This window comes from Pan paniscus, chromosome 9 (assembly GCF_029289425.2).
Source record: "Pan paniscus chromosome 9, NHGRI_mPanPan1-v2.0_pri, whole genome shotgun sequence".
NCBI classification, from domain to species: domain Eukaryota; kingdom Metazoa; phylum Chordata; class Mammalia; order Primates; family Hominidae; genus Pan; species Pan paniscus.
The window spans coordinates 102,831,913-103,111,207 of NC_073258.2; the positions used below are offsets into that span (position 1 = coordinate 102,831,913).

General features: G+C 40.5%; 2 protein-coding genes, 1 non-coding gene and 2 pseudogenes across 15 annotated transcripts; 4 read left to right on the top strand and 1 right to left on the bottom strand.

Moving 5' to 3' along the window:
* The first annotated feature begins 18,689 nt into the window (after window positions 1–18,689).
* On the top strand, window positions 18,690–56,197 carry CFAP300 (cilia and flagella associated protein 300). Of its 2 annotated transcripts, XM_003828389.6 has the most exons (7): window positions 18,691–19,268; window positions 19,503–19,584; window positions 30,583–30,658; window positions 38,160–38,326; window positions 47,566–47,738; window positions 52,928–52,994; window positions 54,783–56,197. In XM_003828389.6, the coding sequence occupies exons 1-7, from the start codon at window positions 19,159–19,161 to the stop codon at window positions 54,909–54,911; spliced, it is 804 nt and encodes a 267-aa protein (XP_003828437.1). In that variant the 5' UTR covers window positions 18,691–19,158; the 3' UTR covers window positions 54,912–56,197. The 2 variants fall into 2 exon arrangements, with proteins under 2 accessions (XP_063464834.1, XP_003828437.1); XM_063608764.1 differs by lacking the exons at window positions 38,160–38,326; window positions 52,928–52,994; window positions 54,783–56,197 and having other exon boundaries at window positions 18,690–19,268.
* LOC112441323 (small nucleolar RNA U13) lies at window positions 28,631–28,721 on the top strand (annotated as a pseudogene).
* LOC112441309 (small nucleolar RNA U13) lies at window positions 30,008–30,111 on the bottom strand. Its single transcript, XR_003029244.1, has one exon. It is a non-coding gene; the product is annotated as a small nucleolar RNA U13 (small nucleolar RNA).
* Window positions 56,198–79,977: 23,780 nt separating the features above from the next.
* Window positions 79,978–207,732, top strand: YAP1 (Yes1 associated transcriptional regulator). 12 transcript variants are annotated; one of them, XM_014346973.5, is made up of 9 exons: window positions 79,987–82,820; window positions 85,787–86,037; window positions 137,021–137,136; window positions 160,291–160,404; window positions 180,157–180,350; window positions 183,788–183,835; window positions 197,919–198,049; window positions 201,780–201,892; window positions 203,995–207,732. In XM_014346973.5, exons 1-9 carry the CDS (start codon window positions 82,500–82,502, stop codon window positions 204,231–204,233), a joined length of 1,527 nt encoding a protein of 508 aa, XP_014202459.2. In that variant the 5' UTR covers window positions 79,987–82,499; the 3' UTR covers window positions 204,234–207,732. The 12 variants fall into 12 exon arrangements, with proteins under 12 accessions (XP_014202463.2, XP_014202464.2, XP_014202465.2 ...); XM_034933591.4 differs by having other exon boundaries at window positions 79,990–82,820; window positions 180,157–180,338; XM_008953775.4 differs by having other exon boundaries at window positions 82,335–82,820; window positions 160,291–160,410.
* Window positions 207,733–268,975: 61,243 nt separating this feature from the next.
* Window positions 268,976–269,722, top strand: LOC100971767 (small ribosomal subunit protein eS6-like; annotated as a pseudogene).
* Window positions 269,723–279,295: the final 9,573 nt, after the last annotated feature.

Below are 279,295 nucleotides of genomic sequence, written 5' to 3' on the forward strand. Positions count from 1 at the left end.
TCAGAAAAGTCCCTGTAGGTAAACGACTTCTCACCTGAAACTTGAAGATGCATAGGAAGTAGTTAGGCTAAGAGTGAGAGGAAGGGAGGTGTTCCAGGCAGGGAACAAACCTTGTGCCAAGGCCCTGAGCAAGAAAAGAGCTTGGCTTTTTCCAAGCTAGTGATCCTTAAGTAGGGAACCAGGGAAAGAGATAGGAAATTAGATTGGAAAGAAAGACAATGTAAGCCGTAGAGATTTTGTGTTTTTACCTTATGTGCAAATGAAAATTTACTGAAGAATTCTCAGCAGTGTTGATACAGACAGGAGGCAGGGAAACACTGAGTAGAGAAAGGTGGTCCCTGGTGAGGGCTACACCCTCAAGCCTGGACCCGTGGCCATAAATGAGAATATGCATTCCTGTTTTTCCACCTGAATGTTGCCTATTCCAAAACCACCCTGGCCTGCCACGCCCCCCACCCTGTACCCATAAAAACCCCAAGCTCCACTGGCAGAGGAGCAGAGCGGCGCAGCAGAGAAGGAGAGAAGGGAAGAAGCATCTGAATGTCGAGAGGAGAAGAGGCAGCTGGACATCGGAGACTACAGTCGGAGAGGAGTTCAGCCAGGATGGCCAAACTCTAAGAGAAGATTATCTTCCCACTCCATCCCCTTTAGCTCCCCATCCCACTCAATAAATAATAATGATATTCATTTAGTCAGCACATACCAGGCACTGTGATAAGCACATACAGACATTTCCTTAACATTTCTTGCAACAAGAAAATGGCCACTAAGAGCCACTTTCATCGCTCAATAAAACCCTCCACATACACCACCCTTCAGTCCGTTCATGTGATCCGATTCTTCCTCCACACCGGACGAGGATTCAGCATGCACTGGGTGTGGGAACCCAAAAAGGCTGTCACATTGATTCTTCACTGGGCTGTTTAACACTTCTGCCGTCCACAGATGGCAAAGCTAAAAGAGCATTGTTTGTAACACATGCCCTCTAGGGCTCCAGAGGTCATGGGCAGCCCCTAGACGCTGCCGCAGGCCGGTGCGGGGTTTGTTCCTGCCAGCATCCAAACGTAGTTTCACCAGCTCCTGCACCCGCTCACCTGCGTGCTCCCTCTTTTGCAGGGGATTTGAGCTGAGCTCGGTGACCAAGTGAACGAACCACACCCGTCTCAAGTCCTGAGAGGAGGTCAAAGGAACTGTCCCATCTCAGTGTCATTTTACAATCTAATTTACCATTTTTTAAAGCTCAATCTGGCTGATGAATTCATAATGAATGTCAGGAGAGAAAGAGTAGAAAAGGGAGAACAGTTAGGAAGTTTTAGTTGCAATCATCCAACCAAAAAGATGATGGTAGCTTTGACTAAAGTGGCAACAGTGGAGAGAAGTGGAACCTGGAGAGAAGTGGATAGATTGTATATACATTGCGATTATAATAAGATTTAGTGACTAATTTGGTATGGGGAAAGATAACGAAGGGGTGGGACAAGCTGGGGTCACAGAGAAGTCTCAGGTTTCTGAATTGAGCAATTGGGTAGATGGAAGTGTAGAATAGCTTACAGTAAGAGTCAAAGGGGCCAGGCGTGGTGGTTCATGCCTGTAATCCCAGCACTTTGGGAGGCCGAGGTGGGCATATCACAAGGTCAGGAGATCAAGACCATCCTGGCTAACATGGTAAAACCCCGTCTCTACTAAAAATTAAAAAAATCAGCCGGGTGTGGTGGCAAGCGCCTGTAGTCACAGCTACTCGGGAGGGCGAGACAGGAGAATCGCTTGAACCCGGGAGGTGGAGGTTGTAGTGAGCCGAGATCGCACCACTGCACTCCAACTCCAGCTTGGGAGACAGAGCGAGACTCGGTCTCAAAAAAAAAAGTCAAAGGGGCTAATATATACAGTGGATGGATAGTGTCTAGACCAGCACTTCTCATTTAATGTGTATGTGAATTACCTAAAGAGGCTTGTTAAAGTATAGATTCTGCTTCATGACATGAGGTCTGGGGTTGGGCCAGAGGTTCTATGTTTTTACCAGTTCCCATATGATGTCAATGATGCTAGTCCATAGATGACATGTTGAGTGGCAAGGCTCTATTATAGAAACACCATACACATAGGATTACAAACCTTTCAAGAAAAAAAATATATATTTTTTTGAGACAGGATCTTGCTCTGTCATCCAAGCTGCAGTACAGTGGTGTGATCATGGCTCACTGTAGCCTTGACCTCCAAGGTTCAAGCAGTCCTCCTACCCTAGCCTCCCAAATAGCTGGGACTACAAGCAGGCACCACCACACCTGGCTAATTTTTTAAATTTTTTGTAGAGATAAGGTCTTGCTATGTGACCAGGCTGGTCTCAAACTCCTGGGTTCAAGTGATTCTCCTGCCTTGGCCTCCCAAACTGCTGGGATGACAGGTATGAGCCACCTTGCCTTGCCAAGAATAACGTTTTAATTTAATCATTATAATTTTATAAAAGATAGAATATTATAATTATTTTTAAAAATTACACAATTTCAAAATAAAGAAGGTTGCTTAATAGAATAGATTTATCAGAACACGTATTACCTTACCTTTTTATTATTTACCTCATTTGGCCACAGATGATGTGAAATTTTACCTTATGTGCCAAAGACACATGGCTGTATGAACAACACAGAGGTTGGGTTAAGGTGGAAAAATAAGAAAATGAGTTCTGGCTGAGCAACAAATAGAATAGAAGAAAACACACTATTTATTTATTTATTTATTTATTTTTGAGACAGAGTCTCACTCTGTTGCCCAGGCTGGAGTTCAGTGGTGTGATCTCGGCTCACTGCAACCTTCCACCTTCCAGGTTCAAGCGATCCTCCTGCCTCAGCCTCCCGAGCAGCTGGGATTACAGGCACAAGCCACCACGCGCAGCTAATTTTTGTATTTTTAATAGAGATAGGGTTTCACCATGTTGGTCAGGCTAATCTTGAACTCCTGACCTCGTGATCCACCCACCTCAGGCTCCCAAAGTGCTGGGATTACAGGTGTGAGCCACTGCGCCTAGCCTAGAAGAAAATACACTTTATAAAAATGCCATACACATAGAATGTAAAATTCTATGTCTGGGATGATAGGTAATTTTTACTCTTTTGCTTGTTTTCTATACTAAACATGTGTTACTTATACAAGCTTTTTTTTAAACTATAAAGATGATTGGAAGGTACTAAAAAATAAAAATACATTGTCAAGACTGAATTAATGAAGGTTACATAGAACATATACCAGTCATGCACATTTGAGTGAGAACCAACACTTAGAAAACTACCCATTTCCAGTAAATATTGCACTTAAAACTATACACTCAAAGCCTAATCACTGATTATAGGATTGAAAAAAAGATGATAATTTGACCAACAACATAACAAAAGTTATTCAAATTTTTTTATTATACTTTAAGTTCTAGGGTACATGTGCACAACATGCAGGTTTGTTACATATGTATACATGTGCCATGTTGGTTTGCTGCACCCATTAACTCGTCATTTACATTAGGTATTTCTCCGAATGCTGTCCCTCCCGCCTCCCTCCACCCCACGACAGGCCCCTGTGTGTGATGTTCCCCACCCTGTGTCCAAGTGTTCTCATTGTTCAATTCCCACCTATGACTGAAAACATGTGGTGTCTGGTTTTCTGTCCTTGCGATAGTTTGCTCAGAATGATGGTTTCCAGCTTCATCCATGTACCTACAAAGGACATGAACTCATCCTTTTTTATGGCTGCATAGTATTCCATGGTGTATATGTGCTACATTTTCTTAATCCAGTCTATCATTGATGGACACTGGGGTTGGTTCCAAGTCTTTGTTATTGTGAATAGTGCCACAATAAACATATGTGTGCATGTGTCTTTATAGCAGCATGATTTATAATGCTTTGGGTATATATCCAGTAATGGGATGGCTGGGTCAAATGGTATTTCTAGTTCTAGATCCTTGAGGAATCGCCACACTGTCTTCCACAATGGTTGAACTAGTTTACAGTCCCATCAACAGTATAAAAGTGTTCCTATTTCTCCACATCCTCTCCAGCACCTGTTGTTTCCTGACTTTTTAATGATCACCATTCTAACTGGTGTGAGATGGTATCTCATTGTGGATTTGATTTGCATTTTTCTGATGACCAGTGATGATGAGCATTTTTTCATGTGTCTGTTGGCTACATAAATGTCTTCTTTTGAGAAGTGTCTGTTCATATCCTTTGCCCACTTTTTGATGGCGTTGTTTGATTTTTTTCTTATAAATTTGTTTAATTCTTTGTAGATTCTGGATATTAGCCCTTTGTCAGATAAGTAGATTGCAAAAATTTTCTCCCATTCTGTAGGTTGCCTGTTCACTCTGATGGTAGTTTCTTTTGCCGTGCAGAAGCTCTTTAGTTTAATTAGATCCCATTTGTCAATTTTGGCTTTTATTGCCATTGCTTTTGGTGTTTTAGTCATGAAGTCTTTGTTCATGCCTATGTCCTGAATGCTATTGCCTAGGTTTTCTTCTAGGGTTTTTATGGTTTTAGGTCTAAGATTTAAGTCTTTAATCCATCTTGAATTAATTTTTGTTTAAGGCGTAAGGAAGGGATCCAGTTTCAGCTTTCTACATATGGCCAGCCAGTTTTCCCAGCATGATTTATTAAATAGGGAATCCTTTCCCCATTTCTTGTTTTTGTCAGGTTTGTCAAAGATCAGATGGTTGTAGATGTATGGTGTTGTTTCTGAGGCCTCTGTTCCATTCCATTGGTCTATATCTCTGTTTTGGTACCAGTAGCATGCTGTTTTCGTGACTGTAGTCTTGTAGTGTAGTTTGAAATCAGGTAGCATGATGCCTCCAGCTTTGTTCTTTTTGCCTAGGATTGGCTTCACAAAGTGGGCTCTTTTTTGCTTCCGTATGAACTTGAAAGTAGTTTTTTCCAATTCTGTGAAGAAAGTCATTGGTAGCTTGATGGGGATGGCATTGAATCTATAAATTACCTTTGGCAGTACGGCCATTTTCACAATATTGATTCTTCCTGTCCATGAGCATGGAATGTTCTTCCATTTATTTGTGTCCTCTTTTATTTCGTTGAGCAGTGGTTTGTAGTTCACTTTGAAGAGGTCCTTCACATCCCTTGTAAGTTGGATTCCTAGGTATTTTATTCTCTTTGTAGCAATAGTGAATGGGAGTTCATTCATGATTTGACTCTCCGTTTGTCTGTTATTGGTGTGTAGGAATGCTTGTGATTCTTGCACATTAATTTTGTATCCTGAGGCTTTGCCGAATTTGCTTATCAACTTAAGGGGATTTTGGGCTGAGACAATGGGGTTTTCTAAATATACAATCATTTCATCTGCAAACAGGGACAATTTGACTTCCTCTTTTCCTAATGGAATACTCTTTCTTTCTTTCTCTTGCCTGATTGCCCTGGCCAGAACTTCCAACACTATGTTGAATAGGAGCTGTGAGAGAGGGCATCCCTGTCTTGTGCCAGTTTTTAAAGGGAATGCTTCCAGTTTTTGCCCATTCAGTATGATATTGGCTGTGGGTTTGTCATAAATAGCTCTTATGATTTTGAGATATGTTCCATCAATACCTAGTTTATTGAGAGTTTTTAACATGAAGCACTATTGAATTTTGTCGAAGGCCTTTTCTGCATCTATTCAGATAATCATGTGGTTTTTGTCTTTGGTTCTGTTTATGTGATGGATTACGTTTATTGATTTACGTATGTTGAACCAGCCTTGCATCCCAGGGATGAAGCCAACTTGATCTTGGTGGATAAGTTTTTTGATGTGCTGCTGGATTCAGTTTGCCAGTATTTTATCGAGGATTTTTGCATTGATGTTCTTCAGGGATATTGGTCTAAAATTCTCTTTTTTTGTTGTGTCTCTGCCAGGCTTTGGTATCAGGATGATGCTGGCCTCATAAAATGAGTTAGGGAGCATTCCCTCTTTTTCTATTGATTGGAATCGTTTCAGAAGGAATGGTGCCAGCTCCTCTTTGTACCTCTGGTAGAATTCAGCTATGAATCTGTCTGGTCCTGGACCTTTTTTGGTTGGTAGGCTATTAAGGATTACCTCAATTTCAGAGCCTGTTATTGGTCTATTTAGGGATTCAACTTCTTCCTGGTTTAGTCTTGGGAGGGTGTATGTGTCCAGGAATTTATCCATTTCTTCTAGATTTTCTAGTTTATTTGCGTAGAGGTGTTTATAGTATTCTCTGATGGTAGTTTGTATTTCTGTGGGATCGGTGGTGATATCCCCTTTATCATTTTTTATTGCATCTATTTGATTCTTCTCTCTTTTCTTCTTTATTAGTCTTGCTAGTGGTCTATCAATTTTGTTGATCTTTTCAAAAAACTGGCTCCTGGATTCATTGATTTTTTTGAAGGGTTTTTTGTGTCTCTATCTTCTTCAGTTCTGCTCTGATCTTAGTTATTTCTTGCCTTCTGATAGCTTTTGAATGTGTTTGCTCTTGCTTCTCTAGTTCTTTTAATTGTGATGTTAGGGTGTCAATTTTAGATCTTTCCTGCTTTCTCTTGTGGGCATTTAGTGCTATAAATTTCCCTCTACACACTGCTTTAAATGTGTCCCAGAGATTCTGGTATGTTGTGTCTTTTTTCCCATTGGTTTCAAAGAACATCTTTATTTCTGCCTTCATTTCGTTATGTACCCAGTAGTCATTCAGGAGCAAGTTGCTCAGTTTCCATGTATTTGAGCAGTTTTGAGTGAGTTTCTTAATCCTGAGTTCTGGTTTGATTGCACTGTGGTCTGAGAGACAGTTTGTTGTGGTTTCTGTTCTTTTACATTTGCTGAGGAGAGTTTTACTTCCAACTATGTGGTCGATTTTGGAATAAGTGTCATGTGGTGCTGAGAAGAATGTATATTCTGTTGATTTGGGGTGGAGAGTTCTGTAGATGTCTATCAGGTCTGCTTGGTGCAGAGCTGAGTTCAATTCCTGGATATTTTTGTTAACCTTCTGTGTCATTGATCTGTCTAAAATTGACAGTGGGGTGTTAAAGTCTGCAATTATTATTGTGTGGGAGTCTAAGTCTCTTTGTAGGTGTATAAGGACTTGCTTTATGAATCTGGGTGCTCCTGTATTGGGTGCATATATATTTAGGGTAGTTAGCTCTTCTTGTTGTATTGATCTCTTTGCCATTATGTAATGGCCTTCTTTGTCTCTTTTGATCTTTGTTGGTTTAAAGTCTGTTTTATCCGAGACTAGGATTGCAACTCCTGCTTTTTTGTGTTGTTTTGTTTTCCATTTCCTTGTTAGATCTTCCTCCATCCCTTTATTTTGAGCCTATGTGTGTTTCTGCACATGAGATGGGTCTCCTGAATACAGCACACTGATGGGTCTTGACTCTTTATCCAATTTGCCAGTCTGTGTCTTTTAATTGGGGCATTTAACCCATTTACATTTAAAGTTAATATTGTTATGTGTGAATTTGATCCTGTTATTATGATGTTAGCTGGTTATTTTGCCCATTAATTGATACAGTTTCTTCCTAGCATCGATGGTCTTTACAATTTGGCATTTTCTTGCAGTGGTTAGTACCAATTGTTCCTTTCCATGTTTAGTGCTTCCTTCAGGAGCTCTTGTAAGGCAGGCCTGGTGGTGACAAAATCTCTCAGCATTTGCTTGTCTGTAAAGGATTTTATTTCTCCTTCACTTCTGAAGCTTAGTTTGGCTGGATATGAAATTCTGGCTTGAAAATTCTTTTATTTAAGAATGTTGAATATTGGCCCCCAGTCTCTTCTGGCTTGTAGGTTTTCTGCCGAGAGATCCCCTGTTGGTCTGATGGGCTTCTCTTTGTGGGTAACCTGACCTTTATTTCAACCTTGGTGAATCTGACAATTATGTGTCTTGGGGTTGCTCTTCTCAAGGAGTATCTTTGTGGTGTTCTCTGTATTTCCTGAATTTGAATGTTGGCCTGCCTTGCTAGGTTGGGGAAGTTCTCCTTTTTTTTTTAAGATGGAGTCTCACTTTGTCACCTAGGCAGGAGTGCAGTGGTGCCATCTCGGCTCACTGCAACTTCCACCTCCCAGATTCAAACGATTCTCCTGCCTCAGCCTCCTGAGTAACTGGGATTACAGGTGCCACCATGCCAGGCTAATTTTTGTATTTTTAGTAAAGACGAGGTTTCACCATGTTGGCCAGGCTGGTCTTGAACTCCTAACCTCAAGTGATCTGCTCACTTCAGTCTCCCAAAGTGCTGGGATTACAAATGTGAGTCACCGTGCCCAGCCAAAAGTTATTTCTGAGTAATGCGAAAAGCAGCAAAAAATTCCTAAACTAAATTTAAATTAGAATCTGACACCCAAAATGAAAATAATTCTATGTTTTTATTTTTGTTTTTAAAAAATACAAAGATGACATATGTCAAACTTCATCACACTGTACACTTTAAATGTGTACAGTTAATTATATGTCAATTACATTTCAATAAAAGTTGGAAAATTTTAGAGAAAAATTAACTAAAATACTATGTGCTTAGGTTCTATGGAAAATGGTTTTTATAGGCCAGGCACAGTGGCTCACACCAGTAATCCTAGCACTTTGGGTTGCCAGGGGAAAAGGATCACTTGAGCCTAGGAGTTGGAGACCAGCCTGGGCAACATGGCAAAACCATGTATCTACAAAAAAATACAAAAATTAGCCAGGCATGGTGGTACTCACCTGTAGTCCCAGCTACTCAGAAGGCTAAAGTGGGACAATCATCTGAGCCTGGGGAGGTTGAGTCTGCAGTGGGCCTTGATTGTGCCACTGCACTCCAGCCTGGGCAACAGAGTGAAATCCCATCTCAAAAAAACATAAGAAAGAAGAAAAGAGAAGAGAAGAGAAGAGAAGCGGAGGGGAGGGGAGGGGAGAGGAGAGGAGAGGAGGGAAGAGAAGAGAGAGAAAGGGAGGGAGGGAAGAAGGAAGGAAGGAAAGAGGGAAGGAAGGAAGGAAGGAAGGAAGGAAGGAAGGAAGGAAGTTTTTTTATAAAGTATTAAGCAAATTCCTCCATGCCGAGTGGCATATAATCTATTTGCAAAGATGTTCACAAAATATTAGAAAGATAAAAGTACAAAATAGTATGTGCAAATATTTGATCATCTGGCAAGATCCCAATCTATATGAATTCAGACAGAAGCACTGGAGTAAATTCCTTCATGCAATGAGATTTAACATAAATTTTAAAGAAAGTATGGGACTGTTTTTTCATTGAATAGTCTAGAAAACATGCATCAAACATGCCTCACTGCATCTTCCGCCTCCTGGGTTCAAGCGATTTTCATGCCTGTCTCCTGAGTAGCTGGAATTACAGATGCATGCCACCACACCTGGCAAATTTTTTAAATTTTTAATAGAGACAGGGTTTTGCCATGTTGGCCAGGCTGGTCTTGAACTCCTGGCCTGAAGTGATCCACCTGCCTCAGCTTCCCAAAGTGCTGGGATTACATGTGTGAGCAACCACACCTGGCCCCTGAAGACATTTCAATGCTGAAGAGCATGGCAAGCCAAAGAGCGAGCTCAACACCTCTGAAAGGCAGAACTGACTCTTCTTATCTTTGGGGGATGAGAAGGCAGAGATCTTTTAGTTTCTCAATCAAAAGCCCCAGGTGGCGGTGGGGTGGAAGGGGAGGGGGAATACCCAAGTTTCAGACACAAAAGAGACAAACTGCATTTCAACCATACTAAAACTACAACCAAGCCCTGATCCTGTCAAATCCCGAATTACAGTTGTTATTCACCCTATTTGCTTAACAGAGCAAATAATAAATACTTTCTGGTAGAAGATAGTATTTCCTGAATATCTTATGCTTTTTAAATACACAATATCTTATATTAAAAGGTTGTTTAACATGTGAGAAGGCAGAGCAACATGATTTATAAACAAGAGACAACATAGGCAAAAGAAGCAGACCATTAAATAATCCTGATTTTAAAATAACTCTGATTACTGTGTTAAAGAAAAAAAAAGAACATGCAGTAAATGAAAAACTTGAAAATTTAAATGGAACAGAATCTATTAAACAAGATTAAGATGGGCATTTCTAGGGCTTAAAAATAAAATACCTAAAATTGAGCAGAAAATAGAATTAGTAAATTTCAATAGAATTTACTATTGTCAGGTCAATAGAGAAGAGAAAAACTGAAGTACAAGGAGAAACAAAGGATTGAAAAAGGTATAACAGTGCCTAAGAAACATGGGACACAGTGAAAAGTTCTAATATATATGTAACTAAAAACAAAGAAAAAGAGAGTGAAAACAAGGCAGGAATAATCTTTGAAGAGGTAATGGCTAGATTTTCAAAATTGATAAAATACATCAACCAAAGAATTTGAAAGTTCAGAAAACCCCCAACAGGATGAATCTGAATACGTAAGATATGCAAGCACACACATACCAGAGAGAGGGAAAAAGAGAGGGAGGGAGAGAAGAGCAAGTCTGCTGAAAACAAAGGCAAAGAAAAAATTTCATTGCAGTCAAAGAAAAGAGACACATTACTTTGCAACAGTTGACTTTTCATCTGAAACTATGGAATCCTTAATGGAATAATATTTTTAAAGTGCTGAAAAACAAAATGTCAGCCAGGAGTGGTGGCTCATGCCTGTAATCCCAGCATTTTGGGAGGCTGAGATGGGAGGATTGCTTGAGGCCAGGAGTTGGAGACCAGCCTGGGCAACACAACAAGACCTCATCTTTACACAAAATAAAAAAGTTACTTGGGTGTGGTGATGCACACCTGTAGTCCCCGCTACTCAGGAGGCTGAGATGGGAGGATCACTTGAGTCAGGAGTTTGAGGTTAACAGTGATCTGTGATCATGCCACTGTACTCCAGCCTGGATGACAAAGCAGGACCCTGTCTCTAAAACAAAACAAAGATAACTGCCAACTGCCAACTTAGAATTCTATGTAGCCTAAAAATTTCCTTCAAAAATAAAGGTAAAATAATGCCAGGCATGGTGGCTCACTCCTGTATTCCCAACACTTTGGGAAGCCGAGAAGGGAGGACTGCTTCAGCCCAGGAGACCACCCTGGGAAACACAGTGAGACCCTGTCTCAATATTTTTAATAATAAAATAAAAATAAAGGTGAAATAAAGACATTTTCAGACAACAAACTCTGAGAGAACTAATCATCAGGAGGCCTCAATTATAAGAAATACTAAAGAAAGATGTTCATGCTGGGTGTAGTGGCTCATGCCTGTAATCCCAGTACTTCGGAAGGCTAGGTCAGGCCAATCACTTTGAGCTGAGGAGTTCACAACCAGCCTGGGCAAAATGACAAAACCCTATCTCTAAAAAATAAAAATACAAAAATTAGCTGGGTGTATGACTTGAGCCTGTAGTCCCAGCTGCTTGGGAGGCTGAGGCTGGAGGATCACTTGAGCCTGGGAAGCTGAGGTTGGAGTGAGCCGAGATCCTGCCACTGCATGCCAGCATGGGTGACAGAGTGAGATCCTGTCTCAGAAAAAAAATACAGAAAGATGTTCACGCTGAATGAAAATAATCCTAGTTGTAAATTCAGAACCACTGGAAAGAATAAGAAAACTGTAAAGAAAAAAACGCACTAACAAATATAAAATAATAATTACTATTTAAAACAATAACAATAAAATAATGTATTTTGGAAATACGTAGAAATATAATGTTGACCAAAACAACAGTAAGATGTGGGTAGACTTTTCAGATTGCAAGATTCTTGGCTGGGTGCGGTGGCTCACACCTGTAATCCCAACACTTTGGGAGGCTGAGGCGGGCGGATCACAAGGTCAGGAGTTTGAGACCAGCCTGGCCAACATGGCAAAACCCCATCTCTACTAAAAACACAAAAATTAGGCCAGGCACAGTGGCTCACACCTATAATCCAGCACTTTGGGAGGCCAAGGTGGGTGGATCACGAGGTCAGGAGTTCAAGACCAGCCTGGCCAACATGGTGAAACCCCATCTCCACTAAAAATACAAAATTAGCCGGGTGTGGTGGCACATGCCTGTAATCCCAGCTACTCGGGAGGCTGAGGCAGGAGAATCGCTTGAACCCAGGAGGCAGAAGTTGCAGTGAGCCGAGATCATGCCATTGCACTCCAGCCTGGGCAACAACAGTGAAACTCCGTCTCAAAAAAAAAATACTTGTTTACTTGAAATATGGTAAGTATGCTAATTTAAGATGGACTATAATAAATCAAGGAGGCATACTGTAATCTCTAGGGTAACCATAAAAAGTTACAATAAAATGTTAAGTAAAAACCTAAAAGGAGAAAAATGGCATAATAAAAGTACTTTATTATTCCTTCGATTTTGCCTACTTTTGGATAAAGGGGGAAAAGAAAAGAATTAGAAAACAATGAGCAAAATGATAAGCTTAAACCTAACCATGTCAGTAACATAAACGGACTAAACAGTCTACTTAAAAGACAAATGCTTGCTAAAGAATAATAAGCCCCAAATATGTGCCATTTAGAAGAAAGACTCTATAAATATAAAGACACAGAAAGGCTGAAAGTTAAAGGATGGAAGGACATATCATGAAAATACTAACCAAAAAAGGCTATAGTAACTATATTAATACAGGTAAGTTTTCAAGCACAACTGTTACAATAGAAAAAGAGGGGTATTTCATATTGATAAAAGGTTAATTGCAATAGAAAGAAATGACTAACATTTTTATTGATTGATTGATTGAGACACACACCTAAGCTGGAGTGTAGTGGTGTGACTGCAACTCAGTGCAGCCTTGACTTCCTGGGCTCAAGCAATCCTCCCACCTCAGTCTCCAGAATAGCTGGGACTACAGGTATGCACCACCATCCCCAGCTAATTTTTTATGTTTTGTAGAGACAGGGTTTCGCCATGTTACCTAGGCTGGTCTCCAACTTCTGAGCTCAAGAGATCTTCTTACCTTGGCCTTGAAAAAAGCTGGGATTACAGGGGTAAGCCTCACACCTGGCCTATTTATAAATTTTTGTAAACAAAAAGGTGAAGTACACAAATCCGCAACAACCACTACAGATTTAAAACTTCCTCTCTCAGTAACTGTTAAGAAAAGCAAACTTAATATCTGTGAAAACATAAAATATTTGAACAGAACAATTACCATATATACGACACCAAATTTAACTACAGAATATATATCTTTTTCAAGTGTACATAGACTTGTCATCAAAATAAAGCATATGCAAAACCATAAGTCTCAATAAATTTGAAAGAACTGAAATCATATAGATTATGTTTTATGTTTCCTGACCACAGTACAATTAAACTAGAAATAAGTAACAAAATGAAAAATAGAAATCTCTAAATGCTTAAGATTAAACATATTTTAAATAACTCATCAAATAAGAAACTCTATTGGAAAGTAGAAAATATTTTGAACTGAATGATAAAGAAAATACGTCATGTCAAAACATGCAGGATGTACCTAAAATAGTGTAAGCTATTTATTTATATCTTTTTTCTTTCTTTTTTTTTTTTTTTTTTTTTATGAGACAGGGTCTCACTCTGGTTGCCCAGGCTGGAGTGCAGTGGCATGATCATGGCTCACTGCAGTCTTGACTTCCCATGGCTCAAGCAATCCTCCTACCTCAGCCACCCCAGTAGCTGGGACTACAGGTGCACACCAGCACACCCGGCTACTTTTTTGAAATTTTAATAGAGTCGGGATCTCACCATTTTACACAGGCTCATCTCCAACTCCTGGGCTCAAGAGATGCACCTGCCTCGGCCTCCCAAAGTGCTGAGATTACAGGTCCATGCCACCTCGCCCAGTCTATTTATATCTTTAAAAGCATATATCATTTAAAATGTCAAAAATTGGCCAGGCATGGTGGCTCACGCCTGTAATCCCAGCACTTTGGGAGGCTGAGACGGATGGATCACTTGAGGTCAGGAGTTCGAGACCAACCTGACCAACATGGTGAAATTTTATCTCTACTAAAAATACAAAAATTAGCCAGGCGTGGTGGCACGCACCTGTAATCCCAGGTACTTGGGAGGCTGAGGCAGGAGAAGCGCTTGAACTCAGGAGGTGGAGGTTGCAGTGAGCCGAGATCACACCACTGCATGCCAGCCTGGGCAATAGAGTGAGACTGTCTCAAAAAAAAAAAAAAGTCAAAAATTAATGATCCCAGCTTAGAAATTAATAACCTAGAAAAAGGTCAGCAAATTAAACTCAACAGGAGAATAAAACAATAAAGATAAGAACTGAAATCAACTAAGTAGAAAGCAAACATGCAATATAGAAATTCAACAAAGCCAAAGTTGGTTGGTTGTCAAGAATAACATCAAGGCCACGGCCAGGCGCAGTGGCTCATGCCTGTTATCCCAGCACTTTGGGAGTCCAAGGCGAGTGGATCACCTGGGGCCAGGAGTTCGAGACCAGCCTGACCAACATGGTGAAACCCTGTGTCTACTAAAAATACAAAAATTAGCCAGTGTGGTGGTGCATGCCTGTAATCCCAGCTACTCGGGAGGCTGAGGCAGGAGAATCACTTGAACCTGGGAGGCAGAGGTTGTGGTGAGCCAAGGTCACCCCATTGCACTCCAGCCTGGGCAACCAGAGCAAAATTCCATCTGAAAAAAAAAAAAAGAATAACATCGATAAACCACTGGCAAGGCTGGTCAAGAAAAAAAGAAAATAAATAAATCATCAATATTAAAACTAAAAAATAACGCCATTATAGATTCCACAAACATTTAAAAGATAAGTTTTTAAATGTAAGAAATAATATTATGCTAATAAAATTGAAAATCTAGATGAGGTGTTCAAATCCCTTAAAAACTGTAACAGTCATAGATGGAGTTTTCTTTTTGGCACAATTTTAAAAAGCATTTAAGAAATACATATTACCAATAATATAGAAAGTTTAGGCTGGGCACAGTGGTTCACGCCTGTAATCCCAGCACTTTGGGAGGCCGAGGCAGGCGGATCACTTGAGGTCATGAGTTCAAGACCAGCCTGGTCAACATGGAAAAACCCAGTCTCTACTAAAAATACAAAAATCAGTCAGGCATGGTAACGTACACCTGTAATCCCAGCTACTCAGGAGGCTGAGGTAGGAGAATCACTTGAACCCAGGAGGCGGAGGTTGCAGTAGCCAAAATCGTGCCACTGCACTCCAGCCTGGGCGACAGATGAAGACTTCATCTCAAAAAAAAAAAAAGTTTAGCAATAGAAAATTAGACAAAACTTTTCAACTCCTTTTAGGAGGTCAGGAAAACATTAATAGTAGTAAAACTTAACAAGTATATAACGGTAAGGAAAATCACAAACCAATATCTCTCATGAACATAGAATCAAACATCTTAAACATGGTATTATCACATTTAATAATGTGCTTTATAAAAAGAAAAATATAACAAACTGGGGCTTATTATATAAATGCAAAGTTGGCTTCACAGTAACAAAACAAATTAGTTTACTACATTAACAGAATAAAGAAGAAAAAACATATGGTCAATTTGGTAAATGTGAAAAAAATTAACGCTTTTACATAATTTTTTAAATCTCAAAAAAAATCGATGGAAATTTTCTCAATTTGATAACAGGTATCAACTAAAACACCTACAGTTTACACCCTATGTGATGGTAAAAAAAAATTTTAATCAAAAAATAAACATAAACATAAACACAAAAATAAATAACCCAAAACCGAACATTTTTTGCTATGATGTTGTAAACAAAGCAAGAATGTCCTCTACTACCACTTCTTTTTTAACATTATCCTGGACATCATAGCCAGTGCACTAAAGTAATTGGGGGCAGCTGGGTGGGTGGCACAAATATTAAACAAAATGAAGTAAAGCTCTTCTTATAACCAGATACCACAATTGTGTATAGAGAAACTCCAAAAAAAACTAACAATCCATGAGAAATAAAAAGATAATTTAGCAAGGTGTCTGGATACAACATCAATATACAAAATAAATTGTGTAACTATATAATACAACAAACAGGAAGAAAATAAGCATTTTAAAGTGTCACTTATAATAGCACCAAAAAAATGCAATTTTTTTTTTTTTTTTTGAGACAGAGTCTCACTTCGTCACCCAGACTAGAGTGCAGTGGTGTGATCTCGGCTCACTGGAACCTCCACCTCCGGGTTCAAGCGATTCTCATGCCTCAGCCTAGTATCTGGGATTACAGGCATGTGCCATCACACCCAGCTAATGTTTTTGTATTTCCAGTAGAGACAGGGTTTCACCATGTTGCCCAGCCTGGTCTTGATTCCTGGTCTCAGGTGATCTGCCTGCCACAGCCTCCCAACATGCTGGGATTACAGGCATAAGCTACCACTTCCGGACTAAAATAGGGTTTTTCAACCTTGGTACTATCAACATTTTGAGCCAGATCAGTCTTTGTTGTGGGGGCCTATCCCGTACATTGCAGGATGTTTAGCAGGATAGTTGATCTTTACCCACTAGATGCCAACAGCACTTCTCACCTCAGTTGGGACATATCTCAACATTGTTGAGTGTCCCCGAGGGAAGCAAAATTAACCTTGATTGAGAATCATTGATCTAATGAAAGATATCAATACTCTTCCACTCAATACTATAAAACATTGTTGACAGAAATTAAAGATCTAAATAAACAGATATTTATTATAGTTTGGAAGACAATATTGTTACAAGGTTAATTCTCCTTAAATTCATCTAGATAGTCAATGCAATTCCAATTAAAATCCCATCAGATGGGCAGGGCGTGGTGGCTCACGCCTGTAATCCCAGCACTTTGGGAGGCTGAGGCAGGTGGATCACCTGAGGTCAAGAGTTCAAGACCAGCCTGGCCAATGTGGTAAAACACCGTCTCTACTAAAAATACAAAAATTAGCCGGGCGTGGTGGCGGGCGCCTGTAATCCCAGCTACTCCAGAGGCTGAGGCAGGAGAATGGCTTGAACCTGGGAGGCAGAGGTTGCCGTGAGCCAAGATCACGCCATTGCACTCTAGCCTGGGTGACAAGAGTGAAACTCTGTCTCAAAAAAAAAAAAAAATCCCATCAGGTTTCTTTGATGGAAAATGATAAACCCAATTTAAAATTTATACAGAAATGAAAAGGCAACAGCCTATGCAATCTTGAAGAAAAAGAATAACAAAGTTAGACAACTTATACCATCAGATATCACATCTTTATATAATCCTACAGTAATTAACACAATGTGGCATTTGTGTAAGGACAGTCCAATAAACTGAATAGAAAGAACAAAAACAGTCACTTGGTTTTTTTTTAAGTGCCACAGCAATTCACTGGATTAGAAATAGTCTTACCAATATATAGAGCTGGGTCCACTGAAAAACCACAGGGAAAGAACTAATCTTCAGCTTCGAAAAATTATTTTGACATGGATTATGGACATAAATGCGAGACTATCTTCTTGACTTTGTTTAGGCAGAAATCAAACCTGACACATAAAAAAGAAAGTTGATAAATTCAACTTCATTAAAATTAAGAATTTCTGAGCATTAAAGCTACAGGCAAGCTACAAGCAAAGAGAATGTTCGCAATATGTATATCTGGCAATGGGCTCATATCCATATTATATAAAAACTTCCTAAACATTAGTAAGAAAAAGACTGACAACCCTTCTTCCTCCTAATGGACAAAACACTCAAATAGGCACTTCACTAAAGAAGATATCCAAATGACCCAGCATATTGCAAAGTTGCTCAGCAACATTAACTATCAAGGAAATGCAAACTGAAATCACAATAAAAAATTAATACAAACTCCCTAGAATGGCTAAAATTTTAAAAGACTGGCAATACTATGTGTTGGCAAGGATGTTGAACAATGGGAAATCTCATTCATTGCTGGTTGGGATGTAAACTGATCTTCTTTAGAAAACTTTTTGACAGTATGTAGTAAAGCTAGACATACTTATGCCATGTAACTGAGCAATTCCAATCCTGGATGTATTTCCAACAGAAATGGTGCATAAGTCCATCTAAAGGCATACACAGGAATGTTCATAGCTGCTTTCATAATAACCTCAAAAAGGAAACAGCCCAAAAGGATAAACTGTAGTATAGTCAAGTAACAGACTACTAAACATCAATGAAAGGAATAATCTATCTCTCTCTCCCTCTGTTTCTCTTTTTTGTCTTTGTTCCCCGTTTCTTCTTCTGCTAATGCTGTTAAAAAATAATCAAGGTCAGTTCTTAAGGGCTAGGGGAAAAGGAGAGAAAGCAACGAGATGGAAAAGAACTATCCCTCCATTCTGAAGTCCAAATGCACTGCTATAAGGCAAAAATAAAAACCATAGAAACAGGCCGGGTGCAGTGGCTCAAGCCTGTAATCCCAACACCTTGGGAGGCCGAGGCGGGCGGATCACTCGAGGTCAGGAGTTCGAGATCAGCCTGGCCAACATGGGGAAACCCTGTCTCTACTAAAAATACAAAAACTTAGCCTGTAATCCCAGGTACTCAGGAGGCTGAAGCAGAAGAATCACTTGAATCCAGGAGGCGGAGGTTGCAGTGAGCCGAGATCGCGCCACTGCACTCCAGCCTGAGCAACAGAGCGAGACTCCATCTCAAAAACAAAAAAAAAAAGTAGAAACGAAGATAATTTTCAATAGAAAATAAGAAAAGTGTGTTTTCTATTAAACAGCACTCATACCAGAACAAAAGTGGTCTAAAAAACAAAAATAAATAAACAGCATGTTGTAATGTACTGTGTATGGAAACTTTTTTTTTTTTGGCCTTCAAATGTACATTTTAAGGGAAAAAAAAAAAAACAGATGGTAAAACAGAATAGTTTCCTAAGTAGTCACACAGACATTTGTCTTCCAAAATAGATAAACCTAATTAATTCAGAATAATCTTTTCTTCAGAAACGTTTGAGTCATCAAACGTAGATAACTGTAAATCTGAGGTTATAGCTCTTGAGACTAGAACATTAACCCATGCTGAGTAATTATTATTAAAAGTTAATGTCAACAAGTATCGATTGGCAATTTGTCTCCATCCCCGACCCCTAGTTTCCCTTACCGCCAAGCCCGGGGTTGGGGAGTGGAGTGGCACAAGCTCCTGGGAAAGACAGGCTGACCTCCCTCCCTGCACCCGCGGCGGCAAGGCCGGAACCCCTGGGTCCCTAGAGACGTGTGGCCCCGCCCCCGCAGCGTCGCTCCGACCCGACGGCCGCCGCGTCTCCATGGAAACGGTCCAGGCATCCACCCAGCCGAGAGCACGATGGCTACTGGGGAGCTCGGGGACTTGGGCGGCTACTACTTCAGGTTCTTGCCTCAGAAAACCTTCCAGTCTCTGAGCTCTAAGGAGATCACCAGCCGGCTCCGCCAGTGGTGAGGAACCGAGGCGCAGGGAGAGAAGAGGCCCTTCGTCTTCGCGGCTGTGGAGGCGCGGGCCGGGCGTCGAGGGGCCCGCGCGGGTCGGCGCCATTCTGAGTGAACCCTGAGGCTTCCTGAGTGAACCCCGAACCACCCGGGCAGGGCGGATGCTGTGGGTGGGATCGGTTATCGGCGCGCTCTGAGAGGGTGCCAGCCCCCAGATGATTTCTTTTTCCTCCTCTGCCCCAGGTCCATGCTGGGCAGAATCAAGGCGCAGGCGTTCGGCTTTGACCAGACCTTTCAGTCCTATCGGAAGGATGATTTCGTTATGGTTAGTATGGGGGTCGGAGAGTTCCCTGGGTCTCTGCCGATTTTTAAACTTCCCCCCACGTTGGCATAGATTTTTGTGAACACGCCATTCCTTAGTGACGTCGTTTTCTTGGCGTTTGGGAGTAATAAAAGGTGCAAATGATTTTTTTAAAGGAACTTTTACGTTTCGAATCACTCATCATAAATTTGTTTGTCATTTAGTTCATTCTTTCTCTACTTTCAGCATCTTGTATCTTGCCTCAGGGAACTTTGCAGTTCTGGAAGATCGCGCGCTCTCTAGAAGATTAGTTTCTCCCTTTGTTTATTTTTGTTTCATTTTATTTTGTTTTATTTTATTTACTTATTTTTTGAAACAGGGTCTTTCTCTGTCACCCAGGCTGAATAAAGTGCAGTAGCACCATCTCAGCTCACCGCAGCCTGGACCTCCCGGGCTCAAGCTTCCTGAATAGCTGGGACTACAGGTGCAGGCCACCACGTCCAGCTAATTTTTAAAAAATTTTTTAGAGGCAGAGTCTCACTGTGTTACCCAGGCTAGTCTTGAATCCCCGGGCTCCCAAAGTGCTGGGGATTACAGGCGAGCCACCACCCCCAGCCTCTCTTTTTCAATAGGCACACCTCATTTTAAAATATTTTAAATATTATCACACAGCTTTATCGCTGCTTTATTTACTAGCTCCAAATTACTTTCGATTTTTTTCTCAACATCACACCCACTCTGAGAACTGGGCTTCAGGCTCTACCGGCAGTTCCAAATGAGGAATTCCCCCAAGAAAGTTTGAAGCCGTAGCACAGTGATTTGAATAAGTCTTTTGACTACTAGAGGTGACTACTTTGAGAGAGGTAAAACTCACTTGAAAGTTTAAGTTTTGGTGTGTTTATTAAAATTTAGTCCATTATTTTCAATCCTGTTTTTTTTTCTCCTCAATCAAATGGAAAATACTGTTACAGTTTATGAAATTATCTTCATTCTCTGCCATTCATGTCCTTCATGCATTGACTGTAGTTTATAGTTTGGCATAACAAACACTTCCTGAGGGCCTATCATGTGCTAGGAATTCCTTCCAGTGCTGGGGATACGAGGAGGAACAAGACAAGAGCCCAGCTGTCAAAGATTGTACAGGCCTTGGCAAGACTACAATAAATGAAAAAAAAATCTGATTATTTCATATAGTGATAAGGGCAGTAAAGAAAATAGGAGGAAATGGAGAAAGGAGAACATTAGGTGGGATTGTGTCATAGTTCTGGAGGCTAGAAGTCTTAAATCAAGGTGCTGGCAGGCCCATCATTCCTCTGAAACCTGTAGGGGAGAATCCATCCTTGCCTCTTCCTGGCTTCTGGCGGTTGCCACCCTCCCTTGGCGTCCTTTAGTTTGCAACTGCAGCACTTTCTTCTCTTCCTGTCAGTCCCATAGCCTTTTCCCTTCATGTGTCTGCATCTCTTCTTCTTATAGAGACACCAGTCATATTGAATTAAGGGCCCCGCATAACCTCATCTTAATTAATTACATCAGCAACAACGCTAATTCCAACTAAGGTCACTTTGTGATATTTCAGGAAGGATGTAAATTTTGGGGGGGACACTATCAACCCATAACAGAGAGTAAATTGGTTAAATGTCTACCTCCCTTTCCCTAAGATGGTGTTATAGTGCCATTATATTATAATGCTACTGATAATGACATTAATAACATTTCTCAAATACTCATGGTTAGATTATTATGTAGTTTTTTATATTTTTTATTTATACCAGTACTGGCTGTCTATAATTTTTTTTTAAAGATCAGGATTTGAGGACACTGAATTTTAGAATACTGTAAAAATTTTAGTATAATTCATTTATTCAATAAATATTTGTTGAATATTTACTGTGTCCCTCTAGAGGGTATAAAAAGATGAAGAGACCTGATCCCAGCTTACAAGGCATGTATAGTTTGGGGAGCTAGAAATGTTAAGGAAAAAAAAAAGTCTGAGGCAGGGCATGGTGGCTCACAACTGTAATCCCAGCACTTTGGGAGGCTGAGGCAGGAGGATCACTTGAGCCCAGGAGTTTGAGACCAGCCTGGGCAACATAGTGAGATCCTGTGGCTATTTTTAAAAAAATTTTTAATTAGCTGGGTGTGGTGGCACACACCTGTAGTCCTAGCTACTTGTGGGGCTGAGGTGGGAGGATTACTTGAGCTATGATCGCACCACTGCACCGTAGCCTGGGTGACAAAGTAAGACCCTGTCTCAAAAAAAAAAAAATTTCTCTATTACTTTATGAAGTATTTTTCTATAGCAGTAGTGACTCCAGTGTGCGCAGATTCAGCTGTCAGCACTTTTTATATTACATTTATCATTAATCTTTACAACAATCTGCCAGGTTTGGTGTTCTGACTCCCATTTTATAGCTTAAAATTCAGAAAGGTTACATAATTTATGCAAAAACATTCAACAAAGGGCAGAACCCAGGCATTTTGACTCTAGAAACCATGCTGTTTCTACAACAAAAACTCATTACTGAACAGAGGGTATTGTTTAAACTAGAATTCCAGATTTTGAATTTTCCCTTTCAATTTAAAAACAAATTATGTTCCAAAAATGTATTTCTGAGATGATAAATGGATGGAAGGAAACATTTATCTGGCAAACATCTCTTTAGTTCCTAGGTCTATATAGATGAATAGACACAATTAAAGGGAGGGAAATACCAAAAATTGCATTGCAGAGAGAGAGAAGTGATAAAATACATACCTGAGGCATAAGGTACTTTGGTGACACAAAAGAGAAAGTGATCATTTTTGACTGAGGTGGTCAGAAGAGCATTTATAAAAGACAGGACTCTTAAGGCGGGGCCTGAAAGATGAGTAGGAATTCATCAGGTAGATGAAGTGGCAAGGATAATGTTGGAGAGATGGGTGGGATAATATTTTAGAAGACCTTTTGTGCCATGCAAAGAAATTTGGACTTTATCTGGCTAAGAAGGAGAAGTTTTTAAGAAAGACTTTAAATGTTAAAATATTGAGATCACCTTGGCAGAAGTGTGGAGGGTGGGTTGTTAGGACTGAGTCAGGAAGTAATGACACCAAATTGGAAACTGTTGTCCTCTAGACAGTTACATGATGATGTCGAGTACCAGTATGGCCCAGATTTAGGAGAAAGGCTTAAGGAATGGTAAGATATTGAGAGTAAAGGAGAGGGGGACATGTAGGATGACTCCCAAGTTTCTGGCTTGGTTGACTCGAGTGGCTGATGATGTCATTAAATGTGTAGAAAACATGGAAGAATTACAAGGAAAATGAGTTCAGTTTCAGGCATGCTGAATTTGAGGTACATACAAGTGGCAGTATTCTAGATAGTTGAATATAACTTTTAACTTTGAATTTCAAGAAAGCTCTGGGCCCAGTATATAGTGTTGACATCTTCACCATGGGACTGGGAATGATAAGGAGAATTTTCCACATAAACAACTTCAAGGAAGCGCCTTAATTTACAGAGCTTTCCTGGAAGCCTGCGCAACGCTTCTGCTTACATCTCATGACCAGAACTTAGGCATGTGACCAGAATTTAGGCCTCCCACATCTCAGGGAGGCTGGAAATGCAGACTAAGCTAAGCATATTGCTGTCCCAAATAAAAATGGGATTCCTTAAGGAAGAAAGAATTGATATTGGACTAGAAACCATCAGTCTGCCAGATAGATAATATAGTCAAATATATACTTAAATAATTTAGAAATATTGTCTGTCCAGTATGCATGCTGGATGTAAAAATTAAAATAATAAGAAAATTAAAAATAGAGAAACTTATCTTTTTTCCCCTTACACATTTTTATTTATTTATTTGTTTATTTTTAATAGAGACAGAGTCTCACTATGTTGCCCAGGCTGGTCTCAAACTCCCAGGCTCAAGCAATTCTCCTGCCTCAGCCTCCCGAAGTGCTGGGATAACAGGTGTGAGTTATCACACCCAGCCCACTTTCACATTTTATGAAACAAGTTTATTTAACATTTTCACATGCATTTTGACATCAGTATCTTTGTTATTACTGTAACTAGTTTAGGAATCATCTTATATTTTTCCAAAGCACAGTCAGCTTTCCTAAAGTTGAGATACAGAAAATCTCTTCTAATGCCTTACTGGAAATTCCATAACCAGCCAGAAATGCAATTTACATGTATTAGGACATTTTTAAAAAATTCACTTATTAGACATATAATTGTAATCTCAATAATGTAACTTGCATTGCCTTATTTGAGGGTCCCTTATAAAGACTCATTTCCTTTGGTTCTAGGTCAATTCACTGCAGGCCAGTTGACCTGCTGCTCCATTTATAATGACATCTAACATGTAACTGTTAAGTTAATAACCTCCAGGAATAATTACTAAATCTGAATTAAATTTTCTTTTTTTAAGAGATTCTTTCAGAAGGCATAAAATGCATTCAAAACCAATATTAATTGAGGTTAATTCCAGTTTATGTATCTTTTTCAAAATGTACCATTATATAAATTAAAATACTCAGGTGAATATTCTTTTATTTGAAAGACTAAAATGTCGTAAGGCAACTTGCTTTTTGTCTAGAAATAACTTTGGGGAAAATTTGTCTTTTTATAATTAAGCATATATGATACCTTTTTGAAAAAAATGTGTTTACCTTTAATTCTTCACCACTAGAATGTAAATTCCATAAGAACAGGGACTGTGTCTGGCTTGGCATAATGTAGACATTTGTAAATAATCCTCAGCTCACATCTCTTCTCTGTTCTCTTTCTTGTTAAATAGCATTTATTAAATGGTTTTTCATGAAGAGAAATCCCGGGAGTCATCTTCCTTCTCCATTTGTTTCTTCCTCCTAAACAACATTAAATCCATCTACTTCTCTACCTCCCCCCTTGGTATCTCCTTGACTGATGAGGACATCAGCTCTTCCATGATTACAACAGTAACCTTCCTCCTAGCCAGTCTTTTTCCAGCCCTTCAATTCATTCTCCACACTGCAGCCAGAATGAACTTTAAAGAAAAATAGATGACTCTGATAACTCTTTCCTCTGCTTAAAAACCTTCAGTCTGGCCAGGCGCACTGGCTCAAGCCTGTAATCCCAGCACTTTGGGAGCCTGAGGCGGGTGGATCACCTGAGGTCACGAGTTCAAGACCAGCCTGACCAACATGGTGAAACCCTGTCTCTACTAAAAAACACAAAAATTAGGTGGCCATGGTGGCAGGTGCCTGTAATCACAGCTACTCAGGAGGCTGAGGCAGGAGAATCACTTGAACCTGGGAGGTGGAGGTTGCAGTGAGCTGAGATTGCGCCATTGCACTCCAGCCTGGGCGACAGAGTGAAACTCCTTCTCAAAAAAAAATAATTAATAAAAAAATAAAATTTAAAAAAAGGCTGGGCACAGTGGCTCTCACGCCTATAATCCCAGCACTTTGGGAGGCTGAGGTGGACGGATCACCTGAAGTCGGGAGTTCAAGACCAGCCTGACAAACATGGAGAAACCCAATCTCTACTAAAAGTACAAAATTAGCTGGGCATGGTGGTGGGTGCCTATAATCCCAGCTACTTGGGAAGCTGAGGCAGGAGAATCGCTTGAACCCAGGAGGCGGAGGCTGCGGTGAGGCAAGATCATACCATTGCACTCCAGCCTGGGCAACAAGAGCAAAACTCCGTCAAAAAAACAAAACAAAACAAACAAACAAACAAAAACCTTCAGTGTGGCTGGTGTCGTGGCTCATGCCTATAATCCCAGCTCTTTGGGAAGCTAAGGCAAGAGGATCACTTGAAGCCAGGAGTCTGAGACCAGCTTGGGCAACAAAGTGAGACTCTGTCCATATTATAAAATTATAAAAGAAAAATAACTTCAGCGTTTTGCCACTGCCCTTAGATCAAAATACTGATCAAGATCTAGATCGATTTTAGATCAAGATTAAAATTCTTCACTTGACTGCAAGGTCAATTTAACTCCCCAGCCTTATCTGACCATTGCTGCTTCTGGGTCACACCAAACCTCTTCACTTTCCTTGAATGGAATGTATCATCCTTTCTCACCTTACAGCCTTCATACTTACCATTTTCTCTCCCTTAAAAAATGGTAACTCCAGTGGCATACTGGAACCAGTTTAGGGGAGCCTGATTGCTAGACTTTCAGGAATCTTTGTTTGCTGGTTGTTACACTGTTGGCAACTTGAAATCCACCATGGAATCAGGCAAACGCCACAATCAGGGCTTTTTAGGGGAGGAAGAGTGGCCAGTTGTTAAACATTTACCAGTATACCCCTTTGCCCAGCTAACTCCTACTCAACTTTCTGATCTAAACCTAAATGTTCTTTCTATATTAACATTTTTTCCCAATGCCGTTAGATTATGTCTGCCTATTTTGTACTTTGATAGCACCTGTGCTTTTTTGTAGTATACATGGCATGTTACTATCTCCTCTCTTACTATCTGCCTGCCCATGAGGGCAAGCACTGTCCATTGGATTTTAGTATTAGGAAGTCAAAGGTACTATTCATTAAGTGATAGGAGCAGGAACCAGAAAGAGAGGAATGAGAAGTAGATAAGAGAAGTGAGGCTGGGCTCGGTGGTGCATGCCTGTAATCCCAACACTTTGGGAGCCTGAGATGGATGGATCCTGAGGTCAGGAGTTCAAGACCGGCCTGGCCAACATGGCAAAACCCTGTCTCTACTAAAAATACAAAAATTAGCTGGGTGTGTTGGCGCACTTCTGTAGTTCCAGCTACTCGGGAGGCTAAGGCAGGAGAATCTATTGAACCCAGGAGGTGGAGGCTGCAGCGAGCTGAGATCGAACCATTGCACTCCAGCCTGAATGATAGAGCAAGACTTGGTCTCACAAAAAAAAAAAAAAAAAAGTGAGACAGTTTAGATACCTCTCTGAAGAAGGTATTCCTCTCTCAAGAGGGAAAAGTGAGTGATCACTTGAAGGGAATGTTGAAAAAACGAAACTATTTATTGTAACAATTTAAACAACAAAGAATAATTCATAGAAAAAGTCAGTCTTATCCCAATCTACTCCTACTCCCTACCCTCTCAACCCTCCTCTTACCACGAGTCTGTAACCACCACTTCTGAAGCAAGTAGTTTGATATTCTTTTTTTTTTTTTCAAGACAGAGTCTCTCTCTGTCGCCCAGGATGGAGTGCAGTGGTGCGATCTCAGCTCACTGCAACCTCTGCCTCTGGGGTTCAAGCGATTCTCCTGCCTTAGCCTCCTGAGTAGCTGGGATTACAGGCACGTGCCACCACGCCCAGCTAATTTTTGTATTTTTAGTAGAGACAGGGTTTCAACATGTTGGTCAGGTTAGTCTTGAACTCCTGACCTCGTGATCTGCCTGCCTTGGCCTCCCAAAGTGCTGGGATTACAGGTGTGAGTCACTGCACCCGGCCTATGATACATATTCTTACATACTTTTCTTTATGCTCATATAAATGCATAGAAGTTTTATTTTGTTTTATCACATGCGTTACTCTTTTTTTTTTTTTTTTTTTTGAGATGGGGTCTCACTGTGTCACCCGGGCTGGAGTGCAATCGTGCGATCTCAGCTCACTGCAACCTCCACTCCCCTGGGCTTTAGCAGTCCTCCCAACTCAGCCTCCCGAGTAGCTGGGGCCACAGGTGCACACCACTGTGCCCAGCTAATTTTTTGTATTTTTAGTAGAGATGGGGTTTCACCAGGTTGCTCAGGCTGGTCTCGAACTCCTGAGCTCAAGTGATCTGCCTCAGCCTCCCAAAGTGCTGGGACCATAGGCGTGAAGCACCACACCTGGCCATATACATTACTCCTAAACTACCCTTTTTTTTGAGACGGAGTCTCGCTCTGTTGCCCAGGCTGGAGTGCAGTGGCACGATCTTGGCTCACTGCAAGCTCTGCCTCCCGGGTTCATGCCATTCTCCTGCCTCAGCCTCCTGAGTAGCTGGGACTACAGGCGCCTGCCACCACGCCCAGCTAATTTTTTGTATTTTTAGAGACAGAGTTTCACCGTGTTAGCCAGGATGGTCTCGATCTCCTGACCTTGTGATCCGCCCGCCTCGGCCTCCCAAAATACTGGGATTACAGGCATGAGCCACCGCGCCCGGCCCTAAACTACCCTTTTTTAACTGAAAGTATTTATGGTTTTTCCTCAAAATCAATACATACACTGTTCAGGGGATGTTTATTTAGTAAGTGCTATATGTTAGGCCCTGTTCTAAGTCCTGGGAGATAGCAGTGAATAAGAAAAACAGGACCCCTCCTCTTAGGGAGCTTACATTCTATTCTAATACTTTCTTTCCAATAGCTGCATTCTGTCTGATATAGATGGACTATATTTTATTCAACTGTTTTTTTACTGATAGACATTGAAATTGTTTCCAAGTTTTGACACTACAAAGCATACTATATTAAAACAAAAAACTCCTTATACCTAAATCTTATCCACTGGTGGTTTCAGAATCCAAAAGTAGAGTTTGTTGGATGAGATATGCATGTTTTTATTGTTCAAGATAATAGCAAATTACTTTCCCAAAGGGTTATAAAGATTCACACTTCTGCCAGCAGCTTGTGAAAGTGCATGTCTTCTGGTGCTTTCACCAAAAGTTACCAGTCTTTTTAAATCTTGGCAATGTAATGGATAAAAGTGGTATCTTCTGGATTTTATTTTCATTTCTTTCACTGCTCTTGAAATTGAGCATCTTTTCCTAAAGTTTATTGGCTATTTGTGGGGTTTTTTTGTTTGTTTGTTTTTTGGGTTTTTTGTTTGTTTGTTTGTTTGTTTGTTTGTTTGTTTTAAGATAGTCTCACTCTGTTACCCAGGCTGGAGTGCAGTGACACAATCTCAGCTCACTACAACCTCCACCTCCCAGGTTCAAGCAATTCTCATGCCTCAGCCTCCCGGGTAGCTGGAATTACAGGAGTGTGCCACCATGCCCAGCTAATTTTTGTATTTTTTCAGTACAGACGGGGTTCGCCATGTTAGCCAGGCTGATCTTCAACTCCTGGTCTCAAGTGATCCACCCACCTTGGCCTCCCAGAGTCCTGGGATTACAGGCCTGAGCCACTGCACCTAGCCCTATTTTTATTTTTTATATGCCTATTTTTATCCTTTGGTGACATGTGCCACCCTCAAACCTTGTGATGATGTCAGCACATTACCCTTCTGACATGAAAAAAGAAAAATAATTATAAAATAAAAAAGAGCTAGGCTGGGTGCGGTGACTCATGCCTGTAATCCCAGCACTTTGGGAGGCCGAGGCAGTCAGATCACCCAAGGTCAGGAGTTCAAGACTAGCCTAGCCAACATGGTGAAACCCCTTGTCTACTAAAAATACAAAAAATTAGCCGGGCATGGTGGCACACACCTGTAATCCCAGCTACTCAGGAGGCTGAGACAGGAAAATCGCTTGAACCCAGGAGGCAGAGGTTGCAGTAAGCCGAGATCGCACCACTGCACTCCCTCCTGGGCAACAAGAGCGAAACTCCATCTCAAAAAAAAAAAAAAGAAAAAAAAAAACTTTCGTTCCACGCACCGGCAGCTGACTCAAGCTGAAAAGGCAGAAGAAAATTTAGGTTTGTCAGTTTTTCTTACAGTTAGTTTTTTTTTTTAATCACTAGGATGTCAGTTTCTCCGTTTTAACATATGTGTTGCAAATATTTTCTCTCAGTCTATTATTTTTCTTTTATTTATTGCTCTTCACAGACATTATGTTTTCTGGCTGTCTAGCACCTTGTAAACAACCATGCAATTTGGGAGTAACTTTTGGGAAGTCCAAGTGAAACCTCCCAAAATGCAAGGAACTCCCTTGCATCCAGATAGTAAGCGTGGGACCTAGGTTTACAAACAGACTCATCAGTGCAAGACTGGAATTTTGAAGTGAGCAACTTAAGGAAGGAGGCACACACAGAATTCATTTCTTTGGCAAAGGTAGTGGCAGAGACCACTTTCAGGCCAGACAGACCTGGCACAGCAATGGCCTAGGTTAGAAGGGAGTGATGGTGATGTCTACGGCCATACCACCCTGAATGTTGGAAGCTAAGCAGGATTGGGCCTGGTTAGTACTTGATGTTTATGGCCATACTACCCTGAATGTACCTGATATTGAAAGCTAAGTAGGGTTGGGCCTGGTTAGTGCTTGAATAGGAGAAAGGGGTGGTGGTGGCTTCCTCTAGTGCTTGATGGGGCTATCGCTTCTCAGCCTTTTGGCTAAGATCAACTGTAGTGCTTCGTGGGGCTGCAGCAAGGGTGACAGTTTCCTCATGAGGGCAGTTCTGCATATGATTTTGGATTGTTCCTGGGTCCAGCCTTCAGCCTGATGCCCTCCACCTCCAGAACATTTTGTGGACTCCCTGAGATGCTTCTAATAAATTTTCTTCTGCCTTTTCAGCTTGACTCAGCTGCTGGTGCCAAGAACTAAAGCTCTTTTTTATTTTATATATTTTTTTCTTATTTCATGTCAGACTGACAATATGCCGACATCATAACAAGGTTCGAGGATGGCACATCTCACACATACCTGCGAAAACCCAGTCATCATGCTCATAAACTACAAAAGGATCTGGAACTAAAACTCTTACCTGCTTTCTTGTCTTTTGCCATACAGAAAACGTTTCATTTTTAGGAAGTTAGATTTTTTACTTTTTTACATGCCTTTTGGAAAGAATTAAATTGACAGTTACTTTTGGATTTGGATCTAGTATGTGAGTTGTTACTAAGGCAATTCAATAAGCAAGATTGAAGGAAAACAAAGTTTTCAAATATTATATAACCTCCTAATGTTTACTGTATATCATTATTTTCTAAATTAAGTTCCAAAGACATCTGTACTTGGACACACAATGTTCATACTGTTCCAAGTTGAATGTAATAAAACTTCATTTATTTATAAACTCTTTATTACTCAGACATTTTACCAATTTTAAATTGTCCTTTCTATTTGAATTAAAGGAGATTATAGTTATTTTATGTTAATTTTTACTATCATTTATAATAAAATATCTAACTTATTCCCCTCAAATTTGTATTTTAGGCTTTTTTCAAAGACCCAAATGTTATTCCCAATTTGAAGTTACTTTCAGATTCTTCTGGACAATGGATCACATTAGGTAAATAAAATTTTCATCTTTTCAGATACTATTTTACTATTATAACAAAATTTTGCCTCAGGAATTTTCATTATTAAAATATAAATTGTGAATGACTCATCTGTTTGATACATCAAGATCAAGTATGACCAGCTGTGCCAGGCCTGCCCTGCATCTCTTTCCTGGGAGTCTACGGCTACTATCCTGGCTTAACACATAAGAGCAACTTTTCTCTCTTTTTATTCATATAAAAGTATTTATTGTGTATTTTCCATGTACTCTGCTAGATATAGGGACCATTAAGGTAAATAAGAAAACCTGTACTAAATGAACTTGATATGTTAAAATGTGTGTGTGTGTGTGTGTGTATGTACTAATGTGTCAAAGGTGCTACCATAGAAGTGTAGCCAAGGGCCGGGCATGGTGGCTCACGTCTGTAATCCCAGCACTTTGGGAGGCTGAGGCGGGCGGATCACTTGAGTACAGGAGTTCAAGACCAGCCTGGCCAGCATGGTGAAACCCCATCTCTACTAAAAATACAAAAATTAGCCAGGCATGGTGGCGAGTACCTGTAATACTAGCTACTTGGTGGCTGAGGAAGGAGAATTGATTGGACCTGGGAGGTGGAGGGTTGCCGTGAGCTGAGATTGTGTCACTGCCCTCCACCCTGGGTGAGAGAGCAAGACTGCCTCAAAAACTAAAAAAAAATGTAAAAGTGTGGGCAAGAGTGGTCAGTTCTGCCCAGAGGGAAAAGATCAGGAAAGAGTCCACTGATATTGGGATATTTGGGCAAAATCTAAATTGAGATGAGTACATGGGTACATGGATTTTTCACAGAGGAATCAGCCAACCACAGGACTTTTTTTTTTTTTTTTTTGAGACAGTGTCTCACTCTGTCACCCAGGCTGGAGTGCAGTGGTGCCTCCTGGGTTCAAGCAATTCTCATGCCTCAGCCTCCCCAGTAGCTGGGATTACAGTCGTGGGCCCCCACACCTGGCTAATTCCAGGCTAATTTTTGGTTTTTTGCTTACTTGTTTTTTGAGACAGTGCCTCACTGTCACCCAGGCTGGAGTGCAGTGGCGTGATCTCAGCTCACTGCAGCCTTCGTCTCCCAGGTTCAAACGATTCTCCTGCCTCAGCCTCCCAGGTAGCTGGGATTACAGGTGTGTGCCACCACACCCGGCTAATTTTTGTGTTTTCAGTAGAGACGGGGTTTCGCCATGTTGGCCAGGCTGGTCTTGAACTCCTGACTGCAAGTAAATCTGCCAACCTTGGCCTCCCAAAGTGCTGAGATTACAGGCATGAACCACCGTGCTCAGCCTAAAATTTTTTTTTTTTTTTTTTTTTTAAAGTAGTGATAGGGTTTCGCCATGTTGGCCAGGCTGGTCTCGAACTCCTGGCCTCAAGTGATCCACCTGCCTTGGCCTCCCAAAGTGCTGGGATTATGGGTGTGAGCCACCGCGCCCAGCTAGATTATATTTTCATAATGTATTATTTCATAATACATTGAAAGAGCCAGAAATTTTTTTTGAGAAAATTACCCAAACACTTAAACACTTAGTAACACTCACTTAAGTCCCTTCAATAACTCTTGGGACAAGGAAGAAGGCAGAGAGTTAATATAAGACTATTTTGGGGAAAAAAAATGAAAGCTATATTTTAAATTTTAGGTTGAGGTATCTTAGCAACAGAATGAATAAAAGCAACGTTCCATTTAGAAGGAGAATCTGATTGGTGATATGGATTTATACTCAATAAAATGCATTTTAAATTAGATTTTTTTTTGTTTAGGGATGTATTTTGGTAAATTACACAAAAGTAACTTAAAGTATTAGTCAAGAACAAGATTACAAACAGTTCATGATGTTAGACTTAGTAGGTCAGATTTTATTGCTTTTGGCTAAAGACTACTGCAAAATTTATAGAGTGAAAAGCTGGTACAGACTACTTACAAAATTAAACTGAGTGTCTGAGAGAATATATTTACCCAACTCAAAATTTTCAAAAGGAAATAATCAGAGTCATGTATCACAGTGTTTATAAAACATGTTTACAGTAACTTCAGTCAATCTATTTGAAAAAATAAGGCTCACTGAAATAAGTGCTCAACCCTCTCCCCATGTTAGTACATACACAAAATAGCATTAACTTTATACTAATTTTTGAAAAAATCATTCCAAAAAGAGGTTCTCAAATGTCTCATGTGCCTGACTTGATGAATTATAAATACTCTGAAAAATAGGACAGAAGAATAATAACACTATTTCAGAAGCAGAAGTTCTAGTGGAATGTTAGTACTCTTTCACTAGCTCATTTTTATCTCCTTTTACTTTTTCTTTTTCTGCTATATTTCTTTTTCTGAAATACCCCCCTCTTATTTTCCTCTGGGGCCCTTTTAAAGCAAAAGAAGCAGCTTTTTAAAATAGGTGAAGAGACATTCTTTTGGGAAGTGAACCAGTTCTAAAGAAAGTGATGATGGAACCTCCTTCACTGTGCTGCACTCCCTGGAGATTGCCAGTTGTCGGTGCTCTTTTATCCTCTCAGCCAGCCGCCATAGCTCCTATGTTTAGATACACTTTGTCTTTTTTTAATAACATATAATGGATGCTTCCTATGTGCTCAGCTAAGGGCATCATACACATTACCTCCTTTCATTTATGAAACAATGCAAGAAAGGTAGTATTATATATCACTATTTTACAAATGAATAGTCAGAGGCATAAGCTAAGTAATGTGTGCAGTTTTACTCGACTGAGTGAGCACAGGATCCAGAATTGAAGACATTCACCACTTCACTCTCCTGCCTCTGTCACTTCCACGTTGATGGGGTTGCCAGAAAAGTACTAACTTAAGACACCAAATGATAAGGAGGCACCCAGTGTTTTATAATGCTAGTACTAGGGAAAAACTGTATTCTTTCTGTATGTGATCATAGTGATGCATTACTTGTCTTATAAATGCTGGGGACATAATTTAATGAAATTCCTACATAAAAAATAGCATATGTTATGGAGTGAGTTGTGTCCCCACCCCCAAATTCATATGTTTAATCCCTAACCCTTCAATGTGATGGTTTTTGGAGATGGGGCCTTTGGAAAATAAATTAGGTTTAGATGAAGGCACTAGGGTGGGGCCCTCATGATGGGATTAATGCCTTTATAATAAGAAGTAAAAGCACTAGAGCCATCTAAGTACACAGAAAGAAGACAATTTTCTGCAAGCCAAGAAGAGTGCCTTCACCAGCAACTGAATCATCTGGACCTTGACCTTGGACTTTCTAGCCTCTAAAACTTTGAGAAATACATGTCTATTGTTTAAGCCACCCAGACTATGGCATTTTGTTATAGCAGCCCAAGCTGACTAAGATGGATCTTGGTACTGAGAAGTGAGGAGCTGCTGTAACAAATACCTAAGAATGTGGAAGTGGCTTTGGAACTGAATGATGGATGGAAGCTTGAGGTGCATGTATGCGGACACTATGGGCAATTCTGGTGATAGCTCCCAAGGAAATAAGGGATATGTTACTGGAAACTGGGGTAAAGGTGATCTTTGTTATAAAGTGGCAAATAACTTGGATGAACTGTTTTCTATTGTTTTATGGAAGGTAGAACTTATAAGTGATGAAATTGGAGATTTAGCTGATGAGATTTCTAAGCAAAGTCTTAAAGTAATGTCTTGCTTATAGTAAAGTATGAAAGAAGAGAGATGAATTGCAGAAGGAATTGTTAACCAAAAATGAACAAACATTTGAAGATTTGGAAAGTTTTCAACCTATCCTTATTGTAAAAAATGAGAAAGTTTGTTCTGAAGAGAACACTGTTCAGAACACTAAACAGCCATTTGATAAAGAGATCATGGGTATGACTTATGGACTTAATGAGCCATTTCAACAGAAGTCAGGAATAGAGAAGGAATTATATCAGCAGCAAAGACTCTGCTAGTTTGAACAATGAGATGAGATGAAGGAAGGCTGTTGGCCTTCTTAGATCCTGCAAGACTGGACCATAGAGCTATTGGGCTGTGAACATGCGCTATTCTTCAAGAAAAGGTTAGAAAGACCCCGAAGCAATTCAGAGATCTTCAGGGCCATCAGGGCCACTGCCTCCATTTCAACAGGCCAGATGGCCTCCAACCAAAGCCTTGGAGGCAGGGCCACCCTGCAGAGCATACGGGCTAAATTGGCCCTGTGGAACCTTGGAGATTGAGCCACCCAGAACCTTCAGGGCTCTGCCGCCACCAGGGTAGAAGCAAGACTGCCACCTCAGTGGGTCCAGAGGCAGAGTATCAAACCAAAGAAGATTATCCTTGAGCATTTAAGATCTAAAGGAATTTGACTTTCTACGTTAAGGGCTTGCTTGACACCTGTCACCCCTTTCTTATTTCCTGTTTCTCCCTTTTGGAATGGAAATGACTAGCCTATGTCTGTCCCACCTATGTATTTTGGAAACACATACCTTGTCCTTCTTCACAGGTTTACAGCTGGAGAGGAATTTTGCCTTAGCATGAATCATACCTCAAGTCTACCCATATCCAATTTTTATGATATTTAGAAGAAACTTTGGACTTTAGAGTTGATACTGGAATGAGTGAAAATTTTGGGAGCAGGTCAAGGTGGCTAACCCCTGTAATCCCAACACTTTGAGAGGCCAAGGTGGGAGGATCACTTGAGCCAAGGCATTTGAGACTAGCCTGGGCAATGCAGCAGACCCTATCTCTACAAAAAATTATCTGGCTGTGGTGGCACACACCTGTAGTCCCAGCTATTCAGAAGGCTGAGGCAGAAGAATCACTTGAGCCCAGGAAGTTGAGGCCACAATGAGCCATGATCACATCACCACACTGCAGCCTGGGTGACAGAGTGAGACCTTGTCGAAGAAAAAAAGAAAAAAAAAGTTTGTGGGGCTGTTGGAATGGAATGAGTGTATTTTGCATGTGAGAAGAACATGAATTTGGGATCCTAGTGGTTACATGTTATAGACTCAATGACTGAACTATGCCTTTCTTAATTCATATTTTGAAGTCCCATGACCATCCCTCCTTCTACCTCATTGAAACCCAATTATTTCCCAAAGGCCCCATCTCCAACTACCATCACTTTGAGGGTTAGAGCTTCAATATATGAATATTTGGCCATACAGTTCAGTCCATAGAAAATGCTATTTTTTATGTCTCAATATATGAATTTTGAAGGGATAGAATTCAGTCCACAGCAAATGCTATTTTCATATCTCTTATTAAGTGGTTTGAACTTAATCATATTTTTTCACCATCCAAACCCTCCTTCCACTCCCCAAATCAGAGTTAGGGTAGGCTAATTAAAATGGCATGCCCGATGTCAGTCCCTCCTCCTGTGTCCACTGACCAATCTTCAGAAACTATCGGGCTCTACACTGGTCTTGTTTTTTTGGTCTTTCAACATCACCTAGAACTCCTCTTATCATTTCCTATGGTCTCCTTTTTTCTTTATCTAATCCCTCAGAGGATCTTACCTCTAAACAAAGGAAGCTTCTTAGCAGCATAGCTTTTGCAATTACTGAGGCATACACAGTTCCTGGCTCCAGGCATCCTTCATGCCTCCACATGAGCCCAGCTCAGGACATAGAATAACAGGTCCTAGCATGACTCTCAAGTGGACAGCCAAAAGAGCTAGTGTAAACATTCACCAGCATTACTTACTCTTCTTAAGCACAAGCTACTTCTCAGGTCAGAGATCCAGCAAATGTATCTAGGGTAGGGATACACCGAGGGCCACCACACCTAGGTCTACAATCTTAGAGCTCTGAACAAAAGAACACCACCCCTCTTCTATCAGAATGAGAGTGTGTTTATATGTGTCTACATAGAGACTGATTCAGTGATCGATGGAGGTAATAATAAAAATATTCATTTTAATCTTTATGACTTTCTGTAATTTAATGGGACCTCTAGTAGCAGAAAATCCATTCCTGAATGATAAATTCAGGAAATAAGTGTGGGATAGGGAATGGAGGATGGGGCAAAACTAAGTCTACAAGAGAAAAATAGACGAAATGCCGTTATTTCAGTTTTCTGTAATTCTGAATTTGTGATAATTTGATTAGGGCCTGATTTGAAATTTACCTTCACTTAGAAACCGTCTTTTATAGTAAATACTATAAATGAGATCCCAAGGGAGAAATTTTTTGTTTGTTTGTTTGTTTGAGATGGAGTCTCATTTGGTCACCCAGGCTGGAGTGCAGTGGCGTCATCTCGCCTTACTGCAAACTCCACTTCCCAGCCTCCCAAATAGCTGGGATTACAGGAGCCTGCCACCACCTGCAGCTAATTTTTCTATTTTTAGTAGAGATGGGGTTTCACCATGTTAGCCAGGCTGGTCTCGAACTCCTGGCCTGGCTGGTCTCAAACTCCTGACCTCAAGTGATCCACCTGCCTCGGCTGTCCATAGTGCTGGAATTACAGGCGTGACCCACCACACCAGCTAAGAAATTTTTAAATGAAGAGAAAATGTTTTCAAGATACACTCAAGGACTTTACAAATGCTCATCAATTAAAATTTTTGTGGCCAGGCGCGGTTGCTCATGCCTGTAATTCCAGCACTTTGGGAAGCCGAGGCGGGTGGATCACCTAAGGTCGAGAGTTCAAGACCAGCCTGACCAACATGGAGAAACCCCATCTCTACTAAAAAATACAAAATTAGCCAGGCATGGTGGCGCATGCCTGTAATCCCAGATACTCAGGAGGCTGAGGCAGGAGAATCGCTTGAACCAGGGAGGCAGGGGTTGTGGTGAGCTGAGATCACGCCATTGCACTCTAGCATGGGAAACAAGAGCAAAACTCCATCTCAAAGAAAAAAAAAAAAGGGAGTTATAAAGCGTTAAGCATAATAGGAATAAAAAATCATACGAAGCAATTACTATGCTTTTATAGGCAATTCTGATAATATATGCATTAAGAATCCTCTACTACATTTTTTAAAAATGTATTTCATTTTTAAGTATCCCTAATTTATATTCATCTAGTCCAGAAATGGTGAGATTTTGTTATAAACTTTTTTTTTTTTTTTTGAGACGCAGCCTAGGCTGGGGTGCAGTGTCGCAATCTTGGCTCACTGCAACCTCTGCCCACCAGGTTCAAGCAGTTCTCCTGCCTCAGCCTCCCTAGTAGCTGGGATTACAGGTGTGTGCTACCACGCCTGGCTAATTTTTGTATTTTTAGTAGAGACGAGGTTTCGCCATGTTGGCCAGGCTAGTCTCGAACTCCTGACCTCAAGTGATCTGCCCTCCTTTGCTTCCAAAAGTGCTGGGATTACAGGCATGAGCCACCATGCCTGACCTTGTTATAAACTCTTAATGATTAACAGAAATGAAGAAGCTACAAAATAAGAATTTAACAAAATTCATAAACTAATATATATTTTAAATATATCAAAAATGTCATATTTGTTAACTTCTTAGAATTTCTGCATAGCGATTTATTTTGGAAATAGTTGAGAATACTAAATTAATTTTTCTATCTCCATTCTTTATAAAATATCTTTTTTCAGGAACCGAAGTGAAAAAAATTGAAGCTATAAATGTTCCTTGCACACAGCTTTCAATGTCATTTTTTCATCGGTTATATGATGAAGATATTGTACGAGACAGTGGACATATTGTTAAATGTTTAGATTCTTTTTGTGATCCATTTCTCATTTCTGATGAGTTACGAAGAGTAAGTACAGAATTTTAAAATTTCGCAGTGGAATTTTATTTCAGGAAATGCAAAAATGGCAAAAACTTTGCCTGCTTAAAGCATAAAATACCTTGTCATAAAATACCACCTATTTATAAGTAATGATCAGTAATAATCCTAACATTGGTAGATTTCTACTTAGATGGCACTTTAACCGTCAACTTAATTATTTGTGTATTTTAGTAATTCTCAAATAGGTGCTACTAACATCTGATGGGTAGAGATGCTGCGAAACGTCATATAACTCACAGGACAGTCACAACAAAGTTATCTGGCTCAAAATATCTGTAGTGCTGAAGCAGGGAAGTCCTGGCCTATTTAATAAGGCCATTTTTGCTCAATGTGGGCCTTTTAACTTATGAAATGAATATTAAAAACATCCCGGAGCTGGGCACAGTAGCTCTCACTTGTAATTCCAGCACTTTGGGAGGCTGAGGCAGGTGGATGGTTTGAGCCCAGGAGTTCAAGACCAGCCTGGGCAACATAGCAAAACCCTGTCCACAAAAACTACGAAAGTTAGCCAAGGCTGGTGGCTCACACCTGTATTCCCAGCTGCCCGGAAGGCTGAAGTCCCAGCTGCTCGGAAGGCTGAAGTGAGAAGATTGCTTGAGTCTGGGAAGTCAAGGCTGCAATGAGCTGTGATCATGCCACTGCACTCCAACCTGGGCAACAGAGCAAGACCTTGTCTCAAAAATAAACTTAGATAAATGAATAAAAACATCCCAGGAGTAAAAGAATCTTTTTATCTCATTGCTAATATCAACAAAGCCATTGGATTAACTAAATTCAATTTTGTTTCAGTGAAAAGTACACTGAACTTGGAATTAAATTATATAGATTATTTACCTGATTCCTGATTTATTATTTAGAAGATAATAATCTTAGGCAAATTTCTCAATCTTTTGAGCCTCAAGATCTTATCTATACAACATGAAGATGAAAGTGCCCATTCTACCTTCTTCCTAAAATCATTGAGAAAATTAATTGAAGCATTTACATGTACCTTTTAGAAATATCAAATGCTGTTAAAATGAAATGTCAGCTTGGACAACAGAGCAAGACCCCCATCTCTACAAAAATATGAAGAAATAAGCCAGGTGCAGTGGAGCGCACCTGTGGTTCCAGCTACTTGGGAAGCTGAGGTGGGAGGATTGCTTGAGCCCAAGAGTTTGAGGCTGCTGTGAGCTATGATTGTGCCACTGCACCCCAGTCTGGGCAACAGAGTGAGACCTTGTCTCTAAAAAACATAAAAAACAAATGTATTATTGATATTGTCATCGTTACAATTATTGAGAGTATTAAAGTAGTTAAAAATGAGGGCTTTCATGTCAAATAGCCATATGTTCAAATCCAGTCTTTGTCACTTAGTAACTGATCCTTAACTTCTCTAAGCTTCAGTTTCTTCATCTATAAAGTAGGCATAATGTGAGAATTATATGAGATAATGCACTTACTCTGCTTAGCACAATGGCTGGAGCTTAGTAAGTTTTCCAAAATATTAACAACTACTATTAATTACTACTGTTATTATTATCCTCAATTAAGAGAGAAGGGAGATGTACAAGTCTGATGTATTACAAATCCAGATAGCAGTTAACTAGGGAAGCTACTGATCCATCATTCCGGACACAGGAATCTTGTCTGTAGGAGAAAGGGAGGTATCCAACCAGTCTACACTAAGACAATACCTAAAAGCACTCATTAACTTAGTTAAAGAAGAAAATAAAATTAACTTACTGAGAATACCCAAATACGCACAATTGAATGAGACTACATATAGTTTGCTCTTAGGTAAATGAAGTATATCTAACATGAGATAACATAAATAATATACATGGCTGGGCGTGGTGGCTTACTCCTGTAATCCCAGCACTTTGGGAAGCCAAGGTGGGCAGATCACCTGAGGTCAGGAGTTCGAGACCAGTCTAGCCAATATGGCAAAACCCTGTCTCTACTAAAAACACAAAAATTAGCCAGGTGTGGTGGTGGGTGCCTGTAATCTCAGCTACTTGGGAGGCTGAGGCACAAGAATTCCTTGAACCCGGGAGGCAGAGATTGCAGTGAGCCGAGATCACACCACTGCACTCCAGCCTAGGTGAAAGAGCAAGATTTCGTCTCAAAAGAATAAATTAAACAAAACAAAACAAAAAATACTATGCAGTAGGGATCTCATATTAATTTCTACTTCTCCTTACCAAGGATTGGAAATTACTAATTAGGAAATGTTTGGTCTGGGTTTCCCTCCTTTTGGATACTACTGTCAACTCTTCTCTCTCACACTTCTTCTCTGGCATAAGGGTCTAAAGACCCTTACCTCTAATTTTAGATAATTCACTGTCACTTCTACAGAAAGAGCATCATCAGTGGACTTTTTTTTAAAAAAGGAAGTATTAGTTTTCCAACAGAATACTCTGCAAAACTGCTTGCTGTCTGTCTTATTTATTGCCATGAATAGCACCTCTATTCATGAAATGCTGGAGCTCAGTGTTTTTCTACTAGTTGCCTGTATGGCTTGCTCTTGGGTTCATTGCTACTCTGTGGCAATAGGGAGGAAAGGCTTTTAACTTGGTTGCTTTCTGGCTGATAAAAAATAAAACTAACATCCAGCTTCAGCCTGAACTAAAAAGGGTCCCCCATTGTGCAGCACTACAGATTGTATTGGCTCACTGTAATGTAGTAAGTACTAATAACCACTTTCCTGACTGTGGCTCAGAAGTGTGACCTCTGTCTAAGAGCTACATAGCTGAAGAGATCTGTATGTGAATGGAGAGGGAGAAAAGCCATAGAATATTATGTTTTCACGTTCATTCCAAAAAATTTTTAAAAATTATTATATTTTTTAAAATTACACAGCCTAGCTGGGCATGGTGGCTCATGCTTGTAATCTCAGCACTTTGGGAGGCAGAGGCGGGTGGATCACTTGAGACCAGGAGTATAAGACTAGCCTGGCCAACATGGTGAAAACCCGACTCTATTAAAAATACAAAAATTAGCCAGGCATGGTGGCATGCGCCTGTAATCCCAGCTACTAGGGAGGCTGAGGCAGGAGAATCGCTTGAACCCAGGAGGCGGAGGTTGCAATAAGCTGAGATTGCGCCACTGCACTCCAGCCTGGGTGACAGAACGAGACTCCATCTAAAAACAGAAAAAAAATTAGCTGTTCATGGTGGCGTGTACCTGTAGTCTCAGCTACTTGGAAGGCGGAGGTGGGAGGATTGCCTGAACTCAGGAAGTTGAAGCTGCAGTGAGCCAAGATGGCACCATCGCACTCCAGCCTGAGTAACAGAGTGGGACCCTGTCTCCTCCACCCCCCCAAAATTGCACAGCCTAATCAGTTCAATATATGAGAGTATTCATGTAAGAAATGTGTTAACTATTCATTCCTAAGTACTTTATTCACCTTTCTCTTAAGCCAGATCTTCAGATAGTTGCAAACATGGGCCTCAATAACACATCATCATTTTCTTACAGAGGGAGGGAAAGAGGGAGGAAGGAAGGAAGTGGAGATGTGCAAGTGTTACATGTGGCACACCCAGAGAGCAATTAAGTATGGACTGCTTTCCCTTACCTATATTTTCCTAGACATACCTAACCTTGGTTTTCATCAAGGCATTATAAATAAACTGTGTATGGACAACACCATAGAGTTGAGTTTTTTAAATACTTCTTATATGCAAAGACCTGTTGGTAAGTTTTCTGTAGAGACTGTGAATGAGCTTAATCAATTTTCATAATTAAGTGCACTTGCTACTAGACAGTGATTGTTGTATAATTCATTGTATTTTCCTCTTACCCTTGTATGGTAGTGTTAAGTGTAATGTACAATTTTGATAGCCTTTCTCCATCTAGAGTTCCTTTCTGTTTGTTTGTTTATTTATTTATTTTTGTCTCTATTTTGTTTATTTGTGCTCTGGTATTTATTTCCTTATACTAACTTAGGTTTGTTCTTGCTTTTTTAGTTTCTTGAGGTGCATCATTAGATTATTTGAAGTCTTAGTACTTTTTTGATGTAGGCATTTATTGCTGTAAACTTCTCTTTTAGCACTAATTTTGCTATATTCCATAGGCATGGGTATATTATATTTCCATTTTTATTTGTTCAAGAAAGTTTAAATTGTTCTTCTGAATTTGTTCATTTACTCACTGGTCATTCAGGAATGTGTTGTTGGTTCTCATGTATTTGTATAGTTTCCAAAATTTCTTTTGTTATTGATTTCTAGTTTTATTCCATTGCGGTATGAGAAGATACTTGGTATGTTTTCAATTTTTTAAGTGTGTTGAGACTTGTTTTGTGACTCAGCATATGGTCTATCCTGAAGAATGTTCCATGTGCTGATGAGAATAGATATTCTGTAACTGTTGAATGAAATGTTCTGTAGATGTCTATTTGGTCTAGAGTGCAGTTTAAATCCAGTGTTTCTTTATTAATTTTCTGTCTAGAAGATCTGGCTAATGTGGAGAGTGGGGTGTTGAATTTCCCAACTATTACTGTATTAGAGTCTATCTCTTCTGTTAGCTCTAATAATATTTGCTTTATATATTTATGTCTGCTGGTGTTGGATGCATATATATTTAGAATAGTACATCCTCTGCCTGAATTGACCCCATTAGCATTATATAATGAGTTTCTTAGTCCCTTTTTACTGTTTTATTTACAGGTCAAGTGAGTTTGCTATGGGCAACATATAGTTAGTTGGATCATGTGTGTGTTTTTTTTTTTTTAATCCACTCAGCCAGTTTACACATTTTAAGTGAAAAATTTAGTCTGTTTATATTCAAGGTTATTACTGATATGTGAGGACATACTTCTGTCATTTTGTTAATTTTTTTGGTTATTTTATATATCTTTTGTTCCTTTTTCTATTTTTGTTTATCTTTGGGGTTTGGTGGTTTTCTTTAGTGGCAATATTTGAATCCTTTCTGTGTTTTCAAATTTTGCTTTCAGGTATAGGTCTCCCTTAACCATTTCTTACAGGGCAGGCCTAGTGATGATGAATTCCTTCCATTTTGGCTTGTCTAGGAAATACTTTCTCTTTATTTATGAAGGATAATTTTGCTGGGTATAGTATTTTTGGCTGCTAGTTTTTTTCTTTGTTTTCTCTCTCAGCACTTTGAATCATCCCATCCTCTACTGGTCTGTAAGGTTTCTTCTGAGAAATCCATTGTGAGTCTATTGAGGGTTTCCTTATATGTGGCTAGACACTTTTCTCTTGCTGTTTTTAGAATTCTCTTTCTCTTGCTGTTTTTAGAATTCTTTTTCTTTAACTTTTGATGGTTTGATGATAATGTGCCTTCAAGAAGACCTTTTTGGGTTGTACTTATTTGGGGATCTTTAAGTTTCCTGTATCTGGTCGTCTAAATCTCTTGTTAGAATTGAAAAGTTTTCAGCTATTATTTTGTTAAATAGATTTTTTTTATGCCTTTGGGCTTCTCTTCACCTTCTGGAACACCCATAATTCAAAACTGTGTTTGCTTTATGGTATCCTATATGTAATGTAGGCTTTGTTCATTCTTTTTCTCTTTTTTTTTTTTTGTCTGACTGGGTTAATTCAAAAGACCTGTCTTCAAGTTCTGAAACTCTTTCTTTGGCTTTATGTAGTCTATTGTTGAAACTCTCAATTGAATCTTTTATTTCATTCATTGAATTATTCAGTTCTAGGATTTCTGTTTGGTGCTTTTTAATGATATCTATCTTTTTGGTGAATTTCTCATTCATATCCTGAATTGTTTTTCTGATTTCTTTGTATCCTTTATCTGTGCTTTCTTGTATCTCACTGAGCTTCTTTAATATCATTAATTTTTTGAGAGAATTTTTTTTTTAGGACTAGAGACAGGGTTTCACCATGTTGCCCAGGCTGGTCTCAAACTGTTGGGCTCAAGTGATCCACCCACCTCAGCCTCCCAAAGTGTTGGGATTACAGGTGTGAGGTACCATGCCTGGCCATATCATTATTTTGAATTTTTTTCTTATAGCTCATAAATTTATTTTTTATTAAATCTGTTGCTAGAGAATTATTGTGTTCCTTTGGAGGTGTCATCTTTTCTTCCTTTTTCATATTTCTTGTGTCCTTATATTAATATCTGTGCATCTAGTCACTTCTTTGAATTTATTGGATTGGCTTTTTTAGGAGAAGACTTTTTCCTGAAGATGTACTTATGGTGTTGGTTGGGTAGAGCATTTTGGTTTTGATTCTGGGTGTATGCAGTAGTGTAGTCTCCATATGATTTATTCAGGTGTACTTGGCATCACTGGTGTCTGTGGTTTCCTCAGTGGCTTAGGTTGCAATTGTTAGTAGAGGCTGGGGTGAGGTTTTGCTGGGGACAGGTAGGCCAGTTTTTGGGCCCCAGTAGTGGCAGAAGCTGGCCAAAGCACACCTGTCCTTGGGCCCCTGAGCAGTGTAGGCAGGCAGTGGTGTTAGCAGGTCCAAGCAGGCTGATTCTTGGGCCTCCACGCAGCTTGCTCATGTGCCAGCAGTGTTAGTGGTGGGCTGGGTGTGTGGATGTGTGTTTGGGTCCTCAGGCAGTGTGCATTAAATGGATGATGGCTGTAGCAGTGGTGGGACAACCTTTGGGTTCCCAAGCAGTACACACTTATATTAGTGGTGGCTGTGACATGCTAGGCAGGCCAATGCCCAGGCCCCCAGGGAGCAAATATGGGTGGGTGCCAGCTGCTATGGTGGTAGCCAGTTGAGTAGGCCTGTGCTCAGATCCCCAAGAGGAGTGCCCAGATGTCAGCAGTGGTGGATGGGATGGGGCAAACCCCAGAGTCCTGGGTGTGCTTGGGCACTGGATGGGGGACAGTGCCAGGCCAGAGGGGCTGTCCTCAGGTCCTCCAGTGGTGCATTCAGGCGGATCCTCTTGTGAGTTGGGCAGGGTGATCCTCAAGCCCCCTAGCAAAGTGCTGAGATGGAAGCAGCATGGGCAATGAGTGGAGAAAGCTCATCCTGAGGGCATGTGCAAGGGAGCTGTGGCCCTGCTGCAGGGGGTGGGGTGGGGTTGCTGTCAGTGGCTGCAGCCACTGGCAGGCAGCTCTTGGGTTCTGGAGAGCACACATTTCAGCCCCCAGCAACAGTGGCCATGGCAGTAGTGGCAGCAACAGTAGGGAGAGCCAGTCTTCAGGGAACATGCAAGTGTGTAGTGGCCCTGCTACCAAGGGAATGGGGGGTACAAGGTTGCTGCCAGTGGCATATGTTTCAGCCCCTCAGCTGTGGGTGGGAGATCCCATCTTCAGGGAACGTGCAAGTGCGTGGTAGACCTCCTGCTGGTGGTGGCAAGGTTGCTATCAGTGACAGCGGCCCCAGGTAAGTGGGTTTCAGGCTCTGGGGAACACACACTTTGTCTCCCTTTGTCTCAAGGGCAGCCTCCTCAGTGTACTGTGTCACTCATTCCCTGGGGTACAAGACACCATGCAGAGTCCAGGTGGACATTTGGGGATGTCAGTGGGGCTCTAGGGATGTGGAGATGCAGGGACTTTTGGGCCCCAAGGAAGGATGCAGTCTGGTAGGAGTTGGATTCTCAAAATGGTGCCATCCTGCAGCTGCTTAGGACTTGGAGGTGGGGGAGGGGTGGTGGGAGCCAGCATGAGTTCCTCTCTGGAGCAGTGCCATTGTGTGGTCTCCAGGCAGCAGCCTATTACTAGTCTCTGGGCCCATGAGGGTTGAGGAGCTCTCCCATGGTGAGGATTGCAGGAGTCCACAGTAGAATTGCAGACTGCTGGGGTCTTTCACTTACCATTTTCCTGCACTGGGAAGCCTCTCCAGACTCCCGGCCAATCCCAGCTCCTTCTGTGCTTGTGTGTTTCCTGTCACCTCTCTGTTGAATTCCAGTATTCTCTCTTAGATGCCCTCTTTGAAGTGTGATTATCTACTTGCTATTTTGGTTCTACTTTGTTCAGGAAGTGAGTGCCAGATGCCTCTAGTCAACTATCTTGACATCCCTCCCGTGTAAAGTTGTTTATATGTATTTTTTTTCCACTTTATTTCTTGACCATAGTTTTTTTGTCCTTTATTATTTGGGTCTTATTATATCTATATTTTACTTTTAGTTATTTCACATTCTTTTTTTTTTTTTTTCCTCTGTCACCCAGGCTGGAGTGCAGTGGTGCAGTCACAGTTCGCTGCAGCTTCAATCATCTTCTGAGCTCAAGCAATCCTCCCACCTCAACCTCCTAATTCACTAGGGCTACAGGCATTCACCACCACGTCCAGCTTATTTTGGGGGGTGGTTTTAGTAGAGATGAGGTCTCACTATGTTGCTCAGGCTGGCCTCAAGCTCCTGGCCTCAAGCGATCCTCCTGCCATGGCCTCCCAAAGTGCTGAGATTATAGGCACAAACCACCATGCCCAGCCTTCACATTCTATTTTTAAAATAGGGAGGCTGAGGCAAGAAGGTCACTTGAGCCCAGGAGTTTGACACCAGCCTGAGCAACATAGTGAGACTCCATCTCTAAAAAAAGAAAAAATAAACAAAGTAGGTAGGATATAAACAATCCAGTGGAAAAAATATGTGTTATATCTTACATTGGTCACCTTTTTATACCCACTACAATCGATAAATGAATCAGTGGTCTGTATTTCCCAATGGCATAAGAAAATCCCCTACATCGGATCTAGTTTTCTGCTTTCTGTATGAGGTAGAAAGACCTCAGAAGAGCAACAGTCAATGTCAATAGGTGATGTGTGAAGTGATCTTACTAGATGAGAGCAGGAAAGTGAGAGCTGGATATGAGGCTCCAGCACCTGAATGGTTCAAAAAGGAGTACTTGTGGGAGTAAGAACAATCGTGATCCAAAATCCATAAGAGGAGAGAGCTTAGAAAATGACCGTTTAGTCTCTGGGTAGAAGCCAAGACGGAGGCCTTATGGGATGGAGAAGTGTCCTCATTTATTTATGCTCCTATTTATTTCCAAATAAGATTTGAGGTGACATAACACTAAAACAATTACTAAAAATATAAACTAGAAAAAAGAAATAAAGTGGAAGGAGGGAAGACTTAGCCACTGTGTTTTAAATTTTGATTTGTTCTTTTCATTTAATGTCAGTTCCTAATGACAAAATAGAGGCAAATAAATGCAGATTACAGGTTACTCTCTTCAGTTGACTCAAGATTGGTTCTTAAAATAGGTGTAAGATTATTTTTAAGTATATAAAATGAAACCTTTGAAAACAAAAGTAAAAATCTTGAGTTATGTTACATTAAGATGAATTTTATCATCTTAGGTTTTGCTAGTGGAAGACTCAGAAAAATATGAAATATTCAGCCAACCAGATAGAGAAGAGTTCCTGTTTTGTCTTTTCAAACATCTTTGCCTTGGTGGAGCCCTTTGTCAATATGAAGATGTGATTAGCCCATATCTGGAAACAACAAAGCTTATCTATAAGGATCTGGTGAGGTAATGTTGCTAGATCACAATATGTAAATCTCTAGTTAATAGAATAAATTATTTGTTTAACCTTGATGGAATTACACAACATCATTCAGTGGTTATATTAACAACCAAAGCATATAAAAAGCTCTACCCTCACCCCCCTCTCATAACCTTCCCCCTCTCTTCCAGAATAGAAAGATTTCTGGATTTCTCTCTCATTTAGTTGTCAGTCCCCTCATTCTTCATCTAGCTCTTCTGCTTTTTTCCTCATTCAGACCTGTTACCAACTGCCATCTTCCAAGACTTCTTTTTTTCTTACCAAGCCTCCTTTTAAATCTGAAGGGAACACAAGAGATCCCTCCAGATGTTTGAGTTTGCTTAACTAATAGTAAAAACAATTATTACCTTTGTTCCAAAGAAGTGGAAGAATTTTCACGTAGGTGTAATCTTTACCTTTTCAAATTAATCCCAGTGCTTATACAGTTTGAAGTATTCTAGTAGCATTTTTCTTTTTGAAGATCAAATTAGAATTAAAACCCTACAAATTTCTTATTTGTACCTTTCTTTTAACTGAAATGAATGTTCTTTGGTTGGGCTTTTCAGTTATGAAGATATTGGATCATCTTAATAAGCAAAACAATAGAAAGCAAAAGATCTTAAAAGTTAGTTATATAATTTTACTTTAATAGGAGGAAACAAGAATTAGCTTCTCATTGGACTCATAATTGTTACTTTACTTATACTCAACACCTTAATTCTCATATCCATTCCGTGTGTCATATAGCTATACAGCAAACTGCATAATTTAGTTATGCAATTAATTTATTTTATGGTTTTAAAAACAAAAATGTTTCTATAATCTCTCTGTGATTTTAATGAACAAGTTATTGTCAACACATACAGATTATTGGAAGAAGATATGTTAGAAACAGAATTTCAGAAAAAGCATACACATACCTATTAATATATCAAACATACTGTCCTAATTATATGAAGTTCATGTAAACCTGCTAGACTGCTTCTAGCACTCCCTGAAGATACTTCTCTGTATACCCTACACATACACACACACACACACGCACTCATGCACGAACACACATACTACTACCACTACTACCACAACGCGTTGTACCCCATCCACCACATGAACCTGTGGAATTCCTCACTACTGTGTGCTGTGGAGGAGGAGATTGTGTTGGAGATATTTGAAGTAGAAATAAGTTTAGAACCTACACATTGAAGAAACTGCTATTTTTCCCAACATTCCCTTCTCCAGATTCTCACCTGCGATTCTCTTCTACATTTTTGGATGCTAAGAAAAAGTATGACTGCTTTACAGTGTCTAACCTGCCCTTGCAGATAAATATTATTGCTAATCCATTCTAGCATAGTCCATCCCTTATGTTTGTACATGTTGGGAGCACACTACAGAGTGTGATGTTAGTAGTCTCTAACTCAAACAAAAGGGTAAAAATGTTATTAAAATATTTTCTTCCTCATCCATTATAACAGGTCCTATAAAACACACCTTTTTTATTTTTTAAATTTTAATCATTTATTTTTTGAGACGGAGTCTCACCGTGTCACCCAGGCCAGGCTGGATTGCAGTGGCGCGATCTCAGCTCACTGCAAACTCCACCTCCTGGGTTCAAGGGATTCTCCTGCTTCAGTCTCCCAAGTAGCTGGGATTATAGGCACAAGCCACCATGCCTGGCTAATTTCTTTATTTTTAGTAGAGACGGGGTTTTACCATGTTGGCCAGGCTGGTCTCAAACACCTGACCTCGGGTGATCTGCCCGCCTCAGCCTCCCAAAGCTCTGGGATCACAGGCTTGAGCCACTGCACCTGGCCTATTTTATTTATTTTTTATCTTTTTTTTTTTTTTTTTTTGAGACAGGGTCTCACTCTGTTGCCCAGGCTGAAGTACAGTGGCACAATCTCAACTCACTGCAACGTCTGCCTCCTGGGCTCAGGTAGTCCTCCCACCTTAGCCTCCTGAATAGCTGGGATCACAAGCACACACCACTACACCTGGCTAAGTTTTTCATATTTTTTGTAGAGACAGGGTTTCACCATATTACCCAGGCTGGTCTCAAACTTCTGGACTCAGGTGATTCACCTGCCTCAGCCTGCCAAAGTGCTGGGATTACAGGTGTAAGCCGCCACGCCCAGTCAGGTCCTTGTTTTTTAAAATGTGCAGAGTTACTTAGAATAGTCTGGACACCCCAGAGTTTAGAGTCAATATGGGACTGATCCTCAGAAATAATCACAAATGACATTGACAAGAAACAACAATATTATGTCCAAACCATTAATATAATTACACTTTAAAAAAATATTATGTGGAAATTATGTTTCTTTATCCTTAAAAACCATGGTTATCAGAGGATGGAGTTAGTGATGGATAAAGATCTGATATAATGCAATTATTAGTAGAACACCATAGAGCACTAATCAATATCACTTTATATTTCCTTTTCCTTTTTTCTTAAGAGATATAGGACAGATGATAACTGTACTTTCTTGCTAGGCCTATAAAAAATTAGACAAATTATTTTAGAGATATTTTAAAGTAATACTAATGTAGGATCAGAGGCAACAGAATAATATGATTTCTTTCTATTAGAAACTAATGTCTAATAATGTACAAATGGCGGTTTCTTTCTAAAACAATATACTTGTTTTTGTTTTTGTTTTTTATTTTTTTTGAGATGGAGTCTCACTCTATCGCCCAGGCTGGAATGCAGTGGTGCAATCTCGGCTCACTGCAACCTCCGCCTACCGAGTTCAAGCAATTCTCGTGCCTCAGCTTCCCCAGTAACTGGGACTACAGGCGCATGCCACCATGGCCCAGCTAATTTTTGTATTTTTTGTAGAGGCGGGGTTTCACCATGTTGGCCAGGCTGGTCTAGAACTCCTAACCTCAGGCGATCTGCCCACCTCAGCTACCCAAAGTGCTGGGATTACAGGTGTGAGCCACCGTGCCCGGCCAATATACTTGTGGTACATGTTTATGTGTGTTAAGTGATTGTTCTGATATCAAATACTAAATTTTCCTCTAAACTGATTTGATGAACACTTTTACAAAGTTTTATCTTTCCTCAGATTTTTAAACGGAAATAATTTATGTATAATAAAATGAATAAATCATAAATATACATACAATTTGGTGAATCTTTATGTATGTTTATACCATATAACCACCCACAGATCAATACTTAGAATTAGATATAACCATAGATATGTTCTTTATATTGACCTAGGTGATTATATAGGTGTATGCAAAGTATTTTATATATAGTGGTTATAGTCATCCCTTGGATAAGCACAAAATCTTAAAAGTAGTATTCAACTTTTAAGCAGTATGTTAAGCAATAGAGAAATCAAAAGAAAATGAACTTGACCTATGTCATAGAAATATTTGGAAATCAATTTAATCCTGGGTTTAAGTCTAAATGAAATATCTAGTAGAGATGAAAACCACCTAAGATTCTTGAACCCTGAAATGGCTATGGCTGGTCATCCCCAAAAGGTACACAAGCTCAACCATACGTACACACACACCGCTCAAACTGAGTCTTCCTTTTTCCTCCTCCTCTTCTTTCTTCTCTCCCTCTTCCAATTACTTTTACATATGTAGTAGATGGAGAAGCAATACTTGCACCTAAAAAAGTAGAGAAGAGGGTATCTTCCTTTAAATTTTACCTATACATGTCACACATTAATAATACCTTTGATACATATGTATTAAATATTTATAGAGTGTATAGGTCTGGGATGAGCAGCTGAGGTGTAACAGAAAGATGACTGGACTCTGAGTCACCTGTATTCTATTCCCAGAAATACCACTTTTATTTAGCTTATCTTAATTATAGCATTTAGCTTCTTTAGTTATATTGTCCATAAAATTGACAAAATAATGCCTACCTCAATGAGTTGTGTGATCTTTAAATGAGGTCATGTATATAAGGGTATTTTGGAGGCAGGGTGCAGTGGCCATCACCTGTAATCCCAGGACTTTGGGAGGCCAAAGCAGAAGGATCTCTTGAGGCCAGGGTTTCAAGACAAGCCTGGGCAATATAGCAAGACTTTGTCTCTACGAAAATAAAAAATAACAAAAAGTTAAAAATTGTGTAAAAAATGTTTTACAAACTGTAAGGCATTATAAATATAAAGTGTGTGTATATTTATTTATATATATGTAACAAATTATAAATATATGTCTGTAGCTTATTTTCTCAATCCTTAGTTTGCTTTCTCACTACATATTGCCATAGGAAATCTTTTGTGGGGAGAGTAACTGAAAGAAAGCTACTGAAAAAAAATTATTTTTAATATGATATAACTTAGCAATATATAATTTAACAAATAGTTGTTTGGGGTTTTTTGGGGTTTTTTTGTTTGTTTGTTTGTTTTTGAGATGGAGTTTCGCTCTTGTTGCCCAGACTGGAGTGCAATGGTGCAATCTTGGCTCATCGCAACCTCCGCCTCCCGGGTTCAAGCGATTCTTCTGCCTCAGCCTCCCAAGTACCTGGGATTACATGCTATGTTTTTGTATTTTTAGTAGAGACGGGGTTTCTCCATGTTGGTCAGGCTGGTCTCGAACTCCCAACCTCAGGTGATCTGCCTGCCTAGGCCTCCCAAAGTGCTGAGAGTACAGCCATGAGCCACCGCGACCGGCCCACAAATAGTTTTTATATACATTATCTCATTTGATTTTCATATACTAAAAGGAACATATTATTCCCAATTTACATATGAGAAAATTGAGGCTCAGAAAGGTTAATCCTACTCAAAGTGAAAGAACAGGTCAGTGGCAGAACTAGCATTTGTATTTACATTGTTTAAGTCTTCAGTCTATCATGCTTTTATCTACCCCGTATGGCTGTTTACACTTCAGTCTGATTTTTACAAATCCCTATTCGTCCAATAATTGTCTCTGTAGCCTGGGAAGGTAATTTCATCATCTGAGTCTCAGACTGACCTTAAACCTTCTAACTGTAAGATTCAATTTTCTGCTATTTCAATTCAGTTGACCTTGCCCATTCTTGGATGAAGCCTCAGATGCCATTTTTTCAAACCACTTAGTTGGATAGTATGTATTTCCATGTTCTATATGAATAAGAACACTTAAATACTAAAAGGGATAATTACTTAAATGTATATGCCAATGCCTATTATATGTTAAAAGCACCTTTTCTTCCTTTTTTTAGTGTTCGAAAGAATCCTCAAACCAAGAAAATACAGATTACCTCTTCTGTCTTTAAAGTTTCAGCTTATGTAAGTGTGAGAGAACTTTTGCAACCAAAGAATTTAATTACTTTTTATTAATAGAGTTGTTACAACTGGAGTTAACAATCAGGACAATGTTATGCCTAGGAGAAAAGACAATGTTATTTAGAGTTTTGTTAAAATTAAAAGTTGATAGAGTATGCTTTTGTTTGGAGAACAGTTTGAACTTTTTTCCCTGGCTTCCTTTCTGTCATCTGTATCTAATAACATTGCCTACTTATTTTAGAGCTAAATCTGTGACTCAGATAGAGTAGAACACAGTTCTCTTAGTCTGTCAAACCATCATTTATAGGGCAGATAAATAAGAATGCCATAAATGTCGCCGGGCCTGGTGGCTCACGCCTGTAATCCCATTTTGGGGGGCTGAGGCAGGCAGATCACGAGCTCAGGAGATCGAGACCATCCTGGCTAACACTGTGAAACCCCGTCTCTACTAAAAATACAAAAAATTAGCCGGGCATGGTGGCACGCGCCTGTAGTCCCAGCTTTAGGGAGGCTGAGGCAGGAGAATTGCTTGAACCTGGGAGGCGGAGGTTGCAGTGAGCCGAGATCATGCCACTGCACTCCAGCCTGGGCGACAGAGCGAGACTCCATCTAAAAAAAAAAAAAAAAAAAGAATGCCATAAATGTGTCTTTATACATAGAATCTGGTACTTGAATTTCAGTATTATACAAAAGATATTACATTCGAAGCAGTTTCTAAGTATCTTCATTCAATCACTTAACAAGTATTTATTAAATATATACTGTGTATCAGCTATTGTACTGGGCTAAGTCACAGTGATAAACAAAAGAAACATAGTCCCCACCCTGTGCAGTGGCTCATGCCTGTAATCCCAGCACTTTGAGAGGGCGGATCACTTGAGGTCGGGAGTTCAAAACCAGCCTGGCCAACATGGTAAAACCCCATCTCTACAAAAAATACAAAAAATTAGCCGGGTGTGGTGGCAGACGCCTGTAATCCCAGCTACTTGGGAGCCTGAGGTATGAGAATTGCTTGAACCCAGGAAGCGAAAGTTGCAGTGAGCCATGATGGTACCAATACTGTACTCCAGACTGGGCAAAAGAATAAGACTCCAACTCCAAAAAAAATTAAAAAAAAAAAAAGAGAAAACAAAGATAGAAAATTGCTAAATATAAAATTGTTGTAATATTAGCACTTTAAAAGCACTTTTTTTAAAATGATGGGATTTGTCTTTGGACTACAAATTCCTTAAAGACAAAAATTATGCATGTAAGTATAGTACATATGTATTCCTATCATAGTAGACTGTGCTGTCCATAAATATTTTAAATCATTAATTAACTGCCAATTTATTGTCAAAGATTTTATCCATGTTTCCTGTTTTGACAGAAAATATATAATAGGCAAATATATTGATTATCACTTAAATGTAGTTGTATACTAACTAATTTAGGATTGGCCGGGTGCTGTGTCTCAAGCCTGTAATCCCAGCCTTTTGGGAGGCCGAGACAGGTGGATCACAAAGTCAGGAGTTCAAGACTAGCCTGGCTAAGATGCTGAAACCCTGTCTCTACTAAAAACACAAAAATTAGCTGGGCATGGTGGCACATGCCTGTAATCCCAGCTACTCGGGAAGCTGAAGCAGGAGAATCACTTGAACCCGTGAGGCAGAGGTTGCAGTGAGCCGAGATCACGCCACTGCACTCCAGCCTGGGCAACGGAGCAAGACTCCGTCTCAAAAAATAATAATAATAAATATATAAATACATAAATAAAATAAAATAATAATAATTTAGGTTTGTCTTTTTCAGGATTCTGCTGGTATGTGCTATCCTTCAGCAAAGAATCATGAACAGACATTTTCTTACTTTATTGTGGATCCTATCAGGCGTCACCTTCATGTTTTATACCACTGTTATGGTGTGGGAGACATGTCTTAATGCTCTTTCAGATTATGTACCTCTACTATTTTTTATTTATCATTTTTCTATCTTAATACTAACATAGATAAACATATACTTTGCAAATTAATTCAAGAAAAATGTAAGGAGACTACTTAGAGCAGAAGAAAGCAAACACCAAGATGCCTTTTAAAAAATTTGTGTGGAATACTAACCGGGGATCAAATTTCATCCATAATAAAATCTATACCAAAAAAGTTGTGGAATTTTTACAAAAAGTTACAAGGAATTAGAAATCTAGTTCATATTTGTTGCATTGTGATTCAAGTGAATCCTCAATTTTCCATGTATTTTAATTTATAAGCTAATTAATTATGGATTGAAAATGTAGCAGAAAACTAAACATTTCTACCACTGATAATTAATATGAATTGTTAGTTTACTTAACTTGTTTCATTTAATTACATTTCTTCATTGCACAAGCGTTTACATCTCTAAAGCTAGGCAAAGCATAACAATTCTTTTGCTTAATTTGTTCCACTTATAAGCCTCAATAAAGAAGTAATGTTCTGGGGCCTGGCGCGGTGGCTCACGCCTGTAATCTCAGCACTTTGGGAGGCCAAGGCGGGCGGATCACGAGGTCAAGAGATCGAGACCATCCTGGCCAACATGGTGAAACCCTGTCTCTACCAAAAGTACAAAAATTAGCTGGCTGTGGTGGCGTGTGCCTGTAGTCCCAGCTACTCAGGAGGCTGAGGCAAGAGAATCACTTGAACCCGGGAAGTGGAGGTTGCAGTGAGCCAAGGCTGTGCCACTGTACTTTAGCTCTGGCAACAGAGCAAGACTCCGTCTCAGAAAAAAAAAAGGTTCTGAAAGTGGTCGTAAACTCTTTTATCACATAATAAATTAAAACTGCAGCTGTCCCACGGCTAATACAAGAGCTACATGTAAACAGAGAAAGTTGCCTGATGGCATTAGTAAGTTGTTCAAAGAGTGAGAAACAGGTTATCTTAGTACTGTTCCTTATTTCATTCATAGAATGAATGTATAACCTAGATTGTTTTTGGGTTTTTTTGATGGCAAAAATCATTGACATATATCCCATGGGTCATGGGAAGCCTGTAAGAAATGTTGAGGTTTGAGGAGGAGCAAGTTTGAAAGATGTGTTTCTGTGTTGTGGGATAAAGACGATAATCTTGGACTTGAACCTGGATTTGAATCTGGAATGCAGCTGGCAATTTGGGTATAGAGCTCAGGAGAAAGAGTATGTTTTACTTCTAATACCTAACACAATGACTTGGCATATTAAATGTTTATTGAATGAATAACTACTTTCCAGATATCCTCATAATACCCATAGATTTTTTTAAATTACATAAAAACATAAAATCAAGAACGGAAATGTCTGTTTGCTACCAGCTTTGCTGCTTACCTCACAGTTCCCTATGACCTGGAGACCCTTTCGATCAATCAAGTGGCCAATCAGTAATTCTTTTTGAATACCAATTCTGTGCAAGGCACTGGGCAGTTTACTTTGGGGAAACATACACTCCCTATAAACCTATTTAGGAAGGTAATCTTTAAGACTGTGACTACCAATAGTGATTGTTGCATGAATTCAGAGATAGAAGAGATCACTCTGAACTAAGATAGGCTTAGTCTGGCTTCTATGGAAAGACTGGTGGGATATCAGTAACGGAAGAGAACAGCAGTTGAAGGGAGTGCATGATGTGGCGAGGTACTCTGGGCTTGGCCCTCGGATGAAAGTCCAGAGGCGAAAGATGGGAAAGTGATACTGAGGAATTGCCACTATTTTTTCTCCGCTCTAAAGGTGGAGGTAGATAGGACCTTTGAGGAAAGATTGCTCCATTGTTTTGGAAAAATCAATGATGACTCATTTGTGATTATGCAAATTATCTGTATTATAAGGCATAATAGAGTAGTGATAAAGAGTTTGGGCTGGGCTGTCAGGTTGCCTGGATTTTTTAATTTGCCATTACTTACTGTGTGACCTTGAGCTGGTTACTTAACTCTCTGTGCCTTAATTGTCTTTTCTATAAAATGGAAAAAAATAACAGGACTACCTCGCAGGGCATGGTGGCTAGCGCCTGTAATCCCAGCACTTTGGGAGGCCGAGGCGGGCGGATCACGAGGTCAGGAGATCGAGACCATCCTGGCTAACACAGTGAAACCCCATCTCTACAACAAAATAACAACAACAACAAAAAAAAAAATGAGCTGGGCGTACTGGTGGGAGCCTGTAGTCCCAGCTACTCAGGAGGCTGAAGCAGGAGAATGGCATGAACCCGGCAGGCGGAGGTTGCAGTGAGCTGAGATCGCGCCACTGCACTCCAGCCTCGGCGAGAGAGCGAGACTCCATCTCAAAAAAAAAAATAAAAAAAAAATAATAATAATAGGACTACCTCATAAGTTCCCTTTTTTTGGAAAATTGTATTAATTAATACATATGTTGGTCTTTGAATGATGCCAGGCGCATAGTTTAAGTGCTCATGAATTTTGGCTGCATTCTCTACTGAGGAAATATGAAGAAAAAAAAGAGAAACAGTTAACTGTCTGCATAATAATGTAAAAAGCTGTCTTCTTGGGGCCAGAATTGCTTTTGTATAGATTATTATTAGTTGACTGAAGAGATGGGAAAATTGGTTTTTCCTCTTTGGAGGCCCCAGAGAACGCAGAGGTCCTGAGCACGGACTCCAGGGATTTCTTTGGCAGCATTTGTACACTTGGAACTATTTGCTCAGCTATTTGTTATAATTTGTTTAATATCTTCCATGAAAACAAGTACTGTGTCCATTTTGTTTACCTTTGTGTCCACAATGCCTAGAACTTGAAAGACAATACATGCCTATTCTCTGACTAAGTATTGTTGGTAGAGAGAAACTGGCCTTTGAAGTGCAACTGTGGAGACTGTGGAAAGCGAGGGAGGGGGAAAGGTTGGTGCTGAGAGTTATAGATCATCAGCATGGAAGCCTCCTCTGCAGGGGCTGAGCTGGTGGACTCTAGCAGCCGTCATACCTACGTGCCCACCTTAAATTTACTGTACAGTCATCCCTCTAGTTATACTTCAACCTTTTGTTAAATTTTGCAAACTATTATAGTCTGGATTCATACTGTAGTCTGGATTTAGCTGCCCAGCATGGGATTAGATATGCAGCCCAGGAACATGCCTGTGGCAAAAATTGTCCCTAGAGAGCAGCAGCCGCAGCCTGTAGAAGCCAGCTTTGTAAAAGCAAACTGTGATCAAGTGAGAGAAGAGGGGTTGTCTGGAGTGAGACAACTGGCCATGGTGACAAGTGACCACAGAATGGCTTTCTGAGACTTTCTGAGAGCATTCTTCAAAAATTCCAAAAGTATCTAGAACTAGAAACACCATTTGACCCAGCCATCCCATTACTGGGTATATACCCAAAGGACTATAAATCATGCTGCGATAAAGACACATGCACACGTATGTTTATTGCCGCATTATTCACAATAGCAAAGACTTGGAACCAACCCAAATGTCCAACAATGATAGACTGGATTAAGAAAATGTGGCACATATACACCATGGAATACTATGCAGCCATAAAAAATGATGAGTTCACATCCTTTGTAGGGACATGGATGAAATTGGAAATCATCATTCTCAGTAAACTATCGCAAGAACAAAAAACCAAACAACACATATTCTCACTCATAGGTGGGAATTGAACAATGAGAACACATGGACACAGGAAGGGGAATATCACACTCTGGGGACTGTTGTGGGGTCGGGGGAGGGGGGAGGGATAGCATTGGGAGATATACCTAATGCTAGATGACGAGTTGGTGCAGCGCACCAGCATGGCACATGTATACATATGTAACTAACCTGCACACTGTGCACATGTACCCTAAAACTTAAAGTGTAATAATAATAAATTTAAAAAAAATTCCAAAAGTAACTTAAAGAAGAGGGGTCTTGCAGAATTGTAATTTGGAGGTTAAAAAGAGGGACTTAGAGAAGTTGGAATATTTAGATCACATGAGCAAAAATAAATTCGAAGATACAAAAACATAAGGTGATTTGGGGGGACATGAGTACATTTGAGTAGTTAAAACTAATAAGTTCTGGAGTTCTGGATAATAACAGGGAAGATAGATTACTGGGGACTTGGTCACTGAGAGCTGTGGGCACAAAGCTAAGAAATTTAAATCTTTTAAGTAGGTGATGTATAGCAATCATTAAGGACTTTTGAATAGGGGTAGTAGCATCATGAAAGTGATATTCTAGAAAGATTAGTCCGGCAGTGATAAACTGGGGTGAAAAAAGTCCAAAGTCCAAAGATCAAATAGAGGTACATAGTAGTTGTCAAAGCACAGAATTAACTGAACTTAGCTCATAGCAATGATAACATCTCAAGGCATCATGAAGTATGGGACAACAGAATGCTCGATAGAAAAAAAAAATCAAATATGGCCCAAAAAAGGGTAGCCGACTGTGTGAATTATTAAATTTTGGTGTTTGAGGTACTAAGAACTGGGAAGTGGGAACTGTGGTAGGAAGCTGTGGTCAGAGAAGGAAGTTCCCTTCTCCTGAGTTCTCCTTGTATTCAGATTCACAGGTCTGTCACCCTTGTTCCAACTCATCTGCAACCAGCATTCGTCCTTAAAACTTTGAAAACTGGTCTGAAGGTTCTAGAAACTCACTGGAGGCTTCTTAAGGAAAACTATCTACCCTGAAGGCTTCTCAGTCATCCAGTTAATCAACAACAATTTGTAAAGAACTAGCATTCATTCTCATGCATCCCACAGGTGCTTTTTTTTTAAGTCGGAATCTCGCTCCATCACCCAGGCCTGAGTGCAGTGGCACGATCTCAGCTCACTGCAACCTTCACCTCCTGAGCTCAACCCATTCTCGGGCCTCAGTCTCCTGAGTAGCTGGGGCTACACGCGCGCGCTACCATGCCTGGCTAATTTTTGTATTTTTAGTAGAGACGGAGTTTCACAGTGTTGGCCAGGCTGGTCTTGAACTCCTGACCTCAAGTGATCTGCCCACCTCGGCCTCCCAAAGTGCTGGGATTACAGGTGTGAGCCACTACACCCGGCCCCACAGATGCTTATTGATTACCTGTTACGTCCTGGCCACTTTTGAGGCACTGCAAATACACCAATGAACAAAAATTTCTAAATTAGGGAGCTTACTTTCTAGTGCCCATAACTGTGTTAGGTGCAATGAGAAAGAGAAAGACTCAATTACTCAAGAAAGTTGGTCTTGTTGGAGACATAAGGCATTCATACATGTTAGTATTACTAATAGTACAAGACAGCATGTGAGTATCGGATGCCTAGCAGAGACCGTAATTGCAAAAAAACTTCAGGAGAAGAAATCATGCCTGCGCGAAGTAGTCAGGAAATTCTTCAAAATAGATCTGGGAGTCCTATTAGATAATGTTTGTGAAGAAACAAAGAATGGGGAAAGGTACCTTGAAGAAAGGCGAAGGTTAAGAAAGATTAAACTGTTCCACAGGCAGAAGTATATTTCCAAAGAAACCTAAAATAAAGTTTTGTAGGGATTTCCTTGTCTTTCTCCCTTGTATTAACCAAATGGTTAAAATATTATTTAGCAACAAATCAGATTACCTATTTATTTCTATTTTATACTAGCAGCGTTGTCTGACATTAATGACAGGAACAAACTAGCATCCCTTGTAAGTCAAAGGGTGTGCTTATAGTTCTGGAAGTAGAAACACAGTATTATTCGGTTTTGTGTTTTTTTTTTTTCAAGACGGAGTCTTGCCCTGTCACCCAGGCTGGAGTGCAATGGCACAATCTCAGCTCACTGCCACCTCCGCCTCCCGGGTTCAAGCGATTCTCTTGCCTCAGCCTCCCAAGTAGCTGGGATTATAGGCGCCTGCCACTGCGCCTGGCTAATTTTTGTAGCTTTAGTAGAGACAGGATTTCACCATGTTGGTCAGGCTGGTCTTGAACTCCTGACCTCCGGTGATCTGCCCGCTTCAGCCTCCCAAAGTGCGGGATTACAGGTGTGAGCCACCACACCCAGCCTGTTGTTATGTTTGTTTCTGGTCAAAGTTAGTGCTTGACATGTCTTACTTTATTTAATCTTCTCAACTACCCTTTCAAAGTAGGTTAAGTCAGTAGAATCTTTGGGGTTATAAGTGAAAGGAAATTTGATCCAAATTGTCTTAAGCAAAAAGTGAATGTATCAGCCCACATAACTGAAAAGTCCCATAGTAGTTTGGGTTGCTTTTTGGCCTGATTTAATGCAAGACTCGTTTTCTCTTTCAGTTCGTATTCTCTCTGTTGACTCCATTCTTAGTTTGTGTCTTTCCACGTACAAAAATGTTAGTATACTTGGCTGGGCACAGTGGCTCACGCCTGTAATCCCAGCACTTTGGGAGGCCGAGGCGGGCGGATCACAAGGTCAGGAGATCGAGACCATTCTGTCTAACACGGTGAAACCTCATCTCTACTAAAAATACAAAAAATTAGCCGGGCGTGGTGGCGGGCGCCTGTAGTCCCAGCTACTCGGGACGCTGAGGCAGGAGAATGGCGTGAACCCGGGAGGCGGAGCTTGCAGTGAGCCCAGATGGCGCCACTGCACTCCAGCCCAGGCAACAGTGTGAGACTCCGTCTCAAAAAAAAAAAAAATTAGTATACCTAGCATACATCCTGTCAGTTCAAAAAACCAGTGGGAAAATAACACCTATCTCAAGATTCCCAAGAATCTCAACAGAAATCCCATCTTGTGACACTGGGTTAAGTGGGGTACATTGACCATCTGTTAACTAATCCCTGTAGCCTTAGAAATGCTATTGGCCAGATCTGAGATACATACTACTCAGCCAGAGGTGGAATCAACAACATGACAACCAGATGGAAGGAGTAGTGAAAATCCTAAACTCAAAATGAGGAACAGTTACTAGAATTAGAGGAGCAGCACTGTATATAAGCAGCATTGCCTGACATTAGGAAAAGGAGTAAGCTAGCTTCCTGCATCAGTCAAGGATGTGCTTATAGTTATGGAAGCAGAAAATATGCTATACATCCAAAAAAGTGGATTACCACGGTTCTATTACATTTCCGCTTTATATGAGGAGGCTAAAACTTAAAGAGATTAAGTAATTTGCCGTAAGTCACAGGACAAGTGATTGCTGGGTCCAGGATTTGAACCCAATTTGGTCTCACTCCAAAGTAACAAATGGTTTACAATCCTGGCTTTGCTTGAGAATAATGAGTGAAGCTTTTTACGAATTGAGACGCTCCTCAACTTATGAGGGGGTTATGTCCCAATAAACACATTGTAAGCTGAAAATATCAGAAGTCAAAAATGCATTTAAGACACCTAACACACCAAACATCATAGTTTAACCGAGCCTGCCTTAAATGTGCTTAGAACACATATATTAGCCTACAGTTGGGCAAAATCATCTAACAGACAGCCTATTTTACAATAAAGTATTGAATGCTTCATGTAATTTATTGAAAACTGTACTAAAAGTGAAAAATGATGGTTGCATGGGTGCTTGAAGTACAGTCCCTGTGGAATGTGTATCACTTTTGCACCATTGTAGTCAAAAGATCTCAAGTTGAACCATCATAAGTTGGGGACTGTCTGTATAGATGACCGATCTCTACTTCTACCTCTGGTGATTGAATCAGTTCTGTAGTGGGTTCCAGATATTGCTTTTTTCTTTTAAATATGAAAAAAGTGCAGGGAATATGTAACATACCCTCCACCCAGATTTGACAATTAAAATTTTATGATATTTAACATTTTTAAATTAAAATTCTTGAGATAAATGTAGATTCACATGCAATTGTATGAAGTAATACAGAGAGATCCTTTGTACACTTTGCCCAGTTTCCCCCCCTTAATGGTGACATTGTACAAAACTGTAGTGTAATATCATAACTAGAATACTTATATTGATACTGACTGATCTTATTCAGATTTCTCCAGTTTTATACTCATTTGTGCATGTGTGTGTGTGTGGTATGTATATTACATTCTATTCAGTTTTATCACCTGTGTAAGTTTCTCTATTCACTAGCACAGTCGAGATAATGAATAGAGGCTGGGCACAGTGACTTACACCTATAATCCCAGCACTTTGGGAGGCCAAGGCGGGAGCATCACTCGAGCCCAGGAGTTCAATACCAGCCTGGGCAACGTAGAAAGACCCCGCCTTTACAAAAAATAACATTTAGCCAGGCATGGTGGTGTGTGCCTCTAGTCCCAACTCCTCGGGAGGCTGAGGTAGGAATATCACTTGAGCCCAGGAGGTTGAGGCTGCAGTTAGCCTTCTTCACGTCACTGCACTCAGCCTGGGCAATAGAATGAGACCCTGTCTCCAAAACAAATAAAAAAAAATTTTTTAAAAGGCCGGGTGCAGTGGCTCATGCCTGTAATCCCAGCACCTCGGGAGGCAGAGGCAGTGGATCACTTAAGGCCAGGAGTTTGAGACCAGCCTGGCCAACATGGTGAAACCCTGTTTCTACTAAAAATACAAAAATTAGCCAGGCGTGGTGGTGGGTGCCTGTAATCCCAGCTACTAGGGAGGCTGACAAAGGAGAATCGCTTGAACCCAGAGGTGGAGATTTCAGTGAGCTGAGATGGCACCACTGCACTCCAGCCTGGGCAATGGAATGAGACTCCGTCTCAAAAAAATAAATAAATAAAATATAAATAAATAAACAAATAAATGAAAATAAAAAGATAATGAACAATTCTAACACCACAGTGATATCTCAGATTACCTTATTATAACCACAGTGACCTTGCTCCTGGCCTTACTTCAGATTTTCTTGAAGTTTTTACTCCCAAACCATTTTCCTCCTTCCCTTTCTGGAAATAACCGATATCCTGAAGCCAGTGGGCATCCTTCTCCTGCATATATATATACACACATATATATATGTATGTGTGTATATATATATCTGATATTTGTTATATTTATATATTTATTTATTTGTTTGAGACAGAGTCTCACTCTGTCACCCAGGCTGGAGTGCAGTGGTGTGAACACTGCTCACTGCAGTCTCAAACTCCCAGTCTCAAATAATCCTCCTACTTCAACCTCCCGAGTAGCTGGGACTACCTGGCTTTTTTTTTTTTTTTTTTTTTTTTTTTTTTTTTTTTTTTTGTGAGACAGAGTCTCACTCTGTCGCGGGATCTCGGCTCACTGCAACCTCCGCCCCCTGGGTTCAAGTGATTCTCCTGCCTCAGCCTCCCGAATAGCTGGGATTACAGGCGGCTGCCACTGCGCCCAGCTAATTTTTGTATTTTTAGTAGAGACGAGGTTTCACCATCTTGGTCAGGCTGGTCTTGAACTCCCGACCTCATGATCCACCTGCCTCGGCCTTCCAAAGTGCTGGGATTACAGGCATGAGCCACTGCACCTGGCCTTTTTAAAATTTTTTAAAGAGCGAGGTCTTCCTATATTGCCCAGGCTGGTCTTGAACTCCTGGCCTCAAGAGATTCTCCTGCCTCAGCCTCCCAAAGTACTGGGATTATAGGTGTGAGCCACTGTGCCCAGCCCTTCTGTATATTTTATACTTTTACTACATATGTTTCTATTAACATTATATACTGTTATATATATTATATATTATACTGTTTTAAAATTTTTGCAAACTTTTATTACTCAGCATTTTTTCAGATTTTATCTGTGTTGATAACAAATAACTCCTGTTTTTCCTTTTTTTTTTTTTTTTTTTTTTTTTTTTTGAGATGGAGTTTCGCTCTTGTTGCCCAGGCTGGAGTGCAATGGCATAATCTCGGCTCACTGCAACTTCCGCCTTCCGGGTTCAAGTGATTCTCCTGCCTCAGCCTCCGAGTAGCTGGGATTACAGGGACCTGCCACCACACCCGGCTAATTTTGTATTTTTAGCAGAGACAGGGTTTCTCCATGTTGGTCAGGCTGGTCTCAAACTCCCGACCTCAGGTGATCCGCCCTCCTCAGCCTCCCAAAGTGCTGGGATTACAGGCGTGAGCCACAGCTCCCAGCCTGTTTATCCGTTTTAACTGGATGGCCTTACCATATCTATCCATCTCCCTGTTGTTAGACATGTTGGTTGTATGAATAATGCTGGAATAAATATCCTTGGGCATATCTTCCTCTGAAGTGTTCTCTAAGTCTTTTTTCTTTTTTTGCAGATGAGGTCTTTCTGTGTTGCTCAGGCTGGGCTTGAGCTCCTGGATCTCTAGGCTTCTATCTCATAGAACTGTTGATTAGTAGGATATATTCAGCCTTACTAGATATTGACAACTTGCTCTTCAAAATGATTGCACAAATTTATGCTCCCACTACTGATGTAAGAACTCCCATTTTACAACTTTCTAGATAACACTTAGTATATGTCAAATCTGTAATTTTTTTCAGTATGATGAATGTGAAATGGTATTGTTTTTATTTTTATTTTCATTTTGAGACAGGGTCTCACTCTGTCACCCAGGCTGGAGTGCAGTGACATGATCTTAGCTCACTACAGCCTCTAACTCCAGGGCTCAATCAATCCTCCCATCTCAGCCTCTTGAGTAGACCACAGACACACATCACCATGCCTGGCTAATTTTTTGTATTTTTGGTAGAGACGGGGTTTTACCATGTTGCCCAGGCTGATATCAAACTCCTGAGCTCAAGCAATCTGCCTGCCTCAGCCTCCCAAAGTGCTGGGCATAAGCCACCATGCCTAGCCTGAATTTTTTTTTTTTTTTTTTTGAGACAGAGTTTCACTCTTGTTGCCCAGGCTGGAGTGCAATGGCGTGATCTCGGCTCACTGCAACCTCCACCTCCCGGGTTCAAGGAATTCTCCTGCCTCAGCCTCCCCAGTAGCTGGGATTACAGGCATGTGCCACCATACCTGGCTAATTTTGTATTCTTAGTAGAGACGAGGCTTCTCCATATTGGTCAGGCTGGTCTCGAACTCCTGACCTCAGGTGATCCACCTACCTCGGCCTCCCAAAGTGCTAAGATTACAGGCATGAGCCACTGCGCCCGGCCAAAATGGTATTATTTTAATTGCTCTAACTTGTTTATGAGATAGAGCATTATTTTGTATATTGCCCTTTAAAATGTGTATTCATTCTGGTTGGCAACTGCAGGGTTGGGAATGACTACTCTACTCTCTACTCCTTCTCTGGTTTAAAAAACCAGAGAGAAAAAGAAAGAAAAGAATAGATGAAAACAAAAGAACAAAGGAAAGAATAAGAGACAGGGAAGTATTCTTTTACAGTGAAAGCTGCATTAATTAACACTAAAAGCTACATTTAGTGCCATATTTAGCAGTGTCCCAATTGGTAAATTCTAGTAGCTAGTAAACCTGATATCCTCTAATGTAAGTCTTCAATCTCCTGACTTGGTACACATGCCAAGTTCATTGGAATAAGCAGGCTGAACTTGGTTTAAGTAAGGTTGAAACTTAACATTCCTGCTACACTTGATCTTAGCCAAAAGGCTGAGAAGTGATACCATGCCTGCTTATGTTTCTTTTCTCATGCTTTCTCTTTCTCTCTTTCTCTTTTTTTTTTTTTTTTTTTTTTTTTTTTTTTTTTTTTTTTTTGGCAAAGAGAAAAAAGTAACCTCATGGGGCTTTAACAAACATTATGGATCTATAAATTATATTCTTTATCACTTTTGCTATTAGAAAGGTATGAGAGGGAGATAGTAATGTAGAAACCATGTATGATAATATGTTAACTTTTAAATTAACTTTTATTCAGCCAATTTTTTTTAATCAACTAGCACCCTTTATTACCTTAACATATTGTAGAATAAAACGTTTTGTAGAAAAAACTGGCCGTGTGTGGTGGCTCACGCCTGTAATCCCAGCACTTTGGGAGGCCCGGTTGGGTGGATCACCTGACGTCAGGAGTTCGGGACCAACCTGGCCAACATGGTGAAACCCCGTCTCTACTAAAAATACAAAAATTAGCTGAGCATGCTGGTGGGCACCTAGAATCCCAGCTACTCGGGAGATTGAGGCAAGAGAATTGCTTGAACCTGGAAGGTAGAAGTTGCAGTGAGCTGCGATAGCGCCACTGCACTCCAGCCTGAGTGACAGAGCCAGACTCGGTCTCAAAAAAAAAAAAAAAGGAAAAGAAAAAACTATGTTTTTAAGTACTTAATAAACATAAATTTAAACATATCACTGAAGTTCTAAGGGAACTGAGAGAAAGATGACAGTCAAGGATGATCCACAGTCAAAGGCTTCCTTGGGAAGGGAATTGAGGTTTATTTGAAAAGAAATGATAACTATGGATTGGCTTATCGGGGGAAGATTTCTAGGTAGAAAGAATGTTCCATGCTATGGTGCAGAGAGGTAGGAAATACATGTGCAATTACAAACTTTCTTGAATAGAGCAAGAGATCTGCCGAAATAGTAGATTGTTCAAAGAATGTTTATTTTGTGCCAGGCACAATGCAAAGCTTGGAGAAACAGTGGTGAACAAAACACATTATCATGGCTCAAAGAAACGTACAATCTAGTGACCAAAAACATAGTAAAATACATAAAGTAATTATAAATTATGATTTTACTAGGAAATAATAGTGGTAAGTCTGAGAAGATTCTTCTGAGGAGGTTAACATTTAAATTGAGACTTAAGCGTATGAATGTTCTCAAAAACAATTATAGCATATGCAAAGGCTCCAAGATGGAATGAATTTGTTATGTTCTAGAACCTGACAGAAGTCATTGTGGATGGAACAAGTCGGCAAGAAAGAAAGTGCCATGAATTGAAGTTGGAAAGATAGAAAGATAGATCACACACCTCTTGTAAGCCAATGAGGGGAGTTTGAAATTTAACTTAAGTGCAATGGGAAACCAGTACAAGATTTTAAGCAAGAGAGTGCTATGCATTTTTGAAAGATCAAAAGATCACTGTGGCTGTTATATGGTAAGTGGATTCAAGAGGACATGTAGAAGTAAGGAAACTAGCATCATGGTCTAATGACAAATGAGGGCAGCTTGGGCAAGGATGGTTTCGGTGACGATGGAGTGTCATGAGCTGAACTGTGTGCCCCTGTCCCCCATATTCATATGTTGAAATCCTAATCCCCAGTACCTTTGAATGGGACTGTACTTGGAGATAGGGCCTTTGAAAAGGTAACAAAGGCAAAATGAGGTAATTTGTGTAGGCCCTAATTAAATCTGACTGCTGTCCTTATAAGAGGAAGAAGTTAGAACACAGCACAGAAGAACGATCATGTGAAGAAACCGGAAGAAGATGGTCATCTACAGGCCAAGGAGAGAAGTCTTAGAATAAACCAATCCTGCTGGAACCTCGATCTTGGACTTCTAGCCTCCAGGACTGTGAGAAAATAACTTTCTATTGTTTAAGTCACCGAACCTGTGGTACTTAGTTATGACGGCCTAAAGCAAACATATATATGGAAGGAAGTTGGTGTATCCAGATGTGCTTTTGGACCTGAAACCAATGTTACTTGCTGATGGATTGAATTGGGAAAGTCAAGAAGACTCTCAGCTTCCTAGTTATAAAACTTTTAGAATAGATCTGCTTGACCTTTTTTGTTTGTTTTTTGTTTTTTTGTGAGACACAGTCTCGCTCTGTCACCCAGGCTGGAGGGCGGTGGTGCTATCTCAGCTCATTGCAACCTCTGCCTCGCGGGTTCAAGCAATTCTCATGTCTCAGCCTCAAGAGTAGCTGGAATTACAGGTGTGTGCCACCACATCCGTCTAATTTTTGTATTTTTAGTAGAGATGGGGTTTCACCATGTTGGCCAGGCTGATCTCAAATGCCTGACCTCAAGTGATCCTCCCACCTTGGCCTCCCAAAGTGCTAGGATTTCAGGCATGAGCCACTACATCCAACCTTGATGTACCTGAAATATTTAACAAGAAACAATCTTGTGAAATAAAAGAGCAACAGTTGATTGAAGGCTTTGAAATCCAGAGAGAAGTACAGGAATTAAATGAAACAGGATGATATGTGGAAGCCTTGAGAAAAGTGTGTCACACAAATGTAAGTCCTTGTTGTTAACTTCATCATGGTTGTTTTTAGTGTATGATACACTATAGTGATCAAATACAGTTTTGAGTGGGTGAGCAAGGGTGAAAATGGTACTTGAGGGAAATGGCTGTAGAATTGAAGAAGATTGATAGAAACAGGAAAGGCTGTATGCAGCCTGGGAAACCAGCCAGGAATTGGCTGCAGAAATTGAGGTATGAGCTGAGAAGTATCTGATGTCCCAGGGAAGGTCAAAGGGATTGGAGATATTTCAGTAAAACACATACACACATACACTTTTATATACATAAATGCATTAAATAGCTAGAGGCCAAAAGGAAAAATGTAACCAAACCGTATGTCATTTTCTGTATAGGCAGCAATCCTATTTAAAGTAATTTTCTTTCTTTTTTTTTTTTTTGAGACGGAGTCTCGCTCTGTCACCCAGGCTGGAGTGCAGTGGCGCGATCTCCTCTCACTGCAAGGTCTGCCTCCCAGGTTTACAAAAAATTTAGCCAGGCGTGGTGGCGGGCCCTGTAGTCCCAGCTACTCGGGAAGCTGAGGCAGGAGAATGGAGTAATTCTCTTTCTTTCTTTTTTTTTTTTGAGACAGAGTCCCATTCTTGCCCAGGCTGGAGTGCAGTGGCACGATCTCGGCTCACTGCAACCTCTGCCTCCTGGGTTCAAGCGATTCTCCTGCCTCAGCCTCCTGAGTAGCTGGGATTACTGGTGCCTGCCACCATGCCTGGCTAATTTTTTTATTTTTAGTAGAGACAAGGTTTCACTGTGTTGCTCAGGCTGGTCTCGAACTCCTGACCTCGTGATTCCCCTGCCTTGGCCTCCCAAAGTGCTGGGATTACAGGCGTGAACCACTACGCCTGGCTTTTTTTTTTCCTTTTTTCTTTTTTTTTTTTTTTTGAGACAGAGTCTCACTCTGTCATCCAGGCTGGAGTACAGTGGCACAATCTTGGCTCACTGCAACCTCTGCCTCCTGGGTTCAAGCGATTTTCCTGCCTCAGCCTCCTGAGTAGCTGGGATTACAGGTGCATGCCACCATGGCTGGCTAATTTTTGTATTTTTAGTAGAGACGAGGTTTCACCATGTTGGCCAAGCTAGTCTCATACTCCTGGCCTCAAGTGATCTGCCCACCTCAGCCGCCCAAATTGCTGGGATTACAGGCGTGAGCCACTGTGCCTGGCCTAAAGTAATTTTCTTTTTAAAACCTTTTTGGAGCTAGGCAAGTGGCTTGTGCCTGTACTATCAGCTACTGGGGAGGCTGAGGCAGGAAGCTCGCTTGACCCCAGGAGTTTGAGGCTTTAATGCACTATGATTATGCCTGTGAATGGCCACTGCACTCTAGCCTGGGCAACATAGTGAGAGCCTGTCTATAAAACCAAAAAAAAAAAGGCTGGGCACGGTGGCTGACGCCTGTAATCCCAACACTTTGGGAGGCTGAGGCAGGCGGATCACGAGGTCAGGAGATCGAGGCCATCCTGGCTAACATGGTGAAACCCCGTCTCTACTAAAAATACAAAAAATTAGCCGGGAGTGGTGGCGGGCACCTGTAGTCCCAGCTACTCGGGGGGCTGACGCAGGAGAACGGCGTGAACCCAGGAGGCAGAGCTTGCAGTGAGCTGAGATCTCGCCACTGCACTCCAGCCTGGGCAACGGAGCGAGGCTCCGTCTGAAAACAAAACAAAAACAACCTTTTTGGGGTCAGGATTCGTGCCTACCACAATGCTTTGTACATAAATGTAATAAATGCTTGTATATTAGAGACGTAATCGCTCATATTTCATCTTATTTTAAAAGGTAGTAGATAGTATGGTGGGATATCTCTAGACCAGGAACTGGAAGTTCTGGCTCTGCCACTGGTTATTGATTTGCTCTGGGCAAATCATTTAAACCAGCACAGTCCAAGAGAAATATGTGATGAAGAGACAATTATCTATACCTGTGCTATCTACCATAGCTACTAGCCACATGTGTGGCTACTGAGCACTTGAAAAGTGGCTAGTGTGACTAAAGAACTGAATTTTTTGTTAAAATATGGCTAGTGGCTGCCATATTGGGTGATGCAGATTAACCTCCCAAGCCCTTGAGTTCTTCCGTAAAATGAAGAAGTTAAGTGATCTCCTTTGCCTTTTGATTGTAAAATGTTCTTTTATTAATTCAGCACAACAAATACATGGGCACAAGAGAAGAGCTTAAATTTTTATTTCCTAACCAAAAAAATATTTTTAAAGAACGTTAAATTATACACTTTTTACATATAGAAAATTTTGATAAGTTTTAATCAATTGTATATACAAAAATGATGTTTTGGACTGTCTGTAGCATATATCATGACATTAATAAGTAGAGAAGAGGCCAGGTACAGTGGCTCATGCCTGTAATCCCAGCACTTTGGGAGGCCAAGGTGGGCGGATCACCTGAGGTCAGGGGTTCGAGACCAGCCTGACCAAGATGGAGAAACCCCATCTCTACTGAAAATACAAAATTAGCTGGGCGTGATGGTGCATGCCTGTAATCCCAGCTACTCATGAGACTGAGGCAGAAGAATTGCTTGAACCCAGGAGGCAGAGGTTGGAGTGAGCCGAGATCATGCCATTGCATTCCAGCCGGGGCAACAAGAGTGAAACTCCGTCTCAATAAATAAATAAGAATGTGGACTGCTTGGAGAGGCTTTAGAAGTCTGTGAGATGATTAAAGAGTTGAGAAACAGACTGAGTAAAGGTTAAGGGACCCAGATTGTTTAGAAAAAAGACTGAGGGAATAATGACTACATTCAAGTATATGAAGGGTTATTAGACAGAAATGGTATCCAGCTGTTCTCCACTTATTAGACAAAATACTAGGAACTTCGGTTAAAGAGGAAATAAGTGGGTATTAGAAGGCACTTCCAGAGAGTTGAGAGTTGATATATTAAATTCTCAACAGAAATTTAGTGTTTTGTGTTTTTTTTTTGAGATGGAGTCTTCTTTCTCTGTCACCCTGGCTGGAGTGCAGTGGCATGATCTCAGCTCACTGCAACCTCCACTTCCCGAGTTCAAGTGATTCTTCTGCCCCAGCCTCCTGAGTAGCTGGGATTACAGGTGCCCACCAGCACACCCGGCTAATTTTTGTATTTTTAGTAGAGACAGAGTTTCACCATGTTGGCCAGGCTGGTCTCGAACTACTGACCTCACGTGATCCGCCCTCCTTGGCCTCCCAAGGTGCTGGGATTACAGGCGTGAGCCACTGCGCCAGCCTAGTGGTTTCTACTTAATAGTTTTTTTGTTTTGCTTTTTTGATACAGGGTCTCTCTCTGTTGCCCAGGCTGGAGTGCAGTGGCATGATCTCAGCTCACTGCAACCTCTGTCCCCTGGGTTCAAGTGATCCTCCCACCTCAGCCTCCCGAGTAGTTGAGACCACAGGCATGCCCCACCATGCTTGGCCAATTTTTATATTTTTTTGTAGAGATGGGGTTTTGCCATGTAGCTCAGGCTGGTCTCGAACCCCTGAGCTCAAGAGATCCACCAGCCCCAGCCTCCCAAAGTGCTGAGATTACAGGCCTGAGCCACTGCGTCGGCCTACTTAATGGTTTTTAAAATGTATTTGTGCAGCCGGCGCGGTGGCTTATGTCTGTAATCCCAGCACTTTGGGAGGCCCAGGCAGGCAGATCACAAGGTCAGGAGTTTGAGACCAGCCTGGCCAGCATAGTGAAACCCTGTCTCTACTAAAAATACAAAAATTAGCCGGGAATGGTGGCACGCACCTGTAGTCCCAGCTACTCAGGAGGCTGAGGCAGAATAATCGCTTGAACCTGGGAGACAGAGGTTGTGATGAGCCGAGATCGCACCACTGCACTCCAGCCTGGGCAACAGAGTGAGACTATGTCTAAAAAAAAAAAAAATTATGCTACGTTATGTTGAAGATACGTGTATGACAAAGCAGCAGTCACAGAATGTTAAAACTATAAACATGGCTCGGTGCAGTGGCTCACGCCTGTAATGCCAGCACTCTGGGAGGCCGAGGCAGGTGGATCACTTGAGGTCAGGAGTTCAAGACCAGCCTGGCCAACATGGTGAAACCTCATCTCTACAAAATTAGAAAAATTAGTCAGGCATGATGGCACATGCCTGTAGTCCCAGCTACTCAGAATGCTGAGGCAGAAGAATCGCTTGAACCCAGGAGGTGGAGGTTGCAGTGAGCCAAGATCACACCACTGCACTCCAGCCTGGGTGACAGACTCCACATCAAAAAAAAAAAAAAAATTACAAACAAATTGGAATCACTGCTTAAGAGATTAATTGTCAGCTTTCAGGTAGGAGTCAAGATATCAGTTCGTAAGATCCTTTACAACATGAATATGTTACAAATGAGATAGATATTTTCAGTTATCAATTAAATACATATACGCTAGATATAGATATTTGCGGGGAAAATGAGATTAAAGGATTTGTCTATAAAATGAAGACATTTACTTTGATGCATAATGTTTACAAAGGATGATATTTAATATTAATAGAACAAAAACAGAATGTAGAAGATAATATAGAGCAGTGGATCTCAAATGCCAGCATGTACCAGAAACACCTAGAGGACTGGTTAAAACCCAGATTGTGCCGGGCGCAGTGGCTCATGCCTGTTATCCAAGCACTTTGGGAGGCCGAGGTGGGTGGATCACCTGAGGTCAGGAGTTCAAGACCAGCCTGACAAATATGGAGAAACTCCATCTCTACTGAAAATACAAAATTAGCTTGGTGTGGTGGCACATGCCTATAATCCCAGCTACTCAGGAGGCTGAGGCAGGAGAATGGCTGGAACCCAGGAGGCGGAGGTGGCGGTAAGCCGAGATTGTGCCATTGCACTCCAGCCTGGGCAACAAAAGTGAAACTTCATCTCAAAAAATAAATGAATAAATAAAAATGAAACCCCCCCCAAAAAAACAGATTACTGTGTGCACCTCCAGAGTCCCTGATTTTGTTGGTCTGGGTTATGGCCAGAGATTTTACATTTCTAACAAGTTAGTGATGCTGATGCTGCTGGTTTAGGGACCACATTGTGAGAACCACTGACAGATAATCATATATATAGTATATTTAGAAGGCATCTTTCCATTTTTAGTATAATTTAGTAAAGTATAGTAAATAATGAGATCTAGTAGCCTTTATTTTCAAGCCGGGATGTGGAAAAGTATAAGCCGGAATTTGATAACTGGTATTGTATATAGCATTTGAGAGGCTATTTAGGGGGCCTATTTGGTGTATGCCACACCTAGCTCTGCCCTAAGCCTGAAGCGCCTCATACTGCAAAATTCTTCACACCCGGCTATTCGGCCCAACTTTAATTTCTCTCATAAGGATAATTTCAGCTAGATTTTAGAAGAAAAACAAATCTAATTGAAAATTAATTTTTACTGTAGCACATATGACTTTATATTTTAAAAAAAGAAACTGATTAACCAAAATGCATCTATAGTTGGAAGAATATAAAAATGACATATATATTTGAAAGGAGTAAGCCTTTCTGGAATAGGCGTGACATCTCCAACATACCAAACAAACAAGCAAAAAGTATTGAACAAATTAGCTCAATATACAAAGCAGTGTCAGAGAAGCCAATTAAATGTTGGCTTTTTTTTTCTTTTTTTTTTTTTTTTGAGACAGAGTCTCACCCTGTCACCCAGGCTGGAGTACAGTGGCACAATCTTGGCTCACTGCAACCTCCGTCTCCCGGGTTCAAGCAATTCTCCTGCCCCAGCCTTCCGAGTAGCTGGGATTACAAGTGCACGCCACGACGCCCAGCTAATTTTTTGTATCTTTAGTAAAGGTGCGGTTTCACCATGTTGACCAGGTTGGTCTCAAACTGGCCTCGTGATCCGCCTGCCTCTGCCTCCCAAAGTGCTGGGATTACAGGCGTGAGCCATCGCGCCTGGCCAACTGTTACTTTTATTCCATCACAAACATTTGAGCGTACAAGACAAATGCATTAGCATTTAGTCAGTGTTGTGATGTCTTGGAGATATATGGTATAGAAACATCTGTCTGGTCTGTGGAGGCTGAATTTTCAAAATTAGAGTCATGGCAGCAAGTTAGTTGTTTGAGATTCACCCGTATCTTCACTTTTGGGCTCCAACATCTCTCTCCTTACCTCTCTCCCCTCCCTCTTTTGAACATTTCTTGAACACCTATTATTTGTTGAGCATTGCTGTCATGGGGATATAAAGATGGGAGATACTGTTGCAGAAGCACTCAGAGGAGTGCTGTGACACAAACATGTATATAAACTATTACAACAAACTATGGTTAATGCCATGATGGAGGCAATAGCTAGATTCTTTGAGAGCCCAGAGGTGAAGCCCCTTGCCTACTCTGGGGTGGGGACCGATGAGCAGGGGAGAACCATGAGGGCTCTCTGTTAGAGGTTAAGTCTTGAAGGTTGAGTTTCAGGGGAAACTATGTGAAAAGGAGGCAAGTGGGTTCCAAGCAGCAGTAAAAACATCTGCAGTGGTAAAAGGATGAGAGGAAAAATGGCTTGCTCAAGAAACCACAAGTGGTTCAATATGTCTGGAAAACAAAGCAGACATAGATGAGCAGTGGCAAAAGATAGGTTGAGAAGAGCAGCAAGGACCAGAATGGTTAAAAGCCTCATATGCCATTCTAAGGGGGCTGAATTTGTCCTGAATGGTATCACACCTTGATCAGACTTGCATGTTGGCAAGCTCACTCTGACATCAGAATAGAAGTCTGATGGAGCCAGGTACAACTAGAAGCAGGACGCCGGAAGCAGTAGCTCACGTCTGTAATCCCAGCACTTTGGGAGGCCGAGGCGGGTGGATCACCTAAGGTCAGGAGTTGGAGACCAGCCTAACCAACATGGTGAAACCCCGTCTCTACAAAAAATGCAAAAATTAGCCGGGTGTAGTGGTATGTGCCTGTAGTCTCAGCTATTTGGGAGGCTGAGGCAGAAGAATTGCTTCAACCTGGGAGGCGGAGGTTGCAGTGAGCCGAGATCGCGCTACTGCACTCCAGCCTGGGTGACAGAGCGACCATCTGTCTCAAAAACAACAACAACAACAAAAAAAAAACTAGAAGCAGGAACATGATTTTGGTGGTACTGCAAAAACAAACAAACAAAAAGATAAGAAGTGAAGTATTATAGATGTGAAAATGGGCATGTGGTTGGGTGGTAGACTTTCAGATATCTGAAAGAAAATTAACACAAATGAGTAGTAAGTAAGTTGTAAGTGATGGTGAGAAGGTGATTAATGGGACACCCAGTTTTCTGGCTTAAACAAGCATGTGGACCATGATGCCATTAACTGAGCTGGTGAATCAGAAGAAGGATGTGGCTTGCGAGGTTGTGTACATGGCTGGTGATGGAGGAGGGTAGAGGTAAAGAGTTCACTTTTAATTAATTAATTAATTAATTTCTTGAGACAGAGTCTCACCCTGTCGCCCAGGCTGGAGTGCAGTGGTGTGATCTCAGCTCACTGCAACCTCCACCTCCCATGTTCAAGTGATTCTCAGTGCCTCAGCTTCCCAAGTAGCTGGGACCACAGGCATGTGCCACCATGCCCGTCTAATTTTTGTATTTTTAGTAGAGACAGGGTTTCACTCTGTGGGCCAGGCGGGTCCCAAACTCCTGACCTCAAGTGATCTGCCTGCCTTGGGCTCCCAAAGTGTTGGGATTACAGGAGTGAGCCACCACACCTGGCCAAGAGTTCACTTTTAGATGTGTTGAGTCAGCGGTAAATGAACACAAAGTGAAGTGAACAGGCATGTGGATTGCTCTTTCCAAAAATGTACCTGTGAAGGGAAGAACTTGTGAGGATGTAGATATGTTCATGTAGGTCAGGGAAAGATTTTTTTTTTTTTTGAGACAGAGTTTCGCTCTTGTTGCCCAGGCTGGAGTGCAATGGTGCGATCTCGACTCACCACAACCTCCGCCTTCTGGGTTCAAGCGATTCTCCTGCCTCAGCCTCCTGAGTAGCTGGGATTACAGACATGTGCCACCATACCCAGCTAATTTTTGAATTTTTAGTAGAGATGGGGTTTCTCCATGTTGGTCAGGCTGGTCTCGAACTCCCGACCTCAGGTGATCTGCCCACCTTAGCCTCCCAAAGTGCTGGGATTACAGGCGTGAGCCTCCACGACCAGCCAGGGAAAGACTTTCAAGGCTTTTGTATATGGTGGCCTCCATATCTCTGAGCAACTGGAGAAGATATCATTTTCTGAGGGGCAGGGGGATAATGAATAAATGTGATGAGTTACCTGACTAAGTTTAGAATAGCTATATCATGCAAGAAAAGGCTCATTACAGATGCAGGGAAACATGGTTTGGTTAGAGACTATAAATGTGGAAGGACACTAATCCATTCACATGTGAGATTCCTCTCCGTTGACCCCAGAAACCAAGGTGTTAGCCAGGCTTCTCGGAGGCTGAAAGAGAGCTGACCACTTCTTTCAAGTTCCCAGTGTGCTTAGCATGCCAGAATGCCAAGAGAAGGTTCTAAAACATTGGTATGTTTCAAATGTTTACACTTAACAAGTTAATACTTTTAACATGGGATAATTACAAAGACAAATAATTGTGATATTCACCAGATAATTATAGAATTTACTTAAACTATTTTTTTTTTGAGATGGAGTCTCGCTCTGTCAGCCAGGCTGGAGTTCAGTGGCGCCATCTCGGCTCACTGCAACTTCTGCCTCCCCTGTTCAAGTGATTCTCCTGCCTCAGCCTCCAGAGTAGCTGGGATTACAGGTGTGTGCCACCACACCCTGCTAATTTTTGTATTTTTAATAGAGACAGGGTTTCACCATGTTGGCCAGGCTGGTGTCAAACTCCTGACCTTAGGTGATCCACCCGCCTCAGCCTCCCAAAGTGCTGGGATTACAGGTGTGAGCCACAGTACCCGGCCTTTTTTTTTTTTTTTTTTTTTTTTTTGAGATGGAGTTTCGCTCTTGTTGCCCAGGCTGGAGTGCAATGGCTCCATCTTGGCTCACTGCAACCTCTGCCTCCCAGGTACAAGTGATTCTCCTGTCTCAGCCTCCCAAGTAGCTCGGATTACAGGCATGTGCCACCATGCCCGTCTAATTTTTTTGTATTTAGTAGAGATGGGGTTTTACCACATTAGTCAGGCTGGTCGCAAACTCCTGACTTCAGGTGATCCACCCCCCTTGGCATCCCAAAGTGGTGGGACCACAGGTGTGCACCACCACACTTGGCCTACTTAAACTATTAATTCATAATGCATTATAGTGTCATTTGGTGATGAGACAAAGTTTAAAGTTCTACAAAGAATGCCTCCTTGTAATTGTATAGTGTAGGCATATATTTGGGAAGGTAGTGTAACCTTATTTGGACAAAATGTTAAAAGATTTGATTGAAGCTTCTCATGAATGTGGGGCTAGGGCCCTATAAGCTTAGGTGTTGGAATAAAACACAGATAACTGGATTAAAACAGTTTAACAGATTCGGTTCATTAAAATCCATGAGAGAATGGATTGAAGACTTAGATAATTGTGAGAAATTTATTTATTATTATTATTGTTTTTTGAGACGGAGTTTCGCTCTTTTGCCCAGGCTGGAGTGCAATGGCACAATCTCGGCTCACTGCGACCTCCGCCTCCTGGATACAAGTGATTCTCCTGCCTCAGCCTACCAAATAGCTGGGATTACAGGCATGTGCCACCATGCCTGGCTAATTTTTGTATTTTTAGTAGAGCCAGGGTTTTGCCACGTTGGCCAGGCTGGTCTTGAACTCCTGACCTCAGGCGATCCACCCACCTCAGCCTCCCAAAGTGCTGGGATTATAGGCATAAGCTGTCATGCCTGGCATGGGAAGTTTAAACAATGAATTACGATTTCCAAACTGAATGGCAAGGATGTTATCTTAGTCTGTTTGTGCTGCTATAAAAAATACCACAGACTGGATAATTTATAAATACTAGAATTTTATTTCTCACAGTTCTGGAGGCTGGGAAGTCCAAGATCAAGGCAGCAGCAGGTTTGCTGTCTCATGACAGCTGCTTTCTGCTTCCAAGATGGTGCCTTGTTGCTGCATCCTCTTAAAGGGATGAAGGCTATGTCCTCACACAGCAGACAGATGAAAGGGCAAAACAGCTGAATGCTGTGTGAAGCCTCTTGTATAAAGTTCTTAATCCCATTTAGGAGGGAGGAACCTTCGTGACCTAATCACCTCCTTAAAGGCCCCACCTCTTTAATACTGATGCACTGGAGACGTTTCAACATGAATTTTGGAGACACAGAAACATTCAAACCATAACAGAAATGAAAAGGGAAGGGAGTGATAGGTTGCAGAAAAGGGAGAGGTTAAGGATAAATGAGGTGAGTAATGAAATAAGAGAACCAGATAATTATTAAGAATATGGTATACCATAGTCTGACTTCACTACTGGAGCATTTCTGGTTGATGCAGAGTACAGACGAAGGGGCAGGTGGCTAAAGTGAAGTAGAGATGAGGGTCCATTGTAGTTGACAGGTCAACTAATTGGGATACGCGTGTTTTGAGATAGTGATCTACCTGGACATTGAAAATGATCCAGGATAAGGGTGCATCTTTATACGAAGAAGGTGACTCCCTATTTTAAGATGCTGTCAACAGATAATTGGTCCACAAAATGGGCAGAAGAGGAAGGGAGTAGACAAAGGATTGAATATGTTATCTTTATCCCCTACTACACCGTGGTTGAAATTGTATAAACGAGGAATAGTAAGTTACAAAATCTTGGTTGATGATACAGAAGTGCTTACAGAACATAGTCACTCCAAAGACCCTTTCACTCCACTTATCAAAGTAATTTTGTGCTCAGTTTAATGGCAGGTGAAACAATATTGAACAAAGCAGCCTCTGCTGTATCTGAAGCCCTTTAGTTAGTGTTCATAGCAGTAAATGCTCTAGTAAAGGGACAGCTTCTATTCCAATCCCAGGTTTTCAATCACTTTGGTTATTTTTTTGAGACAGAGTCTCACTGTGTTGCCCAGGCTGGAGTGCAGTGGTGTGATCTCAGCTCACTGCAACCTCCACCTCCTGGGTTCAAGTGATTCTCATGCCTCAGCCACCTGAGTAGCTGGGACTACAGGAACATGCCACCACACCTGGCTAATTTTTATATATATTTTTTTTTGTAGAGACAGGGTTTCACCATTTTGGCCAGACTGGTCTCGAACTTCTGACCTCAAGTGATTCCCCTGCCTTGGCCTCCCAAAGTGCTGGGACTACAGGCATGAACCACCGCACCCGGCCCACTTTGATTCCTAAAGTTTTCTTTCAGGTTAAGTTTTTAATGCATAGTTTCTGCCCAAAGGTTTTGTTTGTGTGGACTGATTATTGGATATGAGAGGAAGGGACTACCAACAGGGTCCCTGAGGCTGTGCTTAGAAAGAGAGGGCTGCTGCAAGGAGAGGCTATGTTACTACCTGTGAAATAATCTGTGAATATGGGACAACAATGACAACTGACATTGATGTGGAACTCACTGCACGTCCCAAACTGGGCTAAGTACTTTATATCCATTGACTCATTTAATGCCCCAACAACTATGAGGTAGGTGTTATTACCCCTGATGCTAATATTAAAGAACAGGAAATAAATAACTTGTCCAAAACCTCACAGCTAGTAAATGGCAGAACTGGGACCTGAACTCAAAACTCTGTAACTCCAGAACCTACAAGTTTGTCGTTAAATGCACTTGATATTTAGGAGTGGGAACAAATCCAAGAACTAGTCATGGGTGTCATTTACTCTGATCCTTTTTTTCAGACAGGAAACTGGGGGTTCAGAGTAGTTGATTGGAATCTTCTGTTAGAATTTTGAGTGTCTGAGGCCTGCTCCTTTGGCCGTGCCCTACCACACCAAGTGATACAGATCCTTCAGAATTCTCTTGGGCATGTTCTGGCTGAAGGAAGAAATTACCTTTTTGCTCACGGACTTTTTCCTTGCTTAATCCTACTTATACCTTTGTTTCACTAGCATTGTAGACGAAATCATTAAAACAAGAAAGCCAGATTTCCTTAGAATGGGCTTGTGCATTTAAAATTAGACTGATGTTGCACAATCCTATGAATATATTAAAAAAAGTGAATTGCTTAAATATACAAATATGTACAACTATTACAAAAACTGTATGGTATATAAATTATATCTCAACAAGGATGCTTTAAAAAAAAAAAACCCAGAGTGTGACTTAAAAAACATTTCTATTGTTTTTGAGTGGCTTCCAGAAGGGCTCCTTGTACATCAGGTGCATGGGGTGACCTCCTTGCCCATTCATTTCTTATTCAGTCCACATTAACGGAGTCCACCCTTGGGCCAGGCACAGGGATAGCAGGGGTAGGGACCCAGCTCCTTGAGGATGAAAGACAGATACAGAGGAATGAATGCTTGTACCTGAAGAAGCACTAATTTTTTGGGTTGCGGCTTCCAGTGACTAATGCAAATTCGAGTACTAAAAAACTTGATGTGATTTCACTATTTGGAAAATGCAGTGTTTTTGTTTCTTTTAATAAGTTACACTGAGTCACAGACCTGGTCTCAAAGCTTCAATTACAGTAACCATTTACCCCTTTCAAGTGAGTTTTTGCATACTAACAGATAAGTGAAACAGAATTACAAAATAAAGTTAATGCTGAAAACAATGGACCTTTATTAACATCAATGCCTGCTCACGGTATCTATTTTAACTGCAATCTATCCTCCCGGCTTTAAGCTCGCACAGGCGCTCAGCTCGGTCAAGCCGGGGTAACGCGAGGAGGAGGAGGTGGGTTCGCACATCCTCTCTCCACTTCTTTCGGCCTTGGCCCTTTCGCAGGTCCAGGCGAACTGGAAGCGCCTTTCCCGAGCACGGGCGGGGAAAAGGGGCCGAGCGGAGCGGAAGAACTTCCTGCAGCCAAGGGCGCCCGCGTTCTCCGCAGACACCACAGTTCGGACCCGTATTGGACCCATCGTTTGTGGTTCGCGGGGCAGAATACGGGGCACGCTTCGGGCCCCTGCCCGGCTGAGCGCGGGCGAAAGGCGGACCGGGCCAGGGCGAGCGGGTCACGTGCGGCCGGGAGTGTGCAGGAATGTAGCAACTTGCAGCGAAAAGTTCCCTGCGCTGCCGGCCGGGCCGCGGTGCGGGCGGGCGCGCAGAGGAAGGAAGAGCCGAGAGGAGGCGGGGCCGCGGCGGCGCGGGCGGGCGCTTCTCCTAACTTTAGTTTTGGCGTTTGAGGCGAGTTTCTGTCTCAGTCGGGCGCAGCCGCCGCCAGGGAAAAGAAAGGGAGGAAGGAAGGAACAAGAAAAGGAAATAAAGAGAAAGGGGAGGCGGGGAAAGGCAACGAGCCGTCCGGCCTCCGTCAAGGGAGTTGGAGGGAAAAAGTTCTCAGGCGCTGCAGGTCCGAGTCCCTCGCAGCCCCTCCCGAGGCGCAGCCGCCAGACCAGTGGAGCCGGGGCGCAGGGCGGGGGCGGAGGCGCCGGGGCGGGGGATGCGGGGCCGCGGCGCAGCCCCCCGGCCCTGAGAGCGAGGACAGCGCCGCTCCCGCCGCCCAGCGCCGCCCGGCCCGCAGCCGTCGCCGCTTCTCCACCTCGGCCCGTGGAGCCGGGGCGTCCGGGCGTAGCCCTCGCTCGCCTGGGTGAGGGGGTGCGCGTCGGGGGAGGCAGAAGCCATGGATCCCGGGCAGCAGCCGCCGCCTCAACCGGCCCCCCAGGGCCAAGGGCAGACGCCTTCGCAGCCCCCCCAGGGGCAGGGCCCGCCGTCCGGACCCGGGCAACCGGCACCCGCGGCGACCCAGGCGGCGCCGCAGGCACCCCCCGCCGGGCATCAGATCGTGCACGTCCGCGGGGACTCGGAGACCGACCTGGAGGCGCTCTTCAACGCCGTCATGAACCCCAAGACGGCCAACGTGCCCCAGACCGTGCCCATGAGGCTCCGGAAGCTGCCCGACTCCTTCTTCAAGCCGCCGGAGCCCAAATCCCACTCCCGACAGGTAACCTCGTCGCCCCTCTCCCCGTTTCCCCGTCGGGCGGGCCTCAGACCGGGGGGGCGCTCGGGAGCCGCGGCCGCCAGCTCTGGTCAGGGGAGGGGGGTTGCGGGAACTCTAGCTGGGGTGGGGGTCCCGAGGCGAAGTGGAGGAACTGGAGTCGTCCACTCCGCCGCGGTGACCAGCTCCCCACTCCTCCCAGAGTCCGGGGCTGAGATTTGTTTTTCCCTTCTGAGTTTCTCTCTGCGGTTGCAGCCCCGGGGGGCGTGCTTTCCCTCCTTCTTCCTTTCTTTCTTCCCGGGGTTCCCGAGAGGTTGGCGGGAGTGGAGGAGGGGTGAGGAGGAAGGAAGGGGGTGGGGAAAGTCGGGCCTGGGCCGCGGTGGGCTTGCACAATGCGCGCGCCTCCGCGCGCTCCGCACCTTCGCTCCCGCCGGGCCGGGCTGGGAAAGGGGGAGGGGGGCCTCTGGCATTTGTGTGTGGGTGTGTTGCCAGCGGCGGCCGAGTTTGTGAAGTTGAGCCCTGGGCCCCTTTCCTTTGCGGCCTCTCGGTCCACTTCAGTCTCCTGGGGGAGTCAAATAATTGTTCTCTTGTTTTCCAGTGTTGATTAGAGGTGGGGGTAGAACCGGTCCATTTAGTTTTTTGCTCTTTCTTTCCTTCCCCCCTCCCGTTTCCCCTCCCCCTCCCGTAAGCATTTATTTTCCTCGCTGCTCAGGCGATTTCGGAATACAGGTTTCGGGCTTCCCCTGCCCAGACTTTCCTGGAAGTTGTTTATGGAGTTCTTTCACCCCTGCTCTTCCCTTGTGTGTTGGAACTTGGGCCGGCTTGCTGTTATCAAACTTAGTAGGTCGCGTGTTGGTTTCCCAGTTGTAGACTATTATTTACAGTCGGCTGAAACGCTTTTGAATTAGCCACATCTGTACGTTGCGCAGGAACTGAGTTGCGCTTTACAGTACCGAGGTTTTAACACAAGCCTTTGATAATACACTGCAGGTTGACTCATAGGCTAAGTCCTGCCTAGTTCAACTGTGATTAAAAGTTAATGTTTGGGAAGCGATGACTAATTCTAGGATCGCCATTGCTTTTTAATTCTTATTGCGGATATGAACATGGCTGCTATTCCACATACACAATGTTCGATTATTGTGCCAACTTGATTCAGCATAGAAGTGAAACTGTTGATAATGAGTGTTAACATTCCGATAGGTCCCAGTGGATTTGTTTTGTGTAGGGTTCTCTCTTTTTCTTTTTTATTTCTTCTTCTTTTTTTTTTTTTTTTTTTAAGAACTTGCTTCAGGCTAAACTTCAGCATAGGAACTTTGCCCAAAAGTTAATAGGTTTTCCAAATACTGCAATGTAGTTAGCCCACTCGGGATGTAACTTGAGTGGAAAGAAGAGTTACCGCCCCCACTCCCATTCCCTCTCCTATTTGCAGGCCTGTTGTATAGTCTCCTGTCGGAGACCAAAGGGTTTTGGAACTCAGAAAAACTCACTTAACGTGATGACAAAAACCCGGGTTAAGGAGGAGGAAAGAAGGAAAAACAATTTAGCTGCTTGCCTAAACACTTCAATTTGTCTTAGGTATGCTTTTTTCTCTTACCCCTCGAAGTGGGTTTATGGACTCATTGTGGGTAAATGTATGTTGGCATGCACCCTACAGACTGCACGGTATGTTTTCAAAGTATAATACACATAGATTGGATCCCCCATTTTGTGGCATCAGCCACAAAGAATTACAACTGGGAAGTGTACTTTTTCTTCTAGTAAATAATTTTTACAAGAATTTATATCCAGCAGTTCTAAAATTCATAAACTATTATAGTTTTTTTTGTTTTAAGTAAGTTTTTAAGTGTTTTGCATCTGTAAATTCGACTTTTATTTCTCCTAATGATTTCCTAAATCATACTTATTCTGATGGGAAACTCAAAAAGGTGTATCACTTTAAGGCATTAATGATTCTACTGAGTCCTTCCAGTTTCCTTACCTTTGTGAATCTAGGAAATTCTAACTTTTTGATAATCAAACTCTAATGCTAATTAAAAATATTTTAAAAATATGCAAGATTATGAATAGTACAAATCTAGGTTGTAAATACTATTGTTCACAACACAAACTGGTGACTGTAAGTTCTTTTATATACATCCATTTTTCCATCATGAAAACTATTTTATAAGGGAGAAAACAGGCATATGGAAGTTAAGATACTTGTTCAGTGTCACACTAGCCAACTTAGACTGGAACTCAGATCTTTGGGGTCTGAATGCAGAATTTTTTCTGCTTGTATAGAGTTGTGGATGTGTGTGAGTTCTTAAGTTAAAATTGGACTGATAACATCTTTATCTTCTACATACAAAGATATAGTTGGGTTTTTTTCATCCTGTTCATTGTAGATGGCTTTTAAGAACATTTGGGCAGTTCAAATTTGTTGCTCTCATTAAAATTTGTGTAATTTGTTATGATTTCTTTATTGGTGGCATTTTTATCATGGTGGGAATAAATGACAAGGGCTTGTTTTTTCTTGAGTTTGACCTAGAAAAAAAATTAATTACTTAAAACCTAGTAAAAAATGCATATTCTTTGTGTTGTGTTTATACTTAGAACATTTTAGAACTTGGAAAAGCACCCATAACTGCACTGACCTCTTAAAAATTAGGTTTTAAAATTCACTATTATTTTTGGAATGTTTTATTCATTCAGTACTAGTTGTCCTTACATGTCTAGTGTGGACTAGGGGAAATTCATTAGATGGACTGCTCATCAATACAATTACAAACATTTATAAAATTTATATTAAAATTATATAATATTAAAAGTATCCGTTTGAAAACCTGTGTTCTCCAGTGTCGAATATTAAATGCTGAAATTTTCCTTTGGTACTTAGATATTCGGCTGCAATTAAGCGCTGACTGGGAAATTTAAAGGGACTCAGTTGTGTTTTTTCTTTTTTAATTTTTCATCTTAATATTCCCTAATAGGCCAGTACTGATGCAGGCACTGCAGGAGCCCTGACTCCACAGCATGTTCGAGCTCATTCCTCTCCAGCTTCTCTGCAGTTGGGAGCTGTTTCTCCTGGGACACTGACCCCCACTGGAGTAGTCTCTGGCCCAGCAGCTACACCCACAGCTCAGCATCTTCGACAGTCTTCTTTTGAGATACCTGATGATGTACCTCTGCCAGCAGGTTGGGAGATGGCAAAGACATCTTCTGGTCAGAGATACTTCTTAAAGTAAGTGGAAATAATGGTGGGAGACAGTTATCTAAGAAAAATGTGTATTGGAAAACACAGTAAAGTGGTGTCAAGATACAGAATATCATTTATTTTTATGTTTTATTTAATATTTATGTTAAGCTCTGTAGCTCTGTTATATCTTCCATATATATGTTTCAGTTTGGTATGACCTAAATACCTTTGTTAGTATGGGTAATATTTTGAAAGCTTTACTGAGTCTTGGTTCTGAGCCTCTTTATAATCTTCTCTTTTGTGGAAGTTTGGTTATTCTCATTTTGAGCTTGTGCCAAACCTTTTAATTAGCCTAGCACAAAACAGAAAGAATACCATGAAAATTTTCAAATTCTGGGAATTACAGGGCTAGCAGCGTCTTACAAAATACGTATGGTGCTACTTGTATCTTTTTAAATAAGGATTTTATTGGTAGAGAACTACAAAATAAGGGCTTTTTGGGGAGTCTAATTTTACAGTATTTTAAATTGTGAAATGACAAGCACTACAACTGAAGCTTGATGTGACTTACCAATATTTCCCCCAAAAAATGTAAAGGGAAATAAAAATTTTTAGGTTTCATATGCAGTCGCTCAGTGGCAAACTTCTTTCAAGCTAGTAGGTCTTCACAACAGAAACCCTCCTCTCTGGGAAAACAAAAACATGACCGTTGGGTTGTTTATTTATTTTTATTTTTTCAGTCCTTTTGTGTTTAATAAAATGGCAGAATTACACTAGGCTGAAAAGACATAAATAGAATTTTCTCTCCTTTAATTTTGAAATTACAGATAAGACCTCAATTTTTTTCTGGCTTGTTTGGATCAAGTATATATTGAAATGTTGACTAAAACTAATTATGATAGGCTGAAATTGATGTCTTTAAAAAAGCTCACTTAATAGTGTTTAATCAGGTTGAGATAATAAAGTGAAAAACAGTGTAAGATTTGATTCGGATAGGTCTTGACAGTCTACTCCTAAGGCAAATGTAACATTTATTTATCATACCAGATAACACCATTAAGGATGTTTTGTTGTGTGAATCCTAATATGTGTTTTATATTGATTGTCTTCCAGGGTGGGTTGCTACCTTGTAATGTAAGATAGAAAGTTTTGTGACAGACTTACAGAAGAGCAAAGGAAAAGGTTTGATCATGAAAAGTTCGTACAGTTTTTTTTTGCCCCCTTTCCTGCAACTTTTTCTTTTCTTTTTTTTTTTTTTAAATTCATTTTCTGGTGTCCTGGTATCCATTTCAAAGGATCAGGTTTCAACCAGAACAGTAAAGGGCCTGAGACTGGAAAGTACACACAAGTCTGGCAAACTCATCTGCATGAGCAAGATCATTTGTTCTCAAGCAGACATCCAAAGTAAATGATTGAAAGAGCTGCTAGCTGTGAAGGATGTGTCTTGAAGGGGAAGGGAGTGGAAACAAACCAGGTTGTTAGGAAGAAAAAGAAAGGCTGCACTTTTTTGAACCTCTCCCTGCTGGGTCACATGCTGACCTGTGGAGATTGTTAAACAGCTTAATAGCCTGCTTTCCTTCTTTCTTTGGTTGATGCTGTGGCTAAAAGTATAAGGTTAAAGAGCAACATTTATGCTCTTCTTCTTAGTTCTTTGTATCTTGTAATAATTGCTTGTAGGTGATACCTGCCTACGATTTCATTATTTTGAATGAATGATCTTTTTTTGAGCTGAAATCAGTATTCTAGATACAGTTGGCCTTCCGTATCTGTGGGTTCAGCATTCATGGATTCAACCAACCTCTGATTGAAAATATTTGGAAAAAAATTACATCTGTATTGACTAATGTACAAACTTTTTTCCTTGTCATTATTTGCTAAATAATGTAACAACTATTTAGCCTTTATGTTGTATTAAGTATTATAAGTAATCTAGAGGTGATATAAAGTATATGGGAGAATATGTATAGGTTATATGCAAATATTATGCCACCTTATATGAAAGACCAGAGCGTCTGTGGATTTTAGTACATGTAGGAGGTCCTGGAACCAATCCTTGACCACAGATGCTAAGGAATGACTATTCATTTTTCAAAGTTTCCAGTGATTCTTCCTTTGTGAAGAAATGTTTCTCTTAAAGGTATTGATATATGTAGATGGATTAATGAAGGGTATATACCTTCCAACCCCAGTCACCTCAATTCACACCTGTCAACTATGGGCCTGTAAGGAAGATAAACCAGGCTAAAATAAATAAATCTCAAATTATGTCATAGGAGAAAAGGTTGCAAGGGTAGAGAGATATTTACCCGGAAAAGAAAAAACTGGGAGGAGGAGAGATAAGACATGATTGTTGTTTCAGTGTTTCTGGGGAACTTTTATGTGGGAGTAGGATTAGTCTTACTATATAAGAAATGTGAGGAATTTTGATTCCATAGAAGAATTTTCTTATATAAAACTTTTAAGAACTAGAAGAGTTTTCCTGGACAGGTAAATCTTGCTCAATAAATGTAGGTGAAATCATGGTTACTTGGTATCTGTCAGGGATTCTATGGAGGCCCCTAAACATTGGATGTGGGAGAAGAATGCTGTGGGCTTATAAAATTTTGTATTTTAAAGAGTATCTGCTTTATGAACATTATGCAATTTGGAGAAAAGTTATGAAATAAGATTATTTCACCTTCTCCAGTTAGCTACTTCCATGATGTTATGGACTGTATAGTTGTTACAACTTCTTTTTTGTGTACTGAACAGATAAATGAGATTAATATCCTAACCATTAGTCAAAGATGATGATAAACTAAGCTTTTGGTGCCAAGTTTCTGTTGTCAAAGTTCATTTTTATCCTAGTTTTGATGTTTTAAAATAGGGCTGTCTTGTAATCAATATTTATATACTGTCCTCTTGTATCTAAAGAGGAGTGTTGTTGTCATCAGATGTAGAATGAAGATTTAAATTAGTTGCCTATTTTACACTTGTTTCCGCAATGAAACATTTTATTTTAATCCATCTTTTTAGATATTTGTTGGAACTGACTTTTAAGTTACAAAGTCTATAACTTATTGAGATTTATATTTGGCATGAAGAACCTGACTATAAATGGTCCAGACAGGCAACACGATGTAATTTGAGAAAAAACTTAGAAATGTTGAATTAAGAAACAACCCAGTTGTTGGCCTTGTGACCATAGATGATTGAGTTTTTGAAGTTAGTTGGCCTATCATCTAGTTTCCAGGCAGCATGATTACTGAAAGATTATAAGCAGGCAATCATTCGTTGTTTTAAAGCCCTCCTTAGGTCAGTGAGATCTTGTGGAGGAGACTTGTACCTTACTTTGGCAAGTGATACGGTGGAAGTATGGTGCTAGTTACATTTATCAGTGGCTTGTTTTCAAGCTCTGGGATGAATGTGAAGTATGTAAACAAAGCTTAGCCATATAATATTTGTTCTGCTACATTTACTATTCAAAACTAATTCCTTTACCATCGTATTGAGCTTTCATTTTAAAAGAATTCATTCTCTTTATGACTCTGAGAGTTATTACCTTCTTCAGCTGTCTTACGGTTTTCCTACAGGAAATAGTTCTTCAAGTAGTTGGTCAACAACTTCCTATTTCTTTATAAGCTGCTGAATAACTTCCTGACTCAGTATTCTATAATATCTCTGGTTTCAAGGAGTGTTTTTACTTGCAAGTTTATTTTATTGACTGTGATGCCTTATAACTATTACCATGTTCAAAGATATGTGTTCTTATATATAATGTACCATGTAGGACCTTATAATTTGATTTAAGGAATCTGGATCAGTGATTTTAAAAGTTTGTACATTTGCATTGTTTTAATAATGTTCTAATAATTTTTAAAGCACAGTTTTGTTTCATTTCCATTGTTTATCATTTTCTGAATAACTGGCCACAATGTTTTCAGTCTGCGAAGATTCAAGGTTTTTTGTGGCTGTGATTTGATTAAGTTATATTGAGTAGCTTGGTATACAATTTAAAAAGGATATGTTTTTCAGAGATTTTTGACATTGCATGGCATAAAACTACCCATATTCCTATATTAATTTGCCTTGTAGATGTGATTGATCGCTATACATAGGCTGATTCTTTCTTTTTTCTTTCTTTCCTTTTTTTTTTTTTTTTTTGAGACAGAGTCTTGCTCTGTTGACCAGGTTGGAGTGCAGTGGCACGATCTCAGCTCACTGCAACCTCTGCCTCCTGGGTTCACGTGATTCTCCTGCCCCATCTCTACAAAAATACAAAAATTAGCCGGGTGTGTTGGCGCACACCTATTGTCCCAGCTACTCAGGAGACTGAGGCAGGAGAATTGCTTGAACCTGGCAGGTGGAGGCTGCAGTGAGTTGAGATTGCACCACTCCACACCAGCCTGGGCGACAGAGCCAGACTCTATCTCAAAAAAAAAAAAAAAGACTATGAACATATACAGTGTATGTTGTTATCATATACAGTGTACCTGGTATTTATACATTGTATACAGAACATATACAGTGTATCTTCATAATAAAGATTATGCCTTTTTAAAAGGAAGTTTCATGAAGAATAAGGCTATACTGTTTCTTTCTGTATCAAGTATAACCCAGAGTTTCCCTTTAAAACTGAAAAGCTTGTAATTTTGCCATTAAATGTTAAGTTGCACACGTGCACATGTATACACAAACAAAAAACCAGTTCGAATTGCAATCATGAAGTATTTCCCTATTTGAGGGAAGGCCAGTCTCTGCTTGTTTGTCTTGCTATTGAGGCTGAGTGGAGAGAGAAGATGAAAGTACGCCCTTAGCTCTGGGGGGTGGGGGAGAGCTTACTTCTGCTCAGTGGGTGGGCATCCCAGGGAAGAATGGCACACAGTGCCACAGTGATTTAGGGAGAGAACCCTGGAGAAACTGTATTCACCGGTGGCAGAAGAAAAACAGTTGGAAGATAGTAGATGTGACAGAGTAAATAGAACATAGAGATTAACATATTCCCTGGGAAAAATAATGGAATTTTTTTAGTGTGAACTAAGAAAGAAGTTCACCAGAACTTCTTTGCATTATTTAATTAATTTGCAGCATCATTCAAAGAACAGACTGTCACTTGGTGTGTTTAAAAATTATGATTCTTAGTTCTAGAAAGAATACTACAACTATCTCTGGAAGTTTAAATGTAGCAGACTCAATTGACTGCAAGATGGTAGGCTAATTTTCTTTTTAAAGTCACATTTAAAAAAAAATACCCTTTCCTAAAGCTTTATCTTAGCCATTAAAAAAAACCCAAACATCTAGATAGCATTTAAATAGTTGAAACTTGGAAAAAAAAAAAACCCAGGTTTTTACAACCGTAAGATAAGTCCTCTTTAGTTATGTAGAGAAATATTTTACTTTGTAGTTAGAAAAATAATGTGAATTCACAGCTTAAAATACTCAGAGTATCATGACTCTGCATTGCCTTGTACCTTAAGGCTTTGAGGGGAGGTAAACTCTAAACCGTTTTATTGCCAAAATATATATAGAAATTTAAGCTTAGGACCAATCAAAGTGAAGTCATTTTAAAAATCAGTTGCTAAGATTTAAGATTATTCAAACTTAATGTTACCCTCTGTAATAGCATAATTTAGCCATTAATTGTGGCTTGAAGGTTTTTAATAATAGCTGAGTAGCATTGTATAAAGGGAGGTCTTAAAGAACTGTGTCGTTCTATAACTGTGGTTACTAGGTGATGCACTTCTTACAAAAAGGGCTTCTGATTCTAGGATTAATCAGAACTACAAGCCATGAAAGGGACATTGCCGTTTCTATGAAGAAGAATTGCTTCATGGTTCTGGTTGCTCAAATGCTGTAGCACCACGTTTCCTGGGAACAAGTACTGCCACCGTGGAAGCACTTTTATTTACGTAGGGCTTGACCCCTTCTAAATGCAAACAAAGAAGTTTGGTTTAAATCACAGCAGTCCTCCCCACCTCCCCTTTAATATTCTAGACAAGGAAAATGGTCAGTATTTAATCCTCATTTTGCTCCTAGCATGAGAAGAATCATAATTTTTAAACACACCAACCAAGTGATAGTCTGTTGTTTCTTTGAATGATGTTGCAAATTAATAAAATAATGCAAATGGCAGTATCTATTATTTGGGTTTTCTTCCACCAGATATTTCCAGTGCTTTGTTTGTGGTTAGTGCCATTACTTCATGTGCTGTCACTTTAATTTGTGTCTCTATCTCTTTAAGGGATGTTAGTCACTCGACTATCAAGTTCTTCAGCAGGATTCTCAGTTGGGGGTGGGTGAGGGGACATTTTATTAAAAGCTCCTTCCTTTGTCTTCTTGCAATTGATTGCTTAACCTAAAGGGAGAGGAGTTCTGTTTGTTTTTAAAGTAAGGTGTTTATTTGGCCAGTAAGTATGTTTAGAGAGTTGATACTTGCATGAAAATTGCTGCAGATTTGATTTGGGATTTGGAGTAAAGATAGTGTGTTTGTTAAAGTGTTACTGTGTGCTTTGACAAAATGGAATGTAGTATAGAAAGTTGCTTGAAATTCAACTTCTCGTATATCCTGAACTGACTGTAATAAGGAGCAGACTTTTGGGATAAAAAGTACATACGCTGCCACCTAGGAGGTGAAGCAAGATGTGGATTTTTTTTCCCTATATATGGAAATAGATGTGGGGGTTCTTTTGTTTTATATTTATAAAATAGTCCTCCCTCACTCTTATTCCTTCATGTGTGGTAGTCCCTCCCCACCATCCATGAGTTTCCTTTCCAAAGTTTCAGTTACCTGCCATCAACTGTGGTGTAAAAATATTAAAATGGAGAATTCCAGAAATAATTCATGGTCAGCCGTCATAGCTCACATCTGTAATCCCAGCACTTTGAGAGGCTGAGGTGGGCATATCCTTTGAGCCCAGGAGTTCAAGACCAGCCTGGGCAATGTAGCAAGATCTCATCTCTACTAAAAATACAAAAAAATTAGCCGAGCATGGTGGCACCTGCCTGTAGTCCCAGCTACTCGGGAGGCTTAAGTGGGAGAATCACCTGAGCCTGGGAAGTCGAGACTGCAGTGATTGTGCCACTGCATTTCAGCCCAGCCTGGGCAATGGGAGTGAGACCTTGTCTCAAAAAAAAAACTAAAAACAGAAAACCAGTTCGTAAGTTTTAAATTGCAGTGTTCTGAGTATCGTGATGCAATCCTGCAATCTTGTGCTGTCCAGTCTGGGATGTGAATTCTCTCTTTGGTCAATGCATCCATACTGTCTATGCTACCTCCCATGCCACCACCCCATTGGTCACTTAGTAGCCACCTCAGTTGTCAGATCCAAAGACTATAGTATATATATAGGATATAGGGTTTGGTACTATCTGCTGTTTCAAGCATCCACTGTGGGGCTTGGAACATTTCCCCTGAGGATAAGTGGGGGACTGCTGCCTCTGATTTTAGGCATTTCTTTTAATAAGGTATATTATTTTTTTGTATTTGTTTGGTTTATTTTGAGACGGAGTCTTAAGTCTGTCACCCAGACTTGGAGTGCAGTTGCATGATCACTGCTCACAGCAGCTTCTACATCCCAGGCTTGTGTGATCCTCCCACCTGAGCCTCCTGAGTAGGTGGGACTACAGGCATCCACCACCATTCCTGGCTAATTTTTAAATTTTTTGTAGAGACCAGGTTTTACCATGTTGCCCAGGCTGGTCTCAAACTCCTGGACCCAAGTGAACCTTAGGCATGAACCACCACACCTGGCCAGGCATATGGTTTTTGTTATAAAACTAACATTTATTAGAGAGAATCAGAAAATTCAGGAAAAGAGAAAGGGGGCCTGGCGCAGTGGCTCATGCCTGTAATCCTAGCCTTCTGGGAGGCTAAGGCGGGCAGATAACTTGAGGGTAGGAGTTCAAGACCAGCCTGGCCAACAGTAAAAACCGATCTCTACTAAAAATAGAAGGAAAAAAAATGGGCGTGGTAGCCCATGCCTGTAATCCCAGCTACTCCTTTTGGGAGGCTGAGGCATGAGAATCGTTTGAGCCCAGGAGGCAGAGGTTACAGTGAGCCAGCATCACGCCACTGCACTACAGCCTGGGCAACAGAGCCAGACTCTGTCTCAAAAAAAAAAAAAAAGAAGGAAACACCAGATTCTGCCAGTGAGAGGTGTTTGAAGAACCTTGTTTTCATAGCCTGTGTGTAAACGTATATTTTGAAATTTAGTTTTTAGGGAAGTAACCTGTGCATTGATTTAGCAAATCCCTTAATACTGTAAGGTTTATAAAGAAAAAGAGCAGGCTGGGTATGGTGGCTCACGCCTGTAATCCCAGCACTTTGGAAGGCCAAGGCGGGCGGATCACCTGAGGTCAGGAGTTTGAGACCAGCCTGGCCAACATGGTGAAACCCCATCTCTACTAAAAAACAGAAAAATTAGGCAGGCGTGGTGGCAGGCGCCTTAATCCCAGCTACTTGGGAGGCAGAGGCAGGATAATCGTTTGAACCTGGGAGGCGGAGGTTGCAGCAGTGAGTCGAGATCGAGCCATTGCGCTCTAGCCTGGGGGACAAGAGCGAGACTTCTCTCAAAAAAAAAGAAAAGAAAAGAGCAATGACCCTGTTTTCTTTATCTCTGGCTTGCAGCTTGCATTCTTCAGAGGCAAGCACTTTCCACTCCTTCTAGGTGTTTTTCCCGCTGGTACTTTTAAAAATTCCATATTTGTAAAATGTGTTACATTGCTATTTCTTGAATTTTCATCACCCCTCAAAATCCTTTTCTTAATCCTCCCATTATAATGACTATAATTGTTTTGTTAAATATTTTTACATTATGACAATTCATGTTGTGCCTACAGCAGAGTCATATAATGTACTATGATTTTCTGGAAAATTCTGTATTTCCTTGCCTGGCCAACTGTGATTTTGTTTTTGCTGTGATTTTTTGTTTTTTATTTCTGTTGCTTCTTGCCCACCTTACAGCTATCCTTAGAGTCCTTTGTCTTCCTGCTCTGTGCTAGACTTGTTGCTTCAGAGTTGTCATGTTAGGATGTGCCTTGGCTTTCATCCTGGGGAGTTTCTGAATCACTCTTATGGGTTGGGTACCCAATTTTTCTCTTTCTTTATTTGCTCACTCTTTGAGTTTGTTCATCCCCTAGAAATTTGCAGAAGAAAGGGGTACATGGGAGGTAGCTGTGTTGAGATCTCTTGTCTCTAAAACTATCTTTCTCTGTTAACATTTAGTGGGCAGTTTGGTTGTAGCATTTAAGCTTATTTTCTCGTGAAATTTTGATGGCATTACTCCGTTTTCTTTTTTTTTCGAGACACAGTCTTGCTCTGTCACCCAGGCTGGAGTGCAGTGGCTCGATCTCGGCTCACTGCAAGCTCCGCCTCCTGGGTTCATGCCATTCTCTGGCCTCAGCCTCCCGAGTAGCTGGGACTACAGGCACCCACCACCGTGCCCAGCTAAGTTTTTGTATTTTTAGTAGAGACGGGGTTTCACCGTGGTCTCGATCTCCTGACCTCGTGATCCGCCCACCTCGGCCTCCCAAAGTGCTGGGATTACAGGTGTGAGCCACCATGCCCGGCCACTCCATTTTCTTTTTCTTTTTTTTTTTGTTTTTTTTTGTTTTTTTTGAGATGGATTCTTGCTTTGTCACCCAGGCTGGAGTGCAGGGGTGTGATCTCAGCTCATCGCAATCTCTGGCTCCTGGGTTCAAGCGATTCTCCTGCCTTAGCCTCCCAAGTAGCTGGGATTACAGGCGTGTGCCACCATGCCCCAGCTAATTTTTGTATTTTTAGTAGAGGCAGGGTTTCACCATGTTGGCCAGGTTGGTCTCGAACTGCTGACCTCAAGTGATCTGCCTGCCTCAGCCTCCCAAAGTGCTGGAATTACAGGCATGAGCTGCTGCGCCCGGCACTCCATTTTCTTCTAGCTTCCAGTTTGCTAATTGAGTGTTTGCTTTCCTTGGGGATTTTAGTATTTTGTTCTTTATATTGGGGGTCTGAAATTTCGTGATGTCTGTTGATATGCTCTTTTAAAATTCATTGTAAACAATGCCTAGTCATGTATCAGTTCATGTAAAGAAACTCGGTCTTCAATATGGATGATGCCCCTCAAGATTTTGCAGTACAGTTGCCGTAAAGTACAATTTACAGGACTGTCTTTCAGGCATGGAATCTTTCAGTCCTGGAAAACATTTCTTTTATGAGTTCCTGGGCAATTTCTTCCAGCCTGTTTTATCTGTTATTTTTTTTCTGGAATTCTTGCTAGTCAGGATAACTCTTTTAATTTTCTTATCTTATCACACTATTTTCTTTCACTTAGCATTTTGTTATGTTTTCTGGGAGATCCCTTCAACTTTAACTTTTAATTTTTCTGTTGATTTTGTTTTCTTTTGTTTCTGAGATGATGTGGGAGGGGGGCGGTCTCACTCTGCTGCCCAGGTTCGAGTGCAGTGGCGCCATCTCAGGTTACTGCAACCTCTGCCCCTGGAGCTCAAGCAATCCTCCCTCCTCAGTGTCCTAAGTAGCTGGGATCACAGATTGCGTATCACCATGCCTGGCTAAGTATTTGTTTTTGGTAGAAATGGGTTTCACCATGTTTCCCATGGTTGGTCTCAAACTTGTGAGCTCAAGTGATCTGCCTGTGTCCACCTTCAGAAGTGATGGGATTACAGGGATGAGCCACCGTGCCTAGCCAGATTTTTTTTTTTTTTAAGACAAGGTCTTCCTCTGTTGCCCAGGCTGGAATGCAGTGGCACGCTCAGGTCTCACTGCAGCCTCAACTTCTGAACCTCAGGTGATCGTCCTGCCTTAGCCTCCGCAAGTAGCTGGGACCGGCTAATTTTTGTGTGTGTATGTTTTGTAGAGACAGGGTTTTACCATGTTGCCCAGGCTGGTGTCGAACTCCTGGGCTCAAATGATCCACCCACCTTGGCCTCCCAAAGTGCCGGGATTACAGGTGTGAGCCAGTGCGCCTGGCCAGATTTTCTTTTTTCCCAAAAAGCTATTTCTCATTCTTTTTTTTTTTCTTTTCTTTTCTTTTTTTTTTTTTTGAGACAGAACTTCGCACTGTTGCCCAGGCTGGAGTGCGGTGGCACAATTTCGGCTCACTGCAGCCTCTGCCTCCTGGGTTCAAGTGATTCTCCTGCTTCAGCCTCCAGAGTAGCTGGGATTACAGGCATGCGCCATCATGCCTGGCTAATTTTTTTATATTTTTAGTAGAGATGGGGATTCACCATGTTAGCCAGGCTGGTCTCGAACTCCTAACCTCAAGTGATCCGCCTACCTCAGCCTCCCAAAGCGCTGGGATTACTGATGTCAGCCATATAACGCCTGGCCTGTTTATCATTCTTAATTTACAGTGAGTCTTTTCTGAGCTCATTGTTTATTATTTTTAATAACATGCTGTTCTTATTTTATGGTTGTAGTAATATAATATCTCCCTTAGGATATTATACTGTTTCTTTTTATATTTTGTGCTGATGCCTTCATTGTCTAGGTAGGCTTCATTGGAGAGTAATACAACAGGAGCCAAGCCCGGAAGTTGCAGGGACCCCTGAATGCCACTGTCTTAGTAATTTCCTCTTTTAGCAGCCAATATCTCTAGCTAAGTCTGCCAGTCTGGAGAGCACCAGTGGTGATGGGGGTTAGGACTGAATACCAGTGTTCTTGGGCTTGACAATGTGGGGCCTCATCCCTGCTCTCAGCTATGTCATGTGTTTGAATCCAGAGTCTCCAGGTCTATTTCTCTGAAATCTGAATAATCGATTTCCTCCTTGGGCCAAGCAGAGAGGTATGCAGTAGGTTTTTAAAAAGTTGTATGTAAGCTGAATTTTTGTGAATCCAGTTTATAATTACAGGTTGACTATAGGAAGTTGCCAATTTTCTAAGCCCAAAACAGTGACTATTAGCAATTTTTTATGATTTGGTTTAAACCTTACAAAATCACTTTTTACTGAATCCTTGATATGGTTTGGCTGTGTTCCCACTGAAATCTCAATGTGAATTTTATCTCCCAGAATTCCCACATGTTGTGGGACAAACCCAGTGGGAGGTAATTGAATCACAGGGGCCGTTCTTTCCCGTGCTATTCTCGTGATAGTGAATACGTCTCGTGAGATCTAATGGGTTTATCAGGGGTTTCCGCTTTTGCTTCTTCCTCATTTCTCTCTTGCCCCCGCCATGTAAGAAGTGCTTCTCACCTCCCGCCATGATTCTGAGGCCTCCTTAGCCATGTGGAGTTGTAAGTCCAATTAAACCTCTTTTTCTTCCCAGTCTTGGGTATGTCTTTATCAGTAGCATGAAAATGAACTAATACAGTACATTGGTACCAGTAGAGTGGGGCATTGCTGAAAAATACCCAAAAATTTGGAAGTGACTTTGGAACTGGGTAACAGAGGTTGGAACAGTTTGGAAGACTCAGAAGAAGACAAGAAAATGTGGGAAAGTTTGGAACTTCCTAGAGACTTCTTGAATGGCTTTGACAAAAATGCTGATACTGATGTGAACAGTCCAGGCTGAGGTGGTCTCAGATGGAAATGAGGAACTTCTTCGGAACTGGAGCAGAGGTGACTCTTGTTACGTTTTAGCAAAGGGACTGGTGGCAGTTTGCCCTTGCCCTAGAGATTTGTGGAACTTTGAACTTGAAAGAGATGATTTAGGTATCTGGCCAAAGAAATTTCTAAGCAGCAAAGCATTCAAAAGGTGACTTGGGTGCTGTTAAAAGCATTTAGTTTTATAAAGGAAGCAGAGCATAAAAGTTCAGAAAATTTGCAGCCTGACAATGCAGTAGAAAATAAAAACCCAGTTTTTGAGGAGAAATTCAAGCCAGTTGCAGAAATTTGCATAAGTAGCAAGGAGCCTAATGTTAATCCCCAAGACCAAGGGGAAGATGTCTCCAGGCCATGTCAGAGACCTTCACGTCAGCCCCTCCCATCACAGGCCTGGAGGCCCAGGAGGATATGGTTTTGTAGGCTGGGCCCAGGGTCCCTGTGCCGTGTGCAGTCTAGGGACTTGGTGCCCTGTGTCTCAGCCACTCCAGCTGTGGCTGAAAGGGGCCAATGTATGGCTCAGGCTGTGGCTTCAGAGGTTGGAAGCCCCAAGCCTTGGCAGCTTCCACTTGGTGTTGAGTGTGCAGTTGCACAGAAGTCGAGAATTCAGGTTTGGGAACCTCTGCCTAGATTTCAGATGCATGGAAATGCCTGGATGTGTGGGCAAAAGTTTGCTGCAGGGGCGGGGCCCTGATGGAGAACCTCTGCTAGGGCAGTGCAGAAGGGAACTGTGGGGTTGGAGCCCCCACACAGAGTCCCCACTGGGGCACTGCCTAGTGGAGTTGTGAGAAGAGGGCCACCATTCTCCAGACCCCAGAATGGTAGATCCACTGACACCTTGCATCGTGCTCCTGGAAAAGCTGCAGACACTCAGTGCCAGCCTGTGAGAGCAGCCAGAAGGGAGGCTGTACCCTGTAAAATCACAGGGGCGGAGCTGCCCAAGACCATGGGAATCCATCTCTTCTATCAGTGAGACCTGGAGTCACAGGAGATCATTTTGGAGCTTTAAAACGTGACTGTCCCACTGGATTTCGGACTCGCATGGGCCCTGTAACCCCTTTGTTTTGGCCAATTTCTTCCATTCAGAATGGCTGTATTTACCCAGTACCTGTACCCGCATTGTATCTAGGAAGTAACTAGCTTGCTTTTGGTTTTACAGGCCCATAGGTGGAAGGGATTTGCCTTGTCTCTGATGAGACTTTGGACTGTGGACTTTTGGGTTAATGCTGAAATGAGTTAAGACTTTGGGGGAACTGTTGGGAAGGCATGATTGGTTTTGAAATATGAGGACATGAGATTTGGAGGGGCCAACGGCAGCATGATATGATTTGGCTGTGTCCCCACTGAAATCTCAACTTGAGCTGTATCTCCCAGAATTCCCACGTGTTGTGGGAGGGACTCGGCGGGGGGTAATTGAATTATGGGGTCTAGTCTTTCCTGTGCTATTCTCATGATAATGAATAAGTCTCACGAGATCTGATGGGTTTATCAGGGGTTTCCGCTTATGCTTCTTCCTCATTTCTCTCTTGCCACTGCCATGTAAGAAGTGCCTCTCACCTTCCACCATGATCCTGAGGCCTCCCCAGCCATGTGGAACTGTTTAAGTCCAATTAAACCTCTTTTACTTCCCAGTCTCAGGTATATCTTTATCAGCGTTGTGAAAATGAACTAATACAATCCTTAAGTGCTTTTAACAAGCAAATGCTTACTTCATTTATATTTGTCCTTATCAGTATCAGTTTTGCTAGCTTACCTTTTTGCATGTTAGATTTTCTTAAAGGGAGAATTACAGATGTGACACGAGAGTGGTTAGCATTGAATGGACAGTCTAAGAATTTTGTTCAGAAGGTTTGGATTCTGGTCAGAGAGCCTGGAGATATAATTTCTATTCTTATGTATGATAAGGGAGGTAGTCCTATCTGTTCGTTTGCCATTTCCAAGTTCTTCATCTAGTTAATATGAACAGCTTTAAAAATTAGGGCTTTAAAGTAAAACAGCCTTATATAATTATTGGCCTCTCTCTCTCTTCCTTTGTCTCTCCCTCTCTTCCTTTTTTACCTCCCTCCCTCCCTCTCTGCTTCCCTTTCCCCAAACCCTGTGTCCCCTCCCCAGTCTCCTGACACTGTCTCTTTCTTTCTCTCATCAGTATAGATGGTGGTAGGAAAAATGTTTATATCTAAATTGATCAGTAACTGTAAATATGCAGTATACTGCATAAGTTAACCTTGAGATGTGTTTAACTGAGTTTTATCTCAGTTTCTCCCTGGCAGGTGGTGCTCATTTAATAGAGAACTCAAAAAAGTAGCCTGTGTTCAGTCCCTAATAGACCATTGTTGATGTCATAGAATAATTTTTTTTTCTATATACTATCATATGGTCAGGTAGGCATTTTTAGAGAATGAGTTAGAATTTCATGAAGACTGGGTTTAGGTTAAAATACATTCATCTGGGCCAGGTGCAGTGGCTCTCGCCTGTAATCCCAGCACTTTGGGAGGCTGAGGTGGGCGGATCACGAGGTCAGGAGTTCAAGACTAGCCTGACCAACATCGTGAAACCCCATCTCTACAAAAACACAAAAATTAGCTGTGCATGATGGTGGGTGCCTGTAATCCCAGCTGCTCGGGAGGCTGAGGCACGAGAATCTCTTGAACCCAGGAGGCAGAGGTTGCCGTGAGCCAAGATTGCGCCATTGCATTCCAGGCTGGGCAACAGAGCGAGACTCTGTCTCCAAAAAAAAAAAAAATTTACCCATAGATGATGGCTGAGATGTGTTAGGACCCTTTATTGTTTTTTATCTCAAGTTGAATTTCTCCAGGTCCCATTTTTCAGTAGTCTTGTCCTTGTTTAGGTAAAAAGTGATTACATAGGAAAATCTGTTGGGTGAAAAGGAAGCAAAACTTTTTTTTTTTTTTCCCGAAATGGGGTCTTGCTCTGTCACCCAGGCTGGAGTGATGCAGTGGCACTATCTCAGCTCACTGCAACCTCCGCCTCCGCCTCCTAGGTTCAAGTGATTCTCCTGCCTCAGCCTCCCCAGCAGCTGGGATTACAGGCATGCACCACCACACCTGGCTAATTTTTGTGGAGATGGGGTTTTGAACTACTGACCTCAAGTAATCCGCCTGCCTCAGCTTCCCAAAGTGCTGGGATTATAGGCGTGAGCCACTGTGCCCGGCCAGAAACCTTTTAAAACTGCATACAAGCAAAACCAGACCAGAGCACCATATAGCAGTCAGAGAAGAGGGTTTTCTGAGTCATAAATATTGACTCAGAAAAAAAATTCAATATTTTTCTGAGTCAAAAATATTGAATGGTGTGAGGAAGAGTGGAACAGAATTGGTACACCTTAGTTCGTGTAAAATAAGGAAGTGTGTTAGAATAGCCAAGTGCTAAGGTTAGAAATGAGCTAAATAAATGGAGATTCCTGAGACCCTGCCTGGAACCAATTCTTACCAGTGTTAAGGTCACAGTTAAAATTTCCCAAGCTCTCCCGGATAATGATTGATTGATTGATTGATTGACAGGCTCTCATTCCAGTTGCCCAGGCTGGAGTGCAATAGTATGATCTTGGCTCATTGTAGCCTCAATCCTCTGGACTTAGGTGATTCTCCACCTCAGCCTCCTGAATAGCTGGGACTACAAGAGTGTGCCACCACACCTGGCTAATTTTTGTGTCTTTAGTAGAGATGGAGTCTTGCCGTGTTGCCCAGGCTGGAATCAAACTCCTGGACTCAAGCAATCTGCTCACTTCAGCCTCCCAAAATGCTGGGATTACAGGCATGAGCCACCACACCTGACCTCTCCTGGATAACTACTCTTTTTTTTTTTTTTTTAAGATTTAAAAAAACTGGTAAAGAGTTGTCCAAATACAGATGTTTCTATTTTTCCTCTACACATGTTCAGACTGATACAGGTTATGTTTCCAAAATCATGTAGTTTGGATGGGTTCCAAATGATGTAATAGGATCACTTTTAACCCCTCCCAGCTGGAGGGTATGCAGGCTTTCCTGTTAGGACTAGTACAGATCTCTTCTTATGGGTGAGAAAATAGTCACTGTTTCTTTGCAATGATATGTAAGTGTCATTGTCCTCTGTGTTTGAGGATAAACCATGCCCTTTTTGTACCTGTCTGTCTTCTTTGAGTTGGTGCCCATCATACTGCAGATAAGAATTTGCACAGCTTATCAATAAGCCAGTTCTCTCTCTTCCCTCAAATACTGGGTGGTTTTCTCAAAAAAGACCCACATGGTTCGGGATAAAGTGTTTGATTACTTGCTTTGATGTAGTTATAATTTCTAAAACTGTAGCCCAAAAGAGTAGCCAATGCTTAGTCTTTAGTAGGCCATTGTCGATGTTGCTCTTCCTGCCATTCTTTTCTGTGAACTCACTATAAGTGCTTTGGATCTCTTGATTTTATAAACACCTATGTAGTGGTTTTATGTAGCAGGCGTTGTTCTGAGGGTTTACTGGATCCCACTCTGTGTAATAGGGACAAAATTAATAACATGCCAGTCTTGATGGACTGGATAGGTCTCAAAACTTCATTGTAAGTCATGTGTCTTGTTTGCCTTTTCATTGGTAACTGTCCCTCATGATTGAGGCTATGAGTTCAATAAAGAGAGATCTTGCCGTCTTTGTTCAGCATTATGTGTGTAGCTCTTGATACATTTATTGGCAGATGACATGCTATAGAGTGCTCATTTATTTCAGAGTCCATTGGTCGACAGTGTTCCTGATTGATGACTGTAGTTTCTGCATAATTATGATTGCCCTTTTCGCTCTTGAAAGTATCCCACAATGGCTGATAAATTACATATGCGAACTAGAGTATTTACTATGTGTATTCTAAAGTTAATTTTATGAGTTTGAGATTATTTTTAAGCTTTAACAGGAACTATTATAAAAGGGTACTGTTTGTCTTCTGGATATAAAGTGACAGTAGTTCACTTTGTGGTATTATAAATTTTGTTCCATGGGCAGTGAATATCTGATTGCTTTAGGATTAAATGAGTAAGAAATTCTGTTGTAAAAGTGATACCAAGCCTGGCCAACATGATGAAACCCTGTCTCTACTAAAAATAGAAAAATTAGCTGGGCACGGTGGTGTGCACCTGTTGTCTCAGCTACTCGGGAGGCTGAGGCAGGAGAATCGCTTGAACTTAGGAGGTGGAGGTTGCAGTGAGCTGAGATCTCACCACTGCATCCCAGCCTGGGCAACAGAGTGAGACCCTGTGTCAAAAAAAATTTAAAAAAGAGTGATACCGGTGAGCAGACAACTCTGGAAGGCTGAGAGAAAAGTCATGAGGTAGTAGCATGGGTCAGATACTACTCAAGTCACGCTTAAGGGAGTTAGCATTTTCAGCTAGTGATTGTGTGGACATTGGAGGAGTCAAAGACAGAGCTGCCAAAAGGTTTTCCGGTAAAACCAAAGGTCTTTTCCCTCCCCACCTTGAATGACATTGCATCTCAAGAGAGTCCTCGCTTGATGCTGTTAATTAATTAATCTCAGTTTACTTTGCATTCTGACTTTGGGTATTTTTTTCATTTTTTGAAAAACAGTTCTTCTGATATCAAAACACTTGAAAAGCCATTTAATGACTTGGTTTTATTCACTGTTTGAGACAGATTGTTTCAAAGTGAGGACTATGCGTTACACAAACATTGTTAACTATAATTGTATCCTGTATACATTTTTTAAAGGTTTGTTTTGATGTTGGCACCTGTTTAAGATTTTCCTTTTTTGCTTCTTTTTGACACCATTTGTCAGAAAATGCTGGTTGAAAGGGATTGTTTGCATTTCATTTTTTGGTAAATTCAGCTTCATGTTCATTTGTTTACCAATAAACTTATTAGAATTATGCAAAGTGAATATAAACCGTTTACACACATTGGTTACTCTTGTTTCAGTTAGTAATTATCACTGCAAATTGAATTAATAGTAAAATGTGTAAAACATTACAATTTTTTCCTTTTTTTATTTATTACTGGCATAGGGGCCCGGCATAGTGGTTCATGCCTGTAATCCCAGCGCTTTGGGAGGCCAAGGCAGGAGATCACCTGAGGTCAGGAGATGGAGACCAGCCTGGCCAACATGGTGAAACCCCGTCTCTACTAAAAATACAAAAATTATCTGGGAGTGGTGGTGCGTGCCTGTAATCCCAGCTACTCTGGAGGCTGAGGCAGGAGAATCGCTTGAACCAGAGAGTTAGAGGTTGCAGTGAGCCAAGATGGCGCCACTGCACTCCAGCCTGGCAACAGAGTGAGACTCCATCTCAAAAATAAATAAATAAATAAACAAACAAACAATTTGGTTTAAAAAATACTAGGATTTTACTTAAAAAGATTTTTAAACTCGACAATTCTTACTAAGCTCTAGGATTTTAAGTTTATTAATAAAACTTTTGTGGCACACAGAATTTTGGGGTTTTTTTGGGACAGAGCCTCACTCTGTTACCCCAGGGATGGAGTACAGTGGCGATCTCAGCTCACTGCAGCCTCCACCTCCTGGGTTCAAGCAATTCTCCTGCCTCAGCCTCCCGAGTAGCTGGGACTACAGGCACGTGCTACCATGCTCGGCTAATTTTTGTATTTTTTGTAGAGATGGGGTTTCACCATGTTGCCAAGGCTGGTTTCAAACTCCAAGGCCCAAGTGATCTGCTTGTCTTGGCCTCCCACAGGGCTGGGATTACAGGCATAAGCCACCACGCCTGGCCTAGAATTTATCTAATGTCAAAGTTTAATATGGTTTTGGAAGGAAGTTAGGAGTTTCACAAATGCTTATAATTAAGAAATAAGTTTAGATGACAATAGCATATTAGGCTGTTAAGATTTCAACTCTGCTGTTTTATAGGAAGCCACATGGAGGTCATTTATGGTTACTGGTTATCTTAGTCAGCTTGGGCAGCCATTAAAAAATAATACCGTAGACTGGCCCAAACGAGAGAAATGTATTTCTTATAGTTTTGGCATGGTAGATTTCATCCTGAGGTCTCTTCTCTTGGTTTGTAGTTGGCTGTCAATCTCCCTGCATGCTCACATGACCGCTTTTTGTACATACAGTAAAAAAAAAACACACTGTCATGTCATTTTTTTGTAAGGGAACTGATTTCGTCATGAGGACCCTGCCACTCTCATGACCTGATCTAATCGTAATTAACTCCAAAGACCCTATCTCCAAATGTCAGCACATTGAGGGATTAGCACTTCAGCGATGACTTTTGGGAGGACACAGATATTTAGTCCAAAACACTGTTTTAACTGAAAAGAGTTTGCATTATGGACGTTTATGTTTGAAAAATCAGCTATTTAGATAGTGGTGGTCTCTCACTTTATTTGCCATTGACTTGTTAGGGAAACCTTTTGCTTTCTCATTTCAAGGTGCTAGATTAGTACCTTATTATACTTAATCTGTTAACTGTGATTTAGAAATATCAGGATGCTATAAACAGCATGGAATTATGTGCAGATATACGATTGAGAGTTGGATTTTTTTTACATCTCAGTATTGTTCTGCATATTATTCAGAGGTATGTACTTTGTCCTAATATGCTATGTTATGGCTCTTTTTTTAATCTATGAAAAATTAAATATATATTTATTTATATATGTATAATATATATTAAAAATATATATATATTTAAGAATGCATAAAACACACTTACTCTAAATAGTGATTTTGATGGAAATACGCTTCCAGGTTAACCACTCTCCAGGTTAATAAAGAGAATATTGCTAGTTCCTTAGAAATCTTCCACGTACCTCTCACAGATGACATCCCTTTCCCTCTATCCAGAGGTAACTTCTGGCCTTTTATTTTACCTTTTTTTAAATTTGAGAGATAGGGTCTCACTCTGTTGCCCAGGTTGGAGTATAGTGGCCTGATTACTGCTCACTGCAGCCTTGACCTCCTGGGCTGAAGCGATCCTCTGGCTTCAGCCTCCTGAGTAGCTGGGATTGCAGGTACATGCCACCATGCCAGCTAATTTGTTTTCTTGTGTTTTTTTGAGATGGAGTTTCACTATTTTTGCCCAGGTTGGAGTGCAATGGCGCAGCCTCAGCTCACTGCAACCTCTCCCTCCTTGGTTCAAGTGATTCTCCTGCCTCAGCCTCCTGAGTAGCTGGGATTAAAGGTGCATGCCGGCTAATTTTGTATTTTTAGTAGATTCGGGATTTCACTGTGTTGGCCAGGCTGGTCTTGAACTCCTGACCTCAGGTGGTCTGCCCACTTTAGCCTCCCAAAGTACTGGGATTACAGCCTGACCATAATTTTTAATTTTCAATTTTTTGTAGAGATGGTGTCTCACTATGTTGCCTAGGCTGGATTATTTTTTAGTTTTACCATCTACATGTGTATTTCTTTCAGTTACCTACTACTGCATAACAAACTACCCTAAAACTTATGGCTTAAAACAACCATTTTATTGTATCTTACAAATTTGTGAATTAGGGATTCAGTCAAGGCACAGCAGGGTGATTCTTTTCCATGCAGCATTGATGGAGGTCACTCAGTGCCATTCAGCTGGCAGACGGGATCCAAAGATAGCTTCACTCATAGGTCTTGCTTGCACTTTGATGTGGATGGCTGGAAGGCTGGGCTTAGCTGGAACTGTGTACCAGAGTGTGTGTACATGGCCTTTCTAGCATTGCGGTCTGAAGGCAGTTGGATTTCTTAAATGGCAGCTGAGATTTCCTAGAGAGGCAGCCTCAAGAGGCTTGGGCAGAAGTTTCAAGCTTCTTCAAATCTAACCTTGGACATCCCATTGTATTGGTCAGGCCAGTCACCAAGACCAGGATGGATTCAAGCCAAAGGAATTAGACTTCATTTTTCAATGGGAGGAATAGTAAAAAAATTGGTGGTCATTTTTAATTTGCCACAGTTCTTATAATAGTTCTAATTTTTAAAATTTTATATAAATGAAGTGATATCTGCAAATATTTTTGCAGTTTGCATCTTTTGATCAATTTTGTGGGACTCGTGAATGTTAGTGTAGTTCATTTTTATTGCTGTATATTTTCATAGCTGTGTGGCTCTATTGTATAGCTAGACCACAGTTTATCCATTCTGTCATTAAAGAACATTTGTGTTATATAAAGATGCTGCAGTGAACATTCATGTGTATGTCTTCTGTGCAAGGATTTCTCTGTGTACATACATAAGAACTTTTCTAGGCTGTGTAAGAGTGGAATTGCTGGGTCACAGGGTATGTGCATCTTAACATGACAATCCAGTGCATGGTACTTTTGCTGGTCTTCTGTGTTTATATTAGTATACCACTGTGGTTTTAACTTACATTGCTTGATCACCAGTGGATCTGAGCATATTTTCATATACATTTTGGTCATTTATTTTACTTTCTAAAGCACTTGCTCAAATGTTTTGCCCAGTGTTCTTTTGAATTTTTGCCCCTTTTTCCTGTATGATAACTGCTTGCTTTTAATCCTTCCATGTGCCTAGGACAGGGAGCCATTTTTCCTTTTTTTTTTTTTTTTAAGACAGGGTCTCCGTCGCCTAGGCTGGAGTGCAGTGGCACAATCTTGGCTCACTGCAACCTCCATCTCCCAGGCCCAAGTGATCCTCTCACCTCAGCCTCCTAAGTAGCTGGGACTACAGGTGGGTACTGCTACCATGCCTGGGTAATTTTGTTTTTGTTTGTTTTTTTGGTAGAGATGGAGTTTCACCATGTTGCCCAAGCTGGTGTCGAACTTCTGGGCTAAAGTGATCCACCTGCCTCAGCCTCCCAAAATACTGGGATTACAGGCATGAGCCACTGCACTGGGCTCATTTTTCTATATTCGAAAAGTTTCATATATATGTCTTTAATCTTCTCAGAATTGACTATGTATATATGAGTGTAGGAGTTTTTTTCTCAGATGGATATCCAGTTTTCCTAGGACGATTTACTGAAAAGTTCACTCCTCACTGATTAGTGATTGCACCTCTGTCCGTAATAGTTGCATAGATCTGTTACTGTATTCTGTTTGTTGTCTGTCGCTGTGTCAGTAGCACTGTCTTAATTACTAAAACATTAGAATATGTCTTGATAGTAGAGGAAGTCCTTTTATCTTGTCTTGGCTGTTCTTTGTTGTAGTCAAATAAATTTAAGAATTGGCTTGTAAAGTTCCGCAAAGGACCTCTTGAAATTCTGAGATTGCAATGAACCTATAGAAAAATTTGGAGAATTGGTATCTTTACATTAAGTCTTCTAGTCTATGACAATGGTAAAAACATCTGTCTCCTTTGCCCTTTAATGTAAATGTTTCTATAATCTGAAGATGGAACTAACAAGATCCGGGTTGAAACCTCAGTTCTGCCTCTTACTGCCTTAGGACCTGAGGCAAGTCACATAAACTCTCTAAACTTCAGTTTTCTTATCTATAAAATAAGTGGTAATACCTACTAAGCAGAGTTACTAAGAGAATAGGGTATCATGTTAAAACCCTGAGTGTAGAAACTAGTGCATAATATCTCTTAGTGAATGGAATTAGTATACTACATCTCTCTCTCCTTAAAGTTTGTGGGATATTCAGTTTTAAACTGGGTGCCATATAATGTTTTAATATCCTTGTTAACAAATTTATCAAAATAACATACATGGGTAGAATTTAGGTGATGGGTATATGAATGTTCGCTGTACAAGTCTTCCAATTTTGCTGTATGTGAAGAATTTTCATAAACTTTTGAGAAAAAAACAACATATATGAAAAATATAGAATGCTTAAAAGACTTTGCTGCCTCTCCTTGCTCCATGTGAAATCACAGTAAAGCCAAGTTAAATCTGACTTTTTAGGTTAAATGTTTTATTGAAACTATTAGCACACACATGCTCTTGTGGGTTGATTTAGTTCTAAATATTTCACATGTTATTAGAGTCATTGACTTTTTTTTTTTTTTTTTAAGTCATGGAGTTCCTTTTCTCAATATCATTAACCTTGTAAGATCTTCTAAAAGTGTTTACAACACAGCTCATAATTAACTGATTTTTGGAGAGGTGGAAGGGAACTAAGTTCTTTTTTTTTTTCTTTTTTTAAATTTCCGAGATGGAGTCTTGCTCTGTCGCCCAGGCTGGAGTGTTGTGGTGCCATCTCAGCTCACTGCAACCTCCGCCTCCTGAGTTCAAGCAATTCTCTTGCCTCAGCCTCCTGAGTATCTGGGATTACAGGCGCGTGCCACCATGCCTGGCTAATTTTTGTATTTTAGTAGAGACAGGGTTTCGCCATGTTGGCCAGGCTGGTCTCAAACTCCTGACCCCGTGATCCGCCTGCCTTGGCCTCCCAAAGTGCTGGAATTATAGGCATGAGCCACTGCGCCCAGCTGATAGGGAACTAAGTTCTTTGGTGCATTGGTTACCTTTTGCTGCATTAACTGACTATGCAAAAAATTAGTGGCTTAAAATAATAATTCTGTCATTCGAGTTGGGCTCAGCTGAGCAGTTCTTCTGCTGATACTGCCTGAAGTCACTCATGCATCTGTATCTGGCAGCTATACTGGGGCTGGAGGGTCTAGGAAGGTCTCTCACTCAAATGTCTGGTGCCAGCTCATCTGGGCCTTTCTCTTCACGTTTTCACCATTCATCTGTTTAGTCCAGGCTTCCTTAGGTGTTGCTGGGAACATTCCAAAAGTGGGAAGGTGGAAGCTTTAAGGCCTCCTGAGGCCATTGTACAATTTCACTAATACCACATTCTGTTGTAGATTAGTTTAGGCATGAACTGAAATGGAAAATTTAGCAGAAATGGATCCTGGATTTTCTGGTACCCGTGTTTCATTTAATTACTTTGTTGCTTTCTCTACCTCCCTGAGTTCAATTAAGTTGAGAAAAGTGTTCATTGTTATTACTGATGGATTAGACTTTATTTGCTCTTCATTGAATGTTTCAGTTAATTTACAGACTAGTAAATTATCTGAGTCATCAAGTTATGTACGTGTATGTGGGTATCTATATACATAAATATAGATAAAATAATGCAGGAGGCGAATACTTGCAGTGGCTTTAGGATGATTGTTATATTCCTGTGGTTCCTGCTTCCCAGAAATGTTTTCTGTGATTACATCACACGTGTCCAGGTTTCTTATGAATGAACACTTAAGGAGCACTGCTTCACTGGAGGGTAATTAACACATTCTCAGACATTTAATTTCAAAAGTAAAGCATATATGTCTTTCTCTAAAGGCCCATGAAAACAAGTTTTTTTTTTCTCTTCATGAAATTGAGTGATTATAAAAACTGATTTAATCCATTGTAATTTTTTGTTATCCAAAAGTTGAATTTAAACAGTGAATCAGATTTCGGCACTGTGATTCATACTCCCAAAATGAGTAACATGATTAGCAGGATATTCCTAGTTGTTCTCTTGACTTAAAAAAAAAAAAAGTCCATGGTGACTCCTCCATTTTTGGTAGTGGAGTTGTATTGGGTCTATGAAGAGGCTTTGCGAGAAAAAAGAGCAGCTATTTATGGAGCATTTCCTCAGGCCTGCAATTTGAAGCTATTATAGCAAAGTTGCTGAGCAAGTCGGTGATTGCAGGCCAACAGTCATTCAAGCCCCCATCCTGCAGCCTGTGTGGAGTGAGTTCAAAACTACTGCTGTGCAAAGTTTGCCCTCTGCAGTGTTTATCAGTTGCCTACTTTGTAAAGAGCAGAGGGTTTCAGGCATTCTAAACCCGCTTTGTTAACTGGTAGATTATTAAGCAGTTACAGGATATAAGCTAGTTTTTGGGTGTTCGGGAGATTGTTCAGCATTTAAGAATACAATGATTCCCCCATCCCCTACTCCCTTTTAGTTACTTAAAATCAAACCATCTTATCATAAAATGCAGATTTTATGCAGATTTTTCCAGCAGTTTTACTTACGCTTATAAAAACAGATGTTGGGTTGTCTGTCAAAGGAATTATATCCTGTAGACCTGGAATCTGTGTTTGAGGGGAATTTGATTTTAGATTGTAGATACCTTTGTTGCCTACCTATGAAAACATCATTTATTTTTGTGTAGGGTTTTGTGAGCTTTTTTTATAAATGGTGACAGAAAATGAAAATAGCCTAATTGTGTTTTTTATCATCAAAGGATGAAATTGGCTTATCTGAATTTGGCTGGAAAATTTGATTTGGTATCAGCAAATGATGAACTGAAAATCAATGAGCTTTAATCTGCTCTGGATAATATTAACAGGGGTTTATCCTAAATAGGACTCTTCTAACCTGTGAATCTTACAACCTTTCCACTTTTTGGTGTCAAAGTTTTAAAGCATAGTAGCTTTTCTGTATATATAGTCTGATAGTGTAAAAAAATTGGGTGTTGTTGCGTGTTATTCTCTGTCCCTGTAAAAAAAAAAAAATCTGTATTTTTCCATTGTTCTGGAAAAAATTCAATTTCAAGGAAAATTTTATATAGCTACTAGAAAATTAGTTTTTAGCAATATCTATGATTTTCATTTCTAGAAAGCAACAATTGATAGGAATTACGTTTTGAGGATTGAAATCTACTCTAAATTGAAAGTGTTCACATTTGATATAATAATCTAGGATATTTAAAAGTCATATGGGCATTCTATAAAAGAGAAGTATTTCTTAATCTGTTTCAGTACCCCCCATGGCAACAAAACTATGCATGATAGCAACACACACTAAAAAGAGAAAGAACAGTGTCATTAAAGGATGTCCCCCAGATTACTAGGCCTTTTAAAAATGACATCTTAGGCCTGGCGTGGTGGCTCACACCTGTAATCCCAGCACTTTGGGAGGCCAAAGTGGACGGATCACGAGGTCAGGAGTTTGAGACCAGCCTGGCCAACATGGTGAAACCCTGTCTCTACTAAAAATACAAAAATTAGCCGGGCGTGGTGGTGCGCACCTGTAATCCTAGCTACTTGGGAGGCTGAGGCAGGAGAATCACTTGAACCTGGGAGGTGGAGGTTGCAGTGAGCTGAGATCGTGCTGTTTCACTCCAGCCTGGGCAATAGAGTGAGACTCCATTCCCCCCCCCCCCAAAAAAAGACATCTTAATCCCTACGTTCTCTTGGGTTTCAGTAAGATTGGGTGAAATAGTGAGTTTCTTAATTGTGGCAGTTATAACTGAGAGAAATTTTCTAGTTCTGTTACATAAATTGAAATTGAGGACATTTCTATTTCACTGAATGGTGGCTTTTGGGAAGTGGTCCTTAGATGTTGTTGCCTCACCTTTGTGCCTCACCCCCATCTTTTCCGGAACGACTTAAATGAAATATACATTCCCTTAAGATTCAGCTCAGGTGTTAATTCCTCTAGAGAGTCTACCTAGATTTTTCCCGTCCAAAGTCTGCCTTGGGAGTCCCTCATGGCCTTTCACAACTACGCTGCATTGGGAATACGAGTTTTCACTTTAGACTTGATGTTGTGTCTTGTGTGCCTAGCATAGAGATGCAGCACGATATGAATGCTCACCAAAAAGAAGTTGAGAACTATTTTCATGTTCCCAGTCATTTCAGAAGCATTGACTTATTTTTACCTGTTTTGGTGTCTTTATAAAGCTTCAGCACCATGCTCAGAGGTATGGGACAAGGATTGAGAGCAATGCAGTCCCTGTCCTCGGTTAGGAGGCAAGGTGGGTGCAATGGTAAGAAGTGGTATGAAAAAATATCTAGTTGGCGCTACACAATGTGGTAAGCCCTAAGTAATGTAGCTTAGGAACTCAGGGAGGAAAAAAAGAGAGACTTACTTCTGTGTTGGAATTCTTGGAGAAGTTTGGTCTTTGGTTGTATTTGAAAGATGGATAAGAATAGACAGAATAGGATTTTATTCTGTATTGAATCCTTTTGTTGACTTTGCTTTATCTGTGATGGTTTTATAACAGCATGTAATTTTAGTATTTCTGCATTTGGTTAAAAAAATTTCCTCTCATTTGAATTTTAGGTGCCTGATTGCTTATTCTCCTCCACTAGATGTGGTAAGGCCCATTGGACCCACCATTGTGTCTTATGCACTTAGCATAGTTTGTCTGGTATGCAATAGATATTTGAGAATGTGGTGTGCCAGCTGATTTACTGACTGAATTCTGGAGCATTGTTTTCCTCATTTGTAAAATGGATTGGAATATGTGATTCGTAAGAACTTTTTCAGCTCTAAAATGCTGTGAAATTCAATAGATTTCCTGTGAATTCCCAAGTCTATATATATTTTCTAGTGTGATAACATTGTATTTGCAGTGTTTTTCATGCAGAATAAAGTATAAGTTTAATATATAAATGTTATCATTAATCCAGAAGACTTAGTAATGTTGGCAATAGGAGGAGTATTTTCAGAAGGATTTTTCTTACTGTTACTTAACTGATATTTTGGAGGAAAATGAAGAATAAAAGCTCTAACAGTGACATTATAGAATTTAGGTAGAAATTAAGAGGGAGTTGATATTTAGGGCTGAAAAAGAGAGGGCCAACCTTTCTAGAGAAAGATCGATGATTAGTTTTTGGTTGTAGTTTTGGTAAGAATGCAAAGTAATTTTAAGCAACATTTGTCCTGTTTGAGAAAATGCTAACATATCACAAATTGTTTATTATCTGTCAAACTGTGGAAAAGAAATTAAAGAAGTTTGAGATTTTAACTTGCAGCTGTTTCTGATTTGTACTTTTCTCTTAGCATGAAGACTGAGGCAGTCACCGTTCCTGAGAGCCAAAAAAGGGCCGTCTTCAGCCTTCTGAGGGAAGAGCTATTCATTGATGTCAGAGCCATGGCATAGCCAGACACTTTCCATAGCTTTGAGAATCTATTCTTGACAGTCAGTTTTAGTTTTAGACTGTTTTGATTGTCAAGTACAACTCAGAAGTTTTGTATGTGTCACTTTCCATAGCTTTCAGAATTTATTCTTTACAATCAGTTTTAGTTTTAGATTGTTTGGATTGTCAAGTAAAACTTAGGATTTTTTTTTATTTTATGAGTAGGGTAATAATTTATACTTAGATTTAATTTCAAAGAACCGTTTGTGGCTAATAAGATATTTTCAAACTTTTTTAGTAATTGAATATTAAAGGAACTTTGTTTTGAGCATATAACATTTGTTTTATGTCCTGCCTTTGATATTACTGCTTTGAAGTGAGAGCAACTGTATCTTAAATACTTAGGTGTAGTCTCTTACCGTGTGTTACCTCTTTTAATCCTCTTCATAGTTAACTGTTTTATAAATTGGGGGTCTGCTTTGAAGAGATGAAGTAACTTAAACAGGATCACCCGTCCAGGTCTGTGTCACTCCAAAGCAGGAGCAGTTTCTGTGACCCTATGGCTGCCTCTCTGCAACCATTAAAAGGTTTTTTTTGTTTTTTTGTTTTTGTCCTTCAACAAGTTTTGGCATAGGTTAAGAGAAATATAGACTATATTGTGTTTTCTGTAGTGTCTCATATGGCATACTTACTCATTTGGTGATCAGTAAATACTTGTTGAATTAAACTGGGGCACTTGCTATGTTCCTTAAAAGAAGTGGCATCAATAAGGAAGAATTAAGTACTGATGCAAAAGCTCACCAGATGATTCTGATGTATCCATCCACTTACCAAATAGTTGTTGAATGAACTGGAAAATTTTCAGATTTAAGATATGATTGGTATATACTTTTTCATGTCATCAAATACATCCATCAAGCCATGAGATGGGTAGACCCTCATTGTACAGATGTGGAAATGTTCACCAACATTAGCCAGCACAGCCCCCATCTCTGCCCCAACCCTCAAGTTTCCTTGATTATTTTATGTATGTGCGATAATGTGTGATACTACTACTACATAAACTGTAAAGGGCCATATATATGTTCCCCTTTATTACCTGACTATTGCTAACAGCAGATCACATAGTGTAGGCATGAAAGGAAGGCTGCATAGCCATCTTGTTTTATCTGAAAACCAGTGTTTTAATCGAACAGATTACTTGTTAGTACTTACATATTGAGTTAGAAGTTGATAAAGATTTCATTTATGCTTGTGTTGCTCAGTTTTTGTATGATAACTGTGAAAACAGTAGCAAATTCAAATTGACAGTCATTTGTCATAACCTCCTTAATGGAACTGTCCTGCTTGGAATTTCCCACTTCTGGGAATGATAAGCAATAGGAATGATTTCTTTCGTAGTACCTGATTAAGATAAAGTGGCCTTCATCATAAAGACGTGTAAAGAAAACTAAGCAAATGTAGAGGCTGACAGGTATTTGTAGAGGGCATTCCAGCATTGGCAGTCCAGCCTGAGAAGAGACAGGATGACCTCCAGGGTGCTTTCTGGCTCCAGACCTGTGATCAAGAGTCCATAAGCATAGCTGATTGAGCACTGAAAGTAGTGATACCAGAGAAACCAATGTTTAATGAAAAGTGAAAATTCTTGGCATTGTAAAAACGATTATTTATACCTATATACATAGAGAAATCCCAGTAATATTTTCTCAACTATGTACAGAATTAGTTCAGGTTATATAGTTCTTGTCATGATCTTAGGGCCAAATTATTCCCATAGGAGTAAAGTACATATTCAATTGTATTATTTAAATTGGAGAAAAAAATAATTTTATGTAAAGAAAGTTACCTTATGCCATTTTAGAACCTCTGCTATTTAAAGTAAGTCACCTGTTGTATGAATTTGTAATGTGGCTTATTGATTTTTCTAGGATGCATATTTTTAAAGAGCAGAATAAGCTTCTGCTTTCAGGAATTCAGCCTAGTATTTCAAATGAGAGCTCATGTATTGCAACATTATTTATCTATTTTTGTAAAGGGCTGTTAATCACTTGGTGCCACCCTGTCTGAGTTGTGTGCTTGTAGATTGTTCACATGAAATCACTTGATATGGCATCTCATTTCTGCAAGAATTTTTTCTGTATTTTTAGCCCACCAGCCTAGCATGAAGTTAAATTATTTAATAGAAATATTTAGAGATCAGAAGCTTACTTTTAATTTTGCGAATGTTGCCTTACCCTTTTTGGAATAGGTTACTGTTTAAAAACATGTGTCGATGTAGTTATGCAATATAATTCATTTATCCTACCTTTGGCCAAAACACACACACACACATACACACACTCATGCTCACACACTCATGCTCACACACACTTATTCTGTCTCTCTCTCTCCTTCTCCTTCCCTCCCTCTCAGCTATTTCTGAGCACAGAGTCTTTTGTTTAAAAGAAGGATTAGTATGTCAAATTTGTTTCTATGTTGTATTTCTGGGTTTGAAGTTTTACTGGATACTTGGTTTTTGGTAAGGCTGTCATTTAATGCCTCTTGAATTATTCTGCAGGAGTATTAGCAAGAGTTGTAAACCGGAGTTCATATGTGAAATGTGAGACTGTGACCTCTTGATCCAGAGGCCAGGACTGTTGCCAACTGAAACAAACCCTTCCTTTTCCTAAGAATAGAAGTGCTCTGCCTAATGATTGGAGTTCAGCTCAGTGTTTTTGGTGTTCTCCAGTAATTGGTTAGAATCTCACCAATTGTGTTTTGAGTGGCCAAGCAAGTATTTCTTTGTAGGGATAAAGAGAGGTACAATGTGAATAATTTCTTTAAAGAGTTCATGAAGGAATTCTGGTATATCAGAAATACCACTGATATGTATGACCTGCCTCTGCTCCTGCCCCATAGAAGTTGCTATCAAATGTGGAAAGACATTGTGGAAAGAAGTGTCCATTTTTAATGTTAAATGTAACCAATTTGATAAGAAACCTATAATAATTGTATCATCTAGGTCTCTAATACTTGGAAACTTAAGTTCTATAAATTATAAATATTGAACTGAGAAAAAAATTGAAGGTAAAAGACGTTATTAGGACAAAGAATTAGGTTATTTGTGAGGCAGTAAATGTAAAATGTTGACTGTATTTTATAACCTATTAGTTTGAACTGTTCAAAATCAGAACATAGTGAGCTTCACAAGTTTTCGTCTTATGGACAGGATTAATAATACTTCATAAATTCAGTATTCCCATTCTCAGATCCAAGATGCCTTATATATATTTCTACTTTCCTTACTCCTTTGCTCACTCATTTTGCTCATTGGACTTTCCAGTATTTGCAGTGTTTTGATTCCTGACTGTCTTGAAGTCTTTCAGGACAAAAGTGGCTATGAAGCTGCCGTCTGCCAGAGAGACTAAAAGAGAAGCCCTCTTCTTTGACCCAGATAGTAAAGATAGATCATTTGATCAAAATTCAGTTAGGTCAAGTTAGTTAAGTCAGAATGTCAAGGAATCAGTTTAGTTAGTTAAGTTAGTTAAATTACATATAAGTAATGTACTTGGACAAGTCATAGAACGATGACCTACAGATTAAGGTCCATAGCCTGGCCCCATATCACCTTTCTAGCCTCATCTCTCCCTCCCTCTTTTTTAATTAATAAGAGACAAATAGAGACAGGGTCTCACTATGTTGGCTAGGTTAGTCTTGAACTCTTGGCCCCAAGCAGTCCTCACACCTAGACCTCCCAAAGTGCAAGGGTTACAGGCGTGAGCCACAACACCCGGCCTCTAGCCTCATCTGCATCTGCCATCTCTCCTCCTCACTCCTCTCTCCCTGCCTGTGAGACATCACCAATTGGATGTACTGAAGAGATGCACCTCTTCTACATGTTGTATATTCATGCATGCATTGGTAGCATTGTACATGCTCTTACTACTTCAGCTACTTACCCTAAGAAGGTCTTACACACCCCTCATTTTTACTTTATCGTTTAAGGCTCTCAGCTCTAACTCAAATGTGTCACCATCTTTTTCCTGTAGCTCGTACTAATAACATTTGAACCCCTCCCTTATCCCAACTTATGTAGCATTACTTTACTCATTTTTATTCCTATAGCATTTCCTCAACTCTAATATGTTTATTTTTTACATTTTAACCTCTGAAATTAGGGTACTTCTTACAATTCATGGGATCTTAGTTTTGATTAAACAAGGTACTTCCATTCTGGTGGAGAATTGAGATTCTGTGCTTGCCTTGCTGCTGGAACTTTCATTCTTGGGTCCATATCTCTAATTCCTCTTCCAGCACGACAACTAATAATTTATGCTCAAATGTTGCTAAATGGAATTAAAATACTGTGTCTGGCTTTTACTATATTCAGGGGAATTTCAAGGGCATGATTTGTTCTGAAATCTATCAATAATAACAATAATGATTAGCATTTAGAGAGTCCTTATTTTGTGCTAGGCACTGCTTTAATTCCTTTATCTGGAGTAACTCAGTGAGTCTTCACAGTAACTCTGTTATCTCTATTTTATTTTTGAGAAAGCTAGGGTACAGTTCAGCCAAAATCGTAGAACTAATAAGTGGCACACTCAGGATTCTAGCTCTGTTCATCTGGCACCAAAGTCCATGTAACCACTGTTATATACTAAAATGTATTTGAATGTTTATTTAACCAGGTCTGCGCTTTGTGCTTTAGCTGCATTTTTTAATGTAATCCTCATTATAGCCACATGAGGATTTATAGTGTAGTATGCCAGAACACTCCAGTAGTCATCTTTAGATGTAAATTCTAGTCTCTATTCTGATACTATGAAGAGATAAACATATTATAGTAAATTTCTACATGTACATGCGGGAGTTTGAGGGCTAATAAGATGATCTTTCTAGTCTTTTCTACCTTTTGAAATTATTAAATTTAATTGCTGAAATAAATCCAGACTCTGGTGGAAATGAACTAACATTGAGCACCTTTTATGCTTAAGGCAGGTGCACATTATCCCTATTTACAGATGAGGAAAAGAAGTTCAAAGATGAAATAATATGACCAACTTATTGAACAAGAAGTACAGGCAGAATCTGTTTCAGCATTGAATCTCCACCCCTGAGGATGGCTTCTACACAGGCAGAGCCTCTGTGACATTATTTTTATTTTTGGGGTTTTTAGGAAATCTTTGTTCTCCACCATTTTTTTATTTCACCATTAAGTTATCTTAAAACCAGGTCATTAGCTGTCTTTTGCTTATGTATTTTAGTTATTTTCAACAGCTTTTACTAAACATTTCGTAACCATGTACATATTACTTAATATTAACCACACCATTTCTCTGTCATCTATACCACAGGCTTTAAAAACTGGCATATTAGAGATATTAGAATGATAGTCATGTGAAAGGAGAAGAAAATGTCTACTATGTAGATTTTAGAAATTATTGGAGTATATTGTGGAAGTTAAAGTTATAGAAAGGATTTTGAAAGCATCTTTGAATTTTCTAGCTTTGTGTTAGCTTTATGACTATCCTTGGTTATTTAGAATAATTAACACAGAGTAGTCTATATTAGACACTTAAGAATTTTGAATGCTTTTACTCTGTTTTAAAATTCTAGCCAGTTTCATAACATGAAATTAATAGAGCATGCTTAAAATTGGGAAACTTTGGTGTTTCTTAGTTGACTTGTAAGAGATTGCAGCTTTGATCTCTAAGCTGCAAGTAAACATCTGACTTGTCTATAAACACATGGTTTCAAGGCTTTGGGGGAGCCTAAGAAGATCATTGGTTTGAAAGCTGAAATAAGTGTACATTTATGACACTTGTGTTTCTGCAAAAAGAGAAGCTTTGGATTAAGTTTATCTGAGAAATGTTGTGTGATAGACAAGAACTGAAAAAAACAAGAGCTATGACAAAGACTTAGGTGGTTTAGTGGTGGTTCACTCAGTTCAATAAATCCCGTGTACTTAACGTGTGCTACACACTGATGGTTTTTGGATGGCATTAATGTGCCTAGTTTAAGGATTCCATGAGAGTTCATGATACTCAGTATTGGTGTCAACTTGGGGGTAACCATACAGCACTAGAATCATTATAAAGTATTTTAAGATATTATTTCTCTTACTGTTCTCTGGACAAGACATCAGTATCTGAAATGCCTTTCCTCGCCTTCTGTCTGTTCTTGGTCATTATATCAATCTACTTTTAAGAACATATACAAATTATGCTTTTTATTGCACATGTAGAGATTTAATATAGGAGGAAATGTTTGAAAGTATATAAAAGCCAAAAGAACAAATAAATGATCTCATAACCGATTGATAACTTATTGCTGTATATTTTCAGACTGTTTAACTATAATCTTTTAATATTGCCAAACAGTTCTCTAGTACAGTTATAACTATTTGTTGTTCCACTAGCTGCAAATGATAGAGCCTATTAAAATATTACTTTTTTACTGCTTTGTGTGGTATTCTGATATCTTTTACCTCTTCATGTGTTGCTATGTAGTTTTTGTTGGTTACAGTTTGAAATATGAGTTCCTTTTGCTTATTAAAGTGACATTTCTGGGCAAAACGCCATACTGGAGGATTTGGAGGAAATCTTGAAATTGTTCCTAAAGGCAACAAATTGAAGATATATTAATGCTATGTAACCTGAGCACATTTAGATAGGAGATCACCAGCCATTGGAGTCAATCTACAACTTCCTGAACAGGCATGTTTTGGAGCCAGGCTTTGAAGAAGCTGTAGGGTAAGAGAAGGAAGAGACATGGTTTGTACAGGGAGATGAAATAAGATGGGTATGATATGTATGCTGGATTAGAAATTGATAGGATACCTTCAAGAGAGAAAAGAAGCTAGTGAGATAAAGGGTTCAAAATGAATGTTAAGCCAGGAGATGGATGAAAGAGGAAGGCAGATTTATTGTCAAGGGAGGGGAAAGACTAACATCAATTATGTTTAAGGGAAGCTGGCCTAGCAATTTACATGGAAGTGGCTTGTGAGACAGGGAGTATACTTTAAGTCTTTTAAGGTATATGTGAAATGATTGGCCAAACTTGTTATTGCTGAGTATAGAAAGTAAAAACAGAAATGGTATGTAAATAACTTAATATTGCTTTTGTGATCATGGAAAAGTAGGAAGAATTTGTTTGGGAAAGGAACGATGAATACCTTTGTTTTCAGTTACATAAAAGATTAAATTAATTTTCCTCCTCTTTCTTGTTCTGTTGCAACTTTGGACTCCAGTTGGAGACTGGATCTCCCTTATTCTGTACCTGACATCACCTGGCATGATGACTTTGCTCATAGTTGTTGCTCAGGAACATTCATTAACTAATTGCGTATATGAAGAAATATAGATTACTGGAGTATGTCTTTCCACTGCTCTACTGATATTTGCTAAAAAAGAGATTTTGAGTAGTGTGCTTTTTTTTTTTTTTTTGAGACAGTCTTGCTCTGTGGCCCAGGCTGGAGTGTAGTGGCGCTATCTCGGCTCCTTGCAACTTCTGTCTAGTGGATTCAAGCGATTCTCCTGCCTCAGCCTCCTGATTAGCTGAGATTACAGGCATGTGCCACCATGCCTGGCTAATTTTGTATTTTTACTAGAGACGAGGTTTCACCATGTTGGCCAGGCTGGTCTTGAACTCCTGACCTCAGGTGATCCTCCCGCCTCGGCCTCCCAAAGTGCTGGGATTACAGGCGTGAGCCACTGCGCCCAGCCTGCTTACTACTTTGCACAGAAATTAGAAGTATCATTTTAGCATCCCTTGTCTTTTGTCTGGCAATCAAGAAGTTTCAGAATGTTTTGATCTTTGGCCAAGTAAAGTATTGCCAGTCAGTGTCTTGGGAGATTTTAAAGTGATGACGTAGTGCTTAGTTATCTTACATAGCAAATTGTTGAGATATAAAATATATTATCAAATAGTTCAGTTACCAATTAAGCCTGCATTATATAATGTATTTGATTATCTAATGGTTTCACCCAAATCTTTTTCTCCCTTTAAATGACATCCTCGAGTGTAGGGATTCTATCTTGTACTACTCATTTTTTAGCCCCCACATGTCTATAGCATTGTGTATGGCTTACAGTAACTTAAAAAAATGTGTGTTGGCTTAATTTATGCTTTAAACCTTAAAACATGTTAAAAATATATTGTCATATTAAGAATATTAATAGAACCTTGTCAAAAAATTTTTACACATGCAAATCTTTTTTCAGTGAAAACATACATACAAATAGTTTTTTTTTTTTTTTTGGAGACAGTCTTGCTCTGTCACTCATACTGGAGTGCATTGGCATAATCTTGGCTCACTGCAGTCTCCGCCTCCTAGGTTCAAGTGATTCTCCTGCCTCACCTTCCTGAGTAGCTAGGATTACAGGTGTGCACCACCATGCCGAACTAATTTTTGTATTTTTAGTAGAGACGGGGTTTCACCATGTTGGCCGGGCTGGTCTCGAATGCCTGACCCCGTGATTGCTGGTCTCGAATGCCTGACCCTGTGATTTGCCCACCTCAGCCTCCCAAAGTGCTGGGATTACAGGCGTCAGCCACCACGCCCGGCTGAACATGGTCTTTATTCTTAAGACTAGAATAGTACTTCTCAACAAGGGATGATTTTGTCCCTTTCCTTCCTGGGTACATTTGGCTATGTCTGAAGACATATTTGGTTGCTAGAATCATGTTAAGCCCTTTTTCAGCCAGTGGGGTTTAGCTGAAATGTACTTGGGTTCTCTCATTTAAGTGGTACAGAAATCATACCTCTGTAATTTAGCCCATGGTTTCCCCTTGCCTCTCTTTCAAGAATGCTTCTCCAGTCTCTCCAGCTGGCTAATTTTATAGATTATTCAGCATTGCCTTCAGAGGCTGTCACCTTTATGTGTCCTCCTCTGTATCGCTAGGTTGTACCAAGAACCTTTCCATAAACACCCTAAACCTTTTTCTATCCTCTATCATTTTATATTCATTTATAGATCATTTTATATTCATTTCTAACCTCTGTCATTTTATATTCAAGTTGTATCTTTATGGATCTTTCCCACTAGAAGATAAGCTCCTCCAAGTCAGGGATTGTGTGTTATTCATTTTGATGTCAGCAGTACTTGGCACTTAGTAGGTGTTCAGGAAGTGCTTTAGACAAACTGTAGCTCAGATAATATTGTTTGGCTTAGGTTTAGTGCGGTTTTTTTGGTGGTATGGAGAGGGTTGGGATTGTGGAGAGAGAAGCTGATTGACAGGAGACTTGAGTTCTGGTTCTGCCTCTACTACCCATTAGTGCCATCACCTCAGGCATGGTTGAGTGACCATTATGAGTTTTAATTATGTACAGAGTGAGGGAGGATTGGGCTACAAGGTTAAGAGGAGCACTCATCCCATAAGCTGTGTATCACAGCTCACTTAACTGAGGCCAGACAACCTTATTGAACACAGCTGTGTGTCCAGGAATAAACAGAAGAGGCTTCAGTGTAACTGCCAGATATTTTCCCCATAACTTAAGACAGCAGATTAGAAACAGTAGTTAATAGGAAATGCCCAACACCTGGGAGTCCAAATGAAGAGGTCCTTTCACTTATCTGTGAAGGAACTTTTGGCCTATACTGTCTTTATTGATGGCCTGGATAAGTGAACTATTATTGTATTCAATCTGGTTCACATATAGTCTTCAGTAACCATTTCTCACCTGGCTAATGAAAAGCTATCTGTAAGATGCTGATGAAACAGCTTTGTAGTGACTTGTTTCTCAACCTCTGAGGCATTGATCTGAAAGTAATCATAGATGCTCTTCTACCAGTGACCCCGATGTTAGCAGTTGTTGGGGAGGTGACACATAAGGCAGTGGCCATGCGACTTTCACTCTGGCCTCTGTAGATTCGCCTCGATTTGAGAGGTAAGTCTGGGTTTTGTCTAGGGAAAGCCAGGCTACTCTGTAAGTCTGAAAATATGTGTTTTAGTCTTATTGTGGGCCCTTAATTAAATGTCCATTTCTTTGTGTATAAAATGAAACAGTTGGTCAGGTGGTCTCCAGGTTTCTTTCTGACATTGTATTCTTCTATGTAAGTTTGCCCTTCGATTTCAGCAATTCTATTATTTTTATTTGCTTAATCACCAAATGAAGCCATTCAAAAGGTTAAACTATTAAGTGTTTCAAAAGATTCAGATTATGCCTGGAACATAACTGAGTAATCTGAATATATTTTAGTGTTTGCTTCAATTAGTAGAAGTAAGTTGTGCTGTCCTCGGGTAATTAAAGGGAAACTTAACAGCCTTTCTTGGAAATATATGTATTCTGGGTTTTTCCTCAAAAATGCAGGAGAGGACCATTGGATCTGTTAGCTGCTGTGTGGAGGCTGAGAGAGCTCAGGGAAACCTTCCCAAGAGCGGACATTTGAGCTGTCCTCAAAGACTTGACAGGAGAGGAGTGGGGATGGGAAAGGAATTGAAGGCGGAGATACTGTGTGAACAAGGGCATGGAGACATGACGTAGTGATCTACGGCTGAAGTTTCCTTTCAGGTGTGAAGTGTTTTTTATATTTTGAGAACTTTGAAGTTTTCCTTTTCTCTTAGATTTTAATCACATCTCCATGTGGACTTCATCTTTATAGACTGAGGTGTTCCAATTCCAGTTAGGCCTAGTCTTTGTTCCATCCCTTAAGCCATTTTCATAGTTCATCTTTTGTGTAGCAGTTACATATGTCAGTCTTGAGCAATAGTGACCAAAATTTTCCACAGTATCACAGATATGAGTGATTCACAGATGGTTAAAGTCACTGCCCACTCTTCCACTGCTCCTCCCCACCACAGTTGTAGTGGACAAAAAACATTTTATGAAAACTCTTACATGTATAGAACTTTGTCTTCTTTTTAAAAAGGATAGCAGAGAAATCATCTTTCTTTTATAATTCTTAGGTATGTCAGTCTTCTCACCTTAAAATGCAAGAGTGTTTTCTGATGCAGCATTGAAGTATCAGCTATTTTCTATGTGTTTATTATATGTGAATTAGAAATTCAATGAAGTGAGTTCTGTGGATAACCAAATTGAGTTCCTGCTTCAGGAACCTTTCTCAGTAATTATTAATCTTTTTATTTATTGGAAGAATTTTGAAAAGAATTTCAATGAAACTCCTAATATATTTGCTGTACTCAATTATCTTTCTTCCAATTTAGTAAACAGCCTTTTTACTAACTTTTTAGATTCCGAGAGCTTGAGTTTGTTCTTAGTGAGCTGCTAGGCAATTGACATCTGACATCTTAATGGGAGACTAGAATAATATTCCTCTCCATACAGAGGAACTCTTAAAAAAAAAAAAACTGTAAGACCTAGAAACCTGTGAACCCACCTTCTGTGTAATCCTCATGTAACACTAAAGATCCAGCCTGCTAGCATGTGTCTCATAGATTGAGGCAGTCTCTAAGTGATCATGTTACTTAATATTTACAGTATAACCTTTTTATTAATTTCTTTTTAATGACCATGACTGTGACTATTAGTAACATTTTCTACCAGTAGCCATAAAAATCCCCCTCAAAAAGGTGATAATATATTTCATAGTATAATGGAATTTCATAGTCATTTAACTTGAGAGGTTCAAAGAAGAAAGCTGTATTTTCACTGACAGGATCACATTTCAATTGCAACTTAACAGAAAGCAAGTTGAATCCTAGTTTTCAGCCTGAACAAATGTTCTGATTCTGGTGAACTAGGGAATTTAAAATATCTTTATATGATTATACCAGACTGTGTTCTCTTGCTTTCTCTCTATAAACATGTTAAATCCAGAGGAGACAGAAGGGAAGACATTTAATCTGTATTTATAATTTGGTATTGAAAGACTACTGACTCTTCTAAGTAAGCCAGTCCTGTAAGCATGATTTGCATGAGTGTCTAGCATTTATTTTCTTTAAAAAAAAATTACACATGCATGTGTATATATATATGTGTGTATATACATACATACAGAGAAATACACAGCATGTTATAATCATACAAAGAGATATTAATGGATGGAAGAATGATGGGTGACTATTGCAAGAATTTTTGGCCATGATTGAAAGAATCCCACCACTCTTTTGCCACATACGAAATCCACAGATCTGGTAAGCCACCTTAATATCTGTCATAGTCCTACATGTAAAATTTATTCATTAATTTATTATTATCACCAGTAACCTTTATTTAGCCAAGGGTTCCCTTACTTACTTTAAATTACTTTGTTACTTATTGGTAATTTAACACCCAATGTGTTACTAACAGTTGAAAACTTGAATGTTGCCATAAATACGCAATGGATATGGTTTCAGGTTTGTAGCTAAGTATGATTCCCTCACAGCAGACATGTGAGCCAAAAGACTGAACAGTGTTGACATCAGATATTATTTTATTTACTTTAAAACTGGTTATATGGATAACATACTTTGTTTTGCACAACACAGTAGGCAATCAATAGGTGAAGTATTTGTTCCTGTTTAATGGTGGCCTGTTATATATCACAGCTGCTGAAGCAGAGGTTCAGAAAAGTCAAATTACTTCACTGAGATTGGGTAACCTAACTCCCAACTTAAATAAATCTAATGCCTTTCTACCACTGTCCTGCCCTCTTTTCTGATTGTGGAAGGCCCTGAAAGCATTACCAAAGTTTCAAAGTTACCTAAATAACATTTCCTAAAAATGACATCTAACGAATAATGAAACATCAAAGTAAAATAGATTTTTTGTATCATTTAATGAGTAGTTAAGACTAGGTAAGACTCTGTGCTTAGTATCTATTTGTATAGAAACCATCTCATTATTTGACATACATTACGTATAGAATATGTAACAGTTAAATTGTTTTATGTTTTGGGGCCCCTCCCCAAGTTATTTTGCTAACTTACAATATGAATCTTTGTAGATGATTAAAGACATTCTGTAGTGTTACCAAACTTGTTAAAAGTAAGTGGTAAAGAACACAGAAGGTTCCTTGACTGTTTGTATTATTTTCATCAAAATGGCTGGAGGAGGAGTGGGTGGTGTCAGCAGTTTACGTTACAAGTTCCATATACACTTTATTTTGATGAAGACCATTTGCCCACTTTGCTAAGAAGCGTTTAGTGTGGATTTTCCTGACTCTCTTCCTGGTGATTTACCCTTTGGGAAGTGTTTCCCTCGCTGTTAGACTTGTGTTGTAATAATATTTTGGGTGGCTGAAGCCCTGTTATGTTGTTAACAGTTGAAAATTTGAATGTAACCATAAATATACAGTGAATGTGGTTCCAGATTTGTAACTAGATTCCCTCACTATAGTCGTATGAGCCAGCCGACTGAACAGATCCTTATTTGGAAGCCACTGGTGTCTGATGTGGCCACAGAACACTGATTATAACTTTGTTTGACTGCCTAAACCTGTCTTCCTTCCTGGTCCTTGGTTGAGGGCATTACTCCTAAGTCATGTCATGACAAATGAGGTCAGAGTTGGTACCCATCACATTTGTTTCATCTTCACAGTTTTTTTTTTATTCTGTGCCTAGACTGACAATTATAAAATGAAAAGATAAATACTGCCAATGTCTGTAACCTATATAAGAAAGTTCACTTCTTTTTGACATCTGACATGTAGTAGTTCCATTTAAAATAGTATTTGCTCAGGAATGTCAGTTTAAGCGAAACAGTAGAATATGAGAAAACCACCAACCATCTTTTGAAGAGGTTGAATTGCTATTTTGGCTCTTTTGGGTAAATAAATGTCTTACTGTATGTAAAGATCTGAGATTATGAAAGAACATGTAAAATTGCTAGGTCAATTATTTTCCTGAAATAACTGTTGTTATTCATAAAAATACCCAGGTGCTAATAAGTCTGCCCTGCTAATTTTGATGCAGGTTGTTTGGGAACCACATTTTGAAAAACATTTACAGCAGACTTTCTGTAACTAAAATTTCTCAGGGCTGTTTTAAAATATTTTTTTATTTTTAGTTCTGCCATTTCTCTTTTTTTGCCTTTTCCCCGTAAGGTGATTATTACGAAAAGAGCTAGGTGGACCTTATCATTGGAATTCTAGTCTTTGTTTTCAGTTCATACTCTAATGACATCTGTTGTTTTCTATATCATGAAATCAGGACAAATACAATTTTTGAACTTTTGGGAGGAATATTCTCAGTCACTATGGCATTAGGAAAAGATGTTCAATTTTGCTGAACATAACTTCAGGTACACGCCATTTGGGATCAAGATTGAGAGAACTGTGCTTGCTTCAGGAAGCCTCCACTTGAGCTTTGGCATTATTCTCATGGCTGGTCCATCCTCACCCTTTTCTTAGGGAATAATCATTTCCCAGGGGAGATGTATTATATATAAACATGTCAGCATGTCACTTTTTTTGTCAACATGGTTAAGTTGTGTTTAAATTGGTTTCATGCTTGCGGGCAAATGTTAATTTTATCAAACCTAAAGCTATAGGGTCAGATTATAGTGTGGTGTACAGTTTGTAGACTTATAATAAATGGTCGTGTTTGCTTTTATGTATTTCTGCTCATACTTGTTCATAATTTTAACTCATTAACAGCCTTCAGTGATAGCTTAATTATTTAAATTTCAATTTAAGATTCTGATTTCCTGTAGTGCAGAAACCGTATTATCATAGAGGCAAAATGTTTACATCTTCTCATGCATGTCAAGGAAATATAGTATATGCATAATCACTGAATTTTTGAGGTTCTAGAAATAGTCCACTGTGGACATATACAAATATAAAAAGCCTATAGTTGTGGTTTAGGAACTGTGGCTCATGGAAGGATTAGATTGAACAATGTATCATTGTTCCTAGAGTCAATTAAGCGTGTAGGTTTAGCTAGTTTGGGAACAGCCTCTAGCATGTGACTCTATAACACTTGCACAACAAACATGGGCTTGATAAGTGAGCAGTAAATCTGGGCTGACTGCCCACTCCCAGTACTGCCATAATAGTATTTTGAGGGCCTGACAACAATATTAAAAGCTTAAAACATTCTTCACACCATTTTGTATTATTCCTGGTTTTCCAGTTTTATTGTTTACTAAAAGTCAATTTTTCTTAATAAAAAAAGATTGTTTAGTTGGTCACTTGATTTCTCATTAGATACTAGGGCTTTGTGAGGTCTTACATACATTTAAGTTCAAGTTTTCTCACTTTTCTTCAGGGAAGTGGGTGACTTGGTTGTCCTGATGTCTCTTTTGGGCACATAAAGCACATTTTTGTCATGTTATCTTTGTTCACTTTTATCAGAAAAAATTCAGTGTCTGAGCAGGTCACTATCATCAGAAGTGCATGTTTGGGTTTTTTTCTCTTTTCCCTTTACAACACAATGAAGACAGTCTTAAAGGTGTGTTAGGGGCTTAAACACTTGACAGCTGCATTTTTAAAAAAGTTTCTAATTATGATATTTGGAGTGTCCATAAAAAGCTTCTATTTATAACGTTTGTAGATTATATTAAATTCCTAACGCCTAATTTGTGCCATCTGACATCACGAAATGTTAGCAGACTTGGAAGGAACCAGTTTGTTAGGTAGCTGTGCACAGGTACAAACGATTTAAGATTACACTCCTGGGATTTTGTGAAAAATCGGTTTTACAAGTTTTTTAGTTTAGAAGAAACATATTTTCAAAAGTGGATTATGAAAAGAGGACAAAAGATACAATATAGTTAGGTTTAAGTTTAAAAACAGTTTCATTCTACTGATACTAGTTCTAGATTTTAACCAAGATGGAATCATTTTACAAATTGAGAGTTTCAGAGGTTGCTTAACTCCTCAGATTAGTGGTTTTGCTTTATCATGGACACAAAATATTTACCCTCCAGGCATATGTCGTTCTTAAAACAATGTAGGTGATCAAATCTCAAAGTAGTATCTAAGGCAGTGCTTCTCAAACTTCAACGAACATACAGAGGATCTCATTAAACTATAGATTCTTCATCAGTGGGTTGGGTGGAGCCTGAGTTTCTGCAGTTTTAACTAGCTCCTGGGTGTGCTCAGTGCTGCTGGCCCAAGGCCCACACTCTTGAATAGCAGGGGTATGAAAGAATTGATAGTATCCATTCTTTGAAGTTTCCAAACCTTATCACAGTACCAGTATCAATGTTAATCTCTTTCTTAGTATATTATTTTTAGTTATTTATTTTACTAACCTACATGAGCACTAACCTCCTACTAGTGCTTTCACAAATTAGCATTATAAAATTATAATCCTAAACTTTGAAGATAGGTATAAGAAAGTCATCAGTGTTTTCATTACTATAAAACCCATTTTGATTATGTTGTTCAGTGTTCCTTAAATAAGGGTTATAGATTCAGCATTTGAAAATAAAACACACAATCAAGAATTTGAAGTGTGTTTTAGAATTTATTAGGATGAGCTTTGGCTAATGCTTAAGAAATATTGTTTATTCTTTGCTTTGGTTTATATTGACAGAACCGACTATCTTATGGCTTAAGTAAAAATTGATTGTATGGAAAGGTTTTTAGCAATTAATATTTTGCAGCATTTGGTTATAGGGATGAGATTTTTATTTTATTTCCAAATTATTATGTTGTTCCCTTTCCCCTAGGAGCCAATATAGTCTACACTTGCTGAGTTCCTTTTCTAGTTCATTCTCTGTCTCTCTCTGTTTGTTTGTTTGTGTTTGTTTCTGCTGGCGAGGTGTTTATTGACAGGTTGTGGTGCCGCACAGGTCCTCAAAGCCCAGCCAGCCAGCAGGTACCCAGGGCACAGTGCTCAGCCTGCAGCAGGAGGGTCTCCGTTCACATGTCCAGGCTTCTGGTTCATTCTTTCCCTAAGCTGATAGCTCTCTGCAGGTTGAAGTAATGGTCCAGAAACATTTTTATCATTTCTGTTCCTTGCCTTCAAACCTGTGGCATCTACCTACTGCATCTCTTCATTACTTATTGGTGAAAACCAAACTCCTATTAAAGCTCTTAAACTAGACCTGTCATCTTCACTTAACTGAACTCTTATCTCATTTTTAACAAAACATATTATTGGCCCATTCACCATGAAGTTTTTCCTATTTTAAATATTGGGGTAACAACAGAATGAAATATTTGAGGGCTTTTTGTGTACCAGGAGTCACAGTCCTGGTTGCTTTTATATATGTTACTGAATTTAATTACCTCAACCCTGGAAAGTAAGTAAATAAATCAGTCACACTTTATTGAAGGTAGAGCAGATTGATAAAAATTGCCCACACAATCCAGATTGTCATTGGCAGAGCTGGGATTGTAATATACATCTGCTTGACTTTTCTTTTCCACAGAGGAGGCTTCCAAAAGGAGGAGGCTTCTGGGTCTTTAAAAGGTTGGATAGAAATTAGGTGCTTTGTGGGCCAGTTGGGGAAAAGATTACCCCTGGAGGAAGAGTAGCGTCAAGAAATGTATCAGACATTTCAAAAGAATCAAAAATCTATATTAAATTTGTATAGCTGACAAAACCTGATTTACATAAAGGATTTTTTTTTTTTTTTTTTTTTGAGACAGAGTTTTGTTCTTGTTGCCCAGGCTGGAGTGCAATGGCGTGATCTTGGCTCATCGCAACCTCTGCCTCCTGGGTTTAAGTGATTCTCCTGCCTTAGCCTCCCGAGTAGCTGGGATTACAGGCATGTGCCACCATGCCTGGCTAATTCTGTGTTTTTAGTAAAGACAGGGTTCCTCCATGTTGGTCAGGCTGGTCTTGAACTCCCAACTTCAGGTGGTCTGCCTGCCTTGGCCTCCCAAAGAGCTGGGATTACAGGCGTGAGCCACTGCGCCTGGCCCAGCATATTTTTTTAAGCTTCAAACCACCAACTTAAAGGCGTAGAAATAGTAAGCATAATACCGCCATAACCAGTTTATCTCTTTACCAGTGCTATCAGTTAACAAATCATGAACATTGTGTATTATGTATATTACATGTAGCTTTCTGTTCTGACAGCAGAGTTTATGTTCTAGTTCTGGATTCGTCTTAATAGATGATTTGAAAAAGAAAGCATTTAAAAGGATTCTCTGTAAAAATTCTGCTCGGCTAGTAGCAAACTATCATTTTAGAAAAACCGTTTTTTACTTTGAGACCAGTAAGATGGAGTGACAAGAACTCCCAAGCCAGAAGCTAAAAGACGTGTTTTTATTCCTGGTAATGCCACATAACTGGAATTGCAGTTGCCAGTAGTACGAGAATTTGCTTAACTTTCACCAGCCAATGAAGTTATTTGCTTGCTTTCTTACCTCGTATTACAGTGGAAGCAATGCTTGTATCCTATTCCTTCCTGCTCTCTGAAGGATGACTGTGCCCCATCAATAATCCCTTCGCACATCTTCAGCTACTCTGTGTTCACATTTAAACACTTGTATCCCTTCCTCTTGAAAAAACAAGAACTCATAACCATCTAGTTAGCTTTTTATTTCCTGTGCACAACTAAATTTGTCTGCTTCTTTACTTCCTACTCACTGTACGCTCACTGTCCCTCTAAAATGGCTCTTGGCCAGTGTCACCAATAATTTCTTTCTTTTTTTTTTTTTTTTTTTTGAGACGGAGTCTGGCTCTGTTGCCCAGGCTGGAGTGCAGTGGTGCCATCTCGGCTCACTGCAAGTTCCGCCTCCCAGGTTCTCGCCATTCTCCTGCCTCAGCCTCCCTGAGGAGCTGGGACTACAGGCGCCCGCCACCACGCCTGGCTAATTTTTTGGTATTTTTAGTAGAGACGGGGTTTCACCGTGTTAGCCAGGATGGTCTTGATCTCCTGACCTCGTGATCCGCCCGCCTCGGCCTCCCAAAGTACTGGGATTACAGGCATGAGCCACCGTGCCCGGCCATGTCAGCAATAATTTCTATATTGCCAATCCTAGTAGGTCTACAATCCTTATTTGTAATTTCATTTTTTGAAAAGGTTGGTGTTGCTAAAGTCAGTAAGGCTGCAAAGATGTTTAGAGAAAGTTTGTTTTTATGGCAAAAGAAAAGAGCTTTCTTTTTATTAATTTATTTGATAAATATTTGTTGAGTACTCTTCCAGTCATTGACCATATAGTAGTAGATAAAATGGACAAAGTCCCTATTTTCCTAGAGTTTATGTTCTCATTGGGGAAAACAGGCAAATGAAATAAATAAAATATTATCAAGCAAAAATAAAGTCAAGCAGAGGGAGTTAGGAGTTTGGGTATGGTGAATTTTAGATGATACAGCCAGCGAAGGCCTTACAGAGAACATGGCATTTGAGCAAAGACAAGGAGGTAAGAGAAGGTACCATTACAGGTATCTGGGGCTGGGGACGAGTGAGCCTAGCAAGCGATTTGTTTGGTCTTAGCAAAAATAGTTCTTTTGTGATATGCAGTGTTTTTATAGAGTTCTTGTGATTAAAAAGAAGGATTTTTTTTGTGTGTACAGTTGACCCTTGAACAACATTGCTATGACCTGTATGGGTCTACTTATGTGGATTTTTTTCAATAAATATATTGGAACATTTTTTGGAGATTGGTGACAATTTAGAAAAATTCAGATGAACTTCATACCCTGGAAATACCAAAAAAATTAAGAAAAATTTAGGTGTCTCATGAATGCATAAAATATATGTAGACAGTAGTCTATTTTATCATTTCCTACCATAAAATATATATATATATTTATTATAATAGTTAAAATTTATCAAAACTTTTACACACCCCTGAGATGCAGAGAAAAGTCATGACATTAGAAGAAAAAGTTGAATTGCTTGATAGGTAGCTGTGATTGTCACCATTTCAGACAAATGATTCATCTTGTAAACAAAGGATATAAACTTAATGGTATTGCTATTGACAGATACAATATAGTACTGTGAATGCATTTTCTCTTTATGGTGTTCTGTTCTGTTCTGTTCTGTTTGGTTCTGAAACAGCGTCTCACTGTGTTGCCCAGGCTGGAGTGCAGTGGCACGATCTTAGCCCACTATGTAACCTCCACCTCCTAGGCTCAAGCAGTCCTCCCACCTCAGCCTCCCAAGTATCTGGGACCACAGGTGTGCACCATATGCCTGGCTAATTTTTTATATTTTGTGTAGAAATGGGTTTTGCTGTGTTGTCCAGGCTGATCTCAAACTCCTGAGCTCAATTCACCTGCTTCAGCCTCCCAATGTGCTGGAATTACAGGTGTGAGCCACCATGCCTGGCCTTTTGTGGTTTTCTTCATAACATTTTCTTTTCTCTAATTTACTTTATTGTAAGAATATAGCATATAAATACAATATAATGGACTGTCAACAGTAGGCTGTCAGTAATTAACGTTTTGGGAATCAATAGTTATATGTGGATTTTTGACTGCATCAGAGGGTTGGTGCCCCTAACTCTTGCATTTTCATGGGCCAACTGTATACTGTTGCAAATTGATAAAACATCATTTCTTTTTCGTAGTTTAATCTTACAGAATAAATGGAAACAAAATATTCTAAAGTTAATTTTATTCCACATTTTCTTTGGTATCTAAATTGGTGCATGTATTTTTTTTTTCCCGAGACACATTTTCTTTGGTGTCTCAATGGGTGCATGTATTTTTTTTTTTTCTCCCTCTGTCATCCAGGCTGGAGTGCAGTGGCATAATCTTGATTCACTGCAACCTCTGCCTCCTGTGTTCAAGCAATTCTCCTGCTTCAGCCTCCTGAGAAGCTGGGATTACAGGCACGCACCACCATGCCTGGGTAATTCTTGTATTTTTAGTGGAGACGGGGTTTCACCATATTGGCCAGGCTGGTCTCGAACTCCTGACCTTGTGTTTCACCCGCCTCAGCCTCCCAAAGTGCTGGGATTATAGGCGTGAGCCACCGCATCCGGCCGGGTGCGCGTATTTATAGTTGGAAATTTAGGCAATAGCATCTTTATTCCTTAAAGAGACATAGATCTTTTTTTCTCCCAGGCCAGGCACAGCGGCTTACACCTGTAATCCCAGCACTTTGGGAGGCTGAGGTGGGCGGATCGCTTTAGGTCAGGAGTTCAAGACCAGCCTGGCCAACATGGTAAAACTCCATCTCTACTAAAAATACAAAGAAGTTAGCCAGTGTGGTGGCACACACCTATAATCACAGCTACTTGGAAGGCTGAGGCATGAGAATTGCTTAAACCCAGGAGACGGAGATTGTACTGAGCCGAGATCACACCACTGCCTTCCAGCCTGTGTGATGGAGTGAGGCTATCTTTAAAAAAAAAAAAAAAAATTCTTCTCCCATCTCCAATAAATAATATTTAAGTCCCATTCTAGCTAGAGCCTGTGATTCTTTCTTAGTGTATTAGTGATAAGATATAATTATTGATGAGATAGCAGTCTGGATCCATTTCAGGATAGTTAATGGCACAAAGTGTCATTTCTTTGCCATTTACATGGTTATCAGTAGGATGATTAAAGAAGAGAGAACTCAGATTTGAAACTTAAAACAGCTACAAAAAAAAAAAAAAACCAGTGATTTGGCCATCCAGAAATAAACACTGTTAAAACATTTTTATGTTAATTCTTTTTATATACTTTTTTTTTTTTTTGAGATGGAGTCTAGCTCTGTTGTCCAGGCTGTAGTGCAGTGGCCCGATCTCAGCTCACTGCAAGCTCCGTCTCCCGGGTTCACGCCATTCTCCTGCCTCAGCTTCCTGAGTAGCTGGGACTACAGGTGCCCGCCACCACGCCCAGCTAATTTTTTTGTATTTTTAGTAGAGACAGGGTTTCACCGTGTTAGCCAGGATGGTCTCGATCTCCTGACCTTGTGATCTGCCCGCCTCGGCCTCCCAGAGTCTTTCTGTGTACTTTCACTACACACACACACACACACACACACACACACACACACACACACAAAAAACAATTAGCCTTGTCCAATACAGTTTTATAACCTATTTTTAAAAACTGTATTATTAATATTTTTTCATATTATATGTTCTTCTAAAACATTTTCAGCAGCTGCATACAGTCCATCATATATATCCATGTTTAACCAATTCCCTATCATTAAATGTTAACTGACTTTCAAATGCTTGCTGTAATAAATGATACTGAAGAGATGTTTATATATAAGGTTTTTATTACTTCTGGCTATTAATGCAGGATACTTTTTAAGGTAGTTTTATTTGTATAATATATCTAGTTTTTCTTTCATTGAAACAATGAAACTTTGCTACAAGAAAACTTAGTACTTATTGCAAGTTTGTATATCAGATAACGTGCTAGATGCCTTGCAGTCTTACATTTCATGGTATTTAGCTGTTTTAATTCCCAACTTTATAGATTAAGAAATCTATATGTATACATGTATTTCTCAGTAAGTTAACAATTATGTAGAAAATGTTCAGCAAATATCAAAGGGCTTTGTGTAAGAACATGTTATTCAGGAGCCACAGGGGAAAATGAAAACTTACAGATGAAGTTTAAAGTTCTGCTTTGGCTTTGGAGTATGTAAGAAGATGACTTTTGGGGTTTTGTGGTGTTTTACCTTAAAAAGGCGTTTTAGGCCTAGAAATTATGTTATTTGGCATTCTTATCTCTAGGAGAAAATAAGTGTACGATTTTCTTATGAATCTTGGGTTTTAGTCATATGGTTACTCTTTTAGTTTACAAACTACATTGTATCTTTGCATTAGAAGGGGTAATAATTATCTTAATAGTTGAAGATGATTTCCTTTCACTTAAAATTCCAGGCATAACTTTTTCAGATGTTGCACTTGTAAGATCTAAGAGTTGAAAGTTGAGTGATTTAAGGGTGAAAAATGTCTGTTGCAGAGGGAGGCTGGTGGGAGCAGTGAGATGCTGTGACTTAATGCTTTTACAGAGCTCGCTTGGCACCGTTTGATTATGAGCCCACAAGATAAGAATTGTTTTTGGAACCTGGTATTTGTTTCCTAATGCAGTGGTTTGTTTTGTCTTAGTCACATCGATCAGACAACAACATGGCAGGACCCCAGGAAGGCCATGCTGTCCCAGATGAACGTCACAGCCCCCACCAGTCCACCAGTGCAGCAGAATATGATGAACTCGGCTTCAGGTGAGTGAGACACTGTAATTACAGCACATGGAGTAATGCTTATGCATTGGTAAAAGTTGATGTGGAAAATAGTCATTACTCGTTTACAGAAACTGGGACATGGTGATGTTTATTGTCTCTCCAGTTTCATACAGAAGACATAGTCTATTTTAAAATAATGTAAGCTATATTATTGCCTTGTATAGTTGTTAACGCATAAGGGGGCTGATAACTGAAAGCCAGTGGTTCTTTAAGATTTGGTTCTGAAGCGGGTATCTCAAATTTTTAGTTCTGTTAATTTTGACGTATTTGGTTTTATTCTGCTGCTTTCTTGTGTCTCAGGTATTTGAGTTGAATTTACCCTCTTCCCTTTGTGGTTTGGATGGAAAGCCAAGCTATAGTGTTCTTATTTTTTATTATTATTTTTTATTTTTTTTCTTTTTTTTTTTTGCTATGGTGTTCTTAACCCAACTTTTAATGTGGTGTTATTCATTCTACTCTGAAAATATCTGGAAGGCAGTAACTTTTGTAAACCCAAAAGAATATTTCTTATTCCCAGGGCAAGCATGGATTATTAAACGCATCTTCACCTTTTTTACTAGAAGATAAACCTGAGTATAAATCTTTTTACTACCTCTTATTTGGCAATTTACTTGAATATGCAGTTTTTCTCATCTACATAATGGGGAGTAACAGTGCCCCTTATGATAGAAGGGAGGATATGAAAGGAAATAATACAATTTATATGAAGCCTCTAGTAATTACAGAGTAGGTACTAAGTGAAAGTTTAGCCCCTTCATCTTCCTTATCAGATACTGTCTGGCCTCTTTCTCCTTTGTTAGGTGGGTTCAAGGCCACAGTTAGCCCATTATGTACCTTTGTACATATTAGGAAAAGGTGCCCTTCCTCTGGGAAGATGTAACATTGTGCCTGGCATCAGAGATTGGAGCATTTGGGCTGGATTTCTGACCACTCCCCTGGCCCCCACGCTTTACCCCGCTGCTCAGTGCCCAGGTTCAGGACACAGATGGCAACAATAGTATGTGGCAGCTCTAGCAGACTTGATGGCTTTCTCCACCGCCCATGCATTTTCCCTAGATAACAAGCATATTTAGTAGCTACACAGTAGATTTCTTAAACAGCAGTCTTTGGCAAGGGACTGTTGTGGTTGGGTGGGAAGGGTGGTACCATTAGTTGACAGGAGGGTTCCTTGACTAGGCGAATTCACAGAACTTGAAATGTCCTTCTGCCCCTCGTGCTGGAATGTTTCTGCTGTTACATACCTCTGCTCTTGCTTTTGGTGGGTTGAACATTTGAGTTCTAAAGAGTTAAGAGTGGAAAACAAAGAAAATGGCAACATTTGTGATTGGGCTTTTCTTGACATAGACTTTAAATTCTGAAGAAAAATTCCTTAAATCTAAATTTAACTCATTATACTACGAATACATTCTCAGAATCTCTTTTATATGTGACACTTAAGTAAAAAAAATTTTTTTTTTTTTTATTGAGACGGAGTCTCACTCTGTCACCCAGGCTGGAGTGCAATGGCATGGTCTCAGCTCACTGCAACCTCTGCCTCCCGGGTTCAAGTGATTCTCGCGCCTCAGCCTCCCGAGCTGGTACTACAGGCGCCTGCCTCCACACCCAGCTAATTTTTGTATTTGTAGTAGAGGCGGGGTTTCACTGTGTTGGCCAGGCTGGTCTCAAACTCCTGACCTTGTGATCTGCCCACCTTGGCCTCCCAAAGTGCTGGGATAACAGGCGTGAGCCGCCATGCCTGGCCCCTAATTAAAAAAATTTTAAGACAAAAATTGTACAAATATTAATATTGTTACTTGACAACTATTATGTTTTTTTATTACCAAATTTTCAAATAAAGTTGTGAAATCTGCCCTGTATTTATGGTTAAACAAGATGATTCACATTATTCATTTTGTCATGCTCCATCTAAAAATTATCTAGGCAGTTAATGACAAATAACATTAATTTAAACTTTATTTTGGAAGCGTAAGTATTTCACGTCTAACAAGGTTGATTGTAATTCTTTTAGAACATTGCTTTGGTTGTGTCGTATTATGTTTACTGATGGTAATGGTCTAGAGAAATGAGAGTATTTCGGCTGAAATTTATGCTTTAAGTCAAAGGTATGTATCAACTTGGTTTTAGTGGGTTTTTTTGTTTTTTTCTTTTAGATGGAGTTTTGCTCTTGTAGCCCAGGCTGGAGTGCAATGGCACGATCTCAGCTCACCACAACCTCCGCCTCCCTGGTTCAAGTGATTCTCCTGCCTCAGCCTCCTGAGTAGCTGGGATTATAGGAATGCGCCACGACGCATGGCTAATTTTGTATTTTTACAAATACAAAATGGGGTTTCTCCATGTTGGTCAGGCTGGTCTTGAACTCCCAACCTCAGGTGATCCGCCTGTCTTTGGCCTCCCAAAGTGTTGGGATTACAGGCATGAGCCACCATGTCCAGCCGGTTTTAGTGGGTTTGAAAATAATTGTGGATGTTTTATTTCAGCTGTATGTCCTGGGCAGGTACAGTGGCTCACACCTATAATTTCAGCACTTTAGGAGACCAAGGTGGGAGGATCACTTGAGCCCAGGAGTTTGAGACCCGCCTGGGAAACATGATGAAACCTTGTCTCTACAAAAAAAAAATAGTCTGTCATGGTGGTGCATAAGTGAAGTCTCACCCAGTTCTCAGGAGGCTGAGGTGGGAGGATGGCTTGAGCCTGGGAAATTGAGGCTACAGTGACCTGTGATTGCACCACCATACTCCAGCCTAGGTGATAGAGTGGGACCCCATCTTAACAACAACAGCAAAAATTTTTGTCTTGTTTGTAAAATATGAAATGTTTTAATATATTACATAAAAATTAGTATGCATATACATGTCTAAATAATAGAGCTATATGTAGTAAAGAGGTGACTTTGACACAGTTTCAGTGGAGTGGCAAAAAGCATGACTGGAGGGTTAGGAGTGAGGGGGAGAAGGCATAAAGGAGAGGGTTGTGAGGAGAGAGTTGGAAGGAGGAACTGAAATGAGAAAAGCCACCTCTGAAGAGGCTTGAGCATGTTTACAGGGTGCTAGAAGGTATTTAACAATAATAATAGTATAATAATAATTCTTATTTATATACCAGGCATTCAGTGAAGGTCCATTTTGCACTGTCTCATTTAAGATCCCATGTTCTTCACTGTACGTTAACCAGGGATAGGATAACTGACAGATAGGATAACTGACAGAGCGAAGCCTCCGATAAAGCAGAAGTGACAAGAAACCACTAACGACTGGAGGCGCTATTTTTAAATACTGTTAATAGTAGATAATATTGGGGAACTGCTTCTCCAGAAGGTGATGGGTGTGGAGATGATGTTTGTTTAAGGAGGCCTTGTTTCAAATAAAATACTGTTCCCTCAAGAGAAGAGAATATTCAAAGAGAGCACTCGAGGTTATTGCCTTTTATGGGGACGGTCAGACAGTATGATGGGGAAGGGAAGAGACTAGCTGATGGGTCCAAAACCAAAGGCTTAAAACATCCGCAACAACATTGATTCTAGGAGTCAGTCAAAACTTTCCAAATTAGAGTGAAGTGTTATCTTAAATATATATGAATTCCCAGAATCAGACAAGTTTATATCTGGATTATTCTGAATTTGGTCATATGGAGACCTGCTGATCAAGTGCTGAGGGTACTGATAATATCTTTACAGCACATGCCTCTTTTTCCTCTAAATTACATACACTTGTTTGTTGTCTTTTCTTCCATTTCAGTGGAAGCCCATGGTTTTGACATGTTTTGGAATGAATGTCACTGTAATCTTGATATACCTCATGTTCACATAAAATAGCCGTAACGTCATGTTGACAAGTTAATAAGGTTTCAGTAAGCAAAAGGATGCTCTTCTCTACTTGGAAAAATGATCTTTTAAGGAGTTTTTAAAATCTTAGAGACAGTGAACAAGGACAACTGTGAGAGCATTTAAGTAAATTTTGAGGGTATTTAATGTAACAAAGCAGAAAATGGCTTCCGTGAAGCAGGGTATCTACAGAAAAGTTTCACCCTGAAGGGAGTGTCTTCTGAGTCTGCTAACCTGAAGCCTTCACATAAAAGAGAAAGCTACACCGTGCTTTTGAAGCACTCTACTTGGTTAATCATGCTAAATGCAACTTGATTTACATTTTTATTACTCATTATTTAATAAGGACTTCCTCACTTTGCTTTTTTTTGAAAAAGAATTCTCATCATTCATAATTGAGTCCAGCTTCATATTCTGCTCTGAGATCTTGTTCCTCATCCAACTGCTTTCCTTAAGATACTGTAATTTCCTCTAGACTCCCCAAACCTGTTTTCTGCATAATTTTCATGGTTGACTAGGCTGAAAGATCTTTTAAGATTCTTTCCAATTCTTAAGATTTTATGAAACCCTATTTTGTTTTCTAATTTGCTTTAGCAAAAATGATCAGTATAATTATGCTTTTATAAGTCCTTTTTCAAAATATGAGGTTGAAATGGTAGATACTACGTATAGACGAGAGACCAGTGGTTTGTGATTGGGCAAATTTCCAAATATCTATAACTGAGAATCACCCAAAACAAAGATGCACCTGGAAAAGGTTCTAGAGGCAACACTCAATACATCCTTGGAAGAAGATTAATTTATATTCTTTAACTGTGCCATTTAAGTGGCAGGGTAAATGACAGCAAGCTTTGTTTGTGAAAGAATTTGAAAGGTGAAGAAGAGGAAAATGGAAAAATAAGAGGAAATGGAATAATGTATTAAGATAATGGTTGTATTTTACTTTATATTAAAATATTCAATGTATAAATATATGTATAAATAAGTCTAGTTATTAAATTACTTGAGGTGATTGTCCTTTGAAAGTTATAATTTATAGCTGGGTGCAGTGGCTCATGCCTGTAATCCCAGAACTTTGGGAGGCCAAGGTGGGTGGATCATGAGGTCAAGAGATTGAGACCACCCTGGCCAACATGGTGAAACCCCGTCTCCACTAAAGATTTAAAAATTAGCTGAGCATGGTGGTGCACGCCTGTAGTCTCAGTGACTCTGGAGGCTGAGGCAGGAGAATCACTTGAACCCAGGAGGCGGAGGTTGCAATGAGCTGAGATTGTGCCACTGCACTCCAGCCTGGTGACAGAGCAAGACTCCATCTCAAAAAAAAAGTCGTAATTTATAAGGCTGGGTGTGGTCGTTCATGCCTATAATCCGAGCACTTTGAGAAGCCAAGGTGGGAGGATTGCTTGAGCCTAGGAGTTCAAGACCAGCCTGGGCAACATAGGGAGACCCCATCTGTATTAAAAATAAAAATAAAAATTAGCCAGGCATGGTGGCCGCACACCTGTGGTGCTAGCAACTTGGGTGACTGAAATTGGGAGGATAGCTTGAGCCCACGAGGTCAAGGCTGCAGTGAGCCATATTTGCACCACTGCACTCCAGCCTGGACAACAGAGTGAGACCCTGTCTCAAAAAAAAAGTTATAATATAAACTAGCTATTATATATAATAGCCTTTTGATGCCTGCTTAGGATCCGTAGTTTTTCTGCACATATTGAGAGTTAGGTAAACATTTCATGATTTTTGTGTTCAGCATTAGAAAAGAAAGCCCTGGGGAGTGAAAAGTGATACTTCCTTAGCTCTATGTGTATGATATATATTAAATTTTTAAATAGTGTACTTGTTAACACTGATCCACAAGATTGCTGAATCTTCAAGGGACAGTAAAGTCAAAGTATATTCTGTGATAATCCAGAAATAACTGTATGCCAAATGACTAGGATCAATAAAAGTTATGTCTTGATTTATATTAAGCAGAATCAACCCATTTATCTGCTTTTGAGAAATGTACATTTGATAACAACCCAAAGCCTAAATGTCTTATTACAGGTACATTTTAAAGAATTCATTATTTATATGCTTTAAAGTTAGAAATTATTGGGATTTATTTGACAGTTCCCAACTCTACCAATGTAGCACTTTCAGATTTCTCTATTATGAAAAACTGTGAGGAATTCCTAGGAAATACCTCAAGATGGGTGGAGAAAATGCCCTCTTGATCATGAAAGGTGATACGTGTTAGAGGAATGTGCTAAGCACCTTGCTTTAAGTGGGGAAAAATGTTCAGAAGCAAGCAGTGAGTAGTATAGAGCTGCCTTAAGGTTTGCCTCTTGTGTTCTCCCGCCTGCCTGTGTAATATCTCTCAGCACTGAAGATCAAATGAGAGATTGTTACCAAGAAAAATGAGAGAGCTAGAAAATAGATGTGAAATATAAAAATGATGGGTAAATTACACATTGATTTAGGTTTTAACTTTAAAAAGCACAGAGAGGGTAAAGATGTGAGAAGTTGCAGAGCCAACAGGGTTGAGGTGTTGGTAATTCCTGCTTTATGTGCTGTAATTCAGAAACTTTAAAGTTTTACTTTTCACCTTTGAAACTGAGAGACAGTTTACATTAAAGGTTAAGACCAAGGGCTTTTGAAATCCCATGGACCTGATTTGAATCCCAGGCGTCATTTATTGTCCATGAAATCTTGGACAAGTTACTGTATCTACCTGTATTCTTCACTTAGAAAAATGAGATAATAACTCATAGGGCTGTTGTGAGCATTAAATGACAGAATGCATATCACATAGTTAAAATGTATTATTAATAGTGTACAGTGCCTGGTATAAATGTGATAAAATAAATATGATCTGATATTTTACAATTTAATCAGTTTGTAATACCTGGTAGCCACTGTTACTTTGTTAAAAATCTGTTACCACACTATCTTTGAAGTTATGTTTATCTCTGTAGGCTTTTTATCATCAAATTGAGGTCATTGGTTCTTCCAAGTAGTTGGTTCCTGATTCTTCTAAAAGTTCTGGATTATTATAAGATGGAAATTGTCAGTCTGAAGTCACAATATATGGGAAAAGACTATACTAACAGGAAACCTAATAGCAGTGAACTATAACAAATAAAGCCCAAAGTCAAAGCAATGAAGAGATAGTGTATTTGACTAGTTACTCTTGGGCTTGTATTCCAAATACCTTTTTTAAAAACTTTTTAAATAAAAACACTTATTTTTTTTTAACAAAATTGCTGTTTTCTTTTTCCCATCTAGACGTTCAGGTAAATTAAGAGAAATGGCCCTATAAAATGGAAAAATAGTACAAGGAAAAGCATAATAATCCGGAATCAATATAGCCAATCCTTAAGAAGCTTGGTTTGTTTTATACAGCTTGTGGCTTGATTTATTTGATGATTAAGTTCCTGAAAAATGATAATATGGAAACAACCACCATTTTTCTTACTTAAAACTATGGCCAATCCATTTCATTTTAATAAAATATGCCAATATGGAATATGATGACTTAAATTTTTTCTTTTTGAAATAAAAAAAGTAATTCAGTTATAATATCCAGCTTGCAAATGGCATTAGCTTGTAATTATTGTATCTACTCTAGTATGGGAGTTCTTCTGAAGTCTTTGTTAAACCCAGTGATGGCTGATAAATGGCACTTTCTAATCATCGCTCTTGACTTAGCTGCATAATGAAGATGCCACTCGTGTCAGGGCAACTAATGGCTTTGATTTTACTCTGATGGTGAGAGCCTTTCACTTCCTCTCCACTGGGAATCACTCTGATGTTGTTTAATTCCAGTCATGATTTTTAAAGTATTAATTTCTTCATTCTTTCTTTAAAGAAACCCACATTTGTTACGCTGAGATGTGGGTATATAGTTACTTTGTTTTTCAGTAGCTGCATATCGGTATTTTTTCTAATAGTGCCACATATTTTTAAAAGATTATTTCAGTTTGAGTATCATGATTATCCACAGTAACTATGTAAATCTCAAATGTGTTGAGGAGTACTGTGTTTTGTATACTTAGTTACATGCTTGATTATTCCAGATAAGGTAATTCTTTCCTGTCCTCTTTGCTTTACTTTAGAGATTATCTTCTAAAAAGGGGGAAACATATAGAAACTCAAGACTGTTGAGTGCTCTTGACCTGATCTTAGAGCACAGATATCAAATATTTTAAAAAATTTACTAGAAGCCTTTGAAGTAATCATTTGGGATAGTAAAGTTCATTTACATTTTGAATGTTATTAAGATTTTAAGGTAGGCCAGGTGTGGTGGCTCACACCTATAATCCCAGCACTTTGGAAGGCCAAGGTGGGCACATCACCTGAGGTCAGGAGTTCAAGACCAGCTTGGCCAACATGGTGAAACCCCGTCTCTACTAAAAATACAAAAATTAGCCAGGTATGATGGTGGGTGCCTGTAATCCCAGCTACTCAGGAGGCTGAGACAGGAGAATCGTTTGAACTCGGGAGGCAGAGGTTGCAGAGAGCTGAGATTGTACCACTGCACTTCAGCCTGGGATACAGCCAGACTGTGTCTCAAAAAAAAAAAAAGAAAAAAAAAATTTAGATCCATGAGTATCATTTCTACCAGCTCTCTTAATAAATGACTTATTACATATTGGGGCATAAAAATAGAAGTATTTGTGTTCAACTTTTCTTCAGTGATTATTTGTAGATTTTTGGAAACTTTGCTCAGCTTTGGAGTAGAGAGAATGAGAAAGAGATTAAATTATTTCCATTTAAGAACCAGCTCAAATGCCTGTTTTATTCTCTTGATAAGTGTTGGAATATTATTTTTGTCTTTCCCACTGATTTCTAAATCCTTCTGGTTACTCTATTGCTACAATAATTTTATGACTCATAGGAGGAATATTTGTGTGAAAGATTAAGATGCTAATTCTTTAAAAATGATATTCATAGACTACCATATATAGTCAGCATAAGTGAAACAGAATAAATCTTGCAACAGTACTCACAGTTTTCCAAAATAAGGTTTTCTTTTGATGTTAGTAAGGTAAGGACATGGTAAAACTTTCTTTAGGTTAAAATCTTAATGAAAGGTATTTATTTGAGCAGTTTGAAGTCTAAGCGTGCTATTTGTTTTTCCTTCGGCAAAACTTTACAGAAAGCTAATCTTTAATAAATAAACTTAGTAAACTAACTCTAAGCCATTTCATTGAGTTAAAATCTAAAGGACTTAAGTGGCACTGAAGAAAGTCTGAAGAGTTGCATATTAGTAGGCTCACTGAGCTTATACTTGACCTTTTCTTCTAGAAAGTTCTTACAGCTATAACCTGACAAACAGGAAAATGATTTTTTAAGCAGTTTCATAGTTTTACCTTGAGATAATTGTATTTTTCCCTTCTTAAATCATTCATTCTACAAATATCAAATGCCCTGCTTTATACTATGCCCTGTGATTGCAGAATCAAGCTAAGACAGACTTTTTTTATATTACCATAAAAAATGTTATGGCAGGACCAGGCGTGGTGGCTCACACTTGTAATCCCAGCACTTTGGGAGGCCGAGGCAGGTGGATCACCTGAGGTTAGGAGTTCGAGACCAGCTCGGCCAACATGGTGAAACCCCGTCTCTACTAAAAATACAAAAAGTTACCTGGGTGTTTGGTGGCGTTTGCCTGTAATCCCAGCTGCTTGGGAGGCTGACACAGGAGAATTGCTTGAACCTGGGAGGCAGAGGTTGCAGTGAGCTGAGATTGTGTCACTGTACCCCAGCCTGGGTGACAAGAGCAGAACTTCTCAAAAAAAAAAAAAAAGAAGAAAAGAAAAAGTTGTGGCAGATGTATCCACTGAGTGCTGAGAAAGTAGAGAGAGAGGAACACATGAGTCAGTAGTGGAAAGGAAGAACAGTGAAGACTTTTTTTTTTTTTTTTTTTTTTTTTTGGACACAGGGTGTTGCTCCACCACCCGGGCTGGAGTGCAGTGGCACGATCACAGCTCATTGCAGCTTCAACTTCACGGGCTCAAGTGATTCTCATGCCTCAGCCTCCCAGGTAGCTGGGACTACAGGCATACACCACCATGCCCAGCTTTTTTTTTTTTTTGGTAGAGACAAAAGGTGGGCATGGTAGTGTATGCCTATAGTCCCAGCTTTTTGGCAGCTTTTCTGGGGATTACATGTGTGAGCCACCACACTCTGCCAAGACTTCTTTAGGGAGGTTCATTGATTTGTTTATCCAAATATTGAATACAAACTATGTGCCAGGCATGGTTCTAAGTTATGAGAACGGATATACAATGAGTCAGATATTAAAAGTGGAAGAAAGAAAAATAGACCAGTTATGGTCAGAGTGATAGGCTGGGGATGGAGGGAGATGATAGCTTAGATTACCTTCTCCAGTGCAGGTCTCTGTAATTAACGTCTTTTGAGCAGAGATCTGAATGAACTGAGAGTGAGAGCCATGTTAATATCTGGGGAAGGGAGAGAATGCTCCATGCATAACACAACAGCCAGTTCAGAGGCCCTGAGACATGTTTGGGGAACAGCAAAAAGGCCACTGCAGCATGAACAGAGTCTGTGAAAGGCAGAATGGGGCTACATTACAGTGGTGCTTGTAGGTTTTGAACAGAGGAGTGACATGGTATCAGTAACTTTTTAAAAAATAGGGAGATTACTTGGAGGGCAGTTGCAGTAACCCAGGGAGAGGATGACCAAAGTGGTGGTGATGAAAATGATTGGGTTGAGGACTTGAGTATTAGTGGACGAGTGGGAAGTTAAGTTAGAAGAAAAGGGAAGATAAAAGTAGCTAGTAGATGGGCAATTACTAAGCCCTGGAACCTCTAATACCATATTGCTAGTGGTAAGATGATGAGCAACGAGACTGAAGACCACCTCAGAATGGCTTTGTGTCATAAGCTAAGAAGTTTGAGCCTTGTCCTGAAAATGTTCGGATGCCATTAAAAATCTTCTTTAGGGGTCTTCTGCTATGGTTTTCCCTATTTTTATTATCTGATCATTTGAATTTTGAAATCCAAATATCTCATTTTCTTATATTTAAAGCTACTTCCTTAGGTATAGTATACATGAATTTTTAATGTTTAATATATCATTGGAACAAAATGGTAGAACTATTCTAAGAAAGAGTAGGGAACTGACATTTAAGCACCTACTGGGAGCCATGACCTGTGTCAAACACGTTTTTTAATTCTCTCAATGATCTATTGAGTGTTCATCTCTGTTTTATAGATAAAGTGAGCATCAAGCACGTAAAGGAATTTACCCAAGGTTAGAAGGCTAGTAAATATTGGATCGATCCAAGATTTGAGCCCAGGTCTGTCTGAATCTAAACGCTTTATAGTCTCTAAACTATACTGTCTTTCTGGAGTTGAATATGAAACTAAAGTCATCTGAATTTTATTTATAATGAATCAAAGATTTTTTAATCAAGTAAGCCACTGAATAGTACTTTTGCTATATTGTTAAAGTTTGAGTTAATGGTAGCTCTAGAAAAGGTTGAATCATACAAGCGGTCCTTGTTAGTCTTTGGTATTCTAGAGTAGTGCTTCTTAATTTGTAATGTGTCAAGGAATTACCTCGGGATTTGTTCAAATGCAGTTCTTATTCAGTGGGTCTGATTTAGTAGGATTGGGACCTGAGATTCTGCATTTCTAACAATTTTCTGGTGATGCTGATACTGCTGGTTAAAGGAGTGCACAAATAGAATACTGTTGAATGGCTTAAACTTAAATCCATAGAAATATCATTAGAGATCATTTTAGCATTCCTATTTTAGGCTGGAATGAAACCTTTACTGAGTAGCTAAATACAAATGAGTGGTTCCATCATTTCATGAGCTCTTATTTAATATAAAAACCCTGCAAAATATATGTTATCTACTTTTCTTAAATCTGTTATTTACAGGCCGGGTGTGGTGGCTGATCACGCCACTCCCAGCACTTTGGGAGGCCAACGCGGGCAGATCATGAGGTCAACAGATCGAGACCATCCTGGCCAACATGGTGAAACCCTATCTCTACTAAAATACAAAAATCAGTAATCCCAGCTACTCGGGAGGCTGAGACAGGAGACTCGCTTGAACCCAGGAGGCAGAAGTTGCAGTGAGCTGAGATTGTGCCGAGATTGCACCACTGCACTCCAGCCTGGTGACAGAGCGAGACTCCATCTCAAAAAAAAAATCTATTATTTGTAAAGGCACAAACTAAGTCTCTGAGAGATTGCAACTTCACAAAGACCGATCATACTTTTCCACAGATAGGCTCTTAATCATGTCAGCTCAGCAAACTTTGGTTGTATTTGGTGGCAGTGCTAAGTCCTAGGGATACAAAGACAAAAAAGTCAGCGTCTCTACTTCTGGAGTCTGTTGAGAAGAGAAGGATGCAGGCAAATGATTGGGGTACAGGGAGGCATCTGCTATAAAGAGGACATGAACATAGTAGTTGGGGCACCAGTATGCTGGTGCATAGAATGCAGGTAAGTAGTAGTGCCAGAATTCCAATCTAAGCCTTCATATGTATGGTACAGAGTTTCATCTTATTCTACCACACTGCCCATTGTAATCCAGAAGGGGCTTGGATTCATCAGCATGTTCTAGTAGTTTGGCAGAAGAATCTTCTAACTACCTATAGGACATGGGTGAACCTGAACTCAGGATGGGGTGGGCAGGATGGATTAGCCACCAACCACTCTTACATTTGTTTGCCCAAAGCTTATTTTCATCAGTATGTTTATAGTATCATTAGTTTGGGAGGCCAAGGCGGGCAGATCACCTGAGGTCAGGAGTTTGAGACCAGCCTGACCAACATGGTGAAACCCCGTCTCTACTAAAAATACAAAAATTAGCCAGGCATGGTGGTACACCCCTGTAATCCCAGCTACTCGGGAGGCTGAGGTGGGAGAATTGCTTGAACCTGGGAGGTGGAGGCTGCAATGAGCCAAGATCGCGCCACTGCACTCCAGCCTGGGTGACAGAGCGAGACCTCGTCTCAAAAAAAAACTTATTTCTTTTACCAAAACTTGATGTATAGACTGCCTTTTCTTCAGTAAATGTTTATTTTCCCATATTCGGCTTATCAAAGCCACAAAATAAGTTAGTGATAATAATATAGTCATGTGTTGCTTAATGACTGGGATAAGTTCTGAGAAATGGGTTGCTGGGTGATTTCATAATTGTATAAATATCATAGAGTAGGCTTACACAAACCTAGATGGTATAGCCTATTATACACATAGACTCAATGATACAGCTTATCGCTCCTAGGCTACAAACCTGGACAGCGTGTTACCGTACTGAAGACTGTAGGCAGTTGTAACACAATGGTAAGTATATGTGTATCTAAATATATCTAAACATAGAAGAGGTAATGCATTGTACTATAACATTACCTTATGACAGCCACGACATCTCTGGGTGACAGGAATTTTTTAGCTCTATTATAAGTTTCTGGGATCACCATTCTATATGTGATCCATCATTGACTGAAATGTCATTATGCAGCAAATTTGTATATAACTATTTCCATTGCGTCTGCCTAAAAATCTTAGTAGTGTGGGCAGAACTTGATTAGGGATTGTTTAAGGCATATGGTCAAGCATATGAATTTCAGATATTTATGTTTATGGAAGACTCCTTTGTTAAAAAAAACTGAAGAAGAATCAGAGGTGATACATTTTAGTTCCTGTTTATTTTGAAAGCCAAAAGTCTGCACAAATTGCAGACCAGAGTATCACAAACTACTAACAAGGCAGTGGTTTCTAATAAATGTTGCTATCTTTGTCCTGAGCAACCTTGCAAAACTGTACATTCCCACTCATAAAAAATGGAGACCTTTTTCCCTATAGTCTAGGGCAGAGTGATAAGTTTTTCTCATAATTCCACATAGCTTATAGTTAAACTCAGTGTAGAAGAGTGATGAACACAAAACAATACATACTGTATTCCAGAAATCAGAACAGGTGCAATTTAAATTTATAGGTGGGGAAGAGTCTTACTAGTGGGACAGATTGGAGAAAAGCTTCACAAAGATATGGCATAAGAATAGAGTAGAATTGGGTCGGGCACGGTGGCTCACGCCTGTAATCCCAGCACTTTGGGAGGCCAATGTGGGTGGATCTTGAGGTCAGGAGTTTGAGACCAGCCTGGCCAACATGGTGAAACCTCATCTCTACTAAAAATAACAAAAGTTAGCCGGGTGTGGTGGTGCATGCCTGTAATCCCAGCTACTCAGGAGGCTGAGGCAGGAGAATCACTTGAACCCAGGAGGCGGAGGTTGCAGTGAGCTGAGATCACACCATTGCACTCCAGGCTGGGCAACAGAGTAAGACTCAGTCTCAAAAAAAAAAAGAGTAGAATTTCAGTGGGTTGAAAACAATGGAGGCTGGGAGGACACAGGCTTTGGGGTGGACATACTGAGAATGTAGGGAGGTGGAAAGTGCATGACACTTCTGGGTACTGGAAAGACAGGAGTGAACAAGCCATGCGGCTGGGAGGACTGAATGAATTACTAAAGTGATAGAATCATCTTACCAGAGAGAAAGCAGCTGATGAAGTAGGAGAAGAAACTATATGTAGACAAGTTATTAGGAAGAAGTGACATTCAGAGTGGGAAGGGATGAGAGGGAGTTAGCTAAGCAAAGAAGGTGGAGAGAAGAGTTCCTGCAGGGAGCAACTGCAGTTGTGAAGGTCCTGGAGCTGGGAGAGGAGATGTTTGAGGAACTGAGAGAAGATTGAATGAGGAGGGATGTGAAATGATGTGGAGGAATAGATAGAGCCTGGCATGTTGGATGCTTTCAGTACCGAAGCAGTGCTATATAATGCCTGACTATAGAGGATAACCCACTAAAAATTTGAGAATTTTCCTTTAGGGAGCTGAGCCTTGAGTCAGAGGACTTCCTCCTTAGAGGAGGTGAGGTAAGATGATCATGTGGCTGTGGTACATACAAAGTTTAATGTTGGAGTTGAATAAGACCAATTTGGAAGTTACTGCTAAAACTTTGTCATGGAAATGTGAAAGTTTATGTGAAAGTTTCAAGGTCAAAAGATCGAGACCAGCCTGGCCAACACAGTGAAACCCCATCTTTACTAAATACAAAAATTAGCTGGGCGTGGTGGTGAGGGCCTGTAATCCCAGCTACTCAGGAGGCTGAGGCAGGAGAATCGCTTGAACCCGGCAGGTGGAGGTTGCAGTGAACCAAGATTGCGCCATGGCACTCTAGCCTGGCAACAGAGTGAGACTCGGTCTCAAAAAAAAAAAAAAAAAAAAGTTTATGTGAAAGTTTTGAGGGACAAATGGAAATGGCATTTTGAAGAAACCCCACTCAAAATATGGGAACATATCTTGTGAGGTGTCAAATGTCCAGTTGGAGGAGAAAGACTAGTATTGACCCTGTGAGAGGCATTAAAGATATGGGAGTCATTTACGTGAATATGGCAAGCCATGGGATTTCATGAAAGTTCCAAGAAAAGAGGATTAAAAAAATATGATTACTGTTTGTCATAATTGTGGTGTAGTATTCAAGAGCATGATTTCTGGAGAGCTCAACTGTCAAGGTTTGAATCTCACTCTGCCACTTACTAGGTTGGGCTGAATGATCCTGGACAAGCTAACTTTTCTTTGCCTTAGATTCCTCATCTGTAAAGTGGGTATAATAATAGTACCTCCATCGTAGGGTTGTTAAGTGACTTAACATTTGCTTGCAAAGAACTTAGGAAAAGTGCCTTGTATATAGTAAGAACAGTTTGTGAATCATCATAAATACACGAGACCAGAATTTCAAAACAAGCAGCAGGCAGAATGTTCCTTTAAAAGGTCATTGAATCTACTTTTCCAGCTACTCTTGTTACTTTCTAAGGAAACTACTTGATAATCCTGTACTTTGTACGACTCATCAGGGTGTGTTTAGTAAACTTCAGTGTCCTAGGTGACTTCTTTATTCCCAAATTGTGGGACAGGTGACAAGGGGAGGTTGGTCCTCTAACTCGTGGTGTAGTTAATCAGGATTTTCCTGTTTGAATAGACATGGCAAATGGTTTTAGTTAGTCATTACTAATGCAAGAAGATCCTTAGGCAAGAGCAGGAAGTTAATGGTGAGTCACCTTCAGTATTATGACATGGAGTATTTCTTTTTAAAATATCACAGGGAGTTGGTTTTTGCTATAGTAGCTAAGTTGTCAATCAAGTAATACTAGTAGTAAATCTTACATAAAAACTCACTTCCCTCAAGTTTAAGTAATTCTAATTTATGCATTATTTTATATATTGCCTACTACTCTCTTTTTGCTTATCCTGAATCAAATTTCTCACCCTCTGTCAATCTAATTTTGTGTTGCTATAAAGGAATAACTGAAACTGAGTAATTTATAAAGAAAGGTTTAATTTGGCTCACAGTTCTGCAGGCTGTACAGGAAGCATGGTGCCAGCGTCTGCTTCTGGTGAGGACCTCAGGAAGCTTACAATCCTAGCAAAAGGGAAGTGGGAACCAGTGTGATACATGGTGAGAGAGGGTGCAAGAAAGTGAGTGGGAGAAGTCCCAGGCTTTTAAACAACCAGATCTCAGGTGAATTGAATGAGAACTCACTTATGACCAAGGGGATGGTGCGAAGCCATTCATGAGGGACCCCACCCCCCACCCCGTGACCCAGTCACCCCCCACCAGGCCCCACCTCCAACTTTGGGAATCCCATTTCACTATGAAATTTGGAGGGGACAAACATCCAAACCATGTCACCCTCTTTACGTCTCATTAAAATGCTGGCCTGTTTCTCTCTTCCTTTTTGCTATAGGGCCTACTTTTAATCTTTTCTTCGAAAGAAGACTTCGGTGTTGGTGGTCAGGCATGATAGCCCAGCCTTGAAAAGCTTCCACATCTTTTTCACGTCTAAGGGCCCAGCTTTTGAGTGTGTAAAAGTTAATTGGGGTGAAAATGTGTATTATCCATTCTCACCAATCTAGAGGTTGTCATGAGTTTGGGGTATTGGAATTACTGCTTAATAATGGTAATTCCCTTTAAGTATTTACTGGTTGAAATAATTAAAGTTTTTCTGGTAGATTCTTAACCTTAAAAACGAAGCGAACTGCTTATTCTGCCCCATCCACAGGTAGCAGCCTCTTCATGCTTTCCCCTGCCTGGGATGCCCATGCCCGGAATGTCACATGTTTGGCTAGGAATGCATTTAGGTCAAAGCTTACAGGTCACTTCCTGCCCTTGATCTGCTTTTCTAAAAAACTGTTTCCCATTTTTCTTTTTCTTTCCCATTTTTCATTTTTCTTTCTTTCATGCATGCTGCTTTATTTTTGCTGCACGTATCATTAGCCAACATTGTACTGTCTTCTGTCTGGAACATAAATTCCATCAGATAGGGACTATGTTGTTTATTGCTCCATCTCCAGGGCCTGAATATAGTAGGAACTCAATAAATACTTGTTGAGTAAAAGTATTTGCTATATCCCTGTCCCTTCAGTTTAAATGATACATAAAAATAATGCAGAAATTGAGCTTACATAGAAAGAATGAAACAATATTTTGTTTTACAAGCATAAACAAAGGATTTTAATTACATTCATTTCAGCCAACATTTATTCTTTTTTTTTTTTTTTTTTTTTTTTGAGATGGAGTCTCGCATCCGTCGTCCAGGCTGGAGTGCAATGGCACAATCTTGGCTCACTGCAACCTTCAACTCCCGGGTATGAGAGATTCTCCTGCCTCAGCCTCCCAAGTAGCTGGGACTACAGGTGTGCGCCACCACACCCGGCTAATTTTGTAGTTTTAGTAGAGATGGGGTTTCACCATGTCACCATGTTGGCCAGGCTGGTCTCAAACTCCTGACCTCATGATCCTCCCTCCTTGGCCTCCTAATCTATTTCTAATTAGTAGGTCCTATACTGGACAAAAATGGAAAATGCAAAATATATACTCCTGTGTTCAGGAATTTCACAGTCTAGCCAGGAAGAAAACATGCATAATGAAATAATACTGAATGAGCCAGGCGCGGTGGCTCACGCCTGTAATCCCAGCACTTTGGGAGGCCGAGGCAGGTGGATCACAAGGTCAGGAGATAGAGACCATCCTGGCTAACACAGTGAAACCCCGTCTCTACTAAAAGTACAAAAAATTAGCCAGGCATGGTGGCGGGCGCCTGTAGTCCCAGCTACTTGGGAGGCTGAGGCAGGAGAATGGCGTGAACCTGGGAGGTGGAGCTTGCAGTGAGCCGAGATCATGCCACTGCACTCCAGCCTGGGCGACTGAGCAAGACTCCATCTCAAAAAAAAAAAAAAAAAAAAGTCAAAACAAAAATAATAATACTGAATGATAAATGCTATGACATAGATATAAAGAAATTTTTTTACTAGCACAGAGAAAGAACTCTTCATCTGTATTGAGGAAGTGAAAAGTTCTCAACTAAAAATGTTTCGAAGCTAAATGGCCAGTAGTAATTCTCGGTCAGGCATGATAGCTCGCACCTGTAATCCCACCACTTTGGGAGGTCGAGGTGGGAGGATCTCTTGAGCTCAGGATTTCGAGAGCAGCCTGGGCAACATAGTGAGACCCCATCTCTACAGAAAAATTTAAAAAATAGCTGAGTGTGGTGGTGTGCACCTGTAGTCCTAGCTCCCCAGGAAGCTGAGGCAGGAGGTCGCTTGAGCCCAGGAGTCCAAGGCTGCAGTGAGCCGGGATTGCACCACTGCACTCCAGCCTGGGTGACAGAATGAGACCCTGTCTCAAAAAAATAAAATAATAGGCCGGGCGCGGTGGCTCACGCCTGTAATCCCAGCACTTTGGGAGGTTGAGGTGAGCGGATCACGAGGTCAGGAGATCGAGACAATCCTGGCTAACACGGTGAAACCCCGTCTCTACTAAAAATACAAAAAAATTAGCTGAGCGTGGTGGCGGGCCCCTGTAGTCCCAGCTACTTGGGAGGCTGAGGCAGGAGAATGGCGTGAACCCGGGAGGCGGAGCTTGCAGTGAGCCGAGATTGCGCCACTGCACTCCAGCCTGGGTGGCAGAGCGAGACTCCGTCTCAAAATAAATAAATAAATAAATAAATAAATAAATAAATAAATAAATAAAATAATAACTCCTATGGGTCGCATCCATTCTTTTTACTTCCTGCCACCTACTCCTTATTTCTATCTGGTCATTAAGGACAAATGTGAAATGAATTTTGGAGACGGAGAAAGACTCTCTCTCAAAATAAATAAATAAAATTAAAAAAAAAACGTACTGCCCTTGTGGTGCCTGTTTTGTCATGGTAGATTTGCCTAATCCTAGCAGATGTGACTGTGTACTATTCCCAGACCTGCATAGATTGATCTCCAAACTGCCTAAAATGAATAGATGTGGTTGTGTATAACTCAGATAAATTTGAGAAATACTTCTGTACTAGCTCAAGAATTCTAAGTGGTTGTGTTTTGTTTGTTTTTGTTGTTGTTTTTTGAGACGGAGTCTCACCCTGTTGCCCAGGCTGGAGTGCAGTGGCGTGATCTGGCTCACTGCAACCTCCACCTCCCAGATTCAAGTGATTCTCCTGCCTCAGTCTCCTGAGTAGCTGGGATTACAGGCCCTCACCACCACACCCGGCTAATTTTTGGTATTTTTAGTAGAGACGGGGTTTCACCATGTTAGTCAGGCTGGCCTCAAACTCCTGACCTCGTGATCCCCTGCCTCAGCCTCCCAAAGTGCTGGGATTACAGGCGTGAGCCACCATGCGTGGCCCTAAGTGGTTGTTTTAAATCAGTGGTTCTCAAAGTGTGTTCCTTAGACCAGCATCAGCACCACCTGGGAATTTTCAGGCCTGCTGAATCAGAAAGTATAGGGGTAAGGCTCAGCAACATGTGTTTTAACAAACCCTCGAGGTGATTCTGATGAATATTTATAGCACATTATAATCAGAATATAAATTGAACATAAAGGCATCCTAAATTTATTTTGATCGAGCCACTGTGGTCTCCTTTTACATTTATTTTTGTGGTAATCCTACATTTCCCCCCTTGGACCTAACCTTCCTGCATCCTAACCCTAGCCCAAACAGATGATTGAAACACATTTTCACTAAGTGTAATTTGTTTCACTTTCAGAAAACATATCACTTTTTGCTTTCTCTCCTTTTCATGGTTATTCAACAGTTAGTTTAAGAGAATGACTTGGAATCCTGCATTGAGAATCAAGTCACTGAATTTCTTCTAAGGACCACTGGACTAAAAATTCTTTTTTTGTGAATAAAGCCTTCATCTGTATTGTTTCATTAACACTGGAAGAATTGTTTCTTTTCAGTTTTCTCTAACTTAATTCTATGACAAAGATAGTGTGGTGAAAAGTTATTTAAAGGTGATCTTTTCTAATCTATTCCTTGCCTTTGGTGAGCAGCTTTCTTTCAGTACAAAGAAAGTATCCTATTTTGGGCCATCTCTTTCCATATAACATTATATTTTTACCCAGAGAGTATTAAATGAAAGATAAAATGAATATAAAGTGTTATTTTGTATTTGGTATATATGTGTTGGTATAAATGTTAATTGCAAATAATATAGGTTCTACATGATTTTAAGCTTACAGAAAGTTCAAAGTATTACTTAAAAGGCAAGACATTGATTCTTCCATCAAACATTTATTGAGCAGCTATTCAGGTATTAGCCTACAAGCTTGTAAAGATGAATGACTTGATCATTGCCAGGAGAACAGATATGTAATCAAGTAATTACAATTCTACCTGTTAAATGTGCATGGAGAATGGAAGAGGAAACTAATTTCTGTCTGAGGTAGTGTGGAAAGGCTGAATTAAAGAAGTGACATCTGAGCTGTCTCTTGCAGGATGACTAAGAGTTTAGGAGGTAGGGATTGCAGAGTATTTGTGATAATGGGAACGGCATATACAAGGAGATGGCATGATTTTATGGAAAGTTGGTGGGAAAACTGGGTATCTGAAGAAGACTTCAGAAACGAATCCAGCTAGTAAAGAATTTAGGCATTTTCCTCTTGATGGAGAGCAATAGGAATGTTCTTTAGTAAGAATGAATGACATGTTTAAAAGATGATTCGAAAATATTTTAAGAAGAGAAACCCCTGGTGACTGATAGAGGACCTTGGAGTGAGAAGAGATGACAAGCCAGTTACTGAGGAAGTGGTCAAAAAAGAGAGCTGGTAAGTATTGATGGCTGAGTTCTCTGAGATGGACTGTGACAGACCCATCGGAGAGAATATAAGTGGAATTTACAAAATGAAGTGAGTGGAGCAGGTAGGGAAGGTTGGTTTGTATCCTAGATATCTCTTGTGGCTCTCATTCAGATAGCTAAGGTGGGGAATAATGCTGTTTCTGTGTGTGTGTGTGTGTGTGTGTGTGTGTGTGTGTGTGTGTGTGTGTGTTTAAACCACATATATGAAACCCATATATTCAAGCAGGCTTGAAAGCTACAATGAGATCTTGGGGTTGTTGAGTTGATGCTCCCAAAGGCATTCAGTGATTGCTATTGACTTGTTCATCACCATGTATAGTCACATGGTATTTTCAGTGCCTAAAAATTTTAAATACAGTTAGTTGTTTTGCAAAAGCTTTTTATAATTCAGCCATTTTACAGTTAAAGATAGTAGCAAACCATTAATATTCAGTTTTGGAGTTCTGTCTTTCTGGGGAGGAAATAGAGCCCAAAATGACAGTGAAAGCTGGTGAGAAAAGGTTTGATATACATGTGATAAACAGGTTTGCTTCTCATTCACCCTCTGGTAAACTTGGGATGTGTACAACAAATTCTACCTCTGGACTTGATTAGTAGTGTGTACTACACATCCAGGACTGAAGGGGAGCCTTCCTAAGGATTCTAGGCATGGAGAAAACTAATTCCACACGTCTGCATTTCCTAACAGGATTTTACCCCATCAAAGTAGACCTTTGAAAATGCAGCTGCAAATTGATCTGTTCCTAATACGAATGAAACTGGCCTAAAAATAGGACTTTGGGTCCCATGGGCCTTGTGTGAGTGGTCAGTTTAACCAAAGTTACTTATTCAGCATCACCCATGAGACTGGTGTGGACTGCCAATACAGGAAGAAGGGAATCGTTCTATTTGTGCATAGGAGGGATACTTAGGCTCTGGTCATCTGTGGGAGATGAATGAAAAGAAGTATAGTTGTGAAGAGCAGTCAGTGGGTTAGGAATCACGCTGCCTGGGTTTGAGTACCATTCCTGGTACTAACTAGCTTTGTGATCTTGTACCAGACTGATCAACCTGGCACTTTGTGCCTCAGTTTCCTCATTAGAATAAGTAGTACTACTGCTTATGTCATTTGTTTACTGTAAGAATTAAATGAATTAATGTACATAATATATAAGAACAATGACTAGCACAAGATAAGTGTTCAATTCATGTTAGTCCACAGAAGAAAAGATTTTAGCCATGTACTGACCATCCCAGTTTGTATCTCCTGCCCTGCCTCTTTTGATTCCTGTTGGAAATGGGAACTGGGGGAGTTGGGAGGGACAAGGAAATCAGGAAGAATTATGTTTGAATACTTTAGTTATTTATTCTGGGCCTCTCTTTTCATTGCTGTTACCTCCCAAGAACAATTGTCTTGACTTCTCTATTCCTATAAAGATAGGAAAATCCTTTTAGAGTTAACTGTATTCTTTAGTCCTATCTCTCAAATGATGTTCCGTAAAGTTTGCCTTCCAACAGCTTTAGCACTTATCTTGCCTCCTCCCAAGCCTCCAACAAGCTTAAACTTCAAATTGCAACCCCAACCCATTAGCAATTTCTGGTCTGCTTAAAAATAAGCTTTGTTTGGACTGTAGCTTTCTGTCTTACGGTTTTCTTGGTGTGAGCCACTCACATAAAACATGGAAATAAATAGAGCTTGGCTGTCTTAGCTAAAATGTGCTTTATATTAAATAGAATGTTTTTGATATTTTCGACGTTCTAAAAATACTTGCATATATTTCTTATTAATGAACCTTGGTGTTCCTAGGAAGGTATTGTCACAAAACTGATTGGATTGGGTGGTAGTTTCTGAGCTGCAAGCTCTTCCATGTCTTATGTTAACAGTAATAGTAATTATTTGGGCCATGACTTCCAAAAGGATTTTTTGGAAAAAAAATTTTTTTCTTCATCTCTGTGTTGAGGAATATTCATTTTATTATTTGGTGGTTTCTTTTTAGTGGAGAAGAAGCCGGTATATAGGTTTACCTTTCTTCTCTGAACACAGCCTTAAATATGTTTCAGTGAATTGTTTTATGTTAAGATGTGTTTTCTTTTTAAGTTAGTACCCCCTCCCGCTTTTTTTTTAGGTGCACCAAATAAAAACCATGATTTTTTTTTTTTTCTGTATTATAGGTCCTCTTCCTGATGGATGGGAACAAGCCATGACTCAGGATGGAGAAATTTACTATATAAACCATAAGAACAAGACCACCTCTTGGCTAGACCCAAGGCTTGACCCTCGTTTTGGTAAAGGTTCATCTCAAAACCTTTTTAGATGCTTTTGGTTGCTAATTTTTTTTGTAAATATACTTCGGAAAGCACATTTAAATAAAATCGCATTGCTTTATAGTATTAAAAAATGACCCTGCCCACCCAACGTTTACCAGTAGTGTTTTTATCCTTCTCATTGTAAACTTGAGAAATTTAGATCTGAATCAGATTTTTAGGGCTCCTCAGGTTGGGGTGGGGGAATGTCATAATGGCCGACTAACCAGAATCACTTGTTCCTTTCACATTTTGGGAGAAACACAGTGATTGCTTTTAAAATGATTTTTTTTTAGCTGCAATAATAATCAGGCTGTCATGCAACACCTCAGACCAGGAGTACCAGCTTTTGTCAGTGACCTGATGTCTGCTTGTGCTTAGGTTCTGAGAGTGATGAGTACCATCCTATGCCTGGGTGTTGTAGTGTTTCCCATCCTAAGGAGGAATATGTCACCCCAGAAATGGCCCAGTGAAAGCATTTTGCCCCCTCTTCTGTCTCTCTTGAAAAATAAATGTTCTTTTTTTCTTCATTCAGAAAACAAAGAAAGCCATATTCCCCTCCAGATCTCATGAATAAATCACATTTGCACAAAGGAACCCCTCCCCTTCCAAATGTGTACATTTTGATAAGGGTGTAACCAGTTCTTCAGTGCTTTTTAAAAAAGTTGTGTGTGTGTGTGTGTGTGTGTGTGTGTGTGTGTGTGTGTGTGTGTGTTTTAAACTGTTTTCAGTTTTTCATTTGGGTTTCTGAGATATTTTTCCAAGGCCATGGAATATGCATCTAAAAAAGAGCTGATAATTATGGTTTTGAAGCTTCATCTTGGACTAGATGCAGCTAAATGAAAACAATGTGCAGATCACTGAATAGGTCAGACCGAGGGGACTCGGAACCTTTGAAGCTTTACAGGGTTTGACCTAACAACAACTGCGGGGCCCTCACGGGAAAGAGGAATTAACTCTGTGAATGCCATGAAAACACAACCCTGCGGGGGGAAAAAAGAAAAAAACTCTATCTGGAGCTGGTTGGATAAAATAACTTCTCCATCGGGAATATTATGAGCAGTTATTTTGTGTCTTATATATACCTTTAAAAAAATAAATTCAAGTTTGCCCCAAACTGACTGAACCCCCTGTTCAAGTTAAGTCAATGGCAGGATCAGGGCAGTGATGTCATTTTGACAGATAACCGGTTTGGCTTAAATACTGTCCTTTTAAGCTTCAAGACCTGTTTGGGTGTTAAAAAAGTAATGAGGTATGTTAATAATTTGCAACTTCAGATTCTGTTCACTATTTGAATTAGCCCTTGTGATTGGAACAGGAAACCAAGTAAGATAGAGAATTTAATAAATACGGCCAATTGTATGGACTGGAACAATAACAGCCATGTTTCCTTAAATTATCTCTAATGAAATGAATTCAGTTTCTCCACATTTTGGAAATTCTGAAGAATGGTGTTGCGGAATTTTTTTCCCTGACATAAGGTTATGAAAGATGATGACGAACGCTTTACCAACTGCAGAGATCAGGAAGAACAAAGCTTTTTAAAGAAAAAAATTTTTTCCTTTAAAACAGTGAAATAAAACAACTTTTCTGTAAGCTTAAGTAGACTATTGATTACACACACAGCTTGGTCTTTTGTTTTAAGAGGAGAAGGTACTTTAAAAACACTACCAGCCTCCAGCACGCTATGTACACACAGGCATACAGTTAGATGTGCCCAGAAAAAGTTTCATAAAATTCTCTTATTGCATTTAGTTTCCCTTTTTGGGCCCACCGTGTGTGTATTCCAGACAGGCTTGACAATATGCCAGAGCTTTTTATTTTGTGGCCCGACTTTTAATCTGTTCCAGACCTTTTCACTCAGAGAGCTCAAGTGTAACTGAAGGGGGGCAGGAAAGAAAAAAAAACGTGTGGGTTTCTCTGATCTAGAGTGACAGCAAATAGAGACAAGCTGTTAGCTGCTGGATTTGAAGTTTTCCTTGAAATCAGAAGTTCTGCATAGTGGATTATGTTTTATCTCTGCCAAAGAAATATAAACTGTCCCCTTGTTTCTGACCCTTTGGGCCATACAAACACAAACAAATGGTGTAGGATATTGCTTTCATGGTTGTGGAGTTTGCTTTTCGATATTCTTCAAATCTATATTAAAATATTTATCAATTTTTGGCTTAAGTCAAGTAGATGTGTGTCTTTCAGTGTCTTAGAATGGGAGCTAAGCCCCTAGAGAAGCTTAATTTTAGCTCCTTCAAACAACCCCTTTTATATGTTTATTTATCAGATGCTTTCAGATTAATTATAGTTAGAATACAGCCATTTGCTTTAAGATTAAACATATTTAGTAATTACACTTCATTTGCTGCATAATAACGTTTCAGTCAGCGGCAGACCACATATACAGTCGTGGTCCTATATGATTCTAATACTGTGTTTTTACTGTAATTTTTCTATGTTTAGATACACAAATACTACCCGTTGTGCTACAGTTGCCTACAGTGTTCAGCACACTAACAGGCTGTACAGTTCTGTAGCTTGGGGCGATAGGCTATACCTTACAGCCTAGGCATGTAGTAGGCTATACCATCTAGTTTTGTGTAAGTACTCTCTAAGATGTTTGCACAGTAACAGAATTGCCAGTGATCCATTTCACAAAGCATATCCTGGTTATTAAGTGACACATGACTATATTTATAGTATCAATCCTTCACATCTCACATGAAATTAATGTTATTTATGTAATTTTAGGGAATAAAAGAGTAATTTGTTGTGGATTGGGTTTTTTAATGATTTTTTTCTTTAACATTTAAAAGCTATTTCTTTAATATTTTAATTTTAGAGAATTCATTAGTAATTTATAACAAATCATGAAGTGACATCAAATGGCAATAAGGATGCACTGATGTTTATTGAGTTTTAAGAAAAATAGGGCTTTTTTTGTTTGTTTTTTTAAGGAGTCATATTAGGAGTGTTTTTACTCTTTGTTCAAGAAAATGGTTCCTTGAGTATTATGCAAGCCATTAAATTATTTCATATAAACACATAGGAGATGATTTTTTTTCCCTGGAGATTTTGTACTGGCAAACATGAGTCTCAGGTTTAAACATCACCTTGTATGTTGTAGATCTATTATTTTATATAATATAGTCATGGACATTTTCCAGTAAAAGGCCTAATGAAAACACAGTGAAATTATAATTGCTGTTCAGAATGAAAAAAGATCTTTAAAACACTAATAGTTGATAAACTGATCTTTTATGTAATGTTATTTTCGCTATTGTTTGTATTATAAAAAGATGTATTCAAATATTGTTACCAATCTGTGTTTTAGGAAATAAGTGCTGATGGCACCACTGGGATAAAAATATTTGGTGTAAACAAAATACCGGAGCAAGAGATTTGGGGAAAAAATTATACTTCTGAATTTTAAAGCAAGTAATGAACAGTCCAGAGTGACAAAAACAGAATATTTAATTCCTAACTACAGTTCTGTGCACAGAAATTCTATGTGTAGAAATGTCAGAGGTATTAAACCTCATATGTTGATTTTGGTTCCTTTGTTTCAGTTTCCCAAAACTTGCTTTCTGTGCATTTACATACACGTGTGTATGTGTTACTATAATGTCTTGAAATAAGAAATAAAAGGATAAGTGAAATACAAATACCTATGTGCAATTTATTAAAATAAGACTAAAGCCGAGGGTTGTTGAGACTTTTTTTTCATCAGAGTTAAATATTTGGCATTAATAATTAAATATCTATAAAAATTTTGAGACATTCTTTAACATTTTTTCTTTTTTAAGCCAAATATTTCTGTTGTTAAAAATAATATTTTCCTTTTGATGAAAATGCACCTAACAACCAACTAAATAACTAAGAATCCATCCTGTTAGTGTTGGGGGAAAACCACTGAAGTCTCTAGAAACCAAATTGGTAACTTTATTAATGGAGTCTTGAGCAAAGAGAATGTCAGCATCTAATTATTTAAATTTTATCAAAGCAAGTCTCTTGATAGCTGTATGCTAAAAGTGAGGTTTTTTTTGTTCTGTTTTGTTTTGTTTTGAGGTTTGAGGCTTTTTTTCCCCTTATCAACTCAAGTCTTTCCTGGTTATCCTGGGCTGTCAGTATTTGGTTATGGACTACATTAATTACTTAGCGTACAGAGGAAAAGATGTGTGTTTTAGATAAAAAGAGCTACTGCGAGCTAAAAATTATTAAGATGGCCAGGTGTGGTGGCTCATGCCTGTAATCCCAGCACTTTGGGAGGATCACTTGAGGCCAGGAGTTCCTGACCAGCCTGGCCAACATAGTGAAACCCCATCTCTACTAAAAATAGAAAAAAATAGCTGGGAGTGGTGGTGCACGCTTGTAGTCACTCAGGAGGCTGAGGCATGAGAATCACTTGAATCCAGGAGGCAGAGGTTGCAGTGAGTGAATATCATGCCACTCTACTCCAGCCTGGGCAACAGAGACTCTGTCTCAAAAAATTAAGAATAAAAATAAAAATTAGTAACAGGCTGGATGCAGTGGCTCACGCCTGTAATCCCAGCACTTTGGGAGGCCCTGGTGGGCAGATCACTTTAGGTAAGGAGTTCAAGACCAGCCTGGCCAACATGGTCAAACCCCGTCTACTAAAAATGCAAAAATTAGCCAGGTGTGATGGCACACGCCTATAATCCCAGCTGCTTGGGAGGCTGAGGCACTGAGAATCACTTGAACCCGGTAGGCAGAGGTTGCAGTGAGCTAAGATGGTGCACTGCATTCTAGCGTGGGAGACAGAGCGAAACTCCATCTCAAAAGCCGAGGCTGATGGATCATGAGGTTAGAGATCAAGACCATCCTGGCCAACATGGTGACACCCCGTCTCTGCTAAAAATACAAAAATTAGCTGGGCTGGTGGCACGCACCTATAGTCCCAACTACTCAGGAGGCTGAGGCAGGAGAATCGCTTGAACCTGGGAGGCAGAGGTTGCAGTGAGCCCAAGATCGCACCATTGCACTCCAGCCTGGGCAACAGAGCAAGACTCCATCTCAAAAAAAAAAAAAATTATTAACTGATAAAACTCACAAAATTTGGCCCTCATAATGAGTCCTCTAATCATCATTTTTTCAGTCGGGAGAATGCTACTCTTCTGATCACTGCAGAACATTCAACATCCCTGGCCCGCTAAGTGCCATAGCACCACACAGCCGTTATGATTCCTCGGACCACCAACACTTTTTTTTTTTTTTTTAAATGCTGGGAGAGTTAGGGAATATGGTCTAAAATCTGAGCCCCTCTGAGATCAGGGAAATTATACTCAAGGTTATATAGTTAAATGGCAAAACTGAAATTTGAATTTGATCTTTTGATACCTAGAATTTAAAAGAAATTTAGATTCAATGCAGTTAATCTTTCAGAAATACCTACTAATGCTGATACATGAAAATTTGAGAGGGAGAAAAATAGTGGTTAATGTACTTGCATCTTGTATTGTGACTCATCTTGAATAAATTACCCAAAGATAATGAGTTTTTCTTTTTTTCTTTTCTTTCTTTATTGTTTCTTTCTTTTTTGGAGAGAGGGTCTCACTCTCATCGCCCAGGCTAGAGTGCAGCATGGCTCAATCTCAGTTCACTGCAGCCTTAATTCCTGGGCTCATACAAGCCTCCCGCCTGTAGCTGGGACTACAGGCATGTGCCACCATACCCTGCTAATTTTTTTGTGTTTTTAGTAGACATGGGGTTTTGCCATGTTGCCCAGGCTGGTCTCAAACCCCTGGGGCTCAAGCAGTCTACCTGCCTCTACCTCCCAAAGTGCTGAGTTTACAGGTGTGAGCCATAGGGCCTGGCCAAGTTTCTAATTACATAAGAGAATTTAAGATCTCTGATTGGAACAGACTTTAAAGGCATCTAGTTGAATTATTTACCCAATTCTTGCCTCACCAATCTCAGCTTTGACCTTGCCCTTTACTTGTTTACTTCATTATAGTGTAGCCCATTCTACTTAAGGAAAATTCTAATGACCACAAAGTTTATATTTCTTGATTACCCAAAAATTTACTTCCTTTCACATGTGTGAATACAGCTCTAATCCCAGCAGTGTTCTCTTCTAACTGTGGTTTCTCTGGTTTTTCATGTGTTCAGAGTTCTCTGTTCTTTATCAATTTACTCACTTCTCTGGATGTCCATTTTGCTAGTGCTTCTTTAAGTGTTATATTCTATAGTGTTTCATATGTACATTATCCTGTGAGAAAAATAGTTATGTCATTGCTCTGACCTGTCATTTTCAATCTCCTCCAAAAATCTTTCTTCAATCTGCAGTAGAGGCTAGCATCTCTTTTCCACATGATAGTTACAACAATGTACTTGATTCAACTGAATTAAATTGGGATGTAGAAAAAGTTACCTTCTCAGTTGGAAATCAAGAGACCCAAATTCTGCTATCACAATATAACCAACTGGATCAGAAAGATACCTAACTTCTCTTGACTCATCTGTAAAATGTGACTGGATTAGACTGGATGCTCTTAAGAATATTGCCACTCTTTAACTGAATACAATATGCTCAGTAACTGCTTTGGACTCTTGCTTAAGGTTACTTCTCAATAGCCTTTTTGATTTGAGTGCATTGAGGTTTCAGAGATACTTTTGAACTATTTATTGCACCATTTAAGTTTAACTTTGGTCCTCTGGTCACAGTGTGGAATTACTTTTGAAGAGGAGACAGGGAAATCTTCCAGCCTTTAATCTAAAGATAAGCCTTATCACATGGTGAGTATGTCCAGGCAAACAAATCTGATGGGGGGTGTGGGAAGTGCTGGGCTGAATAGTTAAGCTTTGTCCACACTCTCAAACTCTTGGAAGCATATGGGAGTTTAAACATGTTCATGTTAGCAAAGTTCAGCTTTATTGCCTTAAAGATGATGCCTTGTTGGTACACTTTGTTTCTAAAATTTAAAACTCCCATAAAGTTGCCATGACAGAAAGTCTAATGTAAGCAGATTTGAAGCCTAGTTCCGGGCCATGTGCTTAGCAAAACCTGATTTAAGACATACTAATAGAGATTGTTAGTAATTATTGCTCTCACTACATTTTCTTTTTCCTTCAAAAGCAAGCATTTGCTTAAATGAATATTTTAATACATAAGATTATAGAATAGATTTCAAAATTAGTTCCACACTTGAGCTCTGCAGTTTTTAAAATTTTATGTTAAATTCAGTAGGATATATTCTAAAAAGTAAACAACTTTAGGTGTATTCCTCTGTCCAGTATGTCTCAACTATGTTTTGTGAAATTTCGCTGTTCCTTTTTAAAATGTTTTATTTTTTATCTAAAAATAAATACTTTGGTTAGCTAGGGAAAATATCCAGTAAGGTAGTTCCAAAATAGTTTATCAGTTATGGTAAGCAGTCTCTCCTGTACTAACCAAGGCTGAGTAGACATATGTTACGGAGGATAAACTAATAGGTAATTTCTACTTGATCAGTATTTCATTGATGCAATTAGTTAATTATACAGTGAAGAAACATTTTTATCTTTCTTTACATAATGAGTACATTGTTCATACAGGATTTTTTAAACATGAAAGTTTAAGACCAGCAATGTCAATTAGATGATAGTTTAAACTAATGCCTTATTCGTGTTACTAAAACCCCTATCAAACACACTCAAAAAGACCTTACATAGTTTTTTGGGGTTTTTTTTTTTTTTTTTTTTTGAGACGGAATCTCGCTCTGTCGCCCAGGCTGGAGTGCAGTGGCGCAATCTTGGCTCACTGCAACCTCCACCTCCCGAGTAGCTGGGACTACAGGTGCCTGCCACCATGCCCGGCTAATTTTTTGTATTTTAGTAGAGACAGGGTTTCACCGTGTTAGCCAGGATGGTCTCGATCTCCTGAACTCGTGATCCGCCCACCTCGGCCTCCGGAAGTGCTGGGATTACAGGCGTGAGCCACCGTGCCAAGCCTTTTACATAGTTTTTTAAAAGGAAACTTTTTCAAGTTATATTTGTATTAACTCTGTATTAACAGCAAACATCTTATATGCTGGAAAAGAGGAACCATTTGGTGTTGCTTGCTACTTTTTGTACCAACCCAAAGATTCAGATGTAAGAAAAAGAAAGAGATTATAGAATTATTGGAAAGGTCAAATTTCTGTTGAAAGTAATTGGTGTGATTTAGAAGGAGAGTGGTTCAGATTCTGTTTTGTTTTGTTTTATACTCATTTTGTTCTGCTACCCTAGTTGCTAAGGTCATTTTAGAACTCATTCTGGACTTGCTTCAACTTGGAGATTCTCCTGTGCATTACTAATAGCATCCTCCTAACTAGGGAGAGAAACTATTTTAGGATTTATTTATTTATGCAACAAAAGTTTGGGTGCCAGTTACATGCCAGGCACTATGCTAGCCATGGGTTGGGAGGAACAAGCTACTAAACAAGTAAATAAATCATTACAAATGTATTAAGTATGGTAAAAGGTACTAAACAATGTGGGGTGAAAGGAACTAGGGTGGTGGGAACCTGCTTGCACCTGGGTGGTCAAGGGAGGTTTTTCAAAAAGGCACATAGGAAGCCACCAGTCAAATTTCAGACCAGTTTTTGTGCTTTTCAGTAAAAACTCTGAGGTATGCATCACTTCTAAATTATAAATTATCCTCTGTGAAAGAGCTTTACTAGTAATAAATGAAATTAGAAATAAAGTGTTATAATTGACCTGTTTATTCATTAATCTAACATGAATTAATAGTGACAAGTATATTTTAAAAGATAATGCCCCTTTATTTTTTTAATTTTTAGTTTTTTAGAGACGGTGTATCTCTGTGTTGCTCAGTCTGGTCTTGAACTCCTGTCCTGAAGCAGTCCTCCTGCCTCAGCCTCCCAAGTAGCTGGTATTACAGGTGCAAATCACCATGTCTGGCTGCTTCTCTACAGTCTCATTATCTGAACTTTCTTTCCTAACTAGACCTTAAAGTTTATTTTCATAGTGGGGAAAAACATCTAGTTGTGCTCTGGGGACAAAGAGAGCTGAAAGCTAATTAGAACACGTTCTCCCTTTTCTGCCTCACCTCATTTAGCAACCCTTGTGTCCTGCCCTAAACTGCTTGATGAGGTGATGAGGAGAAAATGTTCTGCTGGATTTCTTTTTGTTTTCTTTTAGCTCCATTCATGAGTGTATTGTTTGAAAAATAACATTACAATGAATTTTTATGGTTGGAGGAGGGGGAAGTTGAATTGACTAAAGTATTGATATTTGTTACCAGTATTTTTGAACAGCTAAAGATGTGAAAACTTTAATCCAGTTTGGGGAGGCTGGGAGTTGGTGCTGGGGAAAAGGTTTGGCTGTGTCCCCACCCAAATCTCATCTTGAATTGTAGCTCCCGTTATCCCCACATGTTGTGGGAGGGACCAGGTGGGAATAATTGAATCATGGGGGCATTTTCTCCCATCCTGTTCTCAGATAGTGAGTGCTCCCAAGATCTTATGGTTTTATAAGGGGCTTCCCCCTTCCCTGAGCACTGATTCTTCTCTCTCCTGCTGCCATGTGAAGGAGTACATGTTTGCTTCCCCTTTTGCAATGATTGTAAGTTTCTGAGACCTCCCCAGCCATGCTGAACTGTGAATCTATTAAACCTCTTTTCTTTATAAATTACCCAGTCTTGGGTATGTCTTTATTAACAGCGCAAGAACAAACTAATACAGTAAATTGGTACCAGAAGTGGGGAAAGAAGTGCAGAGTGTGGGATGGAGAGGTTACTTAGCCTGTGACAAAACCTAGAGTAGGATGTTAGAGCAGGTGAACTGTCCCCACATATTGATCATTAGGGAAATGCAAACCAAAACCACAATGAGATAACACTTAACTCCCATTAGGATGGCTAAAGTTTTTTTTGAAAAGATAACAAATGTTGTCCAGAATGTGGAGAAATTGGAATCCTCATACATTGCTGTTGGCATTGAAAAATGATGTAACCACTTTGGAAAATAGAATGACAGTTCCTAAAAACATTAACCATAACATTCCCATATGACCGAGCAATTCCATTCCTCGGTATAGAGGCTAAAGAATTGGGAACGTATGTCTCCACGTTGTGGGAACGTATGTCTACACAAAAACCTGTACCCAGGTTTACAGCAGTATTATTTTATAATAAATAGCCAAAAAGTGAAAATAACCCAAATGTCCATTAGTTGATGAATGGACTAACAAAATGTGGTATATTCATATAATGGAATATTATTTGGCAATTAAAGGGAATGCAGTGCTTGATACATATTAAAACATGGATAAATCTGGAAAACATTATAAATGAGAATAGCCAGGCACAAAAGGCCATATATTGCTTAATTCCATTTTTAGAAATGTCCAGAATGGGAAAATTCATAGAGACAGAAGTAGATTAGTGGTTGCCAGGGACTGGGACGAAGGGCAGTAGGTAGTGAACTGCTAATGGATACAGGGCTTTTTTGTTTGTTTTTGTTTTTGTGACTTTTTTTTTTTTTTTTTTTGAAGTGATGAAAATGTTCTGAAATTAGATCGTGGCAATGGGTGTACAATTCTGTGAATATGTAAGAACTACCAGACAGTACATGTAACAAGGGTGAATTATCCCAGTAAAGAGAAAAAATTATTTCTAGGCATGATGTCATTTAGGTATATAGTGTATTGAGAAATACCTTTTGTATATTGATCATAAAAAGATGTATTCAGTCATTAGGTTAGGACTCTCGTCTTTTCCTTTTTTTTTTTTTTGTAAAAGATAGCTTTTCAGTGTGAATTAAATAAGCAATTTTTACTGAAAAACTACATTTTATGTTTAAGTAGATAAATTATTATGCCACTTTATAGCGACTCTCTGTTGATGATTCAGTCCCCTTAGGTCATGCAGTAAACACTTAGAGCCAGGAGTGAGTGTTTTGTGTTTTGTTTTTACTGCTTTAAGACCCACAGATGACGTATTAGTTTGTGTTTTTAGAAGAACATTAATTTCTTTTAACAAGTCTACTGTTTTGTAGTTTTGAGTACACTCGTAGGTATGAGGAAAACCCAAATATTTCTTCTAAATGTTTTGAACAAGTTAATATAGCTATGCTAATACGGAAATATTCAGTGTCTGAGATTTGAAAAAATACTAGACAAAAGCTTTTGTTGTGGGAGATTTGATGTAATGTTTTAATAGCTTAAGAATTGTTTATTATTGTAAATGTATACCCAGTAAGATTACTAGAATTAAATTTATTATTCCAAAGTTTATGACTAACAGATCTGTAATACATTGTTATAATCCAAGTTTTGAGGTTACAAATCATGTAAATTTTTAGACAATCTAAAAATTGTCTGAAGTTTGGAAATTCACATGTTTAGAATGAAACTTGGGGAAAAAAAAACCTATGGTGATGACCCCTTTCTTTTATTTTTGAGAAAGTAGTCCCTTATTTTTCAGTAATTGCTCAGTCATTGGTTTTCTACCATAAAGCTGTCAGGGCTGATTTGTTAAGCAAAACTTGAAACAGTTACTATTACGTAGTGCAAGAAGCACAGACTCTAAATTTTAAAATATAGCATAATTTTTAAAATTCTGACATTTTGTGGGGTTTTTGTTTTGTTTTTACCTTTTGGAAATTTTATTAAAACTGGAAACATTGGGATTTCAATAGTTGATAGCCAGAGGAAGAAGTTGGTAATGCTATTCTTTTCTTTTCTTGCTGCCCTGCCCCCTTTCCCCAGGAAACAAAGCCGGTTTTGTTTCTTGCCTGCTTGTGAGGTCTCTGCTGCACCCCATGTGGGTGCACCGCTCTGTGCTTTGTTGAAAGGCTTAAGATACTCAGAAGGTAAAGAACAGGATGCTTCTGGAGAGGAATAAATCCCAGCTTCAGTAGATAAACAAGGTTGTTTGAATTGGTCATTTAAGTGAGTTCTTTCTATGGAAACCTTGTAGTGCTGCTTGTATCCATAGGTAACAACATTTAGGTAAAGCCAAAAGTACTCACAATAGTCATCAGAGTATTTCTCTTACATAATTTTGTGCAAGTTTCTGTTTAATTCTGTGGACTGGTTCTTCCTTCATCTTTTGATATCCTAACTAATTTTTCCTGTTCCGTGGTTTTGAATAGTCAGATAAGCTTAGATTTGAAAAAGACCTTACCAACCAATTCAGTTTGTTGTCAGCATTGGCTATTGTCATTAATGATTACTGCTTATGGTATCTAATTCTGGGAAACTGGTGAGAAGCAAAGGATATTTACCACTTTATTTTTGTGTAATTTTATTGCTATTCAGTGTTTTTCACCAAGAATGTATGTTATTTCATAAATAACTTAATGTTATGTTACATAATGAAAATATAGTGGGGAAAGCTCAAAAGCTTATCCAAATGTTTCTTAATAGATGAAGTATTTAACAGTGTATATAGCTCTAGAATCTGTTTTGAAATCAATCATGTTTTATAATTCCAACACTCCTCAGCTTACTGATGGGCTATTTTCTAGCAGGTTTTTGGTGTTTTGCTTTTTTATTGCTTGGAACCAAAAACATTTTTCCCCAATAGTTGTTTGCCTTGGGCCTCAATTTACGACATGTTCAATGTATGTGATGAATCTCAGATCGGTTCCCCAATTCATATTTAACTCATGCTATCAAACCTGGCACAGCACACTGTATAAAATGTTTCTGTGTGGAAATATGTTGAGTGTTGTGTTGAAACACCAAGAAGATGTTTCACCGAAAGAGAAGGATCCTCTTATGTCGTTGGCTCAATCTCCACTACCTTTTTTCTATTTAGACCTTGTAGGAAAGAGAAACATGCATATTTTTGTGAATCATAGGAATATTTGGAAACAGTAAATGGTATGATAAAATAGGAGGAGGGAGAGAGAGAATGTATGTGTATGTCTGTGTGTTTGTGGAGGAGAAGGAGAGGTATAGGAATCATCAAAATATGGAATTCGTCTGTAGGAGTCAGAGTCTTTAGGTTTAGAAAGAAGTTCTGCAGAAGAGAGAGGACTAAGGTTTATGGAGCACCCACTATTCCAGGTGTGTGAGAGAATAATCAGTCCTCATAATAACTCAAATGGAGATGTCAGTATTGATGGTACGGATGAGAAAACCAAGGATTAAGTGAATTACCGAATTAGTATGCCCAACTCTAATCCAAGTTCATTTGACTCTAAAGGCTATGTTTTTTATGATACCTGTCAATTATATAACTATGTTTGTTGGTAACAGATAAGAGCAATTTTATTACATGAGGTTGTTGGTGCCTGGCAAATCTTAGGTCCCAAAAATTGTTGGCTTTTTTCGTATCCATTGCCCTATAAAATAATAAACTATAACCTATAAGGATGAAATTTTTAGCTATTTACTTTTTATAAAGCCATTTCGTAAGTCTTCGTGAGTTAATAAATATGTTTTTTTTCCATATGAGATTAATAAGGCTTTGAACAAGCTGGAGCAGTATGTCATGTTTTGACATCCCTTCTCTCTTCTTCCAGACAAAATATTAAAACAAGATAACCAAAAAGACACAACTAGGGTAGGAATTTTTAAAAAATCTCTATAGGTCAGAAAATAAAACCACATGAACCATTGAGGGTAGTGCTAGAGGCCTGCCAGTTTTAGGGGCCATTTGGCTCCTGAGAAGAACTGTTAATAAAAGTATTAATAAGGAAGAGGACACACAAAACACGCTCAATGGGAAAAGCCAGGCGTGCAGCTGACCTGGCCCTGGCCTAGGACAATGTTTACAAGGATTGACCACATGTCAAGTCACAGAGTCACAAATTGTCTAGAATCAATATTATGTAGACTATGTTTTTTAAACCTCAATGCAATTAAATTTAAACTTATAATAAAAAAGTTAGTTTCAAAAAACATGTCTTGCCCTACCAGCTATTAAAACATACTACTAAAGTTGTACTTTTGTACATATTGTACATACTAAATAATGTTTATATACACATATATACATGTATATAACTTACATGTTTATATAGTGTAAACATAAAGGCAGTACTGCCGTACTAGTATAAGAATAGTTAGATTAATTAACAAAATAAAAAATCTGGAAATAACAAAATGTCAGAATTTATTCTATGATAAAGATGAGGGGAAAGATACACTGTTAGCATATGGAAGAAGATAAAATTAGATCCATTCATCCCATACACCAGAATAAATTGCAGTGGATCAGATTGAGTTGCCAAGTAAATGAGAACTATAGTTTTTTAATTAAAATGGGTGAATTTCTCTGTAGTTTGAAAGTGAGGAAATGTAATTCAGGTTTTTAAAAAGATTGACAAATTTGACTAAAGAATAAGCTTTTTTTTTTTTTTTAGACAAGAGTCTTGCACTTTTTGCCCAGGCTGGAGTGCAATGGTGCAATCTCAGCGTGCTGCAACCTCTGCCTCCCGTGTTCAAGTGATTATCGTGCCTCAGCCTCTGGAGTAGCTGGCATTACAGGTGCCTGCCACCATGCCCAGCTAATTTTTATATTTTCAGTAGAGATGGGGTTTCACCATTTTGGTCAGGCTGGTCTCAAACTTCTGACCTCTAGTGATCCGTCTGCCTTGGCCTCCCAAAGTGCTGGGATTACAGGCATGAGCCACCACGCCTGGCTAAGAATAAGTTCTTACGAAAAACAAGCAAAAAGATGACAATCTGAGGAAAATTATTGGTAACTTATATCACAGACACAGATTTCTTATCCTTAGTGTATAGATTGTATAATAAGACATAGCAAAAATAAAATCATACTGAGATACTACTCATCTTTCAGATGGGCAGAAACCCAAAATTGGCAAGTCCTTGGGGGCAAAAAAGCACTCTTACATTACTAGTGAGGATACATCAAAGTACAACTCCTGGGGTGGGGCGGTGGTGTAAATTTGGCGATATCTGGCAAAATTATTTATGCTTTTAACATTCAACTAAGTAATCTCCCGTATAGACATCTACCCAAAGATACAGTAGCAGAAATACAAAATTATGTATGAGCATATTCTGTACAGTACTCTTTACTAATAATGAAAACCTAATAGGAAATTGGTTGAATAGAATATTAACCAGCTGTGTCAATAGGAAAATGAGGGAAAATCTCTATATACTGCTTTAGAGTTATCTCAGGTTATATTGTTACAAAGGCAAAAGCAAAGTGGAAGGAAGTATGCATAGTATGCTACCATATATCAAAGAAGAAGGGATGTGTATGTGTTTGCTTACATTTTTAAGAGTAGAGTAAAGGAAATACTGATACAGTTTACCTGTTACCTATTGGAGGTAGGAGGAAGCGGGTGGGAAATAAAGCAAATCTCTGAAATTCAAAGGCAGAATGTCATAAGTACACCTGTATTTCAGGTGGTTGGCTAATTATAGAAGAATAATTTCAGGTGACTTTAAAGCACAGTGATTTTACTTTATGTACTTAATGGACTATCTTAAGGAGATAAAATTGCAAAGAAATCTGAAACTTGAATCATTTTAGTGATCATAATGTTATTTTTAGATGATTGCATACGTATAGAGGACAATACATATTAATGTTGTTAGAACCCAGTTTTTCAGCATGAGAAAAAACAGTTGTTACAAAATCAAAGTAAAAACCATGCATCCTAAATCTGAATTGGAAATATGCATTTTCTGAAGGAGAGTACCACCTAGAAACAGTTACAAAAAAGCAACAAAATAATAATAGGTACCCCCTAGTATGCAGAGTAATGTCTCTAAATACCATTTCCCACTCAAAGAAATCAGGGCTTCTTCAAAAAAGGCTGAGTAAAATTTGGGGCAGGGAATATACTAGATGACTTTGGAACATCTTTTTGTGCCTAAAAGCAAACAAGGAAGTAGAACAAGCCCATTGCAGCCATAGCAAAAAGATCCAGCTTGACCTGGTCAAATATGGCACACTTTGAACATTGATCAGAATAACTGTGCTGGATTAAAACACATCATAAACATATTTTCAAATCTGTGATTTCATAATGATTTTTTTCCCCTTCGCTCCAGGTAGCAGAGTATCAGAATTATTATTATTATTATTTTTTGAGATGGAGTCTCGTTCTTTCGCCCAGGCTGGAGTGCAGTGGCGCGGTCTTGGCTCAGTGCAACCTCTGTCTGCCTCCTGGGTTCAAGCCATTCTCCTGCCTCAGCCTCCTGAGTAGCTGGTACTACAGTCACCCGCCACCACACCTGGCTAATTTTTTTTTTTTTTTTTTTTTTGTATTTTTAGTAGAGATGGAGTTTCACCATGTTAGCCAGGATGGTCGTGATCTCCTGACCTCGTGATCCGCCTGTCTCGGCCTCCCAAAGTGCTGGGATTACAGGCGTGAGCCACTGCACCTGGCCGATTTTTTTTTTTTTTTAAACCCTCATTGGCTACCTTTTGGAGGACTCTGGGACCAACTCATCATCCTGAAAAGTGTACACAAAAAGGGAATGAATCAAACATTTATTCTGTATCTTACCTGTACAAATTATGTTTCAGAGTAACCAAATACTTAATATGGGAAAATTCTTATTTATAGAACTTCAAATAATACATGGGAAGGAATGATACCATCATTTTGTAACCTCTAATGAAATAATGGGTTTAGGTTTAAAAAAATCAGTGGTTGCTAAAAACCATTGGGTGAAAATAACCTAAAATGGATATGATAAGTTTACCACATCTGCACCACTGATTCATCCTTATCATGAAGACAGTCATCTTGTGCCTTCTCTCCTCATGTAGTGCCACCAATGAAGTATTCTTGCCAAAAATTGTGATCAGGCCTCTATATTCGAACTTGTTTACAGCAAACCAAGAAATGGAAAAGCATGCTGCATAGTACTATGGGGATGCAATCAGCAAAGTCCAGGTTGTAGAAAATTCTTTGAGGCAAATGACACAGTTTCTTTGACAAATAAATGACAAAGAAAAAACCAAGGGGGAGCCTGTGTATTAAAACAGTGGTCCTCAGAGCGCTGGCATGAGTCAGAAGTCACTGGGAGGGCTTGTCAAAACACAGATTGCTGGCTTCAGCCCGTAGTTTCTCATTCATTAGCCCTGGGTTAGGGCCCATGAATTTGCACTTCTAAAACGCTGCTAGGTGCTCTTCCTCCTGATGATCCAGAAAGCACAGAACCATGTTATTAAAGAAGTCTTGGATTATGAATCAAATACAATGTATGGACCTTGTTTGGATTCTGTTTTGAACAAGTCAATTGTAAAAATAACAATAATTCCCTTGATAATAGGGAAATGTAGACATGGGATGGACTTTTGATAATATTAAGGAATTGGTAAATTTTGATAGTGTAATCATGGTATTGTAATTATATTTTTCTTTTTTTAAAGAAGGCCCCGTCTTTTTAGAAATACATGTTGAAATTATGGGTAAAATGCTATATTGTTTGCTTGAAAATAATTGGCGCTGAAAAGTAGTTGAGGATAGAGGTAAAAGAGATTGGCCATGTATTGACAATTGGGAAGAAAGCGAGTGATGAGTACACAAGGATTCATTATCTGTATTAATTTTTCTACTTTTCTATGTTTATGGAAATTACCTTCAAAATGTAAAATACATGTTTGGAAACATAAAAATATATTCCAAAATAGCTCATGAATTAAATGTAAGTCACCATAGAAATTACACGTTTTTTGGAATAGAACAGTCATGAATTATACTATTTCAAAACATGTGGGATGCAGGTAAAGCAGGACTTAAGGGTAAGTTTATTGACTTAAGTCTTCCAAAAAAAGATGTAAATGAACTAAGTTCAACTCAAAAGTTAGAAAATGAAACACAGAAAAGCTGGAGGGAAAAAGAACAGAAAAAATAGAAATAAGTTAATAATGCAGTCATCTTTTATTAACAGGTAGCTGAGAAGATTGGATTGAACTAAGGCATTATTCTGAGGGAGATTGGTCTGTAATATTCCTCTCTTTAATATCCTTGGTTCTGTCTCGGTGCTGTGCTAGCCTGATAGAAGAATTGGGCAGTCTTGAGCCAGGTATGATGCTCGCCTGCAGTCTCAGCTACTTGAGAGACAGACAGTAGGATTGTTTGAAGCCAGGCATTTGAGACCAGCATAGGCAACATAGTAAGACAGAAAAGGGGGAAAAAAAAAAAAGGTGTGCTAATGTAAAGAGAAGTTAAAAGTAGGACTTCTATTGTCTTAAATAGTTTCTGCCTCAGTGAGTAACTACTCAACTTATGTAGAAATGGCTCAGTATTTTTTCAGCACACACTTTGTGCCAGATGCTGTGCTAGGTATTGAGGACACATAGATGACTAGGATATGACCCATACTCCTGTGGCACTCAGTCTGAGGGAGCATATAAATTTGTAAGTAAAAAATTAGAATCAGGCAATAAATGTCAGTAGACAATATGGAAAAGTTCCCAGGCAATTCCTTGAGAGAAGAAAATTCTTAATGTATAGGATGGGCCCAGCCTTGTGAGGTTTTGCTCAAGTAGTCTCCAAGAAGAAATGGCATTTACCAAGCAGCCAGTCTGTTATAATGGGACACATTAAAAATCACAAGGAGTTTGCTGTGTGACTGGGAGACCATTAAGTTATAAGAGCTGTCAGTGTATGTTATTTAGGATTTTTGTAGCAAGGTTTATATGAGAGATTGGCCTGTAATTTTCCTTTCTTTTAATATCCTTGTATGGTATCAAGGTTATGCTGGCCTTATAAGTGTTGGAAAATATTCTTTCCTTGTTATGCTCTGGAAGAGGCTGTGTAAGATTGGTATTATTTCTTCCTTGAATGACTGTAAAGCCATTGGTACCTGGGATTTTCTTTAGTCAATGTGTACTAAACATTTAGTAGAAACAGTGACCCACAATTTCAACTTAAGTTAAATATGTATCTGAAAAGGTTTATTATTCTAACATTTTCACATAAAACTTCCCTCTGCCCACTGAGGTTAATTCACAGTTTGATCAGTGTTGTATCAGTGACAGAAATTCACTAGTATAAAAACCCAGTCCATTTCTAACCACCAAATGGTGTATTACAGCTTCGAAAAAAAAATTTTTTTTTTTTTTTTTTTTTACTACCTAGGCTTTGTGCTGGGGGTACCATGGTGTCAAATGAGACAAATCCATGTCATCCAGATACTGGTGGACTCAATTTGATATGAGCAAGCATCAGATCATTTTAATCTACTTGCTTTATTGGGATGTGTATGTGGATATATTAAGGGCTGATTATTTTGATGGGCTTTGCTGTTTGGAATGCTTTGTCTTAATTTTTGTGGATGAATTTTTAATTTATATATTTCATAAGAAGTAATGAATTTGCATCATTCACACTTCAGAAGTTATAAATAAGGTTCTCCAACTTTGTCCTTTAGTCACCCAGTTTCCCATCTCTGGAGCCAAAAGATGTTAGTTGCTTCTTAGCTATTCATCAATTTTTATATCCTCTGAATATGCAATATATTCACCCCCGCTCCCTTCCCCCACCCCGTTTTTTTTTAAACACTTTCTCTTCTGCACCTTGCTTTTAATTTAGTAAGTCCTTAGAAACTGTTCCTTATTGTATGTTAAAACTACCTCTTGTTTCTTTTCTCTTATGACTTCCTTGTATCTTATGACAACAGTAATAATAAATTAATGTAGTCATTGTGATATTGATGGATTTTTAGGTTATTTCCAGTCTTCCTGCCCAAAAAAGTTACATCGAATATCCCAAATTGCTTTTGAATAATTAAATCATCATTTTATCTTCCTTCACTAGTTTTTTAGGACAGATGTTTTTTTTCTTTTCATTTCAGCCATGAACCAGAGAATCAGTCAGAGTGCTCCAGTGAAACAGCCACCACCCCTGGCTCCCCAGAGCCCACAGGGAGGCGTCATGGGTGGCAGCAACTCCAACCAGCAGCAACAGATGCGACTGCAGCAACTGCAGATGGAGAAGGAGAGGCTGCGGCTGAAACAGCAAGAACTGCTTCGGCAGGTGAGGCCACAGGTTAGAAACCAGCCTTCCACTTTTTGGGGTTTGTTTTCTTAAAGTTGGGCAGATTTCATTTTAACATTTATTAGTTACAGAGGAATGTTGTCTTTGTAAAACTGAGTGACACAGAAGCATTCTATCCAGCCCTGTCCTTGTCTTAGTTTTGTGACTGTGAATGGCCTTTGATCAAGTTACAAGGGATGTGACTTGGAAACCTGTATCATGAAGAGCTGTTTTGGTCGTGGTAATTGCAATTGAGCAAAAATTGAAGGAAGCAAGGATGCTTTCTGTAATGTACATGGAATTGTGGATTGCTGTTTTTCTGAGGATTTCACTAAAGGGGCAATTCTAGAACATCACTTGGGAGAAAACATCCTTTATTAATAACTTACGTGGTGGGATACACCAATATGACATTTCTCAAATGACAAATATACTTCGGTATTACCGAATCTAAGAATTTTCATTCAAAACAAAATAAATGTTACCTTTGGCCAGGTGCGGTGGCTCATGCCTGTAATCCCAGCACTTTGGGAGGCCAGGGTGGGCAGATCACTTGAGGCCAGTTCAAGACCAGCCTGGCCAACTTAGCGAAACCCCATCTCTACTAAAAATAAAAAAATTAGCCAAGCGTGGTGGCACACACCTGTAATCTCAGCTTCTCAGGAGGCTGAGGCACAAGAATCACTTGAGCCTCGGAGGCAGAGGTTCAGTGAGCCAAGATTGTGCCACTGCACTCGAGCCTGGGTGACAGAGTGAGATTCTGTCTCAAAAAAAGTTATCTTCAAGTTTAGAAGATGCCAGTGTGCTTTAAAATTACCTGCTTATGGATGTTTTTTTTATGTTGGGAAAAGTAGGACATAGTAGAGAGCTTGAAGCCCTTTAATCACCAATTCCATCAGCTTTCTTCCAGAAGGTACTGTTGGTTTTTCTGTTCCTAATATATATAATTAATCTCATCATTAATTTTTACTTTATCTTATTTCAGAGTGGTTAAATCTACTAAGTTCAGATATTGGAGATAAGGTCTTTTGTTAAGTAGCGTAGATATTTTTAAATTTGTATATAAAATTTTTTTGAATAGATAATAGAAAAATGGTATACTAGTGATAAATGTATAGAGGTGAAAGTACACTCAAAATAAGTACACAAAAAAATAAGATCTTTTCCCTGTTTTTCTAGTTCTCTCCTATGGGGCCTAAATAACTATGAGTTTCTTAGGTTTTTTGTTAATTTTTCCAGAGATACTCTGTTTACATACATAAAATACATGTATCTGTGCCATTTTTTCCCTAGCTAAATCACAGCATGCTAAGTATAGACATTTAAAAATCGTCATACTCGGCCAGGCATGGTGGCTCATGCCTCTAATCCCAACACTTTGGGAGGCCGAGGCAGGAGGTTTGCTTGAGCCCAGGAGTTCGAAACCAGCCTGGGCAACATGGCGAGACTCTGTCTCTTAAAAAAAAAAAAAGCTCTACATTTCTGTTACCAGGAAGTAGGCACTTAAAGGTCTGTTTTTTGTTTTTTGGTTTTTTTTTAGGGCTGTATTTTAAAAGTATCTCTTGAGTGTCAGTGAAAATATGTGAACTCAGTACTACCTGAACTCTGATTTGGGGTTTGAGGAATTGGTACTTCAGGAGTTAAATTAAGCCATGGCATCTGAGACAGGCTCACGTTGAAACTGTGCTTTGTCGGTAATCTGTCCATACAATTCTAGTGTGATTGGCATCAAAGGTAAACCCTGATAGAAGGAGTAAGACAGTATGTGCCAACATACGATGTCAGGAACTTGTTGGGGCTCAGAAAATGATACTCCAAAATATGGTTCTTTGACAAACTAAGGAAGCAGCCTCAAGGTCTATGCCAAAGCACAGGATGAGGCTGTTCTTTGAAGTTCCTTTATCTACCTAGAAACCAGACCCACCAAAAGGAATACAATTGCCTTTGATCCCCTCCCCAAAATTTCATTAACCAGAGAAGCCTGAAACTTGTATGACAGAGGAAAAGACTAAAAATTAAATATCACACCTAGAGAGCTCAGAGGAACTTTGCCCAGACTATTGTCTGTTCTCAGATCCCATTCAGTTTCCAAAGAGAATTATTTACTAACCATTGTCTGTGTACTGGGCCCATTCATTCTTCCTAAAAATCATTTACTGCCCTTCAAAATGGCGTCATTTCCCTCATGTCCCCTTCCCCTGTGAAGAAGGGTATTATATAGTATCTGGAACTCACTTGGTTATTGGGTAATCATTGTCTTGCAATTTCCCCCATGCTTATGCACCTTAAATAAATTTGTTTGCCATTTTCTCCTATTAATTTGTCTATTATCAGTTCATTTTCAGTGAACCTTTAGAGGGCAGAGGGGAAGTTTTCCTTTTGGCCCCTATAAAGTGATCTTGAAAGAAATGTTTCTTTATCTGACATAAAAAAGGATGGAGAAAGGAAGCATTATTGTACCTCTGACTTTCTAACAAATTACCATAAAGGAAGAATATTTTTCATCTACTATTGTTAGAACACCTTAGAACCATCAAAAATATAATTACATGGCTAATAGAAAAAAAATAGAGCAATTTTAAAATACGTTTTATGTAACCTATTTTCACTGTTTTTCATTTTGTTGTTGCCGAGTAGTAGTTGTTCTAAGTAAATACAGGTCTCAATTTCACTATGAATAAAAACTGTCAAAATCAAGAAACTAAAAAAAAAGTTCTTTAATTACTAAGGTCAAAATCATACTGTTTTTAAGATAATTTGTAAAGTCTAGAAATGGGGCCATTCGCCATTTTGTTTTATGCCATAGATCATCCTGGGGTTTTTTGGTGGGCAAACGCTGCTATTTGTAAAACTCTTCCTTCCAAAGATTTTCCTAAATCTTTATTCTCAAACTTACTCTGGGTGATGGGTCCTGGACAGAATAGCTTCACTTCCTTTAAAGGTAACTTCTTTGTTTCATCTTTACTACCTACTGTGTCGTCTTTTCTTATGTTGAAGTTGACAGACCTGCTCTATTCTCATACTAATAGACTATTTTTTAGATTTTTTTTAAGTAATCACAATAAATTCAGTATATCTTAAGTCTTTTGGCTTCCTGTGAACTTCTTCCATTGACAGTTTATCTTAGCACTGAAACATCAAATATATTGTATCTGCTTTATCTAATACTCAGAAGCAAAGAACCTACGTGACCAATATCAAATTTTATTTTTTAGTTCTGACTCCTAAAGTCTTGCTGTCCTATCCTCAATGCTGTTAAAAACTTCTGAGGTTCCAGTTTTGTTATGTGGTGACTCCATTGGCTCCTGTCTTCGTCAGTCTGCTTCTTCTTGGGTAGCTTGGGAATTCTGTGCTATGGTGATATGTCTGGATACAATTTGTAAGTCAGCCTACACAGCCAGACCATGTGGCTTAAAGTAATTTTTATCCGTCTTATTTTTTACTCTTAGGCAATGCGGAATATCAATCCCAGCACAGCAAATTCTCCAAAATGTCAGGTAGGCTCTTATCTGATGTTTTAGCACTGGAAAAAAAAAAAAAAAAGATATTAAATTAGGAAAGAGAAACTTACATTCCAGGGTCCTGTCCTTATTGGACATTAGCCCAGAGTATAACTTTGAGCCATCTTTCCACCAAGATACTCAGGTTAACATTGCCCTTCCAAGAGAGTCTACACAGTCTGCTCCCTCCCTGCTCCTCCTAGGGAGTTTCTGTTTATTTTGATTCCATGGAGGTCTTTTTTATTCTATATTTAAATGTATTGTGTCTCAGTTGTACATCCTATCAGCTAGGTATGCCTAATTTTTATTTGAATAGCTTAAAATAGTATGTGTAATGATGTAAAGGAATTAATAAATTGAACAGTAACAAAAGCAGTATTTACTTGGATAGGCTAGTTTAGGAAATTTTAGAGTCATGATACTATGAGGAAGAGAAAAATTCTTTCTAATGGACATTCCAAAGGAAAAATATCAGAATTATCAGGAGAGGATCTGCCTGGATAGTGTTTCAGGTTTTCTTGTTGGCTTTTATCAGCATTCTCTGATGAACCCCAGGGAGCCCTGGTTGTGAAGGCATCTTATTTAGAAGGAAAGATTGTGGCCATTTTTTCTTCTAACACAGGCACTTGTCTGACTCGTGGGAAGAATCTCGTTCTTAAAACCAAAAAGATTTTAGGTGTTTGGGGTCCACAAGATTAGAAGAAATTCGGAGCCAGAGGATCATTCTACTTCTCTTGGGGCAGAAGCAACCATATAATGCCTCACCTTCTATGTAACTTACTCTGCACTAGGCTAAATAAGTACATTGTTTTAGAATCTGCTGTAGAAGTAGGAGTTGGCAAAATTCTACTCATTTTGGATACTGTTAAGTTGTCCGTTGGAGCACCATAATGATAAAAGTCAGATACAGTCTTCATAGAGACCAGTTAATTTTGTGAGAGGGAAAATTTCTGTTCTTCTTTATCTATCTCATAAATGCCACCATTAATCAAAAGACCAAGCAAGGGATAACTCATAATAAGCCATCTTCACCAAAGTTGAGCATAGACATTCTTATGATGAGGGGGCACTAATATACCATTTGACTGTGAAGTGCAGGATAGCATTGGGTCTTTATAACGTGAAGCCATTTTTTTCTTTGCCATTTCTCTGAAGTGTTTGTTTTGTTTTGTCTTTTTGTTTTTTTTTTTGTTTTTGTTTTTGTTTTTGAGATGGAGTCTCGCTTTGTTGCCAAGGCTGGAATGCAGTGGTGTGATCTCGGCTCACTGCAAGCTCCGCCTCCCGGGTTCACACCATTCTCCTGCCTCAGCCTCCCAAGTAGCTGGGACTACAGGCGCCTGCCACCATGCCCAGCTAATTCTTTTTGAATTTTTTAGTAGAGACAGGGTTTCACAGTGTTAGCCAGGATGGTCTCGATCTCCTGACCTCGTGATCCGCCCACTTCAGCCTCCCAAAGTGCTGGGATTACAGGCGTGAGCCACCACGTCTGGCCTGAAGTGTTTCTGAAAGAAGAATTTTATTCATGATAAATGAAATAGAAACTAATATAGGAGCAGAAATTAACTCAAAGGAGATTTGGATTCAGGTAAAAAGTCCTCCATGCCAAAAAAATGTTGAAATTGTTTCCTTTTTTCCCAAGGTCTTATACCCTGAATCTGATAAATAAGTCAAATTCTTCTTGATCTTTGTTTCATACTTGAATAGAAAAGTAAATCTTTACTGTTATTGAAATTATCAGGAATTCTTAGTTTTTTAAAATAGTAAAGTTTTAGAAAAGGTGAGGCTTATTAGTAGTAAAGCTCCTAAGATATGAAGATTAGAGGTAATTACTCAGATTTGCCCAGACCAGAGCAAAAAACTTGAAAGAGGTTTTTAAAAATCTTCTTTGCATATGCTGGAGATTAAAATATTGGTTTGTTATATATGCTTTAGTTGTCAGTGTTTAATATTTACCTGGCATAATTGTGGAAAGTTATCAGTAAATGTATGAAATTCAAGTATAGGGTTATATTTGAAATAGCTCAGATCAAGAAATCTGGTGGTATTTGTATCAAGAAAGCATGTGTATATTTTTCTCATCCTATTATTTTCTAAATAACCTTAAGGTAGATGTCAGGAAATAGATTACAAAGAAGAGTCATATCTTTTCTTCTTTTTTTTTTTTGAGATGCAGTCTTGCTCTGTCACCTAGGCTGGAGTGCAGTGGCACAATCTCAGCTCACTGCAACCTCCGCCTCCCAGTTTCAAGCAATTCTCCTGCCTCAGCCTCCTGAGTGGCTGTGATTACAGGTGCCCGCCACTACGCCCAGCTAATTTTTTGTGTTTTTAGTAGAGACGGGGTTTCACCATATTATCCAGGATGGTCTCCATCTCCTGACCTCATGATTCGCCTGCCTCGGCCTCCCAAAGCACTGGTATTACAGGCGTGAGCCACCGCGCCCGGCCAGAAGAGTCATATCTTAAGTGAAGATGGCTTTAAATAGTGTTTCTCAGAATAATCAAGAAAGCTAGAAAGGACTTTTCAGTCCCAAAGAACAGAGGGTACAAAGACATCACTCAGTATCTGAACACTAGACGCTGTTGTAAAGTTACTGGGTTTTTAACTTATACTTTTCTAATAGATATTAATGCAGCTGAGTTAGCAAGCAATAGTGAGATCAGTGTCATTTTCTAATCGTGTACCTCATATGCTGTGGGATGTGGAAAGCCACCAAACTTCAAAATGCTTATGAATTACTACAAAAGCTGTCTTTAAGTACTTCCAATAGGATTAACATATCATGTGGCTGTTGTAGGGTGCTGTGCTCTTGTACACTAACGTCAGTATAGGTGAGGTTAATGAAAAATTCCAAGATCCATGGCCCAAGTGATATTGAAATGTAAAATTTTGAAAAAACTTTAAAGGCATTTATATATCTTCTTAGTTAAATATGGAAATTATCACCTTAATTTATTATACTATGTTGGCAGGATTTTGGAAAAATTGATCCTTACAGAGCTTAACTTTTTATTTTTATTTTTATTTTTATTTTTATTTTTATTTTTATTTTTATTTTGAGACGGAGTTTTGCCCTTGTCACCCAGGTTGGAGTGCAATGGCATGATCTCTGCTCACCGCAACCTCTGCCTCCCGGGTTCAAATGATTCTGCCTCAGCCTGCCAAGTAGCTGGGATTACAGGCATTCGCCACCATGCCCGGCTAATTTTGTGTTTTTGGTAGAGACAGGGTTTCTCCATGTTGGTCAGGCTGGTCTTGAACTCCCAACCTCAGGTGATCTGCCCACCTCGTCCTCCCAAAGTTCTGGGATTACAGGCGTGAGCCACCACACCCAGCCAAAGAGCTTAACATTTTAATTTCATTTTGGTTACTTATGATTTTTGTGTTTCAAAAGCAATTTCCATTCTCAGAAGAAACTTTTTAAAACTGTAAACATCTTTGCTTTGTGAGATTGAGCAGTTAATGCTATTTTCTAGTCATATCTCTGTTACACATCAGTGCTCACTTGTAAATTGGAGAGACCTTTTGAGCAAGTGGGTTTAGGAATGCACTCTAGCTTCTGTTTTAAGGTCTTTTGAGAGAAGAACTTTGAAGAAAGATAGTCCCCCCTGAGGTGCGAACACTTCTACCTTCTCTTGTGCTTAAGAATATGGTTCTTGGACTGGGGGCGGTGGCTCACGCTTGTAATCCCAGCACTTTGGGAAGCCGAGGCGGGTGGATCACCTGAAGTCAGGAGTTTGAGACCAGCCTGGTCAACATGGTGAAACCCGTCTCTACTAAAAATACAGAAATTAGCTGGATGTGGTGGCGGGCGCCTTTAATCCCAGCTGCTCAGGAGGCTGAGGCAGGAGAATCGCCTGAACCTGGGAGGCAGAGGTTGCAGTGAGCCAAGATCGTGGCATTGCACTCCAGCCTGGCAAAAAGAGCAAAACTCCGTCTTGAAAAAAAGAAAAAGAATTTGGTTCTTAATATCTGGGGTTCCCTAGTACCTATGAGATTGAGTTTAAACTCTGCAACTGGCTCATGGTCTGTGGTCAGTAGCCTTCTCACTCACTGGTTCCAGTTAAGCCAGTAACTCTTCCATTATTAGCTAAGTGTACTCCACTGCCTTGTTGCTGTTATTCTGCTCACAAGCTTTTCCCCATAGTGAGAACCTTGCTTATCCCCTTTCTTACCAGTAAAGATTCTTCATTTCTGTTTTAAGGCTTAGGGTGAGATTCATTCCCAAGTGCCCTTATGAGAATTCTTGAGGCAGGGCACAGTGGCTCACACCTGTAATCCCAGCACTTTGAGAGGCCGAGGCAGGCAAATGACCTGAGGTCAGAAGTCCGAGACCTGCCTGGCCAATATGGTGAAAGTCCATCTCTACTAAAAATGGAAAAATTAGCTGGGCTTGGTGGCATGCGCCTGTAGTCCCAGCTACTCAGGAGGCTGAGGTGGGAGGATGGCCTGAGTCTGGGAGGCAGCAGTTCAGTGAGCTGAGATCGTGCCACTACACTCCAGCCTGGGTGACAGAGTGAGACTCTGCCTCAAAAAAAGAAAATTAGAGAATTCTTGAAACTACCCAGAAATAAAAACAACACTGCTGTATAAAGATGTCTTAACTCAGTAGCCAGTATAATTCCAATTTAGGTGGTCAAAAGTATGATATGGGGTTACTTTTGTTTCTGGGCAAGTAATTGCTTCAATCTGTATAGAAATTACAGTATAAATATTTTGCAACTATTGAATAATGTGTAGTTGCCATTCCTTATGGGTGGTAATGAATAGACACCAAGGTCAGTCCCTGGTTTAATGAATAATAAAGCCCACAGTATTGGTGTTGAGGATATTGTACTGCACCATTACCTCTCAACAGTGAAGAGGTTCAGATGTTCACAGTTGTAGGTAATGAGAACAAAATAATACCATTGTTCAGAGCTATATGAAAAAAATTACCAACAACCATTTTTTTCCTGAATTTAGTAAAAGTAAAGTATTTGGCTTTTTTCCCTTCAAACTGTCTTTCATGTTAGCTGTTTCAAAATCCTGTTAACACTTGTCTAACATTATCTTTCTCTTCGAAGTTCTGATATTAAATAAATCATAGATTTATTTGAAGGTTTTCCAATGAATATCTTATATTTTATTTTTAATGGGTACATTGAAAACTTTGTATAAGAGGGAAGATTTAGCCTCACACCCCACATACTTTTAACTGGTTATTTCATTTGTTTTATTAAACTTGGCCTCTTGTTATTTGAACAGTGCCATAATAACTTTGAGACCATGATTGAGTAATACAGATTACAAAAGGCCTAATTCCACAAGTCTATCAGAAAGAATGTAGAATCCTAGGATAATGCTAGGGAACACCAACCTGCCATCCTGTTTTGGATGTGATTTTTCAGAGTTTAAGATTATCATATAGTTCTCATAACTGTCCCCCAATCCATGTGTGTACTTTTTTTAATCAAAAAAGTTGTTCTAAAGTTAAAACTGCTTTGGTAAATGGCATAAACATTAAAAAACATAAAGCATTGGCTCAGTGTTTTAATGACTTTAGAAATAATAAAATGTTTTATTACAGTTTAAAGCTGTGTTGGAAAATGGGGTATGGCAAGACCTCTATCTTAAACAGTTGGAAGAAATGGCATTTTTTTCTATTTTTAGAATTGTTGACATAAACTGCTATCACTAAGGCAAACTACTTACAAGACATATATTTTTAGAGTTATTCTCCATTTCTAAATTTGGATTTCCAGTTCACTAAGTTAATCTTCCTTAAACAAATTGATTACCACCCTCCCTGCAAAAACCCCTTGCTCCTGTGCCATATATTATCGAAAAAACAGACACACTTTTATATAATGCAGTATTTACTAAAGACAGAATTGCTTTAAGAAGGTAACACTGACTAGGTAGTTAGCTCCCCAAATCATTAATTCTTATGTTATTTTATTTATTTATTTAAGATGGAGTTTCACTCATCACCCAGGCTGGAGTGCAATGGCACGATCTCGGCTCACTGCAACCTCCTCCTCGTGGGTTCCAAGAGCTTCTCCTGCCTCAACCTCCCAAGTAGTTGGGATTAGAGGCGCACACCACCACCCCCAGCTAATTTTTTTGTATATTTAGTAGAGACAGGGTTTCACCATGTTGGTCAGGCTGGTCTCGAACTCCTGACCTCAGGTGATCCACCTGCCTTGGCCTCCCAAAGTGTTGGGATTACAGGCATGAGCCACTGCGCCTGGCCTGTTAATATTTTTATATGCAACGAACATAGTATGTTTCATTGGGTTCAGTAAGGAAGATAAAATACTGTTGATATTTAAGGAAATTGGTAGACATGGGATAGGGAAATTGCATATATTTATATAAGAAAACAGGCCAGCCTTTTTCTCCCTTTCTTAACAATATGATATGTCTTTGTGGTTCAGTCTAGCCAAAAAACAACAACCTCTGCCTCCCATACAAGCGCGCGTGCTAGCGTGAACACACTCAGATAACAAAGGTTTCAGGAGGCAGAAGTGAAATGGAAATTTCGGAAAGTATCCTACTCCATGCTTTACCTAGTCAGATTATGAAGGAGAATGACCATGAAGTTAGACAAATGAAAGAGTTTTCTCCTATAAGGTGTCCTGCTTCTGGGGAGGAACAGTTAAATCATGTGTTTCCATCGTGAGTAAGTTTTATAATTCCTTGTATTCTTAGCAAAGGATTGTAAATGTGAAAGTGAAGTTACCATAGGAAACTAAGAATTTTAGATGTAAAATAGTGAAAATTTGTTTCAGGGTTATCTAGACATTTTGCTACTTTAAAAAAAAATCTTAATATGGATAAGCATGAAGTCAAATTAATCTGAATTTTTAATCAAAAATATATTTTATATAAATTCTCCATTATATTGCGTTTAAAAATAAGCCTGTATATATCTTATACCTGTGTTAAAAAATGCCAATTATATTTCAATAACGTAATTTTATCAAAACACATTTTCAGTGAATATCAACATTATTTCATAATTGGGTAAATCTGGCATAGCTCTTTTGTAGACAGTCCAATTATGTCCTGAGCCATAAGCCTTGGGACATAATTGGATTGTCTACAAAACTGATTTCAGTTGAAACATTTCATGTTGAAAGTTACGTCTATCTCTAAGAAGTTTTTGGATTATTTTATCCTGAACACAATGCCTAAAATTAGAATACTGGACTAAAAATACAAGTTTGTTAAACTTCTGTTTTCCCAAAGGTAACTAGGATAAATAGTTTGACAAACTTTCAAAACTGGGGAAATAAGTTACAGGAAATTCAGCCAAAACATAATCATGCTTCTGTTCTGTATTTCAAAGGTCAAATAGTTTTTTTCTAACTGAAGCAAGTATTTTTAGCCATTTTCTTCTGTAATAATACAAAAATGTGGTAGCTTTTCCCATTGAGCTTGTAAATCTTAGCTAATGTGGGACACATTTGGAGTCAGAGCTATCTACGCTGTAAGTAAAACTAAGGGTCCCAGTTTGTTCTGGAGGAAACTTTGCAGGGTGGTTCATAAAAGAAAACATGAGTTTGCCTGCTTTATTTAGTGGACTTTTATGGAACCAAGACCTAGCCATAAGCCATTGGCCCTTCTTACTACATTTCTCTCCTCTCATGTAAATAGCAATATAATTTCCCAGAAGTCAAAAAAGATGCTAAGATTATGTATTTTTGAAAGTTAAGGTATGTTGGCCTTACATAAAATGATGCCTTAGTCCACATCATTTAGAAAAATAATGAGAAAGGCAGTAAAAGTAGTCAGAAGTCTGGAAACACTTAGAATATTTTTAGGGTTTTTTTAAAATTTTTGGAGTATCCAAGAGAAACGAAAGCATGTTTCTACACAAAGCCAAAATGTAGAAATAACCCAAATGCCTATCAACAGATGAATAAACAAATGTAATATATTCCTACAGTGGAATACTAGTTAGCAATAAAAAGGAATGAACTGTGGATATAACATGAATGAATCCCAAGATTATCACACTAAGTGAAAAAGTACATGCTGTATGATTTTATTTTAGAAAATTCTAGAAAATACCGACTAATCTACAATGACAAAAAGCAGATGATTAGTTTCTGAAGGTTGAAGTAGGGGAGGTGAGAAGTAGTGGGAGAAAATTTTGAGGATGATTATCTTTTTTTTTTGAGATGGAGGTTCGTTCTTATTGCCCGGGTTGGAGTGCAATGGCGCAGTCTCAGCTACCAGAACCTCTGCCTCCCGGGTTCAAGTGATTCTCCTGCCCCAGCCTCCCAAGTCCTCCCGAGTAGCTTGAATTACAGGCACCTGCCATCACACCCAGCTAATTTTTTGTATTTTTAGTAGAGACGGGGTTTCTCCATGTTGGTCAGGCTGGTCTCGAACTCCCAACCTCAGGTGATCTGCCCACCTCACCCTCCCAAAGTGCTGGGATTACAGGTGTGAGCCACTGCGCCCGGCTGAGGATGATTATCTTGATTGTAGTGGCAGCTTCACAGGTGTACACACATGTCAAAACTCATCAGTTTATGTACTTTATAATTTATTGTGTATCCGTTATATATCAAAAAGCTTTTCAAAATTTACTTGGAATATCTAATCACCTGTAACTAAAAGTTTCAAAACTCAGCTGAGTATTTATACCTTTAGTATGCTATCCATAATCTGCATATATGTTATTTGTATCGTTGGCCTTGTTACATTAGAGTCATCCCTTGGGGGATTGGTTCCAGCAAGTCCCTTATATAAAATGGCATGCTATTTGCATATAACCTACACACATCCTCCTGTATACCTGAAATCATTTCTAGATTACTTATAATACAATGGAAATGCTATGTAAAGAGCTATTATACTGTTATAACTGTATTGTTATTCTGTATTGGGAATAATGGCAAGAAAAATAGTCTATATATGTTAAGTACAGACACAGCCTTCCATTTTTCTTCTCGAATATTTTGATCCATACTTGGTTGCCTTACGGATATGAAAGGCTAACTATATTTGTTTTCATGCCAAATTCTTCCCTATTTGATTAATAATACACTCCTGCCACCAGTAAGTAAAGTGTCTTTTTTTCATTGATTCTTTCAAGTCTAATTTAGGTGAATCCTTAGGTTACTCACTCTTAGTCATGGCTCAAATATAGGTTTAATGAGAAGAGTGTTTCCATAGCCCTTCAAGGGGTCGGATATCTCCTTAGGTAACTTGGAATGATTTCCCTGCTTACTGACATCTCTAAGTTATCTTTCTTTATAAATCTGCATAGTTGGTTCTGCAGTGTCTGCTGACATAGAAATTCAGTTGTTAAATGAAGTAAAAAGTAAAAATTTCACGGCTTTTAACAAACATAGTGGCCAAATTCAAAGCAGCAAGAACATGGAGAGAGTAGTCTGCACATGATACTAGTTTTAACCTAATAAAAAGTAGGAATTTTATTTAAAAAGCTAAAATAAAAAGTTGTAAAAATAATATGAAAATTATAGCCAATTCAGTTATTTTAGTTATGACTTACAGTTTAGTGTTAGATATTTGTTTTGTGCTACAAACATGAGCATATCTTCTTTGATAAAAAGCAAATGAGAGTCTTTAGAATATTCTCCCATACTCCCATGTTTGTCACAGAAGCCTAGGCATCAGCCTTATCTGGAGTCTATAATTTTATTCATTTTAAAGTTTATTGTTAAATACATCCTCATATTTTAAGAGCAAAATAAATTCTTCAAGGAATTATAAGTTGTTTTATGCTCCAGAGTAATTCATTCACTCTGGCCTTAGGGGGTACAGCAAAAATAATTATGATATTTTGTGATAAGTGCTGTGTTCAGGATGTTAAAGACATGACATGTACGTGTCTAATCCAATCTCAAGATCGAGATGGGATCACCACGGAGAGTTTCTTCAAAAAGGTAGTGCCTTCACCAGGTCTTAAATAATACGGAAGAAAGGCATGGTATTGAGAGGATGTGTCCTCCCACAGACAGACTACAATGAGTGTAGTATCACTGTTTTAAAGTCACTTCTCACTTTGTAAGATGAGCATGGGAGGAGTCAAAAGTAGAAGATAGAAAAGAAATAAGAGGGATCCCCATAAGACTGCAAGAAAAGTTAAAAAGATGATGAGTATAAATGAAGTTACTTTTGAGGCAGGCAGGAAGAGGTGGCAAGAGGGGCCAGAAAAATCAAAGATTATACCTGATGGCCTGGTTTTTTTTGTTTGTTTTGTTTTTTGTTTTTTGTTTTGAGACAGAGTCTCGCTCTGTCACCTAGGCTGGAGTGCAGTGGCGCAATCTCAGCTCACTGCAACCTCAGCTTCCTGAGTAGCTGGGACTACAGGCATACGCCACCACGCCTGGCTAATTTTTTTGTATTTTTAGTAGAGACGGGGTTTCACCATGTTGGTCAGGCTGGTCTCCAACTCCTGACCTCAAATGATCTGCCCACCTCAGCCTCCCAAAGTGCTGGGATTACAGGCGTGAGCCACCACACCCAGCCAGTGGCCTCAGTGTTCTAATGTAGATGGAAAAGAAATAGACATGGACTTCACTGGCTGGGCATGGTGGCTCACGCCTGTAATCCTAACACTTTGGGAGGCCAATCGCTTGAGCTCAGGTGTTAAGACCAGCCTGGGCGACATATAGTGAGACCTTGTCTCTACAAAAAAATTTGGAGGAAGAGAAAAGAAAAGAAATGGACTTCCCTGAATAGGGGCTTGAGATAGTATGCCATATTTGGAGTAGTGACCATGAGGATGTGAAAAACAACTGACCAAGAACAAAACAAAACAAAAAAACCAATAAGTGGTACTAGGGTCCATCCAAAACCAAAGACCTTTAATTTGTAATGATAACATTCTGGATAGTTATGTGATTTCTTTTTATTCTTTTCCCTTAGCATTTCTCAGCAATCTCAGAATGAAAATGGAACAAATACACTTTGGCATTGCTTTGGGGTTGGGATTTGCTGGGCTGAGATAAAATTATATGTACATCAGGAATCTAAAAGGTGCTTATGCTGTTTTGAATGATCAGTCATGAATTTAAGCTTGTAGGGAAGGAGAAAAAAAAATAAGATACTAAAAGACAGCCAATAGACTAGACTAGTAAGGAGAGATGGGTCTGGAGTCTCTGAGGTTGGAGGGCTGGTAGAGTGGACATGAGTCTTTGCAGGAACTGGTTAGAAAAAAATGTGAGAAAGTAAAATAAGTGCATGTAAGATTTTGGGGAGAGAAGTTTCTAAGCCAGTTCTTGGGTATGACTGAGGGAATTCATGATTGAAATACAGTGATGAAGTGGTCAGTATCATTTCGGTGTAAAGGCGATCCCGGTATTTCAACAATGGGTTATTATATGGGTTTTATGCGTGGAGGTCATAATTCCAATGTGATGAATGCAGTTGGAATGAAAAGAAACACTGATCATCGTCTCAAAACATGACTTAAGATTTTAGAGTTGGTTTGGTTTCAAATAACAGGATCTTAGTGGCTGTGCAATGGGTGTTTGAGTGGAGTGGAGATGAAGGTCACTGGAATCCAGAAGGTTCAGGAAGCTGTCAGGTTAAGTGAATTGTCCATTTAATACTGAAGCATGTTAAGAGGCATGGAGAATACTTGGAGTGGCAAGAGGCTTTGACCAGACTCCAGAATTTTCCCGTATATAAGATGGAGTAACGAAGAGATCAGTAAATTTGAGTACAAGAAGCAGTTTACCTTGCAGGGAAGACAGGCAAACAATTTTGGCATTTGGCCAAGTCCCTAGGTTCCCTCTCAGGACATTGGTGGTTGTTTTTTTTTAAAGTATAGGATTGAAAAGAAAAGGAATTTCATTGATACAGTTAAGAAAATATTAAATAGAAACTTGTGATATAATGTGCTTCTTTTTAATGTGTAAATAACAAGATCTAAGGCTGGGTGCAGTGGCCTATGCTTGTAATGCCAGCACTTTGGGCGGCCAAGGAGGGTAGGTCATCTGAGCCTGGGAGATTGAGACCAGCTGGGCAACATGGCAAAACCCTGTCTCTACAAAAATACAAAAAATTAGCCGGGTATGGTGGTGTGCCCCTGTGGCTGCAGCTACTCATGAGGCTGAGGCAGGAGGATCACTTGAGCCTGGAAGGTCAAGGCTGCAGTGAGCTATAATTGCATCACTGCATTCCAGATTGGGTGACAGAGTGAGACCCCGTCTCAAAAAGATTAAAAAAAAAAAATCTAGAAGCACATCTTATAACGTAACTACTGTAGCATTGAAATAGCAATGATCATAAATGGTATTTTAAAATATTTGCAACAACTACAATGTGATATGAAAACATTTATATGTTCTATTGGTGAAAAGTTAGGTACAGTGAATACTAATGGTGCATACTACATTGGAGAAAATGTTGACAAATTTAGTGAAAATTAATGTGTAATTTTTTTTTTTTTTTTTTACCCCATTGAAGTTCAGAGACTCTCTGAATTCTGTCATGGTCTGCTGGTTAAGAAACTCTGGTTTAAAGGATGGTATATCCAGAAGTCATAAACCTAAAGAAAAATAAGTGGTATTTGCATGCAGGAGAATTGTAGTTTAGAAGTGGCAGCGTAGAGCTAGGAGAAGCTTTCCATACTTCAGGACCCCATGGCGATTGTGGAGGTGAGGGCTGGAGATGGTGGGGCCGTGCCTCAGTGAGCAGACTTGGCTCAGAAAGCTGTGTGGAAGGATGACGGAGTCAGGCCAGTATCCTTTGTGATAAGAAACTGTATGTATTTCAAATCAAACCCAAAAAGTAGAGGGAAAGAAAGCTGATGGTCTAGTAGAGATGATGTTTACGACAGGTGGAGAGGCACAGTGAAAATTCTTAGGAGGGTAAGAAACAGTGAACAGATAAAGGAGAGAAAAAGGACAGAGTAGTAATGAGTGTGCTACGGATGGGTCACAGTGAGATGAACTGTTTTTGAGGTCCTGGGCAAATACAGGCTGAAACCTGGGAGGTTTGGAAGCCCTTGAAGGCAGGCCTTCTGCAACCATCAGAGTAGCAACCTACAGCCTTTGCTCAGGTTTACAGGGAGAATCCTGCTGAGAAATTGTTGGATGACCCTGAAGAAATTTTACCCCATTTTAAATATTATGTTTGTGGTGGAGAAGCCTTGGGTTTGTGTTTTAACTTCTGATGTCTTTTTTTCATTTTCCTCCTATCTCCCTGCTAGAGGATGGAACATATTCTATCCAGCTCAGGATAGAAAAACCTAAAGTCAAAATGAGACATTTAATAGCAAAGTGTGAAATAGTGTTGGGGGTTGGGGAAGGATTGGTGCCTTATAGTAAAATCATCAGATGCTATTCTTCCTACTTCTTTTTTTTTTTGGCGGGGGAGGGGGTCGGGGGGTTCCAAACACACAAAACCATATAAGAGTTGTCGAGTAAAAGCAAACTTTAAGAATTATTTTTTTAGGGCCGGGTGCGGTGGCTCACGTCTGTAATCCCAGCACTTTTGGGAGGCCAAGGCGGGTGGATCAGGAGGTCAAGAGATCGAGACCATCCTGGCTAACATGGTGAAACCCCGTCTCTACTAAAAAAATACAAAAAATTAGCTGGGCGTGGTGGTGCGTGCCTGTAGTCCCAGCTACTCGGGAGGCTGAGGCAGGAGAATCACTTGAACCCAGGAGGCAGAGGTTGCAGTGAGCCAAGATTGCGCCACTGCACTCCAGCCTGGTGACAGAGTGAGACTCCGTCTTGAAGAACAAAAAAAAAAAAAAGAAGAATTTTTTTTAAAGACCAGACTTGCCATTCTATAATAACCCAAAGGAGGATTTGGGAGTATCTTCCAGAGTGAGGAAAATAACAAAAAGAAAACAAAGTAGCAAAATGTATATAGGGTGGGGGGTGGTTAATATGACTAGATAGACTTTAAATATATGTAACTTAATTTTTACTCATTTGAAATGGATAGAATTAGGTCATTCTGATTGGGAAATGTATTAACTTTAAAGTAGATGTTTTTAATCTATCTGCACGGTTACTCTGATGAACGTTTTATTTCTTTAAACCTAACATTAAATGTGTTAATCAGTAGATTGATTCTCTTTGGCTTTGTTTTATTTTTAATTAGGAGTTAGCCCTGCGTAGCCAGTTACCAACACTGGAGCAGGATGGTGGGACTCAAAATCCAGTGTCTTCTCCCGGGATGTCTCAGGAATTGAGAACAATGACGACCAATAGCTCAGATCCTTTCCTTAACAGGTTGGTGAAAGTTGCTACTGGTGAATATCTGAAAAGGATCATTGCTTTAAAATCATTCTGCTTAGTGCTTGTAATAGGCTATTTGGAACATCTGTGTGGGCCAAAAACCATAGCTGTAAATGAATCTCTCTGTAAATGGCAAGTACATGCAGAGTTGAGGATTAAAAGTTGTCTCCTGTGAGAGGAAGTGAACTGTTCAGACTTGTACAAGGGATACTTATTCAAAGTCACGACGTGTTTGCTTCTGCCTATACTGTTGACTAACAGTTACTTAAAATTACAGAATCATGAAGGAACATGTGAATGCCTTTCTGTGAAAGCAAATGAATTGCATGTTAAACCTACTTAGGATTGTATTGTAAGGATCACTGGAAGGAATTTTCCACATAGCTATTCAACCTAAAACGTTTCACCCAGCAGCACTGTAAGGCCTCATGTTCTTAAGGGCTATAGTCCAAGGAGATAAAATGTAAGGTTGTGCCTCTTTCAAAAATGCACTAAGATTAACGGCAGTATTTGAAAATAACATAGCTTAGGGATGCTTCTTAGTGAGTTACCACAAATCCTGGGTTTCAGACAGATTGCAATATTACATAAACTGCCATTTTGAAGTCTGTAAGCTGAAACAGGTCATATTCTTTGCCTAGGAAGTCATTTAAGATTAAGATTTAACTAAAATTCCTTCTTCTAGGTTGTGGAGTTTCAAACTTTTTAAAATATGGGATTAGTTTACGCTTTGGATTCCTTTTCTAACTGATTTAAATAACACACTTTCTTAAATACTCAAAGGTATTTTGCACTAGGAAAACTATTACACCACCTTTTCAGTTCTCACCAATTGAATTGGAAACTTAGTAATTCCAAGAGAAAATATCTTATCCTGCTAAAAGTATTTAGTGCAATAGAATTCACCATTTACTCAGTTTTTAAGATTAGTACTGGTGGCCTAGTTGGAAGGTTTGATTTTGAAGACCATCTAAAATGTATTTTAAGTTTGTATTTACTCTTCTGACATAACAGTTTAAAGTTCTAAAAGTAAGTGTATTTATATAAGATTATAGTTCTAGACTTAAACTGAGGCTAATTAAGAGAGGCATAGCCTCAGAACTTTTTTTCCAACAAGGAAAATTTCATATCCATGTAATTCCAGTACCTGTCTTGTTGAAGGGGCTATATTAATCCCAGGGATAAAAATTAGACCATTTTAAAAATGGATAGGCTGCATATCCTTCTGACAGTCACTTATGAAGGTTTTTTTTCATAAAACTTTTGATGAGAGCTGGGCTACAATTTGAGATTCTATTTTCTGGGAAGATCGGAGTGGCAGATAATCAGTGTTACTAATCTAAGGGCAGAATTATATATGCATTCTCTGCAGTACCCCCAGTTTCTAATAATAGCTTACATCTGACTTTGACTTTTTTTTTTCTTTAAAAAAAAAAAAAAAAAAAAAAAAAACTCTTGGCTGGGCATGATGGCTCATGCCTGTAATCCCAGCACTTTGGGAGGCCAAGGCAAGTGGACCACCACCTGGGGTAAGAGTTCGAGACCAGCCTGACCAACATGGCGAAACCCCATCTTTACTAAAAATACAAAATTAGTTGGGCATGGTCACGCATGCCTATAATCCCAGCTACTCGGGAGGCTGAGGCAGGAGAATTGCTTGAACCCGGGAGGCAGAGGTTGCGGTGAGCCGAGATCATGCCGTTGCACTCCAGCCTGGGCAACAAGAGTGAAACTTGGTCTCAAAAAACAAAAAGACAAACAGAAAAACCTCTTGATGGTTTTTCCCTTGTTTACTATTTGATTTATATATATTCCTTAAGCTCTAAATACTTTTTGCCCCAACTTGCCTTGGCATTGACTCTTAGTAGTAATGCTGAGTTCCCTTATCTCCCTTTTACTTTTACCCTCAAAGCTTACTCAGATGTCCCCCTCCATGAAACCTTTACCCTTTACTTCTAAGCTCCCTGTTTGTTCTGAAAGCACTGTGCTTACATCTGAGTTCATATAGCCCCTGTATATGATTCATTAGTATATTTGTTCGTTTCCCTCCTTGAAGTTGTGAGCCTCTCACAAAACATTGTTTGTAGGTGGTGGTGATTGTTAACCTCTTTATCCTCAAAGCCTAGTCTAATGCCTGTCATGTAGTAGCAGATGCTCAGTGAATGTTTACTGAATGAGTGGGGCCTGTAGGAAGTGGGGTTCTGCAGGGAACAGTTCCTCACCAGGAAAATGGCCCTGTAAACTCTGTCCTCAGGAATGCCCATGTGCTTCCCCTGTGGTTTGGAATGAACTCTGCGCAACTCTGTAAGTTCAGTTATTCAGTAATAGACTAAAATGTCTGATGTGTGTCCCATGCTTAGCAGCCGAATAGAGTGATGACTAGGACCAGGCTCTTGTCCCAGATCAGGGCAGGCAAAATACAAACAAACCACATCCTGAGGCCTTCTCATATATGGCTGCATTGTATACCAGTGGTCTCAGAGGCAAATGTGTGTTTTCTTGGATCTGTGTGAGGCTTTTGAGCCTTGGCAAAATCTGGCAGAAGCATTAGAGTAAACCAGTGATTGCAGTATATAGAATGAGGGGAGAGAGAGAACAAGGCAAATGCATTGCATCATTTAGGGAAGGCAGTTGGGGTACTGACTGAGCTTTTAGCCTTGAGCAATTGTTAAACTTGTTTTTATTTTTTAACTTTTATGTAAGTTAAATAGCTGCTTATTAAATGTACAAGCCGTAGAGAAAGTTAAAGTTCACACTCACACAGACCATTGAAGAACAACAGCTGCCTTGATTTTATGCGTTTCTCTAAGATTTTATAGAGTTAGTAGAATTCAGTGAATGCCAGCTGATGTCTGGATGCTACTAGCTTAGGAAAGTGTTCTATTTCTCAGGGTAATGGATATTTACCATACTTTGAATGTAAATCTGGGAAACCTTACTTAGTCTAAAGTGAAAATCTGTGTTGGGTCATTTTATTTTCAAGGGATGTGCCTTGCAGTTTTTTGTTTTGCTCTTTTCTTTAACTGGAGCTATATGATTTCCCGTTTCGTTTCGTACTGAAGTGTTTGAGGCTTTTTCCTCCCCCGCCCAAACACAGAAGCAAGGAGATCAAGCCACGAGTATTCTTATCTTATTGGCAGTGACTCATCTATTTTGGCTCAGTCCTAAAAGGAATTCTGGTGGTTTATTTGGGGTTGATTTTTCCTTGGCTTATGTTCTCTGCACAATAGCTAGGAATTTAACTTGAGTCTAGTGCAGACCTGTCTCCTCGCCCACCTGGAGTTTGTGTTGTGACCTCTCTGTGCCACCACCACCTGGAGAATTGAGACCTTGGGACAAGTAAGTTGTATGGGTTCCTCCGCACCCCCAGATTCAAATGATATTACAGAGAGGAGAATACTGATGCAGAGAATTTTCTGTCAGCCAGGAAAACTAACTGGGGGTATCTTTTTTTGTCCCTTATTGTCACCAAGCACAGAACCTTAGGAGAAATCTTGGTTCCTTAGAGCTGCCAGCTTCAATTAGGATTAACTTGTCTATTTCACTTCATAGCACAAGCCCTGTCTATGGCCCTGAGGGAGGGTGCTTGTTTCAGACATTGCAGGACAGGAATTTTCACTAATCCTCTTTGAGAATTATGTTGCTGCTCAGCAGGTGTTTATTTTTACCTTGAATTGATTTTTAAAATTTTTTGTGTTGGTCTTTAACTGTCATGTTTATGTAGTGGCACCTATCACTCTCGAGATGAGAGTACAGACAGTGGACTAAGCATGAGCAGCTACAGTGTCCCTCGAACCCCAGATGACTTCCTGAACAGCGTGGATGAGATGGATACAGGTTGGTATTCTTTATTCCTCTTAGTAACCTGACTTAACAGTCGGATATGTTATCACCAGGTCTCATAAGGTATTGTAAGCAAAGATGATTCAGAAGAAAACCAATTAAAATCCTGTAAATTTGAATTAAATTGATCCTGCTTTGTCTCTATACGGTGATTTGTAACTTGTCTTTTCCTAGTTTAAAAAAATATATATCATGGATTGGCTGGGTGCAGTGGCTCATGCCTCTAATTCCAGCATTTTGGGAGGCCAAAGTGGGTGTATTGTTTGAGCCCAGGAGTTCAAGACCAGTCTGGGCAACATGGTGAAACCCCATCTCTATAAAAAAACATACAAAAATAAGTCAGGTGTCATGGTACATGCCTGTAGTCCCAGCTACTCAGGAGGCTGAGGTGGGAGGATGGATTGAGCCCCGGTGATCACACCACTGCACTCCAGTTTGGGTGACAGAATGAGACCCCTTCTCAAAAAAAAAAAAAAAATCATAAATTGGATATATTAGCTCTATTTGAATAAAACTCTGACAACATGACTTATGTTAGCATGTTGATCTTAATTGGCAGGACAAACTGACAACCCTATTAGAACATCTCTCTCCTTATAGATTAGTGTCCTTAATTTTGAGAGATGTCTACATGTAATTCAGTGTTTGTCTTCATCTTTTCTCTAAGAGTTTTTGGTCCACCTTAAGTGTTATGGGGCTCAGGAAACCAGGTGGGAAAGACTAGGAGGTGGGGCTCACTCACTTTGTTAGAATAGTTGCAGAAGGCCAGGTGCGGTGGCTTACACCTGTAATCCCAGCACTTTGGGAGGCCGAGGTAGCCAGATCACGTGAGGTCATAAGTTCAAGACCAGCCTGGCCAACATGGTGAAACCCTGTCTCTACTAAAAATATAAAAATTAGCCACATGTGGTGGTGTGCGCCTGTAATCCCAGCTACTCAGGAGACTGAGGCAGGAGAATCATTTGGACCCGGGAGGCGGAGGTTGCAGTGAGCCGAGATCACACCACTGCACTCCAGCCTGGGTGACAGAGCAAGCCTCCGTCTCAAAAAAAAAAAGAATAGTTGCAGGGGTCTTGCAGGAGCTAAGAAATACCTGCCTCACAGGGGTAATTACGGAAGCATTTCTCCTGTGGCTTACCTGGCAACCATTGCCCTAGACTTGACAACTGCCAGAGTGCATGAATTGGCAGGGAAATGAAGCTGTTCTTTAGCTACCAACTCTTTCACTAACTGCTTCTATTCTGAAAGTGTTTAGCAAGGCTTTTGTGCCTGTACTCATCCAGCTCCTGGCTTTGATGCTTTCTAGAATCCACACTACCCCTCCTCTCTGATTATCTAGATGTTAAATCATCCTTAGGAGCCACTTCAAACCCATTTCACACACAACACCTTTACTTACTTCTCTAATCTGTATTGCTCTCTTCTCCAGACCCCTGTAGCACTTAATGGTTTATATTAGTTTTTCTGAAAGTATGTTCTATTGAAGCTCTGAGGGGTGTCAGTGTTGTCATATGCAAAAAAGGCTCTGTGGCCAAGTAAGTTTGGGAAACCTAGAAGCAAGGCTAGGAAGATGGATTTATTCAAAGCCCTCTGGGAAGGCTTGTTTTGCTGTTAGGAAGGTGCATCTCCTAAGGGTAGAATAAAGTATTCTTGCAGTCTTTCTATTTTAGTGTTTCCCAAAGTATATTTAAGGCCAAGGTAGGTCTATACCACTCATGTTTATGTTTAGTCTTATTATGGTGGTGCTTATCTGGAAGACAGGGTAGTGATGCTGTTGTGTTGTGTACTTGTTCTTTCTCCCGCTGCTGCATATAATTTTTCAAAGGCTTTTTTATTTTTTTCATGACTCCTTTAGTGCTCAGCACATAATAGCAATCAAGCTGTTATTGGATATCTGAACAATGTTGAAGCAAAAGTAAACTTGGCATTGTTATTTTGTTATCTGTGAGTTGTTTGACCTGATATAAATTCTAGGTATCAGTTTAGGTCAGTCAGGAGCGCTTTTCTTTCCCTGTGCATTTCTCTATGCTCATATGATACAGCCCTGATGTTAGCTTTTCAAAAAGGACTTTGTTATCTCTGTGTGTTTCCACTAGGTGATACTATCAACCAAAGCACCCTGCCCTCACAGCAGAACCGTTTCCCAGACTACCTTGAAGCCATTCCTGGGACAAATGTGGACCTTGGAACACTGGAAGGAGATGGAATGAACATAGAAGGAGAGGAGCTGATGCCAAGTCTGCAGGAAGCTTTGAGTTCTGACATCCTTAATGACATGGAGTCTGTTTTGGCTGCCACCAAGCTAGATAAAGAAAGCTTTCTTACATGGTTATAGAGCCCTCAGGCAGACTGAATTCTAAATCTGTGAAGGATCTAAGGAGACACATGCACCGGAAATTTCCATAAGCCAGTTGCAGTTTTCAGGCTAATACAGAAAAAGATGAACAAACGTCCAGCAAGATACTTTAATCCTCTGTTTTGCTCTTCCTTGTCCATTGCTGCTGTTAATGTATTGCTGACCTCTTTCACAGTTGGCTCTAAAGAATCAAAAAAAAAGAAAAAAACTTTTTATTTCTTTTGCTATTATAACTACTGTTCATTTTGGGGGCTGGGGGAAGTGAGCCTGTTTGGATGATGGATGCCATTCCTTTTGCCCAGTTAAATGTTCACCAATCATTTTAACTAAATACTCAGACTTAGAAGTCAGATGCTTCATGTCACAGCATTTAGTTTGTTCAACAGTTGTTTCTTCAGCTTCCTTTGTCCAGTGGAAAAACATGATTTACTGGTCTGACAAGCCAAAAATGTTATATCTGATATTAAATACTTAATGCTGATTTGAAGAGATAGCTGAAACCAAGGCTGAAGACTGTTTTACTTTCAGTATTTTCTTTTCCTCCTAGTGCTATCATTAGTCACATAATGACCTTGATTTTATTTTAGGAGCTTATAAGGCATGAGACAATTTCCATATAAATATATTAATTATTGCCACATACTCTAGTATAGATTTTGGTGGATAATTTTGTGGGTGTGCATTTTGTTTTGTTTTGTTGGGTTTTTTGTTTTTTTTTTTTGTTTTTTTTGGCGGGGGTGGTGGGGGGGTTGGTTGGTTGGTTGGTTTTGTCGGAACCTAGGCAAATGACCGACCGTATTAGTGAATCTGTTAATAGTTGTAGCTTGGGATGGTTATTGTAGTTGTTTTGGTAAAATCTTCATTTCCTGGTTTTTTTTTACCACCTTATTTAAATCTCGATTATCTGCTCTCTCTTTTATATACATACACACACCCAAACATAACATTTATAATAGTGTGGTAGTGGAATGTATCCTTGTTTAGGTTTCCTTACTTTCCAGTTAATTTTTAAAATGGTAGCGCTTTGTATGCATTTAGAATACATGACTAGTAGTTTATATTTCACTGGTAGTTTAAATCTGGTTGGGGCAGTCCGCAGATGTTTGAAGTAGTTTAGTGTTCTAGAAAGAGCTATTACTGTGGATAGTGCCTAGGGGAGTGCTCCACGCCCTCTGGGCATACGGTAGATATTATCTGATGAATTGGAAAGGAGCAAACCAGAAATGGCTTTATTTTCTCCCTTGGACTAATTTTTAAGTCTCGGTTGGAAATCAGTGAGTAGGTTCATAATGTGCATGACAGAAATAAGCTTTATAGTGGTTTACCTTCATTTAGCTTTGGAAGTTTTCTTTGCCTTAGTTTTGGAAGTAAATTCTAGTTTGTAGTTCTCATTTGTAATGAACACATTAACGACTAGATTAAAATATTGCCTTCAAGATTGTTCTTACTTACAAGACTTGCTCCTACTTCTATGCTGAAAATTGACCCTGGATAGAATACTATAAGGTTTTGAGTTAGCTGGAAAAGTGATCAGATTAATAAATGTATATCGGTAGTTGAATTTAGCAAAGAAATAGAGATAATCATGATTATACCTTTATTTTTACAGGAAGAGATGATGTAACTAGAGTATGTGTCTACAGGAGTAATAATGGTTTCCAAAGAGTATTTTTTAAAGGAACAAAACGAGCATGAATTAACTCTTCAGTATAAGCTATGAAGTAATAGTTGGTTGTGAATTAAAGTGGCACCAGCTAGCACCTCTGTGTTTTAAGGGTCTTTCAATGTTTCTAGAATAAGCCCTTATTTTCAAGGGTTCGTAACAGGCATAAAATCTCTTCTCCTGGCAAAAGCTGCTATGAAAAGCCTCAGCTTGGGAAGATAGATTTTTTCCCCCCCATTACAAAATCTAAGTATTTTGGCCCTTCAATTTGGAGGAGTGCAAAAGTTGGAAGTAAGAAGTTTTATTTTAAGTACTTTCAGTGCTCAAAAAAATGCAATCACTGTGTTGTATATAATAGTTCATAGGTTGATCACTCATAATAATTGACTCTAAGGCTTTTATTAAGAAAACAGCAGAAAGATTAAATCTTGAATTAAGTCTGGGGGGAAATGGCCACTGCAGATGGAGTTTTAGAGTAGTAATGAAATTCTACCTAGAATGCAAAATTGGGTATATGAATTATATAGCATGTTGTTGGGATTTTTTTTAATGTGCAGAAGATCAAAGCTACTTGGAAGGAGTGCCTATAATTTGCCAGTAGCCACAAATTAAGATTATATCTTATATATCAGCAGATTAGCTTTAGCTTAGGGGGAGGGGGGGAAAGTTTGGGGGGGGTTGTGAAGATTTAGGGGGACCTTGATAGAGAACTTTATAAACTTCTTTCTCTTTAATAAAGACTTGTCTTACACCATGCTGCCATTAAAGGCAGCTGTTCTAGAGTTTCAGTCACCTAAGTACACCCACAAAACAATATGAATATGGAGATCTTCCTTTACCCCTCAACTTTAATTTGCCCAGTTATACCTCAGTGTTGTAGCAGTACTGTGATACCTGGCACAGTGCTTTGATCTTATGATGCCCTCTGTACTGACCTGAAGGAGACCTAAGAGTCCTTTCCCTTTTTGAGTTTGAATCATAGCCTTGATGTGGTCTCTTGTTTTATGTCCTTGTTCCTAATGTAAAAGTGCTTAACTGCTTCTTGGTTGTATTGGGTAGCATTGGGATAAGATTTTAACTGGGTATTCTTGAATTGCTTTTACAATAAACCAATTTTATAATCTTTAAATTTATCAACTTTTTACATTTGTGTTATTTTCAGTCAGGGCTTCTTAGATCTACTTATGGTTGATGGAGCACATTGATTTGGAGTTTCAGATCTTCCAAAGCACTATTTGTTGTAATAACTATTTTCTAAATATAGTGCCTTTAAAGGAAAAATGAACACAGGGAAGTGACTTTGCTACAAATAATGTTGCTGTGTTAAGTATTCATATTAAATACATGCCTTCTATATGGAACATGGCAGAAAGACTGAAAAATAACAGTAATTAATTGTGTAATTCAGAATTCATACCAATCAGTGTTGAAACTCAAACATTGCAAAAGTGGGTGGCAATATTCAGTGCTTAACACTTTTATAGCGTTGGTACATCTGAGAAATGAGTGCTCAGGTGGATTTTATCCTCGCAAGCATGTTTTTATAAGAATTGTGGGTGTGCCTATCATAACAATTGTTTTCTGTATCTTGAAAAAGTATTCTCCACATTTTAAATGTTTTATATTAGAGAATTCTTTAATGCACACTTGTCAAATATATATATATAGTACCAATGTTACCTTTTTATTTTTTGTTTTAGATGTAAGAGCATGCTCATATGTTAGGTACTTACATAAATTGTTACATTATTTTTTCTTATGTAATACCTTTTTGTTTGTTTATGTGGTTCAAATATATTCTTTCCTTAAACTCTTCTTTGTTGTTTTTAACAATTGATATTTGGAACTTTTTTTTTTTTTGGCTTCTTACTGGTCTTCCAGTAGAACAAGAACTGGCAATAAAAGGTGATTACAGTAGTAACTGGGAAGACAAGTTAAACTTAAGGTTCGTTTTGCTTTAAGTTAGGCTTGACATTTGGAACTTTTGAAGTATGGATATATAATCCTTTTAACTTTGTGTTCTTACTCTTCACATACACCATCCTCATCCGTGGTAGTGTCTAAGCAGAACTGCGTCTGCTTGATTCTTAAATGACTTCACTACATGTGACAGCACAGAGGACACTGAGAACATAAGAACATGGCACTGTCTTTCAGAATGGCCTTTGGTTTTAGTTCTTTAATATATTCTCTCAGGCCAGGCGTGGTGGCTCACGCCTGTAATCCCAGCACTTTGGGAGGCCAAGGCAGGCGGATTACCTGAGGTTGGGAGTTCAAGACCAGCCTGACCAACATGGAGAAACCCCGTCTCTACTAAAAATACAAAATTAGCTGGGCGTGGTGCCGCATGTCTGTAATCCCAGCTACTCGGGAGGCTGAGAATATATATATATATTCTGTTCTGTTTTGGAGGTCATGAGAGAATACTATATATTAGTAAAAAGCATGACTTACTGGCTTATAAATAAAAACATTCACAAATTGAAGTGGTAGGTCCTGACCTTTGAATAAGAAGTAGATTTGAGTATCTTTAAAGATGGCTGGACGTGGTGGCTCACGCCTGTAATTTCAGCATTGTGGGCGGAGGCTGAGGCGGACGGATCACCCGAGGTCAGGAGTTTGACAGCAGCCTAGTCAACATGGTGAAACCCCATCTGTACTAAAAATACAAAAATTAGCTGGGCATGGTGGTGCATGCTTGCAATCCCAGCTACTTGAGAGGCTGAGGCGGGAGGATCACTTGAACCCGTAAGGCAGAGGCTGCGGTAAGCCAAGACCACGCCACTACACTCCAGCCTGGGTGACAGAGCGAGACTCATCTCAGAAAAAAAAAAAATTGATTGATTTCTGTGTTTGCGTGTATAATAGCTTCATTTATTGACACATCTATTTTGGTGAGGCAAATCTGAAAATGCTTCATATTTTACAATATATAATTTCTTTATGTTAGAACACTAATTTTGTGTAGCTTGAAATTGATTATTTCCTTTTTGTAGTTCAGATATAGTGGTGGTACATCTTGGCTCAAAACCATACCTTGTGTCTGTAGACACTGTGCTTGTTGCTCCACGGTGGTACACTTTTTGTTGGATGGTGTGAAGCCCAGTAATGTGAATCTGCCTTCATTCTGGATCTCTGAACCAGAATTGTACCATCTTTAGTTAACTCTGAGTCTAACAGAATACTCAGAAAAATGTATTTAGATTTGGGAATAGCCTCTAACGAGAACAAGGAGGAAAATTCCAAATACTTCAGAAGTATAGTAGTCATACTTAAAACCTGATTTACATAATGTTTTTCTTAGACCCCAAATTAAAGTTCAACAGCTCAGTAGGTGAATTGCTCAGCTGCAATAAGCAAGAAAACAGTCTTCCAGAGGGAGGGGGAGGGGGGGGAGAGATCAGTAACTACTAGTGAAAGGAAACCTAGGTGACTACTGCAGAAGTGATCGGTAGACTGGGGGTTTTGTTTAATTCCCCAACCCCGATTTCCATTTCTTGACAGCTGAGGTTACAAAAGAAAGGCAGCCCCAAGGAGCTGATGATGTTTTCTTACCTTCTCTAATGGCAGCCAGACTCTCCCTGCTTCTGTAATCATCAGTTTTACTGACAGAAAACCTGGCTTTATTGCGGGTAAATTCCTGGCTCCGGGGTTCCACATGTGCTAACGCTGTTGGAATCAACAGTAGCTCTGGCAGGATGTCTGCCATGTCATCCCTATTCAACTTTAAACTGTTGGCACTTAGTCTTTTTTAGCCATGAGAACTTTGTGATAAATCTTTTTTGATTTAAAGCTTAACTACTAAATTAAAGTTCAGATGAGAAGTCGGTGACAAAAAGTACTACAGTTTTTCCAAGTCACACATAAAATATGTTTTGCTACCTTGAACACAAAAAGCTCTGACATAGGTAAAATGGATAATTTCTTAACCATAAACATAGCCTTAATACTGCCACAAATGAAAACAGTTGCAGAATCAAGACATGAGCAAAACAAAATGATACTGTAAAGGTATTCTGAATTAAAGTCTGCCGTATTTTAACAAAAAACTAAACTCCCAAAGTGACCTGACTTACAAGCTGCTATGATCCTGTTAGAAACAAAAAACCTATCTTTGCCACTGAAAGCAATTATTTGGAGACCTCTTAGCAAAGAGTCTACTTCTGTAAAATTTTTGAACACCTAGTTTAGTTAACTTAAAAACAAACTTTAACTGTTAAAGAAACAAGAACTAGAGGTACTGTAACTTTGTGAAATTGGTATTGGTTTGCACTCAGTTAGTGGACAGGGCTTGATTTTTTTGTAAAAGGAACTTCTAAAAACTTCTTAGGGTTGTGACATACCTTTCCCCACGTTTCCTTACATCTTGTCCCAGGTATATTTTTGTGGAATTATAGTTCCCACGACCTTCATAGAATCTATATAAAATATGAGTTAAACTTCACCTTTTGGTTGTAATTTTACTTGGGATATTATTAGAAGCCACATCTCAGTTCCTTTTTTTTTCTTCTTCTTCTTTCTTTTTTTGAGACGGGGTCTCGCTCTGTCACCCAGGCTGGAGTGCAGTGCCGCAATCTCAGCTCACAGCAACCTCCACTTTCTGGGCTCAAGCAGTTCTCGTGCCTCAGCCTCCCAAGTAGCTTGCGCCACCCACCCAGCTAATTTTTGTATTTTTTGTAGAGACGTGGGGTTTCACCATGTTGTCCAGGCTGGTCTCAAACTCCTGAGCTCAAGTAATCAATCTGCCCACCTCCACCTTCCAAAGTGCTGGGATTACAGGCCTGAGCCACCACGCCGTGCCCCACATCTCAGTTCCTTTTAAAGCATTTGTTCTGTTTCAAATCGGGTTTTTATGTTACAGTGGATTTACACAGTTGAAATGATAGCATATCTGGCAAACTTAAAGAGGAACTAATTTTCTCAAGGATCTGGATTAAATGGCAGGATCTGAGAGAAAATCTCCTGTCTATCAGTGCTATCACCAAGAACTACTGAAGCCAGCTACTCAAAGCTGAGCTTCACTAGTGATGCAGCCATTGGGAAACCTAGCTAAAGACACTTCCTCCTCCTTCAGGGAACCTCTCAGCAACTTGTATTTGGCACTTTTTTTCTACTGAATAAGAGGTAAGGCCGGGCGCGGTGCCTCACGCCTGTAATCCCAGCAATTTGGGAGGCCAAGGCAGGCAGGTTACCTGAGGTCAGGAGTTCAAGACCAGCCTGGACAACATGGTGAGACCCTGTCTCTACTAAAAATACAAAAATTAGTTGGCTGCAGTGGCAGGCAGCTGTAATTCCAGCAACTGGGGAGGCTGAGGCACAGACAATTGCTTGAACCCAGGAGGCGGAGGTTGCAGTGAGCTGAGATCGCGCCACTGCATTCCAGCCTGGGCAACAGAGCGAGACTCTGTCTCCGGAAAAAAAAAAAAAAAGGAAGAGGAGGTAAACACATCTGCAGGCAGAGTTCAGCAGAGGCATCTACCTCATGGGCTGTAGCCCAGTGGATTCTAAATAATACTAGGATCACAACTAGATAAGACTGATCACTTGGATGACCGTGAATTAAGACCTTAGATTTTATGAGAGATACAATGACTCATATTCAGGGACAGCCAGACTGTTAGGTAATTTGAAGTCACACCACAAAAACCACATGTGCATTATCTTCCAAAGGGAGGCCATTTGCTGAGGTGTTTTGTCTCTGAGCACTAGTAAGTCTCTTGAGCGCTGTAAAATAGTCCCAAATGGGACTGCCCAGTGGAGAATGTGGACTTGAGATTTAGTTGTTCTTTTACAGTCCAAACCATTGAAAGACAGCATAGCTTTTCTGTATTCTAGGCCAAAGGAATTTCTGTGGAATTCTGCTATGGGAGTTTCAGAAAACCAGCCTAAGCCCATTTAGTGTCATTCAGAAAACAGCTGATGCTTCATTGAGGGGCAGCGGGCAGGGATGGGGGTGACGGGTGCTTAACAGCCAACACACAGCTCACCTTCAAGGCCACATCTTTATCTGGAATGCAGTGGCAAACCCTACCCCAAATTCAGGATGTTGCTGAGGAAATTTTCCACTGATTTGAGCTAAAACTTTGACCAAATCCCTATCAGTCTTCCAAAATCACTGAAGAAAAATTCTCAGTACCTGAACATCTCCAGTGTTCTCATAGTTTTGTTGTTCTATCCTGGTCACTATGACAAATTTGAAAGGCAGATTATTCCAATTAAGTTGATGTCTCACTGCCATCACTTACTGTGGGATTTGGAGTCTCTCAGACTTTTTCTCCATCAGGGGTAAAGTGAACGTATTACAATTTGCACTATCTCAAGACACTGATAAAGAAGATCAAAGTGTTACAAAAGCAACTGGTAAACCATTAACATTCCTTAAAAGTGATAGTGTATTTTAAAATCACTATGACCTTTTCTCAATATCATCTTGTTTAAAGACATAGTGTTATTGAATAATTCAAAATAGTCCTTCAAACTTGAGTAGGTCTACCCAGGGCATCTGCACAAGTACATGAGGCTCTGTCTTGTTCTGTCATTAAGATGCACACCGTCTTCAATTTTATAAGTATGCTATTTGTTTTTCAGTATTTTAATATTCTTTAATTACTGAGATGCTCCCACATATGATCTCCTTGTTTGGTCATACCAAGATCAAATAAGACATAATTATTACAATTCCTAATTGTGTGCCTCAAACCTAGGTTTAAATCCCACACTATGGCTGTGAGATGACTAGAAGTTGAGGGGGTAGCCCATAACTGGAAAATGCTTTCTGTATACAAGGCTAACCGTATTCCCTGGGGCTCAAAATTGTCTTCTCAGTTATGAGCTTCCCTACCTCTGGCCCCACTGCAGGTAGGACTTTGCTCTCCACACAGAGGGAATCCTAGGAAAATTGCCACAACAATAGGACAATGCTCTAACAGGTTAGATCTTCCATCCATTTTTAAAAATCATGTACATTTGCTCAACAAACACACTCGGAACATATTCCAACTTGAGTAATAAGTGGCATGGTAACTTCCTCAGGGAGCTCACCAAGAGTAAAGGTAAGACTGTTAAGTGCTGAAGTTAGTTCACACAATGTAGTGAGAGAGCACAGTCTATGGGAAGATACTTCCTCCTAGGATGATCAGGGAAAGCTTGTACAGGTTCTATTTAAGCTGGGCATTGAGTGGTTATGACTAACCCAACAGAAGTGGTCAGTGGCAGAGAAAGCACTAGGTAAGGAAAACTAAGAATAGTTGGAGGAATGGGAAGTTTATTAGTCCATTCTCACACTGCTATACAGATACTACTTGAGACCGGTAATTTACAAGCAAAGAGATTTAATTGACTCACAGTTCTGCACGGCTGGGGAGGCCTCTGGAATTGGAAACTTACAATCATGGCAGAAGGTGAAGGGGAAGCAAGGTACATCTTACATGGCAGCAGGAGAGAGACAGAGTGCAGGGGAAACCGCCACTTTTAAATCCATCAGATCTCGTGAGAAATCCCTCACTATCATGAGAACAGCATGGGGGAAATTGCCCCTATGATTTAAACACCTCCCACCAGGTCCCTCCCTCAACACATAGGGATTACAAATTGAGATGAGATTTGGGTGGGGACACAGAGCCAAACCATATCAGGGAGTATTATAGTTTGGCTGAGCTATAAATAAATATATAATGGATTAACTCATTCAACAAATAATTTGAGTATCTAATATGTGCCAGGGACTATTCTAGGCCCTGGAAATACAGTAAGCAACAAAATAGACAAAAATTCCTGCCCTTCTGGGGTTTACATTCTTGGCAGACCAGAACCAAGTAATGATAATGTCTCAAATGCCCATTATATGCCAGGCACTTTCCCAAGCACTTTCTTATTAACTCATTTAATCCCCACAACAATCCAATAAGGTTGGTAGTATCCTAGTTTTGCTGGTTAAAAGATAATACAAATTTTTTAAAAACTTACATAGAGGTCACATACCTGAGTAGAGGATTTGAAGAATCTGGCTCCAGAGTCTGACCTATTACCACCATGTGCTGCCTATTGCTTGAATTCCAGAGTGAGAAATCTGAATATCCAATGAGAATGAAGGCTTTTGAAGGTCTGTCAAACTAGAGGACAATAATAGCAAAAATTATTTCAAGTCCAGGCTATTACATCACATTTTGAGGAAATTATGATTGAACTTACCCAAAGGGTAACAAAAATGGGCTGAACACACAAGTAGAGAAAAAACACAGCTGCATATACCTTTCCAGACATTAACAGTGAACTCAGAGTACCTCTGATTTGCTCCCATAATACTATGGATCTGTTTTGGTTTTTTCTAACTGGCAAATGGAAGACAGGAGGAGAGGTGATGATTTCAAAGATGACTGAATCAGTTTCCCCAATAGGATAATTCATCTGCCCATGTGGTAGGTTCTGTAGAATGGAAATAACTTTGTTTTCATTTTTAAGACAGGGTCTCTTGCTGTTGCCCAGGCTGGAGTGCAGTGGCATGGGCACGGCTCACTGCAGCCTCAATCTCCCATGCTCAACTGATCCTCCTGTGTCAGTCTCCGAGTAGCTGGGACTAAAGGCATGCACCACCACACCTGGCTAATTTTTTTTTTTTTTTTTTTTTTTTAGAGATGGGGTCTCACCACATTGCCCAGGCTGGTCTCAAATTCCTGGGCCCAAGCAATCCACTCACCTTGGCCTCCCAAAGTGCAGGGATTACAGGCGTGAACCACCACACCTGGCAGAATGGAAATAATTTTGTGGAATTTATTGTACAGAGATAAAAATTAGGGAAGCTGCCGTCTGAGCAGATTCCTGACTTGTGAAACTTACCTGAAGAAAAACTATGGAAAATCTAAATTCATGAGGCTATCAAGAGCAGCTACTCAAAAGCCAAAGATGGCAAGCCCATTTAGGGGTCATTGAATAGGAATGGATCAACTAAAAGGCCTGAACAAAACTGAAGTCAGAAAAGGGAAATGCTTTGGCCAGTCTAGATTTTCTGTTTAGTCATATCTGTCACTGTTTGCTAGGTGCTTTCAATAAACGTTTGAGCACCCACCACATGCCAAGCATTGGACTAGGCCTGGAAATGCAATGCCAAAAAAGTATGATCTTATGGTCTAGTGGGAAAACAGACCTCGAGGAATTAAAAGTATCATGATCATTGGGGGAAAATGCACATTCCAGTGGTCAGAAAATAGAAGCATAAGTTCACAGAGTCCAAAATGTGTTTTGTGTGGCCATGCCAACAAGGATCAGTAGGAATCCCATATGTGCTAATGCAAAGATTCACTCAACCCTTCACTGCCCAGGAGGAGAGGTGGGTTGTTTGCACGGGAGTGATGTGCAGTTGGCGTGAAGACATCAAGAGCCAGTGTGAGCAAGCGACACTTCTTCACTCGAACCCTGCTCTGGTGTGGTTGCTATATACCAGTGGCAGCAGAGAGACCAGGCTCACCAGTATAATTCTGCTGTTGAAGAGGGTGGCTGCTATGTCAAGACATATTGTTCTAGAATATTTCCAAGACCCCCTGCCTGCAGGAGGAGGTGCAATGGGCAGAGGAGCTCAGTGTCATGGAGTGTTGCTGAGTCACTAGTACCAGCAATGGGAAGTCATTGAAGAGTGTTAAGTAGGGAAATGATGTGGTCACGTGAGTGTGTTCAAAAGATGTTTCTAGCTGCTGTGTGACATGAACTAGAGGGAGGGGGTGAGCATGGTGGGGCCAAGTGGAAACTACAGTGGCAGTGCAGGGGTGAGGAGATGGTGGTTGTGCAGTGGGAGAGAAAAGGCTCAGGCTTGGAACTGCCTGGGTGTGGGAGAGAAGGACAAGAAGTAGTGTGAAACAACAGAAGAATGGGATCGGGGAAATATCCCAGACAAAAACATGTGGGTGAAGTGCAGAGCACAAATAAAGGTTGCTGCCTGACCCAAAAAGAGATTGCTGCTCTGTGAATCCTGTGTTACCATAAAGGACAACTGATTTAGATGGTGAACTTAATGGGCAACTCTAGAGTGTGTTTGATCTCATTAAACTCTAACACAACACACAGGAAACCCCAAAAATAACAAGACCAGTCCACAACCCCTTTAAAATCAAGAGCAAGGCCGGGCGCAGTGGCTCGCGCCTGTAATCCTAGCACTTTGGGAGGCTGAGGCAGGTGGATCACAAGGTCAGGAGTTCGAGACCAGCCTGACCAACATGGTGAAACCCTGTCTCTCCTAAAAATACAAAAATTAGCCATGAGTGATGGCGTGCACCTGTAATCCCAGCTACTCAGGAGGCTGAGGCACAAGAATCACTTGAACTCAGGAGGCAGAGCTTGCAGTGAGCCAAGATCATGCCACTGCACTCCAGCCTGGGTGACAGAGTGAGACTCCATTTCAAAAAAATAAATAAATAAAATAAATAAATAAATAAGCAAAATAGAAGAAACCAAAACATGCAACCATCCCAAATACAAATACAAAACATGGATTTAAATGATTTGTCACGTCGCTATTTTTAAATGCAGGGCGAATCCCATTAGAACCTTTCTCTCTGTGGATAAAATACAAATCCCTGCCTAATAAGCACAATAAGAGAATGTTGGCAATTCTGTTATTTCATCTCTAGCACGAATTGACCTCATTTCTCCCATTGGCTTTGTGCTTTGAAAAACTGACCAAAATGCCACGCGTGTGTTTGATTAGCACTTCACACCTTGTTTACAGTGCACTAGAGAAACTGTCTGTTGTTGGCATCCGTCCAGCTGTTCCTGATGAGTTGCCAGGCTGAGAAATCTCCCTGGATTGGGATAACTGGAACAAAGGCCAGGCTGACTGAAAAGTCAGCTGAGGCTGGGCCTGGTGGCTCACGCCTGTAATCCCAGCACTTTGGGAGGCCGAGGTGGGTGGATCGCTTGAGCCCAGGAGTTCAAGACCAGCCTGGGCAAAACAGCAAGACCTCGTCTCTACAAAATAAAAAATGTAGTCAGGCGTGGTGGCACATGCCTATAGTCCCAGCTACTCAGGAGGCTGAGCCAGGAGGATTGCTTGAGCCCGGAAGGCAGAGGTTGCAGTGAGCCAAGATGGTGCCACGCCTGGGTGACAGTGATACTGTCTCAAAAAAAAAAAAGAAAAAGGAACATTCAGATGGTCTTTTTTATTTTTGGTGGGGTGTGGGGAGAGACGCCCCAAAGCCTGAGCTAGACTCCTAGAGCTCTTTAATCCCCAGAACCAGCATCTATGAAAGAGGAGACTTTTTACAGCCCTACCCTCTTTTTCTTTGGCTACCGTGAAGTGTTTTCCCTCTGAGCTAAGGTATAAATGGCAACTGGTTTCCAAAACCACTTATTCACATAGCTAGTGAACCATTTGGGCTGGTACTGATAGCCTCCCCTGAACCATCCCAGGCATGGGGAGGGTTACAAGTGCTTCATGATATTTGCAGGTCAAGACCCTTGACACCCTGCCCAGGGCAGCCTGAGCAGGGTGGTTGGGAGTGACCCCATATGGTCAGGACTCGGGAGCCGGATCCCTCAGGATCACAGAAGCACACAAGGAGGTGTGAGGCAGAGTTCAGCCAGGTCTCGAAATGAGAGAATTGCAGGCCAGGCACAGTGGCTCACGCCTGTAATTCCAGCACTTTGGGAGGCCAGGGCGGGCAGATCACTTGAGACCAGAAGTTCAAGACCAGCCTGGCCAACATGATGAAACCCCGTCTCTACTAAAAATAGAAAAAATTAGCCGGGCTTGGTGGCAGACGCCTATAATCCCAGCTACTCGGGAGGCTGAGGCAGGAGAATTGCTTAAACTTGGGAGGCAGAGGTTGCAGTGAGCTGAAATTGCACTACTGCACTCCAGCCTGGGTGACAGAATGAGACTCCATCTCAAAAAAAGAAAGAGAGAGAGAGACAGACAGAGAGAGAGAGAGAGACGGGGAGGAGGGAGAAGGGGGAAGGGGGAAGGGAAGGGGGAAGGGAAGGGAGAGAAAGAAGAGAAGGAAGGGAAGGAAGAGAGAAAGAGAAAAAGAGAAAGAGAAGAGAAGAAAGAAAGGAAGAGAGAAAGAGAAAGGAAAGAAAGGAAGAAAGAGAGAAAAAGAAAGAAAGAAGGAAAAAGAAACAAAGAAAGAAAAAGAAAGAATTGCAGATCTCTAGGGAGAAAAACGAGGCCCAGAAGGACAAAGTGACTTGCTCAAAGCCATGTAGCTAACAAGGGACACAGTCTTACACTTTTCACTCCCAGTGAATTTCTCCTATAGCTATATTGGTAAAAACCACAGAGTCAAAATTGCTCTCAAACTCCCATGACCTTGCCTGTAATACAGTTCATCCAAAGGTTCACACTCTGAAAGGCACTTAGAGGGCTAATAGCAATGGAAGAACAGCAGGTCCAGATCGCCCATTTCAGGCTCACTCTGAAACCTGTGCTTATTGAGTGGAAAGGCCAGTGGAATCGCCCAGGCTTTTAAAACATTATTTCTCTCTTGCTCTCTCTCTTATTTCTCTAGAATAAATGGTTTAATTTATGTATGTTAAATGGGTGGTGAGGTGCTTGCTATATGTCAGGAACTGGAATGGACAATGGGGAATTAATACCACTAATAATGGCCGAGCGTGGTGGCTCACACCTGTAATCCCAGCACTTTGGGAGGCTGAGGCGGGCAGATCATTTGAGGCCAGGAGTTTGAGACCAGCCTGGCCAACACGGTGAAGCCTCATCTCTACTAAGAAATACAAAAATTAGCCCGGGTGTGGTGGTGCCCACCTGTAGTCCCAGCTACTTGGGAGGCTGAGGCAGGAGAATCGCTTAAACCTGGGAGGCAGAGGTTGCAGTGAGCTGAGATTGTGCCACTGCACTCCAGCATGGATGACAGAGTAAGACTCCGTCTCAAAAAAAAAAAAAAAAAAAACCTACCACTACTAATAACAGCTAAGCTATTAAGAGCTTAATGTATGTCAGGCACTATTCTAAGAGCTTTGTTAACTCATTTAATACCAATGATGAATAAGCATGTTCCTTGCTTTCAAAATGCTCGTTGTCAAGGGAAGTGGTTCTAAATCCTGGCTGAATATTAGAATCTCTTGGAAAGCTTTTTAAACACCTTGATGTGTGGGCTCCACCTGCCAGAGATTTGGCTTTAACTGGACAAGGGATCAGGGGAGTCTGAGCGTCAGGGTTTTTGCAAAGCTCTCCTCACCACTTTTGTGTGCAGCCAGGACTGAGAACCACCAGGCCAGGATAAAGGAGACAGACATGTCGAGCGGCAGTGACACCTGAGGGTACCTCAGTCTGAGTCACCCCTCTGCGCTAAGGGAGCCCATATATGAGACACCTGACCCAGACCCTGAGGGTCAGGAAGATGCTCAGAGGAAGAAGTGAGGGAGGGTCACTCTAGGCATGATGTAAGGGAGTCTCTGTTCCTACCATGTTTCTTTGGCTCACATCTACCCACCTGGCCCTGTCCCAGCTGAAACGTTTAGTTTTAAGGACCCTGAGCCAATTAAAGTCAAACTAGCATTCCTGATGTTAAGAAGTACCCCCGTGAAGCCAGGCATTGGTTTCCACACCCAACAGGAGATGCCTGTTCTCTGACTGGGTTTGAGGTTCAACCAGAGAGCCTCTGTCCCCCAGGGCATCTGACTCATCAGGGCTGGACATCAGGGAGAAGGGAACTGGCTTGTTTGAAAAACTTCCTCTTCTTGGCATAAGCCTCCATAGTTCTGTATAATCCTTAGGTCAAAGGTTGGGGTCTTGGCCACAGGACCCCTGATTAGTATTGCAAGAGCACTACACATCAAATGGATTTTATGTGCTACTTTAGAGATTGGGAATTTTTTTTTTATTTGAGACAGTTTCGCTCTTGTTGCCCAGGCTAGAGTGAGGTGGTGTGATCTCAGCTCACTACAACATCTGCCTCCTGGGTTCAAGTGATTCTCCTGCCTCAGCCTCCCAAGTAGCTGGAATTACAGGTGCTTGCCACCACACCTGGCTCATTTTTCTTTGTTTTTTTTTTGTTGTTTGTTTGTTTGTTTTTGAGATGGAGTCTCACTCTGTTGCCCAGGCTGGAGTGCCGTGGCATGATCTTGGCTCACTGCAACCACCGCCTCCGGGGTTCAAGCAATTCTCCTGCCTCAGCCTCCTGAATAGCTGGGACTACAGGTACTCACCACCATACCCAGCTAATTTTTGTATTTTTAGTAGAGATGGGGTTTCACCATGTTGACCAGGCTTGTCTCAAACTCCTGACCTCAGGTGATCCACCTGCCTTGACCTCCCAAAGGGCTGGGATTACAAGTGTGAGCCACCGTGCCCAGCCAAGATTGGGAACTATTCATAACATTGCTTTTCATGGTTAAATTCATTCAGGTTCCAAACAACCAACTGGCAATAAATTCTTAGAGTATAATCCAGTGATGGAAAACACAGCTGTATACTATACATTATAATCCAAGGTAATAATCAGATCTGATCAAGAAAGTGGGTACAAAACACATTTATTTTAAAACCTATAATTGACTTAAGTACCTCAATGTGTCATACTACAACATTATTTAACACATGCAATAAAATGGGAGAGGGGGTGCTAGATTAAAAATTTTCTTGAAAACATTTTGCAAATGGACTAAAACATTAATTTGTTCAGCTTTCTTTTCCTTAATACATTTAGAATATTTTGAAAGCAAACTACACACAAGTGACAGTGGATGGGACCCCTTGGCCTTACTAGAGGCAGTCTGTAGTCCTGGAGGTACAGAATGTAGCATCCACAGACCTCCGAGGCAGGGGTCAGAGCTTAGCAGGCCCTTTTGCTGCAGCACTGCAAGGGAGCTCGAGGTCCCAGTATCTACAGGGGAAAGCAATGGTGCACCCAATTTGAAGTTATCTAACAAGCTTGCCAGTGGGTTCCACTTCTGGAACATTATCCTAAGAAAAGAATTCAGGGTGCATACAAAGATTAAGCAAAATAGCAAAAAAATCTGAGAATAACCTAGATTTCAAAAAAAAAAAAAAAGGGAAACTGATTGGATTGTTATATCCACAAAATGAAATACTATGCAACTATCAAAAACAATGTTAAGTTCAGGGTTGGTGGCTCACACCTGTAGTCCCAACACTCTGGGAAGACAAGGCGGGTGAATCGCCTGAGGTCAGGAGATCAAAACCAGCCTGACCAATATGGTGAAACTCCATCTGTACTAAAAATACAAAAATTAGGCAGGCATGGTGGCAGGCACCTGTAATCCCAGCTACTGAGACAGGAGAATCGCTTGAACCCAGGTGGCAGAGTTTGCAGTGAGCCAAAATCGTACCACTGCACTCCAGCCTGGGTAACAATAGTGAAACTCTGTCTCAAAAAAAAAAAAGTTAAAAATGCATATTGAGGCTGGGCACAGTGGCTTATGCCTGTAATACCAGAACTTCGGGAGGCTGAGACAGGCAGATCACTTGAGGTCAGGAGTTCAAGAACAGCCTGGCCAACATGACGAAACTCAATCTCTACTAAAAATACAAAAATGAGCCAGGCATGGTGGCGCTCACCTGTAATCCCAGCTACTCGGGAGGCTGAGGCCCGAGAATGGCTTGAACCCGGGAGGCAGAGGGCAGTGAGTTGAGATCATGCCACTGCACTCTAGCCTGGGCGACAGAGAGAGACCTCATCTCAAAAAAAAAAAAAAAAAAAAGCAGGTTGATTTGCATGGAAAGATGTTTATAATATTGTATACTATTTTATGAAAAGGCACGGTACAAAACCATGTTCCTAGGGAAAAACCTCATGGATAACACAAAGCAGCAACTCAATAAATATTATTAAGTAGCAAAATAATATTATATATATCCCTTTTTTTTTTTTCTTGAGACCAAGTCTTGCTGTGTCACCCAGGCTGGAGTGTGGAGTGCAGTGCCACGATCTTGTCTCACTGAAACCTCCGCCTCCTGCGTGAGACGTGCCTCAGCCTCCCCAATAGCTGGGATTACAGGCATGCACCACCATACCCAGGTAATTTTTTTTTTTTTCTATTTTTAGTAGAGACGGGGTTTCGCCATGTTGCCCAGGCTGGTCTCAAACTCCTGGCCTCAAGTAATCCACCCACCTCGGCCTCCCAAAGTGCTGGGACTATAGGCATGAGCCACCACGCCCAACAATGTATCCCCATTTTTGTTGAAAAATACGTTAATACACTTTTAAAAGTGAATTACATGCACTAATCACAGAGGTTATCTCTTACTGGCAGAATTATATGTAGTTTTTATTTTCCTTATCTGGCGTTGGTCATTTTTCTTTCTTATTTTTTATATTTTTTATTAGAGACAGGGTCTCACTTCATCACCGAGGCTGGAGTGCAGTGGCGGGATCATGGCTCAGTGCTGCCTTGAATTCCTGGGTTCAATCGCTCCTCCCGCCTCAGCCTCCCAAGTAGCTGGGAGCGTGGGTGCATACCACTGCATCTGGCTCATTTAAAAATTTTTTTTATAGAGATGAGGTCTCACCATCTTGCCCAGGCTGGTCTTGAATTCCTGGGCTCAAGTGATCCTCCCATCTTGGCCTCCCAAAGTGCAGGGATTACAGGTGTGAGCCACCGCACCCAGCCCCCACATCTGCCTTTCTCTTGCCTCCTACATTGCCACAGTGATTGCCCCGAGATCTACGGGAATCACAGCCTCCTGTTGTGCAGGAACCCCTCTGCCACCTCTGGAGCCTCTTAGTGGTCCCAAGGTTGCCTCCCTCTTTGAAGAGCCAGCTCAAGGTATAATTCATTTTAGTATCATTTCTGTTCTGTTCTTACACAGATTCAGAAGATTCGTGTGTATGACATTTAAAGTAAACATAAAAAAACTTATCCACATTTTGTCATTTCTCTTCATACTGTTTGTTTTTAACATTTTATTATAAATCCTCAAAATCCTAATTATCAACATACTTATTACTTATACCAGAATTACAACTTAATAAAACCAGAACAAAACCTACACTATTAAGAAATAGCAGGCTGGACGCATGGCTCACACCTGTAATTCCAGCACTTTGGGAGGCCAAGGCAGCTGGATCACTTGAGGTCAGGAGTTCAAGACCAGTCTGGCCAACATGGTGAAACCTCGTCTGTGTTAAAAATACAAAAATTAGCTGGGCAGTAGTGGTATGCACCTGTAATCCCAGCTACTTGGGAGGCTGAAGCAGAAGAATCACTTGAGCCTGGGAGGCAGAGGTTGCGGTGAGCCGAGATCACGTCACTGCACTCCAGTCTAGGTGAGAGAGTAAGACCCTGTCTCAAAAAAAAAAAAAAAAAAAAAAAGAGGCCGGGTGCAGAAGCTCACGCCTGTAATCCTAGCACTTTGGGAGGCCAAGGCGGGTGGATCACAAGGTCAGGAGTTCGAGACCAGCCTGGCCAAGATGGTGAAACCCCGTCTCTACTAAAAATACAAAAATTAGCCAGGTGCGGTGGTGGGTGCCTATAATCCCAGCTACTCGGGAGGCTGAGGCAAGATAATCACTTGAACCTGGAGGGGGAGGTTGTAGTGAGCTGAGATCGCCCCACTGCACTCTGAGCTGGGCGACAGAGCAAGACTCCATCTCAAACAAACAAACAAAAAAAGAAATAACAACAACCGTGTCACTTGAGGATAGTTATAAACTGGTGAGCCCACCAGCACCCAGAGAACCTTGTAGAGGATGTGCAGCTGCAGCCATGGTGCCCACCTTGACACAGGCTGAACTCCAAAGTAAAGTGCTTGAGTTCTTCAGGGGTTTCAAGCACAGGAGCTCACTGATTTATTATTGCAATTTTCTAAATAATTAGCTTAAACAAATGGCTTACATTAGAATTTATATTATTGCATTTTATAACTTACTGAAGTTATACTTTTTACCAATCGATACAATAATATTTCAATATTTAATCAATCATTCTGGTCTTCTTGGTTAACATATAAGCTGAATATTATAAGCCTAATACACTGCAGGACACGTAGAAAGTGCCCCCAAACTGGCTAGTAGATAAATAACTGTACAGATGAAAATTGGTTTTGGTCCAATATTTTCCTTCCTATCATTTATTAATTTTGACATTGCTTGGTGGTGATCATTAGTGCTAAGCATAAAATATTTTCAATATTTTATTTTGAAAATTTTCAGCTCTTTGCTTTTTTAGCACATGGTGGGTGTGACTTCTCTGCCTTTCTGGAAGCCATGTGACTTGCTTTGGCCTGTGGAATGTGAGCAGAAGTGATGTATGTCACTTCTGGTGGAAACTGTACTGTTGGTGCATTGTCGATACCCCCTTGGCCTACCCAGACTTCCATTTATATTCTCTTGGCCTGTGGATATTCTCTAGCTTCAGAAGCAAGACAGACCTGTGTTTGGGGCTTATCAGAATTTCCAGTTGTTAACCATTCAGGAGGGACCCAAAACCACTGAGGGATGCGCTAACACCTGTGTTGAGTTTTTTTGTTTTTGTTGTTTTTGTTTTGTTTTGTTTTTTGAGATGGAGTCTCACTCTGTCGCCCAGGCTGGAGTGCAGTGGCGCAATCTCAGCTCACTGCAAGCTCCACCTCCTGGGTTCACGCCATTCTCCTCCCTCTGCCTCCCTAGTAGCTGGGACTACAGGCGCCCGCCACCAAGCCCAGCAAATTTTTTGTATTTTTATTAGAGATGAGGTTTCACCGTGTAAGCCAGGATGGTCTCGATCTCCTGACCTCATGATCTGCCTGTCTTGGCCTCCCAAAGTGCTGAGATTACAGGTGTGAGCCACCCCTCCCAGCCACCTGTGTTGAGTTTTAAAGGATGAGTAAGAGATAGCCACTGAAAGAAAAATTGTAAGGGGATTCTAGGCAGAAGGGAAATATAAGGCCAGGTGCAGTGGCTCACACCTGTAATCCCAGCACTTTGGGAGGCTGAGGTGTGTGGATTGCTTGAGTTTAGGAGTTTGAGACCAGCCTGGGCAACATGGTGAAACCCTGTCTCTACCAAAAAGTGCAAAAATTAGCCAAGCATTGTATCACATGCTTGTGATCCCAGCTACTCAGGAAGCAGAGGTGAGAGGATCACTTGAGCCAAGGAGGTCGAGGCTGCTGTGAGCCATGATCACGCCACTGCATTCCAGCCTGGGCGGCAGACTGAGACCCTGTCTCAAAAAAAAAAAAAAAAAAGGAAATATAAGCAAAGACTGAGTACAGTGAAACAGTATGGTTTTTTTCTGGGCTGTCCAGTGAGAGGCTGGAAGCAGCAGTGGCTGGAGATAGGCAAAGGCACACAGGTTACAATGTGGAGGATGGCTTGAAGGAAGGACAAGTCTGGAAGATTAGTTAAGAGGCTGTTGCATAGGCCAAGAGAGTGATAATAAGGACCTAAGTGGGTCCATGGTAGTAGAGATGATGAAAGGGCTTGAATCTAGAAATAACTAGCAGGTAAATTCACAAACTTGTAATTGATTGGAAGTGGAAGCTAAGGGAGATGAAGTCATCTAGGATGATTCTGGATTTCTAATGGATGGTGGTGCCACATAAGGGAGACAGGAGGAGAAACAGATTCAGGGATATGGTAAGTTCAATAGACTTGGTGAGATCTTTAGATCACAGATCTAATCATATCACTTTCCTATCTTATACACTTGAGTGGCTTCTCATTACTTTTAAGATTTAGTCCCAAACCCTATGTGATTGCAGGGCCTTGTAAAATCTTGTCCTTTCCAGTTCTCCCCTTCACTTCCTCTTCTCTAGCCATGCTGGCTTCTCTGTTCCTGAAACCTGCAAACTCCTTTCTATCTCACAGCCCTTCCTCATTCTGTTCCCTCTGCCTGGAGGACAGTTCTCTCAATTCCCCACTCATCCTTCAGGTCTTAGCTTAAATATCATTTCTTTAGGGAAAACTTCGCTGAGCCTCTGGTATAAACTAGACCCCTGGCACGTGCTCTCAAAGCCCCTTGTACTCTTCTTTGTTGTACTTTTCATAATCCTAAGTAAAAAATTGATGTATTGGCTGGGTGCAGTGGCTCACACCTGTAATCCCTCATCCTCCTTTGGGAGGACGAGGTGAGCAGATCACAAGGTCAAGAGATCGAGACCATCCTGGCCAACATGGTGAAATCCCATCTCTACTAAAAATACAAAAATTAGCTGGGCGTGGTGACACACACCTGTCATCGCAGCTACTCGGAGGCTGAGGCAGGAGAATTGCTTGAACCCAGGAGGTGGAGGTTACAGTGAGCTGAGAATGTGCCACTGCACTCCAGCCTGGCGACAGAGTGAGACTGTCTCAAAACAAACAAACAAAAATATTGATGTGTAATTGTTGATTTAATGTCTGCTTTTCCCTGTAAGGGAAGACACTGTGTCTGTTGTGTTTACTGCTATATCCAGCACCTAGCATAGGACCTTACACGAATGAAGCAGGCTAAGAAGGAGCAGTCAGGAGGCAGGAAAAGAACCAAGAGAAACTGATGTCAAAGATGCGGACAAAGAAGATAGCAAATCAAGACTTTCAAATAAGGCAAAAAGGTCCAGCAACATGAAGGCCGAAAACTGTCCATTGCATTTTGCAGCTAGGAAGTCACTGAAAATGTCGTCAAAAGCAGTTTCAGTGTGGGTGGGTGCCAGATTGCAGTGGGTTGAATAGTGAATGGAAAGCGAGAAATCTGAGGAATAAAACGCAACCACTGTCTGCCTCTGTATACAGGAGGGGGAGGAAATGATTTTTACTTTTGTACCCTGACTCAGCTGTTGTTTTCCCCTTCCAGCCTTCTTACTTCTCTACTAAATGCCACTGAATTGTTTACTTCTGACTCCTGACCATCATCCGGGGATGTCAGGACTAAGATGAGCTGTTAAGTGGAAGTTGTCCAGGGAGTTCTTGGTGGCTCCTGCTAACTTCAAAAAGGTCTTTCCTAATTTCCAAAGAAATAGAGATTTAAAATATAAATGCTATTTTTATTCATTTATGCAAAAACAATGTATATTGCCTCCTTTTTTGGTCATTTTCTTTGAATTCAAGCAAGATCAACAAATGTTATGCAGTCCCAATCTGCCTGGTACCCAGCCACCCTGGAATGAAAAAGAAATAGTTTGCAGTTTTCAAGGGGGCCTGTCTTAGTCCATTTTGCATTGCTATAACAGAGTACCACAGACTGTGTAATTTATAAAGAAATTTATTTCTCTCATTTCTGAAGCTGTGAAATCCAAGATTAAGGTGTCAACCTCTTCTGAGGGCCTTCTCTGTGTGATCTCACGGTGGAAGGTGGAAGGGCAAGAGAGCTGAGAGACAGAGCCAAGGGGTTGGAACACATCCTTTAATCAGGAACTCACTCCAGAGACAACTAATTGATTTATGAGTGCAGGGCCCTCTGACATAATCAACTCTTAAAGGGCCCACCTCTCAACATTGTTGCATTGGAGATTAAGTTTCCAACACGTGAACTCTGGGGGACACATTAAAACCACAGCAGGGCCAATAAATAGCACATCTCTTCCCCAGTTGGTTTTTGAAAATAAAAAAAAAAAGAGAGAGAGAGAGAAATAAAACAAGGAAGTTGTATGGAAGCCAAAACATCCCCTTGTTTCTGCTAAAGGCTAAGTTGGATGTTGTAGCTTTGAGAGAGAGACAAACAGGCCTTACACTGGAGGCCTAGAATTAAGCAGACTTCCACACCCAGCTGCAGGCAGCTCTGCATCAGGGCACGTTTCCTGATGGGTGGGCCCTCTCAAGGTAAGACTCAGACATGCAAGTAAAGATAAAAAGTACTCCTGGGGTTGCAACTCTCACTCAAGAGGAAGGAGAAAGCCATGAGCCTAGCTTATGCTTCCCTGATAAGTAGATAAGATAAATTCCACCACCTCCTGGAAATCAGGATTGAGGGAGAAAGTGTTTCTGCCTAACTTTTCCCAAATTTTTCAGATTTTGGTTTCTTTTGTTGTTTTTTGTTTTTTGAGAACGAGTCTCACTTTGTCACCCAGGCTGGAGTGCCGTGGCGTGATCTTGGCGCACTGAAGCCTTGACCTCCTAGGCTCCAGTGATCCTCCTGCCTCAGCCCCACCAAGTAGCTGGGATTACAGGCATGCGCCACCACACCTGGCTAATTTTTTTAGTTTTCAAAGAGACGGGATATCACCGTGTTGCCCAGGCTGGTCTTGAACTACTGAACTCAAGTGATCTGCCCACTTCGGCCTCCCAAAGTGCTGGGATCACAGGTGTGAGCCACCGCACCTGGCCCAGATTTTTTTTTCTAACACTTTTTGTTTCACCATTCACAGAAGTGAGGCTATTAACTTCCAGCTTCGTGCGATGGCTCGTCCAAAACTACTACTCCTTATTTGGGAGTCCTCCTGGAATCACTAGGGGGCAGTATAAATGTCTCCCAAGAAGGCACTAAAAAAGGGCCCAAATGGTCCAAGTCCACTGTGTTCCTAAGGCTACAAGTTCAGTCCCTAGTCCAAGACACCTAGCTATGTTGTCAAACATAGCATACTGGAAGTTCCACAATGACAGTAAATCTTGAAAAGAAGGTCCTCTGATAGTACTGTGCATAGATATACTCCAAAAATAAAAGGCCCAAAATATTTTTTAAAATGTCCCAAATGTGAATATAAGCCCCCTCCCAATATGAAATTCCCAGGGAAAACTTAAAGTCCAAAAACCCAAGTCCCTTTGCATGTTAAAGCTCAACGGCATTAAAATCCAAATAAATTTTCAAGCCTGAAACAAATTGCGCTTTAAATGTTCAATTGTTCATTCTGCTCAACCTCAGTTACACGCTTCTCAAGTCTGGGTGAGATTTGAAGCTTTTTTCAACAGGGAAAGCCTGAAGGTTCTCTTACTGTAAAGTATATCATTCCTTCATGGCCTCAGAAGCTGCATTAATTCAGTGCCAAGTCTTTCATGAACCTTCCTTTTCAAAGAGCCTGAGTTACCATATACACAAGGCAATCAGAACACTGGTGCTGGATCCCCCCAATTTTTTTTTTTTTTGAGGCAGTCTTGCTCTGTCGCCCAGGCTGGAGTGTAGTGGCATGATCTCGGCTCACTGCAAATCCCACATTCAAGCGATTCTCCCACGTTCAAGCGATTCTCTCGCCTCTGCCTCCCAAGTAGCTGGGACTACAGGTGCGTGCCACCATGTCCGGCTAATTTTTGTATTTTTAGTAGAGATGCGGTTTTGCCATGTTGGCCAGGCTGGTCTCGAACTCCTGATCTCAAGACATATCTGCCTGCCTCGGCCTCCCAAAGCGCTAGTATTACAGTCATGAGCCACCGCGCCTGGCCAAATCCAACCAATTTAAGAAACAAGTTATCCCCAGTCCCTAGAGCATCCCAGGCAAAATTTTGGTCCTGGAATCCAGCACTCCCCTCTTTGCCTAGGTATTTATTTATCTAACACATTCATCTAGCTTTGTCTCATGAAGTATTCTATGGTGAGAGATACAAAATCAATAACTTCTTGGTCTACAAAAACAGCCATTGTTCAAATACATCTTGTCGACCTTTAGTTCCCTCGGTTGAATAATTCCATCTGGGAAACATGTTTCCCTGTCAGGCCATCATCCAGTTCAGACCTGGATGCAATTTATCATTTTTCTTCATCCTCCTCTTTAATCTCACGTTTACAGAGCCTTTCCTAAGGATTCTTAGGTTCCCTCAGGACAATGACTCTGAACTTACTATAATGGTTGTGTGCACAATGAAACTTACCAGTAATTTCACTGATTACTGGTGAATCAGTGAACTGGTGTTACACTGATTTTGATCACTGGTTCTAACATTCTGCCACCATTTAGTATGGCTGTCCCGGTAAATAGGAGGCGGTGTCGCTATTATAATAATTCTGGATTTTTTCTCTAACTTGAGGAGACCACCTTAAGTCATTCCCTGGTTGTTAGCCCCTCTGGGAGAATCATTCTAGACTGCACTCTGATACCCTGCTTTCTCTGTTAGACTTCTTTATGTCCACCATTATTGCTGTTTTAGTAACTGTAAGACATCTTTACCTTGTCTGATGCCTTTTTTTTTTTCTTTTTTCTTTTTTTTCTTTTTTTTTGAGACAGGGTTTCACTCCTGTCACCCAGGTTGGAATGCAATGGTACCATCTCAGCTCACAGCAACCTCTGCCTCCCAGGCTCTCAAGCGATCCTCTTGCCTTAGCCTCCCAAGTAGCTGGGACGATAGGCATGCGCCACCACACCTGGCTAATTTTTTTTGTATTTTTTGTAGAGATGGGTTTTCACCATATTGCCCAGGCTGGTCTCAAACTCCTGGGCTCAAGTGATCTGCCTACCTTGGCCTCCCAAAGTGCCAAGATTACAGGGGTGAGCCACCGTGCCCGGCCTGATGCTGTCTTCAACAGTAGTTCTGAAAGGAAAGCATGTCAATTTCCCTTTTACAGGCACCTGTCCCAGCCTTTCAGATCTATTTGTTCATTTTGTGTCTGTCTAGTCTGTCTCCTACTGCGTGTTGAGGGAGGAGTTGTGGCAGGGGCGGGAATGGTGGGAGTGTGACTCAGCTGCCCACACAACTTGCTCGTGCCTTCAGGACCTGCTCATGTCTGGTCTTGTACAGACTACTTCATCTTAATGATAGAATCTTCCTGGACATGCCCAATCATATAGCTTAGAGGGTCAGAGAGCATCAGCCTGATGAAAGACAGCTCAGATTGCTTATGCTCCCAGTGTCCTGTGATAAGGCATTTATTTGCTACAAGCACCCAGTAGTAAAACAAGGTCTGTTTCTCAAAAGAATAGTAATTTGGGCTGGGCGCAGTGGCTCACGCTGGTAATCCCAGCACTTTGGGAGGCCGAGGCAGGCGGATCACCTGAAGTCAGGAGTTCGAGTCCAGTCTGGCCAACATGGTGAAACCCCATCTCTACTAAAAACACAAAAATTAGTCGGGTGTGGTGGCAGGTGTCTGTAATCCCAGCTACTCAGGAGGCTGAGGCAGGAGAATTGCTTGAACCTGGGAGGCGGAGGTTGCAGTGAGCTGAAAGTGTGCAGCTTGGGCAACAGAGCAAGACTCTGTCTCAAAAAAAAAGAAAGAAAGAAAAGAAAACAAAACAAAACGAAAAGAGAAAGAATAGTAATTTGCTTTAAAAATGTGTCTTTGTTAGGGATCTTCACTGTGATTCTCCAATAAAGACATCACAGGTTCCTGAAGGGCCACAGACACTTTGCACACCATCAAATCCACTGGCTCACAAGGGCCAAGTGGCAGAGCTATCTTGTGCTCCAACCTGAACCAGCTGGAGATTCTTCTGATGCTCTGGGCTCCGTTAGAGTTGACAGCCTTTTCAAGTCACTCAGCATGTCAGATATTGATGTGGGTGGACCCAAAATGTCCATTCTCCCTTTTTTCCATTATGTTTTAAATCTGAAGTTAAAATTTAAAATAGAATTTTAGCTGGGCAATGAATGCCCAGTCTATCATGCTAAATAAAGCATGTGAACAAGTACAACACCCCAGGCATAGCACAGCCACATAATTGAAGGACCTCGGGTCCCTGGATGTTCTATGGAGCACAGCTGTTCTACCAGGCTTGGGCCACTTACCTCAAGATTGTCTTGTGAGAGGCAAATACATTTCTGTCTTGTTTAATGCATTGATAATTTCAGTGTCGTCTGTTTAGCAGCCAAACCAATAACTTAACTAATATATTCAATACAAATGGACTGGAGAACAAATCACACATTTAATATGTGTTACCTCCAATAGCTAAAGGGCCACCAAGCTTTGTCCCCACTCCCCATCGCTCTCATTCTTTTTTTGTCTTTTTTTTATGTCCTCCTCTAATACAGTCCCTTCTCCACATATAGGCATCCTCAGCATCTTTCTGAAGTTCCTTTATAGAAATACAAGCAAATATAAACAAATATCCTTTTTATCCTTTTTTTTTTTTCTTTTTCCTTTTTTTTTTGAGACGGAGTCTTGCTCTGTCACCCAGGCTGGAGTGCAGTGGCATGATCTCGGCTTACTGCAAGCTCTGCCTCCTGGATTCATGCAATTCTCCTGCCTCAGCCTCCCAAGTAGGTGGGATTACAGACATGCACCACCACGCCCAGCTAATTTTTGTATTTGTAGTAGAGACAGGGTTTCACCATGTTGGTCAGGCTGGTCTTAAACTCCTGACCTCAAGTGATCCACCCCTCTTGGCCTTCCAAAGTACTGGGATTACAGGTGTGAGCCACCATGCCCAACTCTCCTTTTTATCTTTCTTACACAAATAACATATATACACTTTTCAGTACCTCAGTTTTTTACTTCACAATATGTCTTTTCTGTATCAGTACATAAAAAAATTCACAATTTTTTAAACAGCTGCACAGTGTTGTGCAGCTGTACCATATGTTATTTGACAGCTTATTGAGAAACATGTATTATTTCCAGTCTTTTGCCATTTAAAACAATTCTGCAACCATGACACACATACCATTTTGTACATGTGCAAGAGCACCTATATTTGTAGGATCCAGTCCCAGAGGCAAGAATGCTGAATTAAAGGATGTATGCATTTGTAATCTGATGCATATAGACAAATGTTAGAACATATAGTTTGTTCTATTTTTGTATTCCTGTCAGTAATTTATGAGTCTCAGTTTCCCTACAACCTTATCGATAGGGTGTGACATCTTACTTAATTTTGCCAATTTGATTGGTAACAAATGGTATCTCAGTAGTTTTGTTTTGTTTTGTTTTGATATGGAGTCTCGCTCTGTCGCCCAGGCTCAAGTGCAGTGGCGGGATCTCAGCTCACTGTAAGCTCCACCTCCCGAGTTCACACCATTCTCCTGCCTCAGCCTCCCCAGTAGCGGGGACTACAGGCGCCCGCCACCACACCCGGCTAATTTTTTTGTATTTTTAGTAGAGATGGGGTTTCACCATGTTGCCCAGGCTGGTCTTGAACCCCTGACCTCAGGTAATCTACCTGCCTCGGCCTCCCAAAGCGCTAGGATTACAGGCGTGAGCCACCGCACCCAGCCGGTATCTCAGTAGTTTTAATTTGTATGTCACTTATGATGAATCAAGTTAAGCATCTTTCATATATTTAAGGCCAATCTGTATTTATTTATTTTTTATTTTTTGAGACGGAGTCTCGCTCACTGCAACCTCTGCCTCCCGGGTTCAAGCAATTTTCCAGCTTCAGCCTTCCGAGTAGCTGGAATTACAGGCACGTGCCACCATGCCCAGCAATTTTTGTATTTTTAGTAGAGATGGGGTTTCACCATGTTGGCCAGGCTGGTCTCGAACTTCTGACCTCAGTGATCCACCTGCCTCGGCCTCCCAAAGTGCTGGGATTACAGGCGTGAGACACCACGCCCGGCCACCAATCTGTATTTCTTTTACTCAGAATTGTCTGTTCAGGTCTTTTTCTCATTTTACTGTTGGGTTGCTAGATTTTTCTCATGAATATAAGGGAGTTCTTTATGAGACATTAGAAGTTGTAGAAAAGTTTTCCAGCTTGTCACTAGTGTTTTGACTTTGTTTGGGATGTTATGTTGTTGGAAATCCTTTTAATGGTTGCATTTATCCGTCATTTTAACCTTTACTTAGGAGAAAATCTCTCAATCTGCTCCAGACCTCTAGACCCTTAGAAACATGATGTGGTGTTGGGATCTTGTGTTTTTGTGGGATTTATCTTCCCTCCTGGAATGTAGGTGAGTGTCTTACTAAGCCATGTTGGTCATCTGCTACGTCCTGCAGTTGTGAATCTTTAAATCACCATCAGGGTGGTTCAAGTCAGGCCTCTGTTCACCCTATCGTAGAGACTTTCTTGTTTTTTAATTACTATACAGATCAGGCAGAACCTGCATGAGCTGCCCTGTAATTTGGTCATAGGGGACCCATAATCAATCACCTACTGCCAGGTAACAGAGATCCTGTTATTCCGAACATTACCCCGACCATGCTGCCTATTTTTGTAAGAACATCCACCATGCCTTTGCCTAACCTCCGCCATCCTGGATCATGGTTTTTCTCCCCATAGAAATCAGGAAGCTCATTTCAATTTAGACATTTTTCTGATGGCCAGTATAGCAATATTCAAAGATGCTGGTGCTTCCCTTTCCAGTGTTTCTCAAAGTCTTGGTGCACACTGGCCGGGCACGGTGGCTCACACCTGTAATCCCAGCACTTTGGGAGGCTGAGGCGGGTGGATCACCTGAGGTTAGGCGTTCGAGACCAGCCTGGCCAACATGGTGAAACCCCTTCTCTATTAAAAATACAAAAAAAATTAGCCAGGCATGGTGGCAGGCACCTGTAATCCCAGCTACTCTGGAGACTGAGGCAGGAGAATTGTTTGAACCCGGGAGGTGGAAGTTGCAGTGAGCCAAAATCTCATCACTGCACTCCAGCCTGGGTGACAAGAGCAAGACTCCATCTTTAAAAAAAAAAAAAAAGTATTGGTGAACACTGTCTTCTAGCTCTTTAAGGGACATATTTTGGTGAGGAGTGAGCAGTTCACCCATTAAAAAACCACTCCAGCATTCCTATTTTCCTAAGCCTTTGAATTACTTCCTTTGTATTATACTAAGGAATTTCTGGCACCTCAACTTCAATTAGCATGGGTAAGCTACGGCAGACCACAAAGGAGACCAAGGTTTGTGCATTGGTGAGAATGACAGCTCAGACTTAGCTAAGGCTTCTCTCACTAGACTTTACAATTGCTTCAAAACCTTCACACATGATTAAGAATACATGTTGGTGTGAGTAAACGAGCACCTCAGGATCTCCTTTTTAAAATTACTTATTTATTTATTTATTTATTATTATTATTATTATTATTTTTTGAGACAGAGTCTCCCTCTGTTGCCCAGGCTGGAGTACAGTGGCACATTCTCGGCTCACTGCAACCTCTGCCCCCTGGGTTCAAGCGATTCTCTGGCCTCAGCCTCCCCAGTAGCGGGGATTACAGGTGCCTGCCACCACGCCTGGATAATTTTCATATTTTTTTTAAGTAGAGATGGGGTTTCACCATGTTGGCCAGGCTGGTCTCCAACTCCCGACCTCAAATGATCCACCTGCCTTGGCTTCCCAAAGTGCTGGGATTATAGGCGTGAGCCACTGTGCCCGGCTGGGATCCCCCACTTTATTTTTTTGGAGACAAGAGTCTCACTCTGTCACCCAGGCTGGAATGCAGTGGCATGATCTCGGCTCACCGCAACCTCGGCCTCCTGGGTTCAAGCGGTACTCCTGCTTCAGCCTCTGGAGTAGCTGGGATTACAGGCTTGAGCCATCACGCCTGGCCAGGATCCCCATCGTTAATTACAGAGGTGTACCCTCAGTTTGGTGGTCTCAACAGCCCTCCCAGAGTGATGAATTCATCAGGTCAATGGAGTTGAGAAACATGACTGCCTTTGATACCACTTTAGGCTGTCCATTATTCAAGGGTCCCACCTATTTCCAGAAAATAAAAAAGAAAACTTCTCATCTCACTGCAGGGACATAATCTGGTTCCTGCTGTTTTTATGCCTTTCTGCATCCTCAGGCCTGCTTGAGGCTTTGTCGTTGCAGGTCTGGGCAATAGCTTGCCACAGTGGGCCAGCTATTTTGTTGTTGTTGTTTTGAGACACAGTCTCACTCTGTCACCCAGGCTGGAGTGCAGTGATGCCACCTGGGCTCACTGCAGCCTCCACCTCCCAGGTTCAAATGATTCTCGTGTCTTAGCCTCCAAAGTAGCTGAGATTCCAGGCCCGCGCCACCATGCCTGGCTAATTTTTGTATTTTTAGTAGAGACGGGTTTTCACTATGTTGGCCAGGTTGGTCTCGAACTCCTGACCTCAAATGATCCTCCCACCTCAGTCTCCCAAAGTGCTGGGATTGCAGATGAGCCACCGCGCCCAGCCAATGGGCCAGCTTTTAAAATAGAAATGGAGCACACAACGAGAATTGCTCCCAGCTGTTTGATCTAGCCTAGTGATTTCAGAATCTCTGATAATTTCATTCACATTGATGATTTCAGCCTAAAGTTTTCATCTTTCCTACTTAATGTGGCGCCCTCAGAATAAACCTTAGGTAGCCTATTTTTTTCCTCTAATATAAAGTAGCAAAAACTCTCCCCTTAGTCTGACTTTGTAATTGCCTCATTAGTCCCATCTAGGCACTCCTCAATCTAGTTCAGCTGACACCCAACATTAACCATCACACGTGCCCAAACTCATGCTACAGAGTGAGTCCGCTGGGCAGACACACACAGCCACTTGCACCTCTAACATCATCAGTTTTGGACAAGGACACGAAATGTCTGTTCCTGCTGCCTCTGGGAAGTGGCTGTAGGAGGGAGGCTGCGTGTGCCAGAATAGAGTCAGTATGGTTTCTGCTTTTTTGAATCACTTGCTTCCAGTTCATCTGATGAATGGAAACTTCATGTCAATGTCTGTATTCTAGATTGCAAAGTAGCTTGGGAAAGCAAATACCCAGCATTTCCAGCTTCTGTAGTGGAGGTTTGGGTCTCTCCAAATACAGAAAGCAGTGTTTAAATGCTGAGAAACCAAAAAGAATGACAAATGGCCACTTTGGGTCATATAACTTGACACTCACCAAAAGAAGAAATTTCTCTCTCCAACTCCTCATCATTGAAAAGAGGCATTCAAGATATTTTTATTGGCCTGGGAATGGTGGCTCATACTTGTAATCCCAGCACTTTGGGAGGCTGAGGCAGGCGGATCACTTGAGGGCAGGAGATTGAGACCGGCCTGGCCAACATGGTGAAACCCCGTCTCTTTGAGAGGTGAGTCAGATGGATCACTTGAGGTCAGGAGATTGAGACCAGCCTGACCAACATGGTGTAACCCCATCTCTACTAAAAAAACAAAAACTAGCTGGGCGTGGTGGCGCGAGCCTGTAATCCCAGCTACTCGGGAGGCTGAGGCAGGAGAATCGCTTGAACCCATGATGCAGAGGTTGCAGTGAGCCGAGATTAGGCCACTGCACTCCAGCCTGGGGGACAGAGCGAGACTCCTTCTCAAAACAACAATGAAAAAAGATATAGGCTCATGCCTATGATCCCAACACCTTTGGGAGGCTGAGGTGGGCAGATCACTGGAGGCCAGGAGTTCAAGACCAGCCCGGACAACATGGCGAAACCCTGATTCTACTAAAAATACAAAAATTAGCTGGGGGTGATGGTGCATGCCTGTAGTCCCAGGTGATTAGGAGGCTGAGGCACGAGAAATCACTTGAATCCAGGAGATGGAGGTTGCAGCGAGCCAAGATCATACCATTGCACTCTAGCCTGGGTGACAGAGCAAGACTCTGTCTCCAAAAAAAAAAGGAGGAAAAAAACCGAGAATTATATCTTCTTTGTACTCTACTGATATGCTGAACCTATTGTATTTTCAAGTATTAGATTTTATACATATTAAATCTAAAAGTGTATGTCTTATATATTAAAATGTTTGAAAAATAGTAGAGTCATCAAAGAGAATATAATAAAAACAGCCTCTTAAAAAAAAGTTTGATTCTTAATATTTGTTGGTACAATATACTAAACCCTCCTGGGTTTGTTTTGTTTTGCTTTAAGTAGAACCAATGATGGTCCCATCTCTTCGCAGGAAATTGGGTTCAGTGAGGGGCCGCTGCAGCCACACACAGTCCTTAAGTGGCAGTCCATTTCTAACTCAGAGCCTCTAGCCATCACACTAATCCTGGCAATATGAGAGTGAGACAGCCAGATCAAAGCCCATTTAGAGAAAAAAAGAAAATAATTCCAAACTGCTCCTTTGATGTCCCATTAGGCCATTAATATACATCACATCTGTTTAATTTAAAACTTCTGCCCAGTGCTGGTATGAGTTAATTGCACACCTCTCAAGACCCAGCATTAAGTTACTATGTGCTTGAATGGGAAACATGATTTGTGTGGTAGTTAATGATGGGGTTTAGAGTCAAGTCCATAGTCATGCATTCTCTATTCTCTCCACCAGCCTGACTGCATGCTTCTCATAAATAACATTTTCAGTGGATGAGAGGACCGTAAATCTGTCCAGAGGCGGGACACCCTGTTCTGCTCTCTTCCTGGACACTACCTTTTAATTCACTAGAGGATAATGAGAAGTTGGAAAGTAAGTATCTTCTCTCTCAGTGGCCTATAGTCATTTCTGTCCTGCCTTATTCTGTGTTACGGAAGAGATGGGAGGTTGTTAGGTTTTTGACAATATCTCTAACATACAACCATCATTTAGAATATCATTTCTATTCATATTCCAGGCATTTTAGAGCATGGTCCTGTTTTTTGATTATAGAACGTTTTATTTTAGAGATTTATCAAGCTTTGTGCAAAAACTGGAGGAGCTGAAATAATGGGGAAAAATGTAAAGAAGACACAAAGCTTTAAAATTATATAAAATGGCCGGGCGCAGTGGCTCACGCCTGTAATCCCAGCACTTTGGGAGGCCGAGGCGGGTGGATCAAGAGGTCAGGAGATCGAGACCATCCTGGCTAACACAGTGAAACCCCGTGTTTACTAAAAATACAAAAAATTAGCCAGGCGTGGTGGTGGGCGCCTGTAGTCCCAGCTACTCGGGAGGCTGAGGCAGGAGAATGGTGTGAACCCAGGAGGCAGAGCTTGCAGTGAGCCGAGATCAAGCCACTGCACACCAGCCTGGGCGACAGAGTGAGACTCCATCTCAAAATAATAAAAATAAAATAATATAAAATATGCTGGGTGCAGTGGCTCACGTCTGTAATCCCAACACTTGGGGAGGCCGAGGCAGGTGGATCACTTGAGGTCAGGAGTTCAAGACCAGCCTAGCCAACATGGCGAAACCCTGTCTCTACTAAAAACACAAAAATTATCTGGGTGTGGTAGTGTGCACCTGTAGTCCCAGCTACTCCGGAGGCTGAGGCAGGAGAATCGCTTGAACCCGGGAGGTGGAGGTTGCAGTGAGTCGAGATCACACCACTGCACTCCAGCCTGAGCAACAAAGCGAGACTCTGTCTCAAAAAAAAAACACAAAGTATATAAAATAGCATCATCAACTCTGTTTAACTTTAGCTAATGTGGGAAATGCCATATCAGCATTAGCAGATTTTAGCAGAAAATGGCTCCTGCCTTTGCCTCCTGTCTTTACAGTACAGCAAGAGAAGCAGGTCTGTATTCATGGAAAGAAACTGGAAGAAGTAACTGCAGGTGCTAGGGAGGGAATGGAGCCATGTGAACAGGTGAGTCGGGGTACAGGTGCAGAATGGGAGAGACTAGTGTGCATGTATGTCCATGGATTAGCACTCTCAGGAAAGGGATCCCTAATATGAGAAAGCCAGCATGGTCTAAAACCATGGGCCTCGTGAACAATACTTGGGTATCTCTAGACAAATTTTTTTTAAAAGAAAGAAAAAGTTCATAAGGGTTTAGCACTCTTCTTGCAGTCCTGAAGTGCAGCCTAGGAAGAAAGGCAACCTTTAAAAGGGAATGTAGGCTGGACACAGTGGCTCATGCCTGTAATCCTAGCACTTTGAGAGGCCAAGGTGGGCAAATCACTTAAGGAGTTCAAGACCAGCTTGGCCAACATGGCGAAACCCCGTCTCTACTGAAAATACAAAAATTAGCCGGGTGTGGTGGTGTGTACCTGTAGTCCCTGCTACTCTCGGGAGGCTGAGGCACGAGAATCGCTTGAACCTGGGAGGCGGAAGTTGCAGTGAGCTAAGAGGGTGCCACTGCACTCCAGCCTGGGTGACAGAGTGAGACTCCGTCTCAGGAAAAAAAAAAAAAAAAGGGGGAATGTAAGTAAGCCTTAGTTGTGCCTGTTTTAGAGTTAGCCTACCTGGGAGACAGATGGCGGGTGGAGGGAAGAACCAGAATGATAAAGACCATACATTACACAAGTCAATGTTAGCTAGTTTTCCTCAAGGTCAGTGAACGCTGACTAATGTCAACATATTAGGTTAGAGAGTATCTTAAACTTCCACCAAACAATCCTGAAAAAACGAAAGGGAATATATATCCTGAGGGTGAGAGGGCTGTTGGAGAGATGATGCTGGCACTGCAAACAAAAATTTCTTTAGAATTTGCTGTTTGATCTTAAAAATTCATATACATGTTGCATTCTGTTTGGTTTTTAATATAAAATATTTTAGGCTAATCACCATTCAGCAAAATTGATTCTCCAAAAAAACTGCATCCCTGTTAGTCTATGATTTTGCAAAGTCTATAGGCCATTGCTATGGGAATCTCTGAGGGGGCTGTACTGTCTGTCATTTGAGAAGCACATGAAAAGCAATTAGCTCATTTCCAAATGTTGTATATGAAAATATTGTGACTTTTGTAAAGCGTATTCAATCATTTAGCCAAATATTTTAATAGCCTGAAGAATCCCAGGGAATATAAAGTTAAACTTTGGCCTGTTCTGTTCTCAGTTGAGCAGATGAAGCTTTGCATGACTCCTTTCCTGCAGGAGATGCTTAGTTAAATCAGAGGCATTGCTCATTCTAAAAATTTGATCCAAATCTAGAGTTAGTGTTAAATGACACCATATGTTTCCTTTGGTTAAATAAGGTCAATAAATCATGTTCCTTTTTGTTTCAGAAAACTGAGATATTTTAGTCTATTCATGTTGAAAGAACACTAATTGTGAATTTAAAAAACATGAAGGGTTGCGTGGCTCTAAAAAACATGGAGGGGGAGCGTGGCCCTAAGTCTGTACTTGGCCTGATGCTCTTATCTTCAGAATTCTGGGGTATATGAGGTATTACTATAAAGATACAGGTCTGCTTCAAAAAACATATATCTTATTTTATTTTATTTTTTAGAGATAGGGGCTCTGCCGGGTGCAGTAGCTTATGCCTGTAATCCCAGCACTTTGGGAGGCCGAGGCGGGCGGATCACGAGGTCGGGAGATCGAGACCATCCTGGCTAACACGGTGAAACCCCATCTCTACTAAAAAATACAAAAAGTTAGCCGGGCGTGGTGGCAGACGCCTGTAGTCCCAGCTACTGGGAGGCTGAGGCAGGAGAATGGCGTCAACCCGGAAGGCAGAGCTTACAGTAAGCCGAGATCGCACCACTGTACTCCAGCCTGAGCGACAGAGCAAGACTCTGTCTCAAAAAAAAAAAAAAAAAAAAAAGAGATAGGGGCTCCCTGTGTTGCCCAGACTGGTCTTGAACTCCTGGGCTCAAGGGATCCTTCTACCTTGGCATCCCAAAATGCTGGGATTACGGGTGTGAGCCGCTGCGTCCTACCACAAGTATGCTTTGCTTTTCTTTCTTTTTTTTTTTTTTTTTTCCTTTTTTAACTTCTTATTTAAGAAAAAAAAAAGAGAGAGAGAGACGGGGGATCTCACTTTGTTGCCCAGGCTGGTCTCAAACTCCTGGGCTCAAGCAATGCCCACCTTGCTTTTCTTATGGCCTAAAGTAAGTAAAATAAAATGCTTTGAGAAATGATGGCATTGTTAAATAAACATATAACAAGAAAAGACAATACTCACTTGAATATACAAGTTAAAATTTAAAAATCATCAGTAACTAAATGAACATCAGAGTTAAGCACGAATTCCTTCCTTCAAAAAATGAAAAATCTCATTTTCATTTTTTGAATGAATACTCAGGCCTCTTTGATTATTATAACGATCCCAAAGTCCCTATACTACTCAATAATTATTTTGCATGAAAATATGTGGAGGAGGAGGGGATTAATAAAGATAAAAATCTCTTAATTCAATATAAACAATTTAACTGTTCAAGAATTCCCCAAGTAAATTTTATCTACATAGTGTGGGTTAAATGTGGGGGGAAAAGGGATGGTAGATGCAAAATGCAGTTATTTGCTTCAAAAATCTATCTGTGTGAGTAGCTCCAATGTATAAAAGATAAATGAAGAAAGTTTTACCTGCTTGTTTCCAATGCCTCCGACTTATCTGGGTGGATCTTCCCCTCTGACTCATTCTGGAACAGTCCTCCATAAGTCAAGGAGACAGTTTACAAGCTGGGGAGGTTTCCCTTCATAACGGCTGAGGGAACTTATTCTCTCCACAACCATGGTTCAATGTGTCAGGTACTGACATAAGGAAAGAATGTCTCTGACCTAAGGAATTCATAATCTAATAGGGGAGACGGACAAATAAATAGGTAAGTTTAAAAATGTCAAGTTCCCTGTCAAGGTAGAAAAGTATAGGGTGTCTTGGAGCACAGAAGAGGGTGTCCAGAAAGGCAAATGCAGATCAGATACAGAAGCAAGGCGTTGGGGTCCAAAATGCCCAGGTGGATGTCCTGGTCGGATCTCCAGAGTCCTACAGAGGACTTCCTCCACACGGGGCGGGTCAGTTTCAACCCATGGGAATGAAAGGGGGGGGAAACATGGAGAGCAGCTTCCAGCGCAGGGGGAGGAAAACATTCCCCAAGGAAATACTAGATTCCTGAAATATGTCCAGCCCTTGTGGAAAAGATGTAGTTCGGGCTGCAATTCAAGTAAACTTCGGAGAAGCTTCAAAAGCTCCGACTTGGCAATTCAACTCAAAGGGCTCTTCCAAGCTCTTCCTATTCAACTGCAACTTCTAAGGCAAAGTCATTGTTTACAGCCTGGCGGAGTTGGAAGAGTCTCCAAAAACACAACTTGCCGTGACAGTTGGAGTTTATAACCACCCTCGGACTTTAATGACAGGCAAGTCTGAGAAACTTCCAGCACCACGGCCTGACTGACTTCTGCAGGGCTGGAGGGAACGGTGGGTCCCAGATTTGGGACCACCCTTCTGCAGTGAATACCTCCCCCACATTCTCGTTTGCCACGCCTCTAGGCCACCTGGAGCTGAAGTTTCGCTGTTTTCCACGGCATTTCCGGAATGCCAGGGCATGCCCTGTCAATCCTGCACGCCCTGCGGCCCCGCTGCTTTCTCCACCGGGGCAGCGCTCAGAGTAGGCGGGGCATGCGGGTGGGGCGGGGCTCCAGCCAGGGTGGGTGGGGCCTCTGCACGAACACCTGCCTGTACTTGGGCCCGGAGCTTGGATCTCTGCCAAGAGAGCTCCAACAGCCCCAGCCATCCCCGGCAATCAGGAGGCAGCGCCGCTCGGCTGCTGCAGAGGGCGTTGCCCGACTTAGCGACAATTTTGTCCTACCTCCTCTATATACCTTGCTCAAGTGACTGGACTCTCGAGATTCAATTTCCTTATTCACAAAATGGGGTTGATTAATGTTAAATTTCACAGCCGTTTGAGGATTAAAAGAATGACGTATCTATATTGTTTATGTGCCAAGCACTGACACTTATTCATTAGTGCTCGTTTCTTTCCTTTTGCTTTCCAAATTCAGTCTGATTCAGCAAATAGCTACCGAGGGTCTACTTGTTTCCAGTCACTGGGGATTTAATGGCAAAATAACCCTCAAGAAGCTTATTGCCTGGTGGAAAAGACCAACAGGTAAACGGGCAGTGGGAAGTGCTGTGAGGGTGGAATTGCTGGGTGGTGGACAGGTGGAGGGGGCTGTGGAGGAAGAGCACGTTGCAGCTAGTTAGAGAGGTAGGATGAGAGCAAGGACAGGGAGAAGCTGGAAGTAGTACAGACCCTCTGGAAAGGTGAAGCAGGATCATGGGGCCAGATCATGAAAGAATTCCTAAATTATAAATTCTAGTGGCTATAGATTTTTATCTTGAAGCAGAGAGGAAACATGGAAGTATCTTAAGCAAGAGACTATGATGTGATTTGGATTTTAGAAAGATTCCTCTGGGTAGAGATCACATCGATGCAAGGCACAATTTAGCTCCTAAGCTCATTATTAGCAGCTTCATTTGAGGGTCACATAAAGAATTCCCCTAGGGTCTAAATAAAGTATTTGGAATTTTTCAGGTCAGGCCATGTAATTCTGAATTCTAGAAAATGACTAGAATTGGTTAGTTCTTTCTCTATAACTGGAATTGAGTTGGGTTTTAATATCCCTTCTATAAACCAGGCTTGATTTCAAACCAAATTTTATTACTCAGTTGGAAAAAGAAAACTTTTATACCTACATTAATCAACTGCCCCTTTGTAAACTTGCTTTCTCACTCACCTCCACGTGCCTAGCTTCTGGGATCAAGAAGCCAGGAGACAATGAAAAGTGTTATCAGACTTGCATTAAGACCAGCCCCTCCTTAAAGATGTTCTGGAGACAGAACTTAATCAGGTGGAGTTGGGCAGGGCTGAGGCTTCAGGCTCAGGCTTGCAGGCTGGTTTGGGGGATTAAAAACCTAAACAAGTTAGTTGGATTGTTCCTCTCCCATCATTTCCTGTTAGGTGATATGTGAGTTGGTTATGTTCTTATTTTAATGATTCACCCCTGAACATTGCTTTTGAAACAGCAGTTTGCAGGGTTAGCGAATAACTGTGCTGTCATCCCTATTTAAACCCAGTGAACAGTGATTTAATCTCAGATGTGCTCAGTGCAGGCTTCAGGTTCTCTCTGTCTAGTCCTATCATTGCATGGGATGGGTGACTGAGCTGGTGTGGGGATGAATTAATTGGCTCCTCCTCAGAGTTCCTCCAGGTGGGCAGGTTCTAAAAGAGTGAGTCTTGTCAGCACCAACTCCTTTTTTGTGTGTGGCAGAAGGTAGGTCTGAAATTTTGCCCTGAGTTGCTCCTAATTTGTTCAGTGATCTGGAATTGCTCTTTCCATTCTTTGAGGCTTAGTTATAAAACAAGAGTTTGATAACATGCTGGAAATTTCCTTCCAGCTCTAGGAGGGTTCTGGTCATCAGAGCAGTCAATATCAAATCCCTACATTTAAAGGTACAGCATGAAACTATAAAGAATTATCCTCAAACGCTCCTCTGGGTCTACACCTTTGCCTGGCAAGCAGTCTCTTTGTCATTGCAAATTGATTTCTAAATGAAACTGCAAATCTTGTCAAATATACAGGATTACATCAAGCTGATGAAAGTAATAATGGAGATAGCAAGTTCTTTGCACAAACAGGGGTCTTGCTAGGGAGATTACCTAAAAGCTGAAGAAAAAAAAATAAACAAGAATGATGACAACCTAAGTGCTTCAAAAGAGAATGATTAGATTAGCAAAGGATTAATAGAGACATTTTGAAAAAACTTGGTGAAGCCTATTTACATTTTTATAAAAATGGCAAGTCAAACATGATGGAAAATACCTGAAAAGTGATGTCAATAAAACAGTAAATACTTGATTTATTGGAATTATAAATAATACTTGTTTTATAATTTCATTATGTTTTTCAAAATGAAATCCAAACTTTTTTCTATGAAATTTTGGTTTCCCCTTTGTGTCCATTTTAAATGGCTTTTTCGGATATCACTATTTCCTTTATTAATCTTCAATCTTGTTTCAAAAGGGATTTAAGAGGCCTAACATTCTGTGTTGAATACCAGTATATTCTAAACTCTGTTGCCAAATAAATCCATTTTTAATACCTCTGATGGTTCTCATTTTAAAAATATATTTTGCCTATTAATTGGCATTTTTTTCTTCTTCTTTTGAGATGGAGTTTCACTCTTGTCACCCAGGCTGGAGTGCAATTGTGCGATCTTGGCTCCACCTCCTGGGTTCAAGCAATTTTCCTCCTTCAGCCTCCTGAGTAGCTGGGATTACAGGCACCCGCCAACACATGTGGCTAATTTTTGTATTTTTAGTAGAGACAGGGTTTCGCCATGTTGGCCATGCTGGTCTCAAACTCCTGACCTCAGGTGATCCACCCTCCTTGGCCTCCCAAAGTGCTGGGATTACAGGCGTGATCCACCACGCCTGGCCGCCAGCAAATTTTTTTCTTTCATCTATCTTTTTTGTCTAGATATATATCCTCTTTTCCTTTATCAGTGACTTACAGACTTATCTTTCACAGTAATGATGAAACTAGCATATTTAGTCCTGGTGTGGTGGCCGGTGCCTGTAATCCCAGCTATTTGGGTGTTTTCAAACCACCATTTCCCCAATGACCCCAGCCAGAACTCTGAAGTTATCCTTGAGTCTTACCTCTACCTTGTCCCTTCCATCCAATCATTGTTTCGATATGTATTTATTAAGGCTCCAGTAAGTGCCAATCACTGTTTCTGTATGTGGAAGGATAGAAGGGTGAACCAGACAAAGTCTTCACCGTAACACAACTCACATTCTCTCTCATTCTAGTGAGGGACACAGTCAACCTACAAACAAGTATAGATTTTATTGTCAGATATTGGTAATTGCTATACAGAAAATAAATAAGGGTAAGGAGATGAAGAGTGGGGGGGCTATTTTAGGAAACCTGACTATATATATTAATCTCCTAAAAGCCTCCATACCATGTCTTTCCATTCCACTGACATTATTAAGGCACTTCATCATCCCCTGTCTGGATGGCTCTAACTATCTCACGCCCTTTACTACCTTGAGCCCTAAATCATTAGACCCATATCTGATCACGTTATAGCCCTGCTCAAAATACTTCAGTGGGTCTCTATCCCACAGAGTATAAAGCCTAAACATCTCTGCCCTCTTGGCTGATAACCTTTCCTCCTATTTCAGTGAACGAATAGAAGCAATCAGAAGAGAATGTTCATGTCCTCCTGATACCGCGAGTACCCACCTTCCCGCATTTTTTGCCCAAATGTTCTGCTTTTCCTTGTGCTTTTAGGCATGCACTGTTTACACTCCTAAAATCAACACCTCCCCTTGTAGTCTAGATCCCATCCCTTCAAATGCCTAAGGATTTCACTCTATCAGTTTCCACTTTCTCTTCTGCATGATCAAATTTCCTCTCTTTACAGGAACATTTCCATCGCAAACATCTTATTTCTAGCATTATAAAATTCCTTGTTGATCCTCTTTTCCCTTGGTTACAGCCTCATTTCCCCTATCGCCAAGGCTCGACGTTCAGTCCTCTTGTCTCTTGTACACTTAGTCTCTTCCTGATATCACCCAGTTTCATGGCTTTAAACCCCGCCTACCAGTATATGCTGACATCTCCTCTTTTATCTTCAGCCTAAAACTCCCCTTTGAACTACAGACTTGTATATCTAGCTGCTCTACAAAGCCTTGTCCTCTCTTCTTTACATTTCAGTAATGATAATGCCATCTTTCCTAGATTCTGAAGCCAAAAACCTTGGAGTCGATCTTGAAGTTCTTTATTTTACGTCCAGCCCTCACATTCAAGTATTTGCTCAAATGTCATCTTCTCAGTGAGTCCTTCCTGTCTGCTGTATTTTTTTAAATTTATTTTAATTTTTTTATTTTTTTGACATGGAGTCTCACTCTGTCGCTGAAGCTGGAGGGCAGTGGTGTGATCTTGGCTTACTGCAACCTCTGCCTCCCAGGTTCAAGTGATTCTCCTGCCTCAGCTTCCTGAGTAACTGGGACTACAGGCACATGCCACTACACCTGGCTAATTTTTGTATTTTTTAGTGGAGACGGGGTTTCACTATGTTGGCCAGGCTGGTCTCGAACTCCTGACCTCTTGTGATCTGCCCACCTAGGCCTCTCAAAGTGCTGGGGTTACAGGTGTGAGCCACCAAGCCCAGCCCTGTTTGCTGTGTTTTAAATGGCAACTCTCTTCCTACAAGTACTGTCTGTCACCCTTCCCTGATTTATTCTTCTGCATAGCATTCATTTCCATCTTCCATAAAGAGTGTCACGAATGTATGCCATTTCTCTGTATATGAGATACTGTTTTTGGTTTAGTATCTTAACTAGGGAGGAGGAAAGGGTAGTTTCAGGAGCTTCCCCTAGGCTACCACATTAGTGGATAGTTCTTACCTCCCTGGCTAAGGACTCAATGTGGGTTTCTGCTGAATATGTCTATTCTAGTAACACATTTAGGGAGTAGGGAAATGGACATTGGAATGTCCACTGGAATGCAGAGCCATTCCATTTATTAATTAAGTTAAACTCCATTTATTATTTTATTGTCATATGCTTCACTCTACAAGGAGACTCATGATATTGCTTTGAGTCTTTGAGTATCAATTTCAAATCAGATTGGCATCCAGTGGTTCTTGAAATGCCCCTTCTCCAGTGTGCAGCTATTTGAGTACATGGCCACTGGTCTCTTGGGCTAGGAGAATCTTTACCATATATACTTGCCATGGTGTTTCAGGGTCCTTCCTCTTGGAGACATACCCTCTCTTTTAGTCAGTGGGTTCCAAAGTTGGAAAACTGGCTCAAGGTTCAGAAATGGAGCCGGGCATGGTGGCTCACGCCTATAATCCCAGCACTTTGGGAGGCTGAGGCGGGTGGATGACCTGAGGTCAGGAGTTCAAGACCAGCCTGGCCAACATGGTGAAACCCCGTCTCTCCTAAAAATATAAAAATTAGCCAGGTGTGGTGGCACACACCTGTAATCCCAGCTACTCAGGGGGCTGAGGCAGGAGAATCACTTGAACCTAGGAGGCAGAGGTTGCAGTGAGTCAAGATCATACCACTGCACTCCAGCCTGGGAAACAGAGTGAGACTCCATCTCAGGAAAAAAAAAAAGTTCAGAAACTTGGAAAAGCATTTTGACTTTTTATTGAGCTAACTGCTGTCAGCCTCCTGTTTATCCATCTTTGATTTCTTTGGATTGTATAGCTTGAGTTCCCCCTTGTTGGCTGCCTGTGTGGAGGCTGAGTTCTGTTAATTATCTCTGTAACTCTTTGGGTCAATCTTCCCTGGCTGCCCCTCTGATCATGCCATTCATTATGGTAATTGCATATACCCACCTTTTAATAGCTAAGCTCTTCCACCTGGCCTCTGCTTTAGGGTCCTAAAACCCTGTGGCTGTTAATCACCTCTATTCTGTAATGATGCCTCCTGATAGCAGCCCTGGCCTAGAGAGAAAAGCCACTACTGATCTTGTTGGTGATTGTCTTAGTCCATTTGTGCTGCTACAAAAAAATACCTAAGACTGGATAATTTATAAAAAACAGACATTTATTTCTCACAGTTCTGGAGGCTGGGAAGTCCAAGATCAAGCTGCCAACAGATTTGGTGTCTGGTGAGGCTGCACACTCCAGAGGGGCAGAACGCTGTGACCTCACATGGCAGAACTGAAGAGCAACCTAAGGTAATGCTGTGTGAAGCCTCTTTCATTAGAGACTTAATCCCATTCACGAGGGAGGAGCCCTCATGGCCTAATCACCTCTTAAAGGCCTCACTGCTTAACACTACCACATTGGCAACACTAGAACTCTGGAGGGGACACATTCAAACCATGGCAGCGATACTGGCACCACTCTCATCAGCACATTCTTTGTTGCTTTGGAAATTGATATATCTATTGGGTAAAAGGCCCTGCCATGGAACATAGTCCTCTGATGGTTTTTTTTTTTTTTTTTTTCTGGCCTTATATCATTACTTGCAGGCTCATTTCTCTGAGCCTTTTTTTTTTTTTTTTTTTTTTGAGACAGAGTTTTGCTGTGTCACCCAGGCTGGAGTGCAGTGGTGCAATCTCGGCTCACTGCAGCCTCTGCCTCCTGGGTTCAAGTGATTCTCATGCCTCAGCCTCCCGAGTAGCTGGAACTACAGGTGTGCACCACCATACCTGGCTAATTTTTGTATTTTTGGTAGAGATGGGGTTTCACCATCTTGGCCAGGCTGGTCTCAAACTCCTAGCCTCCAGTGATCTGCCCGCTTCTGCCTCCCAAAGTGCTGGAATTACAGGTATGAGCCACTGGACCAGGCCTCTCTGAGCCTTTTAATACCTTCTGCTTTCCAGCATGTCCACCTCACTTAGTGTGGGCTTTCACTTTTCCCTGCTTCTAGGACCCATCCTAGCAGCCTGTCTGCAACACTTCTGGGGGTCTTTTCCAGGTGTTAAATGCTATATTCTGCTCTGAGTTGATAAACTCTAACTTTCCCTTATCCACTATCCTTTCCCTTATCCTTTCATGTTTCACTCTCCTTAGTCTAATTCCACACATAGTCTCCTGGCTACTGCCAGTACTTGCTGGCTGGGACCTGCAGCCTCTTTGTATCAGTTCCTTTCCTTCCTTATCAGACCCGGCATGACCCCATCTGGGTTATATTGTGACTTAACCTAGTTATTAGCCTTGGGGCCAGCAGGTTCTGTGGGGACTGATCTTGTGGTGGGACAGGGTATTTTGCAGTATGTAAAAATCCCTATTAATTGCCATATGATTGAGCCAAGATCTATCTTCCAGAGAAAACTGAAGTTTTAAACTATAAGCGGTGTATGTAATTAAAGTTCCCTGTCCTAAGACTGTTTTGTGCACTGATGACATTTTTTTCCTTTTTTAAACCTAAAGGCAATGGAAGACTTTTCTTTCAAGTAGTTGCCTCTGCTTTTACCTGTTTCTACCTGATTTTCATTTCCCATGTCATCAGCCATTTGTTCTCACAGTAGGAATGTTGCATGTATGAATGTTTCCTGTCATCATATACTTTTTATTATTTATGAGAAATGGATAGCTTGTGGACTTATTGGCAGGCAAGGAAAACATTGTGAAAGTTGATCTCTGTTGCTACTAACTAGCAAATTGGTAGTAATCACTTAATAGGAGTGGAAAAGTACAAATTGTATTTGATGCAGCAAAGTGGTAATTTCTTCAGATACACAACATCACTTGTTTGTCCTTATTGTGAAGTTAACTGAGACTGGCACCCACATTGCTTTAAGCCCTGGCTCACCATACCACATCCCTCAGCACAGCCAGTTCCAAACTACAAATGGGCTATGTTCCAAAAACGTGGTTGAAAATCAGTTTAAGACTCAAATCACTTTTTCCATGGAAACGATGTAATAAGTAAAAGTCCAGTCAACTGGCTGGTTCCCCCAAAATCTATTTAGCACACAACATGGCTGAAATTGAGCTGGCAGGAGTAGTATTCTACATGGCCTCCTCCTCTTCCTGCACCCCTAATCTCATCTGCTCTCCACGCAGCAGCTGCCAGTGATTTTTCTAAAGTATAAGCCTCATCATATGACTCAGTGCTTAAAATGCATCCCAGAGCCCTACATCAAATCAATTCTCAATTCTGTGCCCTGAACACTTCTCTAATCTTAATGTTTTTCTCCATTCCCATTGCTGTGATCTTAACATAGGCTGTGATCTATTCTTACCTAGACTATGAGAATAGTCTCCTAACAGTTCTCCCTATGTCTAATCACATCACCTTCCAATGTGTCCATCATGCTGCTGCCAAACTCTGGAACTTGTCAGGCATGACCTCTCCGTCCTGTCACAACCCACTTTTAGAGCCTCATTTGCTTCCACACCGACTCACATACTTCGGCACATTGTATTTTCTTTACTTGGTATTTCCTGAGAAATTCCTGATCAAAGCCATGTGTCAGCTTCTCTGGGAAGTCTTTCCCTACAGCCAGAAAGAGGAAGTCACTCATTCCCCACTGCTTCCACAGCACTGTCAATATTGCCCACCATGTGCTAGGTGCGATGGATAATCAATGGGAATATCAAGGAGACAAATTCCCACCGCCTGCTCTCAAGGAGCTCACCATAGACAGAAAAAGAAATCGCTAATTAGAAACCACTGTGAGGGCTGCGCATGGTGGCTCACACCTGTAATCCTGGCACTTTGGGAGGGTGAGGCAGGCGGATCACCTGAGGTCAGGAGTTCAAGACCAGCCTGGCCAACATGGCGAAACCCTATGTCTACTAAAAATATAAAAAGTTAGCAGGGCATGGTGGTGGGTGCCTGTAATCTCAGCTACTCTGGAGGCTGAGGCAGGAGAATCGCTTGAACCTGGGAAGTGGAGGTTGCGGTGAGCCAAGATCACACCACTACACTCCAGCCTGGGTGACAGAGTGAGACTGTCTAAAAAAAAAAAAAAAAAAAAAAAAGAAAAAGAAAAAGAAAAAAAAGAAAAAGAAACCATTGTGAGAAATATGTTAGATGGGCGTGGCCGGGCGCAGTGGCTTATGCCTGTAATCCCAGCACTTTGGGAGGCCGAGGCGGGCGGATCACGAGGTCAGGAGATCGAGACAGTGCTGGCTAACACGGTGAAACCCCGTCTCTATTAAAAATACAAAAAATTAGCCGGGCATGGTGGCGGGCACCTGTGGTCCCAGCTACTCAGGAGGCTGAGGCAGGAGAATGGCGTGAACCCGGGAGGCGGAGCTTGCAGTGAGCCGAGATCGCGCCACTGTACTCCAGCCTGGGCGACAGAGCGAGACTCCACCTCAAAAGCAAAACAAAACAAAAAAAAGGATAGGCGTGTCTTGAGTGCGGCAGATCCAAGGACTTTTACTTACCTAAGGGACCCGGCAGTCATTAAAGAGGTGGTGGTGATTTGAGTTGACTTGTGAAGGATGATCAGAGCTTCATGGAGTATTCCAAGGGAAAGGGCCTTACAAGTAGAGAGATGAGTAGTCAGCTCTCCACATCCATGAGTTATGCATCTGTGGATTCAACCACCTGCATATGGAAAATATTTGGAAAAAAAAATCATATCTGTACTGAACATGTACAGACTTTTTTCTCATTCTTTTTTTTTTTTTTTTTTTGACAGAGTCTTGGTCTGTTGCCCAGGCTGGAGTGCAGTTTGCCTCCTGGGTTCAAGCAATTCTCCTGCCTCAGCTTCCCGAGTAGGTGGGATTATAGGTATGTGCTACCATGCCTGGCTAATTTTTGTATTTCTAGTAGAGACGGGGTTTCACCATGTTGACCAGGCTGGTCTCGAACTCCTGACCTCAAGTGATTCACCTGCCTTGGCCTCTGAAAGTGCTGGGTTTACTGGCGTAAGCCACTGCGCCTGGCCTTTCTTTTTATTATTTTTTAAACAATAGTATAGCAGCAATTTACATAGTATTTAAATTGTAGTATGTATTATAAGTAATCTAGAAATGGTTTAAAGTATACAAGAGAGGCCAGGCATGGTGGCTCACGCCTGTAATCTCAGCACTTTGGGAGGCTGAGGCAAGCAGTCGTGGTGACGCACACCTGCAGTCACAGCTACTTGGGAGGCTGAGGCACGAGAATCACTTGAACCCAGGAGCAGAGGTCGCAGTGAGCCGAGATCATGCCACTGCACTCCAGCCTGCGTGACAGAGTGAGACCCTGTCTCAAAAACAAACAAACAAAAGTATGCAAGAGGATGTATGTAGGTTATATGCAAATATTACACCATTTTATATCAGGGACTTGAGCATCCTTGGATTTTGGTATCTGCAGAGGGTCCTGAAACCCCGATGGATACCAAGAGACAACTGTATTTGCAAAGGCATAAAGGCTTGGGAAGGTTTGGCATATTTGGAGAATTAAAAATAATTTTGTATGGCTGTAGGACAAGGTGTGTATGATAAAGCAGTGGGAACCAGGCAAAGAAGATCATTAAAGCCCTTACCAGCCAAGGTATGAAGTTTCCATTTTATTTTATACAAATGTCTATTACAGAGTTAAGGATTCCAGGTCATTCCATCTTCATATCACCTCTGATACCTAACATCATGCCTGGAACACAGTAGGCCTCCTCTTTACACTTTCTAAACTGATTTAAAATAGTTTTTGTCATCTCTAAGTGATAAAATCTGGGGAAATAGAGTTAAAACTAAAGTTAAATCTAACACATTTGCAAACAAATTTCTTATTTCCATGTGTTTGCTTTCATTATTTTAATACCCAAACAAACCCAGATACACAAGAAAATGAGCTATTACTTTTTCACTTTAATTTTATGTTTCTCCATGGTGTAAACATTTTAAAAATCAACTTCATATACTTTTCCAATTTAAAAAAGCTTATGTTTTGTTAATAAAGAAAATAGAAGCCTAAATATTGAAGGTAAAAAGTGATTTCCTCATTAATTTACATTCCCTCTGAGATTTATTGCACAGTAAATTAGTTAATTGCAAACCTTCTAACAATGTTTTACTCCATTATAGATTACTTTGGAAAAACAAACTTGATTTTTCCCTCTTGAACAATGAGTGGTTTATTTTAAAGTAGGTGAAAGGTAATGTGAAGGAAAAAAAAACCCAGCTTCACAGATGTATAGTTTAAAGTTTGCCAAGTACTTCGCGAAGGGTTACACTAACTTCAAACGGTTGGAAAGTATAATGTAATGTGAGAACTCGAAGGTCTTGTTTCTCTTTCAGCTCCCATTCTCACTCAGTCCCCTGCAAACCATCGGCATAAAGAGCAAAGTTTCAGAGATCACATCCTCTAGTGGAGAGCAAATGAACAAAAGGGGAAAGAGAGACGCGATGAATTGCACGTGCGCTATTATATTTGCAAGCGGGTTACATTGTCCTTGGATAAGAATTTTATATTCCCCGTGAGTCGGAGACTCTGTGCTCTGAATTATTATGTTGCTCAATTCAAGCGATGATCCAAGGCCAATGACAGTATACCAAGCTATCATTTCTTGGCAGGTCGAATAGTCATGTGTATATTTTATGTTCCTTATGAAAGTTAGGCAATATAAATATTGGTGATATGAAAGTTGATATTTTACATAAATTGTCAATTGCTAGTCAAACACGTCAAGGTTTTTTCTTTATGTGGTGGGGCTTTAAAATCTCAGCAGGGAGTTCTTTGAGTTTGAAGTGTCTCCCCTAAGCTTTCCATTTCAGACACTGTTTTTTTCCAAAACAGGTCTCAGTGTGTTGGTGTTTCCAAAGTGAAGATGATTCCTGTTCTTATTTTGTGGCTGTTCTTGCAGAATGCTATCAGCCCCAGATCTAGGGTAGAGGACAGGCTTGATTGGAGCCTTTGCCTGTTACAATGCATGATTCCACCACAGGCCAGCTGTGACCATTCCGCCCAGTGACAGCGTGGTTGTCTTTCCTCATAGGTGAAGGAGGTGACTTCTTATGGGACATGATTTCTGAAGCAGAAGTTTACCTGAGGTTCCTGGAAGAAATGTTTTCCCCACCTGTTGGCTCCCTGAGTATTAACATGCCAGATGCAAAGCTTCATTCATTCTATTAAAATGCAAATGAGCCCAACAGTGTAGTAAAACAGTTTGCTGCTAGAAGTTATTTACAATATAGTAAGTGTAACGCTCTTATTCACCCTAAGTACGGGTTTTAATAAAAAGTGGAAGGGATCGCAAGGGTATTGAGATCTCAGCAAGAGAAGGAAAGGGAAAAGTTTGTTTAAAAACAACATTAATAGAAGACATACCGTATAGAGAGAAAAACGCAGGCTGTGCATGTTCAAGATAACTTTCATTACAATTTTGCCTAAGCCAGGGTGAATGCAAATGTTTCAGTTTTAACAGACTGGATCATTCATTCAAAAAGCATTTATTGAATGCCTTCTCAAAAAAGAATGATAATTAGATTTTTTAAGTTATAAAGAAAATATAAAACCAAAACTGGAGAAATATATGCCAACATTTTTCCAATGGTTCCGTTGTCAAAGTAGAATTAGAATGTAAGTGCAGAGTTAAATTCCATTGTCTATCAAGAAGTAATTGTAAAGGAGCTATGTCTAAAAATGTATCTTTTCAGTGATTTTTGTTCTGAACAATCTTCTGCCTCAAATACATTTTGGATCTATGATTTGCAACCACATTTTTTTGGTGGGTCAAGATATCAGCACTGTAACTTTAAGAAGTTCATCATTAGCATGCATTTAAAAAAATGTACCAAGTTAAGAAAAAAATTGAATAAATGTACATCTGTCTAAAGCAGGGGTTAGCAGAGTACAGCCTGCAGGTCAAATCCAGTCTACTGCCTGTTTTGTTTTTGTTTTTGTTTTTGACTAGAATGTTAAGATACATTTTTAAATGGCTGCAAAAAAAAAAAAATCAAAAGGATAACATTTCATGACATGTTAAAAATTGTCTTAAATTCAAATTTCAGGGGCTGGGTGTGGTGGCTCACACCTGTAATCCCAGTACTTTGGGAGGCCGAGGTGGGTGGATCACCTGAGGTCAGAAGTTCAAGACCAGCCTGGCCAACATGGCAAAATCCCATCTCCACTAAAAATACAGAAAATTAGCAAGGCCGTGTGCAGTGGCTCACGCCTATAATCCCAGCACTTTGGGAGGCCAAGGAGGGTGGATCATGAGGTCAGGAGTTAGAGACTAGCCTGGCCAACATAGTGAAACTACATCTCTGATAAAAACACAAAAATTAGCTGGGCATGATGGCGCATGCCTGTAGTCCCAGCTACTCAGGAGGCTGAGGCAGGAGAATTGCTTGAACCTGGGAGGTGGAAGTTGTGGTTAGCCGAGATCGCACCACTGCACTCCAGACTGGACAACAGAGCAAGACTCCATCTCAAAAACAAAACAAAACAAAAACAATAAAAACAAATCAACAAATCCTGAAACCCTTCTTCCTAGCATTCCCTATCTACGTTTTCTGCATTATTTAGCTTTATAGTATTTATCATTAACACAGCCTACATTTTACATATTTTTAAAAAATTGTATATAATTCCTTATTAGAATATTAATTAAATCCCAGGGATTTTTGTCTTTGTTTACTGTTGTATGCTGGAACCTAGAAGAGCATATGACTCCTATATATTGTAGTCGGTACTTGTTTGTTGTGTGTGTTAGTGGCTGAGCCAGGGCTTGTTGCAGACCTGCTTCCATGGTCAGGGAAGCTGGCAAGGTAATGGAATGAATGTGAGATTTTAACATCATATGTGTTTGGGTTCAGATTCTAATCGCAGCCTTTAGTAACTGTTGCAATTTGGAGTAGATTTCACCCAGATATCGGTGATGTAAACAAGGAAAAGGTTTATTCTTATTATTCTTTTGTGATAAAGAGGTCCAGCATTGATAGAGCAACTCCACAGTCATCAGGGACCCAAGCTTGTTCCACACCCCTTAGTATATGGTTTCCAATGGCCAGGCATGGTGGCTCACGCCTGTAATCCCAGCAGTGGGAGGCTGAGGCTAGAGGATTGCTTGAGCCTGGGAGTTCAGGACCAGCCTGGACAACATAGCAAGACCCCATCTCTACAAAATTAAAAAAAAAATTAGGCCGGGCACAGTGGCTCACACCTGTAATCCCAGCACTTTGGGAGGCTGAGGCAGGTGGATCACCTGAGGTCAGGAGTTCGAGACCAGCCTGGCCAACATGGTGAAAACCTGTCTCTACTGAAAATATGAAAAATTAGCTGGGCTTGGTGACGGGCACCTGTAATCCCAGCTACTTGGGAGGCTGAGGCAGAATAACCGTTTGAACCTGGGAGGCGGAGGTTGCAGTGAGCCAAGATCGCGCCATTGCGCAAGAGTGAAACTCTTGGGCAGCAAGAGTGAAACTCCGTCTCAAAAAAAAAAAAAAGAAAAAAAGTAGCCAGTAGTGATGACGCAAGCCTGTAGTCCTAGGTACTCGGAGGGCTCAGGTGGGGGATTGCCTGAGCCCAGGTGGTCAAAGCTGCAGTGAGCTGTGATCATGCCACTGCACTCCAGCCTGGATGACAGTGAGACCTTGTATGAAAAAAAAATAGAATATGGTTTCCATTCTCAAGTTTTTTCCTGGCTGTGGGAGCTCAGTCATGATGTCTGTGTTGGGGTGGGAGAAAAAACTCAGTTTCCTCTATTTAGTCTTCCCAGTGACTTCTGCTTCTCTCTCAGTGACTATGAGTAGGCTGGAAAATGTAGTAATTAGGGTGGGCATATTGCCAACCCAAATAAAACTTTTCTCTGTTGGTAAGAAAAAAGGAAAGGGTGGTAATAGGTAGATGACTAGTAGTCACTGACATAGTAGCTGCCTAACTTGGGCAAATTACTTAATGATATCTACCTTGTGGATTGTATTAGATTTCCAGGGCTGCCATAGCAAATTACTACAAATTGCGTAGTTTAAAAAAATAGAAATTTATTCTCTCACAGTTTAGGAGGCCAGAAATCCAAAATCAAGGAATCAGCATGGTTGCTTCCTTGCCAGAGGCTCTGAGAGAGAAATCACTCCAGGCCTCTCTGGGTCTCTAGGGGTTTCTGGCAGTCCTTGGCCTTCCTTAGCTCAAAGGCCCTTCACTCCAATCTGCCTCATCTTCTCTGTGTCTCTGTGTGTTCTTCTGTCTCTTATAGTGACAATTTCCTTGGAGTTGAGGCCCACCCCCCTCCAGTATGATCTCTCCATTCTTACCTTAATCGCATCTGCAATAACCCTATTTCCAAACACAGTCACATGCTGCGATTCCAGGTAGACGTGACTTTCTGTGGGATACTATTCAGCGTACTACATAGAGTTATTATGATAATCAAAGATTCTGGGTATAAAGTGCTGGCATAGTCTGTCATATCAGGAAAATAGATCTTTTTTTACTCAGAAGTCAGTATGAAACTACATGTAAATCACAAAACTCTTTTTGGAAGTTATAGCATGAAATGGGGATACCTTTTTCTGCCTTTTTATACTTGTTTATATGTAGCTTCTTGCACATATCATAGGCATTTAGTTCCATTAACTGAGTGAAGCCTGAGGATTACATTTGGAGAAAAGTAGGTGTTGGACTTAAGCAACATCATTCATCTGTACCGTGAGGAGGAATGTTAGGAACATGAGTCAAAGTGCATGTGGCAGGTGCATTTTGGGTTGCACGCCCTGCTCAGAGTCATTCCTCCCTTTCTAGGAACTGCCAGCAGCTGGGACACTCCTAGCAGACTGCCCAGAGGCCATAGGTGATTGGTCTATGGATGAATCCTCATCCTGGCCTATCAGATCATTTTTTTAAAAAGAGACTGGAATTTTGAACTACAGATGTAAATAGGGGGTTACGGGGCCTGAGGCTATTTGATGCAGCCTCCTGTTTCTGCTTCCTGCTTACTCCAAGGGAAACCTACATCCTTCTGATTAATTTGTGCTTCGGGCTTTGCTGAAGCTGGCACAGGTCATTTTCTGCAACTCAGAGAGCCTTAATTTGTAAAATACTGAAGTTTCAGGATAGTAAACCCAACACACAAAGAATAGTAAACAGATATATCTACTTTCATATGTTTTCTATTTATTTTTTTGATCTTGAAATCGTTGACTAATGGCACAAACCTGATTTTAAAGCAACCTTTCATTTTATGGATAAACATTAGCACATTAAAATGTGCCAGTAGGGGACTGGATGTGGTGGCTCACGCCTGTAATCCCAGGACTTTGGGAGGCCAAGGCGGGTGGATCATTTGAGGTCAGGAGTTGGAGACCAGCCTGGCCAACATGGTGAAATCGCATCTCTACTAAAAATACAAAAATTAGCCAGGCGTGGTGGTGCAGGCCTATAGTCCCAGCTAATTGGGAGGCTGAGGCAGGAGAATTGCTTAAACCGAGGAGGCGGAGGTTGCAATGAGCTGAGATTGTATCACTGTACTCCAGCCTGGGCAACAGAGCAAGACTCTGTCTCAAAAAAAAAAAAAACTGCCAACAGGACCCAGTCTTCCTAAGAGGGTCAGTGGACCTTTAAATAGCAAGACTTGGGCTGTTCTGAACTCCAGGAATATGGAGCTAAATAGCCAGAAAGATGCCAATGAAGCTGGCACAGCCATTAGGATTTCTATTCAGTTCTGCATGTTCCTTTACTATCTATTATTTGGCTTGAAAAATCTAGGGCCCAGACTATAAGAAAGACAAAACAGAATGGAAGCTAAGATGGCCAGTTTTTATAGTAAAAAATCTATTCCAAGGGGATTGGGTTGACACTTTCTCTATTTGCAAATAGAGAAAAGTAAATTAAAGAAGAAAAAGCCACACAAGGTATTTTTTTTCTGAACATATGTATTTAAAATATTTGTCACTGCATTTTGACTTATTCAAATTGTTTAATATGATATTTGTTGGTTGTATTTTTAGTAAAATAGAATTAAAGGCAGTTTGTATTTTGGTAACTATTTTGTTCTGGTATCTTGGAGAGTGGAGTGAGGGGAAGATGATCTGAGAAAATTCTGGCATGGGGAGAGATGAGGAATGGGAGTTCTTTTTCACCTTCTAATGTTCTTGAGAATGCATCTCTTGGGGCTCAGGAAACAATACCCCAAATATGGCACTTTGGCCTGCTGAGTACTTTGATTTTTTTTGTTTGTTTTTTTGAGATGGAGTCTCACTCTGTCGCCCAGGCTGAAGTGCAGTGGTGTGATCTCGGCTTACTGCAACGTCCACCTCCCAGGTTCAAGTGATTCTCCTGCCTTGGCCTCCCGAGTAGCTGGTGTTACAGGTGCCCACCACCACACCCAGCTAATTTTTGTATTCTGAGTACTTTGAACTAAAGGAGATTGGAAAGCCTCAGAGGCAGTTTGAGGAGCAAAGTCTCAGTGGCTCACGCCTGTAATCCCAGCACTTTGGGAGGCCGACGCAGAAGGATCGCTTGAGCCTAGGAGTTCAAGACCAGACTGAGGAACATAGGAAGACCACATCTCTACAAAAATTTTTAAAAATAGCTGAATGGGGTGGCACATGCCTGTAGTCCCAGCTACTTGGGAGGCTGAGGCTCTAGAAGGATCACCTGAGCCCAAGAGGCTGAGGCTGCAGTAAGCCCTCATTGCACCACTGAGCTCCAGCCTGGGAGACAGAGCAAGACCCTGTCTCAAAAACAAACAAAAAACTCCCCAAAACAAAGAAGCAAAGTCTTTCTCTGACCTTCTCCCACCTGCCTGTTTCCCATCCACCTTCCTTCCCTGAAGTGAGTCATAGAAACCATAATTCCTCTTCCCCACTTTGGGTCATAGAAATTAGAATCCCTCTCCCTGCAAAGTAAGCCATAACATCTAGAAAGTTTACTCTCTCCCTTCTCCCTTGAACACCCTCATTCCGGAGGGGTCCTGCCTCATACCAGGGAGGAAAGAATGCTGCACAGAGAGGCCAAGAAAAATCTGAACGGACAAGACTTGCTGGGTTTCGCTCCCCAGTCTCTGACTTTCATCCAATCACATTTCTACATGGTTGTCCATTCTTCATCAAACCTAAGAATAAAAATAGAAAGTTTTTTCTGGGTCTTTGGGTCTTCATTTCTGAAGGCTCCTGTGTCATCACAAAATACTTTGATTAAATAAATTTGTTATGCTTTTCTCTTGCTAATCTGTCTTTTGCTATAAGAGTTTTGGCCGTGATCCTTATGAAGGGTGAGACAAACAATTTGGAAATGGCATGCAAACAGATAGGACTACCTCCATTATCGTATGTAAGAATAGGAATTATGGGCTGGACATGGTGGCTCATGCCTGTAATCCCAGCACTTTGGGAGGCCAAGGCCGGTGGATCGCCTGAGGTCAGGTGTTGGAGACCAGCCTGGCCAACATAGTGAAACCCCATCTCTACTAAAAATATAAAAAATTAGCCGGGCACGGTGGTGGGCACCTGTAATCCCAGCTACTTGGGAGGCTGAGGCAGGAGAATTGCTTGAACCCGGGAGGCAGAAGTTGCAGTGAGCCAAGTGGAGCGCCATTGCACTCCAGCCTGGGCGACAGGGCGAGACTCTGTCTCAAAAAAAAAAAGGGGGGGGTTGTTAATTTTATTAATCACATGATGGAGGCTTTCTGGGGAGAACAGGGTGGCTCCCAAGCAGGTCCAAGCATGGCTTGAGAGAGCAGGGAAAGGAGACTGACTCTGCTTTTACTGTGATTAGAGGGTAGGGTTCTTACTTGGCCAAGGCTTGCATGGTTTGAACTCACTTTCAGTGCCAAAGGAGGAAGCACTCAGGATTTCTTATCACCTCGCCCAGAGGTGGGGCAAGGAGAAGGAAGTTGGCGGAGGGGGAGGGGGGGCTTGAAAACTGTCAGCAAACATCAAAAATGGAGTCAGACTATGAGAATAAAAGAGTTTAAAAACCTCCTGTTTACTTTTTTTTTTTTTGAGACGGAGTCTCGTTCTGTCACCTAGGCTGGAGTGCCGTTGCGCGATCTCGGCTCACTGCAAGCTCCGCCTCCCGGGTTCACACCATTCTCTGGCCTCAGCCTCCCGAGTAGCTGGGACTACAGGCGCCCGCCACCGCAGCCGGCTAATTTTTTTTGTATTTTTAGTAGAGACGGGGTTTCACCGTGGTCTCGATCTCCTGACCTCGTGATCCGCCCGCCTCGGCCTCCCAAAGTGCTGGGATTACAGGGGTGAGCCACCGCGCCCGGCCCCTGTTTACTTTTTTTCTCTTTCTTTGAAATGGAGTCTCACTATGTTGCCCAGGCTAATTTTGGAACTCCTGGATTCATCTTTTCTACATTAAAAGACAATTTTCACTTAAAAAAGGGAACAAGTAGCTTAGTGTATTATATTTAATTTTGGCCTCCAAGTTTGAAACATCTGAACTGTCAATTAATAAGGTCTACACTACCGCTATGGGGCTTGGGACTTGTCTGTCCCTGGTTAGAATGTTTCACTAGGGAAGAGACTTCAGAATCTCTCTTGTTACTGTTAAATAGTAGCGGGCACATAGTAGACATGTTGCAAATATTAAATGGATGGCTGGTGGATAAATGGATGGATGAGTTCAAGAGAGTTGCCACTAGATGGCACTGTTTATTTGGATCTGTGTTGCAAATTTTCACAGGCATCTGAACAGTCCAGGGGAAGGTGGTGGCTATTCTTCGGGATCACGTCAGCCACGTATGTCTGAACTGCCCTGATCCTGCCCCGTTATGGCTGCTCTTTCATCCCCCACCAGCCCTCAAGGGGTTTGAGAATCATGAAATTTTCTCCTTGGAAATATCTCAGATATTATCTATTCTATTGCAACTCCCCAAATTTTCAGGCTAACAAAATGGGGGGCAAGCCGTGAAACACTGCAGTGGGAGTGTAGCTGTCAGCAATTGATTTAGTTCAGATGTCTCAAACTTAGGAGCCAAAAATAACAATAATATGCTGAGCTATGTGTTCATTCAGAAAAAAACAAACACCAAAAAACAAGAATTTCCTGCAGCGGACTTAACACCTGCATCCTGCGCCCACCATGATCCAGCCCCTGCAGTTACCATGCCCCTACTCCCCCAACCTCCCCCGACTTCCATCTGTTGTAGCAGACCCAGAAGGTCCTTCCCTAGACTTACATCTAATATTTACGTTTCACTCCCCGATAAGCTGTACGGATCCCTTGCTTTCTGCAAATCGACTAGGTCTGCCATTTTCATCCTTAAACCTGATCTCCTTCTCCATTTGGCCTCAGGCCCAGCTGACCTGGCCTTGTTTTCCTCATCATAAGTGACAGTTTTTTTAAATCTGAAACATTCTAGCTGCAAATCCCATTACTGCCTCCATAGAATCCGGTGGTTTTAATTTTATCTAATCCCAGCATTTAACAGCAACTGGGCAGTTCTGCTATATCTGGGCCTGTGGTAGTCTCATTATCATGCATTTTAGCAATTATTCAAAATGCACCTTTTCGCATAGAAGAAGAGTAAGTCCAAGTCCAGTCTAGCCATAATTCATTCACTCATTCAGTAAGCATTCACTACATGTATATTACATAGAACTGGGTTCTGTCATTGTTTATAAAAACAAATAAGGCATTTCCACTCCCCAAAAGTAGACATGCAATCAGATAAAGTACAATCAAGTACATTAAATGCTTAGTAGTCTAATGAAAATAAATAGCAGGGTCCTTTATCAGACTGAAATGAAATATTGTTCTGCAATACAGACCACTGCAACTCTGAGTTTTTAACTACAATATAAGAATGCTAAACTCTACCTCCCAGGCTAGTATGAAAACTCAAGAGTGAGTGTGGATATATAAACAAAATTTCCTCATTACAGCTCTTGGCCTACAACAGGTGTTCAATAAGTACTGTTCCCTTCTCCTTCTCTATAATAAAGGTATAAACAAAATTTTGTGGGAACACAGAGGAGGAAGGTTGTAAGAGTTTCCTGAAAACTCTGCAATCTGAAGCACAGAAAAAGAAGAAAGTTGTAGGCAGGGGGCAAAGTAAATAGAGAGATGCATCAGCTGGGTCCTCCGGGAAGCAGATCTGAGACAGAGTTAGTGCAAGAGGCTTAGTGGGAAGTAATGCCACGAAAAATGAAAGAGACTGGAGAAGCGGTGTTGTGTGGAAAAGCTCAGACAACGTTGCAGATCTGAGTCTCCACCCACCCAACAGAGAGCTCTGGAGCGATAGTGCCTGTTAGAGGAGTCCTGCATTTTGCAGAAATATCCAGGCCCTGGTTCCCCTCCAGGAAGAACATGACCTTAGCTAAAAAGTGGCAGATTCTGGAGGTAGTAACAGCAGAGGCTGTCAGCTCACTGCATTCTTGGCAGTTGAGCAGCAAATTTTTTTCTTGAAAGGAGATCTGAGGGGCACACCTCTGTGTCTGCCACAGTATTTTGTTCTACCTCCTTCTAAGACTTACAGAGTGCCAGTGTGTCCAGATGCTGTGCCAGGCACTTTTTCCATTTATTCTTGCAACAGCTCTTTCAGATGGATAAGATCCCCACGTTTCAGATAGGCAAAGTGTGTTTCAGTCCATACTCTTCCCCAGTGGCCTGCTTAAAACAACGTCAGTGGTGGTGGTTGTCTGAACCAGCAGAAGTTACTCAAGGGAGTGAACCTAACACAAGATTTGGATGCAGGGAGACACAAGCTGAAGGTAAACTGGAACTGGCAGGTTCTAGTCAAAATAGTAGTGACCACGATGGTTCAATACTCTTGAAAGAGAACTTTCAAAGATAATAATACATGGTTCAATTACCTATGGTGTAATTGGGATCACGTATTTCCCTTACTTGGAATTTTCCATGGCTTTCCATTTGTCTTAGTCACATCAGGCTGCTCTAACAAATTGCCATAGACTCAGTGGCTTAAACAACAAACACCTGTTTCTCACAGCTTTGCAGGCCGGGAAGTCCAAGATGGAGGCACTGGCAGGTGTGGAACTTGGTGAGGGCCAGCTTCCTGGTTTACAGATATCTATCTGATTTGTATCCTCACATGGCAGAAAGCAGGGAGAGAGGAAGCAAACTCTCTCCTGTATTTTCTTATAAGGCCACTAATTCCCTTCAGGGCTCTACCCTCAAGACCTAATCACCTCCCAAAGGCCCCACCTCCTGATACCATCACAGTGGTGGTTAGGCCTTCAACATATGAATTTTGGGGAGCATAACTTTCTCTATAACACCATCAGACTCAGAATAAAGTGCCTTATCATGGCCTTCAAGGCTCTGCTTGTCCTGGCCTTGCCTGAGCTTCTAACCCAGTGCTTCTCTTGCCCCCCGGGGGACATTTGGCAATGTCTGGGGCCTTTTTTGGTAGTCACAGCTTGGGATGGAGCAAAGGAAGGTGTTACTGGCATCTAGCGATACAGGCCAGGGATGCTGCTTAACATCCTACAATGCACAGGACAGCCCTCGGCAAATAATCGTCCAGCCCAAAATATCAGCAGTGCCAAGGCTGAGAAGCCCAGCTCCCTCCTCTCCTACTGCTTCTCTCTCCTTATTCACTCCACTCCAACCACTAGCTCAGTGCAGGCCTCGACACATGTTCCCACTCTCTAGAAGCTTGTCTTCCCACCGCACCTCTCATGTTCAGGTCTCAGCTCAGATGCAACTTCCCCAGACAGGAGGCTGGCAACCTGTTCAAGGCATGTTCCTCCCAACCTCTCCTGTTCTCTTTGCTCCCATCCCCCTTATATCTTTCTCCATGACACTCACCATGATTCACAAATCCAGATTTATTTGAACTTTGTCGTGCTTCTTTCTTGCTATACTATGAACTCCACACACTATATGTTCATCCATTAGTAGGTGCTAAGCATATTCTATGTGCTCAAAACATACTTGAGTGAATTAATAACATTTTCCAGAAAATGCCTTGGTTTGGGGAAGCTAAATTCCAGATGCATTTAGAGGGAAATTTCATTGCAGTTTAGTTACAGTGTGGCATTTATCATTTATTTTATTACTGATTATCCAAATTTTTGGCCATCAGCATGTTTTCAGAGACTGTCTTATAATATTTGCTTTGCCGTGGAGAACACCTCATTATTGCGAGGGCCTTTGTTGCCCACCTGCCCACCCACCTCCTGCACTCCCCCTGGCTACCCTGGCAGTGCTCCTGTTCCTCACGAGCACTAGGCTCAGTCCCCTCCAGGGCTCCACACTTGCTGTTCTCTCTGCCCCTAGACCTTCCCACATGGCTCACTTATTTCAGATCTCAGCTCAAATATGAAATCTTCCTGGTTTACAGAAAGCCCAGATGGGCTTTCCTGAGCATCTCTCTAGAATCATCACTGCTGTCTCCTTCCTATCCCACTGTCTTTTCTTTTGGAGCATATCCACTATCCACTTGTGCACTGTCTCCCCAACTACAATGTCTGCTTACCAAGGACAGGACTTTGCCTGTCTTGTTCATGGCATCCGCAGCCCCTAGAATAGGGCCTCTGGTAAAGACTGTTGAGTGAAGAGTTCCAGAACACAGAGAAAGGTACACAGCAGCAGTAATAAGGATGAGCAACCTCTGTGCAGCAACAACTGTCCACCCTCTAAAAAGCTGCTTTCAGAAAGGAAGGGGCAGATTGTCCAATTTTCTCCAGTAAATGCTGCTACCATCTTCTCTGCTAGGAAGGGCTTTTTAAAAATTTTAATTTAATTTAATTTAATTTAATTTAATTTGAGATGGAGTCTCGCAGTGTCGCCCAGGCTGGAGCGCAGTGGCATGATCTCAGCTTACTGTAACCTCCGTCTCCTGGGTTTAAGCGATTCTCCTGCCTCAGTCTCCCAAGTAGCTGGGATTACAGGTGTCCACCACACCTGGCTAATTTTTGTATTTTGAGTAGAGACGGGGTTTCGTCATGTTGGCCAGGCTGGTCTTAAACTCCTGAACTCAGGTGATCCACCTGCCTCGGCCTCCCAAAGTGCTGGGATTACAGGTGTGAGCCACCGCGCCTGGCCAGGAAGGGCTTATTTTGAGCCCAACCTGGATGAATTTCTCATGTGTCCTGTGGTATCTCACTGCCTCCTCAGCACACCACCTTGTTATTCTTACAGAAGGTGTGGTGCCAACAGCAGTGAGTGAGGCTACCCAAGCTTCCGGTGGGGAGGAATATTCTGGAAACAGAAGGACACAGATAGAAGGAGTTACAACTGATCTTATACTCTTGGTCATAACTCTATTATAATCTTAGGTCTAAGTCTCAGAACTATGAAACACTCTTAGGACATTCTTAATGTCCTTAGAAACTAAGAAAAACTTAGGAAGACTTGTCATATAAGGGAAGAGCCAAATGAATGATGTTCACAGTTCTGAATCATGTCAAACAGATAATCTTCATAGTGGCGTTTTAAATTTTCTCACCATAAGATGAGGACAGAGATCCGCTGTACCGTTCAGTGCAGGTTATGCAATTGGAAAAAATAGGAGGATAATTCTTCTTCAGTACTTTCTAGTCTTAATAGGGCCGCATTTTCTTTTGTTACTAAATGTACAATGTCACATCTTCTATTCTTGTTGCCAGATGAATGTGATCTAGCACAATACTATCCTGTTAGCATTTCTATGTAAATATGAGTCAGTGGTATTATGCTGAGCTGGAAGTTAAATAAAAAGTAATTAACCACAGGCCGGGCACGATGGCTCACGCCTGTAATCCCAGCACTTTGGGAGGTCAAGGTGGGCGGATCACCTGAGTTCAGGAGTTTGAGACCAGTGGCCAACATGGCGAAACCCCGTCTCTACTAAAAACACAAACATTAGCTGGGCATGGTAGGCACCTGTAATCCCAGTTACTTGGGAGGCTGAGGCAGGAGAATTGCTTGAACCCGGGAGGCGGATGTTGCAGTGAGCAGAGATCGGCCACTGAACTCCGGCCTGGGTGACAGAGTGAGACTCCGTCTCCAAAAAAACAAAAAGAAGTAATTAACCACAAAGACAATTACAGTTTACGTAGGTGTTTACAAGTCTGAGATGGTGGGAAAAGTTGACCTTTTTTAAAAAAAACACCTAACATTCCCTGAAATATCTTGACCTTTTAGAGTTGAACTACAATACATGGTTTCACACTTAAGATGAAATTATGCTCATAATAACATCAAAATATCTGGTTTGTTTTTTGGACTTTCCTAGTCTTTGCAGTCATATTAAATAAACGAAAGAAAAGTAAAAAGTAAAAGTAAAAGTACCATGAAGCTATAGATTACGTTTTTTTTTTTGTATTCTTTAATTTTATTTTTTAAAATTTTACTTCAAGTTCCGGGATACATATGCAGAATGTGCAGGTTTGTTACATAGGTATACATGTGCCATGGTGCTTTGCTGCACCTGTCATCTAGGTTTTAAGCCCCGCATGCATTAGGTATTTGTCCTAATGCTCTCCCTCCCCTTGACCTCCACCCCCTGACAGGCCCTGGTGTATGATGTTCCCCTCCCTGTGTCCATGTGTTCTCATTTTTCAGCTCCCACTTATGAGTGAAAACATGCGGTGTTTGGTTTTCTGTTCCTGTTTGGATTTTTTACTTTAACACAACATGTACAAATCTAGCCTTCACTGTCAGATTTTGCTTTCTCACCACTAGAAGGTGCTAACAACACCATTACATGTTTCCAGTGTGACAAACTGTAAGAAGCCCAGCGAGCTCATGGGGAAATATATTCATCTGTTTATTTTTGGCAAATTTACTGATAGTAGTTTGATTTGAAACAATAACATATAGCCATCTGTTTCCTCTCTAATGGGAAGGCACCTAATTATCCTTTTTGTTATTAATATTCAATCTAGAAAAGTGATAAAAAGAATGCATAAAAAATACAATTATCTCTAGATTCAAGTATACAAAATAAACTGATGCATTCTCTTGGATTTAGTGACAATGCTTCTCGAAATTTGTACCAAGATAAAATATCAGAGGGGTGAACAAAAAATGAATGGATAAGATGTTCATCTCAACATTGTTTAAAGTACTATATAATGGCTATATTACATAACTTCATACAGTGGAACACTGTGGCCATAAAAATGATGGTGAAGATTGTGTTTATTGCCATGGAAAGCTATCCATGCAATATTATTGTTGTTATTATTTTAAATAGAGATATGATCTTGCTGTGTTGCCCAGGCTGGAGCACACTGGTGTGATCATAGCTCACTACAGCGTTTAACTCCTGGACTCAAGCAATCCTCCCACCTCAGCCTCCTGAGTAGCTGGGACTACAGCATGCTCCACCATGCCCTGATAATTATAAAAATTTTTCAGTGATAGGGTCTCACTATATTGCCCAGGCTGGTCTCAAACTCCTGGGCTCAAGCAATCCTCCTGCCTCAGCCTCCTGAGTAGCTGAGACTATAGGCATGTGCTACCATGTCCAGCTGGTGCAATATTATTCAGTTAAAAATGCAGGCTACAGCTCTTTTTCATGGTGGCTCGAAAGCGATCAGCTGCTTCAAGATGAAGCTGAACATCTTCCTGGCCACTGCCTGCCAGAAACTCATTGAAGTGGACAATGAACACAAACTTCATACTTTTTATGAGAAGTGTATGGCCACAGAATTTGCTGCTGATGCTCTGGGTAAAGAATGGAAGTGTTATGTGGTCTGAATCAACAATGGGAATGACAAACAAGGTTTCCCTATGAATCAGGGTGTCTTGACCCACGGCCATGTCCACCTGCTGCTGAATAAAAGGCATGCCTGTTACAGACCAAGAAGAACCGGAAAAAGAAAGCAAAAATCTGCACGTGGTTGCATTGTGGATGCCAATCTGAGCATTGTCAACTTGGTTATTGCAAAAAAAGGGGAGAAGGATATTCCTGGACTGACTGATGCTATGGTGCCTTGTCGTCTCGGGCCCAAAAGAGCTAGCAGAATCTGCAAACTTTTCAGTCTCTCTGAAGATGATGATGTCTACCAGTGTGTTGTAAGAAAGGCTTTAAACAAAGAAGGTAAGAAACCTAGGACCAAAGCACCCACGACTAAGTATCTTGTTACTCCACGTGTACTGCGGCACGAATGGTGGCATATTGCTCTGAAGGAACAGAGAATTAAGGAAAATAAGGAAGTAGCTGCAGAATATGCTAAACTTTTGGCCAAGAGAATGAAGGAGGCTAAAGAGAAGCATCAAGAACAGATTGCCAAGAGACGCAGACTGTCCTCTCTGCGAGTTTCTACTTCCAAGTCTGAATCTCGTCAAAAATAAGATTTTTTGAGTAACAAATAAATAAGACAGACTAAAAAAAAATGCAGGTTACAAATTGTCATTTAATATCTCATTTAAATAAAGATATGATAAAGAAAAGCACGGAACATATTCACTGAAATGATGATTGTCTCTGGACAGTGTGATTATTTGTGATCCTTATTATCTGGTTGTGTGACCTTGAGAAAAAAACTTAGCCCCTCCGTACCTCTCAGTTTCATCATCAGCAAAATGGTGGCAATAATATTTCCTACCTCATGGCTAATATGAGGAATTTAACATATTTACATATGTAAAGCATTTAGAAGAGCACTGAACACATCACACATACTAAAAAACTATTAGCTATCATACTCATTATCCTAATTGTCCATATTTTCCAATTTTATGATGGTGTATGTGTTATTTTTATAACCAGTAAAGACAATAAACTACTTTTTTCAAAAAGATAGCTCTCACAGAGGAGGAGGGAATTAAATTCATTCCTATCTATAAGAATAGTGGCCGGGTACAGTGGCTCACGCCTGTAATCCCAGCATTTTGGGAGGCCAAGGCAGATGGATCACCTGAGGTCAGGAGTTCAAGAGCAGCCTGGCCAACATGGCGAAACCCCATCTCTACTAAAAATACAAAAAGTAGCCAGGCATGGTGGCGTGCGAATGTAATCCCAGCTACTTGGGAGGCTGAGGCAGGAGAATTGCTTGAACCTGGGAGGTGGATGTTGCAGTGAGTGAGATCACGTCACTGCACTCCAGCCTGGGCAAGAAGAGCATAACTCTGTCTCCAAAAAAAAAAAAAAAAACAGAAAAAGAAAAAAGAACAGTAAGTCACTTAATTCCCATTTACCCAAAAAGTTAAAATAGTCAGATGCTTTTTTAAAAATTATTATTATACTTTATTATAGGTATATGTGTGCCATGTTGGTTTGCTGTACCCATCAACTCGTCATTTACATTAGGTATTTCTCCTAATGCTATTCCTCCCCCACCCCCCAGTCCCCTGACAGGCCCTGGTGTGTGATGTTCCCTGACCTGTGTCCAAGTATTCTCATTGTTCAATTCCCATCTACAAGTGAGAACATGTGGTGTTTGGTTTTCTGTCTTTGTGATAGTTTGCTGAGAATGATGGTTTCCAGCTTCATCCATGTCCCTGCAAAGGACATAAACTCATCCTTTTTTATGGCTGCATAGTATTCCACGATGTATATGTGCCACATTTTCTTAATCCAGTCTATCATTGTTGGACATTTGGGTTGGTTCCAATTCTTTGCTATTGTGAATAGTGCCGCAATAAACATACATGTACATGTGTCTTTATAGTAGCATGATTTATAATCCTTTCAGTATATACCTAGTAATGGGATGACTGGGTCAAATGGTATTCTAGTTCTAGATCCTTGAGGAATCACCACACTGTCTTCCACAATGGTTGAACTAATTTACACTCCCACCAACAGTGTAAAAGCGTTCCTATTTCTCCACATCCTCTCCAGCATCTGTTGTTTCCTGACTTTTTAATGATTGCCATTCTAATTGGTGTGAGATGGTATCTCACTGTGGTTTTGATTTGCATTTCTCTGATGACCAGTGATGGTGAGCATTTTTTCATGTGTCTGTTGGCTGCATAAATGTCTTCTTTTGAGAAGTGTCTGTTCATATCCTTTGCCCACTTTTTGATGGGGTTGTTTGTTTTTTTCTTGTAAATTTGTTTGGGTTCTTTGTAGATTCTGGATATTAGCCCTTTGTCAGATGAATAGATTGCAAAAATTTTCTCCCATTCTGTAGGTTGCCTGTTCACTCTGATGGTTTCTTTTGCTATGCAGAAGCTCTTTGTTTAATTAGATCCCATTTGTCTATTTTGGCTTTTGTTGCCATTGCTTTTGGTGTTTTAGTCATGAAGTCCTTGCCCATGCCTATGTCCTGAATGGTATTGCCTCGGTTTTCTTCTAGGGTTTTTATGGTTTTAGGTCTAACATTTAAGTCTTTAATCCATCTTGAATTGATTTTTGTATAAGGTGTAAGGAAGGGATCCAGTTTCAGCTTTCAACTTATGGCTAGCCAGTTTTCCCAACACCACTTATTAAATAGGGAATCCTTTCCCCATTTCTTTTTTTTGTCAGGTTTGTCAAAGATCAGATGGTTGTAGATGTGTAGTATTATTTCTGAGGACTCTGTTCTGTTCCATTGGTCTATATCTCTGTTTTGGTACCAGTACCATCCTGTTTTGGTTACTGTAGCCTAGTAGTATAGTTTGAAATCAGGTAGCATGAGGCCTCCAGCTTTGTTCTTTGGCTTAGGATTGTCTTGGCAATGCGGGCTCTTTTTTGGTTCCATAGGAACTTGAAAGTAGTTTTTTCCAATTCTGTGAAGAAAGTCATTGGTAGCTTGATGGGGATGGCATTAAATCTATAAATTACCTTGGGGAGCATGGCCATTTTCATGATATTGATTCTTTCTGTCCATGAGCATGGAATGTTCTTCCATTTGTTTGTATCCTCTTTTATTTCATTGAGCAGTGGTTTGTAGTTCTCCTTGAAGAGATCCTTCACATCCCTTGTAAGTTGGATTCCTAGGTATTTTATTCTCTTTGAAGCAATTGTGAATGGGACTTCACTCATGATTTGGCTCTCTGTTTGTCTGTTACTGGTGTATAGGAATGCTTGTGATTTTTGCACATTGATTTTGTGTCCTGAGACTTTGCTGAAGTTGCTTATCAGCTTAAGGAGATTTGGGGCTGAGACGATGGGGTTTTCAAAATATACAGTCATGTCATCTGCAAACAGGGACAATTTGACTTCCTCTTTTCCTAATTGAATACCCTTTCTTTCTTTCTCTTGCCTGATTGCCCGGGCCAGAACTTTCAACACTATGTTGAATAGGAGCGGTGAGAGAGGGCATCCCTGTCTTGTGCCAGTTTTCAAAGGGAATGCTTCCAGTTTTTGCCCATTCAGTATGATATTAGCTGTGGGTTTGTCATAAATAGCTCTTATTATTTTGAGATACGTTCCATCAATACCTAGTTTATTGAGAGTGTTTAGCATGAAGGGCTGTTGAATTTTGTCAAAGGCCTTTTCTGCATCTATTCAGATAATTGTGGTTTTTGTCGTTGGTTCTGTTTATATGATGGATTATGTTTATTGATTTGCATGTGTTGAACCAGCCTTGCATCCCAGGGATGAAGCTATCTTGATCATGGTGGATGAGCTTTTTGATGTGCTGCTGGATTCAGTTTGCCAGTATTTTATTGAGGATTTTTGGATCAATGATCATCAGGGATATTGGTCTACAATTCTCTTTTTTTTGTTGTATCTCTGCCTGGTTTTGGTATTAGGATGATGCTGGCCTCATAAAATGAGTTAGGGAGGATTCCCTCTTTTTCTATTGATTGGAATGGTTTCAGAAGGAGTGCTACCAGCTCCTCTTTGTACCTCTGGTAGAATTCGGCTGTGAATCCGTCTGGTCCTGGATTTTTTTGGTTGGTAGGCTATTAATTATTGCCTCAATTTCAGATCCTGATATTGGTCTATTCAGGGATTCCAGTTCTTCCTGGTTTAGTCTTGGGAGGGTGTATTATCCATTTCTTCTAGATTTTCTAGTTTATTCATGTAGAAGTGTTTATAGTATTCTCTGATGGTAGTTTGTATTTCTGTGGGATCGGTGGTGATATCCCCTTTATCATTTTTTATTGCATCTATTTGATTCTTCTCTCTTTTCTTCTTTATTAGTCTTGCTAGTGGTCTATCAATTTTGTTGGTATTTTCAAAAAACCAGCTCCTGGATTCATTGATTTTTTTGAAGGTTTTTTTGTGTCTCTATCTCCTTCAGTTCTGCTCTGATCTTAGTTATTTCTTGCCTTCTGCTAGCTTTTGAATGTGTTTTCTCTTCCTTCTCCAGTTCTTTTAACTGTGATGTTAGGGTGTCAATTTTGGATCCTTCCTGCTTTCTCTTGTGGGCATTTAGTGCTATAAATTTCCCTCTACACACTGCTTTAAATGTGTCCCAGAGATTCTGGTATGTTGTGTCTTTGTTCTCTTTGGTTTCAAAGAACATCTTTATTTCTGCCTTCATTTCGTTATGTACCCAGTAGTCATTCAGGAGCAGGTTGTTCAGTTTCCATGTAGTTTGAGCGGTTTTGAGTGAGTTTCTTAATCCTGAGTTCTAGTTTGATTGCACTGTGGTCTGAGAGACGGTTTATAATTTCTGTTCTTTTACATTTGCTGAGGAGTGCTTTACTTCCAACTACGTAGTCAGTTTTCAATAAGTGTGATGTGGTGCTGAGAAGAATGTATATTCTGTTGATCTGGGGTGGAGAGTCCTGTTGATGTCTATTAGGTCTGCCTGGTGCAGAGCTGAGTTCACTTCCTGGATATCCTTGTTAACTTTCTGTCTCATGGAGCTTTCTAATGTTGACAGTGGGGTGTTAAAGTCTCCCATTATTATTGTGTGGGGAGTCTAAGTCTCTTTGTAGGTCTCTAAGGATTTGCTTTATGGATCTGGGTGCTCCTGTATTGGGTGCATATATGTTTAGGATAGTTAGCTCTTCTTGTTGAATTGATCCCTTTACCATTATGTAATGGCCTTCTTTGTCTCTTTTGATCTTTGTTGCTTTAAAGTCTGTTGTTTCAGAGACTAGGATTGCAACCCCTGCTTTTTTTTGTTTTCCATTTGCATGGTAGATCTTCCTCCATCCCTTTACCTTTGGTCTTTGATGTTGGTGATCTACAGATGGAGTTTTGGTGTAGATGTCCTTTTTGTTGATGTTGGTGCTATTCCTTTCTGTTTGTTAGTTTTCCTTCTAACAGTCAGGTCCCTCAGCTGCAGGTCTGTTGGAGTTTGCTGGAGGTCCACTCCACACCTTGTTTGCCTGGGTATCACCAGTGGAGGCTGCAGAACAGCAAATATTGGAGAATAGCAAATGTTGCTCCCTGATCCTTCCTCTGGAAGCTTCATCCCAGAGGGGCACCCACCTATATGAGGTGTCTATTGTCCCCTACTGGGAGGTGCCTCCCAGTTAGGCTACACACGGACCCACTTGAGGAGGTAGTCTGTGCGTTCTCAGAGCTCAAACACCATGCTAGGAGTATCACCACTCTCTTCAGAACTGTCAGACAGGGACATTTAAGTCTGCAGAAGCTGTCTGCTGTCTTTTGTTCAGCTATGCCCTGCCCACAGATGTGGAGTCTATAGAGGCAGTAGACCTTGCTGATCTACAGTGGGATCCACCCAGTTCGAGCTTCCTGGCTAGTTTGTTTACCTACTCAAGCCTCAGCAATGGCAGATGCCCCTCCCCCAGCCAGGCTGCCACCTCACTGTTTGATCTCAGTCTGCTGTGCTAGCAGTGAGCAAGGCTCCGTGGGCATGAGACCCACTAAGCCAGGCACAGGAGAGAATCTCCTTGTCTGCCAGTTGCTAAGACCTTGGGAAAAGTGCAGTATTTGGACGGGAGTGTCCTGTTTTTCCAGGTACAGTCTGTCCTGGCTTCCCTTGGCTAGGAAAAGGAAATCCCCCAATCCCTCGTGCTTCCTGGGTGAGGCAATGCCCCGCCCTGCTTTGGCTCGCCCTCCGTGGGCTGCACCCACTGTCCAACCAGTCCCAGTTAGATGAACCAGGTACCTCAGTTGGAAATGCAGAAATCACCCATCTTCTGCATCGATCACGCTGGGAGCTGCAGACCGGAGCTCTTCTTATTCAGCCACCTTGGAAAACAAGTCTTAGTCAGATGGTTTTAATGTCTAATTTTTTTTATCTATTCTAAATAAGAATTCACTTAACATATGCATTAGTCCATTCTTACATTGCTATAAAGAAATACCCGAGGCTGGGTGATTTACAATGAAAAGAGATTTAATTGTCTCATGGTTTGGCAGGCTTTAAGGAAGCATAGTGCTGGCATCTGCTTCTGGTGAGGCCTCAGAAAGGTTACAATCATGTTGGAAGGCAATCGGGATCCAGCATGTCACATGGAGAGAACAAGAGCAAGAAAGAGAGGGAGGAAATGCCATGCCCTTTTAAAAATAACCAGATCTCAGGTGAACTAACAGAGTGAGAACCCACTCATCATGAAGGTGATACCATTCATCAAAGATCTGCCCCCATAATCCAATATCTCCCACTTGGCCCCACCTCCAAAATTGAGGATTACATTTCAACATGAGATTAGGAGGAGTCAAACACCCAAACCACATCATTCCCCTTCCAGCCCCTCAAATCTCATGTCCTTCTCACATTATAAAATACAGTCATCCCTTCCAACAGTCCCCCAAAGCCTTACCTCATTCCAGCATTAATTCAATCAAAAGTCCAAAGTCACATCTGAGTCTCAAGTTGAGTTCCTTTTACCTACAAGCCTGTGAAGTCAAAACAAGTTATTTACACCCAAAATACAATGGTGGTAGAGGCATTGAGTAGACACTCTATTCCAAAAGGGAGAAATCAGCCAAAAGAAAGAGGCAATTGGCCCCATGCAAGTCTGAAACCCAGCAGGGTAGGCATTAAACTTTAAATTCCAAAATAATTTCCCTTGCCTCCATGTCCTGTATCCTGGGCATACTGGTGCAAGATGTGGGTTCCCAAAGCCTTGGGCAGCTTTGCCCTTATGGCTTTACAGAATGCAATTTGTGGCTGCTCTAATGGGCTGGAGTTAAGTTCCTGTGGCTTTTTCATGCTGAGCTTGCAAGCTGCTGTGGCTTTACCATTCTCAGGTCTGGAGGTTCGTGGCCCTCTTCCTACAGCTCCACTAGGCAGTGTCCTGCTGGGGACTCTGTAGGGTCTCAAACCCCACATTTCCTCTCAGTACTGCCCTAGTAGCGTTTCTCTGTAGGGACTCTGTCCCTACTGCAGGCTTCTGCCTGGGCATCTAGGCTTTTCCATATATCCTCTGGAATCTAGGTGGGAGTTGCCAAGCCTCCTTTACTCTTGCATTTTGTACACCTGCAGCCTTAACACCATGTGGAAGCTGCCAAGGCTTACAGTGGTTTTCACTTTCCAAAGTGGCAGCTTGAGCTGTACCTATGGCCCTGTGAGCCATGGGTGGAGCTGGAGTGGCCAGGATGCAGAGAGTGGTGTCCTAAGACTGAGCAGGGAAGCAATGCCCTCTGCCTGGCCCCTGAAATAATTCTTTCCTCCTAGGCCTCTGACCTGTAATGAGAGGGGCTGCCTCAAAGATTTCTGAAATGTCTTTAAGTCCTTCTTCCCATTGTCATGGATATTAGCACCTGGCTCCCTTTTAGTTATGCCAGTCTCTTTAGCAAGTGGTTGGTCCACAGCCTGCTTGGATTCTTTCTCTACCACAGAGCCAGGCAGAAAATTTTCCAAACTTTTATGCTCTGCTTCCCTTTTAAATATAAGTTCCAACTTATTTAAGTCATTTCTTTGCTCCTTCATCTGATATAGGCTCTTAGAAGCAGCCATGCTACATCTTTTTTTTTTTTTTTTTTTTTTTATTTTTTAGACAGAGTTTTGCTCTGTTGCCCAGGCTAGAGTGCAGTGGTGCTATCTTGGCTCACTGCAAGCTCTGCCTCCCAGATTCATGCCATTCTCCTGCCTCAGCCACCCGAGTAGCTGGGACTACAGGCGCCCGCCACCACACCTGGCTAATTTTTTGTAGTTTTAGTAGAGACGGGGTTTCACCATGTTAGCCAGGATGGTCTCAATCTCCTGACCTCGTGATCCACCCGCCTTGGCCTCCCAAAGTGCTGGGATTATAGGCGTGAGCCACCACGCCTGGCCCATGCTACATCTTGAATAATTTGCTGCTTAGAAATTTCTTCTGCCAGATACCCTGCATCATCATTCTTAAGTTCAAACTTCTGCAATTTCCTAGAGCATGGACACAATACAGCCAAGTTTTTTTGCTAGGGTGTAACAAGGGTGGCCTTTGCTACAGTTCCCAATAACTTCCTCATTTCCATCTAAGACCTTGTCAGCTTTGCTCTCACTTTCCATATTTCTATCAGCATTTTGGTCACAACCATTCAAACTTTCCCTCATCTTCCTGTCTTCTTCTGACCCCTCCAAACTCTTTCAGCCTCTGTTTGTTACTCAGTTGCAAAGCCAATTTCACATTTTCAGGTATCTTTATAGCAATGCCTTCCTCCCCAGTACCAATTTTCTATGTTAGTCCATTCTTGCATTGCTATATATAAATACCCAAGACTGGGTAATTTATAAAGAAAAAAAGGTTTAATTGGCTCACAATCCTGCAGGCTTTACCAGAAGCATGGCACTGGCATCTGCTTCTGATGAGGCCTCAAGAAGCTTACGATCATGGCAGAAGGTGATGGGAGCCAGCATGTCACATGGAGAGAAGAGGCGCAAGAGAGAGTGGAAGGAAGTTCCATGCTCTTTTAAACAACCAGAGCTCAAGTGACTGACAGAGTGAGAACCTATTCATTATGAAGGAGATGGTGCTAAGCCATTCATGAAGGATCTGTCCCATGATCCAATACCTCCCATTAGGTTCCACCTCCAACATTGGGAATTACATTTCAACATGAGATTGGAGGCAACAAACATCTAAACCACATCACCATATATGGATTAATTCCAGTATTAGGTTTCTTAGTGTTAATTCAGGCTAAAGAGTAACAATTAAACAGGAGTAAAGACTGACATATATGTACTGATGTCAAAATGTGTTATTGATGTAACAATTGGCAATTAAAAAATCATACTGATACTTTGCACCACAGTTGTTTGTGGGTAAAGAATAATCTTTGTTTGGAACAGAGGCATTTGATAGGTAAATGTCAGATAAATGGTGGATACCAAAGCCTGGGTGTAGATTGGGACAGTGCTTTACAGAGGAAAAAAAATTACTGTTCTTCAATGAAAGATGAGAAAAGGAGAGTTGAGGTAAGGGAAGGGGAGGAAAAGATAAGAGGATAAAAGAGGAGGAGGGGGGACAAAAGGGGACAGTAGAGGAGGTGAGAAGGGAGTGGGGAAGAGGAAAAAGAAAGAAGTTGGATGGAGCACTGGAGGAAGAGAGTCAACAAAGGACTTCCTAGAAATGTGCAAGTTATTGTGGGCAGTAAGTGATATGATCGACCCACTGATTCTGTAGAGTCTACATACTTTGGCTGGTGGAAAATTATGCAAAGGCTGCATTTCACATCTATGTTGGTGCTGGTTGGTCAGCGATAGCATAGATGAAGATTCTTGAGGCGCAGGGGATTATGGACCACATACATTTTCAGTAATTCATAGAAATCTTGGGCATTCCACGTCATGCAACTTGAGCCCAAGGCAACCAAGACCTCAAGGGGCAAGATGGTCTCCAAGTAGCAGCATCCAGGTTATGTAAAAATGTGGGTGTGTATGTGTGTATGTGTGTGTGTGTGTGTGTGTGTGTGTGTTGGGGAGAAAGAGAGAGCACATATGGGGAAGAAAAAGAATTGGAGGATGGAGAGAGAAATCAGTTATACTTATGAAAAATTCAACTACATTTTTACCTTTAATCCTATAATAGTCACATTTCATGCAAATAAAATATAGAATCTCTTTTAGTTCCCTCCCTGCTTCTGGTTGGTAGTTGCATGTACTGCTCAATATCCCTGACAAGTAACATTCAGTTATA

Coding starts and splice junctions, on each gene's coding strand:
- YAP1 (XM_008953775.4), top strand. CDS start 82,500: ATGGATCCCGGGCAGCAGCCGCCGCCTCAACCGGCCCCCCAGGGCCAA. Junction 160,411..180,156: donor TGACCCTCGTTTTGGTAAAG/GTTCATCTCAAA, acceptor TTTTCATTTCAG/CCATGAACCAGAGAATCAGT. Junction 183,836..197,918: donor CAAATTCTCCAAAATGTCAG/GTAGGCTCTTAT, acceptor ATTTTTAATTAG/GAGTTAGCCCTGCGTAGCCA.
- CFAP300 (XM_003828389.6), top strand. CDS start 19,159: ATGGCTACTGGGGAGCTCGGGGACTTGGGCGGCTACTACTTCAGGTTC. Junction 19,269..19,502: donor ACCAGCCGGCTCCGCCAGTG/GTGAGGAACCGA, acceptor CCTCTGCCCCAG/GTCCATGCTGGGCAGAATCA. Junction 30,659..38,159: donor TGGACAATGGATCACATTAG/GTAAATAAAATT, acceptor ATCTTTTTTCAG/GAACCGAAGTGAAAAAAATT.